The sequence below is a fragment of the Myotis lucifugus genome, unplaced genomic scaffold (genome assembly GCF_000147115.1).
Source record: "Myotis lucifugus unplaced genomic scaffold, Myoluc2.0 scaffold_320, whole genome shotgun sequence".
Taxonomy (NCBI): Eukaryota; Metazoa; Chordata; class Mammalia; order Chiroptera; family Vespertilionidae; genus Myotis; species Myotis lucifugus.
The window spans coordinates 574954-796407 of record NW_005871368.1 but is presented as its reverse complement, the minus strand read 5'-3'; the positions used below and the strand labels follow the sequence as shown (position 1 = coordinate 796407).

Below are 221454 nucleotides of genomic sequence, written 5' to 3'. Positions count from 1 at the left end.
CTGCTCAGAGGCACAGCGAGAACCAGCTTTCAGAAACAATCACGCTCCTGGTCATCTTGGAATACCCTGAGCGGTGCCTATAGCAGGGTTTTGCAGCGGACACCAGGGAAAACGCAGACTGGAGTCAGACAACCTGGAATGGGCTGCACTGCACCTTGGATTTCTCTCCTGCACCTTGGATTTCTGGGTAACTGTTTCCTCTGTGGCAGTTACCCAGTTGCACATACCGTTCCCTTGACCTCTTTCCTAGTGTGGCTGGAGGCAGTATCTGGAGTTCATTTGGGGCGTGGGCTCGGAATAGCAATGAAATTAGGAACCCAGCTCTGCAGCGACCAGCAGCTCCTTTTCAGGGAGGTTGGAACATTATCCCATACATCAAAAGGTTGGTTGCAGGTTCTATTCCAGATCAGGGCACATACCTAGGTTGCTGGTGTGGGAGGCAACCAGTTGATCTCTCTCTCTCTTTCTCTTTCTCTCTTTCTAAAAGTAATAAAAACATGTACTCGGGTGAGGATTAAAAAGAAAACGAAAAAAAAAAGCTTAGTTCCAAACTTATGACCCAATTCTAACAGATACATAGACTGTTTCAAATGATTTTTTATTTTTTACTTAATTTTTATCAAATGATTTTTTTATATTCCTCTTTAACTTTGCTTTTTATTTTTCCTGCATTACTGTTTTATTACAGTCTGTTTTTTCTCATCTTCTTTTAAAAATATTTTTAAATCTTATTTTGTATGTATTCATGTAAATCACATTAAATCCTTTGGGGTTTAAAGGCAAGGTGTAAATTAATAAGCCAATAGAGAACTACCTAGTGAAGAAAAGGCCTTTCTGCAACATTAAGTTTGGCTCTAAAGCAAAAACCAGATGTGCTGAGTGCAGACTCTGGCTTTGTAAGGCAGTCTTGTACAGGAAGCTTCTTTTTATATCTACATGGCATGAATCAGCCCCATGGTGGGAGTCCTCTGGGAAATGGGCGTATGTGGCAATTGTGGACTGACCGAATTTCAAGTGCAATTGCACTTAAATTTTGACCAGTAATTCTACTGCAATGGAAGGGCAAGGCTGAGTTGGGATAGATTTTATTCCTGAGTATAGATTTTTCCTAAAGTCTCATTTTTCTAATTAATTGAATGTATTAGTTTACCTCATTCAGGAAACTACTTGAGTGCTTTTTTGTGTGCTGGATGTACAGAAGTGATGAGGAAGCTCATGTCCCCATTGGGGGCCGGCTGACACACAGGTCTCACAGGGCACTGTTGGTTAGAGGGCCTGAAGGCACCAGCCCAGGCGTGTTCCATGAGGAGGGGCTTGAGCTGAGATGAAATGCTTGTACATTCCTTTTTCCTTGTCTGCGGAGGTTTGTGATGGGCCTTGCCTTAGTGGCTAGGACTTGGCCTGCTTTATTTCTAGCTAGTCATGTAATCGCCCCCTCTCTTATCGTGTCTGTGGAAGAATTGAGGAGCTGTGGGATTATCCTGCCCAGTGTCTCTTTCTGCCGATCGTACCTGAAGCGGAAGAAGTCCCTCAGTTATAACTTTGACAGCAGCTAGGACCCTGTTGGCAGCTGCATAAAAGCAATAATGAAAGCAAACTGCTGGAAGTCACACGGGGCAAAAGCAAACTTCCTTTTCAATTTTGTGTGTGGGCCATGTTAGAATAATATAGCGATAATTTTACCCATTTTAAATTAATATTTATTTTTTTTCTTACCTCCTTAGAGATTTGGAGTTTTTTTTTCATGGTTCTGCTATTATAATATTTGCTACACATCATCAATGTGTCCTCAGCCTTTACTACTGTGTGTATAGAATTTTATCCGATCACCTAAACTCTCCCCAGGCTAAACAGTTATTTGTAATTTAAAAACCTGTTGGCTGTGAAAATCCTTTGATTTATCACATTCTTATTTAATAATCATTCATTGAATATTTGCAAAGGGAACAAGAGTTGAAGGTGATATGATATCTGGCCCCTAAGAGCCTACAGTCCTGCTTGTTTGTGCCTGTGTGTGTCGGAGGTGGGAATGGGTGGGATGGTAGGCGTGGAGTGGAGGAAGAGAGGGGAGACGGTGGTATAATCAATGACAAGTGGTCAGTGAAAAATGCTATAATACCTGTCAGCTTAAGACAGTTAGGAAAGTACAAGCTGGATCTCGATTATTTTAAGGTGTTCTCTTCGTAAGTGTTTCTTGCATTGTTATGATAGTCTTGAAAATGGTAAAAAAGCAGAGACCTGCTTGGCTGCCTTCTGGAACACTTCTTTGGTTCAACAGGTCTGGTCCCAGGACAATGGCTTTGGATAGGCGGTGTTTTACATTTTATTTCTACTATCCTTCTTAATGATGCCCAAGGCTTTGCCGTTCATTTTGATCCAACAACAAATTGGGCTGATGTTTTCAAGGAACAGTCTGCTGTCATCCCTAGATCCATTTCCTGTCTCCTGAGATCGCACTGCTCGATTGACGCTGCTTCTGTGAGTGTAGGCAGTGTGAGCTGCTAGCACAAGAGCACACCGCACCTTTCCCAGTGCTTTACTAAAACTTACCATTTACTTACGCATGGGATTCATTTATTTTAATATTTGTCAAATTATAAATAATTATGGTAGAAACTAAGCATGTTCACTACCCAGAGGTAATCATTGCTTTAAACATTTTGAGACAAACCTTTCAGAATTTCATCCATGTATAGCACTGTTCATAAAAAATATGTATCTATAACAGGTTGCTATGGACCAAATTGTGTGCCCTGCCAAAATTCATATGTTGAAGCCCTAACCCCCAATGTGACTGCATCTGGAGATAGCGTCTTTAGGAAATCATTAAAGTTAAATGAGGGCATAAGGGTGGAGCCCTAATCTGATAGGACTGTGATCTTATAAGAATAAATTCTCTCTCTCTCTCTCTCTCTCTCTCTCTCTCTCTCTCTCTCTCTCTCTCCAATGTGAAGGCATGGAAAGAAGGCAGCTGTCTGCAAGCCATGACCAGAGCCCTTACCAAGAACTGACAGTGCTGTCACACTACCCTTGGACTTCCAGTTTCCAGAACTGTGACAATATGCATTTCTGTTGTTTCAGTCACCCAGTCTGTGGCATTTGGTTATGGCAGCCCTAGCTGACTAATACATACGTATAATAAGTATGTTATTTTGTTTTATAGTCTTGTAACTTGCTTTAAAGACACTTCATAATATGTCACAAACATCTCTCCATGTCTGTGAGTTTACATTTATGTCCCATTCTTAATGGCATCATTTCATTGTATGGATGTGCCTTAGTTTATTTTAAGCTGCTGTAACAAAACACCATAAACTGGGTGGCTTATAAACAACAGACATTTATGTCTCACAGTTCCAGAGGCTGAGAAGTCCAAGATCAAGTCATCTGCAGATTTGGTGTATGGAGAGGGCCCACGCCTTGGTTCACAGATGGCTGTTTTCTCGAGGGATCTCTGTGGGGTCTCTTTTATAAGAGCACCAATTCCATCCAAGCAGGACCCACTCTCATGATCTAATCACCCCCAAAGGCCTCACCTTTTATTATCATCACATTGTTGCATTATGTTTTGGCATATCCATTTAGAAGGGACATAGACTTTCAGTCCATTGAAGGATGTGACATTTTATTTAATCTATATCCACAATTTCATTTTTTAAAACAATTGTAAATGCTTTGATTAACATCTTTGCATGTGTACTTTAAACACTTGTCAAATTGTTTTCTGAGCACAGATTTCTAAAGTTGGAGTACAGGTCAATCTTACTTACTTTTTTTTTAGAGAGAGAGGAAGGGAGGGGGATATAGAGATAGAAACATTGATGAGAGAGGAACATCATCGATTGGCTGCTCCTGTACACCCCCTACTGGGGTATTGAGCCCCCAACCCAGGTATGTGCTCTAATGGGGAATCAAACCAATAAAATGATCTCTTGGTTCCTGGGTCGACACTCAACAGCTGAGCCAGACCAGCTGGGCCTTATTTACTTTTTATAGAATTTATATATATATATATATATATATATATATATATATATATATATATTTATAGAATTTATATATATATAGCTATATTGCCCATCAGAAAGATTATTTTGAGATTTTTAAAAATTAAAGACAAGAAAACTTGTTTTCTCCCCTTGTGACTTCAAGCAATTTGCCTCCGTATTCGTCTTTATTAAGCTATTGACAAAGTTGTTTGCTGAACAGAATAACATTGACTTAGATGCTGTATACCTAGGCAAGTAACATAGTTAGTTATACAGGGGTTCAAATTAGCACTAATTTTGCCTCAACTTCTGGAAGCATGATCACTAGCATTCTTAAGTATCCCAAGAGAATTCTGAAATGTTCCATGTGGGGGCTGGAATGTGTTGTTCTGGGAGGTCTCTACCCTTTTGGAGCTGGAAGAGCTATTTCAAGGAGACTGAAGTGGGAAAGAGCCCCAGAAATACTGAGTAGAAACAGATGAGTAAAGCTGTTAGTGCTTTGCCTCAAGTCTTACGTTTTGGATATCAAAGTTGCTGATTCCTGTTTCTTCCACAGATTTAGTGAGAAGCAACAACTGATTTTGCTTTTCAAAAGTAACATCTATTTTTCATATTTAGAATACATAATTATTTACAGAAAGTTTATAGACTACAGAGAAGAATAAAGAGGAAAACAAAAATCAGCCATAATCCCACAGCCCAGAAATAATTACTGTTTAACGTTTAGTGTGTATTTTCTAATAGTTTCCCCTACTTATGCAAATATTAAAAATGATATAAAATTTCATAAATAATTCTGATGCCCTTTCCACTTATAATTTTTATGACCACTTTTATATGTTCCACTAAAACATGATTTAATACTAGATGCATAATATTACATTTGTAATGTATGCACTAGAATTTGTTTAAATGTTTCTTTGTTGTTAGGCATTCAGGTTGTTATAAATTAAGATTATAGAGGACATCTTTACCCTAAAATCTTTCTATAGATCTATACTTATTTCCATAGGCCAGATTCATAAACATGAACTTGGTAAGGCAGGGATGAATTTTTTAAAGGCCTTTTAAGACCCTTGCCAGTTTGGTTCAGTGGATAGAGCAGACTGAAGGATCCTGGATTCAATTCCAGCCAAGGGCACATGCCCAGGTTGTGGGCTCAATCCCCAGTAGGAGGCGTGCAGGAGGCAGCCAATCAGTGATTCTCTCTCATCATTGATGTTTCTATCTCTCTCTCTCTCACTCTCTCTCTCTCTCTCTCTCTCTCCCCCTTCCTCTCTGAAATCAACAAAGCAATATATATATGTATTAAAAAGCCTTTTAAGGCATTTTTTTTATTGATCCAACTTACATTCCCAGTTATAATTAATCTTGTTTTATAAAATGATGATTTCCACCATCATTTTTGCCAATTTGAGAGACAAATTTCAAACTCCAAATACTTTGTAATATTCATTTCAAATATTTCTCCATTTTGTCACTTGCCTTTAATTTTGTTTACTTCCTTTATAGTACTTATTTTACTGACAAGTTTAAATGTAGGTGATCAGCAACTCAGAGATTTTTTCCCCTTACTTTTATGCTTAGGAATTCTTGCCTATCTCAGATCATATATTCACCAGTATTTTCTTTTGGAACTTATTTGTTTTGTTTGCTTATTTATTTACTACTTTGCTCTTTTGTCCAAATGTTTTTATAAAAAAGGTTTTATTAACACATAGCCACACCTATTTGTTTACATGTTGTCTATAACTGCTGTCATCGTGGTAGAGTTTAGTGGTTGTGACAGAGACCTATGATATTTACTAGCTGGTTTAAAGTATTTATTAGTTGGCCCTTTACAGAAAGTTTGCTGACCCCTGCGTTAGTCAATCTAGAATTTACTTGGACATACAGCTTATTAGTCAAGGCCCTAACTTGTTTTCTTCCTTAGCGCAACACTTTTTCCCCCCCAATCCTGCTTGTTGAATAATCCATTCCTTACTCACTGGCTTGTGATCCTTCCTTCATTATATCTTGTGTTCTTTCACATACTAGGATTTGTTATGGTGCTACTCTATGTCCATTGTAGAAGCAAAGTTCTCATTCAGTTGTCTATTCAAATGCAATTTAGTAAGAATAGGAGCAATTTGGAAAGAAAAACATAAATTCTGTAGGCTACATACTGCATAAGTTGCTGAATTAAGTAGTCTAAAAAGCACATATTATAAACCTGTTTCTGTGTGAAATAGCCTGCTCATAAAGTAGGTTAAGCTTGTCCTGATAAGGACTTTCTGGTGCATTTTGAGGAAAGAAAAATTCCAGTGTGACAGCTGCATCCTCAAGTAGCCTTGATGTGAATCTACATTTTGTGTATATCCGGTCTTTGCTAACAAAAAGAGTTCCAGCAAAATATAAGCAGAAGTACGATCAGAGTTTTCAAAACAAGTGTATTTGTGTCTGCAGGAAACACATCTGTTTCTTAATAGAGGGAGAGTAAATTCTAGTTTTCTTTTTACATATACCTTATACGAATTTCAAATACAATTTAGTTCCCTCCTTACCTACAGTTTATGTGTGTGTGGTTTGGGTACGTGTATGTCTGTGTGAATGCATGTGTGACTGTGTGTAGTTGTGTGTGTTTTTTGTTGTCATCTCAGTACTGGAATATTGGATAAAGGGGTACTTTTTCACATGTCAATGAATAGTCCAAGGCTCTATTCTATTCTAGGATGCATTTCAATAAACATTTGTTTCCCTGCCAAAGAAGAACCCATATCTGAGAAAACCGAAGTCGATGTGACTTGTGAACCTAAGCAGAGGGACATGGAGCTGATGCCCCCTGAGGTTTCCTCTTCTCTTCTGGAGGAGGCTCTGCCTTTACAAGTCTCCATGCCTAGAGTTTGCTTTTAGAATTCTAAGATGTGGGTTTGGTGGCAGTCCTATATACTAAATAGTTTTACCCTCATTTGCTATTCCCTGTATATTTTCTAGGATTATGAAATAGGCAACCACATCATCAAAGAATCAGTCTTACAAGTTATTCTTCTTTCTCTATGATTTATTTATTGTGAAGAGCAATCAGAAGAGAACCCTGAAACAACTTCCTTGCTTTCCCCCTCTACTGGGAACAGGGAATAACGATGCCCAGTCTTCTGACTTGGGAGATGGTGATGCCATTAATCAAATGCTTGCACAGAAGGGGAGGGCAGGTGAACGTCTAGCTGGTGTGAGAGCAGGGGAAGGAGGAGAGAGATCATGAATTCACTGTTGGTCTTGCTGAGTTCGAATGCCTGAGAAGCCTTCAGATCAGGGTCAGATCCAGCTTTTATGGGCCCTGAAGCTTTTACAATGTAGTCCTTCCTTAAGAAAACTGATAGAAAATGACCAACGCCAGAGTAGGTGCAGGACCTTGGGAGGGGCCTCCACAAGGAAGGGCCCTGAAGCTTAACACGTTAAGCGCCCAGCCTGTTTTGTCTTCCGGAAGGGAAGTATAGTGTCAGTTACCGGTGACTGACAGGGTGCTTAATGTGTTAAGCTTCATTAACTTCTGGGGAATCTGGGTCTGTGTCATGGCAGGTGTCAGAGGCTCCCTGGGTTCTCCTCCCAACCTCAGGCTGGTCACCATCTTGTTTATTAGACTGTCAGAGGTAATTAAGGTTAATCCAAGGGCTACCTTAACGTGATGTCCAGAGGAGTCCATGCCGTGCCTTCTGACTTTTCTGCAGAAAAGCTAACTGCCTCCCCGGTCTTTCTGACGTACCAGAGAGATGGAAAGAAAATGCCACAAAGAGCTTGTATGGAATGAGGGGCTCAATCTAGTATCGATACCAACGACCAAAAGAGGACAATGCTCTGAAGTATGCTCTCTCTGTTTAGATTATCCCCAGGAATTAGGAGCCATGTATAAATTGAACTGAAGCACTTCTAGCTCTTCCTGTTAGGAAAGAGTTTGGGGGGGAACCATTTAACTAAAACCTTTCACTTTGAACAAAACCTTTGAAACCAAATTTAAATGGTTTCCAAATAGATGGAAAGTGGTTTCATAATAGTAAATGGAAGGCAGCACATTTAGATAGGCCTCCCAGGAATACTTCCAGAATGGGAATGGGAGCACTGGAATGGTTGTTTAGTCTGCCTGGGATAGCTCCCTTGCAGGGAGGTAATCGCAGGCACCGCCAAGGACAAGGTTGTATTTGGGTAAAATGTCCTCTGTCCTCCTGCTGCGGCTTGGCCTTCGGAGCCCCTGCTAGAGTGGCTGATCCTCCCTCCGTGCTCCTGAATTCCACCCTCGATCCTCTTCACCTTCGTTGTCGGTCTCTGCGTGCGAATGATCTCAGCTGGCGTGAGGCTCCTGTGTGATGAAACCATTCACACCATGGTATACACTGCTAACAGAATTGTGTCTGCCAAGGAGTCTGCATTTTAGAGGGATGTTTGCTATCTAAGGGTAGCACTGCAGGTGATCATGGAAGATTTTGGAGCAGGTTGTCATTTATTCCCAAACTGCAGAATGAATGGCATTTGTATGCCAGTGAGTCTCTGTTGTGTGAGTTGGGGTTTTTGTTTCGGTGGCAGGAGGAGAATGTTTTTTACCTCCTTTTCTTCGTTGTTTTCTAAGTCTAGAGCAAATTTCAAATGTTTAATTGGGGAGAGCATGAGGTTTCTATTGGTGGTGTTCCCTGCTGTGTTTTGCCACCTGCAAGCCGCCCAGCTCCTCTCCCAAGGCCCCTGAAAGTTGAGCTTGGGAATCTCGCATCTTGCTTTGGGAAGGCTGGCTGCTGCTCTCGTGAGCCAAAAACATCTGCAGATGTTTTGGGCCTTGTAAAGACAGGGCACCATGATGTTGCTTTTTTGTGTGAATCTATGACTGGCTGGTGTTCTTGAGTCTGTGTTGCACATTATCACCTAAAGCCTCCTCTATGTTCTCTCCCAGAGCCTTAAGTCAGACCAGGTTTTCCTGCTTTTATAAATCTGATTTGGGGGGTTGGTTGGGATGGGGTATTGAAGTCAGGCAGAGCCATGAACATTTTAGCCACCCCCAAAAGTAGACATCATTGTCTTATTTTTGGTTTCCCTTTTCCACTAAAAAGAGTAGGATTGCACTAGTTTTTCTTTGCCAGATTAACAAATACAGGTGCATGCATGGTTTCTGGGAACTTCAATGCAAGAGAGTCAGTGCTGAATTTCCGTTTTCACTTTTCACCCTTGTAATTCAATCACCTTTTAGGCTGGGCCGATGTGTTACAGGAGGATGCAGGCCACTATCCAAGTCATACTCTCTTGTGACCGGTGTTGTAAAACATGTGGAAACTCTGATAGTTTCTGCAGATGCGTGTTTATCTGAAACACACACACACACACACACACACGCACACACACACACACGGCACTGTCCAAAGGGAAAGCAGGCAGTTATGCTCTTAATTTTAAAAACAACCTCTAACTGCACCAGAACCTTAAAACTTTTCATTATTATTTCTAATCACCCTCTGTTCGAAAAAAGAACACAAAAAAAGAAACATTGAGGATAGGTTTTTGAGACTGCTTATGTTGTCTGTCCTGCAGCCCCAGCCATGAAGGGCTTGGCTGGCAACAGGCAATTAGAGAATCCAGGAGAAGGCCAATGATCTTGAACCAGGCAAGAGAGTTCATTGTTTAAGAATTCCTTCTGTTGGGAAATGAATTTTAAAAAACAACAACAAAACTTAAAGCTATTTTTACTTTTCATATTAAAAACAGTTGTTTTGCTATCCTCTCCTAGGCCTCCTTCCAGCATGTGTGTGTCCTGGGGGCGAGGGGGGGGGGGGACGGTGTTCATAAACTGCTCCGATGAACCTTGTTCCAGGACGCATAGCCACCCTTTGAGCCTATGTATGAACAGCAAGATTAATTAGTTGGAAAGTCTGTTGGAGGAACTCAAGAGAATTTCCATACTAGGTTTTGTGAGACTACTTTGGCCATTTATTTCCAAAATATACAGTGTATGAGCGTCGAGTGCCAAACTGAGTCTGGGTTAGGTCACAAAAGTAAAAGGGGGAGTTGATGCATAGCTTTGACTTCCTGTCCACCCTGTTATCTGTGGTTGGATGATTTATATAGTAAAACTGCAATTCTAAGCGTGTAGCCCCTTCCCCCCTTCTCCTTCTCCTCCCCCCACAGAGACATTGTGGCTGTCTTCCTCCACCACCCACTCACTGTGTGCTTGGAATTGCAAACTAATTTTGATAATAGCCCTGAATGAAACATTAGGAAGATGAATCTGGTTGCTCATCTAGGCAAATACAGATGGTTTTGGATTGTCTACCTTGCTGGACAGTGTGCCCCAACACCTCTCTCAATTACTATTTTGGAAGTAATGGAGAGTAATCGAATGACCGAGAAGAAATTATATGCCTAGAGTTTAAGCTGCAGTGTTAGCAGCCCTGTAACCTCTCTTTGGGTGTTACTCTTACCCTATTGGGTAGGAGATAGATTGGGGAGAGCTCAGCTGGGTGGGGAGTTACGGAAGTTGGTCTGGAAGGAGGAGGTGCTGACCAAGACCATGCGTCCTGACCACATCTCATTCCCTTATGGATTTTACCAAGTCTCTTAGATCGGAAACTCGTAAAATACTTTGGCACTTTGTCTTGGGACTCTGCCTACATGACTCAGATGGAAACCAAGGCCAGGAGTGCTGTAAGTGCACTCGAGGTTAAAAAGGACTCATCACATAATTGGTGACAGGCCTTTTCCATTTGTCTGTCTTCCTGGACAAAAGATCAGCCCATAGTTGATACCCAGGGCGTGAGCACAACTTGCACCATGAAGGTGGGGTAGGTCCTACCTCCAGGGACTTCCATTTCATTTAGTGAGATGAGGTCCATAGGCAGAGGTGAGAGGCTGCCTCGACCTTAACTTTGTCACACTCGGTGTGGCTTTTCTCTGTGATGCGTCCCCTCAGCACACCCTTTGGCTCCACCTAGCACCCAGGTCCTGAGTTAGCTGTTCTCGGCTGTGACTTAACTCATGGAAGGCCCACCATGTGCAAAGGAGAAGCAGAGGAGGGTGTCAGGTTGGGCACTGCCGTGTAACTTTACCGCCATCTGAGATGCTTCTGGGGCCTGCAGCACATCTTAGAACAGCGTACTGGCCTCTGCCTCACAGCCTGCGAAATTCCTCGGGGCTTTAGCAAAGAGGATTCTGGGGATTTAACAGGGATTTGTCCTGTTGGCAGAGGGCGGACTGGGCACACCTACGCAGAACAAAACCCTCCTTTAATTATGAGGTTGGAAAGCAGTGTGCCTCTCACCATGCCCCAACATCCTACATGGAAGTGTTTTCTATTCTGTAACAAAGATGCACAAAGTCAGGGGGTCTTTGGAGTGTTCCTTGTCAACCCAGGACTTAACTTATAGTCCTGATCAGCTGTGAATGAATCAGCAGTGCCCAGAGAGGGAAAGTGAATTTCCAGGAAGGAATAATGAAGGCTGAGTATGCCTGTCCCTGGAAAATAGTTTGAAGATAGAGAGGTGGGCCCTGTGGATGGGGTGAGGCAGGGAAGTGTTGAGAGAACGTGGAAGGGTGTCAGAGAAGTGGGTAGATTTAACCCCTAGAGTGCCGGGAGCGCTATTGCGCTCCTCCTGCAGTGTCACTATTAGATTCTAGTAGTTCACTCTTTATTGACAGATGGCACCCAAGTGCAGATTACTTATGATGCCGAATGTTTGTAGTTCTAAAATTGACCACTGGCATTTATCTGCCTAATTTTTTACAGGTACTACGATTTTATGAAGTTTACTCAGATTTTGTAAAGCTTCGAAATGGTGTCCAGTTCTAAGTCTGCTTTTATTAGTGATGATGATATTGCTAAGTATGTCATTTCTTGCTGTGAAGATGACGATTTTGTGGAAGATATTGGAGAAGGGTGTCCCTCTATTTTAACATAATATGTTTTGTTCAAATTTTTTCTAGTATTTTATAATACAATCAGCAAACAATATATGTCAAAGATGAAAACAAATGTAGTAAAGGTTTCCTTAAGTTTTTGAATATGTAACTTCATTTACTTGCAATTCATAATTTTTTTCCTAAACTGCTGTAAAATCAGCAAAAATGCCTTGGCAATTTTAGCATAGTTCCTAGGATATTGGTTGGCACTCAAAGGGTTAAAGACAAACCTTACTGCCCATTGTTACTGGTCTGCTTTTACTTTAGGTATGGCAAATAGGAATCTAGTGGTCAGCCGGGAGACATGTTATCGAAGAGAGAGGTTCTTTACCTTGAGAGAGGTTCTCTTTAGAAATTTTTAGGCAGAGCAACTCTAATTAGTCTTTTCCAGCATGACTGAGAAGGCTTTAGTTGGAAATTTGAGCCAAATTGGTGAGCTCTTTTTTATCCCAAGTTTTTATATCGCTCCTGTTTGGAGGTGGGGTGGGAAACTGTGCCTAATTAACAAGTGGAAAGTGTGATGTTTTCTATGGAGGGCCTCAGCGAAGCAGTTTCACTGTCTGTTTCCTGAAATTACCGAGATGGGTGACCCCTCGGGCTGCACGGGCAGGCGTCCCGTTAAGCAGGTGTGTTCTGGACTGAGTGCGCCGTGCAGGCCTCTTTTCCTGTTCAGAGGTTGTGGAAAGGGGAACACTCATCTTCCTGCTTTTCTTTCTGTTAAACCAGCTGAGAAATGAGTACTGATTGGGCCTAGAACAGATGGAGTATCTTTGGTTTTCAGAACACTCATACAGAGTGCTAGTGCTGTTTGCCTTCCCATTGGCAGAGTAGTTTAATTCCAAATTATTATTACAATAAAACATAAACAGATTTACATAGGAAATTAGGCAGTGTGTTCATGGTCATTCTTCTGAAAACAATATAGCCCATGACCAGTGTGGAGAGACCTGACCAGGCTGCTTAATTTTCCTAAGCTACTATTTTCTTGTGTGTAAGGGGGAAGTTTGCACTAGATTATCCATTCCAGGTAAGGAATTCTTTGACTTTGAAATAGATTATTGGCATATATACATATAAATATAGACCATCCGGGAACTGTAAAGCACAGTCCAGTTGGAGTATGAAATATAAATACATGGAAGATTAAATATATAACATTAGTTTTGCTGTTAGCTCAGGATGACTCTGGAAGGTATAACATAAGTCAGCTAATGATGAATTGCTATTAGTACTCAGGATCTGGAAAAAGTTGTGTTTGTATCACGGATGCAATGTGGGTAAGAAGGGGGTTTGTGGTAATCAGTGGTAGCGCCTGTGTTATTGGGGGCTCTGTCCTGGGCCAGCATTCTCTTTGTAGGTGATATCATTCACTTTCATTGTTTAGCCACCACCTGCCTCTATGTGGTTTTTCACTATCTGCATCTGAAGCTCTGTTCTCATCCCCATGCACGTATGGTCATGTGTCCTTTTCTGCTTAAAACCCTTTAATGGCTTTCCATTGAGCTCAGGCTAAAACAGGCATTCCTTATTACGCCTGTCAGCACGATCTGCCCTCTTTTTACCACACCGGGCTCATCGTGAGCTGTTCTCCCCTGGACTACTGCACTGAAAGCACTTGGCCACCCTCCGGCTCCACAAAAGGAACAAGCTCTTTTGTGCCTCAGAGCCTTTGCATATGCTGTCCTCCCCGCCCTTAACTACCAACTCAGCCATTTTGTCTTTCACACTTCCTTCTAGCCACAGCTCAAGAGTTCTCAGAGAAGGCTTATTTGACTGCAGGTTAACGAAGCATCTTCTACTTTTCTTTCAGTGCACTTATCACAGTTGCAAATAAACGAGTGATTATATTGCTAGTTGCTTACTGGCTAATTCCATTGACCTCTAGATATGCTTGTAGAAACCCTGGACAGTTAACACGTCTCCCTTTATGCCTTTCTCCCAGCCCACTTGCTGGCATAAAAGAAGAACCTTTGTAATGTTATTAGTTCAAACAGTACCCTGGCATTAGCTTTATATGAGTGAACAATATTCATAGAGTGCCCCAAGGGCCTTTCTGGGAAAAGGTGTGTCTGTAATGGTGGGCCTAGTGTCCTCATGGCCTGATGATCTGCACGTAGATCCAAACAGTTGAGAGCCATTGACCACCTAGATGGACTTCCAAGAGCATGATTTATATCTTAGTGACCTTTTCTCTGTATAAACATTTCTTTAGAACACCTGGGTCATTTATACAGTTTCCTATTTGTAAATGTTAGTAATTATACTTCACTAACTTGTCACAGCTTTTTTACTTATTTATAATTTAAACGGAAACATCACACTCAGTGTTTCATGTTCTTGGGCTTCTGGAATGTACTATTCTAAAATGTAATAATGACATAATTTTGACACAAAAAATTATATGTGAGGCCTAGATTTTTGCTAAGCATGTTTCAAATCCTTCCTGCCCCAAATCATACAAAAGAATATATGGAAAGAAAAGGGAAGAGGAACTACTACCACTTTATATACAGAATAAAAGACATTACATTAAGAGCACAATTGAGAGGAAAGAACAAAGACAGTGAATTTATTGATCTTGATTAGCAACATAATTATATGATTATATATAAACTAGGGGCCCAGTGCACGAAGATTCATGCACTGGGGGTGGGTCCCGCAGCCCGACCTGCATCCTCTCCAATCTGGGAGCCCTCAGGGGAGCCCTCTCCAATCTGGGAGTTTGTGTCTGTCTTTGCAAACATATGATAGAATTGTCTGAAACCCCAACCCAGTTTGGTTTGTTGCTCACAGAATAATAGAGGCATTTTTTTTCTTTGTTTCATTGGTGGAGATTTCCTGGAAGTTTTAGGATATCTTCCCTTTAGTTTTTCCTAGACACTCTGATTTTACTTATGTCTCTCACCTTTGCTTTCCCTCCATCCTCCACTGCAACAGTAACTTGCTCCAGGCTCACTTTGCTCTAGTGCAGTGGTTCTCAACCTTCTGGCCCTTTAAATACAGTTCCTCATGTTGTGACCCAACCATAAAATTATTTTTGTTGCTACTTCATAACTGTAATGTTGCTACTGTTATGAATCGTAATGTAAATTTCTGATATGCAGGATGGTCTTAGGCGACCCCTGTGAAAGGGTTGTTCGACTGCCAAAGGGGTCGCGACCCATGGGTTGAAAACTGCTGCTCTAGTGTGTAGGAGATCCATCTGCCACCAGAACTACGATTCCCAGCATTCCTGGTGCTCCCTGTGCTCTGGGCTTCCACTTCAGGTCCTGGGGCTGCCACCAGAACTACTATTCCCAGAATTCCTGGTGCTCCCCGCGCTCTTGGTTTTCCCTTTCTGCTTTGTCTCCATCCCATGGCCTCCCACTCTGTCAAGTCCTCCAAGCCGCCAGCTCTCCCTTTCTGCTCTCCGTCTGGCGGCTTGGGAAGCCAAGTTCCCGAAGCTGCTCCACTCTCTGCTGGTTCTCCTGCTCTGCTCTCCGCCTGGCGGCTTGGGGGAGTGACCGAGGGAGCCATGTCCCCCCAAGCTGCCAGCTCTCCCGCTCTGCTCTCCACCTGGCACCTGTGTATGCAAATTAACCCGCCATCTTTGTTGGGTTAATTTGCATACTCACTGCTGATTGACTGGTGAGCATAGCGGAGGGATGATCTATTTACATGTTTCTCTTTTATTATATAGGATACTAGAGGCCTGATGCACAAAATTCACGCAAGAGTAGGTCTTCCTTTCCCTGGCTGCCTGCACCTGCTTCCCTCTGGCACCCAGGACCCGGGCTTCCCTTGCAGCTCTGGCTTCATCTGGAAAGTCATCTGGAAGGAGGTCCAGTCTAATTAGCATATTACACTTTTATTATTATAGATAATTATAGGATGAATACACTAAACTCTTTGAAGAAGATTTATACATTTGAGGGTAGGATGATATGTCTCTGATAGGGTTAGTACAGGGTTTCTCAGTCTTATTACTATTAACATTTTAGTAATAGTATTTGGGCTGGATAATTCTTTGTTGTAGGAGGCTGTCTGGTACATTATAAGCTGGTTAGAATCCCTGGCCCCAGTCATGACAACCAAAAAATTTCTCCAGATATTGCCAAATATCCCTTGGCAAAGTTGTTCCCAGTTGAAACCACAGGATTAGAATATCTGATGCTTCAGGTTAAGTCTGTAGTCTGAAGGGTGAGTGCCCCCCAAAAGCCCAACACAGGCAGAAGCGGGTGTCTGTCCACATCAGAGCCCCATCGTGGGAGATGGTGGGCATGCCCCGCTTCTGTTGGGACTCATGCTGACAGCCTTCCACTTACAGTGGGCATTTCATTCTGGACTTCCCTGAGTAAGGGAAATATATTTCACTGATTTAATTTAAAAAATCTTGAGGCATCATCCCAGCTCTTAACTATTCTTTAAGAGCTAACTCAAACCACCTTTGCAAGGAGGTAGGTGATCACCCATCAATTCTTGTGAGTTTTTTAACACATGGGGAAATGAGAAAAATAGGAAAATGTGGTGAACTCTTAGTTTAAAAAAAAATTCTGAGATTGCCATTCCTAATATCAAGCATGTATGCTTGTGTGTTTTAATAGACTTTCTTTACAAAACAATGGTAGTGATTAATATTTGGTTTTGTTTGTTTGGGTTTTGTATTTTAGTGTTATTACTTGGCAAAATAAATGTTGGAAAGCTATGACAGTGCCCTGATAAAAATAAATTGATAATATATGTGACACTTCTTTTACAAAATTGTATGTGAATGGAGACTATCAAAAAGGTATCCTTTCATCTTGTAGCTTGATAATATTAAGGCATGGTGCTGGAAGTAATATCATAAATTTTTTTCTCTTTGAGGTAAAACCAGTTTATGCCCTTGAATTTTTGACATAAGCAAACTCCAGGTATTATTCATCTAATTCTAACTACAATGAGAAAAAACATTTAATAAATGTTTTTTGTCAGCAAACCATTTTGATCACTTTCTTTTCCCTCTAAATGATCATAAAGGGACCATTAGATTTCCATGTGGAGCAAAGAATATATTAGCTCAAACAGAACTCTTCTTGTGTCATTAGAAAGACACTAAAATATTTTCCCCAGCATTCATTTGGATACAGTACAGTTAGCACTCCTGTTTCAGCATCTTGCACCTACTTAGCAACCTACTTTCACCATTTACTTGTTATGGTGCCTGTATATGTGTGTGTGTGTGTGTGTATATATACTTGTGGTAGGGATGGTATATATATATATATACACATACATACTTGTGGTAGGGATGGAAATTCGGTACAGTCATAAACTAGGCTGTGATTTCACAGAATCTTGTTCACAGCTATTCAGAAGACACGAACATCTGGTTTTTAATCCAGTTGAATGAGTTAAGAACTGTTTTTGTTTTTCCCCAGTCTGTCCTGAAAAGTGGGAAGGAGGTCATTCAGGATCCTACTATTGGAAGGGATTCCTAGTGAGCTCATGGTATTCCTCCTAGTCCCTGCCTTCCCTAACCATCACAAGCCCATATGTCTTCCATTGTGGTCTTTATCAGTTCTGGTAGTTTCTCTCCAAAACAATTAGCCATTTGTATCTCATCAGGTTGAGTAGTACCTGGTTAAAATAATAGAGACTCTTTGCATGTAAACTATATACTTTTTCCTAGGAAGACATTTCTTTATTTTTCCACATCTAATCTCCCAAGGTTTCTATGGAGAAGATTAAAGGGAAATGTTATTCTGCACAGAGCAGTTAAATTGTTTCTCAAGTCACATAAGATTATAATAAATGGGTGGTTGATCCAAGAATTATGATTTTTGGAGTCTCACTCTTGGTCCATAATGACCAAGTTAGCATGCTTTACCCCTGTCATTTCCCAGGAATTTTGTAGGTAATTGAAGTATTAGTATATGAATTAGTCAGTATTCGTATTTACTTTAGAGTAAGTGGAAACGAAAGCTCTCCTTCAGAGTTCTCATTGAAGAGGCAGAAGTCAGAATCCTGGCTGCTGAGTACCAGTCTGCCTTTCCCCTTTCTCCCCAAATTCCTTTTCCACCCCCTGTGGTGCATCTTCACCAGAACTCTTGCTATTCCAGAGAACCCAGCATGCTCCTCCAACCCTCCAAAATTTTCTTTATATGAGATCTCCATTTCCCTTGGATGCCTTTTGTTCTCTTCACAGTTTGACAAAAGATTGCTCATCTTTTAACAAGATATTGCTCCCTGGACTGGCAGCGTCAGCAGCACCTTGGGAGCTTGTTAGAGATGCAGATCCTCAGCTGTGCTCCAGACCTGCTGCTTGGAGGGATTGGGGGAAGGGAGGCTGTTCTGCTCCGAGGAGGGGGGTCATGGTGCTCTTAGAGGGCCAGCACTCTCACACAGACCTCCCTCCCTAGCTGGTCATCCTAGAGAGGGTTAGAAGAGGCCCAGTGGCCTGTGTTTTTACAAGCTCTCTGAGTGATACTGAGCAATGGAGTTCGAGAACCACCACATGTAGACACCTCCTACATGGCACCTTATCTTTGAAGCTTATTTTGACAGTTCTTGAGTAAGTAGTCATCCCTCTTGTCAAAGCACTCCGTCTTAGTGCATTAATTAATCAAAGTATGTTAATTGCTATAAGCAAATGGCACGAGCTTAGCGCTGTAAGTTGTGACAAGGTCTCATTGCCCGCACATCAGGTGGTCTTTCATGTGATGATTTAGGAAGCTGGCTTCCTCACATTCTTGGCTTCTCTCCTGCCCAGGACCTCCTCAGAGGCCTCTTGTGGAATGTCCGCTTACAGGAGAGAGAGAGAGAGAGAGAGAGAGAGAGAGAGAGAGAGAGAGAGAGAGAGAGAGAGGAAGCCCACGCTGGGATGATTGTGCACCTTGTTTTATAACTACCTCTAGACTTTGCTACCTCATTTTTCTTATATTCTTTTGGCCAGAACGTGGTCACATAGTTTGAGTCACATAGTTTCAACACAACTGTCAAGGAGTTTGGGAAACATGGTCTTTCTCTCTGCCCAGGAGGAGGAAAGAGTATTAGGAAGCACTTAGCCAAGCACTGTACAAAAAACCCACCAAAAACAATGCAAGCCACAGTGTAATTTTACATTTTCTAGTAATTGCATTAAAAAAGTAAAAAGAAACAGATGAAATTAATTTTAATAATATATTTTATTTAATCTGGTATATTCAAAATATTATTCAGCATGTAATCAATAAAAAAGTATGAAAAGGGTATTTTACACTCTTTTTCTCATACAAAGCCTTTGAAATCCAGTGTGCATTTTTCACTTGGAGCATGTCTCAGACTAGACAGATGTCAAATGCTCAGTGACCCCACGTGACTAGCGGCTGTTATATTGGACAGCACAGGTCTAGCAGGTCCCTGCCTCATTTGGTATTGAAATCACTCCTTTCCATCTTCCCATCTCACTCCCTCACTGGACTGTGCACTCCTTATACCTAATTTCTGTGTGTTGCTTACCTCTCAGTCCTTGCACAGTACCATACGGTTAAGAAATACTTGCTGAGTGTTTGAGCAGGCAAGGCATTAATGCATAAATACAGAAGAACATTCCTCTTGGCTCTTTTGATTACTTAGTGAAAGTTTCTAAGATGTTTTCTTTTGTGATGAGTCCTGGTTGCACAGAGTATGACAAAATTAGTGTCACAGTAGAAGAATAAAGCAAACACAGTTAACGGTGGAACTAGTATGAAATCACTGAATTGCAGAACGTTTGAGGTGAAAGAAACTTGACCATCAGATATTTTGATGTTCTCATTGGATGGACTTGTTTCCCCAGTCAAATAGAAACTTGGAGGTTGCACATCAGCTCCAGGGAGCTGACTCTGTGGATACTTTTGGTTGATTTAATTCTATTGCAATAAATGTAGAAGTCCTGTGTTTCTTCTAAGTTAATGAACACATATTGTAGGATATGCCAGTTATTTCAAAATGATATGTTGTAGAAAGTGTAACATAGACTCAGTTTTAGAAGGCTGCCAACCAAAGTTGTTTAAGATTTTTTGTTTTGTTTATTTTAGTGGCTTTTCTTCAAGTCCTAAATCGGGGACTAGGAAAGCTCATGAAACTACATCAATCTAAGGTGTAATCTGAGTAAGACATTCTATTTAAAAGGAAAATAATAGTACAGTAGGCCTGCCATATTGGATGGGGGTATTTTTTTCCCATTGCTGGCCTAATTGCAGTGAATTGTGGAGGATGCATATGGCGGATGTAACTTTGGCATGTTATTCCTCTTATGGCAGGGAAAAAGGAAATCCTTAGAAATGCATGGTGCCTTTCTCTAAACAGATGGTTTTATTGCTTTTAGTTAGGGACATGGGTCACACATGTGAACTTGAATGAGAGCTTACAACTGAGCTGGGAAACAAGTAAGGTGTTTGTGAAGGGATTGTAGATAACAAAACCCTACTGTTGGTTTTATTCTTCACTGTCTTTAGAAAGTATACTGCTAAGCAAGTGTTTAATTACATGATCACACCATTAATAATATCAGAGAGATGTGTGAAGCTTGTACTGTTTTGTAGGTCCTTTCATATTGACTTAAAAGGCATTTTATTTTGGCAGAGGTGGGGGAGAAAAGAGCAAGGAAGGTGGGTGAAGGGTAATTCTGGTGGAAGAACCCAACCACAAAGTTATGATTTTCCAAAAAGTCCAGCTAAATAGAAATGATTAGTCATTAATAAGTCAAAACTTGCCATGGCATTTTCAACCAGGCTAAGGTCCTATGGAGGATAGTAAATTCTTTGGTCTCATTCCCAACCCACCCTCAACTTTCAGCCCGATACAGTCATCTTTCTCATACCTGAGCAGCGACATAACTGGGAACCCATCCATGTGTCCTTGTATTGGATCTGGGTTTAACATCGCAAGTGTTCTTCCTGAATCTTTTAAATTATTAGATCAAGATCAGTGATTCTCAGATATCGATAGATGAAAGACTGCAGCATAGGTATCACCTGGGGAGCTGTGAAAAATACAGCTCACTGGGTCTCAGCCCAAGATCCCAATTCAGAAGTTCTGGGTGGGGTCCTGGAGTCTGTTCCATACAGAGGTGAGCAGGCATTTGACAGATTAAGATCAGGAGGTGCAGGGAGAACATTCCAGGTTGATGGACAGCATTTTTGGAGGCCTGAAGGTAAGCCTGGAGGAGGCGATACAGTCAGTGCTCCTTATGCATAAAGCTCAGGATGGGGTGATGAGGAGGATGAAACCTCTGCGTGCCTTGTTACCCTGAGGGCCATGGGATGAGGGGTTGTGATCACGGGAGTGATCACATGGAGAGACCGTCTTGCCCTGGGAACCAGATCTCCAGGGCTTACTGTTTGTTCCTTCCTTCCTTTGGGGAATTAAAATGAGAAGAAAGTCTTTGCCTTCACCCCTGCATTTCCTCTTTCCCTCATTCTGTTCCCTACTTTGAACCATTAGGAGGTTTCACCTATGTGTGAACAATAAAATGAAATAAAAAAATAAAATAAAATGGTTTACACTTTAAAACCCTCCAATAAATAAATAAATAAATAAATAAATAAAATAAAATAAAATAAAATAAAATGGTTTTAATAGAGTGAGGTTTGGGTCCTTTGCCCCAATTGCCCCCATATTACTTAATCTTCTAAGGAAGAACTTATGTCAAACTTGAGTTTTAAATCTTTTAAGTTGTTCATGGTACCTGAAGATCTGATCAACTTGTAGACCAAGTTTTAAAAATAGATGTTGATTTTATCTTTATGGTCAAGGCAAATAAAAATGACTTTTAATCTGTTTAAAGTTGTTTATCCACATAACAGCTCTGTGACCTTGGACTAAATCCCTAACTTTCATGCCTCAGTTTCCTCATCTGCATAAAATAAGAGCACCTACCTCGGGATTGGTGGGGAAGGAAATATACTGCTGATCACAGTGCCTGGCACAGAGGAAGGCCAGGCTGAGCAGAGCCATATTGGAGCCTGAGGCAAAAAACAAACATCCAAACAATCAATAATACTGATTCTGTCTCTATTTCAAGTTTTGATTTTTTTTTATTAATTTTGATTTTTATTTGAGTATTTCATTAAGGTATTTATGTTGATCACTGAGGTTTTCAGGCTCTCTGAAATTCTGTTCCTGAATTGAATGCCTCACTCACTTCCCCCCAATCCCAACCCTGGCGGATGCACTATGTGCACCAGCTAATTTGTGGACGTTAATTATTAAAATTTCCCAAATAGTAGTAAATGGCTTTAAAACTTTAAAAAAATGTGTTTAATTTAAAGCAATTTATGCTTATTAAGGAAAGTTTGAAAAATATAGATAAGTTGAAAGCGGGGAATAGAAAAGCCTCCATTCCATATTTCAGACACAACCACTATTAATAATAACCTTTGGGTTTTATATTCTGTTATCTTTCATTCTAATATTTTCAGGCCCTAGAAAACCCTCCAATATTCTTTGTGGCTCCCCTAAAGAGATATATGTTCAAAAGGGAGGGAACATTATGTTTGAAATAAAACTTAAAATATTCTGATCTATTTAATTACCAGGTTTAAGATTAATTTTGGAACATAGCTCCAAAGCATAATAACTATATGAACTTAGGGTATGCTATTTAGTTCATAAGAACACGAGTTTCTAGAAACAAAATAACTAATTATAGTGTTATTATTTATTTTATCGTAAGGGTTAAATTGATCTAAATGAAATGTGCAAGCATGTCAAATGCCTAGACATAGTAGGGACTTGGGAAATGTTTCCCTTGCCCACCTCTGCCATTCATTCTCTTCCCTTTCCTCTCCCCTTCTTGTGTTGAAATTCCTCTATGACAGTTACAATAAAAACAATAAATAAATATTGATTTCTAGATTTAGGTCTTGGCAAAGCATAAATGGGGAATGTGCCTGGGGAGTTCCCAAATGCTTTATGTAACATTGGAAGCCTTGTTTATTTTGTAATTATTTAACCTGCTATTTTTGAATTATCGGAGGACTTTTAAGACCTGGCCCCTCTTTGTGCATGGGCCAGTGGAATGAATATTCACAGCCAGTATTCAGAGCTTGATTAAACATCACCCTCTCTTTTAACCACATGTTTTCTGGAAGAGTTTTTTTTTCCTTGTTGGAGAGGGGAAAGCAAAGCCTGTTGTGTTGCATGTGTAATGCTTTAGAAATGTAAGAGAAGTAACATTGAACTCTGCAACAACCTTTAGTAAAGGACCGAAGGTGGCTGCAGCTCCCCCATTGCTCATTGGTCTCTGAGTTATGTGATGCATGTGTTTTGATTTGGCAGTGAAGAGAAAGGAAGCTTTGATGGCCTTCTTTGGCACTCCCCCTCCCCCCCTACCCTGTTGGGATCTCCAACTCTGGCACCTTTATTGTAGCCCTAGAGGCCCGGTGCATGAAATTCATGCATTGCGGGGCGGGGGGGGGGGGCACTCCCTCAGCCCGGCCTGCGCCCTCTTACAGTTTGAGACCCCTTGCTCCTTACTGCCTGCCTGCTCGCTGCTCCTTAGCACTGCCGCAGAGGTGGGAGAGGCACCCGCCACCGCTGCTGCGCTCGCCAGCTGTGAGCCTGGCTTCTGGCTGAGCCGCACTCCCCCTGTGGTAGCTCACTGAACACCAGGGGGCAGCTCTTGCGATGAGCGTTTGCCCCCTGATGGTCAGTGTGCATCATAGCCATCGGTAGTTCTGCCAAAATGGTCAGTTAGGCTTTTATTATATAGAATCTATGAAGAAAGTCATTTAGTTTGGTTACACATTTTTATAGGCACTCAGGGAGAAAGTGTGACTTATCAGGATGTGTTGCCCAGGAATAACGTTTGAGTTCCCTCAAACTCACTGGCTTCTTTTTCTACTCCTTGGCAGCCTCTTGATTTCATATAGGAAATCAGTCACAATGAGCTGGGAAGAGGTGGAAGGCCCTCATTTAGGCAGCAGGATGAGAGGGGATACATCATCTTTGCTGCTGATGAGTTCATCATATGGAAGGGACATAATCTACGGCTTTTTAAAAGAGGGAACTTCCCAGTTATTGTTAGGGAACCTGGTGTTATTGTAAATGATCATCATCTTTTAAATACAAGCTATATTAAGCCAGAGATGCCAGGGGAGAGTCCACAACCCCCTTTGCAAAGTTTCCTGATAGCAGACTTTCCCCTTGTAGCCTGGGGGTGGTTTCTTTTTCACAGAAGAAGGTGCCCTGAGGTTTCCTGCAGGCCTCTCCTCTCTCCTTCCCCATGTTAGGTAGCTGATGGCCATGAACTTTGATACCTGGGAGCAGCCAGAGTCGTGAGACATTTGCCAGCTTTGCCATCTCTGTCATCTATATATCTAGATGGCCCACTGGTATTACACTTTCTAAACACCGATATAACTCGCTTTAAGTAACTTTAACATACACCAACAAAGATATTACAAAAGCTATAAACTTGAAGGGTATTTATTTGCATTTTTCATTAGGTTGCTTGAGGAGGTGGATATGAGAAGAAGAGGAAGAATAGAATTTGTCTTCCAGTTATAATTGAACGAGGCATTTTATTTAGAAAGAAACACTTTAGCACTTTATAAAAAGGTTGTGATCTTTTTTCTCACCAAGCATTTACTCTCTGGCCCTTAACTTCAACATTTGTCATGTAGTGAGGAAAGTTAGAAAACTGCTCCATGTGGACTCCCAGGAGGCTTGGGTGTGTGATAAATCAAACCAAGATGAGGCAGTTTCATCATTCATTCTATAAGCAAATTTTTATGGATTGCCTACTGTGTACACAGTACATAGAGTGTGTATGCACATGTGTGCCAACACCTGCACACACACACACACACACACACACACACACACACACACAGTGTTCAGAGCTATCGAGGGGCAATAAAACATGCTGGGATCCCTCCAGTTCAGGTTGGGCCTGTGTGGCAGGCCAGGCCTCGGTAACACAGCCTGGGGGTTTTGTTTCCTCAGAAAAATCCCAGGCACATTGTGTTTTCCTTGGCTTTGTAATTTTCCATCTCTAAAACAAATCATGGGCACTGCTGGCTCACTTGTCATTATTGTGATTAAAATAAATGGACAGTTTACAGAAAAACTATTGGTGTCCGTAGTGTAAAAACTCTCTATCCAAATTGAGGGGATCCTGACCCTTCAGTAAATTCACTCAAGAAATGCTTTTTGAGTGCCTGTCCTGTGAGTAGAGCAGTGAACAAAACAGACAAACATCCCTGCCATTGTGGAGCTACTGCTTCTTCTACTTCTTGTTCTTATTGTCCTTCCTCCTCCTCCTCCTTCTCCTCCTCTTCCCCCTCTTCCTCTTCCTCCTCCCCCTCCTCCTCCTCCAACTTGTGGTTAGATAGACATTAAACAAATAAGAAAAATAGGATAGAGAATCCCAGATGGTGATAGAGGCTATAGAAAAAAGGAAGCAGGAAAGGGGCTGTCCCAGGAGGCAGTGGGCTGTCTTTACTGAGAAGCTTCTTGAACGAGGCTGCAGGCAGTGCTCCAGCTCACAGTGGGACACATCCATTATCCACTGGACCTTGGGAATGAACAGAATCTAGCTAGGGTTGTGATGGTTCTAATTCCTGTTTTCCGGATGAGGGAGCCGGGGTCCCCAGAGTGGTGTGGTCGCTGTCCGGATCACTGTCCTAAATTCACACAGCCAGTACCAGAGAGCCATCTCTAGCGGTGGAAGGCCTCTGCCCATCGTGGTTCCTCCCCCGCCGTCCCAGCACTGAGGGGACAGGCCTCCCCCTTGACCCTTCTTTATCAATAGAACATCCTTTAGTTCTTTTCACCTGCCAGCCTCTCAGCTCTTCCCCTGCTCTGTCGGAAATGAGGATTTGACACATTTAGAAATATGTCTTTGTGTTTTTCTTTTGTGTGTATATGACTTGGAAATGTTTATCATTCCATTGAGGTGATTTATTTCCCCCCAAATGTCACCAATAAGGGGAGTTTTGATAGTTCACATGTTAGACATGCAGAGCTGGAAATATCTTTCAGTCTAAGTCCTTTGTTTTACAGGACCCAGAGAGGTGGAACCTAGAGAGGTCAAGTGACTTTTGTAATATCACACAGCTGTTGAGTGGCATAGTGTGGGCTAAAACGTCAGTGTGAGCTTTTCTGTACCATTATCTAGTAATACATTGTTTTCATTTTTTTCTGACTATAGAACTAATAAGTGCTTTTGAAGAAAACTTGGAAAACAAAACAGTTTATAGAAAAAAAATCACTAATAGTCTCACATACCAGGGGTAATCAGAAGTCACTTTTTACAAGTCTTTGCTTGAGGATATGTTTATTGATTTTAGAGAGAGTGGAAGGGATCGGGGAGAGAGAGAGAGGGAGAGAGGGAGAGGGGGGGGAGAGAGAGAGAGAGAGAGAGAGAGAGAGAGAGAGAGAGAGAGAGAGAAACAAAACAAAACAGTGATCAGTTGACTCCTATATGTATCCTGACCTGGGATCAAACCCGCAACTTAGGTATATGCTCTGACTGGGAATTGAACCCACAGCCTTTTGGTGTACAGGTTGATGCTGTTGATGCTCTAACCAACTGGGCCACACAGCCAGGGCTCTTTTGTTTGTTCGTCTTGTTTGTGTGTTTAATTGTGAGCATTTTCTCAATGTCATTAAAAGTTTTCAGAACACATAATTTTTATTGGTTATATTATTTATCCTGTTTTGGAGTCATACTTTATTGGCCTTGGATTGTCTGCTGGGCATTGGGCTTCATGTAATGATCCATTTGCAGACCTGGCCATCCATCAACCAGTGAGGAGACTGCGGGTGTTGACACTGCTGATAGCCATCTGATGCTTATTTATTTAACAGGGCTTGGTGTTTAAATTACTGTTATCTCTACTTGAATAGACTCAAACCTGCTAAAGTGAAGAGCTTTGTATCCTCAACCTTTGGGTGGTTCTCCAGCTTACCTCTCTGGACCTCAGTTCCCTTATTCTGTGAGTAGCAGATTTTCCTTTGGTCCCTTCTCTAAGAACTAAATGAATTCCAGAGGCCTCCCCTCAGAAAAAGCACAGGCACACAGAATTTTGAATGTAATGTTAAAGGATTCATGGACCACTTTCCCCACAAGTTCAGCCTTGGGTTCCAGGCTAAGAAACACTAGACTAGATGATAATGCATATTCTATTTCTTGTGATTATTGGATTAAATCTCTAATGACATAATTGAGTTGAGCATCAGACTTTATCTCAGAATGTATTTTTATATTAATTCTTCTAAGAGGCCCTCAGGGTCTGATGTAGAGACCCTCTCTCCTCTCTCACCTCCACCTGCCCCCACATCTGTTCTCTGTTGTCGCTCATTGCCTCTAATCCTGTTCTGCTCTGTTTTCCTGCTTATTGTGCCTCCTATGTTCCATACTTCTGTTTTTCTTAGAAGGGCAGGTCATTTTTCTGACACCTTTTCTTTTCTTTGGCCGGCAGGCTGACCAATAATAATAATACACTGTGGAAAATATTTAGTCATTTGCTCCTTTTTGCAGTTTTTCTTAATAATTTTTACTTATTGTTTCAAAATTTTCCAGAATAAGAGAAAAGGAATGATTATTTTGGAATAGAGGCATATATGTACATATATTTAATACTTATATATATTTTTAAGGCTCTATTCCAAAATATGTATATGTGTGCTATATATCTATATACTTTATGTATTTAAATACACTTTGTATGCACTCTAAAGGCTTATATTTGTATCTTAGAGCAAGTTATTCAGTATAATATTTTTTAGGTGGGAAAAAGGAACATTTTATTATTATTTTTATTGATTTTTTACAGAGAGGAAGGGAGAGGGACAGAGAGTTAGAAACATCGATGAGAGAGAAACATCGATCAGCTGCCTCCTGCACACCCCCAACTGGGGATGTGCCCGCAACCAAGGTACATGCCCCTGACCGGAACTGAACCTGGGACCCTCCAGTCCGCAGGCTGACACTCCATCCACTGAGCCAAACCAGCTAGGGCAGGAACATTTTAAAATATATTTTATTGAATTTTTTACAGAGAGGAAGGGAAAGGGATAGAAAGTTAGAAATATCGCTGAGAGAGAAACATCGGTCAGCTGCCTCCTGCACACCCCCTACTGGGGATGTGCCCGCAACCAAGGTACATGCCCTTGACCGGAATCGAACCTGGGACCCTTGAGTCCATAGGCCGACGCTCTATCCACTGAGCCAAACCGGTCAGGGCTGGAACATTTTAATTATTAGTAAATGGTCTGTTGGGTTTCAGTTTATGAACAGTTGAATGCTTTGGGCTATTAACAAATAAAAATGTTTGCATATTTTTACAACTACTAAATTTCATTTCAGGGTTAAAGATAACTCGTGACATAAAACTGACATAAGCATTAAGTTGAGCAAATATGTTTTGAGTGCTTGCAGTACTCAAGACACTGGAGACTCAAAGGTGGTGAAAATATAGTCCCTGCCCTTATCAATTTACAGTCTCACCAAAGAGTGTGACATGTACAAACTTAATAAAAGGTAGATTGTGAAAAGCTCCAAAGCAGAGGTAAATAAAAGTTTAACAGAAGAGCTAATTAATTCTGGCTAGGAGGATCAAGGGAGTTGCATAGAGAAGGTGCTATCTAAACTGGTTCTTCAGGCATGCATAGGGGTCCTCTGGGTGAGAGGTCCTTCTACTTCTTGCTTTTCAGAATGTGATAGAACTTCACTGTACAGTGGGAAGGGGGAAGATGGGGACTTTTAGAGCCTAAAGTTTGCCTTTCTTATAGTAAGAAATTACCCTTAGAAAATCCTCTAAATTTCCCATAATATTTTTGTGGTTTTGTGTACCTAACCTGTATAATAATTTGTATGCGTATTAAAATCTGAGAACTGAAACCCATATACAGAAGCATTCCATCCTACCTCTGAAGTGTTCCCACTTCCTCATAGGGTTTACTCCATTCTGTTTTAACAGTAAAACTCTATACCCTTAATACATGTTCATAGATGTGTTTCTATTGTAAGAGTTAGACAAGTTAATGTGTGAAGGAGCTTGAGGTTGCTAGGTAGTAGGAGCTCAGTCAATGTTTATGGGTTTGAATCCAGAGGTCTAGCATACACCTTGTTTTTTGAAATGGTGTAAAGGAAACCTTGGCCACCTATTTCCTGCCCTTCTAAGACGGCATTTCCTCTTGTGGCTGCTCTGACCAGATGTCATTCTTTTGTCCTCAGACACCGATCTCATAAACCCCCTAGAGAAACCACATCCTACTCTGAGGTTTAGGTCCTAGAGTTAACTGCTGTACCATGTAACTCTCCTTGCCGGTCAGATTTCTAAAGTGTTGGCTGGTCCTAAACGAGCAGAATATAACGAAGACATTACGTGGCCTGAGAAGTTATGTAGCAGGAAGGCTCACAATAGCATCTCCATTGCTCGAGGTTGTGAGAATTTTCTTCTTCCATAAGTTGGACCCATTTGAAGGTGATAGACTAAATGTCTGTCTTGCTCTCAGAATTGCTTTATTTTATCGGGATTTAAGCATAATGCTCCGAGATGATAGTGAGAAAGCTGTGTGAATTTGGCGGCTGCATTTCCAATAAATATGTTGAGAACCTTGTCTTGTACATTAATCAGTCCCTTTTTTTGTAAATCTCTGTGTGAGAAACTTTTTTAAAAATTAACTTGCCTGACAGACTTGTCTGTTTTGTTTGTTTTTTTTGATGATATGAATTATGTTTGCCTTTCTGTCCTGGCTACCTGGAAGCTCAGAGGAAATTCAATTTTTTTCCCCTTGATTACAAAAGAAATATAAATTTACTGTTAAAATTTTGAAAAAAAATAGAACAACTTCAAGAAGAGGCCTGGCTCATGGCATGAGCACTGGGATGTCAAGTAAACTGTTTGAAGGCAGTTGTCATAGTTGAGCTGCAAAGAGGGAAGAACAGTTGATTTTAAATTGCTGAAGCACTTTGTGTAGTGTTATAGCAACACTGGTGGAGTTGTTATTTTAGATCACACAGTTAAAGTCCTGAATTCAGGACTAAGGTAAATTTCTTCAGATTGTAATAACAACAGCAACAATAACAGTAGTTACCATTAAATGAACACTTAATATATACCAGACACTGTGCTATGCCATTTTCACCTTTTTACCTCTTCACTAAATTATCTCTGTGGAATTAAGCCCAGATGCTGCCTTTGTCTTTAATTGATGATCAGTAGCTTTTACATATTTATACTTTTTTTTTATAATAGAATTTGTCGGGGAATCATCAAAAATAATTTTGGGTAATAATATTTATACTTCTTAGCAGTTGGAATAGACAACTGGTTCAGCATGGTATCATGGGTTAAGTGTATGTACACTGGGTCCATATTGCTACTGCCTGCTGTGTGACCTTCTGCACATATATAACATCTCTGTGCATCTGTCTTCTCATCTATAAAATGGCAATAACCACGCTACTTACATCATAGGGGTGTTATAAAGATTAAATAAGTTATTATCTAAATTATTATTGCTGGTGTTTGAGTGACAGAGATCCTGGTGGGAGGAAGAACAGGCAGGCATAGGGTGACATCTTTGCTCCCCCTGTGTCTCCCCCCCCTCCCCCAGCTGAGCCCTCCCAGCCAGTTACTTGGAAAGTGGAAGATTTGTACCTATATTTTATATAATAGTTTCTATGGCACCTGTTGCTGCTAAATGACACCCATTTCCATTGTTTCTTTACTACTACTGCTTGTTATCTTCTGTAACCAGATCATCCCCGATTTCAAGAAAATAAGCAGAATAATCACTAACTGGGAGAAGCACTGCAGCAGCCCAGGAAGTGCAGATTAATATTTAATTCCATCTTACTGCCCATTTCCCATGAATTTTTAAATAAATCCCTTAACACTTCTGTTTTAGTTTTCCCCAAGAGACGATTTTAAAATGATTTAAAATTTACTCCACTGTTATTGTTAGGAAATACTAAAAATAGCAGCCTTCTTGGAAAAACACATTTTGGGTACGATCCCCATTGAACCATGGGATGGTGACTCAGCTCCTTTCTTGTGCTTTGTGCAAATCTCTGTTAATTATGCTAAGCTGTCACTTACGCTGTTCATTCATCTTGCCTTCTCAAGGAGCTCTGACACTGCTTGCAGGGAGAGACCCCTGCCTGTTGATGGACTTAAAATAACATTCTGATTAATAAGAACATTTACCACAATACATGGTTGCCCATGAAAATGTTTGATGACCTTGTTTTTCTTGCACAAAATAACACATAAATTAAGTTTAACGTGCAGGGATAAACTCTTTCTTTACACCTGCAGCCAGAATCTCCTGCTGGTAGCTCTTACCAGCATTGGTCATCAGCCAAGCATTTGGTGTTTAGCCATAACATAAAGGAAAGCATCCAAAACCTAAGAATTTTGGAACATCCAGACAACCTAGCTGTCTGTCCCTTCAGCTCCAGGAGCTTTAGATTTGAAGGAATTACGAAGGAGTCTAACTGTGACTGGTTTTCTTTTAAACACTGCACTATATTGATTCGTGTCCATTTGGCCCACCCCGTGTGGAGCAGACACAATGAGGCCGGTCTTTATCAGAGAGGCAGTACACTGTGTATTGTACAGTTCAGGGTTTGTTTTCCTTTGGCCTGCGAGCGGGAACCTCCCATTTTTCCAGCAGTAGTAACACCCCTGGAGGCTGGCCCTCGCAGGCATGCCCTCCCACCCCAGCAGGCTCTACAGACCCAGCCCGCGGAGCTGACCACTGGTGCCTGGGAAGCCAGCTAGCTGCCTCTCCTGCCTCGGGCCACTGGCATGCTTGTGCCTTGCCCAGCTGGGGACTCACAGCTGTCCAAGTTGCAGACGTTCTGACTTGCATTTTCAGCCGAGAATGCAGGCTGATAAATACAGGACAAGTAGTAGAAGTGCCAAAAAGGAGATGGTGATCGAGTCCCCCCTGCAACACAAGGATGCAGCTCAGGGAGAAGTGGAAGCAGAGAGCCCGGGGCCAGTGCTGGTAAGGGGCTCATCCTCAGCAACCCTGCTGCCTTTCCCCACAGTGTTGTGTTGTGTGCATGCTCCGTGCCTTCTGGCCCTCTGTGGGATTGTAAAACTTGCTCTGCCTGTCTCCTGTGAACTCTCCTCTCCCTCTTTTCCTGTCCATTGTTTTCGGCTCCACTTTGATTTTCTTTGTGAGGAAAGATGTGTTGACATTTTGTGGGCGAACGTGGCTTCCAGGAGGCTTCTTTGTATAGAACAACCATGTATTGTTCAAAATTATGTCCCACTTAGCTGCAGGGCTGCCAAAGGTACACCCAGGGAGGCACTTTTTAATTGCCTTCTGTAGGGTTGAAAAAGATGTCCTTTGTAAAATTAAAACATTTTTACATAATATACGTACGTTATTGTGAAAATGATGAAGATGACACTAGGCGGTTTTAAGGGACATAACTGTTGAAGTTACACGTGGTCTCACTCACTCATTTTAACAGGTTTGCCTTGAACAAAGTTAGAAATAACTTATATTTTGAACCAATTGATAGAAAAGTTTCTGTTCTTAGCATTAGCTAAACTCATAGCAGTTTGATAAATCCAAGTGCTTCGGTAGACTTTATAAGGGAGGAATGTGAAAAATGGCTGTGTTGTTAGCATCAATGAGTAGGTTGTGCTTCTCTCTCGGAATTTCTTTAGTACAATAAAAGCACATAATTTTTTTAAGCAAACTGTAAAAAAAACCACCAACACGCACTGCAAAAGAGGACAATTGAGCCTTTCAAATGAGCTGCTAAAGGGATTATTAAACTAGTACTTAGTGATATTATAGAGTGATTTTTTTAAAAAACAGAGGTCCAGTTGCCATTGTCATAAAGTGTTTGGTTAATTAACTTAATTTTCAACATTCTAATGTCCTTAAGAATCTGAACTTAAACTTTCCTGTGGTGGATTTGATTTGAATTAAACTGCTTCCCTCTGATGTGTGAGACCACCTTATATTGTATTGCCTTCAAAATTGTATTGCTAACTGAACTGAGAAAGTCCATCAAGGATGATGGGCCTTTTCACTGCAGGTTTTCCTCTGAGAGACTTAGGCTCCCACCCTGGTACATTGTTTAGAGATGTTATTCATTATCTTGGAATCCTTTCTGCTAGCATAATAGTTCATTTATTTACTGAGTCGTTTGACCTGCTTACTTGTTATATAGATTTAATCAGCTCCCCGCTGATGTAGCTTACGATTTCATGGAGGAAGTTGTGTGGTTTGGGTTCCCTTGTGAATCTTCTTAAAAATCTTTTGTCAGTGATTCTTCAGAAGTGTAGAAATATGTGTCCAGATGATTACATACACTATAGAAAGATGCTTTGTGGTTTATTTTTAATTCCACAAGTGACTATTAAAATTATTTCTCTTTCTAGTGCTAAAAAATAAAAATTAAAAAAAAAATCGGCCGTTGCCAGAACCGGTTTGGCTTGGTGGATAGAGCGTCGGCCGGCGGACTCAACGGTCCCTGGTTCGATTCCGGTCAAGGGCATGTACCTTGGTTGCGGGCACATCCCCAGTGCGGGGCATGCAGGAGGCAGCTGATCGATGTTTCTCTCTCATCGATGTTTCTAACTCTCTATCCCTCTCCCTTCCTCTCTGTAGAAAATCAATAAAACATTAAAAAAAAAAAAATCGGCCGCTCATATCCCAGTTATTTGTTTAGGTCAGATCTCACTCCAGGCATTTCCATGGGGAGTTTTTTTCTTCTACTGCAATGGATAAGGCTGTGCTGCTGCAGCTGCACCTGGGGGGAATGCTCACCAGGGCTCGGAAGCTTCTGGCAGCACGGAGAGCTCTGGCTCTGTGCACCTGCAGAGGGAGGTGTGAGGGAGAGGTGAAGGCAACAGTGATACAACAAGACACTTTTCCTTATCTGATAGTGTTTCTCTTCTTCCATGGGGTGAGCAAGATAAAAAGAGCTAACTAGTATCAGATAAGAGAAGCAATGATATTTAAGTAGGGCCTCTGCCCAGGGCGGATCCTACCTGTGATCATCGCTGCTCACAGCAAATGAGAATTCAACAAACTGCTTGGAGTACAACTTTTTTCCAAGATGGTTTTGAGAAAGTATGCCCGCACAGCCATGAGGTCTGTTTCTTGTAGTGCTATTCGTTATTATGTCAGTAGCCCACATGTTCAGTGAAAATCCCAGGTCTATTACGTTTAAATGTAAATACCTTACTTGATTCCAGAGATAACATTTGAAATCAAGTTCTGCTGGTTTTAGTTATGTACACAATCAGTCCTTGCGGGGAAATATTGCATAGTTTAGAAAGCATAAAAGTAATTAATGCATATAATAAGAAATATAAATAGTGTAGAATGATGGAAAAATAGAGTGCCCAGTATTAATTATTTGGTGTATATACTTCCAGACTTTCTCCTGTGCATATAAAAGTATAGCTCTGTGTGTGTGTGTGTGTGTGTGTAAAAATGTGCTAGTACTATAGATTTCTGCATTAATTTTCTCCTAGAACATATCAAGAACATCTATCTTTGTCACTATATGTAGATTTATGCCATTCTTTTTAATGGCTGTATATTATTCCAGTTTATAGCTGTACCATAATTCAATGGTTATTCAACTTGCTTCCAATTCTTTACAATTATTAAAATGTACAGTCATTGAAAAATGACCTTGTGGACTGTGAGTGACTAACAGTGAATGTATTAGTACTAGTAAAGCACTTATCAAGTCAGAAGTACTAATTCTATAAAACTTCTATCAGAAGTCTCCTCTGGGCATTCATTGGCAATGATGTTTCTTTCCCCTTTGTCAAGGTTAAGGTTGCCCTTAGCAGTGGCTGCTTGTTCTGTGCAAAGTAAAATCAGTGTTTATAAGAGAAGTATGTGTTTGGACATTATAAAGTTTCAGAGGCTGCAGTGTTCAACTTACGGGCACCTACGTAGGTCTTGTCCTCTCATTGTGATGGTAAGCGGGGGAGGAAGTGCATGGTGAAACTCCCCTGTTCCTATCCACCAGGCTCCCTGCCAGCCCCATTGAAAAATGCCTTTGTGGACTGTGAATGACTAACAGGGGAACAATCTGGGTATTCTTGATGTCTCCCAGTTAGCTACCCTGCTTACATTTGATACCTATTTTTTTGCCCCCCAAAGTTTAAAGTAATTCCTGGAAATAATTTATTCTAATCGTCACTGCCCAAAAATTTAGAGGAAAAGGGTGCGGCCTCAAAGAGTCAGAAGTGGCTGGGGATGTGTCGTTTGTGTTGTCCTTTCATTGGGTTACTCTCACAACCAGGTCAGGCCTGCAGCACAGGTCTTGGGTGGGGGATTTTGAAGGTTGAAAGATGTGAAGATAGAAAATAGCTGAATTTTCATGTTAGAAACACTCATTAGGTAGTTTTTGGCAAGTTTCTTTTCAGAGACACCTTTTCTATTTATGTTATTCTTCTGGGATCTTCAGGTGTTAAAAACGGAACCCGAGTTCTTTCCTCCTTTGATGTCGGAATGAGCAGATGATTAGCTAACTGACTGGGTGAGAAGGCAGCATGTGAGCCAGTGTAGAAAGGAGGAGGAGCCTGGCTTCTGGGTGAATTTAATAATCTCGCCAGCATGGAGGGCTGTCCCAGAGGAGCTTCCACAGCTCGGGTCACTACTGTGGCAGTGCCGAGCCACTCTTCCTAGGAGAGTCAAGTCAGTGCACTACCTGGGAAAACGTTTTCTCTCCCCAAGTTCTCTTTACTTTAGAAATAGCAGAAGTGAATTGAGACACAAGCCCTGAAGTATAAGCTTATGGACCATGATCATGAGATCCTGTAAGACTTCAGATGTCTGTGGTTGAGTTAGTTACATTATACTTCTAACCCCCTTCTGCTCACAAGTTTTCCTGCATCCCTATTGATGTCTTTAGAAATAATTAAGGATATTAACTACCTTGGTATACTTAACAAGTAGTTTCTTTGTTTTTAAAATAGTGAGTGGTGGAGGAAGGAAGTTCCTTCAAGGTTTATGTAGTGACATAGTCCCAGGGGACAGGGGACATTTGACCTATTTAGAGCCGCAAGCCTTCACCATGCTTTTTTGTTTTCTCCTTCATTTGTTCATTAGACCCGTATTTCTAAGCACTGAGATTTGCCAGACTTACTGTATAGTGCAGTGATGGCGAACCTTTTGTTCTCGGCATGTTAGCGATTTGTAAAACCCTAACTTAACTCTGGTGCCGTGTCACATATAGAAATTTTTTGATATTTGCAACCATAGTAAAACAAAGACTTATATTTTTGATATTTATTTTATATATTTAAATGCCATTTAACAAAGAAAAATCAACCAAAAAAAATGAGTTCGTGTGTCACCTCTGACTCGCGTGTCATAGGTTCGCCATCACTGGCATTGGGGAGACAGGTCAGTGAGACCAACCCCCGCCCCCCATCTCCCCAAGCAGCAAGGTCTGGGCAAGGAGGAGCTTTGTTCCGCATGCTGTTCACAGGGTGCTCATTAGGCACAACTGAGTGTTACTCTCACCCATCCTCTCCCGGTAAGACAGACAACATTTAAATCATCATTGGCTCCAGCAAGGATGCGTTTTTGATTTTTGAGCACCTAAAGCAGGCCTAGCCCAGCTTTTCCCAAGGCACAGGGCCCCCTGGCTGTTCATATGAACAGTTGGTGTGAATGAGGCCCCCAGAGTTGCACATAGACTTTGTGTAGTGGTCCCTGGAAGGACTCTTCGGAGATAGTGTTGGTGTGAATTTAATAACTTCGCCAGGATGGAAAACTGTCTCACAGAAGGGGATTCCATAGCTCGGGGTCACTATCCCATGGCCGTGCTGAGCCACTCTTACATTCTGGGCTTCTTGCTTGTATAGAACATGAAAATCCACTGAGCTCTGGCATGTTTCTTTGCTCATATCTGTCACCAATGTGGAAGTTACAGTAATGCCAATTGTTTTCTTTTTTTTTTTTTTTTTGGTGTAATAATACAATAGGAAAAAAATACATAGTGTCTTGCTCTGTGCCAGTCACTGTTTTAAGCCGTTAAATGTGTAAAATTAGAAGCATGTAATAAATAATCTCTAAGATCTCTTCTGGGGCTAATGTCTCAGGGCTATTAGCATTGATCCTGGAATAACCTGTGATGGAGTCAGGTCAAGACCCTGGCAATTTTAGTTTTAGGTTCTAAGCTTAGTTTATCCAAAATTGTTTGGGTTTTGAGTTGTAGCAGCTGCAACACGGGATATTGGCGTTTCACCCAGTGTAAATGAGTAACACCAGTGGAATGTGTTGACCAACCTGGAAATAAGTAAAAGTAGCAGCAGAATTTGGAGTTAGCAGGGAATACGACACAGGAGAGGCAAGAAGCCAACTTGAGCCTACAGATGACCTAGGACTATGAGTATAATTTTAGGACCAAGAAGGCTTGGAAATTATAGTTTATTCTCAACTTTCCAGAATTTGAAATATCCCTGTAGTGTGATATAGCTAGTCCTGCATTTCTCTAAGCATGACATTCTGACACTTTAGACGTTTTTAGTGCTTGATTTCCAGACAAGTGTATGGGCCACTTACCTGCAGGTCTCTGAGGGCTTTGCCAGGTTCTTGGGGAGGAGCTGGCCTGTGGTTCTGTTTTGGAGTCGCCTTGTTATGGAGAGTTATCCCTACTGTGGGAGAAGTAGAAGTGAGTGGTGCAAAGGGGACCTGGGCCCTGTGTCTTTTAAACACTACTTGACATTTCCAAGCCAAGATTGTGTTTCTATCAGATGGAGATAGGAGTAGTGTCTGCCCTCTAGACGCCTCATCTCCAAAGGTTATCTGGACTGCCCAGGTCAGCTTATCGGTGCATTCAGTCTTTTCTTACTCTGAGCCACACTCCAACCTGCTAGCACACCTGACTGTGTGTGTGTGTGTGTGTGTGTGTGTGTGTTGCAAAACACAGATAACGTTATTAACTTCCTGCTTAAATGCCTTCTCTGTACAGAGAAGGCAAAGCATGGGTTACCTACGTGACCCTCAGCGGCTGGCCCTGAACTTACTTGCTGGCCTCATCTCCTGCAATTTCCAAAATTCTTCCTGTCCTGGGCCCTATATTTTTCCAGTGGAGATGCTTCCACATGTGGGCACCACTCCCTTTGCCTGGCATGTGCCTGACCATTTCCTTTTATCCTTCAAGTCCTAGCTCACATGCCAGCTCCTCCAAGAAACCTTTTCATAGACCATGTGCTCCTGTGGCCGACCCATCATGGCATCACTGTCCTGGTGTGTTAATTATGCATCTCTGCCATATTGCTGCTAAGGTTTATAGTCTAGTCTCCCTCACTAGTACGGGGAGGGTATACCTAGCAGGAACCATGGTTTTTGTTTTCAGTTACAGTTGATATTAAATATTATTTCATGTTAGCTTCAGGTATACAGCATCGTGGTTAGACATATAAATAATTCTCCAAGTGATACATCTGATAAGTCCAGTGCTCACCTGGCACCATACGTAGTTATTACATCTTAGTGACTATATTCCTTATGCTATGCTTTACATCCCTTTGTATTCCATCTCTGACATAAAGTCAAAACTACCTGCCCACACTCCCCCCCCCTTTTTTTTTTGCTTCTCCACATGATCCTGGTCACTCTTTGCAGAATGTATTGGCAAAAATGGGTTGCAGAAAGGTGCTTCCAGGAAAGACTAGATCTGGGGATAATTCTCCTTTATTCTTCTCTCTTCCACCTTCAAAGGTTTAGCCACTAATATCCAAATGTGTTGAATTGTAAAAAAAAAAAAAGGTCAAAAAAATAGATGCACCCGAGGAATCTGCTTGAGTGTGCTGTGGGTATTGTGCCACCAAACTCGCAGGTGCTTCTGTTATTGTTGACCTAAATTAAAAATAACATTTTGTGTGCGTGCTTGGGTTCAGAAGTGCAGACTTAAGGGGCCAAAGTCAGAAGCTTTTCCTCTCTTCCTCTTAGCACCCCTTCTGTCATCAGTCCCACCTCTTCCTTGTCAGCCACATCTGAAGCCATAACGTCACACGTAATGGTGGAAGTACACTTGGAAAAACCATTGTGTGGCCTTATTACGAGCATTCCAATGCATTGATTCTGTGTGGAAAAGTGTAAGGGTAGGTTTTCCTTCCAAAGACCACCATATCCTGGAACTGTTTATTGGCAAAGTAAATTAAGTGGGACCTATTGGCATTCATATGTATTCCGACATTCCAACCTGGTTCTTCAGGAAGACTTAGTATTTCGGGATATGATTTTTAATATTCTCGAGACAGAAAATGAGTATCCCTCAGGAAAGGATTCTGCCTTTTCTCTCTTCCTTGGTGAGGTCTTGGAGCCTGGGCAGTTCAGTGTGGCCTACGTTTCCAGGTATCTGAGCTGGGCAGAGCAGAGTCTTGTACTTCTGTCCTCCCAGAGCTGTGGAGTGGTGTTATTTAGTTCTTCCACAAAGGGAAATGAGGGATTGGGCAACCATTTCCTGTCCTAGAACTGAAATTCCATCATTACTGCCAGTTGTTTGTTTATGGGAAGGGTCCTGGGCTTGGAACCAGGAGATCCAAGGGTCACCTTCTGTATGACCTTCATTAATTCATATAACCCTTTTGAACTTCAGTTTCCTCATCTGTGAAGTGGTGATACTACAACCATAGAGTATGGGGGAAGTTTAATGAGAGAACATGTGTGATCTAGCAAACTCATGTGGGCTCAGCCCCTGTGGCTCAGCGGTTGAGTGTTGACCCATGAACCAGGTGGTCACCATTCAATTCCCGGTCAGGGCACATGCCCAGGTTGCAGATTTAATCTCCAGTAGGGAAGCATGCAGGAGGCAGCCTATCAGTGATTCTCTCTCATCCTTGATGTTTCTATCCCCCTCTCCCTCTCCCTTCCTCTCTCTGAAATCAATAAAAACATATTTAAAAACATTTTTTTAAATTCATGTGTATGTCATAGGGGCTAAAATTCTCTTATGTCTGAATGACACAACTATGTATGATCCCCATAATCACCATTTGTTGAGTTCCTCCCCTGTTACAGGCATTATATATTGAAACCCTTCAATAACCCTGTAAACATCATTACATAAAAGGGTACGGTCTTTTTTTTTTTTTTTTTTTTTAGTTTTATTCATTTCAAACGGGCCGGATTTAAAAACATTTTTTTAAATTCATGTGTATGTCATAGGGGCTAAAATTCTCTTATGTCTGAATGACACAACTATGTATGATCCCCATAATCACCATTTGTTGAGTTCCTCCCCTGTTACAGGCATTATATATTGAAACCCTTCAATAACCCTGTGATGATTATAAGAAAAGTTATTTTCCCACTTTCAGATGCAGATATGGAGACTTGATAAGTTGCCCCAAGGCCATATAGCCAATAATCAGTGGAATCAGGATTTTTTTGAAAATACTTTTAATATGAAATTTTCAGACATACACAGAAGTTGATAGATTAGTAGAGAGGGTCTCAACATGGGTGAACATCAGAATCACCTGGAGGCTTTGTTAAAACCCAAAATGCTTGGCCCCATCCCCAGAATTTCTGATTCAGTGGGTCTGACATGAATTTGCATTTCTAACAAGTTCCTGATGCTGCTAGTCTGGGCCACACTAAGAAACATGGGTCTGGCATTCTGAACCCCCAGCTACCTGTCACCACCTCCAATAATAGTAAACATTTTTGGGACCAGGATTTTAATCCTCACTCCCTACATCTGCCCTTAACTGGTCTCTGAATGCCTTCCTGGCCATGAGGTATGTAGAAACTCTTTTGTGAACCATATACGTTATGAATATTCCATCGCCATCCTCAATATCTTCAAATAAGTAGCTTAAAGGTAAGTTGTTTTGAAATCTGACTAAATCAGGCTTTTAGAGCCTTTTAGCTTAATTACTTGACCTCCTCATTTCAGAGTTCTAAAAATAGCTTTTATGGACATAGGAAGAATTAAGAATTTCAGACCATAATGCTACAAAGTGAGGTGGGGGGCAGTGGTTATTGGCCGGAAAATAATCTGTAGTATAATTTTAAGATAGAATTATGTATACAGCTATCATGGTGCATCATGTTCTTTTTTCCTTTCACATGTGTAAACATGGCAGGCAGAAGCTGGGATGGTTGTATGTGCGAGAGACACCTGCTGAACCAACCACTCTGGCTCTGTGTCTGTTATCTCTCTCTCTGTTCTTTTACACCTCCTTTGCCTCTCTTAGCCCGTGCCTATGTCCGGATAGATGACACTTCCAGTCTGTGTTTGCAAGGGCAACTGCTCCATTCCACTCAGCTTTCTGCTTGTGTGCTCCGTGGGTGAGGAGAAAGTCCCCTAAGTCCTTGCTATCCCTTCTTTCTTCATTAGCATTATCAGTGGCATTGAGGGAACTAAATGTGAGCATCTGGGGGGTTTTCAGTAATGGGAATGATTATCTCTATTATTAGCTCAATTTCCATTATTATGTTTCTCTTACACCGTTTTCTAGGTACTATTGATTTGACATTTTTTGCAGTCTTTAATTCTGTTCATTTTAGTAATAGGGTAATAATTTTGGAAAACCACAGTTATTTATAAAACTGACAAATACAAAACCCCAAACTCTTTTCCTTCTGATTGATTGATTTTGAGTCTTCAAGTTTTGCTAATGCTGCCAAGACTAATCAAATAAAATCTTCACTCAGTGACAAGTTCTCTCATTTGAATGCTTTTTAAAGTGCTGTATAAAAAGGGAATTCAACATCTACCCATGTTTATAAGATAAAAAAGTAGATTAACAATTATGTCATTCTTGGGGTTCTGAGGATAAACCCACATTTCAGTGTGAGAAATATATTTAGATGTCTGAGATAGGTGGTCATCATACATTCCAAACATTCTCGAACTCATTCACTTGTGGTTTAATGCTCAGGTTTGAGCTTGCTTCTCAGTCCAAGGCTCTCTCTTTCTCCACTTTTTTAAAATATGTGCTTGTGCATGTTGTCAAAGAAAGTGCGAAAATTAAAACGCAGAGGATGAGAGGAAGAGCATGGACCACAGGCCAGGAGACCTGGGATCTAGGCCCAGTCCTGCAGCAACCCCTCCTGGGACCCAAGACAGTCACTTAACTCCCATGCTCCCTGGTTTCCCTGTCTGTAAGACGAGAGGGCCAGACCAGATAATCTCAGGTTCCAATGTTTGCACAACTGGAGTTCTAATGTTACCGAACCTCCAGCTCCTTTGAAACAAGCATGCTTCTGAAGAGCTGCCAAGACCGATGTTCCTCGCAAGCTGATGAACAGTCTGGAGAAGAACATGTACTACTGAAAAGGAATGTGATCCTATTCTGATTATCAGGGTCTCCTGAGTTTTAATGTCCTGGGTTAAGGAAACGAAAGAAGAACATGTCTATTACAAGGTGGTAAGAGATCATTTTTCATGGATGGTGGATGGTACAGGGTCTAGTTTTGTCTCAGTCCTCTTCTTCCTTTACCAGTTTGCTGGCTTCCTTAGGGCCCATCTCTACATAGCCCCCCTGCCACTCTGGCCTCATCTTTCACCACAGGCTATAGGCCAGGGATGGCTTTGAGACATGTGGCATACCAGGTGAGCTAATCATTGGTGCTCCCTCAAATGGGTGCTATTCAAATTGTATGCTATTTTAGATGAGAGACTGAAGGCTGCTTAGGGCAGAGGTGCAGCAGGGACCCTTGTACACAGCCATTCCTCTCTGACTCCAGAGAAACGAAGGCCCTAAGGTTGACCATCCATTGTTTGTCAAGCACGTCCATCTGCGGTCGCTTAGTTCACCTTTGCAGTCACATAGAGTACCGTTTCAGACAGGAGTTCTCATAAATGTGGTTTTCTCCATCGAGTTGGATTTCCAGTGATACTGTAGCTCCCCTAGAGACTGTGCTCCAAGCCTTTGGCCTGCTGCCACCCCGAACCCTTTATGCAACTCTGCCCCAGCTGTTGTGAGCTGCTTGCTGCTTCCTGAACTCACCATGCTTAGAGGAGGACTTGTCCTGAAGCTAGTGATGCTTCAGTTTCAGGCTCCCTTCCAAGGCCCTGGGAGGGACTCCAGCAACTTCATATTCATAAGTTTATATGTTTTTAACACCCCTTCCTCCAATTATACAGATTTCAGGCCCCACAAAATCTGGTTCCATCTATAAGCATGCTCTCTGGCTTCTCCATTTTCTTTGCAAGGAGTCTCCAATCCACCCTGAATCCTGGCTAACTTGTTCTTCTCTTAGACTCAGCTCTAACTACTTCCTTTAAGAAGCATTCCATGTTGTTGGGTTCCTTCTCTCATCCAACTTGTTTTATTGAGTGCCTGTTCTATGCCAGGTGCTTTTCTAGGTGCTGGAGAAAGTAGTGAATAAAGTAGAGAAATCTTTGCCTTGGTAGAGCTTGTAGTCCAGTTGGGAGAAGTCAGGTTCATTCTGGTGGGTCAGATGTCACTCATGGGTTCCCATTGCTGTCAGTCATCCTACTGTAACTATTCACACATCTGTCTCAAGTTTGAATTGTGAGCTCTCTGGTGGGGGCCATGCCCTTTTTATCCTGGTGTCCCAAAGACCTGGCTCAGTACACATGGACAGGCTGGGTAAAAGTCTGGAGAGAAGAAACACATAACTGCTAGTAACATTTGCAAGTGAGGAAGGGAGGCAGCTGCTAATTTCCTGTGCCCACTCTAATTATAGGAAAACTAGAGGCCCGATGCATGAAATTCGTGCAAGGGCCTGGTCCCCGCCACTCTGGCGGCCTGCGGGGCCTCTGCCACCGCCCCCGCCCACCGCGGCTTTGTCTGGAAGGAAGGACGCCCGGAAGGACGTCCAGTCTAATTGGCATATTAGGCTTTTATTATTATATATGAGGGTTCTTCCTTCAAATCTGATAACTTCAAAAAGTTCTTGGTGGGAATATATAGTGAGAGTGTGTACAGTAGAGTAGTGCAGGAAGCCTCGTGGGGCCACACTGATTATTATTTGGCTTCAGAAGCCCCTCCTCTCATTGCAGGCTCGTTGTCCCCCTCCCCAGCAACAGCACCGGTGTCCTGTTGGCAAGGTTGAAAGGGGACCAAGTTCCATGAGAGGTTTTTATCTCAGCTGATCAAGTAGCTTTCATAGCCATGCAGATAAGTCAAGAAAGTCCTAAATTCTTCATAAGCAGAAATGATGAATTTCTCCTCTCTTATAATAGAATGCTCACAGAGTTGCCATTTCCTTCATTTGCTATTTCAAGAAGTGGCATTTAGGGTTTCAGCTTATGTTACCATTTAATTATCAGAGACATATATAGGCAAGAAGAAATGACTAGAACGGTCACAGGAAGCTCATGCCAGAGAGAAGAGCAATAGAATCAGTAAGCTTTTTTATTTTTTATTTTTCTTGTTAATCATCATCTGAGGATATTTTTTCCATTGACTTTTAGAGAAAGTGAGAGGGAGGAATAATAGCCCAACACATTGATTGGTTGCCTCCTGCACATACTCCAACTGGGCTGGGATCGAACCTGCAACCCAGATACATCCCCTTGACCGGGAATCGAACCCATGACCCTTTGGTGTGCGGGACAACGCTCTAACCACTGAACAACCCTGGCCAGGGTGGAATTAGCCTTTTTGCTTAGCTCTTCTCATGGTATTCTAGGCTTCATACATGTTTGGCCAAAATTGAACTCGTTTGTGGTCTGACGCTTTCCAGTTGTGCTGGATTCTTAAGGAATCTCATTTTCCTGGCATAGAGAAGACTCCCTGGTTTCTGATTGCCTGTGGATCTGGAATTTCAATTTGCATAGATGTTGAGCAGCCAGACCCGCAGCAGCAGATGCTGTAGGAAAGAGTGAGTTCAGAGAGCCTCAAAGGGAGGCTAATGGGAGGGCATGTGGGTCGTGCTCTTTGGCACCTGTGAGATCCGCATGATCACTGGAGGTTTGCCATGCTGCCTGCTGCTTTGACCAGTAGATGGGGCCGGGGGTGGCCTCCATATCAGGGGCTAACCTGTGCACATGTTGTCCATTGGAATGGAGCTCCTTCAGTGTTCTGATCACATGGCCCTGGCCTCAGGCCTGGCCTGTCGGTCTCCTCCACGGAAGCCAAGGTTTTGATTCTCTGTTAGAAAACCATCTGTGGGTCCTGGGCCTCCCAGACTCCCCAACTGAGTCTATCTCCATCTTCTGCCACAGAACCCTCTGAGAAGCGTCCCTTGGAGTTTACTGCTCGCCCCCTCTCCTCCTCCGGAATCTTAGGTCCTGCTTGCTCTGGTGCAGCTTGCCTACTGGAAATGGGTCTAAGTGCTTCTCTATACACCCTGACCCCCGCCCCCCACCATTGTTGTTCTCCTCAATCCTTCCTGACACAAACTTGATCAATACTCCTCAATTCAGTTCATAATCTAAGCATCTATTTATGTTTCTTTTGGGCTCAGTCCCTGAACTCCAGTGTCATCTCTATTTATTATTATACAGTTAGTTTCCTCTGTCTTTGGCCTTTTGTTTTTTCTCTTTTGTGAATGCCCCTGCCATTGTTGTCTGTTTTATTTCATACATTCCTGGAGGGTGCAGGAAAATTTTTGTAAACAGATTGGTAAAATTGAATGTATGTGGAGCACTCAAAAAAATCTAAGTTCACTGTCATGCAAGCAACACATTTATTATTATTATTATTATTATTATTATTATTGCAATGATTACTATGTGTTTACAGTTTGCCAAACTCTGCCAAGTGTTTTACCTGCATTAACTCAATGGAGCCCAATAATAGCCGCATGTAACTGCACAGCTCAGCTTTCTTAACCACTTTATTGCCTTCAGTTTGATTAATACGTGTGGGATCTATGGCCCTATCAGGGCAGATCCAGGTTTTGTGAGCAATGCAGCTTAGAATTTGGGGGACCTTGTGTACGAACAATGATTCAAAGTTACCAATACAAAATAAGGCATGGAAGTGACTATTTAGAATTTGAAAAGAAATCACGACAAATTACAAATTTTAAAAAGCTAACTCAAACCATAAACGTCAGAAATATAGGAAAACAATAAATTTTGATCAACCTCTTGACACAACTCAGGAATACTTTCTTCCCTACATTTTTTGGCTTTATACTGTGATCATCTCTTCATGTGATCATGATTTTGTTTTATCATTCTGTATCGCAAGGATAGATCATTTAATCTTTCCCATAGTATGATTAATTGAAATTTGTATTTTATTAATCATAGTTTAGTGAAGTTCCTTCTAGCTTCACATTAGGTAACATCATATAAATTTTTAGGACTGGAAAAATATCTATTAGGTTTCTTTCTTATATGAGCTATATGATTTGGGGGCATTCTCAGTTTGTACAATAACTTATCTTAAATGCCCCCAAGCAGCTCTGGGGCCATGCAAATTGGGATCTGTCTGTATTGCCATATATCCAGGCCCTCATTCTGCACTTCCATGTCATGAGTCAGGACATTGGGTAGACTGACACAGTGGGTGTGTTCCTACAAATCATCCTAATAAGACAAGATGCTGAACTTGACACATACATGGTGCCTGGAGAGGGGTCTGTGCAAGTGAGGGGCATTGAGTTTTATTAATCTCACAGTCAATATGTCTCTTGGTTCTGGGCTGGATGCTCCGGGGACACAGAGATAATGAGACCCGGCCCTGTCCCAAGGCACTAATAATTGGGGAGATAAGCTGATCATGAGCCAATTCAATCCAAGCAGAATGAACTGCATCCCAGGACTGCTACTGCCCAGGGATGCAGTAGTCAGAGAAGAGAAAGGCTACCTCTTAATGGGTTAAGGGAGGTGGTGCCCCAGTTTTATGGCCAAGTACTACATGCCCTGGGCTAGAACAACCCTGCTTTAGCGTTTTTGGCATATTTGTTTTTTAGAGGAAGGATTCTATTCCTAAAATAAAAATTTCGTAAACCACTGTCTGAAGGGCTGTAGGACTGTGACAGGTGCAGAGGTGTGAGCGGCAGGCTCATGTCAGAAATGGTGAACTGCATTGCTTATGTCATGGACCCCAGGGCTAGAGATGTGTGACGGGAACCTGCACTTCAGCCTAGCCAAGGAGAGCTGTGTTGTCAAGGAATTCAAAACTTTGCCCACCTGAAGAATTCTCATTCTTCTCTCAGCACTCCTAGAGTATCCCTTCCGCGGTGACGTGAAGAAACTTCACAGCCCATGGGCGGCAATTGGCTCCGCCTTCTCCCTTGAATCTGTATGTAACTTCTGCCAGCACTGCTCCTCACTGTATTGAATTAAGTGTCTATGAGCCTGCCTGTGCAGGGAGTCTTCAACTCAGTTTCATGGCTGTTCTCCAGGGAGTGACAACCCTCCCCCCAAAACTGTATTTAAAATTTGGAAACTAATGTGTCTATACATTTTGGGGGAGGGCGTGGGCCCAGGTTTTTAAAAGAGACTATCACCTCAAGGAGGCTAAGAAGCTCAATACTGGGCTTGTCCCCTACCCGAATTTACAAATTCCAGCATAGTTCCTGGACATCATTATATACCTGGGCCTCTTCAGAATCCCCTGGAGATCTTGCTTTAAGCACAGATATCCGGTCCCCACTCCTGGAGTTTCTGCCCTGGTTTACTTTTGTGTCAGTGCACAAGGTGATGCCGATGCTGCTGTCCCTGGGCCCAGTTTGAGAACCATTGTTGTAGTCTGCTCTAAGTGGAAAGTACCACGTCCTCTCCCTTTCTGATTTCATAATAACCTGAGAAATGAATGTCCATAGATAAGGACCTTTAACCTCCCAAACTGGGTAGGAATCTGAAGGAGTTGTGTATGTAGATCGAGTTACATGTTTCACACACTATGAAAGCAGCATAACCACGCACTGCAACAGTTCTGGATGCCATAGACTCAGGGTAGTTGAGCCCCATCATGCTTAGGAAAACACAGTGCCCTTGAATATTTAAAATTCAAACTGGTGAATTCTCCTGGTTACAAAACATAGTGTTTCTGATGGTCTAGGGAGCAGCTCCATTCATGTCCATTGGCCAATTTGGGTAATTCTGGACACAGAATCTTGCTTTTGATAGAAAATCAAAACTTAGCTCTTGTAGCTCTATCACATGGAGAAAGATTGACCTTAAGCATGTTGAGATGACTTTAAAACCAAGGCCGTGAGCCAGATCTGTGCCAAACCTCTTTCTTCTAAACCAGGAGTGGGGGACGGGGACTGGCTATCCGGTAACCAGCCTAATTTCATTTTACTGTGAAGGTGACATTCTTTTCACCAGTGGTACTTTAGGGCAGTCAGTTCCCTACCCTTGTGGGCTGCCCCCAGCTCATGTGACCACTTGGAAAAGCTTAGTGAAGCTGAAGAACAGTGAACAGCTCTACCCATTGAACCATCAGTTTAAAGAAGAGTAGAAAATAGGCGCTTATACTCTTAACCAATAATTTAGTGGGTAGATGATGTGACTGCCCATGGACCCGCCTCAAGTCTCCCAGTCCCCTCTCTTCTGTTACTGCTTTTTATATCTTCTTTCTCTCTCCATCTTCCTCCTATGTTTGCTCCATCTCTGCGTCTTCTTCCTCCCTTATCTGCAGGTGTCTGTCTCTTTTGCCTCTTTCTCCCCCCATCTTCTTCCCTCACCAAGCTCCCTTTTCAGCCTTATCTCCTCTGACAACTTCTTTATTTCCTCTTCCTCAGGGCCACGTGTCGAAGGGGGGCATTGTGCCAATTATTTGTATTTGAAGCAAGAGCTTTTTGCCTTGTTTTTAACTTAAGTAGCAGGTGAGTCACTCAGGGTTGACCCCTTTTCCGTGGAGTCAGTGGTTTGTCCTGGAAAGTGCTCCCTGCTACTGCAAAAGACCTCTGCCCAGCCAGGTCTCTAAGGAGTCATTTCATGAAGTGACCTAAGGGTTTGTACACGTTTCCAATCTTCGTAATCCTTGAGACTGAAGAAGACAGACGTGTCATTCTTCCATGAGGTCTCTCTGTTGTTGAAATCAATCCTGTAGGCTTTCCTGGTTAACATGCTTCATTCATCTCTAACAGAAATGTTGCTAATAAACTCTCCACAATTTACTCTGGTTGAATAGTGGTGATCCCAGATCATAACAGGGCAGCCTAGAGAAGAAAGAGTTCCAGCAGATGAAAGACTGCCTTCTAACCCGGCTTGTTACTTGGGGAAGTCAAGGGGGGAACTCTAGGCAATTAACTTAACTTGTCATCCCCAGTTTCCAGCCTCAGTAAAACAGAGCAATGGCTTCATGCCTACCTTTGGTATTAAGGGGTGTTAGAAGATAAAGAGAGGCAGATTAAAATTTTTAAGAGTTTATTTGAGCAAAACTCAGTTCAAATCAGGCAGCACCAAACTGGAAATGGTTAGGAGCATTCAACTGACAGAAGCTGGGGAGAGACTTATATAAAGGGCAGGAACAAAGAAAAGAAATTATTTGATTGCCTATAGCAGTGATGGCGAACCTATGACACGCGTGTCAGAAGTGACACGCGAACTCATTTTTTTGGTTGATTTTTCTTTGTTAAATGGCATTTAAATATATAAAATAAATACCAAAAATATAAGTCTTTGTTTTACTATGGTTGCAAATATCAAAAAATGTCTATATGTGACACGGCACCGGAGTTAAGTTAGGGTTTTTCAAAATGCTGACACGCCGAGTTCAAAAGGTTCGCCATCACTGGCTATAGCCTAAAGCCTAGTTGGCTATTTGTGATTAGTTGTCTTTAGTGGTTTGATTTTGTAACCATGAGGCATTTACAGGCTTAGATTTTGGGTTGCTTACATAGGCTGCCAGGCCTTAGAGCACCTCTGTCTAATGCAGCGGTTCTCAACCTGTGGGTCGCGACCCCTTTGGCAGTGGAACGACCCTTTCACAGGGGTCGCCTAAGACCATCCTGCATATCAGATATTTACATTACAATCCATAACAGTAGCAACATTACAGTTATGAAGTAGCAACGAAAATAATTTTATGGTTGGGTCACAACATGAGGAACTGTATTTGAAGGGCCAGAAGGTAGAGAACCACTGGTCTAATGGTCTTCCTGTTTAATTAGTTTAACAGTGGATTAAGTGTGATCACCTGTGTGAAAATATGCACGTTATTGAACGTTACATACTGACACACAAAAGTAATACCTATAACATTATATTCTGTCCTTAAATACTTCCAAGATATCTTTAGGCAAAAACTAATTTATCTAATTAACAAAAACATTATTCTAAAGAGACTGCTGACCTTAAACCAATAGTCAGATATTTCTCCAGAAAACTGGGTTTGTTTGGGAACAACAAAGAATTGCAATTCAGGACATGTGGTCCAATAGCGAACCACGTGCAAGTCCAGAGAAACAAAGGAGGGCAATACTCTTTTATGGACTTGGGGTTGGGGCTGTTGTAAAGGAAGGTCAACACACCAGCACATTCCTTTTCTGGTGTGGCCCCCTCCTGGTACATAGACAGTCCTTTTCTCTCTGTATCCTCCCTTAGCACTAGAGACAAGAGAGGTCTCGGGGGTCTCTCTTATAAGTACCACGTGCTAACCGATTGCGCCACTGGAGCTCCTCGGGGGTCTCTCTTAAAAGGGCACTAATCCCACTCATGAGCGCTCCACCCTCATGACTTAATCAGCTCCCAAAGACTCCACCTCCTAATATCATTACATTGAGGATTAAGTTTCAACATAGGAATTTTGAGGGGACACTAACATTCAGTCTATGGCAGAGGCTTTTATGACCACATCTCTTCCGCTCACATGCCATTGGCCAGAAGACAGTCATATGGCCACACCTAACCATGGGGAGGCTGGGAAATGTAGTCCGACTGTATTAGGAGGAAAAGGGACAGATTTTGGGATCAGGTAATAGCTTCAGTCACAATAACTAAGTTAGATGCTACATATCAGATGTCTTTCATATATTCTTATATTAATTTATTATCGTAATATACAAAGCATTTGTTGATATTAGATGCTTTTTTATTAATATTTTCAGAAATGATCTTGCTCTGTGTATGTGTGTGTGTACCTATTTTACCACTTCACATACTGTGTTATGTAGTTAGTTAAATTACGTATCTCTATCCCTGACCTCACCGTTAGTGCCTTGCAAATGGGAAGTGACCAGTAAACACTATGGCAATGACTGGCAAAGATGAGAGAGATTTTTACTGAGAAGAATAACTTTGGGAATAGTTAGAAAAGGCATGTTATCTCTTTTCTTTCCCCACTTGCTTGTTGCCTCTTTCCCCTTCTCAGTGCATGGTAGGAATGGCCGTCTCTACCCATGAGGTTCACCCATAAGCACTGGTTTAAGTAGTGCTTTTATTCTCCCACTGTTTGCCTGGTTTTTCTATGTTTAGGTAGTACATAGCTAAGTTTTAAATATTTCAGGATAGACAGGGATATTTTGAGACTCAGAGATGAGTTCTATAGAGTCTTATATGAAATAGTGAGCCCTGTGGATGCTTTCAGCCCTGAGCCAAGAAAAGGTGGTCGTGGCTGGAGCCACTGTGGGCATCCAGCCTCCACTGCCAGACCATGGCTGGAGCCCTAAGTGGGCATCTCTGGCAGAGCCTAAAGCTTGGGCGGGGACTGACCTCGCCAGGGGTGACCCAAGACATGACTGGAAGTTCCACCAGAATCCATCGCCTCCGTTGTGTTTAAAGAATTAAGCAAGCACGACTATATATAGACAGAGTGCCACGAAGTGTCTTTTTCTTTGAAAACAACTTTTATCTCTCAGTTCTGATTCTTCCTGGTAGCAAAACTAACACACTCTAATTATAGAAAAGTAGGAAAATGCAAACACATATACAGTAGAATTTACAGAGTTCTTTAATCTTAAGAAATTGCTTGTGTCTATAAGAATGTTCCGCCCTAGCCAGTGTTGCTAAATGGTTAGAGCGTTGGTACAATCTCCAAAGGGTCAAGGGTTCAATTCCTGTTCAAGGGCACGTACCTGGGTTGCAGGTTTGATCCCAAGCCCTGGTCAGGGGCATGAGGGAGGCAACCAATAACTATGTCTCTCTTGAATTGATCTCTCTCTCTCTCTCTCTCTCTTCCTCTCTCCCTCCCTCTCTCTCTCTCTTCCCCCCTCCTTCCCTCCCTCCTCTCTCTGAAAATCAATGGAAAAAATATCCTCATGTTGAGAATTAACAAAACAAAAATATTGTTTCAAGTCCTTATCTTTCACTTTCCAGGCCAAGCCAAAGCTGATTGAGCCCCTTGACTATGAAAATGTCATCGTCCAGAAGAAGACACAGATCCTGAATGATTGTTTAAGGGAGATGCTGCTCTTCCCTTATGATGACTTTCAGGTAGGTAACTTTTCAGTTTCTGTAAAGAGAATCATGCAGTTGATCTTTACAATTATCATTTATCTATTGCTTTATTATATGTTTAATTTAGGATTTTTAAAAGATGAAAAGATGATGTTATTTAAGAAGGGAAAACGTTATTATATTCTTTAGGCATTCTTTCATGAGTTGATTTTTTTAATGGCATTGTTTTTGCATATATATGCAGATGTGAATTTATATGTTATATATGTATGTATATTGTATGTATGCAAACATAAGCATATATACAACATAGATGTCATAATATAAGTGTGTGTGTGTGTGTGTGTGTGTGTGTGTGTGTGTTATCTTGAATACAAGTACTATTCTGTGGGCTGCTTTAATGGGCAAGTGCCTCCTATGTCTTGTGAGATTTATTTGGAGAGGAATTTAGGTTTTTTCCCTAGTGCCTTAGAATCTTAAGGTTGAGATTTGCTGGGGAGACGTAGAGGATTTTGTCATGCATCCTTTTAGGAAAGTGCCATGAGAGAGGATTTGAACTGTGTGTGAGCTCACAAAGAAGGGTTTGGGGGTAACAGGTGTGTCCTGACGCCTACCTCTCTGGTGCAGTGGCAGGTGCTGTTCTTTGGAGCTTAGTAGCTGCCAACAGAGGACTCAGCACAGCTCCTGCTCTGAGCTGTCCTCTAGATTGTTGCCAGAAGCCTTTCAGATTATGGTCTGCGGCTGAGTGACTCACAGGAACTCTGAGGGTAGTGAGGAGCTAGAACATTCTTCCTCCAGGAACCCCATACAGTGGTGTTAGATACCTCGTAACCTGGAGTTACCTCGGTCTATTTGGAGGTCTGGTTACTTTCCTCGCTCTCCTGGAACCTAATCGCCTTCTCTACCTCGAGGCTTCTCTATCTGATTCTTTTATTACTGAGCCCTGTCTTGTGTGAATTGAGCTGCCTTAGTTTTTTAACAACTTCATTGATTCCTTGTTGTTTAATTTTAAAAGTACTACATACTTGTAAACAAACAAAGAGGCACTATTGGAATACTTGACATTAAAAGCCTCCCCCACCACCTTCTTTCTAATCCCACTCTCAGAAAACCTATTATATACAATTCTGTGCATACTGAATTGTCTTTAGAAACTTCCATGTTAATGATAATTGTTGAATTATATTCCTTAACATTTTCTTTCCCCACCAAATTTAAGAGACTTCAGTTTACAACAAGGCTGAGAATTTTCACAAATGTTCACTATTTCTAACTTTTTAGAAGTGCATATGGAGAAAATTATTGTCCTTTAGATCTTCCCTGGAAAGTAAGGATTGCCATGGAAATGAAATTGACCATTAAGTACCGTAGTGTGATGCTGCTGCCAAAATGTGTTCTACTGATGAATGGTTTCAAACCATGCCTAAAAGGATGAGGCTTTGAAAACTTCATTGCATAGACTACCCAGCTAAAGGACAAATAAAAGGAAACTTCAAAACCATGCCTCCTGCCTGTGATTTTGGCAACAAATTAACATGAGACGTTAATCAGTTGATTACAAATTGCAATCCATGTTGACATATTTTTCCTGAAGTGTGCTCGGAGGAAGCTAAAGGTTATCTCAAGTTTCTCTGAGCATGAAGTATGTATTATTCTTGGTATTAATTAGAGTAACAACATTATTTCAAGTTTTGTAGCCTAGAATGAAAAGTTGTATTTGCAGCCTTGAGATAAAGTTGCTTAAGAAGCAAACAAACCAAGGAAACAAGACATGGTTAATTTAATTTCATCTTTTTATCCCAGAAACAAGGAACCTAAATGTTTAAGCAGTTGTAGAATCAAGTAATTGAAACTTTGAGAAAAACGTCTTTGTCCTTTTCACCTGTATCTACTTCTCTCGGGATACCAGGCACAAAAATTCTCGGAAAGGCCAAAGAAACTCACTGATGTTTTGCTGGCCAAGACTGAACCAGCAAGTGTTATTTTCTGTTTGGGGGAAGTTTATCCAAAGGTTAAGGAACTTGAATTTTAGCTTTGATCCCCACCACAGTAATCGTGATGGTCTCTATTTAAATTTGGATGGTGTTATATGTTTTCTTGGAAGCTCCTATTTTCCAATAAGTAAGGCCATTTGCACTGTGCTTTCTTGCCAGTTTGTCCTGGTAATTTCAGTAACTGTCTAGTTAGCTGAATAAGCAAAATGTCTTAGCAATGTCACAGATTCCTTGTCTGTCCATGTTTTCATTTCCTTAGGCAGTGTAGAGTAGAATTACTATTGTATTATTAGAGACAAGGAGCAAATTAGATCAGGTGAAAGTATTTTATTTCATATGGAAAAAGATAGCAAGTTGGATAACAAATGGGCCATATAGTGAGCAAAGTGCACGCTGGGGGTTGATTTGCAATACTACACTTACTAGTTAAACAATATTCAGTAACTAAAATAATAGAACATTATGTGAAGTTCTTTCAAATATATTCAGGGTAATAATCTACACTAATAAAATACAAAGATGCTAATTGACCGTACCTTCGCTATGCCCATCAGCCAATCAGAAGAATATGCAAATTAACCCAACAAAGATGGCCGTTAAATTTGCATACTGCAGGCGGGGTGGCACAGCGCAAGCCGCTGCCCGCCCTGCCGCCATCCGGGCTTGCCATCTGCGACCAGGGGAGTGGGCCTAAGCCAGCAGGTGGTTATTTCCCGAGGGGTCCCAGACTGTGAGAGGGCACAGATCGGGCTGAGGGACCCGCCCCCGCCAGTGCACAAATTTTTGTGCACCGGGCCTCTAGTTTACTAAAATATAAATGTGGATAGTGATGATACATTTGTACCGATCTTGAGGACAATGTTGGTATTGGTCAGCTCCTAAAATGAGTCTTAGGGAGAGATTTGTTTGTGGGATGTAATTGCCTAAGGGTTGGGGAAAAATAAAACCTAAGAGACATGAAGTAAGTGTGGATTTTAAAAAACAAAAGGACAATTTTCAGCTATCAGAATATTTATGAGTAAGGTTTCATTAGCCATGGCCAGAGACAGGAATGCTATGGCTAACATGGCCCTTACTAGCCTGCTACACTTCTTTTTTCAGAATCAGACCCTGGTATTTTGGGGTCTGTTCTGTTCTTTCCCTATCTTGGATTCGGGGTGCTCTTTGCCAACAAAATCTTCTCTTCTTTTCCATCTTTCTAGAACAGGGGTGGGGAATGTCTGGGCCTCAGGCCGTATAAGGCCAGAGAAATCATTCGGTCTGTCCCTGCCAAGGCATTAGGGGTGAGTTAATTAAAGGTTTGACCAAATATAGCAGGCTGATTTTTAAATTGATAATTTTGTGTGGCCACGAATGTTGTTGTAAATAGCCAAATAGCCTTTGGCAGAAAAAAGGTTCCCCACCCCTGTTGTAAAACCATCTCACCTTCTGAGGCCACTTTAATTTTCCCCTCCCCCCACTCTCTTATTTCCCCTAATGCTTACTGCCTTACACTGTGTACATTGATACCTAAGTACACTGGCTTTTCACTAATGGCTTCTTACGCATATTGTGTCCAAGTGTCTCCACTGTGCTGTGGCCCCGAGGAAGGCTCAGGCACAGTGTTGGTGCCTCTCTAGGCTCCCTCCTGCCTGTCTATCTCTGCATCCACATAATCTCTGCACACTGGGTTCTAGGGTTGGGTACTTTTAGCTTCACTTAAAATGAGTAAAATTATTGTAAATATTGGGTAATTTTCTTTGATTCAGGAAGTAAATATGAGTATCATTAAGCACATGTGGAAATGCCAGTAACTGGATTTGTAACACTTTTTGCCTGATCAGTGATTTGGATTGGTGGAAGTTGGATAATTTCTGAAATAAAAGAATGGAGGTGAAACAGTCTTAAAAGGCATATATCTTCTGATAGCTTACAAACCTTTATTCTGAGAACTTACTTTTCCATGGGTACATTGTAGGTAAACTATTGGGCAAGTTAGATAGAGATGATAACCTTTTTGGTTAAAATGTTTTAGATCAAGAAATATAAGTTGATTTGTTGCTTACGAAATGACAACTTTATATATAACTGAAAGTAAGGCCCAGGAATCCTCCCTTTCCTATCAGAGACATAGAATTCAGTGTGGGTCTGCCCATAGATTTCCAATCATCATTCTCCTTCAAGGGAAGTCCTTTGCCAGATGCTGCTGCTGCTGCTGCTGCTGTGACATTCTTAACTGTTGCCATCAATTCACTGAATCTACAGCTGGCTTTTTGAGCTTTTGCATCCTGGGTTGTTGCATAGCTTACTAATGTTTGTGTAGTTATTAAAGTGCTGGAATATGGAGAAGGTAGTAAATAGTAAAAATGTATGTTGGGAAGCAATTTATGGATATCATTTATATTGTATAAATATTAGACTTTGGTGTGTGATATGAACTAACAAGGGATACTGTTTGTATGGAAGGAATAAAAGAACATGTTGTATCTCACTTCTGGGGATATATCCAAAAGAATTGAAAGTAGGGACTCAACGAGGTATTTATGCACCTAGGTTCATAGCAGCATTATTTACAATAGCCAAAAGGTGGAAACAACCCAAATATTCATTGATGCATGAGTGGATAACCAAATGTGGTAGATGCACACAGTGGAATAAGATATGGCCTTAAAAAGGAAGGAAATTCTGACATATACCACAACATGGGTAAACCTTGAGGACATTATGTTAAGTGAAATAAGACAGTCAAAAAAGGACAAATATTAAATGATTCCACTTATACAGGTTCTGATTCATAGAGATAGAAAGTGGAATGGCAATTGCCAGGGGTTGGGGGAGAGGGAGTGGGGAGTTATTGTTTAATGGGTACACAGTTTCAGTTCTGCAATATGAAAAGAGTTCTGTGGAAGGTCGGTGGTGATGGCTGTACAACAATGATAATGCCACTGAACTGTATACTTAAAAATGGTTAAGATGGTAAATTTTATATTATATGGACATTTTAGCACAGGTTTTGTGTGTGTGTTTTTAAGAGCATGTTATGGGATTTCTGTGCTATGTGGATGTGAAATTGTCATCCTTAAAGCTGTGTGTAAAGTCAAAATGAGGAGAGATTTCTATGGTGCTCTTTCTAATGGTACTTCATAGAGTATTATCACAGTCAAATCTCTTAGCAAAAGAATTTTAAAGGAAAGATGAGAGTATACAGCAAAGATTATTAATAATTGGCAATCCTAGAAATGTTCACTTTTGAAAATGTTTGGATACAGGGCAATCCTCATGTTCTCAGCATTGTATAGAAAAGTGTGGTTAATCCATTTCCCTTTAAATAACATCCTGATTTTTATTTTTCCTCTGTTTCTTTTCCTCTTCGACTTACATGAGGCTGATAATGATCTACAAACCACTGGCCTGAAAAGGAAGCCAGGCCCCGCTATTAACAAAGGGTCTGGAAGTCTCTGATCTCATTTCCCATCTTTTTTTTTTTTTTTTTAAAGAATTTTCTTTTTCTACAGGGTTTTGTCCTCACTTTTTATTATATGCTGCCAAAAAATTACCTCAATACTTTGTTTTGAGCTTTTGATTGGAAAGTGGTTTTTTAAAATAAATTCCTAGAAATTTTCATCAGTCGGAATTCAGTGGCCAACAATGTAACTTTCTGTGAACATTGTGGTTTCTGGGATATTCATGCCCAGGACTGTACCTTCCTGAAAAACCTGGATAAGTAATATTTCTGAATTGACATTGGCCAGAGCTTCAGGAGATGAGCATTTTAATTTTAATTCAAGTCTAATGCCTTTTACAGAAAACAGAGGCAGATCGTTCTTTTATAATCAAATGTGCCTTAAAAAAGAAAAGCATGTTTTTCAGATAGCATGATCAGCTGAGTTGAAGAGTGTGTTGATTTAGCTTATAGTTTATGGTTATTCTCCTTGTGCAGAGGGCTCAGCCGGGAGATGCTTTGCAGTATAAATATATGATATAGTTTCTGCTTTCAAGTTGCTCAAAACTTAGGAGAGGAGGTAATTAATATTAGTAATAAGGAAGAGAATGTGACCAGTGGCATAAACAGGGGCCCATAGGAATTTATTCTATTGAGTTTGAGATAGAGGAGCATTCAGGTGCTGAGAGTCCTTTCAGTGCTGGAAATGCAGAAGCCCAGCCTCAGAGAGAAGGCAGGGTTCACCACAGAAATGTTAGAGTAGCCCCAGGGGTTATGCGCATGAGAGTGCTGATGGGGCCCCCATCTTGGGGAGTACCTTCACTGGGAAGAAGGGAGGTGGGAAGCAGACAGGAAGTAAGAACAGAACCAGGAAACTCGGGGTTTTGGAAGGCAGCAAGAGCAGGTAGAGGAAGGCAGGCAGACTGAGCAGCAGTCACGCACTCCTGGCTGATGAGGTGGGAGGAAGGTCCTTAGAGTCGGTAACTGTCTTTGCCAATGAAGATGTTTTCTAGCCAGGGCTGAAGAAGTGAGTGGGTTCAGCACAGAGATTAGCAGTAAATAGTAGGAGAGAGAAGGAATCATTTGGCTCAGCAATAACATGAGGTTTTTATCAGGATTGGGGAGATGCGAGAAATGAAGAAGATATTAAAGATATTAAAGATGCAAGATATTATGGGGATGTCTTTTGAGGCAAGATGCTTTAGTGATGGGGACTTTGGGGGGAAGAATTCAGGAAAGAGAGGAGAGAGAGTTCTATCTCTGAACTGAAAAGAGAGGACTGGATATTGGGAAATTTAGAGGTGAATTGGGCTCAGGTTGGCCCAGGTGAGGTGCAGCCTCGGGGAGAGTAAGGAGGGTTTGGAAAGCAGGCTATGGGGAAAAGGATGGGGAGGAGCCTGGCTGGTGTGGCTCAGCCGTTGAGCATCGACCGAGGAACCAAGAGGTCATGGATTCGATTCCCACTCAGGGCACATACCTGGATTGTGGGCTCGATCCCCAGTAGGGGGCGTGCAGGAGGCAGATGATGTTTCTATCTCTCTATCCCTCTCCCTTCCCCTCTCTCTAAAAATCAATAAAAACATATTTTTAAAAATCTTCATTAAAAAGAAAAAAAGGGATGGGGAGAGGTAACACTAAGTCATCAAATAGCATTCCTTCTGCTGTCACCAGGGCCACAGCTCTTACCCTTTCTTGCCTTGGTTAATGCAAGAGCCTCCTATCAAGTCTTCTGGATCCTGTCCTTGCTCCCTTCAGCCTATCCCAGCGGTTCTCAACCTGTGGGTCGAGATCCCTTTGGGGGTCGAACGACCCTTTCACAGGGGTCGCCTAAGACCATCGGAAAATACATATATAATTACATATTGTTTTTGTGATTAATCACTATGCTTTAATTATGTTCAATTTGTAACAATGAAATTGGGGGTCACCACAACATGAGAAACTGTATTAAAGGGTCGCGGCATTAGGAAGGTTGAGAACCACTGGCCTATCCTGTTTAAGTAGTTTTTAAAAGGCAGGTCACATGACATCGCTCCTGTGTTTAGAGTCCCTTAGTGAAGGCCCTACCGTGGTCTGAAGGGTCCGTGTCTACCCACTGCCTCTCTGACTGGCCCCCATCTCCCTCCCCACTCTCACCTGCAGCCACACTGGGCCCCACGGAGCGGGGAGGGGCTCCTATGTCACTCCTACCTCAGGGCCTTTTCTCGGGTTGTTCCCTCTGTCTGGTACATTCTTTACCTGGCTGTCCCTCACCTCCTGCAAACCTTTTCCCAGGTCTTACCTTCTCAGTGAGGCCCTTGCCACTGCCATACCTCCAACCCCCTTAGGCGTTCCTGGCCCCCTTTACCTTGCTTAGTTTTATTTTTCTCACTGTATTGCCTATCCGCTTCTAACATATTTACTTACATGTTTATTGTTCATTCATGTGAATGCCATACAGATAGAGGAAGAATTAAACCAAGATGATATCTTATGACAGAGATAGCTTAAGCAGGTGGAGATGTATTTATACTGTATCTATAGCAGTCATTGAATATTGTTCTTTATTATAACTTATTTGTAACTATAAGACTTTATTTTCTCCCCAATAGAAAATAAAATCTCTATGAGAGTAGCAAACCATAATTATTTGGTTTTTATTACAAACCATCCTTTTTTGAAAATTCACCTCTGCATTTGCTAGAGTTCCTACAACAGGGTTTTATCCATGGTGGGCACTAAATATGTATTGAAGAAATGGATGGTTTGGGATCTTGGCACCGGCTGCCTTTGAGGTTGTAAGAGCATAGATCAAGGTGGCAGATCAGGGGAGTAGAAGAGAAGGAGAGACACAATATGTATGCATGCAAAAACAAAAAACAAAAGTCCTTAAAGAAAAAGAAAATCTAGGCTTTGGCCTCAGAACTATGAGATGCCATTTAACATATTACCAGGTACAAATCTTTATGGGTCCACAACCTTCAGGGGTCCTGCTGTGTCCGCACCTCTGCCTTTTTCCTCCAGGGTTGCGTGGCAGAGCCTGGCCACTGCCAAGTGTGTTCTGTGTGGGTTTGAGCAGCCGGTGTCAGCAGCACCTTGAGGGTGTGCATGAAATCCAGAGGGGGCAGATGAAGTTCAGCGAGGTCCTCCGATGTCAGAAGCCCTCGAATCAGGTCTTCCCCATCTGCTTAGCATTTTATCTGCAAAGCATAATCTCTGCTCCATGGTGTTTAAAATAAGAGTTTGGATGGCATCCCAGGAGCGGCAATGCTGCTCTGAACAAGACCAGCATGGTGGTGTGCTGGTAAACGCATGGGATTTGAGTGAAATGCTGTTGGATGCACCAGTGAAACCTTACACATGAATGAGGGGCACATGGGGGAGTGTGCCTTCTGAAAGGCAAGTTCATTGGTATACATATTGCAATATGTAAATAGTGGGCATGGTTTAACATGAAGCATTTTCACTATGCTAGGCGTCCACACAAAGGTATGGTCTCTTTAGCAGCTAGAATTGCGTTCTAAAGATAGACATACAGCACCATACACAGACAACTAGAAAACCAAAGAAACTATGCTTGCTCATACCTCTCTCAAGGTTATGTTGCCGAGTGGAATGCAGTTAACTCAGAGAGATGGTAGGTGCTCTGGGTGATAGGATGGTAGATGCTCTGGGTGATAGGGTCAGTGGCAAGATCCAAGACTTAGTTATGTGACCCTAGATCCGTGATGGCGAACCTTTTGAGCTCGGCGTGTCAGCATTTTGAAAAACCCTAACTTAACTCTGGTGCCGTGTCACATATAGAAATTTTTTGATATTTGCAACCATAGTAAAACAAAGACTTATATTTTTGGTATTTATTTTATATATTTAAATGCCATTTAACAAAGAAAAATCAACCAAAAAAATGAGTTCGCATGTCACCTCTGACACGCGTGTCATAGGTTCGCCATCACTGCTCTAGATGTTAGCCCCAGGTCTGTCTATTACTAATCTGGGTATTTGGATTAGCAATAAACCCTCCTAAAAGTCACTTTTAGGTAATTCAGAGACAACGTTTGCCCTAAAATTTGGATCCTCACAGATGGATGAGAATCCAATGAGATCTGACCGTTCGGGAAAGCTCTTTGTATACCTGGCTGATGTCCTCCTGTTGGGAGGGAGCTGAGGGGCTAGGGTTCTTATTGCAGCCTTCTTCCTCTGGTCTAGGTAACATAGTTCTATTTTTGAGGATAGCCGTTTTAATTGCAAAGCCATGTCATATGGAACAGGTTGAGCCCCTTACTAGGGAGCTGGGCCTGCCACTTGTCCTCTGAATGACCCAAAGGCCACTCCTGGTTTTCTGGATACCACCCCCCAAAACACACTCTCCTCACTTGTGCAGTGGTATTCATGAAGAGATTAAAAACAAGCTTCTTTGTAATACCAAACCAAACATAAGCCAAAAAGTAATCTCTTTTGAAAGGATGAGTCTGCTCACTCAGGATTCTGAACATTGAACTTATTTAGTTATGGTTTACTGCATTTGAACAGGCAATTATAATGTATAATTGGTGGGTTTGAAAAGGTAGCAGAATAAATTTTTTATGACTCCTAAAGGTCTACTGAAATTTTTAAATGTACATGATATTTTAGGAAACAAGACATTATGCAGAAGCTCCGTGATGTCTCATCAGTTGCTGAAACCCTGTCTAATTTGGAACCTCAAGGGATCGCACAACTAAATAGAATAATCTCCATTAGAAAAAATCTGCCCATTCACTCAGCAGACATTTATGTGGTGCCAGATGTTATGCTGGGTGTTAGAGAAGCAAAGGTGAATAGTATAATCGAAGGTTCTCAAGTCTAATAGGAGATACAGGAAGGTTTTTGAGTAATTTCAACAGAATGACACACATGCTCATTGAGGGCAGTGGCTGCAGGAGTCCTGAGGTTGGTATGAGCAGCTCTGCAGCCGGGCAGTGGGGTCGGTGCATTGGGGAGTCAGAAATACCCCATGTTGGAGGGGGAGTCAGAAGTACCCCGTGTTGGAGGGGGAGTCAGAAGTACCCCGTGTGCTGGAGGGGTGGAGAAGGGCAGGAGAAGAGTCAGGAAACGTCAGTACGGCTGATCTTGGAAGGTCTTAGGTCATGTTGAGGAGTTTGGACTTTGTTCTGGTGGCAGTGAGAGTCATTGAAAGCTTTTAATCTGAGGCGTGATGCTACCGTATCAGAGTTTTAGAAAGATGACTGGCAGCTGAGCAGAGAACGGATAAGACGGATGATAGAAGGAAGGCGGGCATGCCAGTCAGGGAGGGTGCTGCACTGAGGTTCATACAGGAGCACCCTCATTCTGTGTGTTGTCATAGGGATGTACAGCAAAGAGAGGCATTGACCTCACAGGGTGACACTTGAGTGAATGGAGAAAGGCAGTTAAAGATGGAAGCTTCGGGACCGTGCAGGAGCTAGTGAAGAGGAGCTATTAGAAACAGAGAGATGTCCGTTTCCCTGCACGTAATCAAGGCTCGGCCCTTGTATGGCTTTAATTAGTTCCTTGGGAGTTGTTTTTGTTGTTGTTGTTGTTGTTGTTGTTGTTAGATCCCTCAGAAACCCAAATAGAATTCCTTCTCCAGCTCTAGACCCTTCCCTTGTCCCATGCTTTGTCCATGTTCTTAATTACTAGTGAATTAAACATTGAAAATTCTCAGGAAACTGTTAGCCTGAAATTGGAAGTGTCTGATCTTAATAGAACATGTTGGTCAGCTGCCAAGACGTGATCTGGCAGTGAGCCGTGGGGCACACCCTGTGTGGACTGCAGTTCCCAGCCGCGTGTGGGACTGCGCCCTCTGCAAAGCAAGTCATCTGCTCTGAAACAACGCATCTGCCAGATATTTGGGAAGGCGTCCTCACTGCTGTGCTCAGTAAGTCGCAGTCATGTTTAACGTGGCCCTGGATACAAAACGTTTAATGTACAGGCAAACCCAGCCGGAGTGTATCTGCAGACATCAAAGGGACCTAACTCCACAGACAAGGGAGGCACCTGTGGTTTGGCTCAGGTCTAGAGACGAAAGGAAGGAGGCGTTGGGAGCCATCTCTCTAACAGGGAGTAGTTGAAAATCCGAGGTAACTTTAGAACATTGAAGTGGACACTATCCACATGGCCCAGTTGGCCCAGTAAAAATTCAACTCAGAGCTTAATCTTTAGTGATGGAGATGGGCCAGGCCCGAGGGAAGCCTCCTAAAGAGCTCTCAGTCTTACCTTGCCCACCTGAGCTCTCATTTCTGACAGCATCCTTTTCCCTCATGGCACTGAGCTCTGGCCCCTCCTACCCCCGCTGCAAGGATGCCCTTCTCCTGGCAGATGATTGCATCAAGCTCTCAACGGTTTGAAGGGATAGTGCTATTAAATAAGTTAAACACAAAAATAAACACTAGTACCGATGCTTTATATGGAATTACAAACAGGAGGGGTTGACTGCTAAGGGAAGATAGTCTATGTTTGAGCCTAAGAGTAGATTGGGGTTGACCAGGTCTGAGATCTGTGGGCTTCTCTGTCCAGCAGGTCAGCAGAATGGCTCTTGGGCCTTCTTCTCTGACTTCAGGCCATCTGCACCTTAGAGGTAAGACAGCAGGTACCTAGGACATTTCCCTGCACTCTGCTCTGCAGCCATGTGGCGACTGGCCAGTTAGAAGAGGACCCTCTTCCTTCATCTGACTCAGCTGTTCTGTTTAGGACACTAGAAGCCATCTCTCCCTGTTTCAAAGCCTGCACTCCTTCTGGCTGCCCCGCGATGTTTGTTTTCTGTCTGAGGCAGGACACTCCCAGCCCTGTGCTCCTTTGAACAGGAGAGACGGGGGAGACAGTCTGTGGTGGATCCACACAGCTGGCTCAGGTTGCAGCCCACCCACTTCTCTGGAATATTGTCTTTAGCTCATTGTTCATGTGGTCCCAGGAGCAGGGAAGGCCATTGTTTCAGTCTCTTAATCAAAACCCTATAAAATAAGATAGTTTAAATACCCAGTGGATATGCATACTTCCCATCAGGAATTAAGAAGGCTGTTTTGTTATAGTTTCATGCTTATGGTAAAATGATAAAAAAAAAAAATCCAGTACCATATGAGTTTCAAGGGTTAGAAAAATAAAGAAATGATGAAATAAAGAAAGCATGTCTTTGTTAACACTCATGCCTCTATTTATTTGAGTCTTTATGGTGAATCTTCCCTCCTTTTAATCCGACAATTCCTTTTATTAAACAAAATAAATGGGGACTATAAATCAGAGCTGTTACAGAATTACTTTTTTTTTTCTGGATGTCTTTTATGTTCTGGTGGCTCACTGAGCAATGCATAGCACTAACATAAACATTTGTGTGAGACAGACTTAAAATTCCATGTTCACAGAACGGTGGAATTTTTAAACCACAAAGGAAACCTGGAAATCCTGAAAACCTCTTGATTTTATGGATGTGGAAAGTTAAAACTTTCCCCCAAGATCACACAGTTAATTAGAGGCAGAGCTCAGATGAGAACTCAGGTTTCCTGGCTCTCAATCCAAACCGCTTTCCAATATCACTTCTCAAATTCTTCCATAGGAAGCTTAATTAAATTATGTGCTTCACGCTGCTCGTGGTTTGAAACACAAGCTTCTTCGTATCCCAGCCTCAGAGGGGTCAAGGTAGTGTGTTGTCTAGCACTGATGGAAGGAAGACAGAGCCTTGACCAGATGGGGTCAGGAATTCTGATAGTAGAGAGGGATTCCAAGTTGAAGCTGAAGAAACAGGGTTGCATCAGGCCATGAGGGAAGAGAAATGGGTGATGAAGAAGAGGGGTGGGAAATATCAGGAAGGCCCAGGCGTGGAGACCTGATACCTCTGTACATTCCCTTTAGATGGCCCATGGCTCTGCCTCCCTGGGGTAAGCATTCAGATGTGGCTCATAGACAATCAGATTCTCTGTTTTTGGAGGCAGTCATTTGAACCAAGAGAAAGTAAAAGTTTTTAAAATAAAAAAGCATCTATTTGAAATTTGTTACTCCAAATTAGATTTTCAGATCACTATTAAATTTTACTCTTCATATTCCGGTGGGGTAAGGCGGGGGCGGGGACGCGGGGACAACTTTGTACTTCTTCATCTCATTCCTTTGGAGAAAAAAGTCTTATACAGATTTACTTGGAGCTCTCAGGTGTTTGTGCATCATTATATAAGGCCTTTGGGTGAGGACTTCCCCCCTTGCTTTCTCTTCTTTAGCAGTTCAGTTATCCTTTTCAATTACTCCAAAATTTTGTGGAATTCCTCATAAGACTCCTGCCCATACTTGGCCACAGTAATTAAGGATTTCTGTGTCAAAGACCACCAGTGTTTAGCCTAAGTAATGGTACTGACCAAATATAGATGATTTTTTAGATTATTATAGTAGTTAGAAGAGGGCTTTTAATTTTAAATTGTTTTGTGCTGTGAGATTTATATCCTAATGGTTGTCTGTCTATGTTTAGATTTAATTTTCAGGTCTTATCACACTTCATAATGTGAAATGTTTTTCCCTTCCCACTTGCAAATGTAGAAAGTTACTTAGTCAGAAGCTACTAAGCTTTCTTAGTAGAATGGAAATCGTATCTTTCCAAATATAAAAATAAAACTGATAGTCTCTGAATGTCCAACCTTGATACTGATTTATCTAAAGTGGACACAGACCCATCTTTTAGCAGGAATATGATTTTAACTGATAGAAAAGTAAAATAAAAAAGAATACCATAACCATGAAAAAGAAAATTAAGCTAATTTTTAAAGAAGGGCTTTAATGTTCATGGAGTATATCTTGGTATTGATTTGAATTCGTTATAAACCAGATAAATAAAACTACAGAAATTTAACGTGAATTGATTTGGCATACAGTTGACTATTACCCGAATGTAACTTTTAATACATAAAAATGTATGGAGAAATTAAAACAGAGAATTCACTTATGCTGTAGACTTCCCTTGTCAATTTTCATCAGAGAACTTTTATAGTAATAGAAAAAACATATGCAAGTAATGGATAATTATTGGTAGGTTTCTATTTCTTTCTCCATTGTCTATTTTATTCATTTATTTATTAAGTACTTGGCACAGAGATACAAATAGAAAGATGCATCTCCTGCCCTCAGAGGAATCCATGGTCTGGTAGGGCAAAAAAAGATGTGCCTGCAAGAGACTTTTGTATAATGGAATCAGAGATGATGAGCTATCAGACAAGCCATCATGGTCTAGCAGTGGTCAGCAAACTCATTAGTCAACAGAGCCAAATATCAACAGTACAACGATTGAAATTTCTTTTGAGAGCCAAATTTTTTAAACTTAAACTATATAGGTAGGTACATTGTTATTAACTTAATTAGGGTACTCCTAAGGCTTAGGAAGAGCCACACTCAAGGGGCCAAAGAGCCGAATGTGGCTCGCGAGCCGCAGTTTGCCGACCACTGGCCTAGGGTCAGTTTTATACTTTGTAAGTCCAAAGACTGGGTTTGGACAATATAACCAGAATTATTTGGGCTCGGATGAATTCACTTGTAGTAGCCAAGCCCTCAAGAGAATATTTAAAAATGTGCATTCAGAACTGGAATTAATAAGCAAATCAGGATGTATTCATTGGCTGTGCGTTCTTCTCTAACTAGTGAAGTCTAAATGGGGATCACATTATAAACAAGTGGGTTGTTGAGGCTGGACTTAGAGCCAAAGCAATGAGTGGGAGACCTTGGCAACTGGTGGTATTACACGGGACTTCTCGTTGGTGCCAAGTCCTGTAGCCCCCCCGTGGGTCCCTGCCTGATGGATCCCAGCCTTTTCTTTTAAAGATACTGAGAGAAGTGCTCTGGTTCAAAGCCCGTTTCTTTCTGTTGGCTCATTCTTTCCCCAGATGAATTAAAACCACTGACTAGCCTGTGGGTTGGTAGGGTTTTAGTGTTGTTTAATTCAAATTTAGAGTTCTAGGAAGTTTTTCCTTTGACATAGAATGATTTTTCAGTTCGAGGATTTAATGGGTTTGTTTCCTTTGTGTGTGTGCAAAGAGCTAACCACATTTATTATGTCTTGATTTTGCCCTTTTAACTTTCCAAGGGTAATAAGCCTCTCTCCAAGTTTCAAGTGTATGCAGTACAAGTACAATTTAGCTTAAGCATCTTTGCCTCAGGACACATCTTTTAAAAAATGTATTTTATTGATTTTAGAGAGAGGAAGGAAGAGGGATAGAGAGATAGAAACATCAATGAGAAACATACATCGGCTGCCACCTGCATGTCCCCTACTGGGGGTTGAGCCCGCAACCCAGGCATGTGTCTGGACCCAGAATTGAACCGCAACCTCCTGGTTCATGGGCTGATGCTCAACCATTGAGCCATACTGGCCAGGCAGTACACATTTTCTTGATGTCCTCTTCTCCTCCGTGTCAAATTTAGACTCCCCTACTCTTTCCTCTCTTACCAGCCTGTGTATCTGTGCTCTTTTTTCTCATATCCCCCTGCAGTAATTATCACACTCTAATAATTTATTTCCTCTGCCATCAGACTGTAAACTCTGTAAGAACTACATTTTATTTAATGTGGTGTCTCCAATGCTAGTTCATTGTCTGTTGGTAAAAAGTAGGGACCCAGTAGAGGGAGGAAGGCGGGAGAGAAGGAAGGGAAAGAGGGATGGATGGATAGACCGACAGATGGATGGAAGGAATGGATGGATGGATGGATGGATGGATGGATGGATGGAGTGATATTTATACTGAACCTTACGTGATCAGTAGGCTATTCTTTGGGAAGAGAAGCCACTATAGTCTATTCTCTAGGTCTAGCAGACATTTTTCTCTGACTTGCCCGCGCTTAGGACACTGATTGAATAGAGGGTAAGTATGGAAACCAGATTGCAGTGTATCCCCTCCATGCTTCTGTCCTAACCTATAGTGTGATTCGCATTTGAAAGATATTTCCATGAAAATGGCAGTATTCTCCAATACTTTAATTAGGAGATGTTCCTAGCCTCTTACAGTCTTATTACAGTTATCTATTGCTGAATTACCCCAAAGTCTAGTAAGACAACAATTTATTGTTTCTCATAATTCTGAAATCTGGGTAGTTCTGCTTTATTTAGAGTCTATGGGGGCTGTGACTTCTTCACTCGACCAGGATAGCTGGAACCAGCTGGAGGCTGGTGGGGCATCTTTCTATATACGGCCTCTCCTTATGACTAGCTTGAACTTGTTCACAGCATGGTGATCTCAGGTGGTGGATCTTTTAATGTGTTTGTTGTCTTTCAAGAAGGAAGAATCAGAAGCTACCAGTTCTCCTAAAGGCTAGGCTTGGAACTGGCTCAAGGTCCCTTCTACCTCATTTTATCCATGTTAAACAGCCCAGATTCAAGGGAAGAGGAAATAGTTTCCACCCTTTGGTGTGAGGAACAGCATGAACATATAGGGAAGGATAGTAGGCATCTAAAAAAGAGGATCTAAAACAGACATACAAAAAGAACTATGAGGATCATAGTTAGGACTTCATCAGTAATGGAGTCAAATCTAGCATTCTGGTATTGGTGGATGGCAATAAACACGTGAATGATTGCTTTAATTATTTGGTAAAGGACAAGTCTCAAATGATTTTTGCTTTCTTTTAAATTGAGAGCATAATGGTACTTTGGTCCATGAGAATCAAAAAGACTCATTTGCTATTATTTTTCTCTTAAAGGGGTGCTTAGAAAAGTATTACATAATTAAAGTTTCTTGAGTTGGCAATTCGCTGGGAAAATTTTGTAATACATTTTCTTTCTTCTTAGTCTTGTGATGGGAAATGGGCTGGAAATGACCCTAATAGTCCTGTTTCTTAGCCTGAGCCATTTCCTGAACATTTTTGAAAGTATAATCATTAGTTTATAAAATCCTGATAGACCCAAATAATCAAGATAAGGACACAATAAGTAAGAATATTAAGAAGTTTACACAAACACAAGAGGTCAATGGAGGAAAAAGAGGACATATGTAATACTTTCAACAATAAATATTTAAAAAAAAATAAAAGAGAAGAGAAAATATAAAAAATAAATAGAATCTGAAAAAAAGAAGCATACACAATTTCTTAAGCAATTCCCCTTTACTAATATTAGTTTTGACAGTCTCTTATAATTTATGTTATGTTGAAGCTTTTTGAGTAGATTGTGCCTCTGCAAAGCTTAGTCACATATCTCTATGGCATTTCATGTGAACAGGTGAGTAATGAGAATCACCCTTTGTTTGAGATATTCGCAAAGAAACCAAGACACCCAGGGTCTTACAAGCCCTCTTGGAGGCTGAATGAATTAATAATCCACCTGTGAAGGATTTTGGTGGAGAATAGAGTTCCTTCCTTCCCTTCCTGTAGAATTAAGGGATCCTTATTCTAAAAAACGGGAGGTAAGATTAATTTCAAAGATGGACACAGTGCAATAAGAGAATATATATAGGTGAATCAAACACAACACAGAGAAAACGTGGGCAGGAAATAAAATTAAGTTATACATAAAATATATGCCCTGGGGTTCTCCACCTCTACAGGTTCGGGGGATTTCAAATTTGACCCAAAGCTGCTTCTTATCAAAGGAAGAAGAGAAACAGCCGGGACAGGTGCTGGGAGACCCCAGCTTAGTAATTAGCCAAGAAGAGCCAACAGGGTAGATTCCGTTAGCAAAATGTTTCATGTATGCTGTTTGATGATCAGTTAATAGTTCCAAGGATTGTAGTCCGTGGGAGAGGAAATCTTTCTGAAGTCTGAGGTCCTGTTTCCTGTATTGACATTACTGTTCCGCCCAAACAACGTTAACTGGAATAGATGTGCATCTGCCTCAAGTCTTGAGGCATTTTGTTATTTAAAATAAGCATTGAAGCCTCATGAAACAAGAATAGGTCTAAGGCTCATAGGAGGGGAGGTAGAATTCGCAATTCATAGATTCAGTCGGCAGATACTAAATAAGGGCCTTCAACCTCTCTGGTTACCTTGCTCTTGGGCACTGGAGATGTGGTAGTGAACACAGACATAAAGGGCAGTTCAGAGATGGATAGTGGCGATGGTTGCACAGCAGTGTACCTGTACAATGACACGGGACTCTACAATTGAAAATGGTTAAAATTGTAAATTTTATGTCATATCTATTTAACTACAATACAGAAAGATAATTGGGGCAAGTAAAAAGCAGTGTGATGGGACTAGATCAAGTACCTGGGGGGTTAGGGACTCTTTGAACGGGCCTCTGCCTTACTGGGGGGAGCAGAAGGGCCCCCGGGAGTGGCCATTGGGCCCTGATCCAGAAAGAAGCAGGGTCGTGGCCCGGCATGACTTTTGAATGGTAGGGTGTCAGGTGGGCTCTGTTGTGTGACCTGAGGAGGAAGTGGCAGAGACCGAAGTGACTGTACATGCCAGGCCTGCGACCTGGAGGCTGCCCTCCCTTCTTCACCTCACTCAGCCCTTGCCTGGTGCTGTCCTTCACAGACTGCCATCCTGAGACGCCAGGGCCGCTACAGATGCTCCACGGTTCCTGCACACGCACAGGAGGAAGCGCAGAGCTTATTTGTTACAGAGGTAATGTGTTTCTTCTACATTCATGTACGTTATTTTAGTCCTTTTTTCCCAAGGCTGGCCTCCCCCACCCCCTTTTCTTTAAATTTTAATGATGTTTTCAAGACAGTGTCAGGGAAGTAAGTATATATATTTTTTGTAATGGAAGTTAAAATCAGAGGATGACATGCGGTTTTCAGAATCCAAAACTTAGAAATGCCAAAGGGGGTCATTTCTGACAACAGAACATGAAAATTCTGCAGGAGCTTATGAAATAAAGCCACTGGGTGTAATGTCAGAGGCTTCGTCATGGATATTTAATGGAGACTCGGCACACACATTTATGTAATCATTTACACTATTACATATTTATACTTGGAACTTACCTTCAAGACCAGTTCAATTTCAATATTTATAAAGTGGCAGGTGAAAATGAGCTGAGTCTGCCCATCCCTGATCAATGTGTGGTCACTATTACTTTTGTTTTAACATACAAGTAATGATCATCATGAGGAAAGAAAAGTTATTGCATTTAGATTGCTGGTTCCCCCCATCCCTCCTCCCCCCCTCTCCCCCACCTTGGGGTGTTAGTTTCTTCCTCCAGGTGCTTTTAGGTAGGATGAACTAATTAGATGTTTTAATGTTCTTTCTTGAAGTGCTCCTTCATTGAAGTACCTGGGGGGTTAGGGGCTCTCTGAATGGGCCTCTGCTTTACTGGGAGAGCAGAAGGGCTCCTGGGCATGGCCATTGGCCCTGATCCAGAAAGAAGCAGGGGCCGTTTTTATCCTCATTTTCTAGATGATAAATATGTCTATTGCTAAATTTGCCCACTATAATGAAATTATGCTTTTATAAGTGAAGACCAATTAAAGTAACATGATTTAATTTCCATGGAGATTTTTTTTAAAAAATTCAGTATGTATTTAAAATTTTTCAAGTGTGTTCTCTCATCTTTCTGAAAAGGTAACTTTTTATCTTGCCTCCTTTGCTATTATATTAGTAAAATTAGTTCTAGACAAATACAACCAGGTATGTTTATATGATCTTAAATGTTTATTTTAAAACAGGATGTAGGCAAATTGTGACCGACAGGCAAACTCTGGCCTGCAGCCGGTTTTTATAAATAAAGTTTTGTCGCAGCACAGCCACACCCATTTGTTTACCTATTGCCTGTGGCTGCTTTTATATCACAGCTCAGAGTTGAGTGGTTGCAACAGAGACAGTATGTCCCTCAAAGCTGGAAATGTTTGCGATCTGGCCATTTGCAGGAAAAGTTTGTTGACTCCTGTTTTAAAGCCTGCAGCAAAATTATTAATTACTAATTCAGTTTTCCCAGTTGCTTAAAAAATACGGTTTTTGAAGGGCAGCTCTCCATTAAGTTCTTTAATCGCTGCAGGTTGAGCAATAGCGGCTCCATCCTCTGCTGCGGGAGCCAACATAACTAAGCCCTCTGGAGAGCCTTCCCTTGGGTGGAGTGGAACAGCACTTCCTCTCCATCCTCTCGTCCCGAGGAGAATGACCTAATGGCTTTTTAAAAAACAACTTCAAAAAACCTGCAGTAGAAGTTCAAAATATTATTGAATTTCACAAGTTTGAAAGGTCAGTCATGAAATCAGATCTCTATGCTTTTAGAGATATGGTTCTGTGGATACTGATTTCTGATTGAACCCATTGTCTCCTGGACTTTCCACGTCCCAGAGGGATGGGTGTTGCTTGCCTTATTCTGTTTCTACCTTGGAATTTAGTAGGTGCCTGCTGTGTGGGCAATCAACAATGGCTTATTAAATGAATGAACCACTGGCTGCTTAACCTGGCTAACTGTGCTTTTTGCAGTTCCTTATAATTTAACATATTTAAATATTATAATTTTGTTTCTTACTAGTTTTATCTAAGGTATTAAAAATTTGGGCACTCGGGTATTCCGTTCATAAATGCACACGATCATGTATGTCTGCATTGTGTATGTTTTAATTGGGCAGGTGCATTTTATACTTCAGAATGGTTGTAATGACCTGCAAGAGACTTGGGTGGCACAACTTCAGTGGCCCTGCTCTATGCAAAACCACCATGGCCCTGAGTGCTGCTGCTGTCCCCGATTTGGCTTCCAGAACAAAGAGAATAGGGGCTCGTCCATGAGACTGTATAATACACAGTCAGACTTGACTTAGTGATAATGGACCTACGGACGGTAGTGGGAAAATCCAAATCTAAGGATAATTCTGAAATCATACTGGTTTGGGAATGTAATTTTAAGTGTGGATATCTGATGTTCTAAAGGTGAAAATGCTTTGAAAAATTTTTGAAAGCATTTACAAGAATAAAATAGTATTTAAAAAACATTTGTAAGTACAGAGAAGAGAAATTGAAAAGTTGCTTAGCTCGCACACCTAACCCTCTTCTTAACCCTTCTCTGCTATTTATCCCACCTCTCCTATTTATCTTACCTTAATGATAGCAAAGCTTACACTACCTTCCCTTTACAACCTTGCCAGTCAAGTGCTTATAGAGAGCCTGGCACAGGAGAAGCACTTGCTGTTGTTGCTGCAATTCTTTTCATGATTTTGGGGTGAAGGAGAGTTTGCCTCAAAAGGCCTTCTGGCATAGGCTAAGAAATAGATAAAAAGGTTCACAATTAAACAATGAAGAGAAGTAAGCCGAAAAGAGACTTTGTTCATGTTAGATATAGCCAGCATCAAATCAACTCGGTAATACATACATGCATTTATCTACCTATGTTTTCACTTATTCACTAGCCAGCATCAAATCAACTCGGTAATACATACATGCATTTATCTACCTATGTTTTCACTTATTCACTTTTTTTTGCCATACTGAAGTCTACATACATGTAGTCAAGAGCTGATCACACAGAAAAATTATTTGGGCTAAGCTGATGGTAACTAAATCAAAGACTTCACCTATAGATTTCGACTTGTTCGTATTTGAAGATCTGGAAGATCTTATAATCTTAAGACTGTATGTGCTACTCAGTGAATCCTGCTGCGTAGATGAATGAAAGACACCATGCTGGCCCACTGAGTCTGTCTTTTAGGAGGTAGTCGAATGCAGCCTCTGCAGGTTAGTGTCACCGATAGAATCCTTGGCAATGGAGCGCTGCATACGTTGTGCATTCTGTACACACATGCACGTACACACGGAGATGTCATGGTGCCCCTGTGAAATGGAATCCTTCCTCCTAATACCTCACTCTGTCCCTTACAAATAGAAGAAAAAGCTGAGGACAGATTTATATAATATTGACGAACAAAGCCAGTTGTAATATTAGTAAATACCATGAAACTGTCTTATGGTTCACACTCTCTGTTCACTTTCATATTCTAGTAGAGGCCACACAACTTCTTAAGAACCAAATGCTTTTAAGTCAGAAACTGTACATTGTAATGTAAATGTAGCGGGAGGAGGGGATGTGTGTCTCCTGTAAAATCTGCTCTCAGATCACACTTAACGTGACCCCTCTCCCAAGGGGGATGTTTAAGTGCTTCTTAAGCTTCACGGGAATCTCTGATGATGGAATTTCAGGCACAAGAGCATTAAGGGGGAATGATTTTTATTTTTCTCATATACTTTCTGTTTTTTTAATCTACCCCCAATAGTGCATCAAAACCTATAACTCTGACTGGCATCTTGTGAACTATAAATATGAAGATTACTCAGGAGAGTTTCGACAGCTTCCAAAGTAAGTAAATGGGCAGACCACACAAGGTGGGGTTGTACACATAGGGAAAAGTCTTTGTACTTAAAATGTTTAGGGAGATACGTACCTTCTAGCAATCAGAGTAATCGGAGAAACTATTTCTACATGGTTGTATGATATGGGATAGCTGTTGTTTACAGGGCATGTGATAACAGGACTCAATCCCAGTACTCTGGGATTGGCAGGTGGTAATAAACACATGGATGGTTTAATTACTTCCAGTGGTTCTTTTCAGGGTGCCACTGATAAAACACAAACAGGTGAAATTTTTTCAGTGAGAAATAAAAACAAAGAAAATGTAAGGGTTTTGAAATATGCTACAATGTGTTTTATCTTAAAAAGAATATATATTTTTTAAATATACTTTTATTGATTTTTTTACAGAGAGGAAGGGAGAGGGATAGAGAGTTAGAAACATCGATGAGAGAGAAACATCGATCAGCTGCCTCCTGCACACTCCCTACTGGGGATGTGCCCACAACCAAGGTACATGCCCTTGACTGGAATCGAACCTGGGACCCTTGAGTCCGCAGGCCGATGCTCTATCCACTGAGCCAAACCGGCCAGGGCTAAAAAGAATATTTTAAGAAACAAAAATTTTTTTGTTTTATTTTATATTAAATAAATGAAAATTTAAAAAATTCTACTGAATAAATTTTATGTTAAAAGTATATCAAAGAACAAGCATTTCCCCAGACAAATTTCTTTACCTCCTTTAAAGTATTAACTCATTCTAAAATACACCAAAAGCAGGTACATTTAGATTGATTAATGGTGGTTAAAGTAAACCAGGGATAGGTAGGTCTCACCTTGAGAGGATGTCTGTTATAAAATGGTACACCCATAAATGATGCAGTTGGCAAATTTAAATATAGTTCAGTATGAAAATTGAAAGCAAATAATGATGGATTGTGTTTCAAAAGTAACCATCGCCAATGAAAATTTTACTTGAGATCCTATTAATATGTTTTTCTTTGTGTTTGTTGCACCTATGGGTTTGATTTGTTTATACTATTCTTGATGGATCTCGCTATTTGTTTTTTCTATTTGTGTGGTTCAGCCACTCCTTAAGCGTGTTTAGCCAGCTCCCCAGATGCCTTTTTTTAAACCTCAGCTGAGAACACTCTCCTCCAACATTATCTTCTCCAGATGGGTGTGCTTCTTAGTTCTATGTTCACTCTGTACTCCTGTGGGGATTTTTTAATTCTTCCCATTTGATCAGATTAACCTATCTTCACTGATAGTCTTGTTCCTACTTTTCTCATGGCTAAAAGAGAATAGACTGTGAGATATATTGTACTTCCTATCTATATGATATTTTGCTTTTACTGCTGGTAGACTTCACTTTTTGGCATAAATAAGAGTTTCTGGTTATTGTGATGAGGATGAGAGGGAAGATTGTAACAGTGACTAAGAACATAGATTCTCTTCTATCTCTGCCTAAGTCATCTACTTGCTCTGCTCTCTGTAAGCTTCAGTTTCCTCATCTATTACTAGTGAATGGTCTGAACACCAGTCCCCGCATCAAAAGGACTAAAGGAGAAAACACGTGAAGTACCCAGCACAGTGCCTAACACATAATTGTTTAATAAATGCCAGCCGATATTGTTACTGTCATGTTTTTGTTGTTAATGCCTACCGTGTCTTTATTTATTAATAGCTTTCCCTTTTTAAAATACCTATGTAGCTCCCAACAAGCTATGGATAGCTTTTGGGGTTCTCTTAACTCCACTGTGAAAAGCAGTGGCACTGATGGTTTTTATCTTATCTGAGTGGGCCAGTTTGGGGTTTGTTAAATGCTGGTTCCTCTGATGGGAGAAGAAATGCAGCATCTCTCCAGGGACCAGGTAATTATAAAACATGTTCTTTTCTTCTTTTTAAAGCAAAGGAGCCAAGTTGGATAAACTTCCAGTTCATGTCTACGAAGTTGATGAGGAGGTTGACAAAGACGAGGTAGGATGATCACTCACAGATTTTAAAATTGATTTCTTTTACAGACTTAGAAGACTAATTAGAAAATTACCAACATTTACCCAAAACAGCAGTTGGAATGTTTCTTGAAACAGGGAAGAATTTTACTAAATGTGTTGTTTGACTGATTGAAATAAAGTTTCCGTTTCAACTTGACTACTTAGCATACGCAGCATGTTCTCCTGGCCCTGTTTATTTGTTCAGAGATCATTTTCAAAGGCCTGGGTAAGATTTGGCTGCACTGTTAAGAGATATCAAGATTACTTAGACCTTAAGTTTATGTTGTTTTTCTTTTCTTTTTTTAAAAAATATATTTTTATTGATTTTAGAAAGGGAGAGAGAGATAGAAACATCAACGATGAGAGAGAATCACAGATCGGCTGCCTCCCACACGCCCCCCACTGGGGATGAGCCCGCAACCCGGGCACGTGCCTCCCCTCCCCCCGGAATCGAACCCAGGACCCCTCAGTCCACAGGCCGACACTCTATCCACTGAGCCAAACCAGCCAGGACTATGTTGTTTTTCAACAGGATGTCTTAAAACAATCTGGTAGCCAGTACATTTTAAGTTGCTGTTTTTCAGTGATTGCATTGAGTGAAGTATGTAGTACCCAGAAGCTCTGATGTTAACAACCACTTCTCCTATTGTTGGAGAAACGATAATGGCTAGGGAAGTGTACAAAGACAGCAGGGCGTGAAGGGGACTATGTCCACTGAACATGGGAAACCTACTAAAAGATGGTGCTGCCCGTCTCGTATTTCTCTTTCTCCCCTACTCACTTTTGGGTACCTAATCGTGAGTGTGGTTTTTCTTTTCTTTTTAAATTGTCAGCTAAGCCAATAACACCAGCCCCTCATGAACTTTAACAATGTCCTTGGTAGCAAATTATTTTAGAAACCGCTTTTTAAAAAATAATTCTGAGAAGAGGAGGTAGTCATTCAAAGTGAAAAGCAAGATATTAAGAATGTGGTGCTGATTAATAGTAAGAGGAGGACCAAGTAAAATAATGCATGCAAGGGCACACAAAACAAACTGTAAAATCATGGACAGATAACTTATTTCTGTTATTGCTAATAATAACAACAGTAAAACCACCAATATTAATATTGAGCTGGTCTAACACACAGTATACAATGGGCCTTTATGCAGTCGTCTGCTTGTGCAGAAATGAGGATCGTAATTAGAGACTAGTTTTAGGAGGTGTGAGCTGGGCAAACTGACACTGTGTGGCCTTCTCTTCCCAGAGCACCTACTGAAGGGTACACTGAGCACAGCCTTAAAGGGGGGAAGAAGCCATAAGGGAGCACTCTTAAAGAGTGTGCGAGGCTGTGGTGGAAGACTTGCTGGATTGTGTATTTGTGTGTATATATTTCATCGGTCTGTTTATTATGTGTACAAATATATGCCTATATTTTTAGCAGCCACCCCCTTAAACCCGGATCTCAGAGCTTGGGGTCAGAACTTGTTTCTTTACTTTTCTAGCTGTTTCCTTCGCTTTTCTAACTCCTTCTTTCTTCTATCCCTGTTGCATTCTTCCCTCTCTTTCCTTGTTTTTCTGGTTGCCCCACCATGTTACCTGTCGTTTCTTTATTGCCTCACATTTCCTTCCTTCCTTCCTTTCTTTATTCACCTTCCCCTGAACCAAGCCTCTGGGAAGTTTTCCAGGAATTTGCTTTTGTCCTTCAGTCATAGGGGAGTGTCATTTGAAAACATTTTTCATGAAACCAGGCAAGACCTTAGAACTTGAGTGGTCAAGTATGGTATGTACTTTCTGTGGCTCATTAAACACTTAAAAATAAAAATTTGTAGTGGAACTAGCTTTGCCTTTTCATGGGCTAGGGTTTTCAGAAATGTAGGTTTGTCCCTCTCTTTCCCTGTTAAGTGGACTCTAGAGTGACTTGTAGGTGTTAGTGTCAGATGGTTACTCCAGTAAAGGGGCAAGGGGCAACCAAATGAATGATTGTTCCACTAACCAGACTCACAGCAAATAACAGAGATTAATTGCAATGTTTTCCTTCGCTCCCAGGATGCTGCCTCCCTCGGCTCTCAGAAGGGTGGGATCACCAAGCACGGGTGGCTGTACAAAGGCAACATGAACAGTGCAATAAGCGTGACCATGAGGGTAAGGAGGCCCATCGCCCTGTTGTCCCCTCTGATTAAACGTTTTTTGCCGTAGGTCTTAGGAATAATGCTCAAGATGAATGAGCGTGCTGTTCTTTCTGACAAAAGTGACGTTGTCTGGTCAGTAAGATGCCTCCCTTTGGTTAGTAAGATTGACCCCCATTCGTACAGACCCTTCCACCCACTTACCCGTCACCCTGTCACCACCAGTGTGAAGAGATCATGGACCTGGTATGAAGGTGTGATGGGCTAACACAGGCTTTTTTCTCTGTATTGACTACAAAAATGATACTTGATACCTCAAAGAACGTCATTGAGAAGCTAAACCTAAGCACTTTTTCAAAGGTCTACTGTGACAAAGTCAAGTGAAGTGGAAATTGAGGACTAAAGGGAAAATGGTTACATTGGGAGAAGGTTGCAAAGAGGACAGTAAACCCAGAGTAAAAAACTACCCAGGACAGAAATAGGGCCAGAGAAAGACCAGGATAATAATAAAGAGAAAAGAAGCACTGGAAGGGGGGAGGGTGTAGGATAGACAGGGAGATATCAAATCGGGGAAAATGCTGACTGTCTCAGTCCTGAGGCTGGGAAATCGCTCAGAGTCACGAGGCAGAGAATGGTTTCTGTGCTGTGTGAGCAGAAACCCTGGGGATTTGAGAAAGTTTCCATCCCTCTGAACTGCATCCCAATTCGGAACTCACTGCACTGCTTTTGGGTAGTTATATAAAAATCCCAAATTCTGTGGGTGAGAAAAATGACCTGTAGATGTGAGGTGAACCACCTCCTAACATCTACAGGTGAAATTACTAGATGTGAAGGAGAGTCTTAACTCACCCAGTTACCTGGGGGCATTGGCCAGAATTAGATTCGATTTGGGGAGAATTGAACTGGTTTTAATCTATGTGTCGAATTGTGAGTAATTGCGAGAGATTGTGATTCTTTTCATTTTGAAACAATAGCTGTGTATGTATTTTTCTTTCAGTCATTTAAAAGACGGTTTTTCCACCTGATTCAACTTGGTGATGGATCCTACAATTTGAATTTTTACAAAGATGAAAAGATCTCCAAAGAGCCAAAAGGATCGATATTTTTGGATTCCTGTATGGGTGTGGTTCAGGTAAATATGAAAAGAGTTTTATCAAGTTTTCTTATTTGTAAAGGTACCATCTGTGAATTAGCAGATCGAAGCAAACACTTCCAAAAATGGCAGTTTTGTGGTAGGAATACAATAGCTGACTTTAAATGAGAAAAGGCTTATTTTCATCACTTTAACAGATGGCAGGTATCACATAGAGGCAGAATTATGTTATAGTAGCCACAAATGCTCTTGTGCATGAGTTCTTGTGTCTAAAACATGGCTCAGCCACTTTTTAGTTGTGTGATCTTGGGCAGCTGTTACCTGTTGTTTCATTTGCAAAATTCAAATAGTGATAATGTTTCCTGAGTAGGGTAAATTGGAAGATTGGATGAGCCAACTTGAAAATATTTAGAACAGTTCTTAGCATTTCAGTGATGACTTTTATCGCAGTACCAATGGCAGAGTAGTATATTGGTCAAGAGATTAGTTTAAGATTCAAACTGAATTCAAATCCCTGCTCTCCCACTTACCCACTCTGTAACCTTGGAGATACTTCTTAACCTGTCTGTGCCTCAGTTTCCTCACTTGTTAAATAGGGATGTTAATAGTATTGAGTATGGTTTCTGAGAGGATTAATTAATGGATGTATGAGCTTAGGACAGTGCTGGCACATGGCAAACATTCAGCAGCTAGTATTAGATATTTTTATCCTAGTTCTGCTGCACTTGTAGAATTATTCTTAGAATTTTTAAATTATATATAGCATATGAATATGTACATATTATAAATATCAGGCAATACAGATAATGTGGAAGTCCTCATTGACCCCAATTTTTCCCTTTTCCAAAGACCTGCTTTTACCAATTTGGCATTCTCCTTCCATACCTTTACAGAATTGTCTTTGAAAGTTTTCCCATCTATCCATCCATCCAGCCATTCCCCTGCCATTTTTCAGGCAGCAACTTACAAGGATTCATAAAACACAGAACACCATAAATTTCAAGTGGGTTTGAAAGCAGAAAGGTAAACAAAGAGTCAGGGTAGGGAGGAGATAAAGTGGAATCAAGGAAAAAGTATGTTACAAAGACCTAATTAGGTGGGCAACCAACTGGACCCTATACTTCCCAGCTTGGAGACCCATGCAGGCGCACAGCACCCATAGATACAATCTAATTAGTCAGAAGCTGCCTGAGCAGTCTCAGAATGAAGATCATTCAGGCATTTCTCTTGGGGGCCCTCATACAGAGGGCACACTGTGGGATTAATGAACAGTCTCCTTGACAACTCCTCACAATAGATACAGTCACCATTATCAGAGGAGTCTTCCTTAAAACGACTCAGTGTTGCCTAATGACATCAGCCTGAATCTCAGTTCTATAAGAAAGGTTGTTTTGTGGAACCAGTGTGGTTAAGGTTAGATACATAGCTCTCTGGTTTGACCCTCAGGTATACTTGTTTACTTAAAATTAAATCACATTTTCATCTAAGTAATTGTTCATCTGATGTAAACAGTCAGTGCAGAAAGGTAACACTAAAGCCACATTCCTGCCTGCATCAGCCCTACTCCCCCATTCTCCACTCTCCTAAAATGATCATTTTCAACTCTTTTCATTAGTTTTTCTGTATTTGTCTTCATATTGCTAGATAAGGAGTGTTTGTATTCTTCATTCATCAGTTGAGGACATTATGTGCTAGTGATGAGATTGTAGCTCCTGCCACCCTCCTTTCTGCTCTAATCTGGACTACAGTTGACCCTTGAATAGTACTGGGTTTATGGGTGCCAACCGCATGTAGAGTCTAAAATCCATGCATAGCTTTTGACTCTCTCAATATTTAGTGATAGCTTGCTGTTGACCAGAAGCCTTACCAATAACACAGACAGTTGATTAACACATATTGTGTATGTTATACATATATACTGCATCTTTATGTTTGTTTACATTTTGCTCAACTACGAATGGTGCCATGTATGGTCTCTAAGCGTGTGCAGAATTTTTTATAAATTTTAACTTTGTATAATAGATTTCTGAATATTCAATAGTAGTACATTATAAAATAGACTAATATCTATATATAATTTATTCATTTATGATATAGCTACCTTTTTCTTAACTTTCCATATTTTAGGCTATGCAGCTCATCTGCAAGTTTTTTCACATTGTCCCAAATATCACATGTAAGTGGACTCGTGCAGTTCAAACCCATGTTAATGAAGCATCAAATGTAATTCATTTTTTAGCTTCTGCACAGCTACCATCCTGAAAATTCCCTTTACCTTCTTCCCTATATTGGAGTCCCTGTTTTGAGAATCCTATGTTGTTTTCTTTCTTGATTTACTTTCTTGTTTTGGAGGAATACATCCTCCAGTAGTTTCCTGAGGAATCGTGTGTAAAATGTTAATATTTTGAGGGTTAGCATATTTGCAACTATATTTTTGCATTTATACTTGACTAATAGTTTGGCTGGTGAAGATTTTCAAGGTAAATTTTACCTTAGAATTTGAAGGCACTTCATTAACTTTTAGGTACTCGTGCAGAAAGGTGAGGTGGTGCTAAGGCTCACTTCATTTATTTCCCTTCTCTCAGGGACCCCAGGCCTGCCCCCTGTTGTCAAATATCTGAAAACAGTTGTTCCCCTCTATTCTGTCCAGTTTTCTAGTAGTTATAATGGGAGAGTAAGTCCAGACCCTGTTCATTCATCATGGCCAGCAGTAGAAGTTGGTGGTCTAAACTCAGATGTTTTCAGGGGCTAAGCAGGTAACTAAGTGAAAGAAGAGGCCTGATTGTGAAGCAATAGGGCAGTGATGGCGAACCTTTTGAGCTCGGCGTGTCAGCATTTTGAAAAACCCCTAACTTAACTCTGGTGCCGTGTCACATATAGAAATTTTTTGATATTTGCAACCATAGTAAAACAAAGACTTATATTTTTGATATTTATTTTATATATGTAAATGCCATTTAACAAAGAAAAATCAACCAAAAAAATGAGTTCGCGTGTCACTTCTGACACGTGTGTCATAGGTTCGCCATCACTGCAATAGGGAATGCTGGGACTGTGACAAACTGGGGACAGGTGGTCCCATTTAAAGAGGACTGATACTGCTGAGTGGAAATACCAGCTCAGGGTTGCCAGGCCATTGGGTTTTTTCAAGAGGGGCAAAAATACAGAATTTTAGTTAAACCTTGGTGTTCTTAATTATTGCTAACTAATTTAAAAAACAAAAACTGTAAAACTAAAAAATAAAAATAATAATAAAATGGGATGGGGTGGAATACGCGAAAGCGTATTTGGGCCCTGGTTCAAGAGGATAGCATCACTTAACGTTCACTGAAAATTAGTGTACGCCATCAGCTAATTGGCATGTGGATAACTCCTGGCTGGTAACCCAACCTCACCTGAAAGCTGCCACTGTAGAAACCAAATGTTTAATCAGAGTGTATAGTAAGGAGTACCAGAGTGAATTGCCAGTGATAGCAAGTTAACTTCTTGTGTGGGACTCCCAAGTAGGAGTTTGATTTATATTTTTAAGTTGAGAGACTTTTCAAGTTACTTTTTAGTTGAATTTTCTGGCATTTGGAAAGTAGGAAGTAATTACTTTGTTTTATAGGAGTTTTGGTGCCCGTCTTCAGCACAGTGCATAAATGATTTATTTATAAGCACAGCATGCTGGGCTGTCATTCATTATGGAGTGCATTTTAGAATCGAAGGTTCTGATTTCAGTGGACATCTCATCCTTCATACTCTTTTTGCAGAAATGGCTGATGGTGTTTTTCATTTAATGAATTGTATCTAAGGCTTCAAAAATTTAAAAACGCTTGTTTTCATCCACATTTATTGTAAACTAAGCTCCAAAAGTTGTGGTTTAAGTGTGTTGGGGTTTTAAAAGAATACATCGCTATTGGACATTATTGCAAAATTAGTTGATTAATGCTATGAGTTCAAAGAAATGCGTAAAGTAAATTTTTAAAATGGACCTGAATGGAATCCAGGTTAGAATGTTAAGCCCTAAAAGTATTTTAGAAGCTTGGAGTGATTATAGTTGTTTTATAGATAAGGAAACAGGAATAATCCAGGATCAAGGCCTCATGTCTCCTCCCGCCCCCCTTTTAACTTTTCACTTTTCATAATTGTGAGTATGTGAGGAATGTGGGGGAAAGAAAACTCGTTTCTCTTCCAGACTTGGCCTCGGATTCTTGCCTTGAAGTGTAAGTGAGGTCCAGGGCAGCAATTAGGGCGCCCACAGCGTGCAGTCTGCACAGTAGTTTGTGTGGCTTTGCCGGGAGCGGCTCTCTCCTTCATATTTCTGAGAACTGCACAAAGATGCCTTTGGGATGGTGGCCCTGTCCCTGAGACCTGCGTTCAGGAGCCCCCACAGGGACTGCAGCTAACCAGCTAGAATTTTAGTGGGTGAGGGGTCGGCTCTGCCCTGAACAGGTGGCAGGAGTTTGTGATTTCCCTCAGCCTGGACCCACAAGAAATCTTGTGCCATGGTCCTTAGAGCTTGATCGCTATCTAATGCAGTCACCCCCAGGGGATGTTTGGTAATATCTAGAGCCATGTTCTGATCTGGACAACTAGAGGGGAATGCTACTGGCATCTAACGGGATGTTAGTAAAACACCTACAATGCATAGGACGCTCCCACACAAGAATGATCAGCCCCAAACATCAGTAGTGCAGAGCTGGAGAAACCCTGGCATGTTGATCCTTCATCATTTAATGCACATGGACTACTGTTTTTATACTTTGAGTCAGACACCCTTTCAGAGGCATAAAACCACAGGCATGAAGGAAGGGGAAGTGCCCCAATACCTTTTGGGACTCATCAGTGATGAGAAAGTTCCAGATAAGGAAGTTGAGCATATTGATAGGTAATGGCTTGATTTTAAAAATGTAATACCACCCACTAGTTCATTTAAAAAAAAAATAGGATCTAAGGGAATTGAAAACTTTCAATGAAATTTCATTCGTTCAAATATCTTTCAAGAGCCTATATTATTTGCCAGTCTGTATTCTAGAAATGGGGATGTAGCCCTGAGCAAAAGAAATCTCTGCCCTGAGGAGCTTCCATTGCATTGGAGGAGAACAGACAGCAAATCAGATGAATATGTGAACTAGGGAATGTGTCAGATGGAAAAACAAAGCTATGGAGAAAAGAAAGCAGGGAAGGTGGATAGTAGGGTTTTTATGGGGAGAAGGCTTGTCCACAAATGCCAATGTGATAGCATCCACCAGCAAATAATAAAGAGAAAACTTATTAAGGCCATCCCAATTCTTTTAGCATATGTCTCATTACCCTTTTTTTTTTTTTTTCCATTTCAGAACAACAAAGTCAGGCGTTTTGCTTTTGAGCTCAAGATGCAGGACAAAAGTAGTTATCTTTTGGCAGCAGACAGTGAAGTGGAAATGGAAGAATGGATCACAATTCTAAACAAGATTCTCCAGCTCAACTTCGAAGCTGCGATGCAAGAAAGGCGAAACGGAGACTCTCACGAAGGTAGGTGGATCCAGCCCTCCCCGGGCACAGGCACACTCTGTGCGTGTCCTTTATTTTTGACAGAAGGTGTGGAAAGTAGACAGATATTTTGCATCCGTAATGACAGGTCAGACAGATGTGAGCTTTTTACAGACAGCCTGTCCAAAAAAGGTTTTTGTCACATTGCAACTTATTACCCTGACATTATTTTTATAAGGAAATCATGTAATTGGAAGAACCACAGCTTTGGAAGCAGAAAGGAAGACTTGAGTTTGAATCTCAGCAATATATACCATTTTTCAGCTGTGAGGCCTTGGGCAAGCTGCTTACATTCTCTGAGTGTTGCTTTACTCACCTGTGAAATGGGAATAAAAAATGGAATTTGTTGGTTAATGGGAAGATTAAATAAGATAATGTATGTCTAGTACCTAGCATAGAGTCAGCACTTAAAATACTAGCTATAGTTGTTACCATTACCATTAATCATATTGTTTGGAACTTCCAAGACTAAGCTAGGATGGGCAGAGAAGCCTCTGATTAAATTGATGGGGGAAATCTATTTTCTTGACAATTCATGTGTTCAGTTTTTTTCTTGGTTCTTTAGACAGGTGATTCTCAACCTGTCTTTGTCTTAAAAATGCCTGGGAACTCTTAAAATATATTCTTTCCTTTGTCCCACCAAAGATTCTGACTTAGCTGGCCTGGGGTGGTGCCGGGAGGCCTGACTTTTAGCACATCTGATGGGAGTGGCATGTGGGCTGTTCATGGCTAGTATCTGTTCTGATCCGACAGTGCCCATGCTGTACCAGCTGTCAAATCTTGAACTCTCACCAGTGGGCCTGGGCATCAGAGTTGTGTGTGTTTTAAGCTCCAAGGTGTTTCTAATGGGCATCCAGGGTTGAAATTCAGTGTGTTCCAGGGCACGTAAGAGAAGTGGCCTTCCTCCTCATTTTAAAAAATATGTGTGTTCAACTACAAGTGACTCAGGTGATCTGTTTTGCCATTTCAGATGATGAACAAAGCAAATTGGAAGGTTCTGGTTCCGGTCTAGATAGCTACCTGCCTGAACTTGTCAAGGTAACATCATCTTAAGTCTTCTGCTCTTCATAGATTGATACTGGGATAATTCTCATTGCATCTGTTGAAATGATTAGCAGTTACATTATAGTCAGTCATTAAAATGACATTGTAGTTACTGCTCGCTCTTTTCTAACTTGAATATTTGCTGTGGTGAAAGACACTGCTCACCTGAGTTGATTTCAGTCTGTTTTCCAGAAAGTGCCTTACAAAGTATTTTTTTTTGTATTACTCTTTGTCAGTGATTTTCAACTGGTGTGCCGCAAGAATTTTTAAAACATCCAATACCTGACTGTTTAATCAGGGGCACTGATCTCCAACAGCCAATCAACAATAGCTCTCTGGTGCGACTGAATCAAATTATACCTTTTTATTTTTTTGTCACATCGACAGAAAAATATAACATTTTTTGGTGTGCTGTAGAATTTTAGTAATTAGTTTCTGTGTGCCATGCGATGAAAAAGGTTGAAAATCACTGCTTTAAGTCTTTTTCCCTCCATAATATTTAATACCGTATTACAAGCATTGAAGAAATAACCAAAATACACAGGTAAATGTTCCCAAGGGAACAAAGTACTTATGCAGCCCTTATTCAAGTTAATAGACACAATTACAAAGATGATGGTTCCATGTGAATCTTGCCACCAAACCAAAGAGGGGTTGCCTGTGTTCTATTAATTATTCATGGGTTTTTCTGAAAGAAAAAAGTTATATCTGTTTTTTATAATTTTGAGAAACTTACAGGTTGCTGAAAAGCACAAAGAACAAAACAACTATATTCCCACCTCTCAGATTCAACACCTGTGACTATAATTTTAGCTTCCGTATTTTTAAAGAAAAAAAATACATTATAAAGGTTTTTTAAAACATTATACTTATTCCATTCCCTTCTTCTCCTGCAACCTCAACCGGAAACAACCACTGTTAAGAGTTTTCTGGGGTTACTTTCATATCTTTACCAATATCCTATATAATAAAGAGCTAATATGCGAACGGTCATCACACCCTCACGCCCTTGCACCCGGGCCAGGGGACCTGAGGCCACGCCCCCTGCCCTGGCTCGGGGGGAGGTGAGGGGAATGAGGCTGTGCCCTGCACCTGGCACCAGGCCAGGGTACCTGAGGCTGCAACCTTGTACTGCAGGGCTTGATGGGGGTGGGGCCGGCCCGGTCTGGGTCTCGCGAGATTTCAAGGCTCACGTGGGTGGGCGGGGACTTGACTCTGGGTCCTGCGGTGCACCCCAGACTCCCAGACTCTGACAGGAGCGAGATTTTCATATACATTTTACTAATGTTCTTCCATCTCTGACACTTCTATTATAGAGAAAGGGCAAATAGCAATATTAAAATATTTCCTCTAATTAATTCCCTTTTCATGTGCATGAATTTCATGCAGTGGGCCACTAGTATTTGTTATAATGATATATATGGTTGTGTTTTATATGTTTAAAAATGTTATATAAATGGTAATGTATTATTCTGCCCTTGCTTTTATTTTCAATTCAGCATTGTTTTGAGATCCATCCAAGTTGGTGTATAGATCTAGTTCATCTTTTTATTGTATTGCATAAGCATTTATCATAGCTGTTCTATTATTTCCAGTTTTTCTATTACAGTGTTACAGTGAGTATTCTTGTATTTGTCTCCTTGTGTGCATCTACGAATGATTTCTTTTTTAAATGAGAGAACTATCTTTGTTTTCTCTAACTCTTTATATTCTTACTCTGTTACTGCCTTTCTATTCTTTTTTTTCTCAAATACAATGAAACAGAGACTGCATACACCCACATCTTAAACACTATAATAGAAAACGTGGTTTATCTATATACAATTATAAATAGACTAGCATTCAGCACTGACCTTTACTTCAGACAGCATGGTTGTTCTAAAATGTAAAACCTCCCTCCCTGGCTAGGACTTTAGAATATTGTTTTTCTTAGGACTTGACTGTTACCACAGTATCTTTTTAGCACCTGCCTATTAAAGCTAATTTTAGTGCCACCATTGTAACCACCTTTTAGGCTGGGAAGAGTTTGGGGTGTGTGTTTGCTTTTTTGAGTTATGAATTTCTATGTATCATATTTTTTACATTGAGATTAGCTATTTTATTTCTAGATGTTTGGAGGTTCATAATTTCTCAAAGCAAAACCTTTGTGGAAACAGATAATATATGCAATGCAATCTAGAATTCAAAACACAACTTTCTACACTTACTGGGTGAACACAATTGATCCCTAGGAGCAGACTCATTATTTGAGCCTAATGTTGATTAATTAGAAATCGGTATCGTTTCCTGTGAAGACATACAGGAGTTGTGCTCTCCATTCTTCTCTCATTGCATACTACTACCTAGCCAGCATAATTTAGAATGCCTTGGTCCTAAGACCTAGGGAGATTTTTAAAAAAATAAAATACATATGTACATTTTTTAAAAAATCTGGGTCACATAATGTTGAGCTAAAGAAGTCTGACATGGCCCAGCCGGTATGGCTCAGTGGTTGAGCGTCAGCCTATGAACCAGGAGGTCAGGGTTCGATTCCCGGTCAGGCAGATGCCCTGGTTGCAGGCTTGATCCCCAGTGCGGGGCATGTAGGAAGGAGGCAGCTGATCAATGACTCTCTCATCATTGATGTTTCTATCTTTCTCTCCCTCTCCATCCCTCTCTGAAATCAATAAAAATATATTTAAAAAAATAAAATAAAAAAGAAAGAAAAAAGTCTGGCATGAAAATACATATGTATTCTTTTTAAAATATGTGTATAACATATTTGGAGCTATTTTCAAACTGTGGGTAAAAACCATCCTCACTGAAGCTATTTTAGTTGCTAAAATCAATTTAATTGGTTTCAACTTCCCTCCATTTCTTACTTACAATTTGTTTTATTTGTATTTTTTTTATTGAAGTAGAACTTACATACAGTAAAATTCTCAAGTACAGTTATACAGCTTGATGAATTGCCCATTTGTGCGCCCACATAACCACCACCCAGAGCTCAATACAGAGAACATTTCCAGCACCCAGCAGGCTGTCTTGTAGCCCCTCCCAGCTGGCATTCTCATTCTTTTGACCTCTGTCATCGTAGGCTGGTCTCAACTATTCTAGACCTTCCTAGGAATGGAATCCTACAGTGTGCATGCTTTGTGTCAGGCTTCTTTAGCTCAGCATTGTGTGACCCAGATTTTTTTTTCTAAAGGGTAGAATTGAATAGAGAATATGAAAGTACACTTCCCTTAATGATGATAGATATTACTTTATAGCTATAGGTATAGATACAGATGTTGTGTGTGCATTGGGTTGTGTATTTTTTACTGTGGGTCATGGTCAAAGCCTGAAAGATGCAGCAGCATAATGGGCTTAATTGCTTCTTCCTCTCCCCCAGGGCTCTCAAGTGTTTTAAAGCTATTTTGATGTAAGAAGGTAGAAAGAGGCAAAAGGTAACTTTTTAGAGCAGTGGTTCTCAACCGTCCTAATGCCTCGACCCTTTAATACAGTTCCTCATGTTGTGGTGACCCCCAACCATAAAATTATTTTCGTTGCTACTTCATAACTGTCATTTTGCTACTGTTATGAATCGTCATGTAAATATCTGATATGCGGGACGTATTTTCATTGTTACAAATTGAACATAATTAAAGCATAGTGATTAATCACAAAAACAATATGTAATTATATATGTGTTTTCCGATGGTCTTAGACGACCCCTGTGAAAGGGTCGTTCGACCCCTAAAGGGGTTGCAACCCACAGGTTGGCGACCCACAGGTAGAGAACCGCTGTTTTAGAGGAAAATAAAGAAGATTGAGATGTATTATCATTCACTCATTGTGCTGCCATCATGCTCGCAGGCGGCAGGGTCCAAGGTGGTGCCTCTGTGGTGCCCAGTGAGAGGGGCCCAGGCACCCACTGTGCCCGCTCACAGCTCCTTTGCAGCCCAGGGCCCCGAGTGTGAGTGTGGTTTTGGCTGTTCGCAGTCTCCTTCAGTGTGTGTGGGTGATCATTTGTACCTGTTAGAAAAGGCAGGGAAGTTAGCCGATAACTGATTTTAGAAAGAATGGATTCCATAGGGGAGAATCTGAGATGAAAGTACGGAGTGGGAAGGATAGAGAGGCCGGAAAGCAGAGCTGAGCAAGGAGGGGAGTTTAATCAGGAGCTGAAGAAGGAAAGAGGTCAGTACCAGGGAAGGAAGGTGCAAGAAAGGGCCCAGCAGGGGATCAGGACACAGTTTAGATTTCAGAGAAAGGACTAGAACAATGGGGGCAGGCAGAAGGCCCTTAAAGGTGTAACTCAATGGCAGGTCCTCTCTGGTCAACCCCTCTTTCTGTTTCATTTATCGTGTTGCCCCGGCTTTTGTTTCCACTGTGACTGAGACATGACCAAAGAGGATATGAGTGACAGGAAGTTGTTTTAGTACAAAAACAACTGAAGTCTCATTCTGGAATATAATGGAGGGGCCTTTTGCATGTGGTAGGGATGATATGAACTTAGGTTTTCAGAATATTTTGTGTATTCTTGGCCCTTACGTTGTCTAGACAATTAGTACTGAACATTATTCTTGTTTTACCAGGCGACATGCTGCATTTACCCCAATACCTGTTCTTTTCTTCTTGTTGTCTAATATGGCACCAAACATGTTTGTTGTAAATATAACGGCGTTTATAGTATCAGAGTACTTATTCTTTTAAAGATTTTTATTGATTATATAAACATAAAGTTAGCTAACCCTTCAAAGTCTAGGGTTAATATGCTGAGATTAGTAAACCTGCTTACTATTTATTTAATAATTTCTTTCTCTGGTTATATTTATCTTAGGTGACATAGGGACATATATCCCGCCTTGTGTAAAAACAGAATGAAGAAAATCCTCATGCTTCCACCTTATATTTTTCTCCTCCACAGCTTTCCTATTTTTGATCTTTTTCTCCCCCTCAGATAACAGCAACTCATCTTAATTTGATCTCCCCATATGGTTCTGAAAGAGAAGTATTGTTTCATGTTAACCCAAAATTGTTCATATCCAAATACCGTCTAGCTTCTTTTTAGCCGATGAACTTATCTTTCTGGATAAATCTTCCACAGTTGAGCACAGAATAAAGTATAGTGTCTCAGACTCTACAGTCTCATCGAGGTTGAGTAAGGGTCAGGTGGCCAAACAGCAGTCCATGTCAGAATCCAAACAGTTTCACAGACACCTTGGCTAAGGTCAGTGACAGATGCTGCCTTCTCTGCCTCCTAATCCAGAAAATGGTGTGATTGTATTATGATACAAAGGACTTGGCGAGGGTTGTGTTTGTGATGTCAGCTCCTTGTTCTAAAATGCTCCCCTACAGCTTTGTGACCCAGGACCAGGTGATGGTCCCAGGGAGTTGGCTGTCTTGGAAGTAGTGGAAACAAATCATGGCAGCTCTTTACATTAAAAGTATATATTCTGGTCTCCAGGGATGTTGCTAAATTTCCCTATTCCAATCCATTTTGGTTAAATGAGCCAACAGTCAACACAGTATAATTCTGATAACTAATTCTCAAAATGAAACGCTGTTGGCCATAGTCTTTGACCTCCGATTGTTTTGTCTGCTCAGAGGTAAACTGAGGACATAAAGTAGGCCTACAGCAGTCCTTGAAACTCTGAAATGTTTGGTCCATAATTATGTTTGGTCCATAATTATTCCTTAGGACAAGGGCGGGTGGGGGACATTGTCAGGGTGTTATTAGTGATTAAACTTAGGGTATACAGAAGTGGGAGGAATAGAGGAATCATTCTCTTCTTTGACTTCTGAGCAAGTGTCCGTTTTTACAGAGAATAGCTCTGTCATTTTCTTCATTTTCCTCTAGACTGAGCCCAGAATATTAGATGGGCTCTGGGTAGGAAGGCAGCGACAGGGTTTGGGGAAGTGCCAGCCCAGTTCTTCCTACCTCCACAGTAGGAGCTAACCACAGCTTATTTTAGGATCGGAGCTGGTTTCTGTCCCTTTGAGAAGTGCAGGATGGCCTAGTCTGTGGGATAAGTTGTTGTTGTTGTTTATAGCTATATTTTGTAGGCCTTTATATTGTAAGAGTACATAACACTAATTTATTTTGTCTTTACCAAAGAGTTAAGTAAAAATAACTGTGCTTGCCATCATAAATAAAAATATCCAAAGTTATATAAAGAAAAGATAACTTTTTCCCTCATCCTCCATTGCCACATTCCTGAGAACACCGATGTTGTTAACCTGTCGTAGTTCCTCTTTCACCAAACCAATTGCTCATAGAAACATACACATAAACATAGTGTTTTTAATTTTTTTTATTGTTGACAGTATTACAGATGTTTCACATTTTTCTCCCTTTTTGCTCCCTGGGTAGTGTTTTTAATTATTTTTAAAAATATGCTCGTGATCTATATGTTACTCTGCAACTTGTTCTATCACTTAGAAACATTTCATAGCTACCCCTGAATCTAGTTTACTTATTTTCATAGCTGCGTGATATTCCAGATATGGATATTGCTCACTTTATTTCACCATCTCCCTATTTACGAACATTTAGGTTACTTTCAGTTCTTAGCCTCTACAAACAGTACACAATAAACATTATAATATATTTATGAGCTTAAATACATGCACTCTTATTTCAGTAGGAGAAATTCCCCAAAGTGGGATTTCTGGGTCAGAGGTTATTGTATCTTTAATACTTTAAATATTGACAGGTTGCTTTCCTACTAGGTTGAAATAAGTCACATTCCCACTTTTCTGCATCCTCACCAGAGAAAGTGAAAAATGATGTTTCACTGCTTTGATTTGTGTTTCACTGCTTGGTAGCGATGTTATTCATATTTTCATATATTTACTTCTTTACATTATTTTCTGACGGGCCTGTTCATATTCTTGATCTGTTTTTTTTTTCTTGTCTATTAAGAGTCTGAGCTCTGAAGCCAGTCAGCCTCAGAATCCAGGCTTCCATTTGATGTTGTGAGTTCCAAGGCAAAGCATTTACCACAGAAGCCTCAGTGTCTTCTCTTTTAAACAAGGACAGTAATAGCGCCTGCCTCCTAAGTTTGTACAAAATTTAAATGTGCACTTAGAATGATACCCAGTATAGAGATGTTTGCTATTATCAATAAATATGCATTTTATCATTATGATGCTTCCTGATACTTATTATTCCCTGGCTCAGGGGCAAAGCCCTGCTGCTCCCCAGCCTCATTTTCTTGCGGTCTAGGCTTTGCTTGGTAATTTCTTCAAACACTATTTATCGGGCATCTCTTCTGTTTAATGCATCCTGGGCTTTGGGAGGGATGGGAGGCACTTTCAGAAGCCGAGTTTGCTTTCATCTGTCTCATAGCAGAGCTGTCAGCGTATGTAAGGTGGATTATAAACTCTTAGGTTATTTTTACCTCTAAAGTGGTCCCTTCTTTCAGTGGTTTCTCCAGTGGAGACTATATCTCTTGGATATTAGTGGCAACATCAGGATGCTTTGAGTCTATTTTGGGCAGGTTGTTGATTTTCTTCTTTTATATGTCTGCATCCTGTTTTCTTCTTTCTGTTCCCCTCCCATGCTGAGGTGTGACGATGTGACTTGTGGTTTTTGCAGAAAGGAGCACGTGAGAGGACATCCTATTCTGACTCTGTAAATGTATAGATTTAACCATTGAGATTCAGAGTAACAAAAAGAACAGAATATAGATTAGAGGCACCAGGTGTGAGAAATAATGTGGCTGGAGATGACGTAGGTCTTGTGATTATGTTAGAGTTTTCTTCTTTCTGTTCCCACTCCCACTTCTGCAGCCACCATATGTCTCAATGGCCTCTTCTCCAAGTCTGTGATTCCAGCCTTCATCCCTACCTTGTACTCAAGTTTCATCTCTAGCTGTCTGCTGGGTGTTTCCAGTTGGAAATCCCAGATACATCTTCAAACTCTAATTCATCTCCTTCTCCACAGATTTGCTCTTCCTCTTGAATTATCCATCTTAGTTACTGGCTTCTCAGGCTGGGATCCTGGAGTTGGTTATGGGCCTTGCTGTGCAACTGAGGGGCGGCTGTGATGCTTAGGAAAGATCATGTGGCTTCCTGGTCTTTCCCTTTTTAATCCATTTCCTCAGCCCTCCCCGAGTGATGCTTCTGAAATGTAGAACTGGTTATTTTATTCCTTTGCTTAAAATACTGTGGGATTTATTTGGATTTTGAATGGAATCTCCAGTCTTTAACATACAAATCCCCAACTCAGTTTTCTTTACTTTTTCCATTATACCCAAGCATTCCGTCATAACGAATGGTTTGGTAACTGCTCAGGTATGACTTGCACCTTTGTACTTGCAGTACCTCCTCCTAGAATGCTCCTCTGTCTTTTCCTACCCAAATGTTCTGGTTCTTCAAGATGGGTCTTCCTCCGGGAGCTTTTTCCTGACTGCCTCCTCCCAGTCCAGGCTAGATTTCACTGTCCCTATGCTTTCTTTTGCCATTTTTATTGCCTATTTATATCCTGTCTTCCCAGCTAGTGTTCCTTAGGGGCAGGGACTTTGTTTCATTCATATTTGTGTCCCTAGTCCCTGATACACAATAGGTGCTCAATAAATATTTATTTAATGAATCAACAGTGCCCCCTCCCTGCCACCAACACCTGTGGCTGTCCTTCAGTATCTGCCATAGTGTTCTCTATCTTGCCATTCAAAACACATTCCTTTCTCTTGTTGCTTGTACCCTCGGTCTTAAGTGGACCCTAAATTTTTCTGCCAGCTGGGCTCATTTTCACAGACAGTATCTATCTATCCATGTTGTGCATCCTCTTCATTCAGCCTGAAATGTTTGTTGTTCTCCTTTTTGCTATCTAAATTCCACCGCTATGTTCAAAGCCCGGCCCCTATTCAATTACATTATGAAGCCTTTCTTGATAGGGATGCTTAATTATTCTCTTTTGCTTTCTTTGTATTGTTTTTGGCTCTCCATTTGATTGTCAGCTTCATAAGGTCAGGGATCAGATATTGACACCCCTACTCGCCTCCCCCTCCCCCCCACCCGGCCCCCCGCCGCCCTCTCACTGTGTGCTCCATCCTGGTTCCTTGACAGGCAGACTCTCCAGGCTGAGGGCAGAGTCGTCTGGCAGCCTGGCGCTTCAGGAGGGGGTGGCTTTCAAACAAACTTGGACACCCCTGTAAGAAAAGGGCTATTTTTAAATGTAATTTATATTTTCTGTTTATCTTGTTACCAGAGTACCCGAGAAGCAGAAATCAAACTGAAAAGTGAGAGCAGAGTTAAACTTTTTTACTTGGACCCGGATGCCCAGGTAGGAACTATTTTAATGTTTAAAACCAAGTTCGAAAATAAAACCTTTGACAGATTCTTTATTTATTTGTTTATTTTGCAATATAACAACAATATAGAAAATTCAAGGTGAAAAGGAAAAATAAAAACAGGCTGTAATCTCATTGTGTAGCCCAACCATTGTGAATATTTGATATTCAATTGATTGTTGAAAATTGAGAGTTATCCAAAGACATTCTCAGGTCCACAAAGAACATATAATTCGCCCCACAAAATAATAGTCAGAAAAGAACAGGTATCACTGCAGATGCCCAGCAGACAGTGATATTTCCTGACTTGCTCAAGCTCAACCCCAAGTTGTAGTGCATGTGATCCACATCGGTGTCCCAGCAAAGTCCAAGGCACGGCGCGGCGAGGACCACAGGGCTGCCCACAGTAGGGGGGCTCTGAGGGGACAATGGTTCTGCAGTATTTTCTTCTATATTTTCCCCTCTTCATTGATAGTCTTTTTATAGAACTTCTTTTCCCCCACTTAACTTTAATAATAAATGTTTTTCTGTGTTTCTTCACAGGCTTCATAACCATATATATTTTGACAATATTTTACTTGTTGTGATAAAGTATACATAACATGAAATTTACCATTTTGACCCTTTTTAAATGTGCAATTTAGGGTTAAGAACGTTTACAGTGCTGTGCAACTGTCACCACTATCCATTTCCAGAACTTTTTCATCATCCCAAATAGAAACTTTTTATCAGTTAAACAATAACTTCCCCATGCCTCCTTCCCCTCACCCCTAGTAACCTCTATTTTGCCTTCTGTCTTTATGAATTTGCCTATTTTAGGAACCTCATTTATGTGAAACCATACAATATTTATCCTTCTGTGTCTGGCTTATTCCACGTAGCTTAATGTTTTATGATCCATCCATGTTGTAGATTGTGTCAGAATTTTATTTCTTTTTATGGCTGAATGCTATTCCTTTGTATGTATATATGACATTTGTTTATCCATTCATCTGTTGATGGACACTGAGTTGCTCATAACCATGATTTTTAAACTCTGCATGATATCCATCAAGTAGATATACCATCATTTTTGACCATTTTTATAAACTGTATAAACTTATAAAGTAGTAACACTATTGTGAGTAATAGTGTATATGGCTTTTCCTTATGGCACTTTCTTTAGGGTACAATTATTATGGGATTTTTTAAATGCAAGCACAATGTATTTACATGTTTGCTTTTTTTTTTTTTAAAGAAGCTTGATTTACCATCAGCTGAACCAGAAGTGAAGCCATTTGAAGAGAAGTTTGGAAAAAGAATTCTTGTCAAGTGCAATGATCTGTCTTTCAATTTGCAATGCTGTGTTGCCGAAAATGAAGAAGGACCCACTACAAATGTAATTTTTTAAAAAGATTTCCTAAAAAAACACACCAGAGGTTTCATGAAATTCTAGTTCTTGGTATCAAGGGGGTACAATGTTTAGGTCAGGATGTGGGGGCTTGTTTAGCCTGTGGGGACAGGATGTTTGTCACAAAGGATGGGGATCGAGGCTCTTTCTCTTTAGCGGGAATTTATAGCCACAATCATAAATAAGTCCAGTCATTTCTTCTTTGAGCCTGAGTGATGGTCTGTTCTGTTTTGTTTTGTTCAGGTAGAGCCTTTCTTTGTTACTCTATCCCTGTTTGACATAAAGTGCAACCGGAAGATTTCTGCCGATTTCCACGTGGACCTGAACCATTTCTCAGTGAGGCAGATGCTGGCCACCCCGTCCTCGGCTCTGATGAATGGCAGCGGGCAGAGCTCGCCCACCCTTCCGGACATCCTCCATGAAGCCGCCATGCAGTATCCGAAGCAGGTGGGAACCTGAGCCCGGCGGTCATGATACCAAGCCGTAGCTTGCACATGCTATGTAAACACATAGAGACTTTGTAAAAGCAAGCTGAGAGAAGTGGCTTTGGATTTCTCATTTCTTTTTTCTAAACTGTCTGCTAGTTGCCTCCCCCACCAAAAGCCTATTTGAACAGTTGATGAACTATTGATCAGTTAACCAGTTTGGCACTGGGTGCTTCTTAATAGCTAAATGGTTTCACCCTTCTTTGAACCTTTCATATTCATGGGATTTGTTTAATGTGGCTGTGAATTCTACTTACTGAAGAAAATGTTTTGTCCCCTAGGGAATATTTTCAGTCACGTGTCCTCATCCAGATATATTTCTCGTGGCTAGAATCGAAAAGGTCCTCCAGGGGAGCATCACGCACGGCGCGGAGCCATACATGAAAAGTTCAGACTCTTCTAAGGTAGGGATGACTTCTGTGCTTTGTGAAGATAAATAGCAATCGGAAAAGAAGGCTTTCCATTGAAGTAGAGATGCTTGAAGTCAAAGTTAAACCATATTTATATTTCAAAAGATATAGACTGCTGTACATAGATTTACTCTTATATTTAACTTTAATATGTTCAATTTTCAGTGAAAAGTAGTCCTATGTGTAAATAAAATGCTTCATTTGGCTAGACTATCCTAACATCATGAAACAATTTGCAGAGGAATTACCAGCTTAATAGCAAGATTTCTGTCCTTATAAAGTTCACATATTATATTCAAACTAGAGGCCCGGTACACGAATTTGTGCATGGGTGGGGTCCCTTGGCCTGGCTGGTGATTGGGATCGATGGGGGGGGGGGGGTTTGCGGCCTGCTGGGGGGAGGGACTACAGGAGGTTGGCCCCAGCAGCAAGCTAACCAACGGCCGATTCCATGAGGAATCAGACTCCCTCTTCCCTTCTGTCTGGGTCTGGGGTGCGGGTGAACCAGATTCGGGGCTGTCAGGGCCACAGCAGCAAGGTCTGGGTCAGTGTGTGTCATAGCTACTGGCCAGTCATCCGGTTGTTCGATCGTAACAGTCGCTTAGGCTTTTATATATAGACTAGAGGCCCGTTGCAGGAAGATTCCTGCAAGAATAGGGCTTACTGTGGCTGGAGGAAAGCAGAGAAGGGAGCAAAACCCGCTGAGGCAGGCTTCGCTCCCGCCCCCAGCCGCTCCAGCTTGGTGGGTTTGCCCAACCGGCCCCCAGCCGCTGCTGCTGGGTTTGCCCAACTTGCCCCCAGCCGCTCCGTCTTGGTGGGTTTGCCCAACCCGCCTGCAGCCGCTGCAGCTGGGTGGGTTTGCCCAACCTGCCCACAGCCACTGCTGCTGGGTTTGCCCAACCCGCCCCCAGCCACTCAGTCTTGGTGGGTTTTCCCAACCTGCCCCCAGCCACTCAGTCTTGGTGGGTTTGCCCAACCCGCACCCAGCCGCTGCTGCTGGGTTTTCCCAACCTGCCCCAACCGCTCTGGCTTGGTGGGTATGCCCAACCCGCCACCAGCCGCTGCTGCTGGGTTTTTCCAATCTGCCCCCAGCCGCTGTGGCTGGGTAGGTATGCCCAACCCTCCCTCAGCCGCTCCGACTTGGTGGGTTTTCCCAACCCATCCCAGCCGCTGCTGCTGGAATTTCCCAACTTGCCCCCAGCCACTGCAGCTGGGTGGGTTTTCCCAACCCGCACCCAGCCTCTCAGTCTTGGTGGGTTTTCCCAACCCGCCCCCCAGCCGCTGCTGCTGGGTTTTTCCATCTGCCCCCAGCCGCTGTGGCTGGGTGGGTATGCCCAACCCGCCCCAAGCTGCTCAGGCTTGGTGGGACTTCCCAACCTACCCCCAGCCGCTCAGTCTTAGTGGGTTTGTTCAACCTGCCCCCAGCTGCTCAGTCTTGGTGGGTTTTCCCAACCCGCCCCCAGCCGCTCCATCTTGGTGGGTTTTCCCAACCCGCCCCCAGCCTCTCAGTCTTGGTGGGTTTTCCCAACCTGCCCCCAGCCGCTCCATCTTGGTGGGTTTTCCCAACCTGCCCCGAGCCGCTGCTGCCTGGTTTCCCCTCCCACTCCCAGCCGCTGTGGCTGGGTTTCCCCTCCTGCCTCCTGCCTCTGCAGCCTTGGCTCCTTTACTGTGTCTGCTGCCTCTACTTTGCTCCCTTCTATAGCCCTTGGCTTCCATGTTGTCTTCAGCCTTCCCTCAGAGCCGGTATATGCAAATTAACCGCCATCTTGGCTGACAGTTAATTTGCATATACTCACTAATTAGCCAATGAAAAGGGTAGCGGTCGTACGCTAATTACCATGTTTCTCTTTTATTAGTGTAGATAGATAGAGTTTATTTCACTTGTTGGTGTCTCTCTCAGGTTCTGGAATTATATTTGGGTCCATTTATACTTAAAAATGAAACAAGACTGGGAGACAGTCTGGCTCAGGTGGTATGGCCAGTAGGATTGGTGATTCAGGTCTATTTGTGTTTTGTCGGGGGGGGGGGGGCAGGGTGTGGTGGCAGAGGTAGTACGACCTTAGGTCGAAGAAGGAAGGGAAACAAGAAGATATATGTTTGGTGTTTGTGCAAAGTAATGTTTATTACCTGGGGAATGTGTAGATGCAGACATACCATAGACTTATTGATTATTAGAAGTCATCTAGTGCAAAACCTCCTTTCCTATTCAGAAAACTAAGGTTTTCAAAGGGTTAGTTACCTCCGTAGTGTCCCACAGCTAGAGTGGCCAAAGGACACTTGACTGTCACTTGCTTGCACTCTGAGCTACCTGGTTAGAGTAAGCTGTTGAGTGCTGTCCTGCCAGTTTTATAGTATTTTTATTTTAAAAATGTTTTATACACGGTCATTTGAAGATTGCCCTAATATACTGACCAAGGACGGGTCAGCAGGAGGAGGGGACACCCAGAGGCTCCAACAGGTTTGCTGAGCTGACTCAGTTTCCTCTCTCCCTCTCTGTGGCCACCCATGCATCACAAGTGTGTCCACCAGGACACAGGATGGCCCTCAAAGAACGGGTTCTAGGAGTCAGACACGTAAGTGCTGAGCACCTAACTAGCCTGGGCACTTTGGACAAATCATATCACCTCTCTGAGCCCCAGATATTTAATCCTGTAGTTAAAGGATAATGTTGCTCCCTGCTCATACCTTTCTCTCAGGGACAGTGCTAGGATCAAACAGACAATGTAAAAAACAGTGCTAATATGGACTCCACAAACCACTGACCCATGTAGGACCTCGTTACCATTTATGACAGCCCCAGTCAAGTAAAAGCCCATTTACCAGGTGCATTGCTTCAGACGGCATGTGTTTCTGGCTGATAAAAGCTGAGTAAAGTTTGGTCTCTAGAGAGAAGCTGTTTTATTTTTTAAATCAAATCTGTAAAAATGAGGACGAGAGCGCTTTTAGCTCTTTGATGCTTTGATTGATAATCAGTGAAGGCCCAAGATAAGATCTACTCCCCTGACTGTGCATGCGACACATTTCCAAGGCCCATACGCACCATTGCTACTTCTGTCTGCCACATGCACAGTTTGAAATGTGGCTGCGCATGTTGGTGCAAAAACCATATCATTGTGGGCTGGACGTTACACTCCACACGTCCCAATGTCCATTGAGCATCTGCTGATGTCTGCTGTTTCTTCATCACTTACGATGAAAAGCTCCACCACGTGCACATTGTTCCATTTAGTCACACCTCCGAGGTAGCAAATTAAAGCAGAGATTAACATTCAACTATGTTACATCCGAGTGGAAGCTTTGGCAGAGAGATGACAGAGGGATGATTTTTTTTCTGTATATAAAAATTGTCTCTTTGTGTTTTCCAATATGGTGTAGAACATCTTTTGGAGTAAATTTTTGTTTTGGAGAAAATTTTTATGAGAAGTCTCTGTAGGCCCATCACGAACAGATTTGAAAGGAAGAAAGGAAGGAAGGAAGGTAGGAATAAAGAAAAGGAATAAAGAAACAAACCCAAAGGGAAAATAGGAATTTTTCACTCTGACTTTCACTACATTATGATCCATTTGCACTTTTGGGAAGTCTGAGCGCTCAGTCCTCATTCACTGCAGGGAAGAGTGAAACTTACTTGAAGCCTTGTGTTTTAGCTTTAAGTGTTATGCAGATATTGCATTTTACTCCACAATATAGTCATTATTGTTAAACCGAAAAATAATAGTTTCTCCCCAAATTGCCACCTCAGGAAAGTAGGCCATTTTACCCTGCGACTGTGTCCCCCTGAGTCCCCACATGAATACGCCCCACTTGAAGAAGAAAGGGAGGGCCTAGTTGAGCTTCTGGCATCTGTTTGAATCAAGATGTGTTTTCCAGTTCACTCATGAAGGCAGCAATTCCCACAGCATGATTATGACAGAATCATAATGTTTTGTAATGAAAAGTATAAACTAAGCCCTTCATTTTTAAGGTATGGAAAGTGGAACCTAGAGAGGTGTAATGGCCTATAGATTCAAACAGCTGGTTTCAATTTGACTTAGAGACAGACAGCTCTATTATTCTACTTCTGAACCTTCTAGATGAGCACTTCTCAAACCCAGTCCCAGTGCACACGGGCCACCAGAGGTCTGGTCAGATGCAGTTTCTGACCTAGGAGGCCTGGGGCTCTGCATCCCTCACAGCTTCCCCCTGATGCTTATGCTGCAGTCTGCAGAGCACACATCGGTTCACAAGAACTAGATGATTTCTCCTAAACTTGGTCTGTCTTGGATGTACTTAACTAATGTAAAAAGCCCTTCAACACATCACTCTGAATGGATCAGACTTTGCATTGGTAACAATGCCATATCCCAGTACAAGCAAATTTTGGAAAATAAAGTGTCATCTGCTGTAGCGATGGTGTATAGTTGATTAATAGACCTGCCATGTGTACATAATAAGCTAAAAGCAAATCTGCTTCACTCTGTACTATAGGGTTAATCAGTTAACCCACAAAAAGCCAAAATTAGTTATTAGGAAGTGAAAATAGCAGAATTTTTACTTAGAAAGCAAAAATATAAAAATTAAAACTTTGCCCTAACAATACCTATCATGTTTTAATAATGAATATTTATCCCCAAATTATGGGATTCTGCACAAGCTCTTTAGATGATAATTCTTCTGTCAGTGGGATTCGGCATTTCATGGCTTTATTCTGATGTCTTCAAGGTTGCTCAGAAGGTGCTGAAGAATGCCAAGCAGGCATGCCAAAGACTAGGACAGTACAGGATGCCATTTGCTTGGGCAGCAAGGTAAGGGGAACATCTTTTATATCTTTGATATAGGTGTAGATATATGGAGATAGATAGATAGATAGATAGATAGATAGATGATAGATAGATAGACAGACTGAATTATAGATCGACCAACCTATTCTCTTTATTGCCCAGAGATGAATAGGATTTAAATGTGTAAAGTTGAAAAGTATGTAAGCCCTGTATCTGAATAATCATTTATTAGAGTCACAGAAAGGAAAGATGCTGGTTGGAGGGTAGCTGTGTGGAATTGGCAGGATGAGCAGGAATGTGTGTTGCAGAGATAGTATTCCAGGTTCCAGCCACGTGTCTCCAGCTGGGCATGGGCCACTGCCCGTGTGGTCTGCCGGTCCTCTTTATTTTTCGATCTCTGCTTCTTAAGAACTCGACTGTGTATGTTGTTTCCCAAGCACAGGCCATTTGCTGGAAATGTTTCCTATGTAAATTGAGTTAGTTTTGTTCATCCTCATAAATATCTTCCATGTTTTTAGGTAATGAGATTTCTGTTGGCTACAGCCAATGGAATAATAATTAGTCTTCACATAGAAACCAGAGTTAAAGTCGTAGGTTTATTTTGGTCTTTTGGAAATTCAGTTTGGAAGTGTTGTTTTGCCATTTCAGGACGTTGTTTAGGGATACATCTGGAAACCTTGACAAGAATGCCAGATTCTCTGCTCTCTACAAGCAAGACAGCAATAAGCTCTCCAATGACGACATGCTGAAGTTCCTGGCGGACTTTCGGAAGTGAGTCTCCAGGCCTTGCTTAGTTCCACTTCTGAGAACTGAAGTTGGTGGGGAGGGAGGAAGCAGGAGCAGTCTTTTAAATTGCTCCACTCAAACATCCTAGGGCATGTTGGGTGAGCATGGAACTTAACCTCAAGTCCTTGGGAAGGAAGAGAGGGTTTAAAATTGGAAGAGTAACCTAGTTGATTTGAATTCTGTAAAGGATGTTATTGGTGGTTCTGTTAAGGGTGGGTTGAGGATAGAGATGAACCTGGGGAAGAAGGAGGCGGTTGAGGAACCTTTGTAAGAAGTGGGAGGGGCTTCAGCAAAGCCACTACAAGTGGAAACAGGAAGAATGAAACTAATTCAAGTTATGTCAGAGAGGCCCACTTAATGGGTCTTGGTTTCCTGATTGGACATTAGGGTGGAAAGAGAAAAAAAAATGGTTGGTAGTCTCAGATAAATAAATCCAGGTTTCTGACTTACACAGTGGAGTGCTCCTGGTACTATTAACTGAATGGGTGATTTGGGTAGCGGGGGAGGGAGGATAACTTATATAGTACTTATTGTTTATAATTCTAAATGCTTTATATCTATTAATGAGTGTATTAGTTTCCTATGGCTGCCATAACAAATTACCACAAACTGGGTGACTTAAAACAGTGGAAGTTAGTTCTCACAATTCTGCAGCTGGAGTCCAAAATTAAGGTGTTGGCAGGGCCCACTCCCTCTGAGTTCTCCAGGGGAGGGTCCTTCCTCGCTTCTTCCAGCCTCCTGTAGCCCCAGGCATTCCTTGGTTTGTGGCAGCATAACCCCAAACTCTGCCTCTGTCTTCCTTCACATGACTGTCTTCCTGTGTGTCTGATTAATGTCCTTCCTCTTACAAGAACACGTCATATTGGCTCACCCTAGTGACCTCATCTTCACTTGATTACATCTGCAAATACCCCATTTCCAAATAAGGTCACATTCACAGATACTAGGGTTAAGATTTAAACATATCTTTTTGGGAATACAACTCAGCCCATAGCAATGTGATAAAGAGAGGTTGGGCAATGGTGGAAGTTAATCTGGCTGAGAATCTGAGGAGTTCATTTCTGAACTTAGAAAAACTGATTTCCTTTGCTGGGCATATTTTGGCCTTAAGTTTTTTTGACGGGAGGCAGGATGTGTGAAAAATTATTGATTTGCCTTCCTGACAAAGGAATCTTAAAAGCAGGAGTTAGGAACTTTTAAAAAATGGGGACAAAACCAAATGCTTCATCTGTCGACCAGTGAGCTTTGATGTTTCTTGGTAGTATCTAAACGACATTATTAAACAGGTGGCTTATGAAGAACCACGAAACTGTTCTGTTTTCTAGGAATAAGTCATGTCATGTCAAACTAGTCATTCTAATCACATTTCTGCTTCTCTCTTTAATTGGGCTGCTAAGCTGGTACAACAGGAATGCAAAGCCTTTGACAAGTGTATATCCCAAGATATCCCATGAGCTAGTCAGAGAAGTGTAGTACACTTGAGTAGACAGATGTTCAACTGCTGGAGTAACCACATGCCAAGAAGGGTGATGAATAGGCTAGTGTCAGTCTGGCGATGAGCATCGAGAGGGTTGAGAGGAACCTGTTCATGGCAATATTCTGTGCAGTATCTTCATCAGTGACTTTTATAAGAGACTGTAACATGCTGGTGAAATGTCCTCGCAACACAAAGCCGTTAGAAATATCTTAATACATTTGATGTTAATACCTGGATTTAGGAGGGTTTTGATAAACTAGAAATGCCTCAACATATATAAAGAAATGAAATTTCATCAAGACAAAAATCAAATCCTGTTCTGAGTTCCAAAAACATAATTGTATAAATCCAGAATGGAGAGATGTGGCATGATAGTAAAGCATATGAACAAAGATTTAGGACTTTTAGGTGGTTGTAAATTTCATTTGAATCACTAGGTGTGGCTACCTAAAAGTAATAGCATCAATAGATGAGTGTATTGTTCAAAGCCAGATAGCTATGCCCCTGGCTGGGTTGTTCAGTTGGTTAGAGCGTCATCCGATATGCCAAGTTTGCAGGTTCAATTCCCTGTCAGGGAACATACAAGAATAAACCAATGAGTGCACGAACCAGTGTTTCTCTCCCTCTCTTTCTCTGCTTCTCTCTCTCTCTCTCTCTCTCTCTCTCTCTCTCTCTCTCTCTCTCTCTCAAAATCAATCAATAAAAGATGAAGTAAAAACAGACAGGTATCCTACCCTCACTGCTCAGGCCATTGGGCCTGATCTATGCAGTTCTGGGTGCAACAATATAAATGGGACCTTCTTCGAGGAGAGAAATGGCATTGGAGGAAGATGTAGAAGGGCCGAGAATGGAAGATTTCCGAAGGCTGTTTCTAGATGGTTGAAAGGTGTTCCATAGGGAAGCATAACCAAGCCCCTTGATGAGTGGAAGTTTCAGAGAGGTGCCCTTCCCTTGCTATGCGGAAGAGCAGTCTGAGTGCTGAAAGTTTCTGCCCCTAGGAAGGGTGAAGCAGTGGCAGTGCTTGTCAGGCACATTGTAGAGGAGATTCCTGTAATGGATTGAGTCAGACCAAATACAGACACCATACATTTCATTGAGTACCTGCTTGGTACCCAGTGTTTTGCTAGACACCAGAGACTAAGATGACTTCTGCTTCTGAATTTTCATGATTCTAAATGAGCGAAGAATGTATGGTGAGGTTGGAATGGTTCAGGAAAACTTTAACATTTTGCTGATGTTCTTAACTAGACTTTTGCTGTCCAACTCAGTACCCACTACCACATGTGGCTGTTTAGCACTTGAAAAATAGCAAGTCCAAACTGAAATGAGCTGTAATGGAAATACACATCTGATTTTGAATAATTCAAATAATTATATATTTAAATATAATATTTTGGACATAATGGGTTAAATAAATATATTCTTAAAACTAATTTTACCTGTTACTTTTTAAAATGTGCCTACTAGAAAGTTTAAAACTACTTTTGTGGCTTGCATTATATTTCTCTGGGAAGTGCTCTCTATAATTTAGGTTTTGGAGCTCATCTAACTTATAAGTGTTTGATTTTTCTCTTCTTTGTTTGTAGACCTGAGAAGATGGCTAAGCTCCCAGTGATACTGGGCAATCTAGACATTACAATCGATAATGTTTCCTCAGACTTTCCCAGTAAGTGTAAGTTCTGTGTAATAAACAGACAAAATTTTGTTTGTTTGTTTTTTACTTCAATTTGCTTGTTTTTAATTTTTCAGATTATGTCAATTCATCATACATTCCCACAAAGCAATTTGAAACCTGTACTAAAACTCCAATCATGTTTGAAGTAGAGGAATTTGTGCCCTGCCTAGCAAAATATACTCAGCCGTACACCACCTATAATAACCACCTTTATGTTTATCCCAAGTACTTGAAATATGACAGTCAGAAGTCTTTTGCCAAGGTGAGTATAAAGAATGAGGTTTCATTTTTGGAATTAAATTCTCTTGGGTTTTGGTTTCTCATGTTCTTTTATAAATATTTATATATCCTGGCTTTTTGTCCCCTCCTCCCCTTTTTTTCTTTAAATATGCTGCAGGCCAGAAATATTGCTATTTGCATTGAATTCAAAGATTCAGATGAAGAAGACTCTCAGCCTTTGAAGGTTTGTTTTTTTATATATATTCCCATTTTCCCACTTTAATAATGCAGTTGCGTGATATGGCACAACTAAAGGAGTTTGGACATTTTAATTGACACAAACACACAAATACATGATATCACAACATATAACCACACATGCTGAACCTTACGGAATATGGAATAATTGAGTTCTTATTCCTAATTCACTATTTCTTTTTTGTTATACATTTTAGGGGTGAAGGGTTCTTATGCATGTTCAATTCAGTAAACACATTGTGCACCTGCTATGAGCCAGGCATTGTATGGATGCTAAGAATTATATTAGTAACATTGATAATATAAATAGTATTGATAATAATAATAGATTGACATTTATTAAATGTTTATTATAGTATGATGATAATAATAATAGTATATTATTGATGCTTACTGAGTGCTCATTATATTCCAAGCTCTGCTCTTAGAGCCTTATAGGTACTAAACTCCTGTAATTCTCATAATAGTCTTTTGAGTTGGGTACTATGAATATCTGCATTTTTTAGATGAGGAGATTAATGCACAGAATTTAAATAAATTGCTTAGGGTCATACATTAGGGGAACTGATGTTCAAACCCAGGCAGTCTGACTCCAGAGGCCAAATTCCTTACTGAAACTTTATGAAAATGACTTTGCAAGAGGAGAAGGAGACAAAGTTGCAGAGAACAATGTAGTTTAGTTTTTGCCCTCAAGAAATTTTGTAATCTGGTGGGAAAAGACAGTTATGAGAAAAAAAGCTCCTGGCATACAGAAGGTACTGAAAGGGTTTATTTTACAAAACTGAATAATTAGAACAGAAAAATGCTGAAGGGACACAGAGGAAGGAGTTCCTCATTTCTGGAAGGATGCATGAGAGTTTGCTTGGGGCACATAGAAGGGAAGATCCCTGGGAGAGAGGATGGCATAAGCAGAGGCATGGCAGTGGGAAAGGGAGCCGTGAGCAAGGTCTGGTTCAGAGATAGCTCAGTGGGTGGGAGGGGAGCTGGAGGGTGAGTTGGGCCCAGGACTAAAGGGCTTGTGGGTCTGGAGTCTTCACAGGCAGAAGAAATCCATCAGAGATGGCTAAGCTTTGCTGTGGGAGTGCTCTTTACAACACATCTGAGTTTGATTTCTTACTCTATTAATTGAATGCTGGTGTTTCCCTTGCTAACTCTGATTTCAGTGCATTTACGGCAGGCCTGGTGGGCCCGTGTTCACAAGAAGCGCCTTCGCTGCAGTTTTACACCATCATCAAAACCCAGAATTTTATGATGAGGTAAGATTTTCAAGGGAAAACCCAGTTTAACCCATTTTAAGGAAAACTCAAGTTCTTTGCTTAGTAAAGCAAAATTCAAGGGGAGGTGCATACTATACTGAAATGACAGTGATAGAACTAAATGTTGGATTATCTCTATTTTCCATAATTTTTTCTAATTATAAAAGTAATGTATTTATTGTAAAAAATTAAAACTTGGAAAATGCAGATAATGTAGAAAAAAAAACTTAAAAATCCCTCCTCTATCACTACCACAATTAATAATTCTGATATAGTTTCTTTCAAATTCATACTTAAGTATAGTTACATCTGTTGGACCTTTCTTATTGTTGGGTTTCCTTATGTAAAATTATATGTAGGTCATTAAAACTACTATAGGAATTCTACTGGTAAATGTTCTGCCCTGGTTTTGCACCATGCCTGGCTGGTGTGAAGTTAATGTAGTGGTTTCTCTCATGTGTTTTCCAGTACCTTCTGGAATTTAAATATCGACTCTTCTAGTTTTGGTCAGTCATGTCTTAGTCTGTTTGTGCTGTTATAACGAAATACCACAGACTAACTGGCTTATAAACAGCAAATATTTATAGCTTACAGTTCTGGAGGCTGGGAATCCGAGGTCAGAGTGCCAGCATGGTCAGTGTCGCAGGTTCTCAGGTGTATTCTCGCCTGGTGGAAAGGGCTCAGGAGCTCTGTGGGATCTCTTTTATATGAGAGCATTAATCCTATATATGAGGGCTCCACACTCATGACATCATCAACTCCAAAAGCCCCTATTAATACCATCACCTTTGGGGGTTAGAATTTCAACATGTGAATTTGGGAAGGGGTTGGGGGGGCGGGGAGGGGAGGACACACAAACATTCAGCCCATAACAGTATAACATTGTATCAAGGATCCATTTCTTCCTTAGCACAATTTACAGTCTCAGATTTCTTTAACTACAAATGTGACTATTAGTTTGGAGACCAAATGCACCCTTAGGCATTGGGTGACACGTTGTGTGGCTGCTGTCACCAAGAAATTTTGTTGTTCTGGAATATTAGAAAAGTTGTTGCTTTGTTTTCCTTGCAGGTTAAAATAGAATTGCCCACCCAGCTACACGAAAAGCACCACTTGTTGTTCACATTTTTCCATGTCAGCTGTGATAATTCAAACAAAGGAAGCACAAAGAAGAAGGATGTTGTTGAAACACAAGGTTTGAAATTTCATTATCCCTTTGATTTTTGATAACTTAACATTAGGTTCTTAGATTTTATTTTGATATGAATTTGCATTCTTTTGCAAAGGAGTTTTTAGATGATGTTCGTGAAGGTAGCATGCCTGGTTTGTGTATGTAAGTTTCTATAAAAGGTAATTTTAGAATTCTAATCCCAAACCAGTCAATGTTCTACAGAGATGGTATTCAGGGTCTCTTCAATTTCTTAACCCTGATTGATATTAACAGTTCTTGAAGATCGGGTAATTTAGTAAGATTGGCTTTCTTTCATCAGTTTTCCTACACTTACAGTGAATCTGTTTTGTTCTTTGTTTCAACAGTTGGATATTCCTGGCTTCCTCTTCTGAAAGATGGAAGGGTGGTGACCAATGAGCAGCACGTTCCTGTCTCAGCCAATCTCCCATCTGGCTACCTTGGCTACCAGGAGCTTGGGATGGGCAGGGTATCGGAATTTAAGATTGATTTATCCCATTCCTTCACAAAACATTAAAGATCAGCTAAAGCAACAATGACACAAAAAAAGGACATAGTATTTTTCCCAGTCTTGGCATTTTGGTTTTCGTTATTCATTTTCAAGTAAACTTAGGCCATTGGGAAACAGTGATATTAACAGTGTCACAGTGTAGAATTATAGTTTGGGCATTTTAGTATAAGCCCAGAAGTAGCAATGCCTCAGCAAGGACATGAAGACTTGGAGATACTGGATAAGGAAGAAAATCTCTGCGAACTAGCCATGCTCAAATAAAGATGCATTCTTAGGGTCATGCAAATGGTTAGGAATTATCTTCCAACATAATGTAATAAGTCCAGTAAGCAAATATCTCATCCACATGGTAGCTCGTTCTGATTCATTAATGCCTGAATTGTCTCTGATTCCTCCTATTGGTTTGTTGGTTTTGCATTTTTTTTAAGCTGTCTTAGATTATATAGACTTCAGTTTTATAAGATGCTCAGAAAAGGTTTTTGTTTCCTCTCATTTTGAATGGCTTTTAATGTTTCTCTACATTTTAAATAGAGCCAAATGTGGGCCCATATTATGAGCAGATAGTTAAAATATTCCAAAATAAGGTTAAATCATGTAACATTCAGTTATAGTTCCTAATCTGAACATGAGAAAAATGAAGGTTTCTGAAACTAAAAATAGGCACAAACAGATATTGATCCTTTGACTGTGCCAGGAGTACTTCCTGTCCTCTCCGCTGTATCTGGTACCTTGTGCCATCACTTTCAGAGCCCTGAGCTCGAGTTTGGTTAAGTCATTGGTGGAATAGGATTCTTTCCTTCTCAAATGGACAGTAATCCTTATAGCTGCAGCTCAACAGGAAAGATAACTTATAAAATCCAGGAAGAAGAACATTGTACTTGGGGAAAGAAAGCAGGCAGGAATTAGTGTTGGTTTCATCCTGTTGTTAGCCAGGCATAGGCATGACCATCAAGTCACCAGAGCTGTTGGGGCTTCCGCACCTCATCAGGATCCTTATTCAGGATGGTGATTGAAGCCAAGATCACTCATCTGTTGGGATATCCCCCCCCCCATATTTTTCAGCATTGTGGTCCAGAAATTAAATGGGTCGATGGAAGCAAGCCGCTGCTGAAAGTTTCAACTCATCTGGTTTCTACGGTGTATACTCAGGTATGCACTAGTCCGTTAAAATTAGCAATGATTGCCCTGTGAATGAGTTGGTATAATTTTTTTGCAAAACAAAAGTCTAATTGACATGTTCTATGGATATATTTTTACTCTGTAAGTCCTCTTTTGAAGAAAGGAAGTACAGATAAGGTGCTCATTGATACTGAAATAAATGAAGAGTACAAGTAACATTTTTTAACAGTTTTTCTCTTTTGTTGGAGGATCTTTGGAAGCATTTTTTAAAATTTGTTTTCATTTTTATCTCTTTGATACTTGCATTTTTATATGATCAGTTTTCAAAGTCTAAATGAAACATGCATGCTGTAAGAAGCAAATACTTCTATTTCTATAGCAGATATGCTAAATTAACTTTTTTTTTCCCCTTCCCAGGATCAGCATTTGCATAATTTTTTCCAGTACTGTCAGAAAACTGAATCTGGAGCCCAAGCCCTAGGGAATGAACTTGTGAAGTACCTTAAGGTATCAGATGGCTTTCTTAGTGACCCTTTTTTAATGAGTTTGGAGTTGATTGGGTTTTCTCTTTGGTGGTGCTCTTAGCTAGGTACTCTCGCACCATCAGCTTCTGTATGGTTTGAGATAGTGCTAAGAAGCGCACTCAGAAATAGTGCTCCTCCTACCTTCGTCCTAGTCCCACGCATACTTTTCTCCGGCCAGACCTAAAACACACTGTTCCCTGCATAGGAAACCCCTCACTTACAGAGGCTGCTCGTGTTGAGTACTCCCTGGGCTCACAGCACAGAATCAGGCACGTAGAAGCAGTGACTGTAGTCTTACCATTAAGGAACTTCTGGTTCATTGTAGGAGATAACACAAGCTTCGAGAATACCTAGCAGGTGGGTTCAACACAAAACAAAACAGATAATCCATGCCAGCAACCCCAGCCTTGTGCAGGGCCAGGGACCCTCCTAGAGTCCTTGCACATGGGAGCAAGCAGGGCTTCTCTAAGGGAGTTACATCCAGAACATGATTCTAGGGGAACATTTTTAAAAGGAAAGTAACTAAAAGGGCATTCTAGGCATGGGGACAAAATGTAAGAAAGGTGAGAACTGCAGAAGTTGGTTTGATTTAAGCAAAGGAATTGGACTGGGTAATCCTGAAATCACTGCTGTGCCCAATCACCTTTGGGCTGCCTCAGAGAGAGCCAGGTGACTTTGTATAGGTTTCCTATTGGTTCTGTAAGAAAGTACCACAAACTTGGTGGCCTAGAATAACAAAAATTTATTATCTTACACTTCTGTGGGTCAGAAGTCTGGTATGAGCCTCACTGGGCTGAAACCAAGGTGTTATTAATAGTGAGTTTCCTTTCTGGAAACTAGGGGTGAATCTGGGTTCTTATCCTAAATGCTGCCTTCATTCCTTGGCTTGTGGCCACTTCGTCCATCTCAAAGCCAACAGGTTGCACCACTGACCATTCTTCCTTAGGCACATCTCCCCCGACTCTCCTCTTTTGCCTCCCTCTTCCACTTTTAAGGACCTCTGTGGTTACATCAGGCCCACCTGACTAAATCCAGGAGCGTCCCCCTATCTTAAGGCCGGCTGGTTAGCATTCTTAATTCCCTTTGCCATGTAACATGTTCACAGACATGGACTTCTTTGTCCCTTATCCCGCCTGCTACCGCCTCCCTTTTGCTTTAGATGTACTTCTTCCATCCTTACTTGAAACTGAGTGAAAGTTGCTCAGTGAAAGTTGGTTTAATGTCAAAGGATAACTTGGACTTTGGTATTCCATGCCTGTAGAGCCTGCACGCAATGGAAGGCCACGTGATGATCGCCTTCTTGCCCACCATCCTAAACCAGCTGTTCCGTGTCCTCACCAGAGCAACTCATGAGGAAGTCGCCGTCAACGTGACACGGTGAGAGAGGTGTACGGTGGATACTCTCCTTCCCCTTCGGTCTATCCACATCTGGAGCATAATCATACATATCCGGATGCTAGTGTGTGTTAAACATTATATTTAAGGCATATGTAGAGATCTCATCTAATTCTTTGTTTCCTGTGGTGCCAATAGCATCATCATTGTTCTACTGTGATAATAATGAAATGTTTTCATTTTCACATTACTATTCATTGCTTTATTCATTCCTATGGTGTGTAGGGTCATTATTCATGTGGTTGCCCAGTGCCATGAGGAAGAATTGGAGAGCCACTTGAGGTCATATGTTAAGGTATGTAAAATAAACTGTCCCAATCATTTAAATCTGTGGCTCTCCAATTTTCCTTCTAAGAACTTATTTTTAAAAAATCTAGTAATTTGGGGGTATATTTTGGGATGAAACTTAATACCTCTGCTTTCTCTTCTGTATCACATAGCCAGTGCTCCCACCTAGATGAGGGGAAGTCCAAAGAGGGCAGCCTTTCATTTATTTACTTAGTGTCATTTTGTCAACTACATTTCTTCTTTTATGGGTGCTGCACATGATGTGGAAGTTTAAGGAAGAGTATTAACTCACTCTTAGCTAGGCCTCTGGCATGGCTTCTTGTCTTCATTTTTCTTTTTTCCACCTAAAATTCCCAGGAACACTGCTTCTCCCAAGATAGGAAGGTTAGCTCTGGCCTCCATCTACATGCTGGGATAAATATCAACAAGGTCTTCATTTATGGACAATATGCAGTAAACATGGTGGCTGCGATTGTTCTAAACAGTTGCACACGTTCCATTTAATCTTTGACAGTATGAATTTTAGCTATGTGTTCGTTTAAAAAGTGAAGTTCGGGTTGTTCAGGGACTCAGTTCCCCAGGGTCATGTGACACGTTTCCTGAAGTCCTTGGGAGGTGGAGCTGTGGGCTGGAGGACCACTGACCTGAGTCAGGTGATTCACATATTTAGGTGGGTCCCCGAAGACATCCTGAGCTCCCTCTTCCTGTCACATGACAACGACCCTTCCCACCTTCCGTTTCCACACCTTCCTCTCCCACCCATGCGATTGTACCTGGGTCCCTGATCCTCCTCCTCTGGAGCCTCTTCAGCTTTCAGCTCAGCTTGGAGAACCAGTGCATTAAAGCATCTTTCCCTTTTCTTCAAAGTACGCGTACAAGGCTGAGCCGTATATCGCCGCCGAATATAAGACAGTGCATGAAGAACTGGCCAAATCCATGACCGCAATTCTCAAGCCTTCTGCCGATTTTCTCACCAGCAACAAACTACTTAAGGTATGGTGGGAGGCCAGTGTGACTCTGCAGTATGGAAACTGATGAAGGAAACTTCAGACTCCTCAGCTAGATCAATTCACCCTTTTTGTGTGCTTTTAGAGATGATCATCACCTAAAAAGCAGTAACAGAGTTAGTTCTTCAGTACCTACATTACCCCTTGTACCGGTGCTCCTATTAAAGCTGCAAATTATTATTATACTCAGAGCTTCATGGCCTCTTAGGTATTAGTAAGTCATATTTGAATAATTGGAGGACCGTGAGTTAGAAATTTTACAGGCAAGTGTCAGCAGGCGAGACTCAGGCAAGAGGAAAGGTTGCGTATGTAATCGAGCGGTGCCTCTTTGTGGGTTGCTGAGCTTATGTACTCTGTTCCCTGGCGGGATGGAGTCACTTATTGTCAGACATGTGAAAGCAGGAGAACACCTGCAGAACCTCTGGTCCGGTAATAATTTGCCAAGAGGTTCAGCCGTGGTTTTTTGGTCACATTTGATTTATGTCAGTGACTTTGCCAGCCTAAGAGAATGAACGTCTCTTCCAACTGGTTGTTTTGCTTACTGGAATCCTCTTTTTTCTTTCAGTACTCATGGTTTTTCTTTGATGTTTTGATAAAATCCATGGCTCAGCACTTGATCGAGAACTCCAAGGTTAAGGTATGTCGCTCCATCGTGCGGTGGTTCTTAGGGAAAAGCATCTTTCATTGTGTTTGTGGCTAACATTTATTAAACTTCCTGTGTGCTGCTTACAGTACTGCTTTAATTACTTTCCAGCGATAAAGCATTTTAGCTTTATTACAATCCTAATGTGGGTGAGGGGAGTATTAGTCTTACCCCTCATTTTACAGATGGAGAAACTGAGGCCTGGATGCTTGCACTACCTGCCCAAGGCTATGCTGCTGGTGAATGGAGGGAGCCAGGTTTTGAGATCACTCTGGCTCATGCCCATACTCCTCAAGCACTGTTATTAAATCCAAAGAAAAAATGTGTCCTTTCCTTTGACTAGCTTAGAAATCTCCCAGTTTGTTGAAATGGGAATAGGAATAGTAGTTTAAGCATTCATTTAAAATGCATTTACCTGGTGTTTCTTAAGTGTCTTGAACATCTTAGACATTTTTCTCAGGGATTTAGAAGCATGTCTGATGCTACTTCACGTCCTCTGTAGCCAATGAATGGACTCAGATAACATAGTCTCCCCCAGGCCTACCTCTCCGAGGTGCTGTGTGTGTGCCTGTAAGACTCTCTGGGTCTCCGTGCTGTCCCAGGCTCACCTCTGGACTGTTGCCTGTCGAGGTATGACTGGTTGCTGCCTGTGTGAGCACAGACTAATTTTTATAAAGTCCTAAGGCAGTAAGCACCAGTGGCATGCTGCAGAGCTCCTGAAATGCACAGTCCTGCAGTTGCTGTTGTGACTGTGAGTTCTTGCCACATCGTCTCGTACAGAAGTGGGAGCTGGAGAGGTCTGGGTGAGAGCCCAAGGTGCTTATGCAGGGAGCAGCCATTGTGGTGCCAGGAAGTCTCTCTAAATGAATGTGGGGAGGAGGGCGGAGTCCCAGGCAGGGAGGGTCAGGATCTGGGCCATCTGGACTCCAGGAGGAAGCCTTGGGAAAGGCTGGTGGGTTTTGTCAGGCAGAAGGTTGGTGGTTCAGACCCTAAAGCTGTAGTTTCCTCTAGTAGTGCCGGCGCGGGTGCCTGACCAGATGGTTTCCTTTTAAATCCAGCTTTAGCACACAGGGAGATGCCAGATGGAGGTGGGCCCTGCCTTCCACCGAGTAACGCACCATCCGAGTCATGCCAGGACAGCCTGCCAAGGAAAAACTCCAGCAGACTGTCTACTTGGCAGTGTGCTGCTAGTATACGTGCTTATATATGTGTGCATACACCCATGTGCACGCACACACACGTAGGCAGGTTATTTGGATATATTACCTTTCTCTTAAAAATGTCGTTAAATAAATAAATAAATAAAAATAAAAATGTTGTCATATGCAGGATGGGCTTTAGGCCTTAATTTTAGTTTGCTCGAGCTGCCATTATAACTACCACAGCCTGGGCAGCTTAAACGATAGAAATTTATTTTCTCACAATTCTGGAGGCTGAAAGTTCGAGATCAAGATGTCTGTAGGTTTGGTTTCTTCTGAGTCCTCTCTTTTTGGCTTGTGGATGGCTTCCTGCTATAGTCTTTATACTATCCTTCTTCTGTGTTCTAATCTGCTCCTTTCTTATAAGGACACCAGCTCTGTTAGATCAAGGCCACTGAATGACCTTGCTTTAACTTAATTACCTCTTTCAAGACTCTGTCTCCAAATTCCGTCGTATTCTGAGGTGCAGGACATGAACATATGAGTTTTCAGGGAACACAGTTCAGTCCATAACAAGGTCCCACTGGATATTTTATTATTTTTTGCTCTAAATCAATATAATCACTTCAGAAAGATTGATGACTTGCTTATGTTTAAAAATATAACTAATTTGTTATATTTTGAGCCCTTTATTATATGCAGACTCAAGGGTTACGAAGTTAAATGTAGTGTGGTTTGTGCCCTCACGAATTTAGGTGGGAAAGTGTACAACTAGACCATGGCAGCGATGGTCAGGGAGGTAATGAACAGTTTGAAAATACTCACAAGAAGTATATTTAAAATCAAGTGTCCATGATCTCTTTCTGAGACATGTGATAGGTTAATAAAGAAACTCAATTGTATGTGCTCTTTACTCCAGAGGCCAAATTAAACCATGGACCTTTAGGGATGGTAGAGACCTGAGAGCTCCCTTCTGGTCCAGCTTCTCCCTTATGTCACAGCGGGTGAGATGGAAGTACAGACCCATGAAGTAACCTGCCCAGGGCTACCCATCTGAGCAGAGCCAAGACCTGACTTATGCTGGAGTCAGAATCAGTCTTTCCCAGATGCTCCGCCATGTCCTGCCTCTTAACCTAGTTCTCCGGGGCCCCTGGGATGTCGTTTGTTTTTGGAACTCTGTGGAACAAACCTCTCAAAGGCCACCAGGCACACGCTTTTCCGGAAGTTAATTGCGTCTTGGTCCTAAAACAATATTCAGAGAGTTTTTGGAAGTAGCTTATTTTAAAATTGTTATCCAGCTTAAAAAATAAACACTAGCATCCAAAAGGAGAAAACTTAACTATAACATAATTTACTATAAAAAGAGTCCCAAATGCCTGCTTACCACCTGGGAGAGCTGAACATTTTCGCTCTGGAAGGCTCCCCTCTGACCTTCTCTTCTGTGTCACCCGGAAACCACTACACTTTTTCCCTAAGTCACACATTGTTGATCTAGAAACTTTTCTCTCATTTTTTGAAGCCTTCATTCAGTTTGCCTTATATTTTAGGATAATGAGTTTTATGTGTTTGGATTAGTTACTTTTACGTTTGTCTTATACTTACATCTTAAGAATTGTTTATCCGAGTCCCTGGTCCCAGTGTTCTGAATTTGAGGAACAAGTTCATGACCACCATTCCTGTACCACTGATGATTTCCAAAATCATGATCAAATCCCCTCAGAGTTTTTCTATTTTTGACTGAAGATTATTAATATCATCCAATGTGTTTATAACTCTAAGCTGATTTCCTTCCTCATTGGCAAGTTTTTCTTCCAATGTCATGACCAGGCACACGCCTGGGCCATGATCCGTGTCAGAGCCAGATCATGCTTTTGGTGTTGAAAGTACCTGGCATCGATCGGCCTTTGGGGACAGGGTGTATGTTAGCCGAGGCCTTCAGTGCTCACTCCCTGTGTCGGTGGGGTTGTGCACATTTTTGTGGAGGGAGAAGTTTGCACGCTGCTCTGCCTGCTTCTGATGCCACAGTCTTTCTGAAGATGGAGGTGGCCACATGTGCCCACCCTCCCACCCCCAGCCAATCAACTACTCTTTGTTACATTTGCTGAGGAAGGCTGTGGATCACAGCCTGTCTTTGAACAAGCATCTAAAGTAAGCAATTTCTTTGCTAGACTCGAGTATTTCGTAGGTGGCATGTGCTTGGAATTTTAATAAGTGGCTTTGAATAGACCTCTGAGACCCACTAAGTTTGTAACCCCCAACCCCACTGTGCCTCAATGGGCAACATATTTTAGGTAGGTTTTTTCCCCCTATCATTTATATTTAGCAACTATAATTTCAGCAGACTCATTTTGCATTTCCTTTCCTCCCACATCGAATCCAGCAAATTGCTGGCATTCCACAGGTGTACTTGGAAAACCTGGCATAGGATAGGATGACTATATGCCGTTAAGTGTTACTTATTTAACCTTCAACCATTTTCAGGCTTAATTGAGCAAGGCAAGAGCTTTCATTTGAAAAGTGGAAGGAGGACGGTATGGTTCATGTTCTAAATGGACTGTTTGGACTTCCCCTAAACCATCTTTGTTAACCCTGTACCCAGGCGATGGCAGGATGTTTATATCCGTGCTTTCATCCATGAATAAATGCTCTGAACAGGTGTTTGCTCTGTGCAGAGCATTGAGCAGAAATGCACGTGGAGTAGAGGACACATCCTCAGCCTTGAAGCTGACATTGCCCTTGGAGAATGAAGACATTCAGCTTGGAACAGTCGGAGGAGAGTGCAGGAAGGTGTATGTGTGAGCTCCAGAATGACAGGAGATGAATGTGGAGACAGAGAGGGAACCTTACCTGGGTCTAGAAAGGCCAGCGTTAGAGAGAAGAGCACGAGCAGAAGCACAGGGTAGAGCTCATGCCCAGGAAAGGCCTCTGTGGCGGAGCTCAGGCTGAGAGTAGAGGGAAAGAGTGAAAAACAAGATCCACTCAGAAACAACAGTGAGGTTATGAGGGGCTTTGAGGCCAGGCAGCCGATGATTTGGTAAAGCCCATAGAGAGGTAGGTAGGTTCTTGAGCAGAAATGACAAGACGAAAGAGCGTATAAATGTCAGCAGAGAGGCTTGGAAACTTTTATATCAATGAGTGTATCGTCCCCCTGGAGTTTAGCCTGTGGAGCAGATGAACATACCTGTCCTGTTAGCTCTCTAACTCAATAATATGAAATGACATTTTAGGGTGATGCTGATGAAGATCCAGCATTGGAGGGACTGAGGTGGGACTGAGGATAAGGATGGAAAGCATTATAAATAAATAAGAGAGAATATTAAATCAACTAATTATTGGATCCAGCAATTCTACTTATAAGTATTTAGTGAAAAGAAATAAAAACATTCACAGAGGCTCTGGCTAGGTAGCTCAGTTGATTAAAGCATTGTCCCCATAGGCCAGTGATGGCGAACCTTTTGAGCTCGGCGTGTCAGCATTTTGAAAAACCCTAACTTAACTCTGGTGCCGTGTCACATATAGAAATTTTTTGATATTTGCAACCATAGTAAAACAAAGACTTATATTTTTGATATTTATTTTATATATTTAAATGCCATTTGACAAAGAAAAATCAACCAAAAAAATGAGTTCGCGTGTCATAGGTTCGCCATCACTGCCATAGGCCAAGGTTGCAGGTTCAATCTCTGGTCAGGGCACACACAAGGATCAACCAATGAATGCATAAATATATGGAATAACAAATTGATGTTTCTCTCCCCCCTTCTCTCTCTAAAAATAAATAAATAAAATTTAAAAAACATATTCACAGAGAGACCTGCATGTAAATGTTCATAGCAACTTTACTCATAATAGCCAAAAACTGGAAACAACCAAATGTCCATTAACTGGTGAATGGATAAACAAATAGTGGTAACTCCATACAATGGACTACTACCTAGTAATAAGAAAGAACAAACTACGAATTCTTGCAACAACATGGATGGATCTCAAGGGCATTATGTTAAGTGCAGGAGGTCACTGTGATGATCATGCAGACTTCACGCAGTGTGAATGAGCCCATTCTATGACATTCTAGGAAAAGAAAAACTACAGGGATAGAAAAGAGGGCAGTGGTCTCCAGGGGCTGAGGTGGAGGGAAGGGATTCAGAGGGACACGAGGAACTTTTATGGTGAAAGAAATGGTTGTGGTGATAGTTACATAACTGTATACATTGGTCAAGACTTAGCAAACTGTATACCTTAAAACGGTGAATTTTAGTATATGTAAATTAAACCTTACTAAGCCTGATTTTAGACAGAACATAGTAAAGTCGGGTTTTTTCGGGGGGGTGGGTGGGGGGCACTTAGATATTACGTTTGAGAGCATAGAAGAATGGAGCTTTTGAGAGATAATTAGGACATGGTTTACCAGGAAAGACAGGACATGATGAGTTATGCTTGGGATATCTTAAGCTTCAGGGCCGAGGGTTCAGCCACGTGACAGAGATCTAAAATAACAGTAACCTAAGAAAAAAGTTTATTTCTTCCACATGAAAGTCCAAGCTAGTTATAGGGGTTCTGTTCCACAAAGTTTATCAGAGTTTCCCACAGTCTAGATTTGGCTGATGGTAATGTCACAGTTTTCTGTGACATGGTTCTGTATCCCCTCTTTCCTGTGAACTTGTAGTGATATCTAGAGGCTCAGCCCCATGCAGGTTTGATTTGCTTTTTGCCAAGGATGCTTCGTGCACTACTGCACCACACCAGGCGGCATACAATATCCGGTTGTCCCACTTTTAGTTAGGACAGTATTGACTAATACAGCGACTTTTCAGCATGCAATACCTGACTGTTTCCTTATGGTTGATCTGGATTTGAATCTTTGTTAGGTGATAGGTGTGTGACTGAGGACACATTTGCTTAACCTGACCCTCTGTGAACTGAGGTTTAAACTCATAAGGGATCTTATAATAATTCAATGAAAAGTACATGAAAATGTCTAGTGCAGTTCCTGACATGTCAAAGATCTACAGCAAGTGGTAGCTAATTGTTGAATGGTCTGATTGTGATTTCTTAGGTAAGCATTCCCGGTAGGGAAAAATTAGAATTTAAAATTAATTCGAAGAGGACTGCTTCCAAGCAGTTTCAACTGGTCTTGGCAGCTTGAATACTTGAAGCTTAAACCTAATGCGTGCGGTGTTTTCTGAAGGGCTCCCTGAGAGGTACAGGCTAGAACCACCAGAAGTACTGGGTAAAAGCGCAGCTCCTGATCAGCGTCTGACTGCAGGCACATCTCCACATTTCTGTCAGCATCTCCAGGCAGGTCTTTATCTCGCCCAAGTCTGAAACCTCAGGTCTAATCCACCGAACCTCTTTGGAGGATTAGAATACTTGTACAGTGCCTTGAGAGAAGAAAGAATAACTCATCTAATTCCAGATAAATAAGATTAGAATGCTGGGTTATTTAAATGGACTCACAGATGAGATATTTCCCCCAAAGGGTTGCAACTTAAAAACTAATAAATGTTCGCTCTCAATTCTTTCCAGGTATTACGAAACCAGAGATTTCCTGCGTCCTATCATCATGCAGTGGAAACGGTTGTGAATATGCTGATGCCACACATCACTCAGAAATTTCGAGATAACCCAGAGGCATCTAAGAATGCGAATCATAGCCTTGCTGTCTTCATCAAGGTGGGGAGCGCCAGGCGAGAGGGCGTCTGCCAAGTGACTGAAATGTCCTTTCTAGAGGAATAACTAGTATGTAGTAGTTCACAGTTAGTTGCTCAGTCAGCATCAATGGCATGTTTGTATGCTGAAGGACAGACTTATTAACAGTAAAGACAGGTTAGAACCCAACTTTCCAAAAAGTTTGGGCCTAGATACTTGACATTATGGGTTGTTTTGTCCACAGAGATGTTTCACCTTCATGGACCGGGGCTTCGTCTTCAAGCAGATCAACAACTACACCAGCTGCTTTGCTCCTGGAGACCCGAAGGTAGTGTGTGTGTCACACCCTGTTCTTTTTTTCTCGCTGACTCACTTCCAGAAACTCACCTGTTTCTCTTGGTTCACATCAGAATTTTCTTTCAGTCCCAGAGGCACGACTCACTCCCCTCTTGAAGATACTAAATAGCACTCATTCGCATTAATGTGTGAGATGTTAGGGACACAGGAACTCCAAATGTGAAATAAACATATCTATTTGATTTTCTCATAAACACGTGAAATGACTTCACTGCAAAACTGAAAGTATGCGTGTTGGGAGTCACAGTTTATTCAGCAAGGTAATAGAAGTGACCGAGGCCTTTTCTCTCACTCAGCTTTTTGATTGTATTCAGTCTGTGTCTATAACTGTAAGCTGCCTGGAATCCTTTATTGAAGTAGGAGGAGCATAAATCATAAATGCCCTAAAAGTCAGTGGAGAACATCATTTAATGAAATGTGTTCTCAATTTTCAAACAAATCCCTGCAGTCATTCTGAAATCTAAAATAGCACAGCGCTTGCTGTTCCAAGAAGGTCAAGAAGCTAAAGACTGGGTCTGTTATTTCTTACGGGCCTTTTAGGATGCTGGATAAAGTATCCAGTGAGGTATTTAACTTAGGACTAAACATATTTTTTCCCTGCAGACCCTCTTTGAATACAAGTTTGAATTTCTCCGTGTGGTGTGCAATCATGAACACTATATCCCATTGAATTTACCAATGCCCTTTGGAAAAGGCAGAATTCAAAGATACCAAGGTAATCTTACCTTTATATTTATTTACTTAGCTTTTTCACTATTAGAGTCATTTATTTTTAATACGATGAGAGAACTGAATCCAACATGACATTAGAATTTTTAAAAAAAATTTTTCTAGTGAAATTTCCATTTTAAAATATTGATAAAATGTTCTATGGGAACTTACTTTTCCGGAAACTTACCAGACTATATCATGTTAGTGTAACTCTTTTTCATTGAAACATTCCTTTGCTTAAACACTAGAAATCCATTTTACTTACTGTAGTTTATTTTTATTTGTTTCACTTTTCCTTTTTTCTCATGAATTAGCTTTTCTTTCACCAGCTGTGGAGTCAAATGACACTCCTGTAGGTAGGTGTGGGGTGTGACGCTTGCTGTCTTGCATTTTCCTCCTTTAATAGATAAAGAATGCAAGTGATTGCTGAAATGCTTGCACATGCTATTCATCCAGGCATTTCTCATATACTTCGGTCAGTTCTTAACTCATGATAAACCAGTGAATGTCTTCTCACTGTTGCTGAGACGTTGCTGTAACATCCCAGGGAGGCATCTTGCTTTTTGCTCCTGGGTAAAACAAAGAGCCTGCTCACTCCAAAAGTGTATGACTCCACCATTTTCACAGACCTTGTCCATCGTGGTGGCAGTAGCCGAAGTCACAAGCCACATGGCTTTCCACATGCTGTTACGTTTGCATGTTGGGTCTGTACTCATTGTCCTGTATCCTCTTTCAGTTCAGCTCACGTTGATTTCTTTATCTTCACTGAATAAATCAATGAAGCCTGCCAGGTCTGTCGGGTGATCTTTACTAGGTTCAGTGCCTGTATGTGTTCAGGATTATTTATGCTGAAGGAAAGAAGAAAGTGGAAGGATGCCATCAAACTATTAATAACACCTAAATCAACCGACTCTGAAATTCAGAGAGAAATACACAAAGGCATTCATTCAGAGACATAAATACCTTCCCCCCAAACAGACTCAGACTGATTTTGAAGGAATGAGAAGAGGGATTGTGGCCCTAGAGTTGGCCATTCAGGGGTTCACCAAATATTTATCCAGCACCAACTATGTTTAGCCTCAGGATACAGTTGTGGACAAGTATCCATGTACAAATGTCTGAACCTGTGAAGATGTTTTGTAAGATTTTATTTGAGCCAAACTGATGACAATTGCCAAGAAGCAAGACCTCAAACACTTCTTGGAATGGCAGTCAGCAGCTTCCTTTATGCATTTTGAATTATTAAGAAGGGAACCTAAGGAAGATTCCCTGAAGGTGGGAGAAAGCAAGGTGGGAATGAGATTATAGGATAATTAACAAGAATATGTGCTTTTTTTGAGGGTAGTTACTCTTATTTTGAAGGAATGTAATCTAGATGCACAAAAACAATAGGTCTTGCTTAAGACAAAAATAAACCTTTTACTCAAATAGTGATATGCCTGGGGCATCACTACCCACCATGGCCTGGGAATTTGTGATCAGATCACCCTGTGAAGTTACTTCCCTAGGACCCCTTTTTCATCCACACAAGGATGATAATCCCTGGCTGTTTTACCTAAGGGAGATTTATATATAGAATGGTAGAGAGTGATAATTGCTAAGAGAGAAAAACAAAGCAAGAAAAGGGGTTGTGAAACGGGGTGACATTTGAGATAGGGTGACCAGGAAATGGTAATCTGATGAAAGTGAGGGGCCCGTGCATACACCTGGGGAAAACATTCTGGGCCGAGGTAGCAGCCGGTTACTCAGCATCCCCTGATCCCACCCTGCCAGCTGTCTGGTCTCGCTTCCCACTAGTCCCTTATTTCAGACACACTTGCTACACCCAGCTCCTCAACTGTGACACGCCTACCCCCAACACCCCCTCCACCTCAAATAGCCACCTCCCTGGGGGAGTCCTCATCGGCCTCCCCAGCCAGTCACTCAGCACCTCCTTCATGGTGCCTGACAGGTCCCCTCCTCACCCTCTCCCAGCACCCAACTGGAATTAACTGTTCTCCATCCTGCACTTCAAGCCTCGTCACACCCTCCCTCACCTCACAGTCTGTTGCCAGCCCCCCCGGACTTGGGGACCGTGACTGTCTTTTCCTTTCCCCTGTCAGGGCAGCTCTTCAGACCCAATGGTTGGGCAGGGACCGTGTGCTGATGCCTGCCTTCCGCTCTGGCCCAGCAGGTCCAATTGCTTATCCTGCAGAACTGAGCAAAGTGGAAACCCTTCAGGTGCCCAGCAGATTGGCACAAACTCACAGTGGAGTGCTGGGTATTTGGTGACAAGAGCGACTGCCCAGGAAGATAGGTGTGGGTCACCTATAGGTAGTTCACCTTACATTGACAGGAATGAGTGTTTTTTATCTCTCCCCTTCCTCTCTACCTTTTCACTGACACACACACACACACACACACACACACACACACACACACACAGTTAACCCATAGGTTTCTTCTAAGGCAGGGGTGGGCAAACTTTTTGACTCGAGGGCCACAATGGGTTCTTAAACTGGACCGGAGGGCCGGAACAAAAGCATGGATGGAGTGTTTGTGTGAACTAATATAAATTCAAAGTAAACATCATTACATAAAAGGGTACGGTCTTTTTTTTTTTTTTTTTAGTTTTATTCATTTCAAACGGGCCGGATCCGGCCCGCGGGCCGTAGTTTGTCCACGGCTGTTCTAAGGGGTTTTGTGAATTTAAGCTGTGAACTATCATTTGGATATATGGGGCTTAATGTAAAGAGTGGACATGTTTATTCTGAAAAGACAAATAATCTTTGTCTTGCTTCTGCTAAAGGGTTTCATAGGGCTTGGGTTAGTATTTTGGATAGGTTTAGGAGTAACTCATATGAAACTAAAGTCAAAGGAGGGGTCAATAGATTTTCCTCTGATAATAGATTAAGGATGAGAATTAAAATCTTGCTGCAGCTTACTGAAAAGGTGTGTTTCAGCTTCTGAGTGATGCTTGGCTGCTTTTATTTGCCCTGTCTGAGGAGATTTCACATTTGCTTCTATCTCTTTTCCAGACGAGCTTTTAGTGTTGTCATTTAGCCTGCTGATGATTTATGAGTCTGGGTTGGTGTTTTGTCCCTTTTGTTTTAGTTTATTCACCTTTAGAGGTGCAGAAGTATTAAGAGTATATTTTTTAAATTCTGCATTAAATAAGTTCTTCATTTAGTGATAGCAGAATACATAGGTTATATGCTAACTTGTTCATTTTAAACACATTGGATTTTAATGGGCATACGTAGGCATTAATGACTAGGAAATGGGTAAGTAAACTCATTTAGTAAAGAACACTTAAATAAACCATGTACATTTATTTTCTTTAATTACATATTTGTTATCCATAGACCACTCTCGTATAAGACTGTCATTAGCACGATAACTTTTTTAACTTCATGTCAATAACAATATTACATTTGTATCATAATATATGTTGTTCTATATTATAAAAATTGGCACTAAAACTATTCACTTACTGAATTATATAGGTGTAATATGCTTGAAAATAAAAATCCAGTGCAATTATCTGTATTTAAATTTTGTTTTCATATAAGAGCCCTGGGTGTTAGGAAGTAGAGCAGTGTTTTAGATAATCAAGCTTTTCCCATTGGAAGCCACACCCAGAGTGGGCTGAATGTAGAGGGTGGGGTTTGGTTTTTATTTTATTCAAAGAGCGGCAGATTCTGGCTAACTAAAGCAGTGTCTGTCCTCATTTCAGATCTCCAGCTCGACTACTCGTTAACCGATGAGTTCTGCAGAAACCACTTCTTGGTGGGCCTGCTACTGAGGGAGGTGGGGACCGCCCTCCAGGAGTTCCGGGAGGTCCGGCTCATCGCCATCAGCGTGCTCAAGAACCTGCTGATAAAGCATTCGTTTGATGACAGATACGCTTCCAGGGTGAGGGGTCCCCGATGGAAGAAAACATGAATTGATAAATGGCCTTTATTTTAAGTACTATAAAGAAAGTAGCCAATTATAAAATTCATGCAACAGCATTAAGACTTTTCCCTGTTTGTGCAGTAAAATCTCATGGTGGTCTTTACAGGAAGGCGGCTAGTGCCGGCTCAGACCTTGGGGTAAACATGTGCTGTGTGTCTTTGTTTCAGAGCCATCAAGCACGGATAGCCACGCTCTACCTGCCCCTGTTTGGTCTGCTGATTGAAAATGTCCAGCGGATCAACGTGAGAGAGGTGTCGCCCTTCCCCGTGAACCCCGGCAGTGTACGTGAGCATATGCACATATGCACAGCCCGAGCCTGTTTCCTATGGCTGCCCTGACACAGTGCCACCGACTGGGTGGCCCAAAGCAACAGAAATTTACTCTCTCACAGTCAGGAGGCCATACATCCAAAATCACGGTGTCAGCAGGGTGGGTTCCTCTGGAGGCTCCGGGTGGAGAGTCTGAGCCCTGCCTCTCTCCTAGCGTCTGGTGGTTCCTGAAATCCCGTGGCCTTTGGCTGGTGGCCGCATCATTCTGGCCTTAATCCATCTTTGCGTGGCCTCCTCCCTGGTGTGTCGGTGTCTCTGGTGCCTGGTGTCCTCTCCTTTTCTTATAAGGACACCAGTGATGGATTGTATTTAGGGACCTCGTCTCGCCTTAAATCTTAATACATTTCCACATAAGATCACATTCCGAGGTTCTGGATGGATATGAACTTGGAAGTGACCCAATTCAACCCAGTACATACCTGTTCTCTCTTTGTGCCACTAAAACAATAATAATACACAGTACTTAGTAAATTGCATTTCTGACTAAGATGGAGGTCAGTAAACCTGTAATGATGTTTACTTTGAATTTATATTAGTTCACACAAACACTCCATCCATGCTTTTGTTCCGGCCCTCCGGTCCAGTTTAAGAATCCATTGTGGCCCTTGAGTCAAAAAGTTTGCCCACCCCTGTATCTAACCTGTGTGGTATGAAAGCTCAGTGCTAGCCCTGATTGTAATATACAGTTCTGATTATAATATACAAGGCAGTCTTTGAAAAGCCACCTCTTTGGGCTAAAGTCTCTGTCTGTAAAATTAGAAAGTCAAGCCGGATGTCAGAGAGTCCAGGCCCCACCGCCAAGAACTGACCATCTTAATTTATATTATCTTCGTCCATTCATTTAAAAATGCTTAAGTTAATTTATCATTTTAAATCTGTAGATTGGAAATTAAGTTCACTGAAGGGTGATCCCAGAAATTATCTCAAAGCTTTTTAATTGGAAGCCACCTGCCATTCATTTGGGCAGAGTTCAGCAATTTCCTTTTCCTCTTCATTCTGGACCCCTCAACCAGCTCAGATGGTAATCTTGCCACTTTGTCATCTAGCGGACACCTGGACCAAGACTTCTCTGCCCCTCGCCCCCATTAAATAGTCTGTGCTCCCTTCTCCCTGCTCTTTCCGTGGTCCACCCGCCACCTCCCTCCCTCTCTGGGGTCCCGTGTGGCTGCTCCTCCCACTCGGGCACATGTCACTTGTCAGGCTGTGCCGTCTTGTTCTAAAACCTGCCCTCACACTTTCAAGATCAGCTGGTGACTCTTTTTAAATCGTCTTTGATTATTTTTTCTCTTTCTCCCCTTTGGCAGACTGCGAAAGAGGAGACACTCACTTTGCCCGCTGTGAACCCGTTGGTGACACCACAGAAGTCTGGAAACACCTTGGACAACAGCCTGCACAAAGACCTCTTTGGCGCCATCTCTGGCATCGGTAATGCTCGGCGCCCTCCTGGGCTTCACTCTGGTTTAATTCCGAAGGTGTCTTTAATCCAGTCGTTAGTGAGCTTTCAGATTAGTACTCTGAAGTCTGCGTTTCTGCTTTGAATATTGTTTTCCTGGTTTTGATAGTTAATGATTGAACCCCCTCACCTCCGCACTGGAAAAGAGATCCCAGCGTCTCATGAATTCTGAATTTGGTGCACTTGATCACGTATTCGTACTGTTGGCTTTTTGTTAATGCCTACGTTAATTTATCACTTTAAATCTGTAAATTGGAGTGTTTCTGCTTTTAGAAGAGGAAAATCTCTGCAGGTGCGTGCGAGAGGAGTGGTAGGATTTATTTGTAGTGTTAGCAATTTAGATGAAATGTGACAATAATTTCTGCAGGGGCGAGTGGTTTATGGCTAGAGAGCGTTCCTGAGAGTGGTTTTCTAAATCTTCTTTTCCTGGGATATATTTCTATCTGAAATAATGTAAGAGCAGCCCCCATGAGGAGGAAAACAGATGGCAGAAATCAAGATCCAAATGGAGTCGTTTCTCCAAAAGAAAATGCCTGAGAAATGTACTTGTTAATATTCTGAACAATTGAGCCCCCGTGCCAGCTCCTTCATACAGAAAATGATACAAAAATATACAGAATTGTCACAGACACATTCCTGGCCTGTCTTTATCCCTTTCTCATATACCACACTGGGAATAAATGAAACGTCTTGCCATGGCGAGTGCTTAGACCACCCAGTAACGGGACTAACTCTCAGGGCAGGATGAAGGGCAGTCCTTTAGCTGAGTGATCTGCAGGACTGTTGTTCATTCTGAGGTTATGTCCTTTCATTTTGTGTTGTTCTTGTTAACATGCTGTTTCATGTGGGTGATGAATCTGGGCAGAATATAGAACCGGGAACCTCATATTAATGCTGGAATTTATCCTACAATACCAATACCAATCCTTATTCTTACTTATGTTCATGTATGTTTTTCATAGTTACACTTAATCTCATTTGGCGTCAGAGAGTAAATGCGTTAATTCATGCACACAGAGCAGAGCCTGCACACAGTGTTCCCGTCAGCCATTCTCCTGGGACCTCCACTCTGTCTGTGCCTTGCTCTGCTCGCACACCAGCCGCTGCTCCAGGCTGGAGAAGGGGCTCTCTCCAGAGGGTCTTGTCTGTGGTGGTTCACAGAAGTGGCTTTAAGTCAGACAGATGTGTTGGATCCAGACTCCACCGTTTACTAATCACCACAAGCAGTATCTCTCGTCTCTTTACCCAGTGTCCACATCTCCAAAACAGAGTCACGGTGAGGGATAAAGAGCTAATACGATATGCGCAGTGCTTGGCGTGGTAGGCATAGTGTTAACATCTGACTGCTATTATAATAAGCACAGTTCTTTAGCATTATTAATGCTTTGTGATATACTCTCAGTTTCCTAGGGCCTAGGAGTGGGTTGAAATTTTAATTCTCTGACCAGTACTCTGTAGGATTCTTGTTCCATCTTTCACTTACATGGAACTGTGGGAATGGTCAGATTAGAATGAGTGTTGTTTTGACTCTGACTTTATTCACCAGTTCCCCATGCACCTTGTTAGGTTTGGGATGCACTGAGCATGTAAAGATGAACCATTGGGTGTCTTCAACATGACTCAAATGGCATAAATGGCCTTCAGTACTCTGTGCTCATGGTGAAGTTACTGATTTAGTGTCTTTTCACTTTTTCTTGCATTTCAAGACCTGAATCCACTTTTCATAGGAATTCACCACAACAGACCTATTTAAACCCAGGCTTTATCTATCCCCCATCCCCCATCTTTAAAGATTTAAATTCTTGTTCCCAAGGAATGCCTTTCAGGGAAGCCCCCCCTATGAACTGGGTTTACCAGTTGTTTTCTGGTAGCTTTCGCAGCTCTTCTTTTAGTCATCAAGAAGTTTGCAGTTAACTTTAGATCTAGTGCCTATCCTTTAAGAGCAGACTTTCTCCTTACTTTTCCATTTAGAAGAAATCCTGTTTCCATGAATATTGAGAATGCTCCTTCAGCAGTGTTTGTTGATGTCTTTGAAACATGCTGCATGAAAATTCTAAAACTGATTTATTGCTGGATACAGACTCTCTGAGGTTTTAAAAGGCATACCTTCTTAGGCTCAGGGTTCCTTTTATCACCTACTCAGTGTATTGCCCTGGGATGTCTGTATAGAGGGAGAGAGGTGGACTACACCTCTTTTTATTTTACTTACATGTTGTGTAAGATTTTTAAAAGTTATGCACTGGGCCAGGATATAAAGTGTAAACACACACACATAACATATAGGAACATAATTCTACTAAGCGTGTTGATTTTGATTTATTGCATTTCCATCTGTTTTCCTCAGATTAGGACGGTAGTTCTGGAATTGAGCCTAAAACTCCGAGAATTTAGGACCTAATTTTACTGAGGACCTCTTTCTCCCGAGTTCTGGGTTCTACATTATCTATGAAGCCCAAGTATATCAGGAGGACTATAATTATAATTTGGTCATAATGTGTGTTTCTTTTCTCTCTCACTATAGAAAAAGGCTCATAGTTTTTTCATAGGGTTTCACCTGCTCCTTGTGACAATCAGTCACATCGTTTCTATTCTGGGGAGCCGCCTGTGGCCAGGGGGTCACATGTTCCATCCTTCACTTACATCATTTCATTCCTCTGGCTCTTCTCTTCTTGGTTTTAATACACTGAATCGGTTTCGGGGATGGTGGTGGATAAACCCGAGTGTTAGGTCGGGGGAGGGATTCATTTAGAAGTGTCTTAGTCCATGGCAGCTAGTTCCCATGCTGAAACCTGAGATGGCCAGCCCATTGTGAGGTACCAGGTAGAGGCATCCTCAGCTTGGGCGTGGGAGACCGTGCTTACAGCTTGCTCGAGTGGTGCCAAAAGGCTCCTCGTGCCCCTGCACAGCCAGCCAGGCCTTTCCGATGGAGGCGTGCGTTTTGGTTCAGCACAGGATGTACAAGTCTCAGAGTCAGTTTTAATTATGTGATTTACGCACATCTTATCTAAGCAGGAAGTCGATCAGTCACATTGAAAAATTGCACAGCACCGTGGCGGGTGCTGATTTCTGCTTTCAAATGCTGTTTTTTATCGGATGTCACGAATTTTACATCCAAGTTAGATTTCCTGTCTGCTTGTCACTGTTTATTGCAGAGCTTCCCACAAATCCTCAGTTCACATCACTCATATTGTCACAGTAATTTTTTCATGGGGTCCTCAGACCAAAAAAAAAACACCTAATAGTTCTGTTTGTTAAGTACTTAGGACCAAGTAACCTAAGTACTTATATGCTAACAGCTTAGTAGGCATTTGAAAAAATATCCATAAATTTAAAGAAAACCATTTGTATTATTTTTAAAAACCACAGCTCTTACTAATGGGATGTGTGTGTCTGTTGGGCACCGCCCAGCTTCTCCAGTTTTGAATCAGGTTGCTCATAGTCCTCCTCATTTTGTTCCACATTGATTTTTGCCCAGTACTTGCTTTTTATCATAGCAGCCGCCAAAAATACCCCCTTCACAAATATATGACATCATCGAAAGGCATGTGGCATGACCTAATGTTGAAACTACAGTTTCCGACAGATGTCAAGTATCGTTGTGTTTTCCTTGAAAATGTAAACTATCCCAGGACACCCCTCTAAGTTTTCTAGGGCACCTCAGCACACAGTTTGAACACGGTGGGTGTGCTGCATGATTTAATTTTATTTTTTATTTAATAGTTGTAGGTGGTTTTATCTTTTAAATATGTTTTAAATTCTTCATTCTACCCCATTCTGAAACAGTATGTGCTCCTTTAGTCTCTGCCATCAAAGGTGGTTTCTCATAAGTGAATTGGTAGCTATGGCTGAATGTTTCTGATTAAAGTTTGTTTTTATCTACTTGATAGGTGATTGAATGCAACTCTTGGGCCAAATGCCTAACAGAAAAAAAATAAGTGCCGTAAAAGTAATTTTTCTTTGTTTAGTGCTTATCTGTACTTTGTTCTGTCTCACCTAAACTTTGTTCTTGGCTTAATTCTCGTTTAGCTTCTCCGTATACAACTTCGACTCCAAACATCAACAGTGTGAAAAATGCTGATTCGAGAGGATCCCTCATTAGCACCGATTCAGGGAACAGCTTTCTAGAAAGGAATATTGAGAAGAGCAATTCCCTGGATAAGGTAATTTCTTTTCAGATAATGTGTTTCTTATAACAAATAGATTTAGCCCAAAGTAAACATACTTCATGTTCTAGTGTTCATTGTGTGACCTTTAAAACAAAACAAAACAAAAAAACCCTACAAAAACCTCAGTTAATCTGGAGTAGATCGTCAGAGTAGTAACTAAGAATGGGGCCCATTCCCTGGAACCCCCTGCTTCCTGTTTCCAGAATACCAGATTCGGGCAGTGTTTACAGTTTGGCAAGTGGTTCTGGCAGGTTGGACAGCTAGGGAAATCAGAATGCCACTCATTTAGAACCCCTGTGGTCTGTATGCCGGAGAACACCATTTATAACACAGCTGTCCATGCACACAGGCATTGGTTCCAAAGCCAGCTCCAGAAAAGATTAATTGACCATACAGGTGATTCCAGGGTAAGGCTTCATTTCAAATCACTTTTTCACACTGTCCAACCCCAGCCCAGCAGATCTTCCTCATATTAAACCTTCTGTCTTGAAATGACTAAGGCTCAGACTATTTGGGACTTTGTGGGAATAGATAAAGCTTGGATTTAAACGTGAGACCGTGACAGGTTGGTCTCACTTAAATTTATTTCAAGGTATAGGCAAGCACATGTACGTTGACTAAACATGTGAACCATTTAGGGATGTATTCCTAGCTCTCAGAAACATGGGACACATCCTTCCTCGGCACCAGGTTTGTCATCTCATCGCGCGTTTCCGTGGCTGGCATTGACATGGCTGTCCGTAACTGCTGTATGTAGAGGTGTGTGCATCGCAGTGTGGGGTGTGTCATGACCTGTCGAACTTCTCCCTTGACCCTGACATGCCTTCGCGTGTAGAGGGAGAAGCTGCTCAGGAGGCACTCCGCCTGCGTCATACGCAGCGCTGGCCAGGAGGAGGAGGAGGAGGAGAGCTGCCCGTCAGCCAGGAAACACCGGGTCACTGTGGACTTCTCCCTTCTCACCATCCCGCCTCTGCTAGAGGAAACCTTGCCTGCGGCACCTTCCCTCCCGCTGCAGGAAGCACGGAGTCCTCCCAGCGGCTCTGAGGAAGTGGGTGGGCCAGGTGATGCATCTGCACCCCGGTTTTGCCACTAACAGCTCCCATATTTCTTTCTTGACTACAAATATTCATGGATGTTATGAATTAGACCTATTTATCATATTTTTTTTTCTCAATTGCCCACTAATACCTTGAATGAGAGAGAGTTTTTCACTAATCTTTCTGCTTTGGTATTTGGCAAAAAAATTTCCCTGACTTCAGTTGGAAATGTAACTTTGAGGATTTTTAAATCTTCTGTGTTTTTATCATGAGATGTGATTCTTGTTCTTTTTTTTTTTTTATGTGAACCTTTTGAACTTGTGAACCTGCTGTCTAGTGGCAAAACGGCCCTCGCCCTGCATCCTGAGTTTTCTGGCGTTTGCGGTGTTGAGCTAAGCTGATGATGGAGTGACCTCATCAGCTTAGGGTCTTTGGCAGTGCTGTGCTGAGGTGACCCCAGGTTTTCCTGCCGGGCGCCTGCCCATGGTTTTCCCCAAGGGTGCCCCAGGAGGTAACTGAATGGCAGCAACTCAGCCCCAGGCCTTTGTGGCTGGTACTCAGCAGCACCATAGACTTCTGCTGTCTCAGCCACGGACACTTTCCTGAGGATGTGGTTGGTCCTGCAGTGTCGTCTGAATCCTCATTCCTGCTTTTCTGCATGAGGTTTGACTTGGCATTTCAGAGCTAAGCTGGTAACTCAACGATGGTCATCCAGTTGGAAAGGCTGGCGCCTCTGGCTTGTCCCTTAGGAGAGTGTGCGCGGGAGACAAGCCAGAGCTTGTGTGGAGCAGCACTTGTGTGTATTCAGGGAAGGCGCCTGATGTGTGTTGACAAATTATCTATACCTTCCAGTCGGAATGATTGGCCTCAATTCTAAGAACCTTTCTCTTCCAAGGTAGAAAAGTGAAGCTGATTTTGTGTTACCTGCTGTTGAAGGAGAAAAACCCACCCGTATTTCCTTTCTTTAGCACCAACAGAGTGGCACTTTGGGGAATGCCATGGTTCGCTGTGACAAACTGGACCAGTCTGAGATTAAGAGCCTGCTGATGTGTTTCCTCTACATCTTGAAAAGCATGTCTGATGGTAGGTAAAAATGGAGATATCTGCTTTACTTTCCTTGTTTCGATGTTTGGGTTATTTTTTAAAGATTATAATTGGTTGAAAGGATATAAGGATTTAAAACAATTTTCCTCCTTGTTTGAAATACATGTTGATTTTCTAAATGGAGTAGGAATAAAAGTCTTAATTTGGAAAAGTATTTTTATTATTTTATTCTAGAAAATGAGTCCTAAAATGTGAATGGGACTATTTTATACATTTATGTTGAACTCAGACCTACCATCTTAACTAAAGGAGGCAGCTGCAGAGAAGCAAAGCAGCTTTTTTATTTTGTTTTAAATGTCATTGTTTAAACAAACATACTGGCAACTTGCACAACTTTATTAGTCTGTTTCTTGAATTAGAAAATACAGTGTTGGGGAACCTCAGCATCTCTTCCATTTAGAGTGTGCGACATTGCTGGCTTTACCGGAAGCAAATCATGTTATTGAAATATCCTCTCCTGAGGATAGTTTTTCCATTGCTCTTCAGAGAGAGCGGAGAGGAGGAAGGGAGGAGAGAGAGAGAGGGAGAGAGAGAGAGAGAGAGAGAGAGAGAGAGAGAGAGAGAGGGGAACACTGGTGTGAGAGAGATACATTGATTGGTTGCCTCACGCACGTGCCCCTTCAGAGGCAGGGAGCGAACCTGAAATCCAGGCACATGCCCTTGACCAGGAATCAGCCCTGAGACTCGTAGGTCTGTGGGCTGATGCTCTAACAACTAAGCCATAATGGCCAGGGTGTTCCTTTTATAACAAGCTTCCATTTTAGCAGCAATACAGCCTGATCTTACAACTCAGATGTTAGGAACAGCATACCTGTCCTTAAAGTGCTTCAGGACTGGATTATTTCATTCTTCTGTCAGTTTGTTACCTTTAAATAACTAGTTAAAAAAAGAACAAACAAGATTTTCTTTGATGACCAAATGCAAGAGCACTGGGCACTTATTCTGATATGAGCACTGGGCACTTATTCTGATATTTGGGTTATAAAGTTGAAATTCTTTTCATTAAGTCAAAAGTTCTAAACTTTCTATTATGGTAGTGACTTTTAGCCAGCTATGATCCTATTTTTCCTATGTTGAAAGATTTTTTAAAATATTTTAAGTTTCAAATAATAAATATGGTTTATAACATAACTGCTTTTTAAAGACAAATACCAGAAATTTTGCATCCAAGTGAAAGTTATCCTTTAAAGTCGGCCCTTTGGAAGGCCATGCACAGATTTTAAGGTACAACAACCTCTTCAAAAGAGTTTTATAGTATTTTTTAAATTACCTGAAGTTATTCATTTCTTTCCTTTATAATTAGAGTTTTTTGTGTGTCATGTTTCAGAAATCTTCAACTGTCTCTAGGATCATGAAGATATTCTCCTATATTTTCTTTAAAAGCTCTATTATTTAAATTTTCACATTTAAAGCTTAGCTACCGAGAATGGATTTTCGTGTATGGAATGGGGTAGGGGAGAAATACTCTTCAGCATAGTTGACCCGACAGACAACCAAAATCGATTGTAACTCTGTGTCTATTCTTTCCTTTATTCCACACTTAACGAGTACCTTCCACATGCTGGGCCCTCATGCTCTGCACCTTCTTGTGCCTCCTCCCTTCTTCATGGAGCTTGGCTTGCTCTTCCCCCTCTTCTCAGCCAGTAGCCTGGCCACTGACTGGCCACACATGTCTGCAAGTTGACCTGGAGAGGCCCACCAGCACTCACTTGGCTCCCTGGGTTCTCACAACACCAGGATGACCAGGTTCAAATAACCAGAGTCTGTCACTCTGGAATCTAAACTCAAAACCCCTGAAAAATGGAAGCTCCCTGACCCACCCTTGTCACTGGCCCAATAGGCCAAATACGGCTTTTAAAATCAGGTGTACTAAATTGGAGAATAACTTAACTTCCCTGAGCCTTCATTAGCTTCTCTGTAAATTGGAACTCTCTGCCTCTGATTGTGGTGAGAATTTGATGGTATACTGTATGTGACATCATGAGACCTCCTGGCACAGTGCCTGCACATAACAGATTCTCAATCTATATCCCCTGGCTTCCCCGTATGTCCCTGTTCCTGACAATGTAGAGGAACAGTCCAAGGCCATGCATCTTCCTGCGCCATCGGCATCTCTACAGCCACCTTCTCACTCAACCTCAGGCTCCCAAATCAATGTCTCAGAGAGAAATCTCTTCACCTGTTTCTGAACCTCAATGTAAAATACTGTAAGAATGTAAAAATATTTAACTATCAAATGATAACAGTCTGTGGAGTGTGCTAATGGTTAAGGGTCATACACAGAACATACCTCCTGCAATTAAATTTGTAGAATTTGCCTTAATTACAATATACAGGTGGTCTCAATGAAGAGTAAGTGTGGGTTCTTCATTAAGAGTACAGTGTAGCATTGTGTGGGGAAGCAGGCACTGCTTGTTTGGAAGTCTATTTAGCAGGATCTGTGGAAGTTGAAAATGCACATACCATTTGACAGAGCTATTTCACATCTAAGAATTTGTCCTGTAGACATAGTTGGACAGGTGTGCAAAGACCCATGCAAAAGGATATTCGTTGAAGCACAATTCATAATAGCATAAGATTAGGGGTTAAACAAGTAAGTGTCTATCAGTAAGAGCCTGGCTAAATCAGTTATGCAGCTTGAAAAACATTGAGATAGATCTAGGCCATATTGTTGAATTAAAACTCAGAAAGGACAAAACAGTGTGTGTAGTATAGTATGCATGCTTCCATGTGTGTGTGGAGGCCCGATGCCAAAATTCATGCACTTGGGGGGTGGGGGTGGGGGGTCCCTCAGCCTGACCTGTGCCCTCTCCCAGTCCAGGAGCCCTCGGGGGATGTCTGACTGAAAGGCTCCTGCCACCACTGCTGCACTCGCCAGCCGTGAGCCTGGCTTCTGGCTGAATGGCAGTCCCCCTGTGGGAGCACACTGACCACCAGGGGGCAGCTCCTGTGTTGAACATCTGACACCCCCCCCCCCACCCTCGCCCCCGTGGTCAGTGCACGTCATAGTGACCAGTCGTTCCGCCATTGGTCTGAAACCAGCTTTCTGACATCCCCGAGGGGTCCCGGGGGTCCTGGATTGCGAGAGCACGATTGGGGCCGGGGAGGGACCGTAGGAGGGCTCCAGGGCATGTCCCGCCTGGCTCCCTCCGTCCCCATTGGCCAGACCCCAGCAGCAAGCTAACCTACTGGTCGGAGTGTCTGCCCCCTGGTGGCACATCATAGCAACTGGTTGACCAGTCAACTGTCTGCCCCCTGTTGGTCAGTGCACATCACAGCAACTGTTGAGCAGCCTTAGCGTATCATTAGCATATTATGCTTTGATTGGTTGAACCAGACAATCAGACACTTATCATATTGGGCTTTTATTATATAGGATAGCACTAGATGATGTACAAAGACATTAAACTTCAAGGTTCAAACATAGCTTCTTTAGATTGAATAAGCCCGTTGTATGTGTTATCCAGATGGGTCACTGTGGTTTGTCCTCTGATTAGCTGTAAAAGGGGGCAGGGTATGGAGGCCTATACTCTGAGATCTCATCCCATCTCATAATGTACAGAATGCGCATCATGATTCTGACCTGATAAATGTTTACTTTCTAGATGCGTTGTTTACGTATTGGAACAAGGCTTCAACATCTGAACTTATGGACTTTTTTACAATATCTGAGTGAGTAGTTTTGTTTTGTTAATTGCCTCTTGATTTTTCCTGGCCAGTGAAGAGGTGTGAAGAATACTGTGTAGTTGAACCAGGAATGCAGATATTCATATCCATACTCTTAAGCTATTTCTCCTGGACCTGATCCCAGCACCTGCTCTCATGAGCTTATGACTCAGTGGTCAGTGACCAACCTTAAATTATTAGACATGAGGTTGTTATAAGAGGTAACTACTAGTACTCTTGAGTATAAGCCATTTTAATAAAATAATAGAAAATGTATTAGCTGAGTTGGGTGGATGCTGCATTAAGTTGAGTCTAACCTATCTCAAATAGATGCAGAAACTGAGATAGAAAAATTGCTATAATTTTTAAATGTAAGATAAGTAAAATCTTACATATTACATATGTTATCTCATTTTTTCTCTTTAGTTTAAGTTTCTGGTTTTCTTTAAGATCATTACACGAATCCACAATCCATTATCCAAAACTGCTGGGGCCAGATGATTTTCCAAATTCAGAATTTTTTGGATTTTTGAAAAATTTGCATATAGAGTAAACTCCATAAGACCTCAGCAGGTCTCAGGCAACACCCACAGTCAAACACATTACTGTTTCTGCAGTAAAAAATTATTTCTGCAGTACTGTCATTATTCATAATCATTGGGTAAATCATAACTATAAGTAGTTTTATGTTTGTTAGTGGGGTCCTGATTCACGGCCAAATGAATTTGCACAAACTCAGTTGGAACCCTATGGTGCTCTGAGCTTTGTGCGTTTGGTTCATAGTCTCATGACTGTTCTCTCTGATGATTAAAGGTGGGAGTTGTCACTTGGTGAGACGAAATTCAGCATCAGAAGAACTTACTGGACATTATTTTAACTGCCTCTTATTATATGCTTTTTAAAAAATCAATATTGTGGGTATATTAAAACAAAACAAAAGATGATGTCTGTAAGGGGCCAGTCTATTTACTTAAGCCAAAAGAGAGAGCTCCTTACATAGATTTGAATGAGCACGGATAAGCAACTCAGAGCAGTGCAGTAGGGCATACAGTTTCCATGGTGGTTTCTAAGGCACACTGCCTGGGTCAACATCTGAACCCTGAGTGGATGGACAGTCCTATGGGTCCTAAGCCTTTCTTCTGTGTGGCTTACACCGCCCACTACAATTCTGGCAGCAGCATAATATGGGGCCTCCTTTGCAGGTTAGAAATTTTATCTTGGTTTAGAGGGGCCTTCCAGAGAATTTCTGACAACCTGAAGTAAGGGACTAGTACCGTGGTCAGCAAACCATGGCTCGCAAGCCACATGCGGCTCTTTGGCCCCTTGAGTGTGGCTCTTCCACAAAATACCACGTGCAGCACGCACGTTCAGTGCGATTGAAACTTCGCGGCCCATGCGCAGAAGTCGGTATTTTCTGGAAGAGCCGGTATTTTGTGGAAGAGCCACACTGAAGGGGCCAAAGAGCCCCATGTGGCCCGTGAGCCACGGTTTGCCGAGCCGCAGTTTGCCAACCACTGGGCTAGTAAGAATTTATTGAATGTGTTATTGTTGATGGGCTTAAATAAAACAATGCATTGAAAATAATTTTATCTTCGTGTTTCCCTGATAATCTTTCATCCTGTCTGCAGAGTCTGCTTGCACCAGTTCCAGTACATGGGGAAGCGATATATAGCCAGGTACTGTGGGGGTTTCAGTTTCAAGTATTATGTCATTTTCTGTATTACTTGGATCTGAATGTGTGGGAATTGTCATCTGTGGTGATTGGCAGTTGGGATTCTCATAAACAGCCATGAAGGCAGTTGGCAGGTCTTTGGATTGCGATCATAAAATCTGTTTGCATCTTTCGCCTACATTCCTTCTGTTTCGTTTTTCTCATGCATATCTCTTGGAAAGATCCTCCTTCGTGGCCTGTTGCTACACTTCTAGCCTTGCTTCCAAGTTCTCCCTCATGTCCTGTTCCTTCTGTCTTCTTTTTCTCCTCTCCCACTTCCTCTTGACGTGTCTTCTGGCTCTTTTCTCCTTCCCCAAATATTTCTCTTTACCAGTTTTACTTTCAAAGGTTTTTTGTGGTGGTTTTTTTTTGGTTGAACCATTCCGTCTTCCAACTTCAAAGACAATTTCTCATCTAACACATTCCTTTTCCTTAATGAGAGAATGTTTTCAGTCCATCTCAAATGTGTTTGGACTTGCACAAAAACTCTAAAATTGAGCCTTTTCTCCTCTACTTCTAAGTAAGCTACCCGTGCCTTTTGTTTTTACCCAACCAGAACCCTGTGTGGAGTATCATAAACCCACACTGCCCTGTCCCACAATAAACGCTTGGTTCTGCACTGAGTTTGGGGAGAGCTAGAAACTCATGGCTGACGGGTACCCAGGCAGCTCCTTCTTGGGAGGTATTTCCCGGAGCACATCTTGTTGTTACCAAGTTCTTACCCCTGCCCTGTAGCCATTCAGTGTGTCTGTGCTCTATTCTATGCTGTGTGTTCTGTGATAATGTACTTATGGGGTCCTGGTCTAAATATCATATTTTTCTAATGCTATTGTTTTTAATAGTTTAATTATCAGTAAACATTTGTTTTAAGAAAATCTTTAAAATTTAGTTGTAATTGAGTTATTTTCTCTTACCTATAATTTTGTTTAGTAGCAATGAAATAGGAAAGAGATTTTTAATATGTTTTCTGTCTGCATGAAAATTTTGCTTTTTATGTTAATATTGTTCTTGGGATATTTGAGAAATTTTCAGAATTACATTTTATGTTAAGTAAAAGTATATGTTTTCTTTTAAAAAGGCCAAATTTAGAGAGAATATTTTATGCTTTCCTCCTATAATATTTTCTATTTTTAATAGAAATAGGTTGGCACTTAAAGTTCTCTAATCTTAATTCTTTTATTTTTATCATAACAGTAATTTTTACATTTGAGATTTTGAGTACCAAATGCAAGTATACACAAGGTATCCATAGACAATAGATCCCCTTTGACTTTGTCCCGTGGAGATGGGCAGTGTATTTGTAACAAAAAGGCACTGAACCAGGCAAGCTTCCCACCCTTCCTGCACTCACTGTGACCTACGTCACAAGATGACATTAGGAAAATGTGCAAAATAGAATAAAATGCCTCAGAGCCGAACATGGTGAATGTGGGAAGCTGACATTTTTCTGCCCCAACAAAATATTTTAAAATTGGGTTTTGTGAAACTGTTAACTCACTTTTCAGTGACTACACATTTGATTTTTTAAAAGAAAATCCTCCAATGTCATAAGTACCTTGTATATACTTGCATATAAAAGTATGCATCTTTTGACCACCTTAAAAATGGATGAGCAGGGGACAGTGGAGGGCTGGGGTGCGGTGCTTTGTCACGTGCTCTGTGGAAAGACACACCATGCTTTGTAGAAAATCACCACGGTCTCCGCTGCATGGGAAAACGATTCCGAGCGGTGATTTAAACGTCATCAGTGTTTGCTGTTCACGGTGGTCTGGTTTAATGAGTCCTGCGCCTTCTCATTGTGTCACCTTGAAATCACCCAGCAGCATGCTGCCCGATGATACCCCATGCATGCCCTGTTCTACTCCACACGATAACACAGTGAGGGACACGGCTGGCTAAGGGATGGGGATAGGCGTCATCCCGGCACGGGTCTCATTTTTCATCTGCTCTGGTGGTGGTACACAACAGGAATTTAGCTGTTTGATTGCTAACCCAGATCACTTTTCTATTTTCTTTACTTGACTGCTGACAAGTTTAACAAAGTGTGTGGCTCTTCTCCTTCCTGCCTGGGTAAGAATAAAGGTGTTAAAACTGCTTCATATAATCCTTCCCATTGCATGTTTGTTCTCTGTTTCTTCCAATGCATTATTTTAATTTAAAAAAGTTTTTTTGCTCTTTAATAGCACATATAATTTAAAAAGATTTGTGGTGCTTTGGCAGTTGTCGGAACGCTAACTTTAGCACCATGTTGACTGGTGCTCAATTTTTTTCTTTTTTAAAAATATTTTTAATGTTTTTTTAATTGATTTTTTAGAGAGACAGGAAGGGAGAGGGAGAGAGAGATAGAAACATCAATGAGAGAGAAACATCATCAGTCAGCTGCCTCCTGTACGCCCTCTACTGGGAATCGAACCGGTGACCTCTTGCTGCATGGGTCGATGCTCAACCACTGAGCCATACTGGCTGGGCTCCATTTTTTTTCTTTTTAAGTAGCATCTCTAAAGTACTTTCTAAAACTGAAAAGTTCTCTGCTTTGGCTTGGTTTTCGCTTCTCCGTCGTCATTGGTGCTTTGCTGTGAGCCCTGTGTGTCTCTGGCTCACAGACAGGCTCTCTGTGCTTGGTTCTCGCGTGGCCCGTCTGCTCTCCGCTGTGTCTTCGCCTCACTAACGCTCCCGGTCTCTCTGCAGTGTAACAAGTCTAACTTTTGCTTCTATCCCATTTCACTCATGTTGCAGGAACCAGGAAGGGTTGGGACCCATAGTTCATGATCGAAAGTCTCAGACATTGCCTGTTTCCCATAACAGAACAGGAATGATGCATGCCAGATTGCAGCAGCTGGGCAGCCTGGATAACTCTCTCACTTTTAACCACAGTAAGTCCCATGACATACCATCGTAACAGCCAGCCATCTCATGTGACAGCTCAGAGGGGAGAGCCCCAGGCCACACCACACACCACATCACCAACCTGACTTTTCTTCCAGCTCAGAGCAAGTAGGATGAAGAGCTCAAGGCGCAGTTCCCTTCCTCGGAGAATGACACAATGTGGACCACGGTCAACTACGACGCCAGACCTAAAAGTGCTAGCCCCTTGGCCCAACCTCTCTGGTTGTGTTTTTAAAGCAAAATTTGGCAGGTTCAATAGCCAAACATTCTATGATATTTTTAATTTAACATTCGGATTCATTGCCTGTCACCAATTTATCATTGATTTCCCCCTTCGCCCCCCCCCCCTCCCGTAATGTCTGAGAACATCTGGGACAGATGTTGTTCGCCCTGATCCCACGCATGTAATTGATCAGCGTCCACATTCTGACATTCCAGCTTAGAATGTATGTTTAACTGCTGTGAAACCATAAAGCCGGTGAATCAATTTGTGAGGGTGTGGAAAAGCCAATAACAAAGTGACTTTTTCTGTGTTTTCAGTGTGAGAAAGATATCAAGTGTGCTTGGAATTTCTGTAGACAATGGTAAGATTTAATCAGGTTGAAGTCTGCTTTCCAAAGGCTGCTTCACTTGCAAATCGAGACCTTTTGTTCATCTTGCCTTCCTAACTTTGGTGCTTTCTAACTGCACAGTAGAGACTCTGCCAAAATGTGGGCCCATATTTTTTACTTTCTTCCGTCACCAGAGGGGATGTGCTGTTCCTAAAATTTAAGTGTTTCATCTTCTTAAAGGTTTCTCAAAGCAGAAAACCTAAAAGATATCAACCATGCAGCACTTTGAAAACTAACATGATCATTTATGATAAATACCATTTCCGTTAGTGGTGTGTTCTCTGAATTGTTCCATCTTTTCTCCAAGCATGACATAGCTAGTTATTGTTCTATCTAGACCATGTTTGTGCTCATTTTAAGTAACGTCTTTAGTACATGGTTATTAATATCTCCTCATCATTTCTAATCATAGGAACTCCATTCACTGTGACTTCCATACCTCTTTCTTAATGTAGGCCAGGAGTAAAGACAATATTCCCATCACATTACATTGATAATACAGCTGACCCTTGAACAACATGGGAGCCAGGAGCACAATCACCCTCACCGTCAAAAATCCTCGTATAACTTTTGATTCCGCCCAAATTCAACTACTAATAGCCTATGGTTGACTGGGAGCCTTATTGGTAACACAAACAGTTCATTAGCACATATTTTATATGGTATATGCTGTATTCTTACATAAGTGATCTAGAGAAAATAATGTTATTAAGAGAATCGTAAGAAAGAGAAAATGCATTTACAGTGCTTATTGGAAAAAAAAAAATCTTCCTATAAGTGGATCCATGCAGTTCAAACCCGTATTGTTCCAGGATCAGCTGTAGATGAAATAAGAAAGCTGAGCAATCAAAATACAGCAGCTTCCCATTCTTCCTCCCCTGACCACATTAAATGTAATGGGCATTGTCTCTCTTTAGAAAATTCTAGGCCTAATTTAAATCGGGATTGTGTCCGCCACATACTGCATTGGTAGCTTGCAAACGCTAGTTCTGAGTTCTCTCTGACCTGTCGAGAGTGCATCAGTGACACGGCTACAGCTGCCGTCCTTGATGGTCCAACATCGTGACCGTTAGGGCTTCCCTCGCTCTGCAGACAAGGGATTGAAACGAACAAAACAAGGAGTTTGGCTATTTTCAGTTTTCGTTTCCTAGTTAACAAACAGAAATTAAAGTTCCACTAAGCTGCAGGACCTGCTCCACTGCCTTAGCCCAGACCATGTATAACACAGGGACTGCCTCCCTGTCAGTTGACATAAATATTTAACCGTTAACACATGTCTTAAAAAGAATCCTAAGCAGATGAAGGCCCCACCTCCAGAGATAATCATTTAGGAAACGCAGAAAACAAACAAAAATAAGAGATCAACAGGAGAATAACTAATCCGCTAAGATGTGCAGCAGCCCCTCCCACTACGAATGGCCTTTGCGGTGGTGGCTTGAACTGGAGGAGAGAGACAGCTGGCTGGGTTCTGCTGCCAAAAACCACATTGTTAACACAGTTGATCTCCGCTCTGTCTTCCTGCTGCCCACAGAGAGCCTGGCCTTCTTGCCTTTCTTCTTCATCCTCCTGAAGTTTTTTCTTTAGTCCGTTTTCAGTGACATTAATCCTCAATCAGTTTCTTCGTCTGCCTACCCAATACACAGCGTGTAGCGATTCTTTTACCTTTTGCCTGTGTTCCTACAATTCCTGCTCATTCCCAAGTGGATGTCTCATAGTCCTTGCATCTTCCCCTGGGGCTCAGTCTTCATTATAGCTCTAATTCTGATTATATGTATTTGGGTGGCTTTCGCCCTTCCCTTTTTAGCTTTTTGAGATTCAAATCATTAAGTCGGCCAAAAACCACAGAGAAGGGAGTATGTACTATATGTATGCATGTGTATGTGTGTGATCATGTATATGTATATGCACACACATGATTGTTTACATCTATACCTAGACATTTTATGGGAAATTTATAGCCATATATGTTTCTTTTAAAAAAATCTTATTTAACAATGAATACAGTACTTTCTGTTGGGCCAATCAATATGAAGTATATATAATATGTGAGATATTTTCTAGGATGCCAGAGTATAAAATGAATTTATTTTAGAGAAGAATTAAAACAGGAAGAGTCCCCTCTACACTTGTATTTATTATTTTCTCTTCTGTCCTGCTAGGAAAGGTTTTGTCAGCCCTCAGCATGACCAGCAGGGAGCAGCAGAGGACTGTAGAAACTTAATCCAATGGGGCCAAGATATACTTCCCATCACCCATCACTAGAACATAAGAAAAGACATCATAGGCACTACACAGGTCACTCTAGTCGGGACTTAACTTTACTCTCGGATTCTAAGAGAATATAATGAAAATGGAAAATCCCCTCGTGGGCAATACTTTTAACTTTTAAAAACATTCAAAGGATAGAGGCTTGTTGTTTGGGTCATTGCCCAGGTACATGAAAGGTAAATGTTTACATCATTAAGACATTGACTGGTTTACTGTAATGTGCACTCATTGTGTGTCAGTAGAAGAGATTTGTGCCAAGTAACAAGTTGAGAGTGATGGCTGTATGTAGAATATTTTATATAAACCAGGTAATGAGGGAGAAATGACGTGAAACATGTTTGCAAATAAGAGATACAGTTGCAGAAATAATAGAAAATAAACTTTGTATTTATTTTGATGTTCTACAGTATTCGAGGAATATATTAAATTAACTTGCATGCTAATTCATATTCCCCACTGGGGTGGGAAAGAGCAGCCAGGCGGTAGAAATGCTTAAAGAAAACCTGTATTTCCTGTAATTCAACGTAAGAGTTTAAGATCACTGGATTTAGTTGCAGAGTTTAGATTTCAGGTCAACATGGGAAAGCATTTTCTATCTGAAATGCCCATTAGCCAGTGTGGGCAGATGTGAAAACAGAGACAGGGTGAGCACCTGATCATATGAGAACTCATCCTACTACAAAATTCTTCGATATTTATGAATGGAGAATAGGAAAATGAATACATGATAATTAAATTTCTTTTTTACACAAAGTAGTGAATTAATATGAAAAATGCAGAGAATGCATATTCTCTGAAGTAAAATTAGTATTTTTCAAAAGTCTAAGCATGGACAATATATATTTAAAAATAGGTGAAATGGGCTGGACTTTAAATGTCTATACTCGAGATAGCAAATAAAATACTATAAAGTCACATTTCCTGGGTTCTGAGATGTTTCTTTGATTTGGAAATGTAATTTTGCACATTTGCCAGCATTTTCAAAATTAGGTAAATTCTGTGGGGACTCTTCAAGTGTGTAGGCCACCTCATCTATAATAATCACCTGGATACCTTTAGCCAGTGTTATCTAGAAAGAGAAAGGACACCAATAAATTCAATTAAACATTTAAATTAAAAAATGATGACTTTTACAAAAGATTTGTAACTTCCCAATGCAATTTGGAGAATACATCCATTTGGCAAAGTGCCATTTACCTTTAGTGTGATTGCTATTTATCTGTAGGATTTAATATTATATCTACCTCAAAAAAAGAAGAAGAAGAAAGAAAAAAAAAGACAATTCCATGCAGAGAAAGAATGAAAATAATCACCAAAGCAAGTTTCTTGTTATAGATTAACCCAGACTCTAAAACTTTATTTGGGGTAAATGGCAGCCCTCAGTAAAGGGTCCTTCTGGGCTGTGTGATAGTTTTGGTTGGTCTAATAAAAAGTGTAATTTTTTGCTCCTTCTTGCCCCAGTTTGTGATCATTCTGTTTTCCTCTTTCATTGTCTCTGAATCTTTCCAAACAAACCTCACTGAATGAGGACATGCCTTGGCTTACAAAGGCAGTACAATACATATTAGTCCCCAAAATAGCCATCTTCCTTGTCTCTGGGAGATTTCTTACCCAAAATGCAGAAATAAAAAGAACTGGAACTAGCATGGTGCCAGGTGTGTTACGTGGGGTCACTAAGGGCACGTGGACTGTGCCGTGGTGTGAAAATAATGCAGTCCACAAACACAGGACTTCAACCACCTTTTAAAAGCCAAGCAGAATCGGATGAAAGCACACAGTAGTATTCTTATCATGTTTTGAAAAGCAACTCGGTAGCTTTGAAAAGCTTTTTTTTTTTTTGTACCTTTTAGAAATTATCCTGTAGCTGACATTTATTAAAGTCAGAATAACATCATGCTAGTTACCTTATTTTATCCTCGTAATGTGTAGTATGATACAGTGACCTCCATAAGGAATTTGCAGTGTAGTTTCTGTTTCTCCCCCACTTCTGGCCTCAAGAGAATTCTGTAAGTTTTCTGTACTTCATTTTCCTGATCCATGTACAAAATGTCCTCCTCTCTGGAGTATTAAGAAAATTACCTACATAGTAAGTGTTGATTTGTTTTTGCTCCTTGGAGAAAGACATTACATGATGTTTTATTATATTGCCATCTTTCCTTGTAATCTAGATCAATACTGTAACATCTTTGCATCTCTATATTTTCTGCTAATGCATACCATTCATAATTTAATATCTCAAATTGTATGTCGACCTCCATTTTTATTGGTACTAAATTGATTTTACAGCCACATAAGAAGATATCAGTTTGTACTTAAATTATGATTCTTCAAGTTCTTTCCTTTTCTTAAACATTTCTTTCAGACACACTGGCTTTTGTGCTTTTTATTAAAGCAAGTAGAATACTATTAGCAGTACAGTCAACTCTTGATTATTAATCATGGTTCTAGCTGATAACACAGCTCTTTACATTATTGACTTAACGCTTACATAGCATTCACTCTGTGCCAGGCACTGTTTTCAGAGCTTCACAGATATTAACGAATTTAATACTCACCACAGCCTCTGAGATAGATACTGTTATTATCCCCATTCTACAGATGAGGATAAAGAGGTCAAATGACTTGCCCAAGGTCACACAGCTAGCAGGTGGCCAAGCTGGACTCAGGGACCAGCAGCCTGGCTCATCTTCTTACCCCCTGTGCTGTGCGCTGCCTCTGTCTGTGTGGGAAGCTTTGGACATCTCCACCTCCCTCACCACTCTCGCCGTCCTTCAGCTCAGCCAAGTGGCTAGATTGATGGAGTCCGGCCCAAGTGCCTTCCTGGCTCCACTGTTCACTAACTGTGTGACTTAAGACAAGTTGTTTAGCCTTTCCGGTCCTCCATTTCCTTATCTGCAAAGGGGGTTTAATAATGTACATATTTCATAGGGCTGTCGAAGGATTCAATGAAGTAATACCTGTCAAGTTCATAGAATTATGGCTGGCATATAGCAAGCACACAATAAATGCTTGCTGCTATTACTTCCCTTCTGGAGTTGAAAAAGACTTATAATTGTATGCAAACATTATTAACTACCAGCCCCCCCCCCCGCACCCCCCCAAAAAAGTAAGCCTTCTATAAATAATCAAAAGTTGACTGACTGTACCATCCCGCCGGCCGCTCTGCTCTGTGTGCGGCCCCCGGCAGTGACCTTGTGTTGTAATCCATGCAGGCTACGGCCATTCGGACGCAGACGTGCTTCACCAGTCGTTACTCGAAGCCAACATTGCCACCGAGGTGTGCCTCACGACTCTGGACACTCTCTCTCTGTTCACGCTGGCGTTTAAGGTTGGTATTGAACGGCTGTTCGCGGTCAGAACTCTGCCTTTTACATTCGTGTGCTGCTTCCGCTGGACCAGCGCGGCCTTCTGTGTTGTCTTTTTACTTCACTGTTGTTGCCCCTGTAAGGAAACCATTCATCCTTCAATGCCCTTAATGAAATTGCTCCCCAGTTAATGCCTTGAATTCCCCGAACTGTAATAAAGCTTACCTGGTCAGGGCGTCCCACAGGTGTGTGAGCAGTGGAAACAGCAGCGTATACCTGGGAAACAGGCTTTTGCTGTGCCCTCCAGGGTGATAAACATGAGAACGTACCAGGCATCTCTGCCTCTCCCCTCCTTAAACAAGTCTCAGTGTGGTAGCGGTTGAAAGGAGTTGTTTATCCATAAAGAAGCATTAAAGTACAAACGCATTCACCTTCTTAAATTTAAAAAAACCTGTTACTCAAGTAAATGGTAGGAGCATTTCAGGGATAGAAAAGGTTGTTTTGGTCTGATGTTTGGGTTTTGGGAAATAATATTCAGGCAGATGAAGAGGGTCTCTTCAGGCATTCTCTTGTTTTTAGGAACCAAATGCTTCCCATTCTTGCTAAATGATTGCTTCCATTTCCGGCACAGAAGGGAGAAACTGCATGAATATTAATATGCTGTGAATCTTGAAACAATTTATTTGCAAGGGTATTTGAAAGACAGAACCTAAATCACTCTCTGCTTTGTTTATCTCCACTTCTCATAAAAGCACGTTTCTTTCTTAGAGTAAAAATATTTGCCCTGGTATCATGTGCAGATCCTAACAGAATAAGTGTCTTTTCACAGGGACCCTCCATTCCTGTGGGCCTCAGTGAATGTTCCAGACTCTTTATGTTTAGTGTCTATGACTTTCTAATTAATGAGAGAGAGGCAGAAATTGATTAGAAAATTAAAGAAGGCAGCTAGTGGTGGTGGTGGTGGTGGGGGTGGGGGTGTTCCTAAAATGAAAGGTCCTTTATTCCCTTAAGTGCAGGCTTATTTATATCTTGTGTAAGTGGGCTTTAATTCCACTCTCGAAAGCAAGTTTTGAGATCAGAACCTAAGAAGACTAAATCCTGAAAATGGGAAGCAACACCTTGACCAGAGAGAGTGAAGGGAAAATAATTCAACTCCGGAGGGAGGAACTTAGAGATGGGAACAATTCAGACAACAGGAACGGGGTCTTGGCAATTTTTGTGAACCATTTCCTCTGGATCCCTCAGCGCAAAGAGCGCTGAGAAAATAAAAGCTCACATCCAGATTCGCCCAGACCTTACTCCACCCATAATTAGGAAGGACTGTGGTTCCTGGGAAAGTGGTGCTCGCAGACAACAAACCATGTAAGCAGTTCCCCGAACGCTGGAAGCAGCCTTTTTATTTTTGGTTGCTGAACAGTTGCTCATGGTTGAGAATTACATAATATTCAGTTAATTAAAACACGCTTCCTGCTCATTAGATTGCTTCTTCTCATGATGGAATCCAATACTGTGCCTTGGTGTTGCATAATATAAAGATCATTGTGATTTCCAGGTGTCCTACCAGCTGTGAATGCATCTGTGAATCACAAAAAAAAACTTATCCCTTAAATTTTTTTCCAACAATAAAGTGTGGTAACAGTTTGCTGGGAAGTTTTATAATTCCTCTTTTTATAGAAAAAAAGTAAACTCTCCGAAACATAAATTTATTAACAGGTTTACTTATAATAGCACAAGAGGATTCTGTGCTTTCTTAGAGGATTCATGGCAGAGTTTTTTTGCTTATCTCCACTTCTCATACAAGCACGTTTAAGTACTATCACCTCATAAGTACTATGAGGTCAGCCTTGAGGTGATATATTCAAATTCACATTGACAGGTTTGCTTTATTTCATCCTGCACATTGTAAGATTTAACCTTGTAAGATTTAGGCCCAGGATGTGTTTCTGTTGGTAAATTAATATTTACATGTTGAATCAACATGAGACTGACCGATGTTATAAGTTGTCTTAGTACCTGGAAAATTTAACCTTTGAACCTCAAAATGGTGTGAGACCTACTGGGTGCCTGGTGCGCCTCACTGATGCAGCCGTCCTTGTGTGCTTTAGAACCAGCTCCTGGCTGACCATGGACATAATCCTCTCATGAAAAAAGTTTTTGACGTCTACCTGTGCTTTCTTCAAAAACATCAGTCTGAAACGGCTTTGAAAAACGTCTTCACTGCCTTGAGGTCGTTAATTTATAAGGTAAGCTGTTTCACCGGGAAGGTCATCGTCGACTGTCCTGCGTTTTCCTCTTGCACCCGGAGGGGCGGGGCACACTGACCGTGACTTGGTTGCTTGCTTTCTCGTGCTCCGCCTAGTTTCCCTCGACGTTCTACGAAGGGAGAGCTGACATGTGTGCCGCTCTGTGCTACGAGATCCTGAAGTTCTGCAACTCCAAGCTGAGCTCCATCAGAACTGAGGCCTCCCAGCTGCTCTACTTCCTGATGAGGAACAACTTCGACTACACTGGGAAGAAGTCCTTTGTCCGGACGCATTTGCAAGTGAGTGTAGTGTAGCTTTCCCCTACAAGCGTACTCTGAAATTCTGTTCTGGCAGGGAAACTGTGTGTCACGTGTGCTGAATTACCTCTGCGTAAGTACTATGAGGTCAGCCTGGAGGTGATATATTCAAAGTCACATTGACAGGTTTGGTTTATTTCATCCTGCACACTGTAAGATTTAACCTTGTAAGATTTAGGCCCAGGATGTGTTTCTGTTGGTAAATTAATATTTACATGTTGGATCAACATGAGACTGACCGAAATTCCATTGAATGGAGATTTATTAGAATCTGTGTGAGGGTGCCTCATGGTAACCATCTTAGGTAAGACACAAAACGTCCAAAGTTGTTCCTGTCGGTCTTCCAGCTACTAATATACACCTGTCTCTCAAGTATTAAAATGTCTCAAGTTCTCTGCTCTGGGAACCATGCCAGATACTGAAAAGTCATGCGTATTTTTGTTAGAGACTCTTTTTCTGCAAACATATAGAGGAATGCCCTCTTCATCCCTGTATTTATTCTTTTATTTAAACAAGTATTTATCGTTTGCAAACTACACACAAGGATCCATGGACAAAACAGAACCCCCTCTTGGCCCCCACGGAGTATACATCCAGCTGGATCCCCAACACCCTCGGAGTGCAGTGTGCCCTGGGCTATAATAGAGGAATGTTAGTGCCCCAAGGAGGGGCATCTGGCTGGAGACCCGGGGGAAGGAGGGGAAGAAGCTCCCAGAGGGTGTGAAGGATGAACGCTGCTTAGCAACCCAGGGGAAAGGACCCATCCAGGGAACTGGAGAAGATCCTTAGTGAAGTTGAGAATGTGGGTGAGAACAAGTTGAGGAGGCATCATTGCCTATTTGGAGGGATTTCCTGGACCCCAGTGCTGAGAGTGGATTGGGGGAGTCAAGACCTTATCTAGGGAGACCGTGGGGAAACCACAGTCCAATATAGGCCAGAGAGGCTGGTGTTCTGGACCAGTCATGGTGAGGTTAGAAGGAAGAGGAGGTAGAGGTGACAGCACCTGTGATTGGCTGCACTTGGGTGCGGTGAAGGAAAAGGAGGGAATACGGATGGCATCTATGCATTTTAGCTTGAGTAACTGGGTAAAGCCAGTGCTATTCATCGACCCCCAAAAAAGAAAGATTTCCCTATTGCATAGTCAATATGTATACCTTTTAACAAAAAATGCAAAGGACAGTCCACTTATTGAAAGTTCATACCAAAAACCAAGGTATAGTATTTATCTAAGGTCTCTCTTTTTATTAGAGAAAGTGATAGGTAACCATCCAAATGGTATGGGCTTATCTGATTCTCTTTTTTTAAAACTTACCTTTATTTTTTAAAGTATTACAGGTGTCCCCCTTTTTATTTTCCCCATTGACTCCCTCCACCACACATCCACCATCCCCAGACCTTCACCACAATTGTCTGTGTCCATGGGGTAGGCATATATGCATATAAATTCCCCAGTTAATCTCTCCAAACCACTCCCCTGCCCCTGCCCTCTCATTCCTCTACACCAGTGGTTCTCAACCTCTGGCCCTTTAAATACAGTTCCTCATGTTGTGACCCAACCATAAAATTATTTTCGTTGCTATTTCATAACTGTAATGTTGCTACTGTTATGAATCGTAATGTAAATATCTGATATGCAGGATGGTCTTAGGCGACCCCTGTGAAAGGGTCGTTCGACTGCCAAAGGGGTCGCAACCCACAGGTTGAGAACCACTGCTCTACACTCTCTTATTACCATTTTCCTATGCAAATAAAATACTTAATGATAGCATAATCCCCTTCTGGAATACTTCTTGCACAACCTACCTGAAGGCAGGAGCTGAGCCCAGGTGAGGAGTCATTTGAAGGTGAATTGATTTGCTCACATTTGTGTGTCCCTAAGGTCATTATTTCCGTCAGCCAGCTGATAGCAGATGTTGTGGGGATCGGGGGAACCAGATTCCAGCAGTCCTTGTCTATCATCAACAACTGTGCCAACAGCGACAGGCTCATCAAGGTGGGTGGCCTGGTCCCTTTGTCTTTCTTACCCCCAAGACTCTGCCTCCTCTCTACCATGTACATGGACAGGCCGGACACAGCTGAAAACCACGTGTCCTTCTCCCACTCCTGTTTCAGCACACCACCTTCTCCTCGGACGTGAAGGACTTGACCAAAAGGATACGCACGGTCCTGATGGCCACGGCCCAGATGAAGGAGCACGAGAACGACCCTGAGATGCTGGTGGACCTCCAGTACAGCCTGGCCAAGTCCTACGCCAGCACCCCTGAGCTCCGGAAGACGTGGCTGGACAGCATGGCCAGGATCCACGTCAAAAACGGGGATCTCTCCGAGGTAGCCCTGCAAGCCTTCCCACTGGCTTTTTTTGAGAAAACTGTGCCCCGTTCACTAAAAGAAGCCAATTTTGAGAAAAATTTCCCAGTAATTAAAAGAAGCCAATTAGCCCTAGCCAGTGTGTTCAGTGATTAGAGCATTGGCCCACACACCTCAGGGTTTCAGGTTTGATTCCCGATCAAGGGCAACCCCGTTGTTCAGTCTCCTTCCAGGTTAGGGTGCCTGGGGGAGGCAACCCATCAATGTGTCTCTCTCACATCAATGTTTCTCTCTCACTCCTCCCACCCTCCCTTCCACTCACTCTAAAAAACAGTGGAAAGAATATCCACAGGTGAGGATTAACAAAAATAAAATAAAAAAGAAGCCAATTAAAAATATGGGATACTTTAAACAGTGTTAGGCTCAGGGTTACTTCATAGTCATGTAAGCATTTTAATAATTTACCAAATTGTAAGGGGATATGTATGTCACAAAAGGGCATTGTTTGAAAGCTCTTAGAAAACATCCATGTTCATGCAGATGCCTGCTAATTCAAGTGCACTCACTGTCTGCATCCAACATCCCCTCTAGTTCTGAAATTCTTCTATTTATGATAAAATTAAATTTTCCTATTATTAAAGTATTGATAGGGCATAGGTTTTACCTCTTTTGAGGGTGTTCATTGCCATCTGTGGCCTTGGTAGATGTTAGAGCACCCCCTCGTGTTCAGAGCTGCCATGTCTCAGTAAGCAGATAGTGTGGGGAGGAGTTGGGTGTGTGCTCCGGAAAAGTGCCGAATCCCAGATCCAACATTTACTGACTCTGTGACACTGAGCCAGTTTTTAACCCCTGTGTGTCGATAACATCTGTAAAATGGAATCAGGAAAACAGTAGGCATGTTCTTATTCCCATGAAAACTGTGTTTAGGGTTGTGGGAAGGCATGTAGGCATGATCAATGGAATTAACAAAGAAGCATGCTTTTATTTTTAAACTTCTGTAATTGCTAAAATTAGTAAAATTACGTTCCATATCTGAAAAAAAGTTTGTAACTTTTTTATGGAGTCCATTCTGTTTGACAATTGTTCCACTTCTTTCCAAAGGTAAAGATGTCAACTATTAGGAACATGAGTTGGTGCCTTGGGATCTAACATAAGTACACACAGTCATTAGATTTCTGTCTACGAGCATTTTGACATGCTGTATAAATGGTGATTCTGAGGCATGTGTCTCTTGTTGCAGGCGGCAATGTGCTATGTCCATGTCACAGCCCTGGTGGCAGAATATCTCACACGGAAAGGTGAGGAGTTTCCTGTGTTTTGTGAAATGAACATAAAACTGTACAAACCAGCAATGATAAGCAGGAGCCGTTGAGAAAGATTTGGAGGTGGGGGGGTTGTGTGGTGTGTGTGTGTGTGTGTGTGTGTGTGTGTGTGTACATGTGTACGCTATTCATTGTTTTGTTTGCGGGGGGTGACATTTGCTTGACTTGGTAAGCACAGCAGAAATGCCAACATCAAAAAGAAAAGTGGGTGACATGTCGTATCATCTCTTGCTAATGGCTCCATCACCCAAAGACTAGTTAATGAGCTTTGCAGTGAAGTGAGGCCAATCTTGAGCTGAAAAGATTTTATTTTCCCCTTAAGATAGTTCCCACTGGAACTATTTATCTATCAAAAGACAGTTGTAACGGGAGCTCATCGGCAGCGTTTTCTGGACCAGGGCCCAGTTGGCTTTATTGTGTGAGGAGGCAGCTTGCTGGCTGGAAACCTTGCCTCCCCGTGGAAGGAAAGGGCAGTGAGTGAATGGTGCCCGTTTGTGCATTTCATATCTGTTCCCAGATTAGCAGGCCATGAATCCTCTCCTGTGTTCCTTTTGGTTGAACACCAGTTGCTCATTTCCATTGCAAAATCAGTGCAGCCTCCAATGGCGGCGTTTATTTTTGGAGCACGAGGATCTTAGAAAATCTGGCCGTGTGTGCACGTGACAAGCACAGCAGTTCCAGGTCTGGCTAATGAGGAGAGTGTTTGCAGAGTGAGAAATGATAGGAAGTCACAGAGGCCCGGCCAGCGAATGTCTATATTTCTGGTGCAGCTGGCTATTTGGAATGAAATTTAAGGGAGTCTTAGGCTTGCCGTACATCAGAGCCTGAGAGAGAAAGAAATTCAAGAAGAGCTCCATATTCTCTTACTACCAGCACGCTTTCCTTTTGAGACCTATTGTCAGGTAATACATTTCCTCATGTTTAGAAGCAGACATAGCCCTCCGACGGGAGCCAACCCTCTCCCCCTACAGCTACAGCACCTGCCAGAGGAGGCGCCAGGGAGGTGAGCCCGGGGGTCGGCCCGGTCCATGGGGCCCCAGCCGTCCCATCCACATGACACTCAGAGGTGTGGGGACTTCCTTTTTCAACTCTGCCTGGACGGCCTTGGCCTCGGCTCTTTCTCCTTCTGTTCCTGCCTCTCCGCTCAGTGGGCAAGGAGAGGAAAGCCCTCTGGCCACCACTGTAGTTGTCCCACTGGAGTTAAATTGTACCTTCCAGTGTACTCTGTCACCTAAAAGTGGGTGGTTGGCTTTTGCAGTTTTGCTTTTTGTACGTTAATGTATCTGAGGCTCCTGGATTAAGGCTTTCATTTGTCTCCATTAAACAAAAGCAGGTCTAGACTAGGATAGGGGCAGAGTCTCATGTGGAAACCTTGACCAGTAGGAAAAACTCTGGCTTTAGGTCCTACTCCTTTAAGACTTGATTTCAGAATTCTCTGTGTTCCTCCTGTTCCCAAAATATGGGAGGTCTGAATTCAAGTTTTGACTTCTGTTTTGGTTTATTGAAAACAACGATCACAAAATATAAAAGACATTTCAAGTCCTTCATTTGATTATGTTTGCAGAGACCCCAAATGGGTCATTTTTGCTCTTACCTTATCCCAGCTGCAACCTTATTCCCCCCCCCCCCCCTTAGAGAGCTGAGTGCCTAGGCCCCTGAAGCACTCATGCTTTCTGTGCTCTTGCTCTCCAGCTGTGGGGCAGAGGCCTCTCCTTACCCTGGACAGCCCATGTGGAACCAGCTAAGACAGCCTCTCGGCTCATCACTGTGGCTGCTGAGTTACATCTTGGTTTTATAGACTGCTTCATGCAGGAAGGGCAGGTTCTGGGTTACCCCCAGCCAGAGTAGGTGAGATGACAGCTTGACGAAAATATAGTTATTTTTGAATCCAATATTTTTCCTTGATTGGCTTTGGCTTCTTTATTTTTCTTGGTATCTGAGCATATATCATCTTACCAAATCAAATTTATTGTTTATTGGTCATCATTTTATAATTAATTCGATTCAATACCTAGTCCAGTTCATTTACAGTTTAAAGATTGCATACATTTTAATAAAGGTGGGTGAAAAATAAAACAGGGTGAGAAAAAGAAACATTGAGGAAGCGAGTGAAGAAAAGCACACAGTGTTCCCCAGGCTCCCACGGGAGTGCTGGCCCGAGACCCAGGGGATTTCAAAGTCGGTTCTTTCATTCAATACAGAAACATTCAGGGCAGGAGGAACCCTCACGGTTCATTCACTTACGGGTTAATAACTCACTCTCTCCCCCTGCTGTCTCGATTCTAGGCATGTTTAGACAGGGATGCACAGCCTTCAGGGTGATCACCCCAAACATAGAGGAGGAGGCCTCCATGATGGAAGACGTCGGCATGCAGGATGTCCACTTCAACGAGGTGAGTGCCCCGGCCCGTGCGGTGTGCAATGACAAGAACCTCCGCCCCTGCGGTTTACCCTGCCAGAGCGTGGGACAGAGGCCCTTCTCTCTGTAGCTGCTGTTGATACACTTTGTCTAACTAACGTAATGCTCCAGACACTGGGAACAGAGCAGCGGACAGCTCTACCATTCCATCTCCCTTCCTAGGAATCCATCCTGGACTCCCCAAGGAGAGTTTGAGGAGCTGGTTAGTAGTGAAGTGAGGCTGAGAGGTCAGACTCTGTGATGAAAGTTTAAAAATCACTATCCTAAAATGTCTAGTCTCAAATAACGCTCTAACTTAAAACATGAGGAAGGAGGATAATATATTGAGTGTTGTTCATATTTAAATATTAAAATAATTTTAACCAAAATAGATTCCTGAAATAAAAAAGCAAGCTGGTTATTACATGGCATTAACTGTTCAGCAATCTCCACACCTTGAAATGCCTGGATAGATGTTAATTTGTTACCTTGAAATCACTGTGGTAACAGGGCCCATGTGTTCTTGGCTTTGAACTCCTCACTTCAAGGCAGGTTTTAACGGGGTTTTTCCCTGAGAAGAAGCTTGAATGGATTTTCTCCTTGTAGAAATCACCTTTGTCCCCCATGCCAAGTCAGACCTTTGGGGTGCAGCCTTTCGTTTAGAATTCAGTAAGGAAAACGGTGATGTCAACAACAATGAAAGATTTGAAAGTAAACAATTCTCAGGAAGCTGTCCCACAGGGCTGATACAATAAAGCTCAAGTTTGCTCATCTGATTAAATATGAGGCTGGAATAATCACTACTGCCTAGAGAATTACCCAGTGAAATAAAGTACAGGTTTTATTGGGGAAATTTGTGAATGGCACCCACTCTGCACAAGAGCCAAACACGTGATAGGGATAGCTTTATCAGTCATTTTCAGAATATGGATTGCCCACCCTGTCCTTGAAGCATGCAGTTGGTAAATCTTTAACAAGGTCCATAGGGCATGATCTGTGATGATTAGGAGGTGACACAGCAGGATCATAAAGTCCTTCTCAAGCCGGGCACATCTAGATTGAAGCTGGTCAGGAACAGAAAGGATAATGTGTTTGAAAAGCCAGGAAAACAGACATTGCCACTTACCTTTCTCCTTTAGCTATCAGGATGTTTTAGGAAAAAGAGAAAGTTGAACATCTCTACCGGAGAAGGGAATAGGTGTATAACACATAATTCAAAAATCATTGTCCTTTTAAGCTGCATTGTTAGATATATTTGAATGCCTTTAATGATCTCCTAAATGATTTTAGAGAAGTTACCTAAAAATACATAATGCTCCTCCCAGCAGGCCTCCGATGAGTTTTTGTTGGTCGCAGTTCATGTTTCCTGACTTTGATCGCAAGGGCAGACTCCCCCCGGCTACTTTTGATTAGATAAAAAGGAAGGAACATCCCATTTCTGTTTGTAATTTTGTTTCACAAGTTGGATTCTGTGCAGACTACAGAATTCTGAATCCTCTATGGTGTCAAAATTCCTCAGCCCATGTGGTTTTGCGATCCTTCCGTCATTATGCCAGACAGGCAGGGTTCTGGAAGGAAATACTAGTAGGTGGCATGCTAGTAGGAAATTGAGAAAAGTCTAATAAAGGGACTTATTTTGAAAGTTTGGACAGGATCTAGGGAGACCAACAAGGAATATTGCAATTCCCTGAGATTAACAGCAGCTGGGTTACCATCCCTCAACCTATGGACTAAGGTTGGAGAGAAAGAGAAACTACACCAAGGGACTGCCTGATAGGACTGTGGGCTTTATTCAGGGGAAGGCACAATCCTGGCACCCTTGCAGGGAGGGAGCCATCGAGTAGCCACCCCACCCTCACTCTCCTCCTGACCTCCAGTTTGCACGTGAGCCTTCCATTGGCCGAGTCAGCCAGGAGCTAGAGACAGGGAGCAAGCGGAGGTTCTAGTGCATCCACCTCCCAGAACACAGAGTGAAGGAGGGCAGGGCTGACCGGGACTCTAGAGGGGAGAGTGGAAATTGCAGTCCAGTTGCTAAAATTTCTTTGTAACCCTCAACATCAGTATTCATTGAGGTGCTTGTGTGGTCATTGGGGACATGCACAGAGCGGCTAAAAAGTTGAGCTTGCCTGTTCCTAGCTGAGGAGGCACAGGGTAACCTTCTGCCTTCTTGGTCTGGCTCTCGTGCTTTAAACAGGTGTCCTTTTCTACTCAGTGCCATGTTTTGCACATCTTTGTTCCTTTAGTTTGTGATTTTGCTGTTTCAAATGGCCCCCAATGTAGTGCTGTCTCGTGTTTCTGGGCACAGGACATCTGTGATGTACCTTACAGAGAAAATACTTGTGGATGATGAGATTTTTTCAGGCGTGAGTACTTTTGGCTCATGAGTCCAATGTTAATGAATCAACAGTATATACTACAGTAGGTGTCTTGACACAGAAACATATGTAAAACAAGGTTATATACTGATTGGTTCTCAGAAATTTTGTAGCCAGAGGCTCTTGGGAACCTAACCCTGTATTTCCCCAAGGAGGGGTGGTTCAGTCTTCACTAATTCATTGATCATGGTGACTTTATACAGTGTCATTACCATGAATCATGAGAATGAGAATCAACTGTATCTAGCACACTCAACTGTTGTTTCACAGAGTAGCAACTGTCACCATTGGGTATAGCAAACATATGAAGTTAACCAGACAAGTCTCTGGCTTATATCAACTGAACCGTTTCTATTCAGAAATAGCTGCCAGTAACCAACATAAAATGTTTACATCTGTAGGACATCTCAAGAGATAGATACCTTAACGACATACTGGATGGTTTCTCTATTTACACCTCATCCAAGCTTGCTGATTGTCTGTAACCAATAAAGGTGTCTTACCATCCACTTTTCCTTGACCCAAAGTGCTCTTAGAAACATAAAAGTTATAATGATTCCGCAAAAACAATAGCAGTAGGAGTAGAGTGTTGACCGTGGGGCTTGTCTAGTGCTCTACCCTTGGCTCATATCTGGAGATATGTCCCTGCTTCATTGTGCAAATACTTGCTGAGCGTCCTCAGCACTGAGCTAGGTGCTGGAGATACAAGGGTGAGCAAGATGTTGTCCCTGTCCTAGCAGCTCTACTGCTTTTGATGCTTTCTTTACCATTGACGAGAAACACCTAAGCCACGGTCCCTTAGAATATGAATTGCAAGGTGTCTGAGTTCTTTGTGACCTGGAAATTTCTGTATTCATTCCATAAACTAGCTGTGTACCATGTGCTAACGTTGGGATATACAAGTGAAGTGCCTGCCTCAGAAAGTTTCACTTAGTGCAGTAGTCCTCAAACATTAGTGTGCTTAGAAATTACTTGTATTCTTGTTACAAGTGTACTAGTAGATTCCCATTCTACACACACACACACACACACACACACACACACACACATTCAGCTGGGTAGGTGTGGCACCTGGGAATCTGTATTTAACAAGCATCCCAGGTGATTTTTCTAATGCAAGGAGTTTTCAACTGTATCTTGAGAAATAATAACATAGTTGGTAATAGGGATTATGTCATAAAGTACAACATTGTCCAAGCGAAGTCACACATTCACAGTTATTCCCAAGTGGCCGATAATAGAGACAATACTAGTAACTAACTTCATAGGAAACGTTAAGTTAAATTAATCCTAAAATGGAGCAATTGGCATTTAAATACAAACATTTTGAATAAGCTGCACATACACAGCACTAGTGTGCCGTTTTCACAGATAGGCGGTGAGTGCCCTCAGCCGCATCGCTGTGACACACTTACAAATGGGGCTGGCTGATGGTGTCTTAAACAGCTTCCTCAGTGGCTCATGAGCTCAGTGCACTGAGGTCTTTTTCAGACTAGTCATAAAATACATACTTTTCCAATACATAGAGTTTGTTGAGGGATTCCCCCCTCCCCCACGAATAATTACTTACAGTTACTAGTGTATATCAACAATTTAGAAAAACAAAATCTTGGCATTTAAATTTTGAACAAGGTGGTAAAACCATCAGTCTTTCTGTATGATTGCCTTTTGAAGTCATTACTATCTGACCATTTCTGGATTAGTTCTGGTTTTCAGGTGCAGTGATTACTAAGAATTCAAAGTCAGCTAATACATGGATTTCCTACTGATTTCATGCTCCATTATTTAGTTACTATGATGTCTTAGTTTTTATGACACTTAATAATTTTGTGTTGTTAACATATGGTCTTTCTAACTTACCTGTGATCACTGGTTCTTTCTGTTCAAAGAATTGTTACTTGATTTCACCAGCCTTAAAAGTCTAGGTGTAGCATTGATGTTATTTTGAATAACATACCTTACCAAATTTAGCTTTGATATTCAGTAACCTATACTCTACTTTTCTGAGAGAAGGACTTGCCTTTTTATAAAAGCCATCTTTAGTTTGTTATCGGATAAAATCTGCATGGACTCTGCTGTTGATAGTATTCATTGTGAATTCAGACTGATAAACTATAGATTCTAGAAATGCCTCCTGAATCAGAAAAAAAGATAAAAATAATGTCCAGTAGTATATGAAAGTTGATGATGTGTTATTTCCCAGGTTTTGATTACCATCATATCATAATAACTATTGCAAAGTTATTTGCTAAGCTCAGTTCACCTTATCAAACTTTCCCATTTTCCAACCATTCTGAGCAGTTTCCCTCGTTGAAGTGCATCTTTTTGTACCAAATATGGCAGCTTTTTTTCATAATGAGCTCAATTGTCTATAGTGTTGATCTGCTACTTAAATTCAGGCTTCACTGTTATTAAACTTCCCATGTGTTCTTGATTTGACTAAACAAGAGTAAAAATAATATTCAAATCTTAGTCTCCCATTTAGGAGCATTTGGCCTAGGAGATTACCCACATAAACTCTGTTTTATATATATTCGTTAAGTGACTAAATCTAGGGCCATTTAAAAATATACCTGAAAGGCTGCCATACACAGATGCCTTACCTGGAGAGACAAAACATCATTTTATTTTTTTAAATATATTTTTTATTGATATCAGAGAGGAAGGGAGAGAGAGAGAGAAATAGAAACATCATTGATGAGATTCATTGATCGGCTGCCTCCTACTGGGGATCGAGCTCGCAACCAGGCATGTGCCCTTGACCAGAATCGAACCCGGGACCCTTCAGTCCTCAGGCCGATGCTCTATCCACTGACCCAAACCAGCTAGGGTGACAGAACATCATTTCAAAAAACTAACATCTGTCTTATATATTACTTCATTGTTGTGGTAGTTGATGTATGTCTGTATGCATTTTCATGTCTCATAAAATTATCGACATTTAATTATGAATTTATGTTTGACATAGAAAACTTGGAGTGTGGCAATATAGCCTTTGTTTAATTAATCCTTTTCATCTCCCCAGCCTCATCTCTTGCCATTCTCTGATTCAGCTTTTATACTCCAGCCCCTCTTACTGCTTGTAAATTCCTCCCACACCTGCTGCCCTCTCCGGTGTCTTCCTTTGTGGTTCCCTCTCCCTGGAATGTCTCCCCTCTCATCCTTCTGACGCCCACTCCCACCTTCCTCCTTCACCTCACTGACTCCTGACCACTCAGTCAGTGGTCACCTTCTGCAGCCTTCCTTGCCCACCCCTTTTCTCATCACTGGATGGATGCCAAACCTCTCTGCATCCCTGATTCCCCGCACATGTCTTTGTCAACACACTTGCCACCATCTTTTATAATCTCTTTATGGAGCTGTCTCCACAATAGCCTCAGCTCAGTGAGAGCAGGAAATGCTTCATTCACCTGAGGGTTGGCCTCCCCAGTACTCACCCAGAGACACACTGACTACTGTTAAATAAATAAACCCCTGCTGCTCTTAATTCAGTGTCTGCCCTTCATTGACGCTATGACAGAGGATCAAACATGTTAAAAAGCAACTATTAAAACCCTTACAAATTATATTAGCAAATTGAATCTGAGAGCATACAAAAAAGAGGAATGTATCATGACCAAGTGGGATTTACCCTGGAAGCGCCCCATTGGTTCAACATGGGAAAGCCAATAAATATAACTCAACATATTAACAGAATAAATAAGGAAAACCATATGACAATCTCAATAGATGCAGAAAAATCATTTGAAAAAAATCAATATCCATTCATGATTAAAAAAAAAAAAAACTAGTAGAAAGGAACTTCCTTACCTGAAAAAGATGATCTACAAAAAATCTAGAGCTAATATTACACTTAGTGGTGAAAGACTGAATGCTTTCCCACTAAAATTGGGAACAAGACAAGAATAAATGTTTTCAACACTCCTTTTCAACATTGTGCTGGAGGTTCTAGCCAATGTAGTAAGGCAAGAAAAAGAAATAATACTGTCTATTTTAACCTAAGATGCAGTTGTCTCTGTGACAGAGAAAATCCCAAAGAATTTATGGAAGAAAATACTAAAACTAATAAGTGAATTTAGCAAAATTGTAAGATAAAAGATCAATATACAAAATCAATCAACCTTCTTTTTAGAGACCCTTCTACCATAGTTTTACTATATCATTAATGATTATCTAAGTTTTTACAAACAAATACACTGGATGACTTTCAGTCTTATTCCAAACTTTTATTTCCTTGAAAAGAATAAATTATTAGAATTTAAAGACACTACTATTTATAAAAACATCAAAAACATGAAGCTTGGGTATAAATCTGTGTACATCTGTATGGTCAAAACAAGACACTGATGAGGGAAATCAAAGAAGATGTAAATAAATGAAGTGATGACTCAGTGTTGTTAAGATGCCAATTGTTCCTAAATTGATTTATAGATTCAAAGCAGCCCCAATGAAACTCCCGTCTGGATTTTTGGTAGAAATGGACAAACTGACTCTAACATTTAAATGGAAAGGCAAAGGAACTAGACTAGCCAAGACAATTTTGAAAAAGTTGGAAGAGTCACACCACCTGATTTCAAGCAGTGGTTCTCAACCGGGGTTGATTTTGCCCCTTTCTCCCCCCAGGGACATTTGACAAATCAGAAAACATTTTTTATTGTCACGGGTGTTTTTTGTTTTTTGTTTGGGGGTGGGGGCAGAAGTTGCTCCTGCTACTGGCATCTAGTGGGTAGAGGCCAAGGATGCTGCTAAACATTCTGTAATGCACAGGAGCAAAAAGTTGTCTGGCCCAAAATATCAGAAATGTCACTGCAGAGCTACCGTAATAATCAAAACAGTGGGGTATTGGCACAAAGATAGACATATATCAATAGAGAAGCCAGAAATTGACCTGCACACAATGGTCAATTAATTTTTTAATAAGATTTAAAAGCAATGCAATGGAAAGAAGACAGTCTTTCATCAAATAGCATTGGAAAAATTAGACCTACATATGGAAAAAATATATGTTGACACATACTTTACACTGTGTTCAAAAATAACTCAATGAATCATAGACTTAAATGTAAAATATAAAACTTCTGGAAGAAAACATAGGAAAAAATATATGTGAACTTGGGTTAAATAAAGATTTCTTAAATAGATATAATATATACAGGACAATCCAGAAAGTAACAGCTTGGTAAATTAAACTAATTCAAAATTAAAAACTCTTGCTCTTCAAAAGACACTGTTAAGAAAATTCAGAGTCCAGCTACAGATTGGGAGAAAATTACAAATCACATGTCTGGTAAAGAATTTTATGTAAAATAGATAAAGAACTCTCAAAACCCAATAATAAGAAAGTCAACAACCCAGTGGAGAAATGAGCAAAAGGTTTGAATAGACACTTCACCAAAGCTATACAGATGGCAAATAAGCACATGAAAATTTACTCAACGTCATTAGTGAAACCCCACTCAAATGGGCTTAAACAGGAAAGGTCAAATAAATTGGCTCCCGTTAGGAAATTCCACAGAGAGGTTGGCAGCAATCAATCCAAGCATTTAATAATACTATTGCTTTGGGAGGTAAGGGGGGCCCTCCACTCTGTTACTAAGGGTGACAGGCCACTGACTATTCATGAGGTGGATGTCAGCCCCAATCAAACTACATGCTGCCTCTCTTATGTCCAGTCTGGTGAGAGCACTTCTGTCCCCAAATCCCAAGCTATCCAATAATTACCCTGATTGGCTGATTTAGGTCACATGTCCACCCATGATGGAGCAATACCTGTGGCCAGGTAATAGATTTATGCTGATTACTTTGAACCTGAGCCACATGCCCCAACCCTGTCACGGATAATATTAGCTTCCTCAAAAGTTTAAAAATTTTAAGGAGGCAAGGTAACTACGCAAACTTCAGCAAATAGAAATCTCCAAGGGAAGGTGGAAAGGATGCTGGTGAAGCAGGCATAATGCCTACCACATGTCATCGCTGAATTGTTCTGAGATGTTTAATTTGGGTTAAAGTCATGCTTAGTAATTCCCCATGTGTCAGCATTGTCATCATTCCTCAAAAAGGAAAAAAAAATTTCTAATTATATTTATAAAAAGAGAACTAAGAATAAAAATTGAGAGCCTATGAGAGACTATTAGTGTCAGTTTCTTCCTTGCAATTACTACAGTGTCATACAATGTGTGACCCTTCGTTTCTGCTTGCAAACATGCCTGGTATTTTTTAATGAGCCATTTACAAGCATGTATGTTAGTGTCTAAAAATGTTCCATGTTTTGGCCCTGACCAGGTAGCTTAGTTGGTTAGAGCGTTGTCCCAATTCACCAAGGTTTCAGGTTCAATCCCCAGTCAGGGCACATAGAAGAATCAACAAATGAATGCATAAATAAGTGGAACAACACATCGATGTTTCTTTCTCTCTCTCCCTCTCCTTCTCTCTCTCTCTCTTTGTCTCTCTTTTTTTCTCTCCCTCTCCAAAATCAATAAATTTAATAAATAAATAAACAAATAAGTAAAAATATTCCATGTTTTGACATTTTCCTCCTAGCCATCTTAACCAGCTATGCATTCTGCAAGGACACGCTGTTTTGTTCCTTAGTAACACTCCTTTCTGGCCCATGGCCGCCTTCTTTGGTCAGGATGTGCTCATGGAGCTCCTCGAGCAGTGTGCCGATGGACTCTGGAAGGCCGAACGCTACGAGCTGATCGCCGACATCTATAAACTCATCATCCCCATTTATGAGAAGCGGAGAGATTTTGAGGTATCTGAGTTATTTGTTTTTTCCCAGTGTAGAGGACAGTGAAATGACATATGCCCCCAGGTTTCCTTACATGCAAAGAGAGCAAGCAGGCCACGGTCAGAGATGAGCATGTGGTCTCTGACCCTCCACGTGGGGCTGGCGGGTCACCACCCTGAGCCATCAGGCATCCCACACCTAGACCCCATCTCTAGGCAGACCCCAAATCTCGAACAACAAGGGTTGGTAGTACTGACACTCCACTTTTGAAAGGTGCCCGGAACAGTTTTATAATCACCAGGTGCCTTTTTTTCTCAGGACGCTTAGTTGCTCTCCCTACCTGGGAAGACAGTGTCCCTTCCGTGCTTCCTGGCCTGGGAGGCCGTCCAGTTTCTCTTAGCATATCAGATGGAGTGGGGAGATCAAGCACTGAAAACGTCACCATAGGACAGTGATGGCGAACCTTTTGAGCTCGGCGTGTCAGCATTTTGAAAAACCCTAACTTAACTCTGGTGCCGTGTCACATATAGAAATTTTTTGATATTTGCAACCATAGTAAAACAGAGATTTATATTTTTGATATTTATTTTATATATTTAAATGCCATTTGACAAAGAACAATCAACCAAAAAAATGAGTTCGCGTGTCACCTCTGACACACGTGTCATAGGTCCGCCATCACTGCCATAGGACTTTATCGTCTCTGACATTTCGTGTTAACTTGAAAGCAGAATTTGCTTCCTGCATTGTGGAAATTTGATGGGTTCTCATATGCACACTGGTCCTTTGGGTAGGAAACATTACAATCCATTACAAAAAGGATCACTACCAGTTGTGCAATCCAAATGTAGTCTTGATTTTTTAAAAAACTCAAGTCCAAGGATTTTTCACCTACGTGATCTCATTTGCTTTTTTAAACTGGTTGTACGCGTTGCAAGTAGAGAGAACCGGGTTTTGTTCTGCTTTCCAGAGGCTCGCCCATCTGTACGATACTCTCCACCGGGCCTACAGCAAGGTGACCGAGGTCATGCACTCGGGCCGCAGGCTCCTGGGCACCTACTTCCGAGTGGCCTTCTTCGGGCAGGTGAGCCTCTTCTCTGTTCCGGAGGCTGGCCCCAGTCCCTTTTTTATTTTTTTCTGAACTCTATAAAATTGTATGTTGTCAATTTTCTGCTCTCTATAAATGCTAATTTGATGAATTTGTCACGTTTAGTATGATTCTTCCTCAGGAGTAAACTTTCTGCTTTTCTTTTTTTTCCTTTCTTCCTGTTTTTTATTTATTACTTTCTTAAGGCAGCGGTAAGTTCTCCCTCCGTAAGACTTTCTTAGTGGCATCTCTGGTACTTCATATGATTTGCAAGTTTCCTTTTCAAGTCTATATGTATATCTGTCCAGTCATCACAGACTCCAAAAACATTAACATTTTATGTCATTTACAGAAGTAAATCATCTGTTTCCTCATACATTTATACTGCATGTTTTAAACAAAAATTAAGACTTCCTGGTTTCTTTTGTCTATGTGTATCTCTACCTCTTGTAATATATCATCTCCACAGTATATTTACCATTGTAATATTTCAGAAACCCCGTATAAAAGGGTTCACTTAAATTTAACTGAATGTTTAACCTCCAAGACTCTAACATGATTAAATAGTATAAATTATAATCCATTTATTTAGGTCATGTGGTTTTTCTATGAGCATTATATAACCTTCAATTTATCCTGTTATTGTCTTTTATAACTTTATAGCAATACCAGTTTACAGACAGTGAAACAGATGTGGAGGTAATTACAGTAAAAGCTTAATAAGCAAATATTGTAGTGAAAGTACTGCATCTAAACTCCTAGTTTGATGTGGATGTTTTCTGTTTCATGTTAGCCTGTATATTTTTTTATATATATACTATGTTTTTGGCACCATTTTTCCTCCTCTATTTTAGATGAGAAATGTTTTGTTTTAATTTATTTCAAATATTAACCCCAATCTGGACTTCCAAATTTTCAACCTTTTTCACTTCCCATGCAATTCTAAGCCTTGTTTTATTCAGGCATGATTGGTGCTAAAATTGATGATAATAGAAATATTGGAGATATGGCACCAGATATGACTGGTGATAATGAAAATATTTTCTGATATCATGCTACAGCCCTTTAATATGTTTCTCATCAGTAAAACAAAATAGAATTTACACAAACTTTACTTAGCTTTTGCTGAACCTACCCCGGACCTAAAAGCTTCCTCGTGTGCCCTAAAGTGCTGTATGAGCTTCTCCCCGTTGATTTGTTTCTTGGGAATGTGAAACAGGCTTGAAGTCCATCATCAGACTTCACCGAGAGAACACAGTCTTGAATCCTCAGTCTCTCATTTCACTCAGCACTTAATGACAGCATTCTTGAACGCGTTTGCAGTTTTGTGTTTTAACTTTATCTTTGCACCCAGACTTCATATTATTATCATTTTCCTTCCTGTTTGAAAAGCCTGTTTAATTAGGATTTTATTTTAGAATATTTTATTTTTTAACCCTTATAATCCTTCCTGGGTGGTAGCTGTGGGGTTGTATTCAGTGATAGCTCTCTAATTGCGCTCTATGTCACAGGGATTCTTTGAAGATGAGGACGGGAAGGAGTATATTTACAAAGAACCCAAACTCACACCTCTATCCGAAATTTCTCAGAGACTCCTTAAACTTTACTCAGATAAATTTGGTTCTGAAAATGTCAGAATGATACAGGATTCTGGAAAGGTAGGACCATGTTTGGAAACATTTTATGGCAGTATAATATTGTTTTGGTTATGCATGATGGATCATATCATATAATACTAATAATTAGACCCGATGTCCTTCTGGATGAAGCCTGTGTCCCGGGTGCCAGAGGGAAGCCGGTGCCAGCAGCTGGGGGAAGGAAGGCCTACTCTTGCATGAATTTCGTGCATCAGGCCTCTAGTATATTCATAAGTGTGTATAGAAAAAAAAAAGACCCAAGAAAAATTAAGAATGGTTGGCCTTGAGTTGCAAGTGTATGTATTTTTTCTTTTTTTTCTTCTTAATACCTTCCTTTGCTTTCTGGAAGTTCTTTATTAAGTAGATTTTTATTTTATAATTTTAAAGAGACATTCATTTACAAAATAACATCTGAAAGAATATAACTTTTTTAGTCCAGAAAGTTAGAAACTCTGTAAGAGGAGGGCCTGAGGTTCTGTTTCTCGTAGCACTTTCCCCTGCACTCCACACTGGCTTATCTATTAGCTGACACTCTGATTGATTGGTGGTTGTAGGGACAGATGGACCAGCAGACGGACACATCAAGGAATGGACTAACTAGCCAGCAGGTTTATAGGAATGAGACCTACCTTCTGTCTAGAGAGGCTGTCCTCTGCCGTATCGCTCTCGTGAAGACCCTTTCTAAACCTGCTTTGTTTTTCCGGTACATTTATGTGTCCCCCTGGTTCGGGATGTCTCCAGGAAGTGGGCTATCCCTTTGCTTCCTGAAACTCAGGCCAGTGTAGAGCTCCTGTTCTTTGCATTAAAAATGCTTCCCCTGCTCAGTTTGCAGCAATGACAAGCTCTCCCTCTTCCTAAGCCCTTTAGGAGGCTCCCTAGTGCAGTTTCAGTCCTGAGCCCCAGTGTCTGGAATCTTGGGGCCCTTCGTTTTCTCCAGAAAATAATCTTCCAGTCTCCTGCCCAGTGCTAGGGAGGAGAAAAAAGGGGGGAGGGGGGGGATTCTGGATTCTAGATGCAAGAGACAGGCACAAGCTGACATCCGAGTTTGGCCTGCAGCCTTTCACCTACTCGCCCTGTGTTCTACTCTGTACCTCACTCCTGTTTTCCGCTGACACTGGTGACCCCACTTAGACTTTTTCCAGACCAGTTTCTCCAAGGAGCATTTTCCTCTTGTGGGGCAAGGACTAGGGAAGGAACCTGGGGTTCCTCCACTCCAAATAGACTTGGGCCACCCGCCCTGGTTTCTGCCCCACCCCTCTCTTGGTCACCCCAATCCTAGTGCTGATGCTCTACAATATCAGTCCATTCAGGCTGCTGTAGCAAACCCCATAGACTGGGTGGCTTATACCCAACGGAGATTTATTTCTCACAGTTCTGGGGGCTGGGAAATCCAAGGTCAAGGTGCCAGGAGATTCATTATCTAGTGATGTCCTTAAGGGTGGGAGGGGTGAGGGAGCTCTGTGGGGTCTCTTTTATAAGGGGCACTAGTCCCATCATAAGTGTTCTACCCTCATGACCTAATCACCTCCATCCCACTAATGTCACCACATTGGAAGTTAGGCTTTCAGCCTGTGAATTCTGGGGGACACCGACATACAGTCTATAGCAGCAAGCTTCTCAGGGGTGCTCTGAGTCACCTGTTACCCTTCTCTGTCGGAACTTGGATTAGAACTTCTTCGCTCTGCTGAATCAGATAGCACACCTTCCAGAAATTGTAAACCCTCCAATTCACTGCTGTCTGCCATCCTCTTTTCTTGGTCCTCTCCTGTTAATTCTGTGCTGTCATTTTAACAGATTGCACAAAGTAAAAGGGATAAACACATGTTGTTGGTCCACTTTTAACCAGGAACCTCAATACAACCATATTAAGGCCTACTTTCTTCCTAGACCAAATTACTCAGGTCCAATTTGCCTTTCTTTCTGAAACTGAAACCTTTGTCTGGGTCAAGTTGCGACTTGGACATTATAGCCTTTTCTCAAGGTTCTCAGGCATTCTTCCCCTTTTCACATGTAGTCCCTGATGTAGCAGCTGAGAGACTTTCTAGATCTTCTCTTCTCCTAAACACCAGGCCTCCGTTCCTTCTGCAGGAACTTATGTGCAACTTTGAAAATGCAGACTAGGGAAACACCACTAAAACAATGGTCAGGAATGTTTATTTCCACTGCTTTAACTGGTTTCTGCTAAAGGAAGTTAAGTTTAATAGGTTTGAATGCAATTAGTATAGTGATTGGCCAGATGGCCTTTTCTAAAATAGAAGTAACTCACAACTATGTATTTTCTTAACTTCCAAAGGTTAAGGCGCTTTCACATCTGGTTTTCGTTTCTCTTCACAAACATCCCTAGGAGAACAGTGGTGCGTGATAATTTGAGACCAGTAAAACTATCTTGGCCATATTCGTTTGCCTGCCCTGCTTCCAGTATAGTCTCCAGGTTCTATGCCTTTCTTTCATGTCCCCTTTTATTTTTCTAAGAAGCTTGGATGCAATTGATGTGTGCAAAATTGATTTGACTCCCTAATAAGTTAGCTGTTGATTGTCTATGGAAAATGCCCATGTTTAATTTTGTAGCATGTCCCGGAAGTTGGAGCACCACTAATTCCAGAAATGTTGTGAAAGTAGTTATGTGCTGAGTTGACCAGGAACTAAACTTATGGTTAGATTAGTTTTAGATTAATCTGTGCCTGTATTAAATTAATTCATCTGCATCTGTTTGCATCTAATCTACCTCCAGATTAATTATAATTTCAGGAACTAGGTTTTATTTTTTTTTAATTTTTATTTATTGACTTTACAGAGAGAGAGAGAGGAAGACAGAGAGAAAGAGGATGGAGAGGGAAACATCGATTTGTTGTTCCACTTATTTGTGTATTCATTGGTTGATTCTCATATGTGCCCTGGCCTGGGATCAAACCCACAACCTTGTCGTATTGGGACAACACTCTAACCAACTGAGCCACCCAGACAAGGCAGTTGGGGACCTAGGTTTTAAATATTTTTAGTAAAATAAACATTTAATGTCATGAAAAAAAATAGTGGGAAATTAAAATTCTAGGTTAAACAAGACTAAGGAGACATAACATTAAATATAAAATGTGATTGTTTGTTAGTTTCTGGTTCAAACACAAATAGCTATAAATAACATTCTGGGGACATTTTAGACATTTTGATACAGACTGGGTATTGGGTGACATTAGGGAATTAGTGTTAATTTTGTTGGGTATGATAATGTATATTGGTTAGGAAGAGAATGTCCTCATGTTTAGGAGATGTTGGCTGAAGTATCATGATGTATACCACTTACTTTGAAATGGCTTAGCTAAAAAAAAGTCTATATGTATGTGTGTATGTGTGTGTATATTTAAAACAAATACAGCAAAGTATTAGCAATTGCTCTAATTGGTGGGTATGTGGGTATTCTTTGTACTATTTTTTTCCAACTTTTCTGAATTTTTCCAAAACTTTTACTAATAAAAAGTGGGAAAATACAACATAGGCATGCTTTGACAACTAGCATCAATATTCCATTTCATTATTCATTTAAAGGTCAACCCTAAGGATCTGGATTCCAAGTATGCATATATCCAGGTGACTCACGTCACCCCATTCTTTGATGAAAAAGAATTGCAAGAAAGGAAAACGGAATTTGAAAGATCTCATAACATTCGCCGCTTCATGTTTGAGATGCCCTTCACGCAGGCTGGGAAGAGGCAGGGTGGGGTCGAGGAGCAGTGCAAACGGCGCACCATATTGACAGGTATGGCTCATGGCATTTTTCTGGTTACATGATTCTACTCTCTTCTTCTCCCAGACCACAAGTTTATACCCAATGTCAGGTCAGGTCCCTTCTTAGAACCTGATGAAAACAGTGGGCCCCTGCCTCCTCAGAATGCTTTTGCACACCATTTTAGGAGATTTACAGACTCCTTCTGAAACCCACCTGGACCCCTCTAGGGCCCATGGCACCCAGGTCAAGAACCCCTGCACTCATACCATTTCTTCCTCACGGGAAGAGACCCCGTGATCTCGGTCGCACAGGTCCCAGCCTGAACCTGCTCAGAGATTTATCGCTGAGTGAATAAATGGGACTTGAGGCTGCATCCCTCCCACCTGGCCTCTGAGAGTCGTTGGTCAGCTTCCACTTGAGTAGCTCCAGTTCCAGCGACCTCGCTGCAGTCAGAGGCCGCCTGTTCAGCTGTTGCTGAGTTTTAATTAATCCTTTGGTGCTGTTTACCACCCATAACCCATTCTCAAAAATGTGTTTTGCACTATTTCCAAGTTCCTAACAAGCGTAGAATCATATTAGGAATGATTTTTACCTTCTTTGAGGGAGCTTGACTCATCCCTTCTTAGGTTAGGGTCAGCAACATGACTGCAGTAACCTAAAGTAAAACACTTTCTTGACTTGTAAAAAAAATCAGTGGGGAGGCCCATTCAGAAGGCCAGGTGTGTCTGTGTCCACTGCCTGGGCACGTTTTCCAAGCAGTGGCCATAGTTCAACTGAGCCAGGAAGCACCACTGCTTGTGTAGAGTCAGTGTTGCCCAGTGCCCCACCTGGGCGAGCTCGCGCACATTACAGTAATAATGGAAGAGCACTGTACGGTGCTGCATTGCGGGTGAGGCTCCGCTCCCACCACTGGAGTGTACACTTTCAGTGGGTGAATTCTGTGGAATATAATTGATAGCTCAGTAAAGCCGTTAAAGAAAGAATACAGCTCATACAAAACAGCTCAGAACAGCATATTGCAGAGAATTTTTCACTCTTTCTACAAGGGACCTGGGATAAAAGTTTAAAAATTTTTTTTTAAATCTGCTTTCGTAAAGAAAGGGTTTCTACCCCTGCTCTTAGAATAATAACATAACATGTAAAACACAGACAATATTGTCTCTTCCTATATGTCATGAATTGTTTTTCTAAGGGACACAGTAGCACATGCTTCTTAATAAACAAGATAACTACATTTCCAAACGGAGTCATTTTATGGGAATTATCAACTTAGGTTGTTTGTCACTGTAGTTGTGATAAATCAGTGCTTATCAAAGGTTGTTCCTGGGTCTGCAGCATCAGCATTGCCTGGGAACTTGTTAGAAATGCAAATCCTCGGGCCCCACCCAGACCTATGACTCAGACACTGTGGGGGTGGGGCCCAGCGAGTTGTGGTTAACAAGCCCTTCAGTTGATTCTGATGCCACTCAAGTTTGAGAACTGCTGCTTTAAATAAACCTCATTCCCTGATGAGTCAGGGTCAGGATTTTTATTATGATTATTCTGCTCAGGTGGCATTCTGATTCATAAAGTTATTACCAGGTGTTTTCCTTGGGCAGATTTCCTCGAGGGTTACCACTTGGTCACAGAAGTATTTTAGATTAGATAAACAAAGGGAGCAAAGCTCTGTACCTGCAGGGACAGAGGGGACCAAGAGTAACCCCACTGCAGGAGAGGCAGAGTAGACACGTGTGCTGCTGGCTCGGGAAATAACCACCTTACACAGCTGGAGGCTGAAAAGTGTCGGCAGTGCAAAGCCTGAGTCCTGCAGACCGGGTCACATCCTCGCTGTGTGACCTTGGGCAGGTCACTTAACCCCTCTGTGCCTTGGTTTCTTCCTCTGTAAAAGGAGAGTTATACTTTCCATCTCATATTAAACATTTTGTACATCATGCCCAGGAGGGGGAAGAATGAACTTCATTTTGCTAAATCTCACCTCGCCTCTGAGGTTGATGATGACCAAAAGGGGATTGCAGTAAATAAAGCACAAAAACAAGAGTGCAATAGTTGCCATGAAAAGTCTTAAGAATATGGAAAAGATAGTTACTGGGCAATGTAAAGATTTAGAGATTTAGTAGCATAAAAATGCTACTAAAGCCCTAGCCGGTTTGGCTCAGTGTATAGAGTGTCAGCCTGCGGACTGAAGGGTCCCAGGTTTGATTCCAGTCAAGGGCACATGCCCAGGTTTGATCCCCAGTAGGGGGTGTGCAAGAGGCAGCTTATCAATGATTCTCTCTCATCATTGATGTTTCTATCTCTCTCTCTCCTTCTCCCTTCCTCTCTGAAATCAATAAAAAATATTTTTTAAAAAGATAAAAATGCTACTAAAAACATGTAAATTCTATACAACCTTTAGTTAAAGAATTCCTGAAAGACTTTGAACTTGAGAGTTTCCCTCATGTTATTAATCTCTTAGGTTCTTCTGTCATTGCATTGCTTCAAACCTGACCTTTGGCCTTCCAAGATACGGGAGAGCCCCAGGCCTCCCTGCCCTCTGAATCCAGCAAACACTCACTTTTCAGGATGGTCCAGTCAACTGCAATTTGTGATCATTCAAAAAAAACCTAGTGATCACCCTCCTGGCCCCTGTGGTGTGCATTTCTGAGCCTCCCTCCCAGCATGATCCCCTTCATTTCTTTTTTCCTAGAACTTCCTAACAAATATAGAATTATATTAGGAATGATTTTTACCCAATCACTGGAGTTTCCTTCCAATCACTATTCCATAGTTTCCCAAATCATGCTTAGATTCCCACTCAGGTTGGAATCTTCTGTTCAGTCTAAGCAGACGGACAGTCACTTCTCAGCCGTCTCTTCCTCACCCTCCTTCTTAAAGAGCTGCAGATCACTAGAGATGGCTCGCTGAGTCTGTCACTTAATTTTCCGCCTTCCGAGCCACTTTGCGCTTTCGCTTAGCCATTTTGGCAGCAATACAGTCATTAACCCATCAAAACTGATTGCGTACAGGTGGTGTTCCAAGTCGGCTTGCTAACAAAACAGAGCTCCAGCTGTGCAGATGAGATGCTAGCAGGAGACACATGATAAACAGAAAGCAATGCCTAAATGTACCCATGTTGGAAGGCGGTATGTGTTCCGGACAAAAGGAACAGGAGATTGGAAATGTGGGGCTGAGGGGGTGGACTGTGGTTTATGTAGGGTGATGGGGTAGACCTCATTGAGGAGGTGACGTTTGAGTCCAGATGAAGGAGGTGAGGGAGTGGGCCCTGCAAACATGTAGAGGAGAAGGAACTGTCTGGGCAAAGGCCAAGGGCAGGTGTCTTCATGCCCTGCACCTTCAGGGGACGGCCAGCAGGGGGCTGTGATGGAGCTGAGGAAGAGGAGGAGAGATGAGGCCAGCAAGTAAGGCAGGGCGTGGGGGGCGGGGGGAGAGTCCCAGATCACATGGAACTGGTAGGCTCCTGCACAGACTGAGTTTTCTGTACATTATACATGTGGGCAAAAGTAGGTTTATGGTTGTTCATACGGAAAAATAAGGCAATAATTAATAAATAATAATACGAGAATAAACTGTGTTTCACATACTCACAACTGTAAGCCTACGTTTGCCCCACACTGTACCTCTTCTTCGCCTCTTTAAGTCTCCAGTTATCATTGCAAGAAGCAGGGACTCAGGACTCTTATGCTACAGAAATCAGTATAATCCATGGACATATACACATCCTCGGAGCTGGCTTTTCTCTCGGAAATGGTGGTGCCACCACACCGTAGCCCTCAGCACTGTGACAAAACAACGGCCTGTGTTTTAGCATGGCCGTGGCTGCATAAACGTTTCCACGCGTGCTTCTTCCTTACAAATGAGAAAGCTGTAGTTCTCCACACACCAGTCAGTCTGCCCCATCCAGGTGCACCTCGGCTCCCAGGATTGTTTCCCGTGTCCTTGGCCGGCAAGCAGCCGTGCCCAGGTGAGGTCACCTTCTCAGAGGAGCCTTTGGTTCTAATCAGATTTACCCATCCCAGTGCTGCGACTTAGAAACTGCCCGCAAGGAACACAGAAGAAACAGGAGACACAGACTCTTGGACTAAGGTTGATAAAACATGTAGAAACTAGAACAGGCCTGTGTGTGACAAAGGAGGTTGGTCAGGTTGAACACCTTCTCCAGCCTTGTCCAGACATAGCCCATGGGAACTCCGTGTCGCTGGCCTGTTTTCTCATCTTGTGACCAGTCCTTTCTGAGTAATTCCCCAACCCCAGCCACTTAATAAATAATAATGAATCCAAACTCACACTCTCCTCGCCTTACTTTTGATTACTAAAAAATAAGAAAGCACATATCTAAAGATCTATTAGTACATCTATGTTAAATGAGAATAGTACAGGTATTTATATACCATATAAAGCAGCAAAGTAGAAACATGAAACAACCCAAAGTAGATCCAGCTGTTTCTCTGCTCATTTTGAAACTTAACTCTTTGGTGTCTTATTATGATAAATGAAAACAATACTGATTTTTTTTTAGTTTAAAAATGTATAAAAAATAGTAAAGATTTTTACTTACATTTTTTTATTTGTTTCAAAATATCTCTATTTTTGCTGCTTCAACAGTTTTTGCCATTCTGGTTCATAAAATATTTTGCTTGGAAATATATCTTCACTTCTTATTTTTCATTAATTTTTCTGATTTATGCAGACTTCAAAGTCGTTCTGTGGATAAAAATGAATTTTCTTATATTTTTTCTGGACTTAAGCTGTATGTGATATCTTTAAACTATTTAGTCTTTTTTGATATTTCCAAAGCCACCTTATATCTGCTAGTTCACTCAGATCTGTCAACTTCCAAGGAAGGCAAGGCAGTCATGGATGAGAAAATTGAGGGAACAATAAAGCAATTTCTTCAAAGATACACTTCTCACAGTAAACGTTAACAAACACCCGACTCCCGTTACTTTATATGATACAACCTGTCATCAGACATCCACAATGATACAGAAGGACAGTATGTATTCTGGTTCCATGAAGTACTGACGTATGACTGTGGCAGGCTTTCGTTCCTTCTCTGTAAAATGGGGATAATAATGACGTCTACCTCGATAGCAGTAAAGATCATGCAGACGGTGGGGTAATTCTGGGACCCGTTCCTCCGCAGCGATACACTGCTTCCCTTACGTGAAGAAGCGGATCCCCGTCATGTACCAGCACCACACCGACCTGAACCCCATCGAAGTGGCCATTGACGAGATGAGTAAGAAAGTGGCCGAGCTGCGGCAGCTGTGCTCCTCGGCCGACGTGGACATGATCAAACTCCAGCTGAAACTCCAGGGCAGCGTGAGTGTTCAGGTGAGCCAGGCGCCGGGCAAAGCAAACCACAGGGCAACCGAGGGGAAGGCTCCTTACTGAAGACCTTGGGAATAGTTCAGGTCATTCGCACCAGCAAGGTCTAGTGTAGATCTCTGGCTTTACCAGGTGATTCCCGTTACCTGCCCCCATGTCTGTGCAGTTTCTCCTAATACCAGTAACCAGAGGGTACCCCACCCTACCCCTCACTCTCCACTCTCCCCCATCTGCCAGAGTATCGTTCTCACTAAACTGTCTGCCGGGGGCAGGAGACAGCTCTCCACACTAATCTGGGTTTTTGTTTGTTTGTAATTTGGGGGATTCTGGGTGCCTAATTGGAACCATTAAGACTCTTCTGAATATAAAGAATAGCTCTAGGTTTTCTTATAAAACTATTGTTGTCTGGTTTCTATAAAATTTGTTATCTGAAAAAGTACCTTAAGTTTACTCTCTTAATGGTATTTTTTGATTAATAGAAAAAATCTTGATTTTAATGTAGCCCAATAGATTAATTTATTCTATACTGGTAGCCTTTATCTATGTCCACTTGAAGAAATCTGTTTTTAAAAGAACATCTTTGAAACATATTTATATTTTCCTTCTTTGCTTAACCTTCCTATATAGACCTGCAGTCCATCTAGATTTTTGTATGTGGTAGCAGATAGGGGTCAAAACACATTTTTTTCCATATAGCTATCCAAGTGGTGTGCACCATTTATGAAAAAGATCACCCTTAGGGGATGATTATACAAATATGTTCAGTGTATGAAAATTCATCAAGCCAATCACTTACATTATGTATACTTTTCTCTGTGTATATTACACTTCAAAAATACATTTTTAAAAGGTTTCTTACATAATTTCCTATGAAATTGGTAAATGCTAAATCACCTCCTTCCAGTGAGCAGTATGCCTGTTACTTCACTGATATTTTTAAGTGTATGTAAGTAATTCAAACACATGTTTTATGTGTGTGTGTTTATATGTATCTCTAATATTTTTTCTCTTTCAAGAAGGGTGTTTATGAAAGTTACATGTAGATTGTAATATATAGATTTTGGAGTTTCCTTGGTTCATTTTCTGAAGTCAGTTTTTGTCAGCTTTTTATGAGATTCATGTTGAGTTGCTGCCTAACATTTTTCTAAATGTCATTCACCACAAAAGTATTTATAGATGTTTTCAACCTCTTTTCTTATGGCCCAAAAGACTTACGCGCCAAAAATAAGTTATCAAGTGAATATGATAATCATTCCAGCAACGTGAGTGATTACATAACGGGGCCAGAGGCCACAGTTTCTGCAGCTAGCAACAAAACCACTCAGCAACGTGACCCAGGAGCCTCCAGCCTCTATCGAAAGGCCAGCAGAAGGGTGTGGGCGCCAGTAAAAGGTGGGGCTGGACTGGTTGAGCTTTCGAAAGGACAAAATGTGCCCTGCCATTCGACTGTGACCTTAGAGTTTTACAGATGCTCGATCATCTTAAAAAGCAAAGAATTGCATGATAAAGTAAGATTAACTTCATACATGTGTTCCCACCAACGTTAACGCAGCGTTAGAGCCGGAGGAAATGCGCTGTATCAATTTATCTGTGCGTTTCTGTCATTCTTTCACCGAGAGCCTCACGGGGGCTGCTGTTGTGCAGGACAGAGCCATCAGGCTGGCTCCATGGCGCTGCACTCCAAGACCTTGTTACATTAGACCTTAGGACGTTTCATCAACTTTCCCCTTTGCATTTTCTTAAAATTGAATGAGTCATCCCTCAGTATCTTTGGGGGATTGGTTCCAGGAACCCACAGGGTACCAGAATCCATGGATGCTCAATTCCCTTACATAAAATGGGGTAGTATTTTCATATAACCTACATACATCCTCCTGTATACTCTAAATCATCTCCAGATTACTTATAATACCCAATACTATGTAAATTGTTATACTGTATTATTTAGGATATAATGGCAAGAAAAAAGTCTGTGCATGTTCAGAACAGAACAGTAACAACCATCTTAGGATTAATTACATAGTACATATCAACAACAATGTAATGTTTTGTTTATGTTGAGAGAGAGAGAGAGAGAGAGAGAGAGAGAGAGAGAGAGAGAGAAGAGAGAGAGAAAGAGAAAGAGAGAAAGAGAAAGAGAGAAGCATTGATGTGAGAGAAAAACATCAGTTGCCTTACGTACGCATCCAGATGGGGGATTGAACCCACAATCTTTTAATGCATGGGACAGTGCTCCAACCAAACTGTAATTTATTTAAGAATATTTTTGATTCATGGGTAGTTGAGTTTGCAGATGCAGAACTATCGGACACAGAAAGCCAACTGTATCATTTTGGATAATCAGTCATTTTGGTCGTCTTCACACACACACACACACACACCCCCAGTGTGATGACTAGGTTGGCTAGCGGTTCCTGTCTCAGAGTGCTCCCCACCTCTGGTGTGAATTCCCACACTGCAGATCTTCTGTCGTTGCCGTGTAAGTCCTGAACACCATGGATCAGGACCACAGCCCATTCTTTCACCAACAGCAACAGAAAAGATAGACGGCCCTCCCTACTTAATTACCCCCCAAGCCCACCAGATCAGATCTTCCAGGAGAAATTATGCAGGAATCACGTGGTAAGGTCCTTTCCCAAGCTGTCTCGGTTGCCTGGGACGTTTTCCTTCCCATCCAGTGTGTCTAACTTTCTTTTTATCTACATTCCCACATTGACCTTCCCAACCGAGAACTCTTCTTGGCTAATTGAGATATGCAGGGTTCTGGTTCATATACCCTGTTGCTAAATGCCCCTAATGTTTGGCACTTGCCGCACACCTCCGATGGTTACTCCATTCAAGGATAGCAAATCAGTTTGTCCATGGCTGTCTCTACAATTCAGTGAGGTGAACAGTTGGTTTTTAAACAATTGGCATACATATTTTTTTTTTTTCAGTTTTTCACTGAACTCATCAGGTTGAGTATAGTGTAGCCAATTATCAATAGGAAGACTTGGGCTCTGATCTCAGCTGTTTTGCTTATTGGATGTTCAACGTTGAATAGGCCCTTATGTTTTCCAAGCTTTGGTTCTTCCTACATAGAATGAACCATCAGCAGCAGTGCCCTGAGGATGCTGAGATGGTAAAATTAAATGACATGTAGCTTTCTTCATTGTTTCCTCTTTTGGGTTGTAAGTTCCTGGAGGGTAGGGGTCATGACTACAGACATCATTTTTAGCGCATACCGACTGAAATTAAAGGTCATTTTCTTTATAACATAATTTTAAAACTTTGTTCTTTATTTAGGTCAATGCTGGTCCATTGGCATATGCCCGAGCTTTCTTAGATGACACAAACACAAAGAGATATCCGGACAATAAAGTGAAGTTACTTAAAGAAGTTTTCAGGTAAAGCACACACTAGAAGTGTTTTTTTTTCTCTTCAAGTATGAACAGCTTCAGAGCTCAATCAAGGAAGTGGCACTGCCACTTGGACTCATTCTTTGTCCTCAACATCCTTTTTTTCCTCTCCTTTACCACTTCAGGCAATTTGTGGAAGCTTGCGGTCAAGCCTTAGTGGTAAATGAACGTCTGATTAAGGAAGACCAGTTAGAGTATCAGGAAGAAATGAAGGCCAACTATAGGGAAATGGCAAAAGAGCTTTCTGAAATCATGCATGAGCAGGTAAGTGCCACCTGGAGTTCTCATGTTTGGGAAGCAAGTCTTAGTTGGAGTCTTCAGTACACCCTGTGATGGCCTACCCCTTCTGACAACCTTCCAGGATTTGGAGGATAATGAAGCACTCTACTCTGCTGCCACTGTCTAACCACAGTTTATTGAGGAATAGCTCGAGGAACAGTTTGCCTACCTATTAGTACCTAATGTGACCAGAGGAGAGCAGCTCCTACCTCCTCTTCCACACTCTTAGAGGTGGCCCCTCCCCACCCCAATCTAGCGTAAAACAACAGTAACAACAACAAAACAAAACAAAAAAACCCCTCTCATATAAAGAAGAAACACCCATACAGTTGGTAGAATTTTCTTTATTCACCCAGTCCTTTGAAAGAACAGGGTTTACCCATCAATTTAAGGAATTACCTGTTGTACTAAATGTCTTTTGCCATTTACAAAAATAGGGTTGTTCAGTTTTTAACTGTTTAAAGCTGACTTGGGTACCCCAGTAGATTACCCCTGGCTGTTTCTATATTCCCTGTCATTATGGGATCTTTTCTGATTGTACTGCTATTATTGCCTTCCTGTACGATTTCCTTTCAGAATTGTGGATGTGGGCCCAGTAGTCATCAGAGAGGACAGTTGCCCAGGGAACCCAGTAAATGTCAAAGAGCAGCTTCCACATAATTGCAGAGAGGTCCGCTCTCCATGAACCATAGTGACTCCTTCCGAGTCGCAGAGCCATCTTTATAGGTAGTGCTAGCACCTTGCTAACACAGAACTGTTTCTGTCTCTTCCCCGCATTGTTACCTGTCTTGCAAAATCAAAGCCAGGACCATTTGTGTCAGTTAACATGTCATGTGATGATTTACTTAGGAAATTTCTGTTGTAGGAAAGCAAATGTCTGAGCTTTAACTTGCTTACTTTATTTTTTCTCCTTCATGCTCACACATCAGATGGGATGGTAATGTCATTTTTTAATTTTATTTTTCTAAAACTTGATTTACTGACTCACATAAAGTTATTTCTGAGTTTGGGCAACTGCAGATGTTGGCATAAGGACAAAGGCATGTGCAAAAGAAGGCAACCCTCTTCTGGGCACTTGGAAAAGTAGGAAATGATTAAAGAAATAAGTGTGTGAGTAACTAACCAGAATGTGAGGGCCTCAGGAGCACAAGTGTTTGGAAAACATGCAGGGTCTTTTCCATGGGCCTCAGATTCCTGTAGAATGGAGAGCTTGATCAGTGGGTGCCAGCACTTGGCACTAGAAAAGATGAAAGTAGGAAAAAAATTATGGGCTGAAAATATTAAAATAAACTCCCAGATTGTATGTATGGACATTTGATGCAGTGCTGTGCTCTAAACTGGAACTTTCCATTATCTCAACAACTATGAAGATTAAACTCCTTTGAACGCTTAAAGAAAAAGGGTCATAACCCGGAGTAGACTTGCTTTTGGCTTGTCCAGGGGAGCCTCTGAGTGTGTATGTCCTCAGTTCCTGCCTAGCAGTCGGTCACTTCCCGCCCTTAGGGTCCTCCCCTGCATTACTGAACGCAAAAACAGACGAGCTCAGGGTCAAAGGGGCAGCCCCTATCTGTAGGACCCCGAGAAAAGGAGCCAGTAGAGAAACACAGATGCTCCAGATTCATCTTAAAAGACTTTTCCGGGGGACAAGGCTAGGTCGTGTCCCCATCAAGTATGTGTAAGATAAACTTCAAGCCACCTTATCATCTGATGAGGCTAGAAGGCTCTCCATTTATTAACTTATAAAGGAGACAAAAACATGTTTGTTCTGGACTTTCTCCTTATCATCCTGATCTGAGAAACATCATTCACTAGATGAGCCGACACAATCCTTCTGAAAACTGCCAAAACCAAACTATCTATCTAAGCAGAGCATCATCCACAGGAACACTTACCACTGCATGAGATAAGTCCTGTGGGTTGCATGAAACGCACCATTTTGGAAAATGCTGTTCAGGGCATTGCACTTGGGTAATGTTGTGTTTCTGTGCTTCAAGATCTGCCCCCTGGAGGAGAAGACGAGCGTTTTACCGAATTCCCTTCACATCTTCAATGCCATCAGTGGGACTCCAACAAGCACAATGGTTCACGGGATGACCAGCTCGTCCTCGGTTCTGTGATCCGCCTCATGGACCGCGTGTGGGGACCTGCTTTGTCATTTGCAAACTCAGGATGATTTCCAAAGCTAATCACTGGGCTCGTGCAGGACACGGGGAGACCGAGCACAAGGAGGAACCAGGGGAATGGGAGAGGGAGGAAACAGAGAACTGTGCTTTCATAGCAGATTTTCTAGAGGAGTCAGGAGAGGGCACATATTTTTTTTAAATCTCTCTGGCAATATTCCAAGTTTTCATGATGTCTTAACAGAGGCGTGTGGTGGACCCTCATACACTGAAGCTAGATTTTATTCTTCCTTACAAAGTAGTATTAAGATAAATGGCCTAGAGAAAACGAGTGTTCTGGAATGAACATAGCAGGGACATAGCACTGAAATTGAGGCTGGGGTAGCCCTTTGCCTCTAGGCTAAGCTGGGAAATCTTGAAAATATTTTTTCCTGTGGCACATTCAGGTTGAATACAAGAACTATTTTTGTGATTAGTTTTTGATGACTTGAGGGATCTGACCGCTGTAATTTTTGTACCAGTGAACCAGGAGGTTTAGTGCTTTTATACTTACTTACTTGCGTCTAAAAAAAAAACAAACAGAAACGCTTAAGAAACTATGTGAGCTTCAAACTAGTCAAGCAGTTTAGAACCAAAGGCCTCTATTAATATACCCAACTATGCTAAAAAAGTTTAAAGTACTGCAGTGTATTGTCATGTACATAAAGTTTGTTAATACAGTCTCGGCGTTCTGTACATACGTGTGTTACGTTTCTACATTTTTAATACTCCTCACATGAGCTTCTGCATTAAATTTAATTGTGACAGATTTGTGCTGTTCTTAGTATATGCAAGACACTTGACTTTACTGTTTTATTCTTGTACATAAAAAAGTGCAATATGGAGGTGTACACAGTCTTTGCTATGTTAGGTTTTTAAACTGTTTTTGAAAAGTTCATCCTTTTGCCAAAGTGGTGGAGTATGTCATTGGTAAATCATAAATCCTGTGGTGAACAATGGTGTGGTTTAAAGCTTTCACCATGTTATATTTTCTTTTGAGACATTAATTTAGTAATTTTATATTTGGGAAAATAAAGGTTTTTAATTTTATTTAACTGGAATCTCTGCCCTGCTGTAATTAAACATTCTGTACCACATCTGTATTAAAAATATGCTGATTTTCTGGTAGTGAATATTGGGTATTTATTGTTTAACAGTCCTGGGAGGGACAGGATATTGAAATACTCAGGAGTGAAAAAACGTGGTATATGAACTTTGTTTTAAAATACCTGAGGAGGGGAAAAAAGAGGGTAAGTCCATGAAACAAGATTGACAAATGTTGGTAATTCTTGAGGCAGAGGTTGGGTATACGGGAAATCTTTATACCAGTTTCTCTGCCTTTGTGTAAGTTTCCGAAATACAGATGTCAAGAGGCAGGTAGGTGTGAGGAACAGACCTCCCGGAGAATTTGGATAAATGCTTTGTCGCACCATGGTCTGGCTCTGTCGTTCCCCACGTGTACATAGACACCGTATTACCTCTGGCTTTTCCCCTTCAACTGTATCCAGGCTTCACCTGTGTCATCACCTTTGCTGCTTCAAGATGCATACTCTGGGACAAGGCGGTCCTTTGCCCCGGCCGTGCTTCGCTGGCCACATGTGCTCACACTCCCTGTGCCCTGTGTTATCACAAACACTGAACCCAAGTCAAGTGCTGGCTCAGATTGCAGGGGCCAGGCCTACCTCTCGTGTGCCCGGTGACCCAGCAGGTGAGTCAGCGCCCTGTCACTCGGCCCCATGTGGCTCCAGTGGTGGAGGAAGAGGATTCTTCCCACAAGAAGTGAAACGGCTGGCTTTCCTACTTGAAGGGTTTTAAAGGCTGTCCTTGTACATAACCAGTTGAGGAAATGTGACGGTGTGTACATCTGGAGCACCCAGATGCCCAGGATCTTTTGATGCCTTTGAAATGTTCTCTCTCCATGGTGAGGCTATATTTCACAGATGGAGACAGGTCGTGAAGAGAAGGTGAAGTGTTATAGAAACTCACCAGAGGCTACAGCCCCTTCATTAGTGGATCGAGATCTAGGGCCTAAGAAATTTTTCTATATTCGTTTGCCCTGAGGGTCTGACGTCCCCACCCTGGACTTTGACATCAACAGGAATAGATATAAGATATTATCTCCTTTGTCACTGAGCTGGATTTCCTACTCATAAATGCCTCATAGAGAAGCCATAAAACTCAAGTCACCAAGTAGTAACATAAATAAAAGTCTAGGAAGAGCTAACTTGCTATCTCATCATTAAACTTGGAGAGTAATCTGTACCAATGTCATTGTCAGATAAGATTCCGCTTGGAAGGTGACCAACCCTCATTTATTATACCAGTGGAGAAAGGAGCCATCTCTAAGTTGAGGACATCTACTATTGACTGCAATGACACACATTCATATCAATTAAAAACCTCATTTAGCCCTGGTCGGTGTTTCTCAGGGGTTAGAGCATCAGCCCGCGCACCAAAGGGTCATGGGTTTGATTCTCTCAGTCAAAGCATGTACCTGGGTGGCAGGGTTGATTTCCCAGCTCCTGGTCAGGGCACATTCAGGAGGCAACCAATTGATGTGTCTCTCTCACAACCATGTTTCACTCTCTCTCCCTCTCTTTCTTCCCCCCCACCCTTCCACTCTCTAAAAATCAATGAAAAAAATATATACTCAGGTGAGGATTAACAACAACAACAAAAAAACTCATTTAGTTTTTGTATTGAAATTTAATTTCAATATAAAGTTATATATTAAAGTAACAATGTATTGGAGAAATTTTTTAACATTAATATTTATGCTCGGCTGGTGTAGCTCAGTGGTTGGGCATTGACCCATGAAACAGGAGGTCGTGGTTCAATCCCCAGTCAGGGCACATGCCTGAGTTGTGGGCTCGATCCCCAGTGTGGGGTGTGTAGAAGGTAGCCAATCAATGAGTCTGTCATCATTGATGTTTCTATCTCTCCTTCTCCCTTCCTCTCTAAAATCAATAAAAATATTTTTAAATAATATTTATGGCTGTTTTTTAGTAATTTCTTTAGTGTTTCCCATAAGCCTTATTCTGTTTTAAGTTGAGGTAAGTATACATAACATAAAATTTACCATTTTAATCATTTTTAAGTGCACAGTGCAGTGGCATTAAGTACATTCTCATTGTGTGCAACCATCACCATCCATCCACAAAACTTTTCATCATACCAAACAGAAACTTCATATTCATTAAGCAATAACTGCCTATTCCCCCTTTGGGAAAATTGTTTTTGAAATAACTTTGAAATTAAAACTCTAGTTAGTAGCCAGCCAAAGAATGTGTATTTATAACCCATAGACACAGACAACAGTGTGGTGATGGTCAGAGGGAAGGTGGGGCATGGGCTGGGTGGAGGTGGGCAAAGGGAGGGTGAAGGGGAACATCTGTAACAGTGTCAACAATAGAAATAAAGACACAAATCATAAAACTCCAGTTAGTACCTCATCAGGCATATCTGCTACCTGGGAACTAACTAATTCTAGGTAGTAGCCATAAACAGAGCCAGCCCCTGGCATGGAGAAAGCTGCGGAGACTGAGGATGGAACATTGAGAGGTAACTTATGAAATGACCATGAGGATTTGTTTAACCATGTGACAGTTACTCTGTGTAAAAACACCATTCAAAAAAATATTTGATTTCCATCAACAGGGGATCGTTCACATAAACTATGGTACATCTACCCAGTGGAGGACTGTGTAGCTATAAAAAGGAATTGACATCTCTGTATACTGCTTGGAGTGATCTTCAAGAAACTGTAAGTGAAAAACACAAAACTAAGAAAAGTGTGAATAGTGTACTCCCCATTATTTAAGAAAGGAGGGATATATAAATAAACACATTTGGTTTTTTTAAATTTTTTAATTATATTTTTATTGATTTCAGAGAGGAAGGGAGAGGGAGAGATAGAAACATCAATGATGAGAGAGAATCATTGATTGGCTATCTCCTGCACGCCCCGCATTGGGGATCAAGCCCATAACCTGGGCATGTGCCCTAATCAGGAATCAAACTGCAGCCTCTTGGTTCACAGGTCGATGCTCAATCACTGAGCCATGCTGGCCAGGCCACATTTATTTTGTTAGATGGAAGAGAAAAAAAATGTTTTAAGTTATTACCTATAGGGGGATAGAGAATGAGATATAGGAGACAGGGTTAGAAAATAAACCTGTCCAAATATAATTTGCTTTATATACTTACCTTTAGAATCATGCGAATATTTCCATAATATTTATTTTTAATTCCTAAAAATTGAAGGCAGATGAAATAAATGAACATAAGCCAATAGAAGATTGGTGACAAATACACAGGAATTTTTTCAAATGACTTTATAGGAATTTCACTGTGCATCCCTGTGGGATGTACCCTAAGGACAAAAGTAGTGGAAATAAACCAACGAATAATAAAACCATTTTCAGTAGTTGTTTTGTTTGTGGAAGTAGTGTTTTGTTTTTGTGAGATTGTATTATTATTCTGAGACTGTTATATGTTTATTGCTGAAGAAAGTGAGTAATTATGTTGATATCATTGGAAGTCAAGTTTTTGTCATGGGAGAAAACAAAGTTGCATCTATAAGACCAAAAAGCCCTAGCTGGTTTTGCTCAGTGGATAGAGCAGTGATGGCGAACCTATGACACGCGTGTCAGAAGTGACACGCGAACTCATTTTTTTGGTTGATTTTCTTTGTTAAATTGCATTTAAATATATAAAATAAATATCAAAAATATAAGTCTTTGTTTTACTATGGTTGCAAATATCAAAAAATTTCTATATGTGACACGGCACCAGAGTTAAGTTAGGGTTTTTCAAAATGCTGACACGCCAAGCTCAAAAGGTTCACCATCACTGGGATAGAGCATCGGCCTGCGGACTGAAGGGTCCCAGGTTCGATTCCGGTCAAGAGCACGTACCTTGGTTGTAGGCACATCCCCAGTAGGAGGTGTGCAGGAGGCAGCTGATTGATGTTTCTCTCTCATCGATGTTTCTAACTCTCTATCCCTCTCCCTTCCTCTCTGTAAAAAATCAATAAAATATATATTAAAAAATAATTCATTATAAGACCAAAAAAGTTAAATTAAAGCCCTTTAGTTTTGAATTTGATGTGGAAATACCAATTTGAACTCATGATAAGTTTTTCTTAAACATCTACACTATTTCTTAACTTTGTTCACTGAAAAGGCCTAAAAACAATGACCAAGCCAGTAGCTAATGATCACCCCTAAATGTCCAAATCCTGTTCTCTAAATACCTTCCTACCAAAAGGATCCAGGGCTACAACATGAATGAACTTTAAGGACATTGTGCTCAGTGTGATGAGCCAGACACAAAAGGATAAAGACTGCATGATCCTACTCATAGGAGGCACCTAAAGCAGTTACAGTCATAGCAGCAGGATGGTGGGGAGAAGAAAATGGGGAGTTAGTGTTGAGCTGGTACACAGTTTCAGTTGGATAAGATGAAAATGTTGTAGGGATGGATGGTGGTGCTGGTTACACAATAATGTGTATACACTTAAAGCCATGGAACTGTACGCTTTAAAATGGTAACTCGTCCTCTGTTGGATATATTGGTTTGCAAAAATTTTCTCCCAGTCAGTAGCTTGTTGTTCATCCTCCTAACAGGGTCTTCTCAGAGCAAAAATGTTTACTTTTAGGACTGGCTCTCCTTTCTCAGCATAATTCTCTGGACAATCCACTCAGAACACGGGCAAGCAACTTGAGCATTTCACTGGAAAGGAAAGACAGGTGGCATATAATGAAAAGGTACTCAACATCATTCGCCATGAAGACAAGGCAGATCAGAACCACATGAGAGGTCATACACATACACTGGTGAGGATGACTAACATCACACACAGTGACACCACCAAACGCTGGCGAGAGAAACTGGATCACTCGTCCATTGCTCATGGGAAAGTAAAGTGGCACAGCCACTCTGCAAAAAAAACTTGGACGGTTTCTTAAAAAGCTAAGCATGTAAAAACCATGTGACTCAGAAATTGCACTCTTGGTCATTTGTCCCAGAGAAAGGAAAATTAATATCCACTCAGAAACCTATTCACCAATGTTTAGAGCAACTTTATACACAATAGCCCAAGACTGAAAACAGCCTGGATGCTCTCCATCAGGCAAACCGATTGGTGGTGGTGCATCCAGGCCCCGCAGTGCTGCTCAGCAGAAAGGTGGGAGGAACAGCCGGTGCGCGCGACGACCTGTGACTGGAGAATGACGCTGCGTGAGAAGAGCCAGTCCTAAAAGGTTATCTACGGCATGATTCCGTTCTTGAAATGACAGATTATAGAAATGGAGAGGTTACTGGCTGTCAGGGATTAGAGAGGAGACAGGATGGGAGGAAGCCAGGGGCTGTAAAAAGGTAGCATGATGTTTACCCGAACCTGCCTGTCTTGTCCTGCCAGCCAAATGCTCCTACTGCTGGGACGGCCTGTGTTGCCTTTAGGGGGATTGTCTGAGCCAAGACCACAGCTGAGCATCAAGCAGAGTGGGTGTGACCGGGCTTGGCTGAGAGTTAGGGTCATAAATACCTGTCCAGTGTTTCAGTGGAGTGTAATGCCACTTTAAGCAAGCTGGTCTCACATGGTATGAAAATAATGAAGTTTCCTTTTCCTGATTCGCTCTCTGGTCTTCTTCCTCATAACTGTATGCATGTCCCCATGGTGACGAATCTGGAAGGGGGTTCCCCACAGAGTTTGGAGTGCACATTCATCATTCTCTTGGCACTTGTATAGTTTGAGACCATGTCAGTCCCCTCTGACCTCGCAAGTTTCTGGGTAATGCACACCTTGGGACAGAGCCGGAGGAGCCTGGCCTTGGGTTCTGCTGTCAACCATGCAGTTCCCTTGGCCAGCACACCCATCATTTCCCATTCCCTCCTCACCAACTGATGGATCCAAGGCCATGCCTTCAGTACTCTGAGACTGCTCCTTTTGACCACATGAAACCATCTTCTGCCCTGCTCTCTCTCCCAGATCCATGTGGAGAAGTGGCTCTGAGATGCTTGTTTAGGCTCTACTCAGGAGCACAGGTGCAACAGTCACTTCTCTACCTGGGCAGTCATGTGCTGCTGCCCTTGGTCCATGCAGTGAGGTAAGACTCACATCGGCAGAAGAGGGAGAGGGTTGCCCCTCCCCAGACCAGCTGAGCTTTGCTCTTGATCTATGAAGGGGCATGTCACAGACCAGCCTGATGTCCAGCAAGGGTCTGGGGCTTGTCATGCTGCACGGACGTTGAAGAGCTAAAGGTTTGGAACAAAAGTCTGGAGCATGCTCCTTCCTTGTCTGCATGTAACTTGAGAAAATTCATCTTTCACTCTGCACTGCCCTCTACAAGTCAGGGGAAAGCCATGCCATCTCCCACGTCAGATGGGGGTGCTGTGCATATTACAGGGGAACCATCAAGGCTGAGAAGGAGCACCCTCCTCTTGTTTGGAAGAAATGAGAACAATGTCTACAGTAGTTCCTTAAAGTCATTGTCAATTAGAATTTGCTGGAATGTGGACTCACTGCTTGAGATGGGGGTGGTGGCACCTACAGGTATGCTGGAGGTAGTCACCTGGATTTGCCTGTTGTGTTAGGGTTCTCCAGAGAAACAGAACCAATAGGGTTCATCAGAGAGGGGAAGGAGGGGAAGAGAGAGAAGAGAGGGTATAAAGATTTATTTTAAGGAACTGGCTCAAGATTATGGAAGCTGGCAAGTCCCAAGATCTCAGGTGGGTCAGGAAGCAGGAGACCCAGCAGAGCCAATGGTGTAGTTCTGTGTGAAGGTCAGCAGGCTCGAGACATGTTTCAATTTGAGTCCAAAGGCAGGAAAAAAGCCAATGTCCCAGTTCAAAGGCTGTCAGGAAGGAAGAATCCTCTCTTATTCAGGGGAGGTCAGCCTTTTGTACCACTCAGGCCTTCAAGTGATTGGATGAGGCCCACCCACATTAGGGCGGGCAACCTGCTTTACTCAGTCTACTGCTTCAAATGTTAATCTCATCCAGACACTCTTAGAGAAACATTCCAGGTAATGTTAGACCAAGTATCTGGGTGTCCTATGGCTCAGTGAAGCTGGAACGACACACACACAAATCAACCACCACACCTATGATCTGTGAAGGGAACCATGGTGAAGAAATGAGGCTGAGTTGTTGCTAACTAAGCCTTAGAGATCGGAGCAGCGTTACTCCTGATTCAGGGCCCAAACCCACTATTAGGATTTGAAGTCACTAGGCAGGAGAGAAGTTGAGGGAGAACTTCTTTCTTTGAACATAGACGTTGAACTGAGCTCTGAAACTTGGAGAATGTTGGAGGAGGCGGCCCAGAGACTGTTCCGGACAAATTTTGTTTTATGTGTGACTGACCCATCAGCTCAGAGGTAGAACAGGCCTGGCATCTCCTTGCAAAAGCTGGTGATTTGCTTAAGTATCAACCATAGCCTCCTCTCAGCGAGCTCCTCCCAGGTACCAGCACTTTACAGACGTGTCACTCTTAATCCTAACAACAATCCTATTAAGTAGGTGGTGGTTTCATATGAAGAAACCAAACCTCAGACAGGTGGAGGATATTGCCAGAGGTCACCCCACCAGTGAGTGGTGGAGCTGGGGTTCTAATTTGTCTGACTGGCAGGCTGGTAAAAAAAAAAAAAAAGAAGAGTGGGTATACCCTGGCCAGCCTGGGGCCACCTGGCAATGCAGGCCTCTGCAGTAGCTGTGGCCCAAACCTCGGAAGGGCAGGTGTTATGGACTGAATATATCCCCCAGTATTCTCATGTTGAAGTCATAACCCCCAGCACTTCAGAATGTGACCTCTTTTATAGAGATAATCAAGTTAAAATGAGGTCCTTAGTGTGGGCCCGAATCCAGTATGATGGACTTCCTCATAACGAGAGGAAATTTGGACAGAAGGAAGACAGTGTGAAGACACAAGGAGAAATGGCATCTATGAGCCAAGGAGAGGGACCACAGAAGGAACTAACCCTGCTGACATCTTGATCTCGGACTTCCAGCTTCCAGAACTGTGAGAGAATAAATTTCTGTTGCATAAGCCCCAGTCTGTGGTACTAGCGCAGCAAGATCCCGGTCCATGGGGGAACACAGAGCAAAGGCTTCCCCAGGGATATGCACCAGAGACTCGGAACCTACAGAGGGACAGCAGTTTGAATAAAAAATGTCACTGAAACAGGACAAAAATGAGGGCAGTAAGTGTTTGGAGGAACTAACCCTGCTCTGAAACCAAGATTGGGAAATATTAATTGTCACCATTGACTTTGGCAGTCTTGTTTGACTGGTTCCTAATGTGCTTCCTGGGAGTCGATAAACAGCAATGTGGGTATGTCACCTGGTCTAGTTTGCACCTTTTCAGATAGGGAGTTACCAGGAGTGGGCAGCATATAGCCCTTCCTGTCACCATCCCTGACAAGTGTCCCAGGGAGCCATCTTAATGCCCCATTAGTTACCTTGGCACAGTGATGGAGTACTGGATGAGGAGTCTGAAAAGTTGGGTTCTAGTTCAAATGCGATAAGTGTGGGTTATATCACCATCTCTGAGCATCAGTCTCGTCATCTGTAAATGAGAAAAATCCTGGTCCTCTTGACTTCACAGAGGTTTTCCCTCAAATCAGAGCATTCATTAATATTATACCCACACCCTCTCCAAAAGGATGGTAGGAAAATTATTATAAAGACATACTAAACAAAACCATCCACGCAAGCATAACATAATGGCAATTAAGGAATAGAGGGAGGAGATATTTACAGGGATACCTCATTTTATTGCACTTTATTGTACTTCACAGATGTTGCATATTTTTACAAATTGAAGGCAAGACCCTCCACCAGCAAAAACTTTATGACTTGCTTTATTGCAATACTTTGCTTTATTGCAGTGGTCTGGAACCAAAGCCGTACTATATCCAAGATATGTCTGTACTACACAACATGGACTAAGCCCAAAATTTAGCTTTGGGCATCTTGGCGGCCAAAAGAAAAAGTACAACACTTTCAAAAGTAGGAAAATTACTCTGGTTGGGTAGCTCAGTTGGTTAGAGTGTCATCCCGATACCCTAAGATAGCAAGTTCAATCCCTGGTCAGGGCACATACAAGAATCAACCAATGAATGCATAAATAAGTGGAACAACAAATCGATGTTTCTCTCTCTCCCTCTTTCCTTCCTTCCTTTCCTCTCTCCATCCCTGCTTTCCTCTCTCTCTCTAAAATCAATCAATTAAAGAAAATTTTAACAGGGGAAAAAAAACTATAAAGTTTAAGATACTGCTTTTTCAGTTATTGTACTCTTTTAAAATATTTTAAAAAACTCTTTTATACAGTATTTAAAATGATAATTTATCTCAATGTGCAGTCATGAAAAACAGAATCCACCTAGGTTCTAAACTCAAATTTCCTACATTTCTAAACATTTTTAGATGTTCTAAACTTATTTAGCTTAGAAGAGATGAATGTATCTCTAATCTTTTCACAGTCTCATGTGAAGGCAAATCCAACAAACTTTTTTCTCCTCTCTTTATTAAAAATGTAGTTATTCTTTTTTTTCCCTAAGTATGAAAGCAATACTTGCTCCTAGTAGAAAATGTATAAAATATTGAAAAATATAAATGAGAATCAAAATAGCCGTAGTCCTTCCTGCTCCTTGCAGATCACTGCCATCAACGTTTTTTTGTTTGTTTGTTTTTTACTTTCCCAGAGCCAGGGAGAATCCGATAGAAGTCAAATCTCTAGAACAGCGGTTCTCAACCTGTGGGTCTCGACCCCTTTGGGGGTCAAACGACCCTTTCACAGGGGTCGCCTAAGACCATCGGAAAACACATATATAATTACATATTGTTTTTGTGCTTAATCACTATGCTTTAATTATGTTCAATTTGTAACAAGGAAATTGGGGGTCACCACAACATGAGGAACTGTATTAAAGGGTCGCAGCATTAGGAAGGCTGAGAACCACTGCTCTAGAAGGTTTTGGAATCACACAGGCCTGTGCGTTCTAATTCCGGCTTAGCCACTTACTAACAGCACAGCTTTGGGCAGATGACTCATGCTCTTTTACCTGCCAACATCACAGGGCCGCTGCGGTCCTGTGCGAACAGGGCCTGGCACCCAGTAATTTCTTAGGAAAGGTGCCTTTTCATCTGTCCCTGCACTGCCCGGGGGGTGCAGTTTCAGAAACATCCTGGGGACCCATGGAATTCCGCTCTGTCCCGCTGTGGCCCACCGAGCTCTGCCCCAGCCTTGCAGGGTTCTGCACCTTTGCACATGAAATAGCATTGGCCTGGGAGGCCCTGCCCCAACACAGCCCTCTTTGTGGGTCAGTTTTCCATACTGTGGGTGCTGGTTAGCTGCTGCATCCTTTAGGGTGTGGCTCCCCCCACTCCCTGCACAAGCAGAGGTAGCACCCACATAGTGCTCTGTGCTTAATTAGCGCTTGTTATTCTACTCTCCTCGCCCTGAGCTGGAGCTGAAGAAATAGTGAAAGAACAAGAGGAAGCTAACACACATTCAGTGCTTACTATGTGGCAGGCACTGCCTTAGTGATTGACAAATGTGAGCTTATTTAATCTGCCCAACAACCAACAATACAGTGGTATTTCTATTAGCCTCACTTCCCAGAGGAGGGAACTGAGGGTAAGAGAGGATGACTAATTGGTGCAACATGACGCAGTGAGGGAATGGCAGAGCCGGTGTTTGGAGCAATGCACTCGGCTCAAGTCCACGCTCTTAACCATCATGCTGTTCTGCGGAACGAGAACCATTACTAATGATCCTCAAGGCTCCGTCCAGGCCCCGGTTACAGATCAGGTACTGAATGGTGAGAGAGCCTGAAAGCAAATGGAATATAGAGGCAAAGACACTTCTTCCTTTGGGGCCTGTGGTTTCCATATGCACTGGACAGTGCAGGGGTGGGCAAAGGTAGGCTTACATTTGTGAGTGTGCCAAACACGGAGTTTATTCTTGCATTATTATTTATTAATCATTGTCTTATTTATTTGTATTACAACTGTAGACCTATGTTGCCCACACCTACATTTATTCCCCCCCCCTTTTTTTATCATGGAGAGCTTCAAACATATACAAGAGACAAACCAGTTCAGTGACTCCCCATGAACCCTCTCCCAGCTTCAGCAACGATAAATCAACTCTCGGCCAATCTTGTTTCACTTTCACCCCCCACTTCACCTCCACTGCTTTCCCCTCCTGTGTTATTTAGAAACACAGCCCAGGCATGTCTCCTTTCATCCCCAGGTATTTCAGGATGTATCTCTAAAAGATAAAGGTACCACTATTATACCTCAACATTAACAATTATTTCTGAATATCAGCAAATACCCAGTCAGTGTTATTTCCCATTGTCTCATTAATGTCAGACTTTCTTAAAGTCGTTTTTTATTGTTATCCACATTTTGAGAAGTAGACATTTCTTTTGAGCCTTTTTCATTTATAGGTTTCTCCTCTACCTTGAAATGTAGTTGTTGAAGAAAGAGGGCATTTGTCCGGTGAAGTTTCCCACTAGGTTTTACAGATTGCATCCCTATAACGTCCCTTAATGTGATCCTCTGTCCTTTGTGTGGCCCATCAGTGGGAAATGAGATCCAGAGCCTTGATCAATTTATAATATGGATTATTTTTATTTTTTGTGAGACTATTTTGCAGGTGGCAGTGTGTTCTTTCATCCTGAGGTAGATAATGCCTTGTGGACCTGTTGAGAATTCTATTACTTGATTAGAGTCTGCAAAATGGTGATGTTCTTTATTTACAAACAGGAATTCCTCTAATAAGAAACACTGCCCTTCATCCACCATTTCATTAGCCCTCAGTACAGTTCATATAAGAAAAGTGGTTAAATACTTAACTCTTTTTTCATTACAATATTTCAAATTAATGACTTAGATCACTTGCCTCCATCCTCCTACAGTGACCAGTTTGTTTTCTTTTTAGTGCCATTCTGAATGCACAGATTCAAACGTAATTGATGTTGCACTGCAGTAATTACTCTTATTGATGTTCAGCTTGCCCCACCTTGGCAAGTGGTGCCTCCTTGGGCTGCACCAGAGCCCTGTTGTCATGACCCTCAAACTTGGTAACTTCTCCCTATTTGCTATAATGACATGTTCCAGACTCACCTTGTACATTCCCTGGGACAGATGTGGAATCAGCTCATTCTCCAAGGATCCCTGGGCTGGTTTTTGTTTTGTTTTATTTTGTTAGAAGTTTGCAAATCATAGTGTGGACACCAGGGATGCTCATTGCTCTGGGTTGGTCACTGGCTTTAGGTTTTTATGGTGGGACAGCTAGGAAATACACATCTATAAAATACTTCCTACCCCATGAGCTCCTAATGCTACTGTCAACTCATATCCGGAATTGCAATTGTTTACTTAGCCTCGTCTATCTTCCACTTCTACCCCCTCTCTTCCACACTGACAATCCTGGCTTTCAGAACATCAGGAAGGATACAGAACATCAGGAAGGATAGACTATCACTAATAACCTGTTTGCTTTACTCCACATTCTATACCTGACAACCTCAGAATAACAGTACCAACACTACCTCAAAACAAAACAAACTACTATATAATACCAAGTGTTGAAAATTGTTAAAAACAATTTTTTGCAGTTATTTTGTCCTTAGGGTTTGTCCAACTTGGGATGTCCAGTCAAGTTGCTGTGCTTTAAAGTCACTTGGAAAGTTAAGTTCATTGGTATCATTTTGTTTTTTCATTTTGTAAAGATTTCTCCTTTCAAATTTAATCTTGTTTATGACTTGGTAAAATATTTACTTGGCAACAGAAGACATGGAAGAAACTTTAATGCACATTGATAAGTGAAAGGAACCAACCTGATAGACTGCATACATACTGTGTGATTCCAACTATTTTACATTCTGGACAAACACCAGTGGTTGCCAGGGGTGGGAGGGATGAATAGGCAGAACATAGCAGCATTTTAGGGCAGTGAAGCTATCCTGTATGATACTATAATGATGGATACATGTCATTTTACACTTGTCAGAGCCATAGAACATACAACACTAAGAGTGAACCCCACTCTGAACTGTACATTTTGGGTGGTAATGACATGTTGGATCATGGCGTGTGACAGTTGTCCCACTCTGGCGCAGGATGTCCCTAATGGGGGAGGCTGTACTTCTGTGGGGTGGGTGGGAAGTATGTGAAAACTCTCTGCTTTCACCTCAGTTTTGCTGTGAACATAAAACTACTCTAAAAAATAAAGTCTGGCCCTAACCGGTTTGGCTCAATGGATAGAGCATCGGCCTGCGGACTGAAGGATCCCAGGTTTGATTCCGGTCAAGGGCATGTACCTTGGTTGCGGGCACATCCCCAGGAGTGGGTGTACAGGAGGCAGCTGATCGATGTTTCTCTCTCATCGATGTTTCAGACTCTCTATTCTTCTCCCTTCCTCTCTGTAAAAAATCAATAAAATATATATATTTTAAAAGTCTGTTATCTTTTTAATTCACACAGTTCCAAGGTCAAATATCTAAGAAAAAAAAGACATATTTAAAGAAGTCTAGCTTCTATGCTTGTCCCTTCTAGTCTTTCCTTCTCCTTCAAGAAAACCCTTTTAAGCGTTTGAGATCATCCTCCCATTTTTTTCAACGTAACACACACGCACACTATTCCCACTTGGGGCTCTCTCTGGAGCTTCCTCTATCATTGTACAGGGAACTTGCCACCTGAAGACTTGTTTTCGTTACATGGGAAGCACAGTAGTTTGTCCAACTGTTGAAATCCTGTCTCATCTTTCCTTCAGAGCAATAAAAGCTAATAGCGCATTTTCAATTAAACAGGCAATAGCCATTCATAATCATCCTCTCTGCTCACTCTTGCTGTGGCTTTCAATCTCTAGGCTCTCCACCATCCTGGGCGGGACCCACGTGCCTGTCTTTCAATTACTGTTGGACCTCTGCCAGGGTCCTGATGTGCACTGAGCAATCGGCCGCTCATCCAGTCCCGTTTAAAGCCCTCACACACCCGCTAGGTCCCTCGGATAATGGGAGCAAAGTCCCCTTGTAAAGAAAGGAACGCATTCTGCTGATTTGGATGAATTGCCTTCTTGCCTCTTGAGGAAGAGCTCCATTGCTGAGCAGGGGTGAAGGGCACTTGTTCCAGCAGGTAGGCTCACATCTGTCCTGGTCAGGGAGCATCTGTACAGGTAAAACAGGCATGCCTTCCCTGCCACCCCCACACATTCACACCACACACCAGGGTGCAAGTGCCACTTCGCCCAGCCTGTGCTTGTGGGTCGGGGTGGGGGTTTGCTGCTGCATGTGGCTGTGATGAAGACAGTTTTCTCTGTGACCTTATACCTTTATAAGGACAATGAGACCAGCCCTGGGGGCATCTTTTCCAGGCTTAGTGACACGTGTGTTTTCAAAGTAAGAAGTTTTGATAGGGACTTTTGATTATAGAAACGTGGACTTGGGAGCATCTTTGAAAGTCATCGAATCCAGTGGTTCTCCACTGGGAATTATTTTGCCCTCAGGGGACATTTGGCATTGTTTGGAGACATTTTTCGGTTGTTACACTTGGGGTATGGGTGCTACTGGAATCTAGTGGGCAGAGGCCAGGGATGCTGCTAATGGTCTCTAATGTTACAGGGCAGTCCCCTCAACATATAATTGCCAGACCCAGAATGTCAGTGTGCCACAGTTGAGAGGCCTTGATCTAATTAATCCATCCTTGGTCAAGATGGGGTCTACAGACCAGCAGCCTCAAGCAGACAGTGCACATGCTTGTTAAATAGAGGGTCTTGGCCTCTACCCCAGACCTCCTGAATCAGAACCTACATTGCAACAAGACCTGTTAAAGTTTAGGAATCACTGCTCTAAATGATCTCCAATCTCTAGCCTAGTGCCAAGAGGGATCTGATAACAAAAGTCAAATCTCCTACAAAATGTAGATAGTTTTGTCCAAATAGCCAGTTCTAACAAATTCAAGGTGTTTTTTTAAGGAATGATTTAGCCCAGTGGTTAGCAAACTCATTAGTCAACAGAGCCAAATACCAACAGTACAACGATTGAAATTTCTTTTGAGAGCCAAATTTTTTAAACTTAAACTATATAGGTAGGTACATTGTTATTAACTTAATTAGGGTACTCCTAAGGCTTAGGAAGAGCCACACTCAAGGGGCCAAAGAGCCGCATGTGGCTCGCGAGCCACAGTTTGCCAACCACGGATTTAGCCTAATGGATATATATATATATATATATGTATATGTATATATGTATATATATATATGTGTGTATATATATACACTATATAATGTGTGAAGACAGATACCACCATAATTTTTATTTTGTTTTTTAATCTTTATTATTGAAAGTATTACATATGTCCCCTTTTTCCCCCCATTGACCGTTCTAGCCTGTCCCCATGCTTTCACCACCCTATTGTCTATGTCCAATAATCTTGATTTTTAATCTCAAAATAAGAAGATCCCACAAATCTTTTAATTGCTTGTTCCAGTGCTGTGAAGCTCCCATAAGGCTCTTGGTCTGAGTAGCTGCTGGTCAGTTACAGAGGGTGCAGCCTTGAAAACCTCCACTCACTCTCCCACCCCCTGTTATTTCCTAAGTATCAGAATAACCTGCCCAGAAAGTGGGCTTCACAAGGAAGTTGCCAAGCACAGTGCTGGGCAATTAGTAAATATGATCTTCCCTCGGTATCTGCAGAGGGTTGGTTCCAGGAGCCCCACAGATACCAAAACCTGCTGATTCTCAAGTCCTTTATATAAAATGGCATAGTATTTGCATATAACTTGTGCACATCTTTCTGTATACTTTAAATCATCTCTAGATTACTTATAATACCTAATAAAATTAAATGCTATGTAAATAATTGTTATATGTGTTGTTTAGGGGATAATGACAAGGAAACAGTCTATAATGTTCAGTACAAATGAACCCAGCAACCATCGATGGTCTAGCAACAATGCAAGACCTACTTTTTTTCTGAATATTTTCAATCCGATCATGGTTGGTTAAATTTGTGAATATGAAACTCATAGATATGAAGGCTAACTGTATTCTACATGTTGGATTAATGGAATTGAGAGGAGTGGGAAGGAAGGAAGGAAGGAAGGAAGGAAGGAAGGAAGGAAGGAAGGAAGGAAGGAAGGAAGGAAGGGAGGAAGGAAGGAGGGAAGGAGGGAAGGGGAGAGGTCACCTCCACAAGACACTGGGGACTAGAACTGTAAGTCCAGGAGAATGAAGCTCCCTGAAGTATAGCTCTCATGGCCGTCAGCCTGACCATTGAAAGGGGGGCTGAGGAAAGCAGTGAGATGCCAGAGGCCGTCAACTCCCACTGGTCCCCTCTCCGGCTTCAGAATCGCTTCCAGATGTTCTTCTAGCTGAAAGTCATCAGTTCGAAGCCTTTGCTTTCTCCTTCTCTACCCACAACAACACATCACTTCCGGAATAATAATCTCCCTGACTGGCCAAGAGTTCATGGTCTAGCAAGAATTTGGACCTGCCCCCTGAGCTGTCTGCCCGCTCTCGATTGCCCTTCTTTGCCCATTGAAACCCAAGGGCTGTTCCGTTTCAGCAGAACTCTCACCACAATTATGCCTGTTACTGTGCTGATAAAGCACCTGGCCCACGTGTATGGTGCTTATCTTATTATTCTTCACCACTTCCCAGTGAGCTCCATAACAGGAAAAGGAGGCTCAAAGGGTATAGTGATTTGCTGGCAGAGTCAGGACCAAAACTCCAAGTCCCTGATGCCAGTGTTCCCTGCACCAGAACAAACAGCAGTGGCTCATAGAGCTGCTAAAGAGATGATAAGGCAGAAAAAGAGAGCTCCCCTTTTCTTAGTAATATTAAGACTAACATGTTTAACTAATTTATTTGTATTTCACATTGTCCCTTAAATAACTTCAGGTGGAAAGTGGAAGGTGTGTGGAAAGAAGAAAACCAGGCCAGGAATATAAAATAGAGGCAAGAAGTGGGACTGAGACAAAAATGTATAATGAAAGACCCAGATATTTATCCACAGGAAAGCATACATTTGGATCTTTAGTGTCAGTGAAAAAGAAACTCAGTTTTCAATAGATGACTAAGACAATTGCTGAAGGAAAACATAAGTGGTCCTGAAACCGAGATAGGACATGAACTTCTCCTTAGGGTCCCTAAAGAATGGTCATTTTGACAACAAGCTTCCAGTAGACCTCATATCAAAAAGCCAAGGGTGGCATATGGAAGGGCAATTCAATAAAGCAGTTCTACAAAGGGCACCACCACACAGTCTGGCACATATCCCTGCAGGTCTGGTTCATTTCACGTGTAGACCTGAATCACCAAAGGTCTACCTCCAAACAGGACCACCACCGCTGTTCCTGGTTGGGTGGAGGATCATGATTAGTCTACACTGCTCATACCAATGCCAGGCTTCTGGCCAGTGAGGACTTCAGGTACGGGCATGTGACCCAATTCTGTCCAATAAAACCCAAGAGAAAGGCTGCTGGGAGATTCCAGAAAAGTTTCCTGTTCATCTGGAATAGCTGCCATTGGCCTGATCCCAGACTGAGGGGGAAGTTCTCCAAGATGCCTGCAGAGCCAGGAGATGCAGAGAAGTGGGGCCGAGCCCTGAGAACCACCAGCCCCTCAGTCTGGACTCCTTTTGATGCAAGAAAATAAATGTCCTCATTGTTTAAGTCTGTTTCAGTCTAGGTCTCTGTCACCTGTAGCCCAAAGTAACCAAATTAATAAGATCAGTAGCAGAGAAACAAAGATTTAACAAGACTGGATCACCTCCCTGTCCATGGCTCCGTAGTCTTCCTCTCCCTGATTATCCAATCAAGTCATTTCTGTCTCCTTTATATTTCCAGAATCCCTCTTCTTCCTTCTCTCTTCATGAACCCTACTTTTGTTTTTAGTCTCCTCACCACTTTCTTGAAATATTACAATTGTTCCCTATCTCTAAGCTGCCTCTGTCCAGGTCATTCTGTAAATAGCTGCCTTTGTGTTCTAAGATGTGAATATGACCATGCTGTGTCCCGATTTTTTAGAAAAGCTGACTCCTTATTAACAGCTTTAAGGAAATAGGCAACATCTTCCATTCTGCCCTTGGCTTCCTCATCTCCTCACACAGAGCCCTCATGCCCCACACAGCTGTGCCACTGGGCGCCTGGCCACTTTTCCTTCTCTTGAAAGTATATGTAATGTAAATGTATTTCTCCTGAACAGAAATTCCTGACTCATGAGTCTGTGCTAGGCGCTCCTCTGATAGGCCACCAATGCATTTGGACTTCCCCATCTTAGCACATGGCACTGTGTATAATCATCTGTTTACTTGGGCTTGCATAAATAATAGGTAACCCAGTAAAACTTTGGCAGGGCTATAGGCCATCATGGTCATTGAATTTGTGACTTTGGATGTGAACTCATTTACTTTAAGTCATGCTATTTGAGTAGCTCATAGTTCCTTGGGCGGCTATGAGACACACCTTATCGTTAATGAGTGGTAACTAACCCAGCAAGTTTTCACCATTTTTGGTAATTTGGGAAAGCATGATTCTGTGATCAAGGCCAGAGGAACACTTCTGAAATCAATGCATTCTGTTCTGGCATCTCTCCTGTCTTTCTATCACAAAGCAAACAAGGAAGCTAGGAGAAGCAAACCTGGGTCCTTGTGAAATTGAACCACCCATACTAAAGCGGTCACAAGTTGACCAAAAGTTGACAGAAATCTCCCTCTGGTCCTCTTAATCATTACATTAGCACATGCTGGCCAACCCCTGAATGCCATGCCCTGTGCTGCATTATGGGGAACCCTCATGACAAACCATGTCATTAGTGTTGAAACAAAACAATGTATACAGCACCAAGGGAGAGTTGGGCCAACTTAACAAAGGCAGACATTTCAAAGTAGAGGAGGGTATTTGGGGCAGAAAGAGCAGCCTGTGTTCTTATAAGGATCTAGGAAACACAGTTATGTTTAGGAAACTTCACACATGGAGTTTGAGATGACAGGAACCAGTGCTGGAAACAAAGTTGGCGTTGGAGTTGAAGGTTCTTATGTGCCTACTAGTGGCCTAGTGCACAGATTCGTGCACATTGAAAGGAAATTAATTAGAAATATTTTAATATCAGGCTTCCTCCTCTCTGGTTCCGGGGTGCGACACCCGAGAACCGCTGCTTCCAAGTCACCGCAGCTTGGCAGCTCCTGCGTTGAGCATCTGCCCCCTGGTGGTCAGTGCACATCATAGGTACTGGCCAGTCAGCCAGTTGGACGATCACTTAGCCTTTTATATATATAGACTAGAGGCCCGGTGCACAAATTTCATGCATGGGTGAGGTTCGGCCAGCCCACCCCAATTGGGGCCATCAGGCTAGGCAGCTGCAGGGAGGGGATGCTGGAGGTTGGTAGGCCAGCCCCGCCCCCAATAAGGGTGGGAGGGCCAATTGAGGGTGGAGCCAGCCAGGGGGAAGGCCCACAGGCAGTTGGCCGGCCAGCTCCGCCCCCATCAGGGTGGGGTGGGCTGATGGGGGCAGGGCCGGACAGGGGAAGGGGCCAAGAGTGGTTGGCCGGCTGGCCCTGCCCCCTGGTCGAACTCCCAGTCAAGGGGACAATTTGCATATTAGCCTTTTATTATATAGGATTGGAATTTATCCCATGAGAAGTCCCAGAAGGTCTTGTTAGGTGGTGGGTGGATGGGGAAGAGGGAGACATGACCAGCTCTGAGGTCTGAAACATAACTTGAATAGCAGATCAAAGGAGGGATTGGAGAGGGTTTGTGGGCTGGATCCATCATGACATTTATATAATTTTACCTGAGTCATTTTATGGAATGGATTAGTTGTAATAACCATCCAAAAAGATGTTTGTTATGCCCAGATTTCAAGATTCCCAAGAAACCACATCAGGGAGCCAATCCCATGCAAAAGCATAAGAATCTGTATTTCAAGCTAGCTCGGCTCCCCGTCCACCAGACTCACCGACACAATGACAAGCCAAGTGGCGAAGAGAGAGAACCCCGCCTAGAGACGGGTTTTAAAGGGGGGGGTTGGAGTAAGGGGAGGAGAAAGGACTGTGCTCTGCCGATTGGCCAGGTGCAAGTCGATGTCTTGTTCCTGGGTGTGGCTAGCAGAGTCTTAGACTTCCGGGAAGAACCTTCTTGCCAAGCACGTGGCCAAGGTAAGATGGAGAACTAGCCCTTACCCTGGGGCAAGGTGGAGGGCCTAGCCCTTACCCTGGGGCAAGGTGGAGGGCCTAGCCCTCGCCCTTTCAATGTTATGGTCATCTAAAAAGTAAAACACTTCTGTTCTAGAGTTTATTTTCAGACGAACTGACCCCTGAGTATGCCTGTTAGGATTCTAGAGAGCTCTCATCCTGTAAACTGACTATCAGATGAAGAAATAGTCCAGCTTTATGATTGAAAATGAAATATGAGGCCTACGCTTTACACTTGAAAAGAAGGTCTTGAATTGAGTGACTGAAATGTTACAGCAAATGTAACATTGTTAAGTATCAATACAGAAGGGTTCAAAGGTCAGTGAAATTGAATTGAAGGCTACCACTTGGTCCCTAGACCAGGCAATTCTGTTTTCAAGAGGGCCCTAGTTCAACTATTGTAATAGACAGTGCATCAAGGAAAATTCGTTTTTCAAGTATTTTATTTAAAGTCCCTGCTTTCCCAAGATCTGCTGTTTATTCAAGATGTAACTGCTTAAATAGATGACTAAAATAGATATTTATTACCCCATCTCCACTATTATTCACTCCCCCCACCACCACATACATCCACATACAGCCCCCCTACAATTTAATCACATGCTCACACCCAGCTGCAAGGGAGGCTGGGAAATGTAGTCTTTATTCCGGGCAGCAGTGTGCCTGAGGAAGAGGGGAAGTCACTGGGTACTATCCACTGCCTTTGCCAGGTCATTTGCATTTTTTATGGACCTTTCTCACTTTTCTTCAAATTTCAATTCCACCAGCACCTCCTGAGGGCCTGGGATGTGCCAGGGTTCTGTGAGGTATTTTGCACAGAGTCTCATGTATTTCTTAAAATTACACGTGAACTGCAAGAGAGATTAACCCCATTTTTATTTGTTCGCATCTGTACTCTCAGAGCCTATGCAAGTGCCTGGCATGTAATTGCCCTTCAATAAATGTGTGAGGTCTAAAAAAGAAAGTTAATCTCGTGCACATTTCTTTGGCATGGTTATCCTGGAAGCCTAGAGCAGAATTTCTAGAAGTCATCATACTGCACACTTACAATGGGAGAATTTTGTCGTGTGTAAATTTGGCATCAGTAAAGCTGGGGTGGGGGTGGGGGAGGACAATGTCCTCTTTTGAGGGGTCCCAACTGGCTATTCTAACAGTCCTTGCCCTCCATGTGCTCACCTGGAAGATGGAGGTGGTAGCTCCCGCCCCACAGGCAGCTCATGTGAGATTCTGTGAAGCCACCTGCCCTAGCACCTGACCCAGGTGGACTCTCAAAATACATCACCATTTCCTCCCTAAGAAATTTTCAGATTGTTTGGACCAGTGCACATTTTTTTTTAATATTTTATTGATTTTTTTACAGAGAGGAAGGGAGAGAGATAGAGAGTTAGAAACATCGATGAGAGAGAAACATCGATCAGCTGCCTCCTGCACATCTACTGGGGATGTGCCCGCAACCCAGGTACATGCCCTTGACCGGAATCGAACCTGGGACCTTTCAGTCCGCAGGCCGATGCTCTATCCACTGAGCCAAACCGGTTTCGGCTGGACCAGTGCACATTTATAAATGTTTCTCTGTCTATGCATCTGGTTCACCTTCATGTACACCTATTTGGAGAGTGACATTTTCTGTCTGCTCTCCATCTCTAGAGAACAGGGCAGAGATGTTGTCCACATAGAAATTCCAATCAGACAGCTCTCCTGGGACACTTGGGACTGGATCACCATCCACAGGGCTACTTAATCTCTGCCAGCCAGCTCTCCTGATCATAACTTGCTGCTAGTCCCAAGGGTGAAAATGTCATCTGCCCCTCCTGGTTCCTAACATGGTGCTAAAATCAAAACAGGGCCCCATAAACACGGGGAGATTAACTGGACACAGCGAGAATATCCTACATAAGAAACACTATCTGCCGACACAGCTAACACAAAAATATTTAATATCAGGAGAAGACCTGGAAGTCTGTCTTCACAATGACACGGTCAACTGCAGAGGCCGAAGGAGGGAGGTGTGGTCCACATGGTTCCAGGCAGGTGATGCCCTTTGTTCAAGTTCACAACCAGATGTATGAATCTCATTAATATAATGTTGGATGAAGGAGGCCAGACACGGCGAGTATGTATCGTATGATCCATCTGTATGAAGTTCAAAATTCACCTTTGCTATTAACAGGTAGAAGAGTGGTCACTTTGGGGTAGTGGGGTAGTGATGAGAGGGGGCACAGGCATGCTTCTGGAACTGTGGGGCTGTTTATTTTCACTTAGGTGATGGTTATGTGGATGCGCTCATGTGAGTGAAAATTCCTCAAGCTTATGATCTGGTTAGAATCTCAGGCACAATTTTTTTAACTCATGGATTTTTTAAATTGAGATATAATGCACATACATTTAATTCACCCTTTAAAGTAAATAATTCAGTAGTTAGTATATTTATTGAACAACTATCACCGTGATCTAATTCCAGAACATTTCCATCCCTCCAAAAAGAAACCCTGTACCCATTAACAGCCACTCCCAACTCCTCTCCTCCCTGTTCCTGGCAGCTGTTAATCTATTTACTCTCTCTATGGATTTGTCTATTCTGGACATTTATTTAAATGGATTTATACACGATGTGGTCTTTTGTATCTGGCTTCCTTCACTAGCATAACGTTTTCAAGGTTCATCCATGCTGTAGCCTGTGTCATGACTTCACTCCTTGTTATGGCTGAGTAATATTCCACTGTCTGGATAGACCACATTTTGTTTATCCTTTACCAGGTGATGGACATTTGGGCTGTTTCACTTTTGGTCTTTTGTGAATGATGCTGCTGTGCATATCTGAGCACAAGTGTTTGTGTTTTCAGTTCTCTCCTGATTTAACTAGTAGTAGAATTGCTGGATGCAATGTTGAGTAGACGTGTCTAGAGCAGACATCCGTGCCTTGTTTCTGATCTTAGGGGAAAGGTAGTCTTTATCAAACTGAAGGAGTTCCCTGCTATTTCTAGTTTGTTGAGTGTTTTTAACCTGAAAAGATGTTGGGTTTTGTTTAATGCTTTTTCTGTGTCTGTTGGAATGATTATGTGGTTTTGTCCTTTAGTCCATTAGTATGGTATGTTATGTTGATTTTTCTAAGTTAAACCTTGCATTTTGGGATAAATCTGACTTAGTTATGTCATATAATGCCTTTTCTATATTGGTAGATTCAGTTTGTTAGTATTTTGTTGAGAAATTCCTCTATTCATAAGGCATGCTGACCTTTTCTTGCAATGTTTTTAGTTTGGGCATTAGGGAAATGCTGGCCTCATACAACAAATTGCAAAGTGTTTCCCCCTCTTAAATTTTTTCAAAGGGTTTATAAAGGTTTGGCATTAATTCTTCTTTAAGTGTTTGGTAGAATTTACTCACGAGGTTATCTGGACTTAGGCTTTTCTTTGGGGGAAGATTTTTATTTACTAATTCAACCTTTTCATTTGTTATAAGTCTATTCAGATTTTTTTATTTTTTTAAAATCAGTAGCAGCATTTTGTGTCTTTCTAGGAATTTGTCCTTTTCATTGAGATTATCAAACTGGTTCTCATAAAATTGTATGTTATTTCCTTATAATCCTTTTAATTTCTGTAAGGTCAATAGTGATGCGCTCTCTCTCTTTTATTCTTTTTTATTATTGACTAGAGGCCTAATGCACAAAATTTGTGCAAGAATAGGCCTTCCTTCCCGCCCCTCCCCCCCCCCGCCCCCCTGCTGCCGGCACCAGCTTCCCTCTGGCACCTGGGACCCAGGCTTCCCTTGCAGCCCCAGCTTCCTCTAGAAGGACATCTGGTCTAATTAGCATATTATGCTTTTATTATTATAGATTTTGAGAGAGAGAGAGAGAGAGAGAGAGAGAGAGAGAGAGAGAGAAACATTGATTGGTTGTTCCACTCATTTATGCATTCATTCATTGATTCATGTATGTGCCCTGACTGGAGATCGAACCTACACCCTTGGTGTATCGGGACAATGCTCTTTTCAACTGAGCTACTCAGCCAGGGTTCTTCTCTCTTTTATTTCTGATCTTAGTAATTTGAGTTTATCTCTCGCTCTCTCTCTTGCTCTCTCTCTCTCCCCCCCCCCTTCTCTCTGTCTAAAGATTTGTCAATTTTGTTTCTGTTTTTAAAGAATAAACTTTGTTTTCATTATTTTCTCTATTGTTTTTCTATATTTCATTTTTTTCCCACTTTGGTTTTAATATTTCCTTTCTTCCTTCTTGCTTTGGATTCAGTTTGCTCTCTTTTTAATTTCTTAAAGTGTAAGTTTAAATTATTGATTTGAAATCTTTCCACTTTTTAAATATAGAAATTCACAGCTACAAAATTTCCCTCTAAGAAATGCTTTAGCTGCATCCCATAAACTTTAGTGTGTTGTGTTCCCTGTGCTCTTTAAAACAATTGATATTCTGCCTTTAGGTGTAGTGTTATTTCGATGTCAATTAAGTCTAGTCGATTGGCAGTGTTGTTCATATCTTCTATATCTTTACTAACTTTGTTCTATAAGTGATTGAGAGTGGAATATTGAAGTCTTCATCAACAATTGTTAAATTATCTATTTTGTATTGAACTTTGTTGGTTTTCTTCTTCATATATTTTGGAACTCCATTATTACAAGTGCATACATTTATAATCGTTATACGTATGTTCCTAATGTATTGAGCCTCTTCTCATCATGAAGTGTCCCTCGTTGCCTCTAGAAATAGTTCTTGTCATAAAACTTATTTTGTCTGATATTTACATAGCAACTTGGGCTTTCTTATATTTTTTCCATTTTCCAAGACATATATTCTTTTCATTTTTCACTCTGAAGCTACTTGTGATTTTAATCTAAAAGGTGTCCTTTGTAGACAAAATACAGAAGGATCCTGTTTTTAAAATTCAATCTGACCATCTCTGGTCTTTGATTGGAGTGTTGATATTCAGTTCCCATTACTGTGCTTATTGATATGATTGGATTCCCATCTGCCATTTTGCTTTTGTTTTTTGTATATCTCATGTCCTTTTTTGTTCCTCTTTCTAATCATCACTGCCTTCTTTCATGTTAAACAAATCTATATATATAAAAGCCCAGCAACGGTTATGGCAGAATGACCAGAACGACTGGTCGCTATGACACACACTGACCACCAGGGGCAGATGCTCAACGCAGGAGCTGCCCCCTGGTGGTCAGGTTCAGCCAGAAGCTGGGTGAGCGCAGCGGCGGTGGCGGGAGCCTCTCCTGCCTCCGCAGCAGCCATACATCCCCTGAGGGCTCCCAGACTGCGAGAGGGCGCAGGCCGGGCTGAGGGACACCCCTCCCCCCAGTGCATGATTTTCATGCACCAGGCCTCTAGTATGTTATAACATATCATTTTAACTCCTGTTGATTTTTTAACTACGTATTTTAAATTATTTTCTAAGAGGTTGCTTTAGAAATTGCAACAGACACAATACTGACAATGCCAGTAAAACATAGTGCCTCAGTGGTTGAGTGTCGACCTATGAACCAGGAGGTCACAATTCAATTCCTGGTTAGGGCACATGCCGGGGTTGTGGGCTTGAGCGATCCCCAGTGTGGGGCATTCAGGAGACAGCCGATCAATGATTCTCTCTCATCATTGATGTTTCTATCTCTCTCCCTCTCCCTTCCTCTCTGAAATCAATAAAAGAAATAGATTTTTTAAAAAAGAAAGGTCACTCGTTAGTGTGCATAGCCTGTCCCACAAGACTGGAAATTTTATGAGAGGAAGAGCTTCTCATTTTTAATAGGTGCTCAGTAAATACTTTTGAACAGACGAATTAATTCTCCTCAGAATATTTTCTCTTTGCATTGTGCTGTAAAATCTGTATTTCCTCAGGTCACCCTGAAAAATGACATAAAACACATTCACAAGGTTAGAGACCCTATTTGATGGTTTAAGAGTCAGGAAGTTTGAGACAAAATGTTCTGATCTCCAGAAGTTATCTGACAGCCTCTTGCTTCCATCTCTGAGCACACAGCCTCCTCCAAGGTGTGTCACTGGGAAGTGTAGCTAGTGTATAAGTAACTTGTGTATCCTCGGCCTGTGCCCAGGTACATCCATGCACGTGCGAAGGGTTACAAGTCACCCAGTCCTCCCGGGCCCCACCCTCTGGTCCTGACTGTACTCTCAGAGGCTCTTCACCTGCCTGCGCCCGTGCCCGCTCCTTCCCCTGCTCCCGGCCCAGGTAGAGTCCAGGGGTCACAGAGCTTATCTGTTGAAGCACAGCAACCCATCACTCACTGCGTCTAAGATGTGTTTTCCCATGTAAACATCTCTGAAATCAGATGACTCTAATAGCCAATAAGAAAGCCTGTGTCATCAGTTAGCTGTGGGTTTTTCTTCCTTAGTAATGCATGCAGCTGCTCCTGATAGTTGGCATCTTAGATTTGGTGAAATCCAGTCGGCAAAAGGACAGGCAGAAGGTCAGTTCCTCCAAAAACTGATGCTCAGCTCAATTCAGATTCTATACATTCGGGTCTCTGGATATTCACGTCACTCAACTAATGATAATTCTTCAAAACAGTACCGATAGAGCTCTTATTATATGCCACACACCGAACATAGACTGCCTCTCCTCTTTGTAACAACCACGAAGGTAATTTTCTGGTTACAGCACAGAGAAACTAAGGGTTAGAGAGATGAGGTAACCAGGCCTAGCTTATGTGCTCCCCTTCCAGCCAAACGTACCATTCGTCTGCCCTTCTCCATCTTATTTAAAAACATTTTCCTGAGGCCCAAGGGTACACCTGGGCTCCCCCTGAAGTCCTCCCACCAGAGTCCTCCCTTCCTCAGCCTTAGTCATATATTATTGCAGCAAGTAATGACTAATTTACCACCTGTCCTGAGGTTACCAGCTTGAGAGCCAAATCTGAGGACACACGTAGCTACAGCTGTGTGCTGTGCATAACTCATTAACATTCTGTGTGGGCTGCATCTCGGGGGGCGGAGGGGGGGGAGCAGAGGGCGGCAGGTGGGCACAGAGCAGATGCCCAAGGATGAGCAGGAGGAAGGAAGAAGCAGGCAGATGGTCGCAGAGCCGCACCTGGCTGCGGAGGGATTCTAACCTGAGTGAGTGGGCGAGCCATTGGCCAGTTGCCTATAAAATGCTGCACAGGCAGTCCCCATCCGGAGGTGCCTGCAGCAATCTTGGAAACAGATCCTCTAAAGAAGTAATGACGTTAAATATTCTCCTTATGTTTATGAGATTTTTTTTTCCCACATTCAATACATTTGGCCCATTACTTTCATACACTGCTGAGGAGAGAAAAGTATTTCTGGAAGGCAACGTGGCAATGTGTTTAGAGAGAGCCTAAAATTGTTTCCGTACCCTCCAACCAAGAAATTCCAATTTCTAGGAATTTATACTGGGAAAGCGTTGGAGAGACACACAACTATTTCAGTACTAGAGTCTTTATTGCAGTGTTGTTAAAAAAGCCCCAATCAGAAACCAACTTATAGGCCCAAATAAGAGGGAAAAACGTAAATTATTTATGGTATCTACTTAAAATGAAATACAGCCCTTAAAAACAATAATAATTTAAGACTCCATGGGCAAGCGTCCAGGAGATAAGGTTGAATGAAAATAGAAGGTTATAAACAACATGCATGATACGATCCAGTGTCGCCGAGTTTATTAATTTATGTACAAAGAAAAAGTCTGCAGAAAAGTACAATAAATATTAATTTTAACTATATATAGATTTTTTGGACACACTTTTAAGAACGTTCCAACAAATTTTATAGTGAAGATGTATTACTTTTACATTCAGAGGGTAAAAAAGAAAAAAGATATTAAAAAAAATTGTCTCCTTGATTTTGTTGATAACATGGGAGTAACTTTCTTATCTTCAGGAAGAATGTTAGCTCTTCTCGGTGAGTAGGTTTAAAGAAACTATGATTAAAACAAAAATTCCCCAGTACATTTACTGCAGAGAGCAAACATTACTTACTAAATGACTGAGGTGGGGAGGGTTAAAGCATATCTAATCTCTGCAGATCCAGTCTGTTCTCACTAAAGGACACACGGTGATCTTAGGACACACTCGCCTGGACGAGGAGAAAGCATTATTAGTCTGTTTTACAGATAAGAAAACTTCCCTCAGAGAATTACTTCTTTTCCTCTGGGCTTGCCTGCTCAATGAAATCAGTGAACTTCTTCTTTGAGTTGCTGGCCACTGGGTTGGCCCTGTTGCTTGTCGGTCAGCTTTTAGAAAGTAGGACCCCCAAGGTGATACGACACTAATGTTTGTCCCAGAAAACCTTATTTTCAGAGATCAGTAGCACATTCCGTTCATTGAAGCTGCTTTTCTTGTCTAATTGCAGACTCTTGCACGTGTGGACGAAAGGGGCCACATGCTGACCTGACAAGCTCAGGGGAGGCCTGCATGGCCGTCTTGCAAACTCGGAGACCTAAAGTAACCACAATGGATGGTCTGACATTAAACTTGAACTAAAAGCAGTTATGGTGGGCAGTTACGTCCTGGGCCAGTATCTTCACTGACAAGGTCAACCTTTACCTTAACTGAGCCTATCTGTCTTTTTGCATCTGTGATAACATACCCTTGAAATGTCTGGGTAACTTGTGACTTCCCTGTATCTGGAGCCCCTGGGGCACAACCAAATGTGCTGGGTCCCAGGACAGATACCACAAATTCCTTCATCATCATGTTAATTGTTTCTGCACCCACCTAAGTATGCGTCCATCATTTTACTTTTTCCCTGCTTTGCTTATCCCTCCTCCTTAATCTATCACCAATGAATTTCATGTAACCCACCCATGTTCCTCCTTTGATTGCAAATGTATAAATGCAGATGTAACCCCGCCATTCTCCGGAGCATTATTTCAATCCATTGAGGTTCTGCTTCCCGGCATATGTCGACAGTTTGGCTCAAATAAACTCACAAAAATTCTTTACAGGTTTCAATGGTTTTTTTTTACGTTAACACATGAAAGGGAAAGTATGCTTTCTGATTTCATATTGTCCCCACTAAAGTGATACAGTTCACCTTGCTCAAGAATATTTCTCAGGCAATATTGTCCCCATGAACCCTACAGGAGCTATGAATGAATGAAATGTATTTCGCCAAAGATAACTGGGAAATTCTGGTAAAGGGACTAGTGGGGAGCACCGAATATATTTAAAAATAAAATTAAGCCTAAACCAAATGTGAGAAAAAAATGTACCAGGTCGTAGTGTAAATGTTTGAGCCTTGAGAAGCTAGAAAGGACACAACTGATAAACTCGCTGGGGAAAGAGGGATGGGATGGAGGTAGAGAGGAGAGTAGGTTTGTTGGTTGCCTCATCTATACTAGCTGGGAGTCAAAAACATTCCTTCCAGCTGACAAATCAAGTAAAAGTACAAACACAAACACCAAGAAAGAGAACTCCCTTAAGTTGGGTGGTAAAGAAGAGGAAAGGAATTCAAGAGGAAGAGAAATATTTTCATGTTATTTCTCATAGTAGGGAACACTTGATAATATCTAAAGAAATAGATAATTAAGGGTATTACATAAGATTATAATTATAAAGTGATCACTTGTGCAAAAATACAAGTCTTCTTCCCTAAATGTCAGGAAAAACTAAGTTCCCAAAATACAAAGATCTAAATTCAACAAACTACACATTAGAATGGACAGATTTTGTTGTATAAATTTTATCTCTATAAAATTAAAACTGCAAAGAAATTGACCACGTAATGAAAAGTCTTAAACTATGAAAACATAAAATATGAAATGAAATAATATGACAGAACTAAAATCAAACATCCATAAATGGATTAACTCACCTATTAAATAAAAGTGTTTCAGTTTGGCTCACAAAGCAAATCTCAACTCTATGCTGTTTGCAGGAGACATGTGCAAAACAAAGTGATTTAGAGAGATGGAAAATAAAAGGATGAGCAAAGTGTCTCTCTTCAGTCCAGCTTCTATTAAATGATCCTCATCCATCACCCTCGACAATAACATTGGACGCTTATTTTACTTTATATATATGCTTTCTTAATTAAGCTTCTCTGTGAGAAAGGTAGTTTTATTACTCTTTTACAAAAAGGGAATCCATACATGAAACTTGACGGTGACTTACCCAAGTTCACATAGCTACCATTTAATTAAGCAGGAATCAGTCCTCGGTTTTCAGATTTACTCATTCCATGCATTTCCTCAACACTGTGTTTTCTCAGGGAGAACTAAGAGGGAGCAGGTTGTAGGTATACTTATGCAAATCATTCTCTCTTTATAAGAAACTAGAGGCCCGATGCACAAAATTCGTGTGAGAGTAGGCCTTCCTTCCCTGCTGCCAGCACCAGCTTCCCTCTGGCACCCGGAATCCAGGCTTTCCTCCAGCACCCGGGACTCAGGGTTCCCTCGCAGCCCCAGCTTCATCCAGAAGATTGTCCGGAAGGATGTCCGGTCTAATTAGCATATTACGCTTTTATTATTACCCATAGTGCTTCCAATTTTGAGTGCTTCCTTGTTTTATGGGACTCCTGGGACTATACATTTTATATGCCCTTAATCCCCACAACATCACCATCAGTTAAGTATCATTATCTGCATTTTTTCATTTTTGTTAAGCAACCTGCCCAATTATACACAAGATAAGCAACAAAACTGAGATCTCAAATCAGGTATGTCTGACTCCAGAGCTTGAGGGATTTCCAGTGTGTCACTAACAGGAACATTAGTAAAATTTGGGGCTAGGAGGGTATAAAAGAACTTAAACTGAACCAGCAATCCTTAAACATTTTTTATACTTTGCAAAGGCTGGCTTTATGGGCCAACAACCCATACAGTCACCCAGGGTCACGAGCTCAGAAGGGCCCTGTGCTCATTTAATACTCTGTGTCACCATCTTGAAACTCCTAATAATATTATCCTTGCATTTATGTTTTGTAAGTGAAGTTTGATGAAACACTGGAGCATGAGCAGTGGAGACATGCTCATAAGCATCGTCTGCTGCCCTTCCCCGCTGCCACATCGGCCTATCGCGTTCACAGTGGTCCATGAGATCCCAATGGACCTGTGATGTGTGTGAGTTCAGCAAGATCCAGAGCGAGTACAAGGCAAAGAGTTATATCTACAACTTAGTAAGCAGGGGCGCTGACATCCGTGAGAGACCACCCTTTCCATTCCAACTACCTAGAACTTGCTTCCAATGAAGAAAGAAGGCAATGATGTTCCAAGAAAAACAGCCAAGGGAGACAACCAAGATGGCGGCATAGGTAAACACCTGAACTTGCTGCCGCACACAACCACATTAAAGCTACAACTAAAAGACAAAAAGAATAGCATCCAGAACCACGGGAAGGCTGGCTGAGTGGAAATTCTACAACTAGAAGGAAAGAGAAAAGCGCATTGAGTCCGGTAGGAGGTGCAGAGGTGTGGAAGTGTGGAGGTATGGAGGCGCATGCGAAAGGGGCTGGCAGCTGGGTACACTGCTGTCTTTTTCAATCGGGAGGGAGAAACAAGCTCTGAAATCCAGTTCCGGGCGAGAATTTGGGGACCCAGACTCATACGGAGAGAAACTGTACGTCTGTCATTGGGCCAGAACGTGAGGGCGGCTTTCTCCCAGAGGTGCTTGCAATGTTCATTGTTCCTGACCAGGGCCGTGGGACACAGACCCCGGGACCTCTCTGAGGGAAAGCAGACTGGCAGCCACTGTGGTTTGTTCTTCCCTGGTGATTCCCTGAGACCCCGTCCCACCCAATTTACAACCCCACCCAAGCTGTACACAGAGGCTTTTGCATACCAATGGCCTGGCCTTTCTCTGCCTAAAAACCTGTCAAACTGTAGCTGGGTCAGAGAACCCCAGAACTTCTAAAAGTAGGCCTAAGGCTCCTTAGCAGCCTGCATTGCTTCACAGCTGCGCCTCATCTGGGCACCTCCAAACCCCAAACAAAGAGGAGGAATCTGCTGATCTCTCTGTAGCTCCTGCTGGGTGGCCTCAGGCAGTGGCTGACTTTGCACCTCCTTGGAGATCCAAGAACCAGTCTCCCCAGTGATCAGAGTGAGACCATCGAGATTACAACTCTTCACATCCAAAAGAGACACACTCAGGGGGCAGACTCAGTGAGTGCCAAAGCCCCACTGAAGCAAGTCCTGCCCCATAAGGGTATTTCCAGCACAGAAGTTCTCCCATTATAGACACAGCTGGTTCTCACAGCCAATTGACCTGGAGGTCAGTTCACCCCAGTGATACCAACAACAATCAAGGCTTAACTACAACAAGACTGTGCACAAAGGGGTGCACCAAGAGTGTCCACCTCAGGTGACTGGGGAAGCTGAGCCACTGGGCCCTATAGGACACCTAGCACAGAAAGCCACACCATCAACACAGGGAAGCAGCCAAAATGTGGAGACAAAGAAACAGGTCACAAATGACAGAAATGGAGGAAAGCAAACGACTGGGTATAGAGTTCAAAACCATGGGTATAAGGTTATTCAAGAATCTTTAAGAAACCTCCAAGAAATATAGTGAGACCCTCAGGGATATGAAAAAGGACCAATTAGAAATTAAGCATACACTGACTGAAATAAAGAATAACATACAGAGATCCAACAGCAGACTAGAGGATCACAAGAATCAAGTCAAAGATTTGAAATATGAAGAAGCAAAAAACACCCAACCAGAAAAGCAAAAGGAAAAAAGAATAAAAATTATGAAGATATTGCAAGGAGCCTCTGGGAAAACTTCAAGCGTACCAACGTCCGAATTATAGGGGTGCCAGAAGAAGAGAGAGAGCAGGATATTGAAAACCTATTTGAAGAAATAATGACAGAAAACTTCCCCTACCTGGTGAAAGAAATAGACTTATAAGTCCAGGAAGCACAGAGAACCCCAAACAAAAGGAATCCAAAGAGGACCACACCAAGACACATCATAATTAAAAATGCCAAGGGCAAAAGACAAAGAATATTAAAAGCAGCAAGAGAAAAACAGTAAGTTACCTACAAGGGAGTACCCAAACAACTGTCAGCTCATTTCTCAACAGAAACTATGCAGGCCAGAAGGGAGTGGCAATAAATATTCAAAGTGATGAATAGCAAGAACCTACAACCAAGATTACTCTACCCAGCAAAGCTATCATTTAGAATTGAAGGTCAGATAAAAAGCTTCACAGATAAGAAAAAGCTAAAGGGGTTCATCACCACCAAACCAGTATTATATAAAATGCTGAAGGGTTTTCTTTAAGAAGAGGAAGAAGAAAAAGGTAAAGATAAAAATTATGAACAACAAAGTGACAACAAATACATATCTATCAACAAGTGAATCTAAAAATCAAGTGAATAAAAAATCTAACGAACAGAATGAACTGGTGAATAGAATAGAATCAGGGGCATAGAAAGGGAGTGGACTGACAATTCTCGGGGGAAAGGGGTGTGGGGGTGCGGGAAGAGATTGGACAAAAATTGTACACCTGTGGACAAGGACAGTGGGGGCGGTAAGGGTAGAGGGTGGGATGGGAACCGGGTGGAGGGGAGCTATGGGGGGAAAAAGAGGAACAACTGTAATAATCTGAACAATAAAGATTTATTTAAAAAAAAAAACAGAAAAAAGAAACACAGCCAAGGAACTCTCTCATATCGTTCCGCATACTTGTATTCTTACTTTCTGTTAGCCCTTGCCTTATACTGAAAATGATGACATAGAAGGAAAAAGGAAGATAGGGCAACTCAGTTCCTTTTCCTTTCTGATCTCCTTACTCATCAGTAAACCAAAGTTCAAGAGTGTTGGTAGAATATGTGTGTGGCAAGAATTGAAATAAAAACAGTAAGTTAGTTTCTCCCAGTGTTTCCACTCTTCTGGTGAGAACAAAGCACCCATGCATGTGTGAGCTATGCAATATGAATTATACAATTTTGATGATTTTGAATATGAGTTATATGTACTTATACTTGCATTTAAATGAGCATCACAGAATATAAAGATGAACAGTAAAATTGAGGGTAATAATTTACATTTTTTCTTTACTCAAAATGACATTAAATAGCAAATGAACAGTATGACAAGTCAATAGCAAGTCAATAGAGAAACTGGAGGAAAGAAAAAGCTATGTATTTTAGCACCTTCAATGGCACGCAGGCCTCTGTTTTCATTTTACACTGGACCCACATCCACAAGTTAAGTAGCCAGACCTGAATGAAGTGCGCGTGCGCGCGCACACACACACACACACACACACACACACACTTGCAAATGTGTAAACATGAGCTTTTGATGAGCAACTGTCCAGTTTATCAATATGCTTATATTGTAAATATTTTGGGATTTGGAAATTTCAGGAGCATCTCCAGTTTCAAAGAAGATCAGTCATCAGTTCAGCTCAATTCCAGTCACACAGTTTTCACCAAGGATGATTTTTCCTTGTCATGGACTGACTCCGAGACCATATCCATCATGCCAGATGTGGCAACCTCTCTCACGTTTCACTGAGGTGAAATATGTTCTACCAATGACCTTGCCCAAAGGAAGAGAGGGTCTTAGAGGCTGACCAGCAACAGTAAAAAAGAAAATAGACCCGTAAGTGTGGTAGGTTGATGAATGGCCTCCCCAAGGATAGGTCCTAATCCCTGGACCTTGTAAATGTTAAGTATATGGAAACAGGCTCCTTGTGGGTGTGATTAGGTTAAGATGGGCCTGGTTCATAGGGTAAGCCCTAAATGCAATCGCATATGTACACTAATAAAAGAGAACAATGCAAATTGACCATACCTTTGTGACACCCACCAGCCAATCAGGAGTGCGTATGCAAATTAACCCAACAAAGATGGCAGGTTAATTTGCGTTCCGCACCGCCCCAGCCGCTCCGGGCCTCTGGGCAACGTGGGAAGGCGGAAAGGCGGCTCCGGGCTGGAACGAAGGTAGAAAGGCGGCTCCAGATGGAGCAAAGGTGATGCTGGCAGCCAGGGGAAGGAAGGCCCATTCTTGCATGAATCTTCATGCATTGGTCCTCTGGTATCCTTATAAAAAGGGGCAGAGAGAGAGTTGAGGACACACAGAAGAGAAGGTGATGTGAAGACAGAGGCAGAGATTGGAGTGATGTGATCACAAGGCAAGGACTCCTGGGCCACCAGAGTTAGAAGAGGAAGGAAAGATTCTGCCCTAGGGCCTCCAGGAGCATGGCCCTGTTGATGCTTTGATTTCAGACTTCTGGTCTCCAAAGCTATGAGAGAATAAATTTTGATTGTTTTAAGCCACCGAGTTGTGGTAATTAACATACTCTTTCAAAGAAAAGCAAAACAAACAAAGGAAAAAAAAACAAAGCCTTGCCATAAGGTAGAAAATTAAGGCTGTAAGGGCAGCCCGGCCGGTGTGGCTCAGTGGTTGAACATCGACTTATGAACCAGGAGGTCACGGTTCCATTCCCCGTGAGGACACATGCCCGGGTTGCGGCTCAGTCCCCAGTATAGGGCGTGCAGGAAGCAGCCAATCAGTGATTCTCTTTCTTCATTGATGTTTCTATCTCTCTCTCTCCCCCTCTCCCTTCCTCTCTCTGAAATCAATAAAATTATTTAAAAAAAAAAAAAAGACTGTAA

General features: G+C 41.8%; 1 protein-coding gene across 13 annotated transcripts; it reads left to right on the top strand.

The window, feature by feature from the left end:
- The first annotated feature begins 31608 nt into the window (after positions 1–31608).
- DOCK9 (dedicator of cytokinesis 9) lies at positions 31609–185835 on the top strand. Of its 13 annotated transcripts, none has more exons than XM_023764193.1 (56): positions 31609–31847; positions 51985–52101; positions 70915–71004; positions 74595–74677; positions 76579–76648; positions 78694–78789; positions 79771–79905; positions 85188–85362; positions 86351–86418; positions 95600–95674; positions 96919–97059; positions 97315–97518; positions 97838–97960; positions 102665–102747; positions 103372–103494; positions 106573–106652; positions 106736–106923; positions 107059–107124; positions 108302–108394; positions 109466–109589; positions 109931–110052; positions 111157–111243; positions 111631–111720; positions 112999–113114; positions 113358–113427; positions 114288–114413; positions 114993–115064; positions 121736–121882; positions 122103–122186; positions 122819–122930; positions 123241–123282; positions 126642–126820; positions 127030–127143; positions 128496–128616; positions 132671–132804; positions 134816–134930; positions 138557–138623; positions 140246–140293; positions 143755–143798; positions 149306–149421; positions 151504–151641; positions 151758–151940; positions 153838–153951; positions 154071–154286; positions 155506–155563; positions 156513–156590; positions 157874–157980; positions 166992–167114; positions 168061–168174; positions 168841–168876; positions 169689–169835; positions 173358–173568; positions 178682–178872; positions 182152–182252; positions 182390–182528; positions 184538–185835. In XM_023764193.1, the coding sequence occupies exons 1-56, from the start codon at positions 31722–31724 to the stop codon at positions 184658–184660; spliced, it is 6345 nt and encodes a 2114-aa protein (XP_023619961.1). In that variant the 5' UTR covers positions 31609–31721; the 3' UTR covers positions 184661–185835. The 13 variants fall into 13 exon arrangements, with proteins under 13 accessions (XP_023619961.1, XP_023619959.1, XP_023619956.1 ...); XM_023764191.1 differs by lacking the exon at positions 143755–143798 and adding an exon at positions 143134–143201; XM_023764188.1 differs by lacking the exon at positions 143755–143798 and adding an exon at positions 143065–143201.
- The last annotated feature ends 35619 nt before the right edge of the window (positions 185836–221454 follow it).

Bases quoted from the DNA above. Each gene is read 5' to 3' on its own strand.
- DOCK9 (XM_023764188.1), top strand. From the start codon at position 31,722: ATGCAGGCTGATAAATACAGGACAAGTAGTAGAAGTGCCAAAAAGGAG. The intron at 97,519-97,837 runs GTGGGAACCTGA...TTTGTCCCCTAG, and splicing joins CCATGCAGTATCCGAAGCAG to GGAATATTTTCAGTCACGTG. The intron at 169,836-173,357 runs GTAGGACCATGT...ATTCATTTAAAG, and splicing joins TGATACAGGATTCTGGAAAG to GTCAACCCTAAGGATCTGGA.